The sequence below is a fragment of the Phyllostomus discolor genome, chromosome 7 (assembly GCF_004126475.2).
Source record: "Phyllostomus discolor isolate MPI-MPIP mPhyDis1 chromosome 7, mPhyDis1.pri.v3, whole genome shotgun sequence".
Lineage (NCBI taxonomy): Eukaryota > Metazoa > Chordata > Mammalia > Chiroptera > Phyllostomidae > Phyllostomus > Phyllostomus discolor.
Genome location: NC_040909.2, coordinates 28,665,972 through 28,946,430, shown reverse-complemented (window position 1 = coordinate 28,946,430; position 280,459 = coordinate 28,665,972). Strand labels below are relative to the sequence as shown.

Here is a 280,459-nt window from a genome sequence, read left to right as displayed (position 1 = left end):
AGGCAAGTACCTACATCTCAGATTGCTCTATCCAGCAAAGCTTTCATTTAGAACGGAAGGGCAGATAAAGTGTTTCTCAGATAAGGTCAAGTTAAAGGAGTTCATCGTCACCAAGCCCTTATTTTATGAAATGTTAAAGGGACTTATCTAAGAAGATAAAAAAATGTATAGTAAAAGGACAGCAAACTCACAATTATTAAGAACCACACCTAAAACAAAACCAAAAGAAACTAAGCAAACAACTGGAAGAGGAACAGACCCACAGAAATGGAGATCACATGGAGGGTTAGCAACAGGCGAGTGGGAAGAGGAGAGAGGGGGAAAAGGTACAGAGAGTTAAGTAGCATAGATTGTATGTTGAAAATAGGCAGGGGGAGGGTAAGAATAGTATGAGAAATGTAGAAGCTAAAGAACTTATGACACATGGACATGACCTAAAGGGGGGGTGTGGGTGGGAGAGGGTGTACAGGGTGGAGGGGAGTGAAGGGGGAAATGCAACAACTGTAATAGCATAATCAATAAAACATATTTTTAAAAATAATAAATAAATAAAAGTTCGTACCAGGAAAAAAAAAAAAAGAAGAAGAACCTTGGTTTGCTATTTCTGGCTACAGCACCTGTTATTAAATGTTCAACTCGAGAAAAATGGAACTCCACCTGTTGTGGACAAAGGTGTACACGGTCTGGATGCTGGCTGGTTCACCTCTCTTTGGAGCCCACACAGTACTAGTGACCTACTCCAGAGCAGTGTTGGCCCTGGACAGAGGTGGAGGCCAGTCAGTTCTCAGAAGGGGAGCCCACCTAGGTCCTGATTTGGGCTTGATTGGTTGTTTTAGATTTTTGTTTTGAAATAGGGGGCCTTTTTGTAGCCAGACTTCATTCAAATTAGGTTCTTTCTCCAGCCTTAGTTTATACTAGCCATTAGCTATAAAATAGACAAATATGGAACCTTATATAAATTCTGTAGGCCTCAGGAAAGCTGACTGGTCAAGGCATACCTGCTTTAAGAGCTCCACTAACTCTTGGTTCTTCCTTTCCAGAACCCACAGTTTACCTACTACAGTAGCTGGATCTGAAGCTAATGTTTGTTAGTCCTGTCTCCACAGGGGCCCTGATGGTGGGAGAATAGTAGGTGATGCCAAGCTGTCACAGGCACGTTTCAAAGCATTTCTCGCACATAGCAGATAGATGTAAGGATGTGATTTGTAAGTGGATTAAATATTTCAGAGTCAGCTAATAGTTCATTTTGTAACCTTTAATGCTGAGACACCTATTTTTCAACTTTTCATATGGGGTATAAAGATGACTTTTCCAGCTTATTTCCAAAGACAAGTTTGTAAATGGACCCTGACCATGTTTCAGGATCTATGCTCTAGTATATACAGAACTATGGCTTGTTTTTCAGTGTAAAAGGTGTTATGACACAGAAGTTCTGCCAGTCGTTCGGGAGTCCTGATGCTGCAGGATACGTTGCAACCATCTTTGGGAGCACCATAGTTTTCCATGTCCAGTGCATGCCCATGTTTTTGTATGTATCACACACAGGATTATTATACCCATGGTATGTATTCACTATACCCATGTGTAATGCGCACCCTTATTTTTCCCTCAAAACTTTGGGCAAAGTAGTGCACATTACACATGGTGAAATACAGTACTTTACTGTATACATTCAAAAACTGAGCTGTTTTAGTTATCAAAAGAACCCTTCTATGAGAAAAAAAATATGTCAAAATAAGAGCTGCTCTTTGCAGCAAAACTGGACCTCAGTCGTAGGTCACTGGCCAGCCCCTTCAGGAGGAAAGAACAGCATTCTGATTGCTGGTGCTGGGTCTACTGTTTGGGCCCCTGGGGTGAAGGCTCTCCCGTGGGTACCTTCAAATGTCTGTGTGACTCCTCGTTCCTGCCAGGGCACAAACCATGCCCTGGCTTCTTGCAGTGCCGAGCCTTTCGAGGTAGCCGAGCCTGCAGTGCCATGTCCTAGTCACCCTGACCAGCATGGCTCGGTTGGGCATTGTCACGCAAAGCCAAAGGTCTACCAATCAATGTTTCTCTCCTGCTCTCCCTCTCTTCCTCTTTCTCTAAAAATAAATAAATAAAATCTCTTTTTTTTTTTTTAAAAAAAAGGAAGAATAAAAGAATGCTGTCCTAACTACTCTGTTGTTTGCTTGTCCACGGGCAACTTCTTTCCTTTGGTATTGCTCTAAAAATGCCCATTACTGCCTGTGTTGTCCCAAGGCCACTATTTGGAAGTTCTCCCTGCTCTTGCAGAAAGTGTGGGGGGGAGAATGCAATTTTACTGCTCTTGTTTTTATAGTCTCAGAGTAGAGCACCTTAGTATTGAGGCGGGGCATGCTGCTGATACCAGTTTTCCTGAACTGCTTACTCAGGAGAACATTTGGATTCAGACAGAACGAGGTCCCCATACTGTGAGGCCCCCTCGGGCAAGTGTCTTCAGGAGCTTTCCAGTCCCGCGTGTCACTTCGGAGCTCCCTGTTTTCTATGAAGGAAGCAGTGCTTCACGCACAAGTTTACTTGACTAATGATGGCTCAAGTTCCTACTGCTTTCAGGGATTTTCCTAGGAAGTTGACCTTCCTGTGAAAACAGACATTTTTCCATTTTTGTTTTTACTGGTCTATTTGTGATGAAGCCTCATCTGCCAGCTTCCAGTAATAATTCCTGTCAGACCAGGTGGCGACCTGGCCCCAGAAATAGCAGCGGTCTCTGAAGGCATGCCTTAACAGGACAGCTGACGGCTGCCACCCACATGGTGCCCCCAGCTATGCCCAGGACTCCCTGAAACAAGAGGCCCCAATTAAAGTGTCATTGTCCCCCCCAGATCCTGAGTGTACAGGGCGCTGGCTCCATGTCGCCTGCCTTTCCACTTTTAACTCTTTCCGAAGAACTCAGAGCAGTCCATGTCACACACTGTCTCTCACTCTTTGAACATCATAAAGCGGCCTGCTCAGGTCAGAGGAGCCACATTAATCTTAATGAATGCGAGCCATGACACCATGAAAGCAAACATGATTATAACTCGGCTGGCCAGAGAGTACTGGGCGTGGGAGGTGGAGGATCGTTTCTCCCTGGCATTCGACTGGAGGAGTGAAAGTAACAGTGTGATCTTGATTCTCCTGAAAACGCTTTACATGGGCATCGAGTGTGTGCCAGGGCATTTAGGAAGCTGCTTGTTCTTAAAGAGATAAGAGACCCATCAGGCTGTGGCGCTGCACTGAATTTGCGTTATTTGAGAAGGAGCGAACTAAACACTCCATCACAGAAGTCCCGACAAAGATGCATGGCTGACTGCCTAACGGGACTGCACCAGAATGAACAACAGTAAATGGCTTTCTTGGGCTTCCCACATAAATTTCCTTAACTCAGATGGGGTGTTTAAATCATGAAGCAGAGGCGGCACCAGAACTGTTGGCTGCCTGTCCATTTTTTTCCTGCTGACTGCAGATGCCTCGCGATGCTGGCCCTCACAAGGAATACCGGTGCTGCCAAGGAGGGTGTTCACTGCCTCCTCACACACAGCTTTACAATCTGCTGATAGCAGCTGACCTGTTGCCAAAATACCACTGCAAATGACAGGCCCGAGGCGACTATCCACACTGGAAATGGATCCCTAGGAAAGCATGAATCAAAGCAGAGGAAGTATGCAAAGAATTAAAAACTGATGCGAGGAAAGTGAATAAGGCAAGATCCATAAAAATGAGACGTTTCTACCTGTGAAATGAGAATGGGCAGCATCTCTTCCTCCCTCTCTTGCATCACTCATTTCTCTAGCCAGTAACAGGCGATGGAGCATCCGCCACAGGAAGAAGGCTGTGATTTAATGACCCGATGACTTTTATTAGACACCACTTCCCATAAAAAGAGGGTCCCAGCCCAGGAGCCATTGAGATGCATGTTCATGACGAGGCTCGTCCAAACAAGAGGACACAGGGAGGGACCGTGTCCAGCACAGGTGACTCTCACAGTGGCTTTTTAGGCAAGTCTCATCCTCCCCTAACACGGGGCTTCTCAACCTTGGCTGCACATTAAAACCGCACAGGGAGTGTCTAACACCTCAGTTCAAACAGACTGATGGATGTCAGAGAGGAGGGGTGCTGAGGCGAGGTGGGGTAAGAAAGGGGTGAGGAATGGGATTAATAAGTAGTAATTAGTAGTTACAAAATAGGCATGGGGCGGGGGCATGGCATGATCAATGATATTGTGGTGACTGGTGCCAGGTGGGCGCTTGAGTGATCAGAGAGGACACTTTGTAACCCATGTGACTTTCTGTGTGGTGTGCTGTGTGCCTGAAACTAATACAAAATGGTGTTGAGTGAAAGTAATCAGGGAAAAAGAAAGAAACAACCCAGCTCAATACTCTCAGAATCTCTGGGGCTGGCTGAGCTTTTGAAAGCTCCACAGCGCAGGGTCAGAATGACGGGCCTGAGCAGTTGGGTGCAGAGACAGACAGGTCACTTGTGGCCCCCAACCCATTATTGGGAGCCACCATGAAGTGATTCAAGTTGGAGAAAATTTTATAAAAATGTAATAATACTAGTGTTTTTATGTGAATAGTACTTTATATTATAAGGTGTTTTATGTTCTTGTGAGAGTATCCTGCTGGGAAAATGCTTAGCATCTTGCAAAACCATACAAATGTTAGAGGTAAGCAATTCTGCATGGTAACTGAGAAAACCAGCATCATGAGAGGCCAGGGCGTGTTTGGAATCTCACTCAACCAGCACCTGGGTGAGCTCATGCTGCAATCAGAGCTCCCGACTCTCCCGTGTCCCTCTGCACAACCACCCGGGGTTCATGATGTCTTTGAAGAGCACCGTAAAATATGCATATTTGCTTTCCTCTGTTATATTAGAACTGTGATGTAACCTCATGTACAAATACGTATTAAATTGTTTTGGAGCTGCTTTAGAAGCATGTTGCTTTAGTGCCTCAGTCAATGATAAAATCACCAGTGAAACAAGCTGTCAGTTTTAGCTTGTCTGGAGGTTTCAGAGGTGGCTGCTGTCATCAGAATTTGCTATTGTATTTATTTCTCTTGTCCTGCACCTGCAGCAAGTATCAAAGGTTTAGGGAAAGTTACTGAGATGAAAAATTAAAAATGGAGAAAAATTTTTTAATTGGCTTAGTTTCTTTTGATGCTAATTGGGACGGGCCAAGACTGTTCTGTCGTGGCTGAGTGCTGCAGGACCACTGCAGAGAAGCTGATGTGGCAACGGGGAATCGGAGGTGCAGGCTCCTGAGAGCCGACTTCCAACCAGGAAGTCCTTCCCCTCAGGCCTCATCGGGGCCCCTCTCCCTGTGACTTGAAGGTAACAGAACTACATGGCATTTATCGAACACCCCCTAAGTGTCAGACAGTTTGCACCATCTCCCATCTAGCCCTCCACCATCCTTCTAGGTAGCTGCTATCACTCTACTTTATAGATGAGGACATTGAGACTCGGAGATTTCCAAGTCAAACATCTATCTGTGCTGGGCCCAAAACTACAGGTTGCCTCTGGTCTCCAAGTCAGGCATTCTGGGCAGAGCCCCAGCATCCAGTCACCCATGTGTCCGAACCATTCTGAGGGGCACCACTGAATAAGCCGTCTCCTCAACTGCGGGGCAATAGAACCCGCTTTTCGTCTGGCTACTCCTGTAGCCATGGTTCCAGGGGTGTCCAACCTTTTGGTGTCTCTGGGCCACACTAGAAGGGAAGAGATGCCTTGGGCCACACATTAAATACATAAACGCTAATGAAAACCGATGAGCAAAAAAAAAGGTTTTAAGTAAATTTATGGTTTTGTGTGGGCCACATTCATAGCCGTCCTGGGCTACATGTGGCCCATGGGCCATGGGTTGGACACCTGGAATTCTAGACAATTTTTCTGAGAGTCTGTTTCTCCCTCATGTCCAAAAGAACAGGCCTGTATCATGTGCCTTCAGTTCTCCACTTCTCACCTCTTCTCCCACCACCTAAGATAGGGAGAGAAGGAAGATGGGTCTGCCTGGGTGAGGCCAGGTGAGAACCGGGTAGGAGCCAGCGTAAGGGGAGGAGCTCACCTCGAGTGTGGGGTCGCTCCCCACTAGCCTGGAATTTCAGTTGGTGCCACTCGTATTCACATGAGAGTGAAATTGCACTATCAGTGGGTGAGACGGATACCGAGCTAGTGGTATCCATCGCTGCAGACACTCATTGAAACATGAGAAAAACATACACATGGACAACCAAGTCCTGTGGAGAAATAGGTATGAAACAGCCACTCTCTCTAGTGGAGAACGCCCTGGCCACCCTCTTTAGTGGAAAACACCTCATTCTCCCGCCTAAGCAGGCTTTTATTAAACATACAGATACAGTTAGTCTGACAAGGAAGATAAAACAAGTAGTTAGCTTTGAAAGGGGCTGGCAGATCTCCCACTGGGATTCTGAGATGTTGGGGTTTTATCATTTAAAAAGACTATAGGACCTAAAAGGCTAGTTTTGTTTCCTTCCTTCCTTTGTGCCTTCATATTCTAATTAAAGAGCATCCTCCAGCAAGCAGATCTTACAGGATCTTTCTTATTCTATGTCTCAGGTCTGATTACCCTGGGGGTCCGCGGACTCTGGTCTGGACTGCACCGCCCCTGTTATTTCCGCAGGCCTGAGATGGGCAGAGGAGACAAAGACAGCTGGGAGACTTGGATTTCACAAGGACTCAGGCTTTGGCAAAGCTGAGGGGGCAGGGGTAGATGTCGATCACCCCTTCATTTCCACAGCCCCCTGAGTCTCTTCCCTGAGGCCTCCACATGATCATGTCTGTCTTAGGCAATTCCCTCCATGGGAAATATTACCCGTCATTAGCTAACTGATCAAGTTTTGGGGGCCGGCACAGAACAGGCAGTGTTCATGCCAGGGAAATAAGTTTTGTCTTCTTAGTGTCTCCTGGTTCTGAGGCCTCTTATTCAGCCTTAGCCACGGGTGGTTACAGTTTTCCTAAGACCAGGCAGGGCAGACCTCAACAAGCAGAGCTATCTTCACCACCCCCAAAGAAGAAGAGGGTTGAGTGTGGTTGTGGGGTTGGATGCTGATGAAGGTGAATAGAAAGTTAGGATGGAAACTTCTGCCCTCTCATTCCAGGTTGCTGGTGAAGACAGTCATATCACCCTCTCAGCAAACTCCCAACTCATTGTTTTGATCTGAGTGTGGGTCTCAGGCCTGACTCATAGATCTTGATTAGACCTGCAAATAACATCAGGCAGTAAAACTGTATGAAAGTTAGCACACACAAAAAAATCCTAGTGTTTCAGAATATCAGAAGGGTCATACCAATTAACACTGCTGAACCAACTTTTTTTTTTATCTTCACTGGAGGACATGCATATTGATTTTAGAGAAAGGGGAAGGGAGGGGATAGAGAGGGAGAAAAACATCAATCAGTTGCCTCTCACATGCACCCTGACTGGGCACCAAACACACATCCTAGGCATGTGCCCTGACTAGGAATTGAACCAGTGATGTTTGGGTTTATGGGACAACACTCCAACCAGGTGAGTACCGAGCCAGGACAAACCAACTTTTTAAATGTTGATTCAAAATTTAATTGAATAGAGAACTCTTGCAGCTTTTTAAGGCCAGTGTTCCAACTTTCTCTTCATCTTGTGAGATGGTCAGGAGCCCTGGATGGTACAGACAGGCGGTACTCTCGGTCTCTGTGTGCCTCTTCACACATGCGAGGCCTACGAAGAATGCTTATGGGTTAGTCAGTCATTTCTCCTATTTATTTCATAAGTTGGGCTGCTTTAATTTATCAAACACAGAAGGTCAACTACCCGGCCAACTTTAAGAAATCTTCTAGTGATACTTTTCTTTCACCATCAGGCAGAAAAGTGCCTGAGCTTTTTAGAATCTGGGTGCTACCCAGGCATGAAGATTCATAATTTCTTATTTGTTGGTCTCCGTGTGGAGTTATGTGTCTGACCAGGGCAGGGGTCCTTTTTGTTACCTCCTGAGCTCTTGGTTTGTGGACCCTCTTTGATTGAGCCAGAGCTAGTTTCCTGTTCTCACTGGAATGACAGAGACGTTCAGAGACCCTACTGAATGAGTAAACAAAAATTAGGAAAACAATCATTACAGATCAATCATCCAGTTTGATTTTAAGAGGACACCAAAGAAAAAAAGAAGTAATGGATTTTTAAAACTTAAAAAGAAGCTTCATTTTGTGTTACAAAAGTAGTTTTCTTTATTAGATCAATTTAGAGAAAGAACAACAAAGATCTTCATGATTCCCACCTTGTAGACTTACTAAGACTGTTGACACGTATAATAAAACCTGTACAATAAATAGGATTTCCTAGGCAAGCTATTTTATAGACTTTTTTTTTCAGTTGATAACATATCTTTTAGTGTCTTAAAGTTTGTTTCTTTGGTGGTTCTTTTGTTTTTTTGCAACTGGAAACAATCCTATGGCGAACATCTTTATGGCTAAATCTTTGTGGACATTATTAATTATCTTCTTAAGTAAATTACTGGAAGTGAAATGACTGGATCAAAGGGTATATAATACTACATTGACCCTCAGAAAGATTATACCAAGTTAAATTTGTTCCAAATCTGGTCCCTGCCTCCCTGACATGAGGTGTTCATTGGCTTCCTCCACCAGCCATCACCCACTTACCAGCAATTTCTTCCCTAACTCCAGCTAGGGATGTTGTTTTTATCCTGTCCTTTCCCAAGTTCCAGAGGGGACAATGCCCAGCCTTCCTTATTTCACCTTTCTCCCTCCATTCCTGGGCTGGATTTATCATCCCATGGATCCAAGCAAGGTTCCTTAACACTACCTAGAGCTTTTCAGAATCTCTGGGAAGAACCAACACCCTGGGTGAAGTTACCAGGCCACTGCGTGGAAAGCCCAAAGGAATGCAGAAGCACACTTCAGCTCCTGGATAGTGGGTGGGTCCAAGTACGTCCCTCGGCAGCTGTGCAGAGCCCTAGGAAGGGTGGGCCTTTGCAGCGTAAGGGAGGAGGGAGGCTGGCTTCACCTGGCCCGCCTGGTGAGAGGTGGTGTTGAGTTGGCAGCATCAGAATGGTGTTACCACTTGACCACCATAGCTGTGCGTGTATCTCCACTGCAACACCACTGTGAGGCCAGAAGAGGGCAGGGGTTGTCACAGTGCCCCACCGCTGAGCACCCTGTCCACATTCCTTACACAGGGGACTACCTGACTCAGTCCTCTGGGGGAGTCATGTTGAAAAGAGTGGTGTCAGCCCTGGCTGGTGTAGCTCAGTGGATTGAGCACAGGCTGCGAACCAAAGTGTCGCAGGTTCAATTCCCAGTCAGGGTACATGCCTGGGTTGCAGGCCATGACCCCCAGCAACTGCACATTGATGTTTCTCTCTCTCTCTCTTTTTCCCTCCCTTCCTTCTCTAAAAATAAATAAATAAAATCTTAAAAAAGAAAAGAAAAGAAAAGAAAAGAAGAGAGTGGTATCTTTCCTGTCAAGAAGAGGCTGATTCCTTGAATCAGTAAAGGAAGATATTTAATCCTTCATGTGTCTCTACTTTGGCTCCTTGAAAACAGTGTAAAAGCCAACCAACTACTCTTAGCCTACTGTCTGGGATAATTCTCTCTCCTCACTCCATCTTTCCGTGATGCATGGTAATCAATAGTTAGGTCTGTATTTTCCAGTGCATGCAGTCCTACTGTGTATGTGTCCTTTGTGATGAGGACACCACCTTCTAAAGAGCAGGAAGGGAGGTGGGGAGGCAGGAAGGGAAGGAGGTCAACTGGTGATTTCATGGAAGGCTCATTCGAAACTGAAATGTGAGTCTCAGGTTCCATTTTAATTTGCTTGAATACTGGAAAGAGTTTCTTCCCATCCACTTATCCAAAAAAAGATGGACAATAAATAGTCATTAAATCCCTGTTTACTGAAGAGATGAGCTCAGGAGTTAGAAAAGCACTCAAAGTAATGTCTCCCAAGTAACTTTTGGAGGAACAGAAAGGGAATGGGAGGGAGAATGAAGGAAAAAGAAATAGAGGACAAATAAGGAATGGCCTGGGAATGTCTTTTTAAGCCACTGAGGTAGTCTTGAGTGATTGTAGGTCACGGCTGAGCAGTGACATAGGCCACTTCTCCCCCATGAGCTGGGTAATGCTTGTTTTGGGGACTTGGGCCTAGTCTGACGGAGCAGCATGTGATCCCGGCCACATCCCAGGAGTTGACAGCCTCCTGAAAGGGGCTGAGAAGGTAATAAAAGCTAAAAAAGTTTGCTAAGCACTTCTAGACCCACTTGTTGCCACTGGCAGTGGTGCCTGATGACCTTAATTGCTTACTGCAGAAAAGCCGAGATCTGAACCCTCTCAAGTGGTGACAATGGAAATGCCTGCCCTTTCCAACCAGTTCTGTCTCTTGGGGAGGGACTGTAAAAGTTTCCAGATTTCAAATTATACTTTTCTAAAGAAAATGTGTTTTTTTTAAGAGAGAAATGGGAAGGGGGCTAGAAAGAGAGGGAAACACCAATGTGAGAAAGAAATATCGATCCTGACTCTCATATGTGCCCCGACTGGGATGGAACCCACAACCCAGGCATGTGCCCTGACTAGGAATCGAACTGGTGACCTTGTGCTTTGCAGGGTGACACCCAGCCCACTGAGCTGCACCAGTCAGGGTGGAAATGTTTTTTTTAATAGTGAGATATACTCTCTTTCTTTATCTGCCATATGTGCTCTTATCTAGTGGCAGTTTCCCCAGGCTGTGACTTTAACATATTATGAATTAATCATATAACATTTTATTAAAGCTCATTACTGAACTAGTAATAATTTTCTGGTCAGTGCTTTGCTGTACTAAGTAGGGCTTCCTACTATCTATCCTAAAAACCACTTTCTTCAGGCTCCAATGGGCAGCACCATGGTCAAGATTTTTGAAACCTGATAGACAAGTTTATGATCACTTCCTCCCACTTCATTAGGCTGCAGCCCTGGAACCCTTAGTGTTCTGTGAACTCCCAGGGCAGGGCCCATGGTTTGCTCATCTCCATGTCTCCAAGGCTGGCCATGTCCTGCAGGTGACCCTGGAAGGCCTCCAAAAGGAATATACATGAAGGGGATGAAATGCACATATTAAAGATTTTATTTATTTCTCCTTCTATCCATTTAACGTTATACTTTTCTCTGGTTCAGCTTCCCCTCTGTGTCCCCATGTCTAGTGCCTGGCAGGTGACACGGAGAATCGCCAGAAGGCTTACTTGGCTAAGTCAGTGAAATTAGTGAATTGAAGAATCTTCTTTTTTTTTTGGCTTTCCATTTCCTTGCTTATTTGTTTTCCTCTTAGTTGACACTAGCACTATAATGACATTCTCATAAAGGTTTAAAATCATTTGAGAACCCCACAGAGCGATAGCACATCTCTGTAACCTATGCTTCTTATTACTGAATATATGCTCATTATAGAGATCATTGATCAGATTAAAACTAGAATCAATGGAGAGCAGACTTGCTCCTGATGAAGACTATGTATCATAAAATTGCCTGCTATTTCTAAATCGGTTTGCAGGTCCAGTGCAGTTCTGTCACAATTCTACCAGAGCTGAGGGAAAGCAGTGAGGAGAAAAGGCATGGGGGTGGGGGTGGTATATTGTATTTTTCAGACTATAAAATGCACCCCCCCAATTTGGGAGGAATAATGGTTGTTAATGCTGCTGTTGAGTTCCTTTTACATTTACATTGGTAAATATTATTTTATTTATTTTATTAAATATTGTACCACATTTTTTGCTTCAAAAATTTTTTTCCTATTTTCCTCTAAAACCTAGGTGCATCTCATAGCCTAAAAAATATGGTAATTGTATAAGAATGGTTCTAAAATTCATCCAGAATAATACATTGGAGGAGAGCTCAAAAGAAACTGAAATGATTACAGGGGATAAGATAAGGCAATGGAGGAAAAGACTGGTCTTCCCAGACTCTGACCCATACACACTGCTTTAAGAATGAACAAAGCCCATGCAGTACTGCCACAAGAATAAGTAGACCAAGAAAAACAGAACAAATACAAAGAGATTCTTTTACAAGTCAGTTAATTCGTGTTAAACCTTTTGAAAGCCTAGGAATCTGTGAGTCCCCACAATAATAAATATAAATAAGTGAGCGAGAAGGGAGGACCTCTGCCCGCAATTGAATGTTGAATGCCATAGGCCACGTGTGGAAGGTGCGCTCAAGGTAGAAAACCACCATCTGCAACCATGATGCCCAAGGTTGTTTCAGACAAGAGTCATCCCTGGAGACTGGAGTTTGCATGGCCTTAAACTGTGTCACCACAGATCACTTAAGTAGTGGTAAGGGGAAAATACTAACTAGACGGTGACTACCAGGTGATCAAAATTAACATTACCAACAAGGGACAGATGAACATCTAAGATTACCAGATGCAATATACTGAAAAGGACCGAATATCACTTACATAATAGCCCAGCTGGGATGCATAACCTGAATCTAATCAAGGAATGTTCATCAGTCTCCCCACTCACTCCCACCAAAAGGAACTAATTCTTCAAAATATATCAAATGCATAAAAGACAAAAATAATCTGAATATATATACCAGACTAAAAGAGATTAAGTGCCTGTGACAAGTGTAATACTCGCTCCTACGATCAGTGCTGAGGGGGGAGATGCTAAAAGGCCATCACTGGGCCAACTGGTAAAACTGGAACGGAGACTTTAAAATCTTGCGTCAGTGTGAAATGTACTTACATTGACAACTGCACTGTGGTTATATAAGAGAAATCCTTATTTCTAGAAAATGCAAGCTGGAGTATCTAGAGGTAAAGAGCCATGGGAAATTCAAATTTTTCTCAAACGTTCAGGGAAAGGCTCAAGAGACAGCATTTATACAGAATAGAATAGATGTAGATAGGGTAGCTAGAGAGACAGATGACAGGTAGGTAGGTAGGTAGGTAATAGGGGATAAATGGTAGCAATAGGTGAATCTGGGTAAAAGGTAGATGGATGCCTTTTGTACCATTATTGCAATTTCTCTGTAAATATGAAAGTATTTCCAAATCAAAATGTTTCTTTAAAGAATATACACAGTGATGGTTCCATTTATATACAGCTCCAGAATAAATAAAAACTACTCTGATCAGAATAGAATTCTGAAGCTCCCCTGTGCGGAGAGGGGAGGGGATGCTGATGGAAAAGGAGCTCACAGGAGCCGGCTGTGGTGCCAGAAACATTCACTTAATGTGTGTATTTATATGTATTATACCTCAATTATAAATTCAAATTTTTTCATTAGTTGCGAGTTGAGAATAAGTCATGTGTACGCAAGGGTGGGAATGAGAAGTGAGGGAGGTGACGAAGGGGGTAATAAAATGGCACCAAAAGTAACACTTCATACTTTGCTTTAGAGTTTCCACAAATAAAACACCAAAGCTATTGTAAATTACATAGAACTATGACTGACAGAATCATACAACTTACACATGGCTGCAGCTATAGACGCGCCTAACAACTTCAAAAGATACAAAGCATGTACAAGTAGAAAGTCACAAGTCCATAGCAGTGCCCTCAGCGGTCCCCGGGGGCTGTCTCTTGCTTCAACAGTGTTTGGGCAGAACAGACTCGGGGACGCCCCTTCTTCCAGCCTCTGGCCACCCTCCACCCTCTTTCCCAGTCACCACCTTCAGTACCATCTCAGCCATCCTCCACCTCTGAGAGCGGCCAACACAGTTTTTTGTTGTTGTTGTTAGATTTTATTTATTTATTTTTAGAGAGGGAAGGGGGGATAGAGGGAGAGAGAGAGAAACATCAATGTGCGGTTGCTGGGGGTTATGGCCTGCAACCCAGGAATGTACCCTGGCTGGGAATCGAACCTGGGACACTTTAGTTCCCAGCCCGCGCTCAATCCACTGAGCTACACCAGCCAGGGCATTGTTGTTGTTTTTAGCTTAAATCCTTATTGCTGAGCAACCATGAGCCCCCAAATTCATCAGAACGATTCCACTGAGGTGGAGGCCACTATGCACCACCTGGTCAGCCTGCCTCTGTGGGTCTCCTAACCTACCTCTCCCAGGGCTCCTGTTTCCCCCGGGGCTCTGCGGCTCTGCAGGCCTGGGTCACTTCTTCCACCGCTCGGCCTGGGCAAGCGTCTCTTAAAGGTGCAAAACCAGCAAGCTGATCTCACCCTCTTCCGAGACAGGTAGAAGCTGTCCCCAGGTGAGCGGGGTGAGGCTCCGGACACCATGGAAGCCACCATGGTCCTAGAGAAGAACCTGAACCAGGCCCTTTGGGGGCTGCAGACCCTTGGTTCTACCCACACAGACCCTCGTCTCTGTGACTTCCTGGAGAATCACATCCTGGAAGAGCAGGTGAAGCTCATCAAGAAGATGGGTGACATCTGACTCGCCTCTGCAGGCTGGCCCACCCCCAGGCTGGGCTGGGTGAGCATCTCTTCGAAAGGCTCACCCTCAAGCATGACTAGGAGCCTTTGGAGCCCAGAGGCCTTTTAGGGGCCCCTCTGCACCCCCTGGTGTCTGGCTTTTGCCTGATCCTCTCCCTGAAACCACCAGACACCCTTTTAACCACCCTGGAGCCTTGGACCAAATGGAAACAATAAAAGCTTTTCCCAGCAAAATAAATAAATAAATAAATAAATCACAAACAGGTGATTATAGTAGAAAATTTTAACATATCCCTATCAGGTATGTTAAACAGATAGATGAAGCAGACAAAAATCAATAAGGACCTGAAGGATTTCAGCAAGACGATGAAGAAGTTTAATCTAATGCACATTTAACAAGCCATTACTTCCTGGCAGCACAACACTCCCTCTGGACTCTTCCAGGCGTTAATGAATATTATAGTCTTTCTGGAACCTCCACTCCAGCCTCATCCCGGATGAGGCTCCTATTGTTTCTGCCTTTATTGCATCAATGACAATAATAATAGCTCAGATTTATTGAGCTAAGGGCTAATTACTTTAGGCCAAGGGCTAATTACTTTAACTGTTACCTAATTTAATTTTCAAAATAACTCTCTAAGTCTAAGGTGGTACCTTCCAAAACAGGAGCTACCAGCCACATGTGGCTCTGGAACATTTGAAATGCGGCTGCTCTGAACTGAGTCATGGCGGAGTTCCAGGACAATACCCAAAATACATGTATTACAGGTTGGTACAGGCAATTCCAGACACAAGCCGCAGCAGACAAGTCTACTCTGTGACCACGACAAAGCAAGACAAAAACAGGGTCACTCTGAAATTGTACCTGAGAACAAACAGAACAAGAATCCGGTCCAGACCACAAAACCACCAAATGCACCTCCTCCCAGCTGATGCTAGCGACCGCTTCTTTATGGATCATAGCTTTTATCAATTATAACTTTGCTCCTCTCACTTCTGAGGGATGAAAGTTATCACCGAATCATAGAATTGCTCCTGCTTCCAGACAGCACCCAGTCCAGACCAAAACCACACTTCTTTGAATTCTCTCCCAAACCACCTCATACAAGTTCAAATCCCAAAACAACCCCCCTCCCAACATGCTGTTTCTGAATCGCCTCCTGGCTCCTTGTGAAGTGTTACTTCCACGGTGCAGCAAGTCACTAAATCAGCTTTGTTCAACTGCTGTGTATTCCTGACATTCTTTGGCTTGAGGGCATTGAGAAGCCCATATAACAGAAAAGAAAACTGAGGCACAGAAAGGCCAAGTAACTCCTTTAAGGTCACACAGGATACTGGGCTACGGGTTCTCTGGAGATGGGACCCTGGTATTCATGTGTATTAACAGCTTCCTACAACCTAGAGGGTAGTATGTTAACTGAAATAATTCAGAGAAAGACAAATACCATGTGATTTCACTTATAAATGAAATCTAAAGAGCAAACTGGAAAAAAAACAGAAACAGACTCAAAAATAGAATGGACTGATGGTTGCCAGATGGGAAGGGTTTGTGGGGCTGGGTAAAAAAGGTAAAAGGATTTAGAATTACAAGTTCGTAGTTACAAAATAGTCATGGGGATGTAAAGTACAGCATAGGAAATACGGTCAATAATATCGTAATAACTATGTATGATCCCAGTGGGTACCAGAATTATTGGGGGAATCAGTCAATTACATAAACGTCTAATCACTGTGCTGTACACCTGGAACTAATATAAAACAATATTGAATGTCAACTGTAATTGAAAATTTAAGAAGAACAATCCCACAGCGAGAGCCAGCCAGGGCTGAGAAACATTGGCTAGATGATATCTATCGCAGCGCACCTCACACTTTAACACACCTACTGATCGCCTGGGGATCTTGTGAACATGAGAGTTCTGATTCAGGGCTCTGGGCGGAGCCTGAGATTCTCCCGTTCCAACAAGGTCCCAGGTGATGCCAACGCTGCTCACCCCCAGACCACAGTTTGAACAACAGGGTCTCAAGTTCCCTGCAGTTGCCAAACCCCAACTTGCCAGAAGTGTGCTTTGTTTCTGTATTTATTTTAAACAACAACAACAACACAGTTTACTTCTTCATTTACTGAGCCCCTCTAATTCACCAAGCACCCTACTAGGCGCTGGACAACCAGCAGGAGACCAGACAGAAAATGTCTCTGCCCACCAGAGCCGCCTTTCTAGGGACTGAGAGGAAGTGTCACGTCTGCTTAAAGCTGGGAGTCCAGAGACCTGGGGTCAGTGGTTTTGTGCTTCCACACTAGTCCGGTGACCCTGGTGATGGTGGGGGCCCTTGCATCTTCCTGCGAGCAGCAACACTGTGTTATTTGATTATCTCCCGAGCAGGATGCAGTCGGGGACCACGTGTGTATTCCAGACACACTCGTCTGCTAAGACGACTAAAACACATTAGTGAGGGGCGAGGCGGGTGGGGGGAACATCATATATTCAAGATCATGAAAATACAAAGTCTGTCGTTATTTTTTAAAATCATGGCAATTCTGATAGAATTTAAAAGTAAATTGTTGAGCACCCATGACAATCTCCCCAAATTACCAACGTTTTAAAGTAGGTCAGTTTCTGGGTCTGGCTCTCAAGACTGTACCTATAATAAGTGAAATTCAAGTGTTTTCTTTGCTCTTACATTTAAATGGTTTTGATATGGAATTTTAATTAGTCTCCAAAAGATGTCCTTTGTCTGCTGCTGGGAGCTTAGGGAATTTGCAAACCCGGCCTTATCTGTTTCTCCTGAATGTCAGACCCGCAGAGCCAGCCTATTGAAAGCAGGAATTCTCATTAAGCGTCTGGTCAGTGTGTAGGGTGAAGGAGAGAAAGGCGGCCCTTGACTTCCGGAAGCTGGTGTGGTGCTCTCAGCTGGGCGTGGCGTCCTCCTGTGTACAGAACATTGGCATCAGATGAGGTCATTCTGTGAGCTTGATAGATGGAGACAAAAACGAGACCACCTGCCACCATGTCTGAACACAGGCAAAACACGAACATCGTCCAGGCCACAAAAATGACCTAACATCCCCCTGTCCTGGCTCAGATGAGTGACTGCTGGTTCTTTGCTAATTCCAACTTGACCCCCAGTCTACTCTCCCTTCTTTCTAAATAGATTTATCAAGGTGCCCACCCCATCATAAAATTCTCCTGGCACATAGTGGCCACGCAAGAGAGAATTGTTAACTAGAACTCCAAATTCTTGATTTCGCGTACCCTCCTCTCCAGCCACTATTTCCTGTTCTTCTAGCTCCCGGCCCTCCTCTCAGATGCACCGATCTCACTGAAGCAAAGCTGGGCCTTTTATCTTCTCCAGGCCTGGCCTCCGCGGCTGGATATCGCTGGTGAAAATGACAGCATTAGTCTGACCACTTCATTTTATTTACTTTTTAATCCTCCCCTGAGGACAAACTTATTGATTTTTTAGAGAGAGGGGAAGGAAAGAAGACAGAGAGAGAGGGACAGAGATATGATGTGAGAGGAACATTGATTTGTTGCCTCTCGTAAGCGGTCCAATCAGGACCAAACCAGTAATCTAGGCATGTGCCCTGACCAAGAATCGAACCGGTGACCTTTTGGTTTATGAGAGGATGCTCCATCCAAGTAAGTCACATAAGCCAGGGCTGACCAGTTCACTTTAAATTCAGGCACGTGGGTGATGGCTCCCATGTGTTCAGGTTGTGGGACAGATCCTGGTGGTGCTGTTCAGCAGTGTTAAAATCTAGGAAAGGAAAGAGTTTAAAATAGAACTGAGAGGTCCTAAGGGAGAAAACAGGCAGTAAAGAAGAGTCAGCAGCCGGGTGCGGGGTGGGGGTGACGTCATCTTTGAAAGCATTGGCTTCCAGTGGAAGATAGTGACATTTTAAATGTCTCTGAAATAGAAAAAAAAAGTTCCTTTGGGCATGACTCTTTATTCCCTGTCCCCCAAGATCTGAGTTTTTCCATTCATAAGCCCTTTTACATATTTTAGAAAGAGTTTTATTTACCTAGAAAGCACTACTAACTAGCTTAGTTCAGCCATTTGCATATGGGGCAGAGAACCCCATAAGAAAGAGCCTTATGTCTGGATAATCCGCCATCATGATCACCCCAGACAACTAGACACACACGAATCCTGTCACTCCCTGACCCACAGTCCTCTGACTCCAGCTCTCCTGTGACTGGGAACATCTCTGGCTTTTCCTGTATTGAGCCATTCTAGAGTTTTCTCTTAAAACATGCTTGCTTTTGAACTTCCCAGTCACCCACCTCTTCCCCAGATACATCTTCAGTGTTAACAAAGGAAACCTTTCTGTTTAGGCCAAGTCTCAGAGCAGGAAGGGGTAATGTTCCCACAGAGCAGGAGGGGGGCATTCTTCCCTGGGGGGTGTGGTGGGCTGGAAAATGCCCACCCCAAAGATATACACGTCCTAATCCCCAGAACCTGTGAATATTACCTTATGTGGCAGAAAAGGACTTGGCACATGTAATTAAATTAAGGATTGTGAGATGGGGAGATGATCCTGGATTGTCTGGGTAAAGCCTCCATGTGATCATAGGTACCCTTATAAGGGGGAGGCAGACAGAGATGGCAGGCATGAGAGGAGATGCCAACGTGGCTATGGACGCAGAGATTGGAGTGGGGCAGCCAGAAGAGAGGATGCCAATAGTCACCAGGACCTAGAAGAGGCCAGGACAGATTTTACCCTAGAGCCTCTGGAAAAAGCACAACCTTGATTCAGATCCTTGCCCCACAGAACTGTGGGAGAATATGTTTCCATTTAAACCACCAGGTTGATGGTAATTTGGTACAGCACTCTGAGGACACCAATAGCGGGAGGTCCCCCTTCCCTCCCCTGGTTGTGGCTTCCACTGGAGATGGTATGCAGAATTGAGTGACAGCTTTCCCCACTTCTCTCCTGACTCCTCACAAAGCTGAGGGAGCTGGTGAGCAGCCTGCGGGGGTGGGGGGGGAGGGCTGGGCACCACTTGGGGGTTAGACACAGAAGGACAAACAGTGAGTGTGAAACAGCAAGGTGGGCTCCAGCCAAATTCTCCACCAGCATGTCTACTCTTGACTCGTCCTCGGGGAAGTGGGTTGCTACCCAGCAGGGGGCAGAAAGTTCATGGTTTCAGATGAACCCAGAAGCCCTTAGCTACAAACTTCAAGTGTATAGCATTTCTATACTTTTAGAGTAGAAATAGTTTTCAGGGATGCCTTCAAGGGGGTGACCTTTCCTGAAATATCATGGCCTGTGCAAGCTTCCAATGTTTGGTTAGGCAAACACAGGGGCCTGGGGCTGCTGAGAGGCAGGTCAGGGAGAAGAACTGTCCCAGGTGGCCTGGGGTAAGTTCACATTACTGAGGGTTGGTGGTTCAGAAGTGGAGGGAATCTCCAGGGGCTGAAAGCTTTTTGCAGGAAGCCATTTCCTTTTCTCAAATAGCCTCTGAGTCCACCTAACTCCAATAGTGTCCGACAGGTGCAGAGGAACCAAAACTTTCAATGAAATAAAAACATTTTGAGGCTCTGAGACCTACTCCTTTTCCAGGCTTGTGTGAATGGCAAAAAAATGCCTCCAGGGTGTAAGCCCTGCTGTGCCCAAGGGGAGTCTGAGATATCTTAAACCAATAATTCTTTCTCTTTTAATAGTTATTGTCCATAAAGAAAATTAAAATATGTAAGCATATTACAAAAAAATTATAAAACAGAGAATAGAAGGGAGGAAATCATATACCTACTTCTCTAAGGTTGAACCCACCCACTGTTAGGATTCAGATTATTTCTTTTTCCATATCATTTTTCCTTGGCTTTAGAAAGCTACAATTGGAGATGACTACAATTTTCACATGCCACCTCTCCTGAGAGCTTGTGCCTGACCACCCAGTCTGAAAAGGCCATCTCTTGTATGTCTACCTATCACTGTACCTTGTTCTTACAGCCCTCGGAGCCCTCATCACTACCTAAAAGCACATTTCCTGATTGCTTCCTTACAGGTTGAAAGTGTCTTCCCATTGACTCCATGTGGGACTTTGCCCTGTGCTACAGGACATAGAAGAGTACCTGACACCACAAATTCATGTGTGGAATTCATTAATTAGATGGATCGATGAATGGATGGATGGATTGGGTCCTGCTCACTGCCTCACCATGGCCCCACGCAGTTTACAATCTCCAGTGGCCCCTCCTGTTCCCTGCCCTCTGCCTGTTCCCAGTCGTTTGGCCAGGCTATGGGTATTACCTTGACTGGGAATTGAACCCACAACTTTGGCATATTGGGACAATGCTCTAACCAACTGAGCTACCAGGCCAGGGCTATGGCAGAATTCAAAGTAAAATTTCATTTGAAGAACTCTGTTGATTAAAACAAGTCAGCCACAAACAAGGGTTTATAATCATCAAGTCCACACTTCTTCATTCACTGATGAGAAAGAGAAGCAAGAAAGGTCAACACACAGTGAAATAACCAAGTCGTGGCAGAGCCAAAACTAGCACACAACCTTGACTGCTATTTCCATCCATGCCACCCAACAGGATCAGATATGCAGGGAAGGAAATGTGCAGAGTTGGGCTGTGAGAGGAGACTGGTGGGTCCAGCCTGGTCATTACAGCAGGCACCAAGACATCTGTAAGTGGAAATTAGATAAAGATGGACTTCAGTTTTCACACCAAGAGTTAAAGTACATGGTCAGGGGTCACTATTTGTCTTTATCATGAATAAGAGAAATGATGAGTTAGATCCTTAAGGGCCTTTATCTTTTTAAAATTATAAATAAGTTGAAAACTCATCAACCCATTAACTAAAAGCTTTGCTGCCCCAAACATAGCAATTTCCCAAACATCAAATCAGTGATTTGCAACATAAATAAAGCAATCAGAGTGATGGAAATAGAAGGCTTTCAGCAAAACCCTCTTCTGAGAGCTGCTGCCAAAGGGAAAAGGAAGAGCATTTTCCAGCTAAAACATTGACTGAATAGCATCACCTCTTTCTGAAACCCAGTGCTTAACTATGCCATTTCACGGCAAGGTGGGTACTGATGCAGCTGTGATAAAAGAAATAAATGTACATTCAGAGAAAATCCAGACCACAATTCCTGATGGTGTACTATTCGCTTTGCTTTTCCAGTGCAGTCCAGGTTGTAGATGTTATGCCAACTTCCTTCAGTAGCGTTTGTGAAATCGCTGGAAAATGGCTGAAGGAGAGCGTTTGTTCTCCTTCTCAGATGACCAGCTCTCAGACCCCTTGGTTCAACACTCCTTTTTTGTTGTTATTTATGTTTCTGTGAAGGTTCAGAGCTCATTACCCCAATATGTGCATCTGTGGCATGCAAATTGTTTTGCACTAAAGGCAAGGCAATTTTACCCTCAGGCTCCAGAGAAACCTCTGCCTCTCCCTTTACCCTAGAAGAATGTAATTAGGGGCCTTGCCCACAGCAAGCAATTATCAGTTATGATCTTTTCCTGACCCACCTATACGACAGGGAAAACTTTTATTTACTAAACATCTCTGCCTTTCTGATTATCCTGTGAAGACCCTTTGAAGCCTCCCTGCCCCAGGTGCATGCCGTCATCCCTAGCTGCAAATGTTTTACATACCTCAATCCCCCTTTCTATTTCTAACTCCTGCATGTGGGGTCTCTGGCTCTCTCAGGTATGCGGGTTTCCCGTATATACATATGTATTAAATTTGGTTATTTTCTCTTAGTAACGATACCTGCATGGTGCCGGGAGGAGCGGGAAGGGGCAGCAGGAGGAGGTCGCCTGAGACAGTGCTAAACAAGCTGGCACTGTGTATGACAGATCCCCTGTACCCCCAGGAAGAGACGCAGCAAGAGGAGACATTGAGTGGAGTTTGCACAGGCTGGAGAGGGTGATTGACTGAGGGAAAAACACTCCTACCCTCTTCTGGAACCTGAGGGCAGGGGTGGGGGCAGGCCTGCCAGTCTAGCTTGAAAAAGGACAGGATTGACTGGAAAGCTGGACACTTCCAGAGCACATGGAATTATGGGCCAGGAGATTTAAATGGAGGGAGGGCAGATATTTCGCCATGTTTTCTTCAAGGATCCACGTGGATGATCATGCAGCAGCTGCCTGCAGTTTCCCAAAAGGCAGTATTTTTAAATGGGAGGAGGAACTCCAAGCACAGCCTTGAGCTGGTCTGGCAGAGAGTGGAGGGTTTTTTTCTATGTGTTCTGGAGGGGATAGGCTCTGAGGCAGAAACCTGCCATTATTCCAAAACTGTGTAGCCTTAAAGTAAAAGACTCCTTTCCTTTTTGAAACCTCTGCCTTCAGAATTTGCCTATGGGTGGTGGGTGGCAGGCCCCACATCTCTGTTCCTTAACACTGATATCGCAGGCCTATTTGATGATTAGACTGGCCAGAAAAACCCTAGGGGTAGAGGAAGGTGTGTTCCTCCCCCACGTTCCCATCTGAAAGCACATGGGAGGATGTGGGAACAAGCCCAGGCCTTGATGGAATTCTTGTTCCTTCCTCTGACTAAAGAGCAAAGGGGTGGAATGTCTCACCTGGGCAACTGCTGGGGTGGCTCTTCAGCTCTAAGTGGACATGCTTGTCCTTCACCCTTAGATGTGATTTATATTTCCATTTAATTTTTATATAAGCACATCTACTTGCAGTCAAAGGCAGATAAAATAAGACTAAAACAATTTGAGTAATCATAGTAGCTCATGTATCAGGATCGCTGATTGAGATACCAGTTTGTGGGTTTCCACAAGCCTCTCCTCATGTTCCAAACTGGTGTCTAGATCCTTAATATTTCCTTCCCTCTGGGATTTTTGTAGATAGAGGAATAAACAGAAGCTGCTTCAAGTGGGAAGCACTTCTTGGGTTTTGGAAACCCTAGAACTTAATGAAGAAGTCAGTTTGGGAGGGGTGGAAGAGAGCTAGAGTCCCTGGAAAATTAGCAAGAAAGATTCCCCCTGAAGCAGAGAGAAGGCTAGGATGCCTGTGAGTCAGGGACCGATGTATGTCCCGGTTTGTGGTGAGGTCTTCTGAAGGGCCCAGGCCTCATGGGCAGATGTGCGGTGTACTGGGAAGGACCAGACCCGAGCCTGGGTCCCAAAGCCTCTAGGACTCTCCTTAAAAAACTGTATACAAAATAAGGCATAACTATTAATATTTTGTTAGAATAAAAAAAATAGATCCCAACACATGAAAAATATAAATGTTCTGACAAATACCACAAACATCATGAGTTCAAGAAAAATAATATATTTTATGAATTTACTGCTCACCACACCTCTATAAAGTTTTTCCCCCTACATTTTGGGTAAGTTTTTTATCTGTCTTTTCATAGGATGGTTTTATAACAACATTTTCTATAGAGAAAATGGAAGGTGTGCAGGGGAGGAAATGTTTTCCTTAACTCTGTTAGGGTCCCTTGCTGGGTCTAAAAATTAAACTGACAAAGAGATTAACAGGAGAAAAGAATACAAAGTTTATTGAAATTTTGCTTGTACATGGGATACTTTGCAAGAGGATAAAGACTTGAAGAAGGGACCAGAGCAGGAAGTTTTTATTCCTTTTAGACCAGCGACTTACAGCCTTTTTCATCTCATGGCATGCATAAACTAATTGCTAAAATTCCTCGGCACACCAAAAGGGTATTTTTTGCTGATACTAACAAAAGAGATAACTATTATTTTGATTCATTCACATCAAATATCTATTGTTGCATTGGCTGTTGTTTTTTAAATTTGAGGATCTAAGGTAAAAGAGGTCAGTGCCCCTGACTAAGTAGTCAGGGTCTGTATGTTTTAAAAATTATTACAGCACACAGGCTGAAAAATCTGTTTTAGACAAAAAAAAAAAAAAAAAAAAACAGTACATTTGTAAAGAACTGACGAGGGGTTTGGGTTGGGGGTAGTAAATGCAGATCATTCAGTCCGAATCCTCTCTCTCTGGTGGTAAGAACGTCTTCCTCTTGGAACAGGGAGGGCACCTTTCACACGAGGATTTTATAACCTGTTTCAGGAAGGACAGGTGGGCTGGGCAGTCAGAGAGACCCTCCTGCCCCTGCCATTTTCTCAGACTCCTTCAGTTGTCCAGCACTAGATGAATGGATCAAAAAACTGTGGTGCATTTACACAATGGAATTCTACGCAGCAGAAAGAAAGAAGGATCTCCTACTCTTCTCGACAGCATGGATGGAACCAGAGAGCATTATGCTAAGTGAAGTAAGCCAGGCAGTGAAAGACAAATACCATATGATCTCACCTATAGGTGGAACCTAATCAACAAAACAAACAAGCAAGCAAAATATAACCAGAGACACTGAAATAAAGAACAAACTGACAATAACCAGAGGGGAGGTGGGAAGGAATAACGGGGAGAAGAGGGGGAAGGATTTTCAGGAACATGTATAAAGGTCACATGGACAAAATCAAAGAGGGGTAGGATCAAGGGTGGGGATGGGGACAGCTGGGGTGGGGGGGAGTGATGGGGGAAAAAAGGGAGACAATTGTACTTGAACAACAATAAAAAATGTTTAAAAATAAAGTTCTGAAAATGAACTATTAAAAGATGAAAATTAAAAGAAAAAATGAGTAAAGAAAGAACTCTTTATCCTAAAAAAATAAAATAAAAATGATACCCAATATGCCTGTAACTGCAGGACCAGCTGTGGTCCTGTCCTGTTGAACAAGGTACTGAGCTGCTTTTCAGGCAACCAGACTTAAACCACAAGTCCTGCAGCCTAAGCCTGTGCAGAGGAAAGAACTTTGATCTCCTGTTGTACTGGGAACCAAAGTCTTGCTCCTCCCCATCCCACCCCACCCCCGCGCAGACACAAGGAACCAAAGGGCAAGGACATAGCCAGAACTTGAATACCAGGAACCCTTTCATAAGCCAAGGGTCTGTAGTCCAGGAAGATCTAGTACTGATGCCCCTTCATCATGAATGGCCAAGTTCCAAGGTCCTCCATTAAAACTAACCCCACCAGCACTTCCACATACCTGTTCCCCTAACCCCTTAAACACCCTTAACCTAGTCCAGTGAGCAAGATGGACTTGAGGCACCATTAGGTCTCCCATCTTCTCAGTTGGCGTCTTCTCGATCAATAAAACTTCCCTTACTCCAAACTCTGATGTGTTGAATTTTGACTTTTTGAGGCACCAAACACACAGACTTTGGTTGGCAACATGCCAAGGTGCCACATTTTGGATAGTGTCCTGAATCCCACCATTAGTCTATTTTCCTCTCTACCATGGCTGACTAAAATTTATTATTATTATTATTTATCGCTTTAAAAACTTTCTTTTATCTTTATTGCTCATTATTAGTTAACTTAGGTAAATATTTGGAGTTATTGTCAAATTGGGAAATTATCCAGTTTTTTTTTTATATATGTATCAGGCTATCTCAAGGCATGTCAGGTTTTCCCACATATGAAGCAATCAAAGAACTATCACATCAGGGTATCAAGAAGCCATTTCTATACCCAGGCACATACCACAAACCCTTCATTAGAGGTTTTAGTTTATATATGATCCTATGTCTGTAAAGCTCTCCTAGGAAAACTGGCCTACTTCCTGGCCAACAAGGTCCTAGCCTTATGGGTGCTAAGAAAGGTCCTTTCTTGGCAGGCCAGGAAGCCTGGAAAATTTAGGGGACCTTAGGAAGAGAGGAATTCACCAACATTACAGATTCCCTGGGTTAAATCTGGTGGACAGTTTCCTGGGCTTAGTTCCCAAGCCTCAAGATAGGAAATACCCTACAGTGGTTCTCCCATTTATCTGCAGCTTCACACTCCACAGTTTTAGGTACCTGCAGTCAATGGTGCTACGAAAATAGTAAATGGAAAACTCCAGAAATAAATAATTCATAATTTTAAAATTGTACGCTGTTCTGAGCATTGTGATAAATTCTCCTGTTCCCACTGGATCCTGCCCCAGCCATGAATCACCCCTTTGTCCAGCAGTCCACACCATATAGGCTGCCCACTTTTGAGTCCCTTAGAAGCCATCTCCACTATGTGGCATCTCAGGGCTCATGTTCAGGTGACCCTTATTCAACTTTGCAGTGGCTCCATATTGCGAGAGTAGTGATTCTGGCGATTCAGGTGTGCCCAGACAAGCTGTGATGTGTTTCCTCTAAGCGGAAAGGTGAGTACAGTACATTACGATATTTTGAGAGACACCACATAACTTTTCTTAGAGTATATTGTCATTATTGTTGTATTTTATTATTAGTTATTGTTGTTAATCCTTTATTGTGCCTAATTCATGAATTAAACTTTATCAAGGATATGTATATATAGGAGAAAACATAGTATATATGAAATTCGATACTATTCATGGTTTCAGGCATCTATTGGGGGATCTTAGGAACACCCCTCCCCACAGATAAGGGTCAGGGAGCTACTGTAACAGAGACTTTTCAAATTCCAATTTAAAATTTCATCTCAGTGCAGTCGCCCAGTACTGCATGGCTCTAGATTTGTAAAGCAAAGTCAAACAAGCCTGTATGGCTATTTAACACTGTTCCTGCACAGGCCAAACCTAATGAGAACGGCCTTGTCTGTGATCAAAAGTAATCTTTGCAGGTTATTTATGATCACAAAAAGGGAGAGTATCAAGAAAGATTATCCTGAACTTGAAAACAGGCAAGAAATGATTGGGATTCTTTTGAGAGTAACGTTAGGAGTGCACCTTCGATTGGCTTTCTGTTGGCCAGTCTGCTTCACAGCTCCGTGGGGGCAGAGACTAGCTCACTTGCAAAAAGTGAAAATGATGCAAATGATTTTTGCCTAAAAGCAAAACAAATGGTGCCTGACAAATGCTAATTAGTCTGGTGCTGAGATGATTGATTTCCACGGGTAGAAAGTACAGCCCCCCAGGTTGGCCTTTATCGTTTGTATGATATAAACTAATATCACATTTATGAACAAACTCACTTTAACCTCTCCTTTTGTCTCACTGTTGTAAAGCTCTGTTCTTCAAATTCTCATTTGAATTAGTTTTAACATATTACTGGTTCCTTAATGAGTGGAGTGAAATCCTTGACATATTTATTTTATGTTTATAGGAGGGTCATGTGTGTAACTTGTTGAACAGTTTTCTTTAGCACATGCACTAAAAATATGCCAGCAGTTTTGCAATGTGCCTGGCCAGCCCATTCTTACCCTCCAGTTCACACCAGAGCCAGATTCTGCCTCCCAGTGTTCAGCTCTGACTGTATCACTTCCTTGCTCAAACTCTTCAAGAGCTCACTCCTCCTGATACAAGAAGGTTCAAACACATTAGATTGGTATCCTGGGTCTGTCGGGGTCATTCCCCAACCTTGCTAGACCTACACTTGGCTCCAGGTAGACAGAACTTCACCCCCTCCCCAGACACATCTTCACTTTCCCGCCCCCCTGAAAATTACTCTTGTTGCTTGCTCTGTACAGAATGGCCTCTGGTTATAATCCTTTCTCATCCACCTTGCAAAGCCCCCTGACTACCAGCATAAATTCTTTCTTTTTCCTCAGACTCTCACAACCCTTTAATTTGAACATCCTTTAATCAAATTTCATTTTGTGTTGAGGTATTTATGGACCTCAGGGTCAAAACTAGATTTAAAGTTTCTAAAGACAGTGCTTAGTTCAGTATTGTGCACACAGTAGGTACTCAACTAATGCTTGGTAATAAATGGTAAATGGCCTCCCTAATGTCACTTACCTGAATGTCATGGTTTGCTTTATGTTCTTGAGAAAGAATAAAAGCTGTCCCTTTCCCTTACTGGGCATCCCACCTAAAAATTTTCCTTCTTACCTTCATCTTAGTTTGGCTCCCCCAGAAGCAGACCCTAAGACAAGGATTCAAAGACAACTAGTTCAGTTGAGTGGTGATCCAAGAAAACACCAGTGAAAGAGTCAGAAAATGAGCTGGGAAGAGAAAGAAATCGATGAAGGGGAGTCCCCCAGGGGGTTACTGGAGTGCAGTTCTCTTAGGGTGCCCCGAGGGGTGTGCAGGACCTCCTCTGAGCTGCCCCAACCAAGAGGTGAGGACACGAGTGGTACTGATCTATTATTTCCCCATCTGCCGTTGTTTAAGGCTTGCTTCTGGGGACGTTATCTCCTGACATTTCAGCTTCTCTGTGCACAGGCCAACACACTCCCTCCACCAGACCAAAAAAAAAAAAACAACAAAAATACCCGCTCAAGCAGAGTAAATGGTCTCTGCAATAAACAGGCTTCAGGGCACCTCCAGCTTGGGCTATGTTACAGGAGAGGCTCCCAGACAAGAAACCCAATGCATTTCCTTCAGCTTAAGAGAAAAGACAAGCTCCTCTCCCATCACCTCTCTGTGTCAGGAGCTCACTCAATTTTTTCCTGATTATATTGTACCACTACTGAGTTCCATTACAGTCCTAGATTTAGGCATTATGGCTTTGGAATATATTGAAGAGTCTCAGGAGTCTGAACTCATTAATGTTGAGCCATAAAGGAAGCTAGATGCCTGTAATTTTTTTTATTAAAATTGTGTAATGTGCCAATTACAAGCAAAATGAGACTGGTAGGGACTCCTGCTTGCCTCTGTGACATTACTTCTTTATGTGCTCCCTCCGGGCTCTGTTTAGCATGCAGGTTACAGAGTGGGGGTGCCCAAAGGAGGGAGGCAGGCCAACTGCTGGGAATCTGAATCATCCTTGTTCACAGTTATTTGACATGCAAATGAGGAAGGGGAGGCAGGAGGCTCACATATGTCTGCAGGAGGTGCCTGAAGGGCACTCCCAGGAAGCTATCTAGATGGGCATCTCTGGAAAGGGGGCTGGAAACACAACCTTGGGGATGGAAATTTCATGACAAATTTCCACTGGGGACAAAATGTAACCACCTATGTATGCGATACAGGTAGAAGAAGGCTGACTCCCAGTTCAGGCTGGATTATTATCCTGGGAGAAATGCTCTAACCTTGCACACCAAGCTGCCAGTCCCCCATCGCGTCCCTCAGCCTCATTCTCCATCATCAGCAGGCCCCTTATCTCTCTGCATTCCGCAGCACTTCAGCTTTTCAGTATCACTGGTGAATAGTGGCTCTTGTCAAACGTTACCTGCATCAAAATCACCTGGAAGGTTTGTTAAGATACAGATTGCTGGGTAGGGTTTGATTCAGCAGGTCTGAGGTTTATTTGCAGCTCTAAGAAGGTCCTAGGTGATGATACTGCTGGTCCAAAGTTCGTAACTTGTGAACTACTGCACCCCAGACCTACCGCTTCAGCATTTCCATAATGGCAAGATCTCCAGGCAATCCATGTGCTCACCGAATTGTGAGGAGCACAGTTTTCTCCATTCTCCAAAGGATGGAAGGAACCATTTTAAGTGCATAGAAAAGAAGTTAATTGATTATTTACATCGGATACTTCAGGCATTAAGATTTGAACCGTGCCGCCCCCCCCACCAAGGTTGGAAAGGGCTGAATTGTCTAGAAAAAGAGCTCCCAATTGTTTCAAGAGTAGAAAATATTTTATTCCATTTATTTCAAAATATTTTATACATGCCCCTTCCACCCTCCTATAGCTAATATGCATAATAGCATTTGTAGTAAAAATACCCCTATATGGACTACACCTCTGACTACCAAAAGCCCATGGAGAAGCTCCCACTGTAGGATCCACAGTCCTTGTAGCCATATTGCTCAAACTAGGGAGTGATGGCATGCTAGGAATTACAACCCTACTTACTTAACCCCCTGAGTGATTTCACAATGTATCCCTTCATAACATTGTCCTTATGGGGTAGGATTACAACCAGCTCGACCTGTTTGCACCAGGCAGACCTCAAATCACTAATCGCATACTCGTCAGTCAGTCACCTGGCATTCGTTATTGTTGCCATCCTAATCCAAACCCCTTGAAATTATATAGGACAGTGCTAATAATCACTCACAGTTTAACACCCTCAGTATTATTCTGTCTAGCCAACTCAGATTACAAGTGAGTTCATAGCCGAGCAATAATCCTTGCTCGAGGATTACCAACCATCCTCCCACTTACAGCAGCCTGATGACTTCTAGCAAGTCTTACTAATTTAGCCCTTCCCCTGTCTGTCAACCTAATCGAGAGCTGCTCGAAGTCATATCAACATTCTCTTGATCTAACTTGCCTGTCATTCTCATAGGACTCCACATCAGCATTGCAGCCTTATACTTGCTATACCTGCTAATTATAACTCAGTGAGGCAAATGCACCCACCACATCAACACCAAACCCTCCTATACATGAGAAAATACCCTTATAGCTATACACATACTGCCCCTGCTATTATTTTTTAAGATTATTTATTTATTTATCTTTAGAGAGAGGGGAACAGAAGGAGAGAGGGAGAGAAACACCAATGTGTGGTTGCCTCTTGCATGCCCCCTTCTAGGGACCCAACCCACAACCCAGGCATGTGCCCTGACTGGGAATCGAACCTACAGGCCAGCACTCAATCCACTGAGCCACACCAGCCAGGGTGACCCCTGCTACTATTATCTATCAATCCGAAAGTTATTTTGGGGACTTTGTACTGTAAAGTATAGTTTAATAAAAACATTAGATTGTGAGTCTAATGACAGAAATTAAAACTTCTTATTTACCAAGAAAGTATGCAAGAACTGCTAACTCATGCCTCATACCTAACAGTGTGACTTTTTTAGGCTTTTAAAGGATGGAAGTTATTCATTGGTCTTAGGAACCAAAAAACTAGTGCAACTCCAAATAAAAGTAATAAACCTATTCTCTTCCTCAATACTAGCATCACTAATCATTTTAGTTACACCTATTGTAACAACCGCATCAAATACTCACGCCCCAACTAGGAGAACTGGGACAATTATTGACAGGAGGAGGCTGATAAGAAACGTGCTGTTAAAGAGAGGATTTGAACCTCTGGTGATAAAGGTTTAAGTTTTATGCAAGTCCAGTCTCTGCCACTTTAACAAACCCTGGTCTAGGTTATATTATTTTACAATTTATCAGCTTGAGATTGTGTGACAGCTCAGTCTTGAAGGTGCTTCTTTTGAACTTGGCCTTGTCTCCCTTGTCCTTTCGTACTGGGAGAGGCACAAATAGATAGAAACTGGCCTGGATTGCTCTGGTCTGAACTCAGGTCACACAGGACTTGAATCGTTGAACAAACAAACCATTGACAGCGGCTGCACCGTTGGGATGTCCTGACCCAACACCAAGGTCATAAACCCTATTGTCAATACGGACTCTTAAATAGGATTGCGCTGTTATCCCTAGGGTAACTTGTTTTATTGATCAAAAATTTTGCAGCAACATGTGATATGAGTATTTCAACTAATAAGTCTTAATTTATAATCACTGGGAAGTTGTTTTGTGCTCCAAGGTCACCCCAACCTAAATTATCAGCGTACTAGAGGTTGTTTTGTTCCTTTGGGTGATTAGTGGCTCCTCTTAGGCTGATTAATTAAAGCTTCATAGGGTCTTCTAGTCTTATTTTATCATCCCTGCCTCTTCACAGGGAGGTCAATTTCACTGATTGAGAGGAAGAGACGGTAAAACCCTCATGTGGTCATTCATACAAGTCCTTATTTAGAAAACAAGGAATTATGCTACCTTTGCATGGTCAGGGTACCGTGGCCATTGAACGGATGTCACTGGGCAGGCAGTGACTCTAATATTGGTGATGCTAAAGGTGATGTTTTTGGTGAACAAGCGGGGTTTGTGTTTGTTGACTTCCTTTTACTCTTTTTAATCTGTCCTTTGATGCACTCCTATGTCAGACTAACAAAATGTTAAATAAACAACCTGTTGTTTGGTTGGCTTTATGTTTTGTTACTTACCAGTGGTTATCCATTTTGACATATACTTGTTTGAGGAGAAGCCATTCTTGTTACTTATATTAACATTTTCCTCTATAATAGAATAGTCCAGTTTAAAATTTTTTTATTTATTTTTAGAGGGAGGGGGAGGGAGGGAGAAAGGAAGGGAGAGAAATATTAGTGTGTGGTTGTCTCTCATGCCCCCTACTGGGGACCTGGCCTGCAACCTAGGCATGTGCCCTGACTGGGAATTGAACTGGTAACCCTTTATTTTGCAGTCCAGCGCTCAGTCCACTGAGCCACACCAGCCAGGGTAGAATAATCCAGTTTTATATTGGGAGTTGGTCAATACTTTTGGGATTAAAATGACTATATTGTTGAGTTTGAACACTTTCTTTACTGGTGGAGGCTTTTAGGCCAACTGATTTTTTTGTGTGTGCTTACCCTGTAATAAAGGTTGTATCCTATATCTAAAAGGCTGTACACTTTTAGATTACTATCTAAACTTAACAATTTAACTGAGAATTTTCTAGGTAAATTTAAATTTGAACTAAGATTTTTTTCTGGATACCAGCTATCACCAGGCTGGGTAGGCTTATCACTTGTACTCACAAATCTTCTCCCTATTTTGCTACATAGATGAGTTTGCTCTGCAAAGCTGTTCATGATAGCTCATCTGGTTTGGGGGGGTGGCAAGGATTAGCATAAGTTCTCTCTGCTAAATGATTCCAGTTAAATCGTTATGCAAAAGGAACAAGGGATGAGTTCCCTTGCTGTTTACTGCTTCAGCCCACTCTTTCATTATTCCCTTGAGGTACTTTCTCTATAGCGCCAATTAAAATTTCCTTCCCCTGTACTCTTATCTAGATGATGAACATTTTGTTTTATTTAAGATTAATAGTTGTATTTAACTTGGTTTGGGCTAACTACAGCTCAAAGTGGTCATTTTACATGAAATCTCCTAGGTGTAAGCTAGGTGCTCCAGAGTTAAGCTGCCCTTCCCATTATCCAAGTGCACTTTCCAGTATATTTACCTTGTTATGACCCATCTCTTCTAGCAGGCTTGATATTTGACTAATAGGATTAGGGGTCTATCATTCATATTTGAGGAGGGTGGTGGGCCATATGTGCATGCTTCATGGCCTCATTCAATTAAATGCTGTATTTTTAATTTACTGCTAAATCTACCTTTAGTTCTTGGTTTCACAAGGACTTTTACGTATAAGTGATGACCTGTAAGAAATGTAGCCCATTTCTTCCCAATCCATGAGCTGCAACTTGACCTAACGTTTTTTTGTGTAATAATTGAACTTACTATTATTCCCATTCAGGGTTTGCTGAAGATGGCAGTATATAGGCTGAGCTGGCAAGGATTGGTGAGGTTTATTGGGGTTTATCAATTATAGGACAGGCTCCTCTAGAGGGATACAAAGCACAGCCAAATCCTTTGAGTTGTAAGCTTTGACCAGTAGTACTCTGGCAAAGAATTTTGTTACAATAATTTTTTAATTTTAAGGCTAAGCATAGTGGGGTATCCAGTCCCAGTTTGGCTCTTAGCTACTGTGCAGTCAGATAATTTAAAGCTACTTTTGTGATAAGTTTTACAAAAATTAGGACTTTTTACAGTTTAGCTAAAATTTAGCTTTATTATTTAAGCAATCTTAAACATACTTTATGCTGTACGTCTATTGATTCTGGTTAATCATATGACCACAGCAGCTGGCACGAAATTTACCAACCCTCAGATGTATAACCTAGTCAAACTTTCATTCATGGCGTAATTTTCATCACTGCTGTTTCCTGTGGGGGCATGGTTCAGCAAGGCATTATGAGCTTCATTATATAGAAGGAAAATAACTGACCCTTAAAAACCCTAAGCACCCTATGTCCACAGCTCGAACTCCTGTCCAGACTCAGCAGTCAGAGGCCCCATGGGTCATGGTCACACAAACCACAGGGACAAGTGAGTGAAAGTGATTAAGCCAAGATGGGCAAGGCAAGCAGGCAGAAGCCAGGAAGTAGGATTTCCTAGAGCTGGAATATACTCAAAAGTTAAGAAAACCATAGCATTGGCAAGAAGTTTTGAAGCTGAGGGGGACATGGCCACCTTGCTTCAGCCATGAAGTCTTCTCTATGTCTGTGACTACAGCTCATCTGCTGATGCTGGGACTTGGCCCTCTGGGGTGCAGGACTCAGAGCACAGCTTGTGTGACAGCCCTCTGTGCATCCCAGGGTCTAAGAATGTAGGCCCGGGAAAGAGAGTGCTGGGAAGCAGCAGAGCCCCTAGGAGGAATTCTGGAGCTGGACCGCCTTGGTACTAACTCTGCCCCGACCACTCGCCCGCTGTGTGACCTCACCGGGCCTGGCCGGGTGCTGGAGCTGGGCTCATCTGGCCCCTGAGAGCCCACTGTGCACATCTGTTCCCACTTTTGCTCGGTGATGTCCCATCACCCACCCCACGGAGTCAGTCAGCTGCAGAGGTCGTATTTGCACCTCGGAAATAGGCTAACACTACAAATCAGGCTTCCTCTCTATACTCTCTTCATCCCACTTCCCAGAACTGGTTGTTAAACATCTATCAGCACACCCCTTCTCACCACTAACATTTATGGGAATCCAAATAAGAGTGTAAATGCAGACCCACATACCATATGTCTAAATATTGAAAAGTTATAAATCATGCTAACACACTGGCGTGTAGAATACTTACACCCTCCAACCTTGGCAAATGGACCTTCACAATGACAAAGTGCCATGTTAACGTAGAAATTCTAATGCTCTTCAAAGCTGGGCGGCAGGAAGGGAAGAGCTTGCCACTGCCAGCCTTCTCTTCCCGGCCTGTCCCCAAGTCCATCCTGCTCTGTGTGAGGCCCCCCAGCCTGCACATTCAAGCTCCCCGCAGACCCCACAGCCACAAAAGGCTGTTCTTCAACAACCCTAAGGGTGCACACAGTTGGGGGTGGGGTGGGGTGGTCCACTCTCAGGAAGATGGATGGCCCAGAGAAAAGCACCTACACGGGACCTGGAAACATTCTCAGGACTGTTTGGGCAGGGTGTTTGGGGTTCCCTGTACCTAGCCTGCCCTAGAAGGTGGGTCAGAGCCTCCCATCAGACAGCACCTGGCCCCACAGATTCCTCATCCTGTGGGGAAGACCAGTGGAGGCCGGTGTGGGTGGGGCCTCTGAAGCAGTGCCTCCGTTGGCTCTATTCACTGTAAAGTGAAAATAAAAATAGCACTAACCCCCTAGGGTCATCAAGAGAATTAAACATGTTAATATCTGCATAGCACTTAGTGTTGGCCCATAAATGGCTTATGAGGTTTTGTTACATAAACTAAATAAGTGCCTGTGTCTTGAAAGAGCACATCAGACTGAGGGTCTACAACCCTGGGCTGGGGAAGAGCCTGTGCAAAGGTCCTGTGGAAGGAGGAACCTTGTGAAGGACAGACAAAAGGCTATTTTGATTATGAGCTGAGAGATGGAGCGACAGCCTCATGGGAGAAAAGCGTGCAGGGTCCATATCAGGCAGGACCTCACAGGCTATGAAAACATACAGTTTGTTTGTTTGTTTGTGTGTTTGTTTTTTCCTAGAAGCCACGGGAAGTCATTGGAGGATTTTAAATGTAGGGAGTGCAGGATCAGGTTGCTTTAAAATATACATTCCAAGAACCCACCCTTGAGAGCCTGATTTAGGAGCCTTGGAGTGAGGCCTATGTCATCTGCATTTCCAGTCAGCACCCCAGAGGATGCTGTCACATGCAGACAGTCCTGGAATCTCTATTTAAAGAAGCACTGGGACCTCCCATTGTTCAAATAGTTCTGAGCATCCAGTGACACAGAACAAGACTTGGGCATTGCAGAAATTTGCCTCAGAAAAGGACACCAGTAGGGTTTTGTCAAGGCCAGATGGCCTGTGATTAAAATAAAGCACAATACAGAGGACATGTGCTGTCTTGCAGGGACAGAAGGCAGGGGACTCTACCAGCCTGCTAACTGTGCACTGTGCTCCTGAGACAGCCAGGCCTTGCACAGTTCTCACCAGTGTTTGGGGGTTAACCCAGAATGAGTTTCCCATAGCCAGGTTTCAAACTGCAAGTTCTGGATGCCCTGCTCAGCCTGGGAGCCCAGCTGACAGCCAGACTCATGTTTGGAAAGCATCAGCTCCAAACTTTGGGGAATTCCTGTCCAAGCTTTGCTCCCAGCTCTCTCCGATGCTGGAACAAATCTCTTCTCTGAGAAACCAAGGCCCGGAAGATTTTGTCTTCAGCTGGCTAATTTGCATACAACTATCACTGTAGCTCAGCCTGACTCCCAGTCTTCCACACAGTGATGTGTCCATATAGCCCTTGAATTTGGAACTGAAAAATAACCCACACAGACCATAGTCATCATCGTGGCTCTCTCTGCTCTCTGCTGTGTCAGGAGACAACCAGAAGTCAGAGTCTGAGGCCCAGCAGGGGGCCCTCACCAGAACTCAACCCTATTGGCACCCTCACCTGGGATCTCTGGTCTTCAGAACCATGTGACTCCTGAATAGAGCCTAGTGTTGGATTTTGCTTTGTTAACAAATTTGAACACTGCTCTCAAATAGATTTAAGCCAGCACAATCTGTAGTCATAGTACACAAAAGAAATAAAAGGGATCCAGATTATAAAGGACATATTTTATTGGCATAAAACATGATTTTTTGTGTGACTATCCTATGGAACCTTCAATAAAGATTCTATCCCTAACCATGCATTTGGCTCCCACCTGTGCAGTAGACTCTGCAAACATTCTCACAGGACGTTTTTGACTGAGCAGATGAAAGTGACAGCTTGAGCTATAGAAAGTTGTTAGAGGTACATTTGGAGAGATAGAAGTCATTTTTCTTTCAAAAGTTAGAGTATGCAAACCAAGAAACAAAAGATTGCAAAGTCTAAAGATGCAAACTTTAGAAGCATGGTAAGCAGAAATTCTTAGACTGAAAAATTAAAAAGACAAAGAACAAACACACTCTGTTCTTTCTGGGTCATTTCCTAGTTTCCAGAGAAGAAAGAAAAAATGTGTTATAAAGTAAGCAAAACAACTGCAACAAGTAAAAAAATCACCAACACCAAAAAGAAAATCCCAAATTTGAATATTTATGCAGAAAAGTACTTGAGATGAAAGGCAGAATTAAAATCAATTAATAAATGTGTTAAGGAGATAAGAGTACAGGTGTCCAATCAAGATGGCAGCATAGGCAGACATGGCTCACTTCTTTGCACAAACACATCAAAATTACAACTAAAATATAGAACAACTGTCACTCAGAAACATCAGAATTGATTTGAATGGAAGTCTGACAATTATGAAATTAAAGAAACCATATTCATCTAGATGGGTGGGAGTGGTGCAGACACAGAACAGGCTGTTCCCACATCCATATGTGTGGATGGAAATTCGGGATGGATATCTCAGGAGTGAGGAGTCCCATCCCCACACTGGGCTGCCCAGCCCAGGGTTCCAGTGTCAGGAGCATAAGACCCTACAATTTCTGGCTGCAAAAACCCAGCAGGGATTGAGTCAGTGGAAGAAACTTCTGGAGCCTCAAGCACATGCATAGACTTCCTCAGACTCACTCCCTCTGAGCTCTAGCACCTGGGCAGCAGCTTGAAGGGCACAAGTGGCATACTGGGAGAGGCTGAAGTGTCTGGCACTGGGGCAAGAAGAGGTCATTGCCCTTTTCTGAGCCCTCCCTCTGCAGAGCCATGAAGCTGACAGGCAGGTGTCATATTTGAGACTCTATCAACCTGGTTAACACTGTTTGACCTGCCTTGGAGATCCCCAGAGTCTCTGCCCCACCTAACTTACCAGGCTGCCCCCAAGCTACTTTTCCATATGAATAACTGATCTTGGCTCACGCTATACAGCTTCCTAAATACTATCAAACAAGCAACAGCTGGTGTCAGTGAGCTCCAGGCTGGGTACTAGCAGCAGCCAGATTAGTTTCATAGTTTGGCTTCACCTGGCAATCTCCAAACCCAGCACAATAGAAGCCATCTCAGATTACTTTATAACTCAGGCAGGTGTGGCCATGGGCAAAACACAGGTGGGAGCTGTACTTGGCTGCACCAGCTGGGAAACCCCAGGACCAGCACATCCAGTAGACAGCTGCAGACTACCTCAGAACACCACCACCCTGCCCCTGCACAACTGATCCTCCATGAAGAGAAGAGGCTGGTAGTAAGTGATCCCAGCCAATCCTTGAAGCTGACTGGCCTGGGTAAATCACTCTCATTGATCTGCCAGCAGCAACCAAGTCTCAACTATAAGAGGAAAGTATACTCAGTCCACACAAAGGGTACACATCGAATACCGAGCTTGGGTGATAGGGGAGGTTGTGCCACTGGACCCTACAGGACACAAACTACATTAGGACATAATACCAAGACACAGACTCAAAGCAGCTCTACCTAATACATAGAAATAAAAACAAGGAGGCTGCCAAAATGAGGAGACAAAGAAACATGGCCCAAATGAAAGAACAGAACAAAACTCCAGAAAATGAGGTAAACTCAATGGAGATAAGAAATCTAACAGATGCAGAGTTCATAACGCTGGTTATAAGAATGCTCAAGGAACTTGGTGAGGGTCTCAGCAGCTTAAAAAAGATCCAGTCAGATACCAAGAATTCACCAACTGAAATAAAGAACAATTTATAGGGAAACAACAACAGAGTGGATGAAGCCAAGAATCAAATCAATGATTTGGAGCATAAGGAAACAAAAAACAACCAATCAGAACAAGAATAAAAAGTATCCAAAACAATGACGGTAGTATAAGGAGCACCTGGGACTTCAAGAGGTCTAACATTTGCATCATAGGGGTGCCAGAAGGAGAAGAGAAAGAAATTACAAATTTATTTGAAAAAATAATGAAAGAACACCCTAACTTGGTGAAGGAAATAGACCTGCAAGTCTAGGAAGTGCAGAGAGTCCCAATCAAGTTGGGAGGTCCACACCAATCACATCATAATTAAAATGCCAAAGTTTAAAGATAAAGAGAGAATCTTGAAAGCAGTAAGAGAAAAGCAGAGAGTTATCTACAAAGGAGTCCCCATAAGACTGTCAGCTGATTTCTCAAAAGAAACTTTGCAGGCCAGAAGGGACTGGCAGGAAGTATTCAAAATGATAAAAAACAAGGGCCTATAGCCAAGGTTACTCTATCCAGCAAAGCTATCATTTAGAATGGAAGGGCAGATAAAGTGCTTCCCAGATTAGACCAGGTTAAAAGAGTTCATCATCACCAAACCATTATTATGTGAAATGTTAAAGGGACTTATCTGAGAAAAAGAAGAATATCAAAACTATGAATAGTAAAATGACAACAATCACAACTATCAACAACTGAATCTAAAAAACAAAAACAAACTAAGCAAACAGCAGAACAGGAACAGAATCATAGGTATGGAGATCACATGGAGGGCTATCAGTGGGGAGAGGGATGAGGGAGAAAGGGGGAAATGGTGCAGGGATAAAGTATAATTGCTAGGGACAAAATAGACAGGGGGTGTTAAGAATAATATAGGAAATGAAGAAGCCAAAAAACTCACACGCACATCCCATGGACATGAACTGGGTCCTGGGGGATTGCTAGAAAGAAGGGGAGTACCAGGTGGAGGAGGGCAAAGGGAAAAAAATTGGGACAATTGCAATAGCATAATCAATAAAAGATACTTAAAAAAGAAAAATAAATAAATGTAAGTTAAGAAATCATTTACCAAAACATTATATTTATTAAATTAATAAATTATTTTTAGAGAGAATGCATTCTTCCCCTAGAAGAAAAACACTAAACATTTTAGCATTGGGTTCAGGTGACTTATTCAAATTGGAAAAATAACAGCTTTTTTTTTTAAAAAAAAAGATGTTATTATAGATACTAATAACAAAATGTTAAAAGCCCCCAGAACTTATTAATATAGTACCTCTAAAATGGGAAGGGTTAGTTAAAAAATAAACACTAACCAAAGGAAATAGAGACATAACAGTATTTTAATGCTTTTTCCTGGTCTCACAAGTCTCCAGAAAAGTAACACTGGCTTGAAATAGGATTTTGACGGTGGAAATGGGGACAAATTGACTGAACTGTGAAATAGTTTGTAGGTAAAAGCGACCACAAGTCCACCACTAGTCCCTTGCCGAGACTGCAAAAAAGTTCTCAAGTAATTACTGGGATTTTTCATGGTCAGAGAGTGACAGGATTAGGAGGTCTTCCCCTAACTCCCCTTAGAATGTCAATCTCCCAGAGAAAGATAGCATCACCTCTATCCTGATCAAGCCTTATCACCTCTGCGTGACTGACTTGAGGAGTGCACCGTGCAATGATGCGGCATAAATGCCCAGGCCAGCGGCTCGCATCCCAAAGGCATATGTTGCCTGGCAGGTAAAGTGAGTGAAATTCCAATTAGCACTATGCATGCTGAAACGTTTAGGGGTGACATATCTCGAACTTACTTTGAATTACATTTTTTTAAAAGATTTTATTTACTTATTTTTTAGAGAGGGGAAAGGGAGGGAGAAAGAGAGAGAAACATCCATGTGTGGTTGCCTCTCTCACGCCCCCTACTGGGGACCTGACCTGTAACCCAGGCATGTGCCCTAGACTGGGAATAGAACCAGTGACCCTTTGATTTGCCAGCTGGCACTCAGTCACTGAGCCATACCAGCCAGGGACTGAATTACATTTTAAAAGTAGGATGTAATGATGGATGGACACAGGAACGGGTAGATAAATAAAAATGTGACTGAGCAAGTGAAGTAAAATGTTAATGGTAGAATCTAGGCAGTGGGTATATGGGTATTCCCTGTATAATTCTTTCAATGTTTCCATATGTTTGAAAACATTTATAATTAAATGTATAGAAAATTTCAGTAACATGATATACATGTGGGCAATTTATAGACTTTTTTTCTGTATTTAGTGTAGCGAAGCTCTTGTGCATATATAGATGCTAAAAAATTCTAGAGCAGGAATGAGCCTAAGAGATGCATCCCAGTGGCCTCGCTTAACAGAGGAGGAAAGTGAGGCCCAGAGAGCAGCCGCTTGCCCTTGGTCACACGGCTAGTTGGTGGCAGGCCAGACCCAGAATTGGAAGCTGAAAATACTCTCAATTCTATCACGTAGAAAAGGTTTAGCTTCAAGCTGAAGCATTGCTCTCAAATGCATTTTGGAATCTTAGGGTTTTATTTCTCTAATAACACACTTCTGCAAATGATTATCTTTGGTATCTATCCAAGCAATTAGTTCAAATACTATCTTTTAATGTTTGTAGACACTGGGGGTAGAAAAGAATGAAATGGTACTTTATTTTAAGCGCCTTAATGAAAGTCTTTAACTACTCATGTACTTATTGCTCTATTCTAAAATGGTTTTTTTTTTTTTTTTGCAATGCCCAACTGCTTTGGCAGAGCATAGAGAAAGACAATTATTAATTACTGTTCTCATAGCCACTTCGCAACGCAGCCAGTACTTAGACCTTCACCCGGACTGCCCTGGAGCAGGAGTTTCACACCAACATTCCTCAAAGACAAGCAACTTGAGAGTAAAATGTTCATAGGAATCATCAAGAGCTATTATTAAACCCCGTTCAGAGTTTCTGAGGCATTCACTAAAAGAAGATTTAACTTCAGTTTAATTGGAGGAGATAATAAACGGCTAACATTTAATATTGTTCTTCTCCTTCATAAAGTCCTAGTCCTGAACCACGTCTTTTTGAACTTCCTGGCCTCCCTGTCATTCCTTTTAGGAGAGAAGCGATATTCAGAGGCACACTGATTCTTCTGGAAAAGAAGTGTGTCTGTGAGGAATGCGTTCCCACCTCTTCCTCTTTCTGACAAGGGACTGTGCTGAGACGGGCTGCTGGCCCCTTCCCACAGACCTACCCTAGGAAAGTAATGGATGCAGAGGCAAGCAAGGATCTGAGAAAAGGATCCACAGGACCCCAAACTGTGAGAATGCCCTAGGGAGACAAAGGTTGTGGGAGCAGGCATGTGAGAGGTGGTTTCTGCAGCCTGGCCCGTGCAGACAAGTGGGGGGCGGAGTAGACAGAGGGTGGGCAGAGGAAGGACTCCAGATCTTCCTCATCCTCTTCCACGCCTGGCCTGGAAAGGACCACAGCTCCCCTCATGGCCACAGGCCACTGCCACTGCAGTCGGGTCTCTAAAGTGCAGCAAAAGCCTTGCTGGGGTGAGGAGCTGAGGACAACAGCACTGACCCGCTGATACGGACGGACGGAGGCTTCACTCCCTCACTTCTTCCCTGTCTAACCCCCTGGGTGGTACAGTTTAATCTAGGAGACCAGTGCCTACAGGAGTTGCCTGGAGCAGAGCGGAATTACCCGTCCTGGGGCATATCTCTCCCCCTCTCCTTAAACTCACAGGAGGGCATTCGGTTCTTCCTCAAAACACATTACCAGCCCAGGTAGCTTAAGACTGGAACATGAGTTCCCAGGGCAAAGTAATCATCCACCTAAAGACAACAAGTGGAACAGTAAATGCTGTTGGAACTTATGGAGAAGGAGCTGAAAATAAGCATAATAAATATATTATATGGGGCTGAGGGTGTGGAAATGGGGAGAGGCAGGTCAAAGGCTGCAAACTTTCAGTTTTAAGATGAGTAAGTTCTGGGGATAGTTAGCAATACTGTATTGCACACTTGAAAGGTGCTGTGAGAGTAGAACTTACATGTTCTCACCATAATAATAGCAACAATAAAAAGAGTGATTCTGTGAGGCAAAGTAGAAGAGAGCTGAGAGATCAAGAAAAACTTAGTCCCAGGCAGGTCCTTTTTGCATCACTAGCTACAACCAGCCACTCCTGAACTCTCCAAGGGCTCAAGCGAGCCAATAAAGTCTTGATGGGGTGTGCGTGCACCCGTGCGTGCGTGCTCAACAGCTGGAGTTGGTTTTCCATCTCCCGCAAATGGAGGCCCTGACTCACGGTGTGGGGAGGAGAACTAGGCATCACTAAGCTTGCTCTTAGCTCTTGCCACCTTATGGTGCTGCGAACAGAGGAGGCTCAAAGAGTTGTCCCTTTCCAAAGGAGCTAATTACTTTAGCAAGCAATTCACTACCTGAAGCCTCTCGTCTTTCACTCCTTTTGTCCATTCCTTACTTAGCAGTCTTCATAAAATAATATGTATATGTATACTCTTTTGAATACATATAAATTATTATTCTATTTATGTGAAGCTCTAGAACAACAGTGTTCCACCTTTTTCATCTCATGCACACAAACTAATTACTAAAATTCTGTGGCACACCAAAAAATACAAAAGTTTTGCTTATCTGACAAAAAATAGGTATAATTTTGATTTACCAAATAATAATAATAATAGTTATTACCTACCCTTCTTGCTCCAAAGTGACTTTTTAAAAAATTAGGTGCCTATAAGTGTAGGTCCCAAGAATTAACCAATCAGGTGCGACCTCATTATGTGACTTGACCAATAAGATACAACTCTATTTATGACCTATGTATTTATGGTTCAAGACAGGGCATTCACGCCAGACAGCTATTGTTGGGTTGGCTGTTGTCAGTTTTTTACTTGACAGTCTAGGGGAACAGAGGTCAGTGTCCCTGACTACATAGCTAAGTATTGCATGTTTTAAAAATCCTTGTAGCACACCAGTTGAAAATCACCGCTCTAGAAAATAAAAACTAATCTCTACTGACAGAAAGATCAGTGGTTGCTTGGGAACAGGAGTGGAGTGGACAGACAGGATTAAAAAGGGGGCAGAGAAAACATTTGGGGGTGATGGATGTTTTCCCTCGATAGTGTTTATGGTTTCAGCAATATATATCATGTGGAAGTTTATGAAAGTGTATACTTTGAATACATGTAGCTTATTATATGTCAATTATATCTCAATAAAACCATGAAAAAGAAAACAATAAAAACTTACTGACAAAAATAAAAAGCAAATCTGATCATGTCACCCTATTTAACATCCTTCTGTAGTTTCCAAATTCTCTTTACTGCAAAACCCAATCTCTACGACATGACTCGGAGGGCTTGCTCGATCTGGCCCTTGCTCGATCCCAGTGAAGCCCTTACCATGTCCGACCTCCCAAATAGGGGCCCAGACACCCTGAATTTCTTCCCATTCTTGGGTCCACTCCAAGCATTTGCATTCTCTTACATCTTGGAACATTCTCCCGTGCTTCACGCCTACACATACACACTCATGTACTCAGATAATTGGTTTGGGCTTCTGCTTAGATGTCTCCTCCATGAAGCTGTCACTGATCATCTGTCCCTACCCCCCATGACTGCATTAGGAGCCCCTCCTATGTGCACCCCTATGTGCACTACAGGAGCCCTGTAGTGCACACCTCCTATGTGCACTACACAGGGCTCCCCACATCTTAGCACTCAGGACTCTGTCTCATGCCTATTTACTTCTCTGAAGCCTTTTGCCACCCTGTGAGAAATTATAAGGGCAATAAATGTGTCAGTCTTACATATTATAGGCCTGGTACCTGGGACACTGCCCAGAATATGATATGTTTGCTGAAGAATTTGATAAAATAAGCCAATGAGAAATAGATGATCCAAGAATATATTTTAACCTCTACACTTAAAGGAGACCCAGGCCAACTCTGTAAACAAGGGAGAGGCAGGGTAGTACAGTGGTAGGAGCTCAGGTTGCCTTGTGAGGTAGACTGGCATTTGGATAGAAGCTCCGCCACTGATTCGTTTAACCACATGCAAGTTCCTGAAGCTCACTGTACCTCAGTGCCTGCCTCTGTTGAGTGGAAACAACAGCGATGCTTATCTTACTGGGTTGTTTTGGGGATTAAACGAGAGAGTGTATGTAACTGGAGTCCAGTGCCTAGTTCAGCCCAATAAATGGGCTATGACTAAACAAAATAGTATTGTGGTCTGTTAGAGCAAAAGGAACTAAACAAAACAGAAGTCAGTCAAATAAATGTTTCTGGTATTCCCCAAACCTGGAAGCCAGTGTACAGGTAAGTAGCTTTTGCAATCAGTGGTGGCACAGACTCCAGCTTTGCCCTTGAGGCCACCTGTCCTGTTTTCCCACAGTGTGTCTTTGGTGAGTCTAAGGGTGTTGAGGCCTTCAGAGTTTCTGCGAACTCTGCTGAAGAAATAGCTGGAGGTGAGGAGTCCATAGGAACATCCCACCAGAGATGTCCCTCTCTGCTTACAGGTGGAGGCTGTGGTTTGCTACCCAGACCCACAGCATCAGGGCTGAAGCACTCAGACCCTGCTCCTTCTGTCCGCACCCCACCCCCAACTCCCAGGAGAGTCGGCTGTGGGTACTCAGCTGAGACTCTGGGAATACATGAGAGCACAGCCTACCCAAGTCACACTCTCCCCAGGACAGCTGCATCCAATGGCTTTTGCTGTGGGGGTACAAAGGCCTGGCCCCCCAGGTGTCTCCACCTGGGTGACTCCAGCTCCAGCTCCCTGTAGCATTGACCTCTGTTAGGGCTGCAGAGCTGGTCTCTCTACCCGATCTGTGCCTGAGAGCACTTCCAACAAACTCCTTGTCTCCAAATCTCTGGCTCACAACCTGCTCCGCTGGGCACTGGGCTTGCAGTGCCCTTCACGTCCAAACAACTGTCTCTGGAGCCACTGGATCCCCTGATGCCCGTATACACGGGTGCCGCTGGGCAGGTGGCTAATTCAAGGCCCAAATGCCTTCTCTGGAAGCAAAAAACTGGGGCAGCAAAGGGTGTCTTCCATCAGAAGAGTAAAAGCAAATTCCCACTGCCCTTATGATTTGAAATGTTGACTTACATTTCAGAGCAAGCAGCATTTGGAACTGAGGTCCCAAGTGTACCGACTGACTGAACAGGGTATTTAGAGTGGGATCTGGGGGATCAGGACAGAATAACCGAGGGTAGGAATGTTTGTCCATTTGGTTCACTGCTGTGTCTCTAGAACCTCACATAGTGTCCGGCATATAGGAGGTGCCAGTAAACATGTATGGAGTCGATGAATATAGAGTTCTGCAGAGGAGATTGGGCAGGGGAGAAGACAAAGCTAAAAGCAAAATAAAAAATGTGAATTAATTCAAGTTCAGGCAGGCAGTGAGGCGGGAAGCTTGGTGGGTCAGATAGTGAGCTGAGACCACAGGCAGACCCAAGCGCGGTTCAGGCTTTGCTTCCTGTAGCTCGGGGACAACCGGAAGTCACTTAACCTCTTCAGGCCTGTTTCCTTATCTTTGCACTGGGACTCATTTAATAAGGTGACTCTGCACCTTAAATAAAATGACTTAGATTAACTACCTCGCACATAGTAGACACTCCATTCTCAGTTCATAAAGAAGGAAACGTGGTACATATATATGCACACACACGTAATCTCAAAGGAACCTCGAGGGAGGGTGTTTAAAACATACCTCCAGACGGGGGGAGTGAGTATGGTGCATTGTCAGCTGGGAAAGTCCGGATAACATCTTGACTTTAAGGGCGACAAAAATGATGCAAAATGTTCTGGCCAAGTAGAGCCTTTGAAGGAAATTTGCAAAGCTACCCCAGCCCATTAATTTGAGTCCTAACCATATTAGTAATTTTATAGTCATTTGAGTAAATAAATGTTTCAAAATACCTTTTGGAGAACAGCCTGATGTGGTAAATATTTTTTTTTAATTGGCTATTTGAGGTATCGCTACTGAGGCTTGAATGTTCAGCTCTGACTTCAAGAAGGACAATTGTGCCAGACAGAGGAGAGGCAGCTGGACTCTTTCACCTCCATGCCAGCAGAGCCACGGACACAACATTAGCTCTGCCCAATTACCACCTCCTTCTCTGACTTCAAGCTCTTACTGAGTGCAGGGCGGAAGTAGGGAAGCAGCCAAGGATGGCTAATGGCTTCACATAAGTCCTTCAATTACAGGGAACTGTGTGAAATTAGAACAACACAAGTTTTGCTTGCGACCCCCTTACACTTTGACAAAAATAACCATGTACTTAATCCAGAGGTGATGTTCCGGTTCCACAGCACCATTGTAGTCGGTTTGGACTTCGTGGTTTTCTTCCCTCCCTCACTGAACAGCAGCCATGAAATCTGAAAAGAATTGGCCCTCACTTGGCACAGTCACTGACTGAGGTCTCCCAGGCCTAAGCCAGTCAGCTTGGGGCCTGCCTTTGACCGCAGGGGCTGGCAGGGGCTGGCCCGGTCATGGCCAAGCCAGCTCTTCCCTAGGACACAAATCAAGGGAACCGGCCTTGACGGAGCCCTCACTGCCCCTCACAGAGAGCAGTGACAGAGTCAAACTGTCGTTAAGCCTTTGGATCAAATATTCCTGAAATCTACATATTTCTCAGACTTCCAGGTATGTAATCTAAATGTTTAGATTGAATTTACTGTTATTTACACCCAAAGACTTCATAAATAATATATGCCCATCAGAAAAATCAAATTATATTTTACTTCCTGCACATTATGCCAGGGGCACAATTAAAGTAGGTGGTCTGACTTAAGCAAAATGATTTTCCTTTGCATCTAAAGTAGAATCCTGAATATGTAATTTACTTGTAAGTGAGCATTGCACATTCCCTTTCCTCCCAGTTTTGAGAAATAATTAACATACATCACTGTATAAGTTTAAGACATAAGCATGAGGGTTTGATTGAGTTATATTGTGAAATGATTATCACAGTAGGTTCAATTAACATGTATCAACTCACATAGGTACCAGATAAAGACCAGATAGGTACCAGATAAAGAAAAAAAAAAGAAGAAAAGGAAAAAAAACATTTTCATGATGAGAACTTTTAGGGGAAATGTTTCTTTGCATTATTAGAAAACCAAGGAGGGATCTTTGAGATAATTAACCCAATCATTTCATTCATTTTAAAGATTAATTTATTCAAGTATTCATTGAGCATGTATTATGTGCCAGGCACTGTGCTAAACAAGGGAAGATACAGGGCACCCTTAAGATGTCCACACGCAAGGGGGAGACCAAGGTGCAGCTGGAAGTCATGTGACCACTGGACTTGCAAAAGAGACTTGAATCCCACTGTAATGTTATTTGCCACAATATGAAAAAACTCTTTGGGAATGAGCTAATATTCAAAATGAACTTCTACATGCTTGTTTAACTTACATAAGAGGAAAAGCCTTTTCATCAAGAAGCATGCATCTAGTAAATGTATTGAATCTGCTTTACTAGCACCATGCTAGAGCTGGGGAAATACAGTTGTGCTCTTGTAGGGCCAAAACAATGAAAGCACGGGATCCTGGCAGGTGGGATGGTGCTACTGTGGAAGCATGTTCAGGCTGTCACAGCAGCCCAGGGGAGTGGGGCAAACACTGCCCGATAGGGGTGATGAGCTTGGAAGCACAAGTAGGCTTTCGTGAGGTTTGGGGCAAGCAGGACTTTCCAGGAATGGACAGCATTTACTGTAGTTAATGTTACTAAAAAGAGGTTTGGCATGTTCTTAGCAGTTTCTGACAGCAGGTGCCCAATGTCTATGGAGATGTGTCCAGTTTCAACCACTGAGCTTCTCTGTCCCCCAAACTGAAGCCACTTTGATCACCACAGGTTTTAGTTCGAGAAACGGGGTAATGAAGCCAATATTTGAACAGATCTTATAGCCGTACAAGGTGCTTGAGTCGCTATGAGTGGTTCAAGAAGCTAAATTATTTTACCCGAATCATTTGATCCAATCACCCACCAAAATGTGGTTTTGACTTCTTCCATAAACAAATGATCCGTAAACATTTTGATTCCACTGGTGCCTACCTCAGCTGGGCAGCTTGTCCCACACCGTCAGTCCCTTGTCCTCCTCTGGTGTCCTCCGGGGCTCAGCTGAGTCCTCCTAGTCCCTTATATAGGACATGTGAGGCTGGTGTGGTCATCAAATGGCAGGGACAGGCACTGCTCTCCCAGGAGGGCCTCTCAGAACCTCCCCCGTCCATGCTCAGGGGGCAGGGGCGTGGTTCTGCCAGCGTCACGCCCCTACGTGGCCCCCATACTCCTTCCAGTCACCTTCCAGTCTCCACCACCTCACCTGTTTCCATGCGCAGTGCTGCCCTATCCTAGCCTCTGCCTGGAGCCCCAGGCAGCAGATGCGCCAGAGCAGCCATGCGGCTGGCATTTCTGACCCCTTGTCTCTCAGACCTCGCTGCCCACCATGGACTCATTCCTTGAAGTTACGCACGAGTGCAGACGCCTCCAGTGTGAGAAGTGAGGCTTCTCCCCATCTGCAGCTCACCTGCTCTAAGACATCATTGACTGTAGCATGAATTATTACTTTATGTACCTCTAAAAAATCCTGCCATTGGCCTCACACAATGCTTTATCACTTAGAAGTTTATAAAAAAAAGTCTCTATGTGTTGAAAAAGATTTGACTTTTTTAGTCATGGGTTTTACCATAGGTCACTCTTGTGAACAAACAGGAAGGAAACGTAAGCCAAATAAACTGATTTAGACATCCCTGAAACCTCTGCAGAGGGTCCAGCTCTTTGAATCACATTTCAGCTGGGGTCATAGGCCTGTTTTTCCACCAATCATTGACTTCTTTGCCATCAGGAGCCCTGGTGTTGCAACCTTTCTTCAGAGTTCTCTGGGGTTCCCTCCAAGCTGTCCACATGCACCCCAGGTTTTCAGGCCTTGGGCAGCAAAGCACCTCTACCTGGCAGGCATGGTAAGACCCAACTGATTCTGAGATTTTTTTAATGTGCATCTCAGAAAAACGGGAACAAAAGGGTAAGTCAGAACTGATGTTTCTCAGCACATCACCACTGCTTTAGAAGTTACCAGAAAAACAGTCCAGAATCCTGAAATGCCCCTCAGCCCTTGCACGGCACCACCCCAGGTCTGGCTCTGGATTTCTAGGATTTGGCTCTCCCTGGCTGTCCTGTCCCTGCCGGACCCACTTCAGGTAGCAGGGTGGCAGCTCCAAAGCCAGGCCCCCAGCAGGTCCTGCTCGCAGGGACCAGCGGGAACCTGACACTGCAGTGTCCCTCCGTGCAGAGTTCTTCCTGGGCGGTGTGCTAAGGCCGGGTGGGGGAGGGGGGCCTGCAGTAGGGCGCTCAGACCCCAAACCCTGTGTCATAACACACATTTGGAGAATTTACTCTCTAGGCTTCCTAAGGCCCAATATATGATTGATTCAGTAAATGTTCCCTGGGTCCTTAAAGATATATTGTCTGTTTTAAGCTATAGTCAACATTTGTTTTTTAGGTAAAGTGTATAATTTTGTTGACCTTTGTACCTAAGTTTATTTGGCGTATGGATGTAAGCGTATTTCTATCTCACATGGTTGTTCTGACCAAGTATGTTAGTTTGTGAAAAGAGCCGACGACAGACCCTGCCAGACGGCAATCACTGCCAGAATGTCAGTCGTTGCCATCAGTGTCGTTAACGGTTAGATCCTAGACCCCGTGTGCCCGCCCTGACACCTTATCCGCCAAGGACTGAGGCACTGTGTGTGCGCAGCGCCCCCACACACTGCTGTTTCCTCCTTGCATCTCCGAAAGACTTCGCTGTACGTACTCTGAAATCCACGTGACCGCGGTGGGTGATCTCTCGGCCAACTAAAGAACTCTTGAGTTTCATTTAATGCTTCTAATTCTGATGCCATTCGCTGATTTCATCACAGACAAAATTGTTTCCCTCTATTTTTTAAAAACTTCACTTATCTGTGTGAGGTAGAGGGTTTAGAGGAAAAGTCTAATTTCTATGCGATAAGCTGAAACTCATAGAAAACATCCCTTCCCACTTGCCCGCCTTTGCCCTGGTCTAGTTCCCTGAGCAGATTCTGAAGGTCCAAGTAATTGAGGAAGGCAGCAGCTGCTCTTGCCTCAAATGTCTGCCTAAAAGCGGCCACTCTGCTGGAAACTCGATAGCAGAGGGGACTTTGCCTCTGGACAGTGTGGAGCCTGAAGAAAGTGTTAGCACAGCACCAGCAGCCACAGACTCAAGGAAAAAGCACAGAATTGAGAAGTGAGAACACATCCTGCTGACGATGCACAGAAAGGCAGAAATACCTGTTTGGGAGGAGGCAGCCCAGGCTACTCACCTTCCAAGGAACAAAATGCACTAATGAGCAGGACCAAACAGGGGGTGGGGGAGGCGGTGGAGGGCAGAGGAGATGGCTTGGGGCGCTGAAATGGTGCGGGGTGCAGCTCTGCAAAGCTGCATCCCAAGGGCTGCCTCGGGCCGCCTGGGTCGCCCTCATCACAGCAACCACAAACCAGCATTTCAGATAAGGAAAGGCAGGTCAAGTGCTGGCTGCACGTCACCTCAGCAGCTAGTGGGGGGTGGGGTGGGGCACGGATTGCTAGGAAGCCTCTACCTCTGGTGACTGGGTTTAACAAGGCCAAGAGCATCCTACAAGGGCTGCCCTGCTGGGTTTCCCTATCCCGCAGCTGAGAGGTAATGGGGAAGGGAGGAGAAAGCAGAGGCTGGGCTTCACCTCCCCCTGCCTGCCTCTGGGCTGGGGGGCCGAGGAGGGGAGTGAAACGGACTCAAGACACAGATGAACACTTCGAGTGTGCTCACTGAGACGTGACCTAGTGACTGGGAGAGTTTGTGCGTGGGACCACATGGAGAGTCATGGATCACTCCCTCTATAGTCACCAGAGAACTAAAAGATAAGAAAATTTGGTATAAATAAGTGATGACTGAACTGCCAGGAGGCACTGAGAGAGACGTGCCGAGACAATCGCATCAGTGTAAAGACTCGTGCAGGGTAAAGACACTGTAAGAACAGCAGTGAGTGAGGCTGGGCCAGATCACATCTGAAGTTTGCCTGGGTGGGATCCCGGGTAAGGGACCTGTTAGCCTTGCTCCCAAGGGCAAGTTACTCCCATCTCCCTGGGCCTCGGGATCCTCCCTCCTCTATGGAGGTGAACTGAGGGCTGTGTGATATCAGTCACAGTTGGGTGGGTATCCCAGAGTCACTCAAGTGTCCACTCCCTCCAGCTAGCCTGCCCTGAGGGTTTAGTCTAGAGTCTACAAAAGGCTCAGTGTTCCGTTAGGAGGACAAAGACAAGAGTCGCTAACTTCTCTAGGTGTCTGTCTCACTCATCTCTGCAGCTCCTCCCTGCCCCCACCTCCAAAGGTCAAGACCTGCCCCTGGGGCCCCCACCGCTCTCTGTGGCCCTTCCAGACCACCACTCACACCTCCCTTCTCTAAAGCCCCTTTCCTCACAGGGTCCTTCTGTCCTGCCGTGCCAGCCTTCCCCACCTGGCCACTGTCATTGGCCTTTCGGTCACCCCGCTTGTTTGCAGAGGATGTATGGCTGCAAGTGCACACCCATGTGGATCTTGACTTCTCCTGGGACTGCTCTCCTGTCAGTTTCAAATGAGCCCCCTCCAGCTCAGACCCAGCTCCCCACCCCACCCATGTGGGAGCTGTACCTCATCAAGACCGCTGATTTGCCACCACCTCTGAAGTACCTCCCTGCCTTCATTAAAACTAGTACTCACAGTCCATCATCATTTCTCCTGTAACCCTGCCTCTCTGTCCCTTCCCTGTGCTCCTCGGGGAAAAAACCCAAGTCTGCCTCAAGCATCTTTGTGGGGGAAGCACGAGCACAGGCGCTCACCCCACGGACACATCTGAACGCCTGCATTCCTACCCTGACTGGCCACCTCACGGGCGGCCCTGGCCTGCCTTCTGTTTTTTGAATTGACTTGCTTTTTGATACCAAGATGAGTGACTACTTCATACCCTCTGAGAACACCTTTCACCCACATCCAGCTGACGGTCTCACTTCATTTCACCAAGAAGAGAGTCAAACTCCATTATCTTCCCATTAGTTTAGCCCTCCTCATCCTCTCCAGGTTCCCACCCTCTCCTTCTCGAGCCCCATTAGGCTGCAGGACTGTCCCTCCTCCTATCTGAGGGCTCACTCTGGTCCAATTACAGCAGCCTTCTGCTATTTCTAGACCATGCTCCAGTAGAGACAGCTACAAATCCCCTGTCCTCACCATTGAAAAATGCAGTCTAATTCCCCTACCCTTGATTTGGGATCATTTGCCAAGGTTCTTCCTCAGGGCCTTAACACATGCTACTCTCAGAAAAACCTCAGAACATTCCTCCCAATGCCCCACGTGGCTACTGCTTCTCATCATTCAGTTTGACCACGCCTCAGAGAAGGCCCTTCCAAACCATCCCAGCTGAAAGTAAGAAACGTCAAGGTGGGATCGGCATCAATCCTTCATTGCCAACATTGACATAAATAAAACAAGTAGACAGCCGTCATAATGAAAAGGATTAATTCTGTCTTCCTCTCTGCAGCAGGGGTCAGCAGCCTATGGCCCACTGGCTGGTCACCCGGACTTAAAAAGTTGTACTGAGCCCTGGCCTAGTGGCTCAGTTGGTTACAGTGAGGTCCCCATTCCCCACAGTTGTGGGTTTGGCCCCTGGTCAGAGCACATACAAGAAACAACCGATGAATGCAGGATGGAACAAATCAATGTTTCTCTCTCTCTCTCTTCCTTCCCCAATCCTCTCTTTAAAATAAGTAAAAAATTTTAAAAACCAGTTTTATTAGAAAACAGCCACACCCATTTATTTATGTATCATCCATTTCTATTTCCAACATGGCAGAACCAGTCACTACGAAAACCTAAAATATTTGCCTATGGCCCTCACCCCTAGATCCCCAATATCTCATGCACATTGTTGAAAGACCCAAAGGGCCGAGAAGCCCACCTAGAAGCCCTTCTTTATTGGGAGGCTCTTTTTGTCACAGCATGGGTAAACCAGGACTGGGTCGGCTTCCTTTTGATGCCCCCAGAACCTAAGGGATCCAAAAGATGAAAATACTGAAGCGGTTGCATCAGGACTCAGATGTGTCAAGTTCAAGGTCAGTCCAAGAAGGATAAGCCATTTCCTCACCCATTCTGCTCAGTTTCACAAGAGAGCAGGTGTTGGTTAGAGCACATTTTTTAAAAAAGATTTTATTTCTTTATTTTTAGAGACAAGGGAAGGGAGGGGCAAAGAGAGAGAAACACCAATATGAGAGAGAAAGATCAATCGGTTGCTTCCTGCATGTGCCCCGAGAAGACTTAACCCACAACCCAGGCATGTGCCCTGACCGGGAATCAAACCAGCAACCCAACTGACCGAGCCACACCAGTCAGGGCTGGTTAGGACCCTTTACCACCTTTCAGGGTATACTGCTTTGGCCAACTCCCAGGCAAGGGTGCAACCACTTTCAGAAGGAAAAAGGGTCCTCTGCTTCTCTGCGTTCCACAACAATCATGAGCTGGGCGAGACCATGGACAGCAGCCATGTAGGACCATGGTTCAGAAGCTCCTCCCCAGCAAGAGAATGGGATGGTGACAACTTCTGCCCCACATATGCCACTTCCCGGTTAAACTAAATTTTAGGGGTCAGGGAGGCACCAGCTTGTGTGTGGGCACAGACTTCGCATTCACATCTCTGGGGGCTGCCAGGATGCATGTGTGCAAAGGTACGGGGAGGAGGCAGGCTCTGGGAATTTGCCAGGGCTTCTGCAGTGAGCTGCAGATTTTTGTCCCTGATGCCATGAGTTGCTGAGAGCTCTCTGCTCAGAACATATTGCACACACTTCTTTCTTTTTAATAAGTTACCACCTATCAGGCCCAAGCCCAGAAAACATTCCCTTTCTCCTCCCTCCCTCCCTCCAGAGTACAAAGGTCCTGATCTCAGAGCTGAGCTCTTAAGTCCCACGGACAGAATCAGATTCCAGCAGTCCTAAGTCCTTGAGGGCTTCCAGCAGCTGCTCCCGCGCAGCTCCAATAAAGGCGTTTTCCAGGAAGGTAGGCAGGCCTCCTACACCATCCCGCAGGGTATACAGGGGCACCCGCACCAGGCCCAGCACCTGTGAAAGGAGAAAGACAGAAGAGACACTGGGTGTACAAGTAGTTGCTCATCCCAGCCAGCCTTTCTAGATCAGACTCCTCACCCCTTCTCAGTCCAGCAGAACCAGACCCGAGGGCTCGGATCTTCATAAAGCCTATGGGGCCCAGCTCTCTGCAGACAAGTAACCCAAGTCATGCTATCCAGCTCTGTAAAGGCAAACCCTTCCCACACCACTAACCCTTTAGTGGCTGCTACCTCCAGGATGCCTGCTTGGCCGTATGTCAGATCTCAAAATGTGGTACCCGGACCAGCCATTGAGAAACTTCTGAAAAAATGCAAATTTTCAGGACGTTCCCTCTGTTGCACCACTGAACCAGGAATTCTGGGAGTGGGCCAGTAAGCACTGTTTTAACAGGCCTCCCAGATGATTCTGATAACTGCCAGTTTGAGAAGCATCTCCACGCACCATCAGTCCACCTATTCCCCTAGCCTAAGTCCTAGGTTTCCCTACCAAGTACCAGGGCACATCTTCCATCCAAGAAAAACAGGGGCCTAGGGTGCAATGCCTGGCCATTATAAATGGAGAGCAGAAGAGAGGCTTTGTTGGGTGTGGTCTAGAAAGTTAGTTACAGCGGCCAGAAAAGGTGGAAGAGGGGAGAGACCCTCGCAGGGAGACCAGTTTGGCTGGCTGTGGTCAGTCATCCAGATGAAAGATGACCAACACCTCAACTACACCAGGAAATTCTTTGGGCGGAGAGAGGTTATAGGGGTGGAGGTTTCCGGGCTGGCCACACCTCCAGCCCGTGGTCCTTGGCAAACGGCGCGCCCTTCTCCACTGCAGTCAGCTGCTCCAGCGTGAGACACTTGGCATAGAAGTGAGCCACCACGCGTGGGCCGGACGCCGCGTGAGAGCTGCGGTAGTTTGCCCGCTCCACGCGGAAGGTGGCCGCTGCCTCCCCCAGCTCCTCTATCAGCTCGCGGTTCAGCCCATCCTCCAGACTACCGTCCTGCAACTCCATGAAACCTCCGGGGAAGCCCAAACGCCCGTCAAAGCGCATCTGCATCTGCAGGGGAGGGAATCGGGGATTGCCTGGAGCGCCAGAGTCCGCCCCTGGGGAGGTGGTGGGCGGGGAGTGGCCGGATGCGTCCCCTCCTCACCAGGACCGCATAACGCAGTGGGATGCGGCGGAAGAGCAGCCCAGGGTCTGGCGCGTAGAGCAGCGCGTGGCACTCATGCCGCCAGTTAGGCCCCAGGGCCAGGGCTTCCTCCAGCTCCAGCCTGCGCACCCGGGTCAAGGCCATCTTCTCTCCCCTCAGCTATTCCGGGGGTCCACGTGGACCGGCTGGCGAATCCAATCTGGACCAGTAGGAGCCTGGGCGTGGCGGCCAGGCCCAATCCCTGCACAACCCAGGGGCGGGACCCAGGAGTTTGGGCGGTGACTGGCCGGGGCAGCGACCAATCAGGGCAGGGTTTGGGCGATGTCCTGGTCAGTGGGACGGACTCTAGGGATACCGACACCTCGCTCTGGATTGGGCCTCGGGCTGTGCGGGCGTCCAGATCGTGGAGGGTAGAGGGTAAATTATGCCTACATCACAATCCAGCACCCGTAGAACTTCCCGAGTGCGGGTCTGGAGAGTGGGGCGCACGTAATTAGATCCTGAGCAGGATCTAATTAGGGACAAACCCTAGGAGCCAAGGAACAGAAGGAGCGCGGTCTGGATGGGTCGGGAAGCACGGGGGCTGGGGTGGGGGTTGGAAAGGAAATGAGGCGGCTTTGGCTTCAGAGACGCGGCCTTTCCTAGGGCAGTGCGGATGGAGAGCAGCGATGGGTGTAACAGCTATCCTGAGTGGTGGAATTGAGGACTCCGTGGCTGGTTGACTGTTGGGGAAGAGTGGTACAAGGATGTAAGGTCAAAGTTTCGAGACTGGGTGGATGGAGGTGCCATTTTTTTGAGATGGAGATTTAGGGAAGGGCTAGTTAGTAACTGTAGTGCTGGTCAAGAATCAGGGGTGGCGATAGTGCATAGGATACATAGGATCGAACAGATTTTCTGAGGAAGGGTGAGGAAAGAGCTGTGGGTGAAATCCTGTGGGCACCGGAAGGGAAGTGAGAACGTTTTGAAGGTAGAAGGGGTGACTAAGGCTTTCTAGACTTAACCCTCACATACTCTCAGACTACTGAGCTTTGAAGAACTTCGGGAATAGCCCCCTGTCAGGGCAGGGGGCTACTCAGGGCCTGATGCTGAGGAACAAGGATTAGGATCTCTCACCCCAAGCCAGGCCTTCCCCTCCTGTCCTGGGGCCTTGCACTCTATGCGGATTGCCTCTGCATCAAGAGTCAACATTTATTACAAAGGAAAGGACAAGGGCTTGGGCTTAAAGTCACAGCCTGTAAGTGACAACAGGGGGTAGGGAAGAGCCCAAGAATCCACCCAGACACAGGCCTGTGACCTTAGCATCATTTACCACTGTCAGATCCACAGTTGCTCATCTGTTAAATGGAGGCGGTACCGACCTGTGAGGACTATTGAAAGGTTTAAAGTACTTAGAACAGTGCTTGCACCAAGTAGATGCAGCAGCCCTTGGTGTCGAGGATGGGCAGAGTGCTCTGTCTCATGTTAAAGACCTGTTGGCTGGTGGTCAGCCACAATCATCGGGCCTCAGCATCCCAGGGGAGAGGGAGACGTCCCTGGCATCATCTTTCCTAGTTTATAGTCGCGTATCAGATGGCAGAGATGGCGTGTACTAACATCGGGCAACTGGATCAAACTGATGAGACTGTAGATGCGACACAAGTCACTATAAGTCACTACCACATCAGAGTTCTAACAGGCTTGGGAATGGCCCTGGTTAAACATTAGAATCACCTTGCAAAAAACACAAAAACTGCCAGTTGCAGGGTTCCACCCCAAACCAACTGAATTAGAACCTCCAGTGGCTATGTTGAAGCTTAGGGTTTTTTGTTTTGTTTTGTTTTTGTTTTTGTTTAGAGAGAAGGATAGGAACATCATCAACGTGTGAGACACAAATCCATCGGATGTCTCTTGCACACCCCTAACTGGGAGCCTAGGCATGTGCCCTGACTGGGAATCAAACTGGCAACATTTTGGTTTGCAGGGCTGGCACTCAATCCACTGAGCCACAGAAGCCTAGGTGGTTTTTAAATGTTTCAGGTTATTGGTAAGCAACAAGGGTTGAGAATCAGTGCCTTAACCCTTACCCCTAACATTCCAAAAGTGACTTAGTTTCTCTCCTAGTCACTAGTCTTCCTTGAAGGATTTAGGGTCAAATATTTCATTTCCAGAGCTTTGGGCTGTTGTATGTGTTTTTCCTGGTTGCTTAGGGAGGCTTTCAAAGATGGTTCTGCTGTTTCTAAGGCAACATGAAAAACTCTGAAACCAAGGCAACAGCTATCCAAGAATCAATGACTCTGGAGATCAGAGCTCTTTCAGGATGAATGAACATGGAAGTCCTCAGTCACCCCTTCCTCCCTCTTCTCTCCCCTATTTTGCCTCCCTTTCCAAACTGTTCTCTGCCTCTGCCAGGAGAGCCTCGCCTCATGCCTCCCCACTCCCCCATTCTGTCGAATGAGGCAGATTGCCCAGGATGAAAGCTGGGGGTAGACTGCTGAGCTACACCATGTGCCTCAAGAGCTATTCCATGTTCATAATGGTACTCAAAACAACAATAACTCAGCAGTCAGCCTCAGGGGATGCTAGGGAATAAATTCATTATTTAAAAAATAATGAATCAAGCATTCATCCTGTCTTTTTTAATATAGGCTCTACCTGGGGGCTACCAAATAGTTTGGCAGGGGAAATTCTCTTTATATAGAGCAGCGATTTTCAACCTTTTTCATCCCATGGCACACACAAACCAATTGCTAAAATTCTGCAGCACACCAAAAAATATATTTCTTGCTGATCTGACAAAGAAAATGGTATAATTTCGATTCATTCACAGCAGATGACTATTGTGTTGGCTGCTGTCATTTTTTTCTTTGACAACCTGAGGGAAAAGAGGTCAGTGCCCCTGACTAAATAGTCGGGTACTGCATGTTTTAAGAATTCTTATAGCACACCAGTTGAAAACCAATGATACAGAGTATTCCAGTTAATCAAAAGAAGATAGACAAAGCCATGAAAAATTACCATTTTTTAAACTTTAAAGAATTAATAGATCCTAGAGATCGATCATCAATGGCTGCTAACATCACTAATAGAAAACCAGCTATTTTATACCTTCTGATGTAAGAACACATCACGTCCTATAAAATGTCAACCATAAAAAATTGAATTTGAATCTGGATCTGACTACCATTTTATAACAAATTCCAAAGAACATCTTTAAATATCAGGAAGACACTAGAATGATCCATTTGATAGTGGACTGAATTGGAGACATCAGCATGAATTTGTGTTTAACTTAATTTAGGCACATAGAGATGGTTACATATAAAACTATGTATAGATATGTGTATATACAAGGCTTGGTGTACATACATATTTCTTCACTCTATCACCTGAGAGGCGACATAGAGCAATGTTACCCCAGTAGCAGTAAGCACACCTAGTGCCCAGATTTTGATTTCTAATACCATTTTCCAGTAAAAGGAGCCAAAATTCCTCAGGGAAATGGCTGATTCAAGCACTGGGGCAGGACATATACATGATGGGTTCATGATGAGCCTGGAGCCCCTTGTGATGCCTGAAAGGAAGTATACCCCCTAAGTTATTTTCGATGAAAAGAAAGAAAAACCATATTGAAGGGAGCATGTCAAAGAGACAGGGACATAGGAGCCAACTGAAAGAGTTCCCAGTAGCCAAAGCTGAAACTCTTTGAGCAACAAAATAAAGCAGTATTGGATTATAACTCAGGTCTAAAATATCTGCAGGTTCATACTGATGTAAACAATGAATAGGTAAGTAAACTGGTGAGAAATCTCCTGTGCAGAATTTGAAATAATGTACTCTGCCCTCAAGGAGGTGGAGCATCACTGCCCCTCCTTAAGTGTGGGCTGTGAATAGGGACTTTCTTCCAAAGAAAGGACAGTGTGGAAGGAGGTGTATGGGTTGGGGAAGGGGGTGGGGAAATTTGTGACTTTGTGGAGACACCTGACAAACATTACTTGAGCCAGGTGAGCAAGGTCAACATCAACAGTGATAAGTCATGTTGATAGTATGTACCCTTGCTAGTAGGATGTGATGATTATGATGCTTAATGTCAGAGGTCTTCCTCCCAAAATGACATAACCCCCATCTCATGAGGAAAGCATTAAATGCATCTCAGCAAAGGGGCAATCTACAAAGTACCTGAGCAGCATGCGTCGAAGCTGTTAGGGTCATCAAACACGAGGAAAGTCGGAGAGACTGTCCTGACAAAGAGGACCCTAAGGGTCCATGACTACCAGATGTAATACCACATCCAGGATGGGATCATGGATCAGAAAAGAAAATCTAAATGAAGTATGGACTTTGGTTAACAGTGATGAATCAATATTGGTCTATTACTGTAACAAATATACCATACTAATGTAAAGTGTTAATAATGAGAGAAACAGGGAGGACTATATGAGAACTCTTCACTTTCTTCAAAGTTTTTCTGTAAATCTAGAACTTCTAAAGAATAAAGTTTATTTATTTTGCTGATTGCAGGGGGATGCACTCAGCAAAATCTAGGCTGAGGGGAACTTTATAAGACAAATGACCTGGTTGTAATGCAGGAGGTTGAGCCCTGGGATCTCAGCTGCTCGTTTGGAGAAGCGGTACAAGCCACCAGGAGGACTGGATGGAGCAGACAAAGCCTTTGTTACATTTATTACAGGGAGCAGCAATGGCACAGATCGGTGAAGCAGGACCGCACCTCCCTGAGTCTGAGACTTGTTTTTAGGGGTCCTGGACAAAGGGGGCACGTGTCTTGCACATGACTCTAACCCACGTTACCTCAGTGTGTACCTGCAGAGAGGGGAAAAAAGGTCAGGGAAGAAACTTTCCCGAAAGGAGATAAGGAAGGAGTTACAATCTATTTGCAAAGCAAGGCACATTCCTTATGGCCAGGGGCCCTCCACCAGCCTTCCCTCCTGGGGGCTGGAGGAGCCTGTGCAGCACCACCCCACCCTGGTTTCTTCAGGAAGTGAGTTACAAGGGGGGGGGGGGGGAAGGGGTGGGGGCAGATCTGTACAGTAAAAGAGACTGAGAAGCAATATCATTTGAAATGATTGGACTTTATTTGGATCCTAATTTGAAAAAACAAAGAAAAAGAAAAACAGCGGCAGAAATGTGCAAAATTGGCTGGATATTGGATATATAGGAATTATTGATTGTTTTTTAAGTGTGATAATGGTACTATGGCTTTTAAAAAGAACATCATTTAAAATAAATAATAAAAAATAAAGCTTTTCCTTCCTAACTTTAGATCTTGATATTATGTTTATATACCTTTATAACTGAGTTTCATGGTTTAAGTCTTAAGCACATAGCAGAATAAAAAAATCTCATGATTCAACAAAGGAAAAAGATGATCTTTTAAAGATACATGCTGAAATATTTATAAATGATATGATAAAAATAATCTGGTCAGGGGGGAGTGGGTGAGAGCATAAATAAAATAAGATTGGCCATGAATTGATCAATTGTGAAGCTGACTGGTGGTTCTGTAACAAGGGCTTATTATATTATTCTCTTTACTTTTATAGAATTTGATGGTTTCCATAATAAAATGCTAAAAATAAAGAAATCTCATGAAGTTAAAGGTAAAGGTTATAATTTACATTTGAATAAAGCTTTGCATTTCACAAAACCCTTTTCATAGGCACAATGAGAGGTCCAGGTCTAGTCTCACTTTTTAGGTGGAAAGAAGACTATGACCAGGCCTATCATCTGCCAGAAAATTTAAAATCACTCCACTTAATCCTCCTAAAATTTGCGAGGTCTTTCAAATGCAGAGCCAAAGTTGAAAACCACTGATTCTGAAGGGGTGGAGGCACCGCCAGCAAAGGGCAGTCAGCCGGAGCCCGCTGGGGTTTATCCACAGAGACTTCCTGAAAGGGCTGGATGCTGTTACATTTCAGGCATTCACACACCTGAAGGCACAATTAGCAGCCTTAAAGGAGGTGGCATTCTATAGAAGCCAGCCCTGTTCTTGGCTGTTGCAGATCTGGCAAGAAAAATATCCTCTGCCGTGCTGTCTGGAGTTCTGTCTCCCTCTAAGGACAGAACTTTCCAGATACCTCCAGCCTCAGGCTGGGACCTCTTCACCTGAACGCCCTACAAGCACCTCAAATCCAACATGCCCAGGAATGAACTCAGTATTTCTCCAGGCCCCCCACCCCTCCGCCACTCACCTGCATCTCCTATTTCCCCAGCTCTGTGCATGGCCCACCACCCACCCAGTCACCTGCTGGAAACCTGAGAGTCCTCAGCAGTCCCCCCACCCCAGGCCCTGCAGTCCTGGCTTCTCCCAGTTCCCTCTCACTGTCTCCACTTTCAGCGCCCAGACGTTATCCATCAGATGGTCATGTCTCTATCTCTTCCCACCTGGACTACACTGTCTAACCACCTCCCTGCCCCGCCTGCAGCCTCACCCTGCGCTCCACACAGTTTCATGGTCCAGCTAACAGCCGTGCCTTGTTGACACTTCAGCGGCTGTCCTTCTCCACGGGACACAGCAGTGCAAACTCAACAACTCAGGTCTGAGCTTTGCCTTCCGTAGTAGTGATCTACTGCTGAGACGTATTACAAAATGTAGTGACTTCACAATAAACACTTACCACTTCAAGTGTCTGTGGGTCAGAAATTGAGAAATGGTGCAGCGGGATGGCTCTGGCTCAGGGTTTCCTGGGAGGATTTAGTCCAGATGTCAGCCAGGGCTTTGGTCAAATGAAGGCTTGTCCGAGGCTGGAGAATGCGCTCCCCAGGGGGCTCGCTGACCTGGCTGAAAGTTGGTGCTGGCTGCTGGCAAAAGCCACACAGGTCTCTCCATAGGGTTGCTTGAGAGTCCTCATGACACTGTGGCCAGCAAACAAGATGGAACCCTTGTCTTTTATGACCTAGTCTCAGAAATCACCCTTGGGCAGTATTCTACAGGTCACGCGGGCCACCACTATGCCACTGGAGGGGGAACTGCCCAGCAGCAACACCAGAAGTGAGGATTGTGGACTGCCGTCTCGGAGGCTGGTCAGCATTCCTGCCCCTCAGACTCGCTACAGTCACTTTCTGTGCCACCAGTGCAAAAAGATTTCAAGGTCTCAGAACCCAAAAGGCTGTGACTTGTGGCTTCCAACTTTGTGTTCTTCATGCTTGCAAGATCTTTTCCTCCCTCTGATTTATCTGGTGAATCTTTTTTCAGCTTGACTGAGGTATAATTGAAAAGTGATATATTTTTAAGGTATACAACATGTTCTGATATACGTACATATTGTGAAACGATTGTAACAAGCAAATTAGCATATTTCTTGCCTCATATCGTTACTGTCTTTTGTGTGCATGGTGAGAACACTTAAGATTTACTTTCTTAGCAAATTTCAAAAATACACTAGTACAGAGTTATTAATAATCATCACCATACTGTGTATTAGATCTCCTGAAGTTATTCATCCTACATAACTGTACCCTTTGGCCGACATTTCCCATTTCCCTCCCACTGCCCTCCCCTCCCCCCCCACCCCGCCCCGCACCCGTTCCCAACCCCTGGCAACCACCATTCTACATTCTGTTTGTATGAGTTTGACATTTTTAGATTCCACATATATATGAGATCATGCAGTATCTGTCTCTCTGTGCCTCGCTTATTTCACATAGCATAATGTCCTCCAGGTTCATCCATGTTGTCACAAATAGCAGTATTTTCTATTTGTTTTAAGGCTGAATTTTTTCTTTTTTTTAAGGTATCGCTGGGTCAAAAGGCAGTTTCATTTTTGTCTGAGAAAATTCCATTCTGTTTCCCAAAGTGGTTGTACCAGTCTGCAATCCCACCAACAGTGCACTAGGGTTCCCTTTTCTCCACAACCTCACCAGCACTTGTTTGTTGCTTTGTTTATGTTGGCCATTCTGACTGGTGTGCAGTAGTATCTGATTGTGGTTTTAATTTGCATCTCTCTGATGGCTAGTGATACAGAGCATCCTTTTATATGTCTCTGGGCCCCCTGGAGAAGTCAGATAACTAAAACATATTCTCTACTGTGTGTCTACCCTGTCCCTCTTCTCATCTCCTGTCTCTGTCTATTTTTTACACACACCTACACACTTCTCTCTGCCTCATTTGTCACTTTTGCTTCTTCATCATCTTGGGGGCCTGGCCCCATTACCTTCTGACATGTTAGTTAGCGATCCCATCATCCTGAGAGAGGAGTGGGGTATGTTTTCCCCTCGAGCTATTTGTCAGCTCACTGTAATGGCTGGACTCTTATAATAGACTTAGAATTTTTGCTCCAGCCTCAGTCCAAATACATTAAATAATTAACTTCTACCATGCTCCTTTGTGTGTCTTATGTCTGCACCACCCAAAATAGCTGGTGGCATTTCCTCTGCATAAATAGAAAGCAGAAAGGTCAACTGGCGTTTATGAAACACGTATTTTTTGCAGAGCAGCAAGCTAGCAAGGTCCCTTTATTCCCTCATACCTGTGACTATTTCATAACAAGCATCTTCTGATTCTCTAATTCCTCAGCCAATTTCTGCTCATCATCTTGCAACTGGTTAGTGACTAATACTGACACTATTATGTGTGTTTCATGCTGTTGAGTTGGCAGTGACTCCTGGTGACCCTCTGAGTGAATGTTGTCCACAGTGTCCTGTCCTCAGCAGCCTGTTCAGCTCCCGTAGACTCATGCCTACGACTTCTTTTGTGGAGTCACTCCATCTCATATTTTGTCTTCCTCTTCTTGCTCTTTACTATTTTTCCAAGTACTTTTATTTTTTCCAAAAAACCCTACCTCCTCATGATGTGCCTGAAGTAGGGCAGCTTTAGTTTTGTCATTTTTACCTCTGGTGATGTTTCAGGCTTAATTTGCTCTGGGACCCACCCACTTGTTCATCTTCCTGGAGATCTAGGGTATGCACAGGTTCTCCTCCAACCCCATATTCCAGATAAATCGAATATTTCCCATCAGCCTTCTTCATTCCAACCTTCCCATCCATAAACAGTTATTGGTAATAGGAGTATGATCTTAACCTTGGTCTCTAATGACCCATCTTTGCTCTTGATGATCTTTCCTAATTCTACATAATTCAAAGCATTTCTGAATTCGATGTAAAGGAGATAAAAGACAAAAACAAAAAGGAAAAATTAAAGATCTCTACCAAGAGATTAAAGCAATAAAAGGTACTCCAACCCTGTACTAGAAATGCTGGGCTGCCAACAAGGAAGCACATTATGCGCCCAGGAGGAAATGAAGGGAAGGAGGAGATGGCGTACTCAGATCCACACAGGAGAGACACAAGGATGAGAGACACTCTCGAAGAAGACAGCTATGAGGAAGAACCTGGAATTCTGGAAAGCGAAGTCAAAGCCGCCCCGAAAGTGTTGGGAAGAAATAAATCACCAGGGGTAGATGGGATGCTGGTAGAATGATTTCAACCCACACTGAGTGTGGCTGAGGAGGAAAATGCTCCCCAGTGGTGATATGAAAACGCTACTTTCTCGTAGTCATCTTAAATCCTGTGCCGCTGCTCCCAGGGAGCCAAATGAAAGGTAAGCATGCGTTTCTTTCCTAAGACATGGAGCTGTGATCCCAAATGGTCTTTCTTCTCATCTCTGCTTCTTTTAAGCCTCATCTGATGATGTACAGAAAATCCCAGGAGGACCAGCTGTTTTCAATATGCACCTGACTTCCTAGACGTTGGAGGGGTCAGAACATGACACCCCAAATATGCCACACTGTCATAAGGATTATTTTGAGCTGAAAGCAACTAAGAAACAGCAGCTGTTGGCAGAACTCTCTGCCTTCCCCTTTCTACTCGAGAGCGCACACTTCCCATGAGAAAAGTGCCCTCCTGGGACCAGGGAGAGGAGAACGTTCCTGTCACTGGAGACTGGTGTCAACCTGAGATGGGTCTGTACAAACAAACCTCTTAAACTAACCCTTATCTTCCATTAGTTTCCTCCATATCTTTCCCACTCACTTTCCCACAATCTAACCCCTTTAGGAGTTCAGATCCCTTTTCTTTTGACTTACCATTTCTCCACAATTGATTGCTTTTTTGTCAAAATAGCATATAAGCTCTCAGGCTCAGCTGTTTCCTTGGGGTTTTCACTTCTTGCTAGAAAGCCCCCATGCCAGGTGAAAGTATTAATATTAAATGCAATCTGTATGCCTTTTCTCCTGGTAATATATCCTTTGTCAGTTTAATTTTAAGACCCAGGTTAATTTGTAGAACCTACGAGGGTAGAGGAAGTCTTTCCTCCCCTATAACATGGTCTTAAACCCAGAGCATTCTTCCCTGGACAGTATCTTAAACATGTGTATGTCCTCAGTTGAAAACCCACATGCATCATGGGTAAGAGCATGGGTGCTGGAATCAGACAGACCTGAGTGCAGTCTCAGCTCAGCCTCTCATGGCTGTGTGACAAAGCAGTTACCTAACTTGAACATCCTCAGCCTTAGGCATCCCCAGAGGTAAAATGTGATAATCCATTCTCTCTCTCTGTCTCTCTTTCCTTGGTGTAAAGATCCAATATGTTCTTACAGTAGTAAGCACAGCACTGGTATATAATAGGCTCCTAATAAACCAAATGTTAGCTGGTCTGAGTAATAATTATTGTTAGATGGCTGTGTTACACTCAACAAAGTACTTTTAGGTAAAGAAACACTAGAACAGGTGATTTTTTTGTAACTCTGGATAATCTATTTATTAAGCATAAAAGTCTTGAGTCTTCAATACTCCATTCATGAGAATAAAGAATAAATCACAGGAGAATCACCTTTTGGATTTTTTACCAGGTCTATATACATAGGCACTTCTTGCTTGTGAGCTATGGAAGGACAAAAGTGGACCAAAACCAGGTCACCTGAGACAGGTGTGTCTGACTCCTGGGCAGCAGCTCAGCATTTCAGAGGCCAGTGTCTAACAACCTTCAAGGGCAGGCTGGCCACAGCCCACAGAGCCCCAAGGCAGAGGCACCAAGTCTGTCCCCTGAGAGGAAGGGGCAAAGGGCGGCGGGCTCCTCCCAAGACACCCTCAGTGGCCCAACTCCAGGGGCAGCCCAGAGGGTACCCTTCTGGGGATGCTGTTCCTGAAGCCAAACCCGGTCCATATGCTTATCTTGGAGTGGAAACCCAACCATACCGACTGGCCCCTGAGACACTGAGTGCAGTCAGACCTGTGTGTCTGCTACTCTCTAACTCCTTTGGTTAGGGAATTGAAAGTAAAGATGGTAGCTCGGTCTACGTACTCACCTCCCATAATACAGTCCAGCTTAGGTACTGAATGGATTTTCACAGAAATTTGTTCCCTGGAACTTGCTTGCTTTTGACATCTGCCTGTTTTGGTTCTGAAGTGTGGTCCCTTCTCCCACTGTGATCAGCAGCTGCTCCTCAAAGCAGAGGAGCTGGTCGACTTCAAAACAGTCACTGGCACGAGGAACCACTTTCTCCAGAGACGCTCTAATCTCCGCTTCACTGGCTTTCTGCTGCCTTGCTCTCTTGAGGCAATTATAGACCTCCTTAAATACTTCTGCACCCAGTTTCTGCACGGCTGACCTGCCAGACAAGGTAGGAAAGATAAATGAGTTACCCATTGAGATCACCTGCAAGAAATGTATTTTTAAATCATTAATGACACAAATCACATTGTAGCCCTGGGATTCAGAAAAAAGGGAAAAAAATAACATGTGATGTCTCTGGTTTGAACATTCAACAATATATCTTGAATGTCTGTTATGTGCCAGGACCCTTCTGGGCGCTGGAATGCTGCATTAAGCAAGTGAGCTCCTATCTTCATGGGGCTCGTCTTCCAGGGTAGAGGATAAACAGATGAGTTTAAAAATATGTTCATAATAGGATGTCGGGCAGTGACAAGCACAATGCAGGATAAAGCAGGGTGAGAGATGGAGACAGGTGAGGGGCAGGGATCCGCATGAAGTAAGGCCAGCACCGGGCACGGGGGGGGGGGGGGGGGGGGGGGGGGGGGGGGGCGGGAGGGGGTGGAGACCCGGGGCCAGAGGCTGAAGCATGTCAGAGCAATATGAGAAAGCTTAGTGCGGCTGCAGTTGGGAAGTGGGGGAAAAGGATGGTGGGATACTGAATCAGAAATAGTAATAACGAGAGTAAAATAATGGGAGGGAAACATTGTTATATTAATGACAAGTACTTTTCTATGCACTTAATCTTCACAATAACTCTTGGAGGTTTTTTTTTTAATCCCTATTTTGCAGAAGAAGAAACTGCAGATTAAAGGGGTGAGGTGATTTGGTTAATTCCCACCGAGACCTCTGTTTCCCTGCAGTCCTTGTCCATAAGCAGCCATATTGTGTGTGCTGCTGGAACCCTGTTGCCGCACCTGGCGTGTTCACCTTGCCTTTCTCTCCCTCTGTCTCTCAGTGAGGGTCACAGACTAACGGCCTGTGGGTAAAGTGTGGCCCATGACACATTTTGTTTGGTCTGCATCATGTTTTCTTTTCTTCTGGTTTACTATTTTTTTTTGCAACATTACATGCTTCATTTTCATTTATAAGCAAACCTCAAGTTTCTATGGGGTATTTAAATAGGAAATACAAGTAATTTAAAAACTCCTTTAAACCCAAATTAGAGAGGATATTTTCAGCAGTGAAAAGGATGTCATCCTGTAAGTCATCCAAGTCAGCAGGGTGACTGGCAGGAAAAACAGAAACGTTTTCCAGCATATATTGTTTTTTAACACTTCCACATGAAAATCTCCAGGCAGGGCCTGCACTCTACACTCTCAGTTTTTTGTGCTCTTTGCTCACCCCGATCACCCCTCATCGTCCTGTACTTGGCTGCTTCTCATATTCCTCCCCTGCCCGACTCAAGGGCATCCGAGTTTTATGAATTCTGATACATGGTTCAAATGTATGTGTCACGTTTACCTGGTCATTCCTCCACCAAATAATCAGCTTTTTCACTGCCACACTGTGAATGCCTTTAGAAATACAGCTTTTCTGTTTAGGGGAATATTTTCTGTCATCGTTTCTAGGAGTGGGGCTAATTACATGCTCACTCTCTGAAAACTCATATTTGTACTTATGATTTCTGCACTTTTCTGTATATATGTTGAGCTTGATGAAAAGATAAAATATTTAAGAATGGAATTATTAGGCCAGAGGTATAAGTATTTGTATGACTTGAACCTTGAAAACAATGCTTTTTTATTGTTCATTTCAGTGGATTTGGTGAAAAGAAAGATTAGATTTTGGGGTTTTTTTCCAGAATTTTTAAAGCATTACAACTACACAGTAATGTTGCGAAAGTTGACAATAATACTGAGGGCAGTAATCACAGACCCTTTCACATATTTTATATGCTTTTATTGTGCAGTACTATTCAAGCTTGTAATCTCTAGAATATAGGATCTACGTTAGGTGTTGTGGCAGATAAAAATAAGTAATTGGCCCCACTCTAGTTTAGAGACTAGTAATTATAACACAAGCTATACACATTTTAAATTTTAACTAACATTTTATAGAACTTTAGAGTTTTCAAAATGCCTTCATGTTCATTATCTCAAATGATTCTTGTGAACTAGGCAATTCACTGAACATTTACCTCAGTTTTGCAGATGAAGATAAGTAGGCTGACTTAAAAACTCATACAGGTAGTTAGTGATGGAGCTTAAACTCAAACTCAGCTCGAATCCAAGGAATTGGAACTTTGAGTGCTGGAGAGAGCACGGCCCAGGACCCCGCATAACGCAGCTTGCATAGGTCTCCCACCTTCTGCCAGATGATTAGCAGGACTGATCATAGGATGCCTCCCATCCCTAGTCACCTCCGCCACAGCCGGCACTTAGAACTCTGGCGTCTCCCTTCTCCTCTTCTTCCTCTTCCTACCTGCCCCCGCCTCCTTCTCCTTTTGTGGGTGTTTGTTTCTCTCTCCCGCTCCTCAAATGAGGTCACCGCCTCCGTGAGGGAGGGGCCCAGTGACTAGGACAGGACCAGGCACTCAGAAGGTGCTTGGGAAGTATTTATAGAACAGAGGAGTGACTCAGACAGACACTGAGCACCATGAGAAAAGCTTCAAGAGCTACAAGGGTTCACAGCAGGGAAAATCAGAGGACGGCCTGCGGAGGAGGGGGAGGTGCCCTCTCGTTTGGGCCAGGGTAGCTGGAGGGAAGTGGAGGCAGCCAACAATGGGCCCTGGGGAAGCAGCGAGTCCATTTGGCAGGTGAGTAGGATGCATGAAGAAGAGGGTAAGAACCAGATGAACAAAACATTAAAGAAACTTTAAAATTTGACTAGTAATGTCACCCATTGGTAGTAAAGAAGCCCAACATCCCCTGAAACCGTGATAACTCAGAGTTTTTGAGCTTTCTCTATGTGCCAGGCTCTGTTCCGGGCATCTCCTCTCATTATCCCATTAAATTCTCACAACAGCCCTAGGGACAGATGCTGCTACTCCTATTTTACAGATGAGGAAACTGAGATACAAGAGGGTATTAAACAACTTGCCCAAACCACAGTGTTGTACACCTGAAACTAACATATTATTGAATGTCAACTGTAATTGAAAAAAATACAAATTTAAATTAAAAAGGGAAAGACAATTTTTAAAAATCTTAACTGCCATCATCAGGATATTTTTCAAATAAACAATCTGGAAAATGAGCCTAAAAATAAAGTTGTCAAGACAGTAGATTCCACCCTGGCTGGTGTGGCTCAGTGGATTTGGGTGCCAACCTGTGAAAGGAAAGGTTGCCAGTTCGATTCTCTGTCAGGGCACATGCCTGGGTTGCGGGCAGGTTCCCCAATTAGGGAAGTGCAAAAGGCAACCGATCAATGTATCTCTCTCATATTGATGTTTCTCTCACTTTCTTTTTCCCTCTCTTCCCCTCTCTCTAAAAATAAATAAATAAAATCTTTTTTAAAAAAAGGACAGTAGATTCCAACATTTCTTATCACAAGAAGAATTTTTTCTTTTTATTGTATCTATATGAAATGATGGATGTTAACTAACCCTATTGTGATAATCATTTCACAATATATGTAAATCAAACCATCCAGCTGTATACCTTAAACATATAGAGTGGTGCATTGCAAATATTTCCCAATAAAACTGGGAAATAAAAAAAAAAAAAGCAGCTTGCCCATTGCCACATAGCTTTCACGTGGTGGAGTTGGATATGAATTCCAGTCGGTTCCCACCAGGACTCATTCTTTTCATCATGATGGATTGAGAGAGACCGAAGTTGAGTCACAGCTCAACCCTTCACTGCCTGTGTGACCTTGGGCCAATTACTTAACACCTCTGAGCCTTAAATTTTCATATTTAAGTGGCGATTACACACACATGCACTCACACACCTAGCAGGCACTTAATAGCTTTTGTTTTACTACCATACACATTACTGCTGCCTTCCCCAGAGGTGAATTGCACAGTTATCCCATTTTGGTTTAACTGGAAGCGTCAAGCAATATTTTAGTTCCACCTCTGGTTAAGAAACTATTTTAAATGTTTTTACCTCCTCTGACTGAGTTTGAGAAACAAATGACACAGGAAAGCCAGTGGCACAGTGGAAGCAAAATAATAATGTCATTTTGTAGAAATAATCATGAAAACCTAGTTTAGTGGAAAGCATTAAGAGAACATATAGATTATTCTTCAGGCACAGTTTTAAAAAACCTTGCAAATGATTTTATAAAATATAAGAAATCCCTGCACATCAAATATGTATGAGCCACTGCAGGAATAGAATGGTGCAATGTATTTTCCCTTAATACTGCTGTCTTAACGATCATTTGGCACTAACAGGAATCAGGAACCCTTATTAAGGATGGATTCAGTACTCCTCTCCATGCCTAGTATTTCCGATGGCTGGCTGTGAATCTGCTGGGCAGAACCAGAACAGATCTCTCTACAGATCTGTACTCTCTATGGATCTCTCCAGACACTGGACTGTGGGTGCAGGCAGACATGGGACAGCCCCAAATGAGATGTGTGACTATGACTGTCAAGCCCTTTCTGTAAGTCATGCTAATCTTCTGTTCTGTCCACATTGGGCAGCAGAACCGTGCATGCCACTGCTGGTTGGTTGCCCTGTTAAAGCTAACCAAACACTCCTGTGAGAGTTCCTTTATTCATGACCTAAACACCCTCCATTGTGCATAGTCCGTAAAGGCAGATAGGTAAATTCACCAATTAGAAACAAAATCCAGCTAAATTTTGTTTGCAAGAGACACACTTAAAACATAGGGCATCGCATGATTGAGAGTAAACACTCAAACAAAAGACAGGCCAGGGAAACAATAAACAAAAGAAACTTGGGGGTAGCTACATTGATATGAGACAAAATAGACTTTGAGAAAAAAAGTGTTATTAAGGCAAAGAATGCCATGAGATAATGAAAACGGTTCAATTCACCAAGAAGAAATTACAACTTAAACGAACATGCATATAATAAAGTAGAATCAAAACACATAAAGCACTGGAGGGAGAAATGGTCAGATGTGTCTCCACAGTGTGGGGTTTCAGTACTCTGTGCTCAGTTGTTGGTAGGTGGACATCTGAAAAATTAGTAGTAATTTAGAGAACCTGAATATACTTGACAAGCTAAACTTAATAGATATACACAGGACACTCTCCCTCCCTGACGATTCGAGAACCCACATTGTTCCCAGACTCTCTTGTAACATGTACAAAAACTGACCACATACCAGACACCAGTTCAAGTCTCAACACGTTTCAAATAATTGATTTTATACAAAACGTAGTTATCAGACCATAGGACAATTGACAGAAATCTGTAACAAGAAAATGGATTAAACATTACTGTGGTTTCAAATTTATTTATTCGAAGTAAATTATGGGTCAGTGAAGAAAACAGGCGTGCTATAAACAGACTCATTTGAAGCCAGAGGGAAAGTGATAGTGTTATTGCATGGTAATACTGCAGTGCAAATTTATTCCGACACTTGGAAAACACGCTGTAATAATTCTGCAACGAGTATTTTAGGAATCATAAAATGGAAAATTCGTTTCAGGGGACTCTCTTGCTGTGGTCTAAGATTTGAGAAGAGAGGGAATGTTCCCTGTGCTGTTCAGATTAAAGAAGGGCTCCAAGTTTGCTTTTTCAAAGGGAGGGAGGGAGGGAGGGACACAGAGAGGAAAAGGGGCAGGAACTACCTCTTCGGTTAGGTGGGTGTCTCACATAAAAAGAACTTACAATTTCAAATGAAGAAAACTTATATTTCCTTTTTTTTTTTTTTGCATCTATTTCTTCCTGAGGCTCCATATCCTTAAGCAATTTGATCCTTCCATGCAAAAGTCAAGTGTTTGAGGGATCCCAGGTGTGGTTTAGTGCAGATGCTTTATTTGCAGGCCAGCGCCCTCTGGGCTGAGTCACGGGCTGCCCAGGCCCATGGGAACACAGGCCTCGGTGAAGCCCCCCAGGGTTCTGAAGCTCCAGCTGCCTGGAGCAGATCCCCGAGCTGCCTCCCTAGCTGAAAACTCCATTAAGCCTCAAGGGAGCACTTTCTTTCCCCCCTGCCTACTTCCTCCAAACTCAGTCTCTCATCCTCCAAATTCCTTTACTGGCTTCTTCTCATGCGTTTTATTTGCAAACAATGTATTTTATCATATACGGTTATTTGCCCATCAATTATGGAGCTCTCTGTGTGATCTCTGTCTCTCTTAGGGCTCTAAAGAAGAGGACTGTGTCTGCTTAGGTCTATAAGGATGCCATATAAAATGCCCTCACATGTTAAATATAATTTTAACTTTGAAACCACCTCACACTTACAGTACGGTTACAGTCATAGCACAAAGAACTCATTCTTTCGCTGAGCCTTTTGAGAATAGGTTGTTGCCCTGATGCCCCTTTTCCCCCACACTCTGTATTTTCTGCAAATAAAGACACTCTTACATAATCACAAAACAGCCATCAAAATCAGGAAACTAACACTGACACATTACAGTCATCTAATTCTCTAATACATTCACGTTTCCCCAATTGTCCAATAATGCCTCTTATAACAAAAAGATCCAGATCAAAATAATCCTGGGTTGCATTTATTTGTCATGTCTCTCTAGTCTCCTTCAATGACCTTGACACTTTCAAAGGTTTGAAGCAAGTTATTTTGCAGAATGGCCTTCAATTTGTGTTGCCCTGGCCTGTGGGAGTTACCAGCACCCACCCTTTGGCCATCCCTCCTCTTATGTATTAGCCTGGGAGGCAGGAGTGGAGACTTCTGGGAGCATGACTGGAGAACCCCACCTACCAGATCAAGGACAGTCTCCCTTTTCTTGCCCTGGGAGTAACAGTATTATCTTGTTGCTTTCAGATGCCTAGTTCATGACTCTTCCCTACAGTTTGCTCCTACTGTACTGTTAGAAATAAAGGTTGTCTCAGGAAAAGCAGCAGCTTGGGAAGGAAGTTTCCAGGGGCTCAGGGACAGAATGCCCTGAGCATTCTACCTACTTGATAGCTCCGCTTGAATGCCTTCCAGTCATCATGCCCAAATGAATTTCTGATCTTCCCTCCAAAATATCCTAACGCTGCAAACTTTCTCCATTTCTGTTCACATCAGTGCCTGCCTTCCAAATTGCTCAGGCCAAAAACCTTTGAGTCACTCTCAATTCCCTTCTGAACTCATTCACCAGTAGCCCAGTCTCTGTGGTAATCAGACTACAGGTAAATGCTATCAATTCTGTTTTTAAAATGTATCCAGGATCCCAACACTTCCCCCCATTCCCAGCACTTCTGCCTGGCCCAGGCGACTGTGCTCTCTTACCTGACTGCTATGATAGTCTCCCGGTTGGTCTCCTGTTTCTCCCCTCCTCTCCCACAGTCTATCGTCCAGTCAGTCACCAGAGTGAGCGAGATCCTTCCGCTCCTCTGCTCAAAGCCCGCTATAGCTTCTACTGGCTTCCCCATCTCACCCGGAGAGAAATCAAGGTCCTTCCATGGGTCTACAGAATTCTGAACCATCTCCCCACTATACGTCTCCCAACGCCTCTCTTCCCTCCTTTCGTTCCAGCTACACTGGCCCATCTGATCTTCCTCAAACACACCAGGCACGCCCACCCCGGGGCTTTGGCACTTGCTCTTCCCTCTGAGGAGAACGCTGTTCCTCCAGACGTGTGTGTATATCTCGTCCTGCCACTACTCCAAGTCTCTGCCCTGGGTCATCGTTTCAGAGAGCCCTACCCTGTCCGTCCTCTTCACAACTAGGGGGTGACTGTTGTCCCCATTCTGCACCGCCTATCACCTTCCCACATTTGTTTCTTGGCACTTGTTATTCCTGGCATAGTCTGCCTTCCCCATGTATTTTATGATATGTTAATCACCGCACTGGAATATATGGTCCTTAGGGCGGGGGTTATTTTCACCTTTATTTCTCCACTGCCTGCAACAGTGCCTGGCACACAGCAAGTACACAATGAACATTTGTTGGACAAAGGAATAGATACCTTGGGAGCCTAATTAAAGGGAAATATGGTAATGTCATGCAACTTTATTTAAAAAATATATGCATTCCTAGTGCTTGTTCTTAGAATTAGCACTCGGTGAAATTACAGTCTACTTTTGCAAAACATAAGATTGCTTTTGTGATGTTTAGTTGTTTTTCAAGATAAAGTGTAGTTTTCAAAATCAAGTGTAGTTTTCAGTATTTCTTAGGGTATTTTCATCCTTATTTCAAGTAGACTGGTTTTATGGGGTCTGTACTATCATCTTTGGATAAAAATGACCTCTTTTATGTCTGAGTGGGAAGAAACATACCTTCTTTTTTAAAAAAAATTCTATGTGGAAGGGACTGTGTTCCTGCCATCATCTTTCACCTGTGCACACCCGGGGCCGCAGCTCCTTGGCCGACCGTGGGTCCCAGGCCTGGAGAAGGGTGACCCTTGGGGCCCGCAGTTCCTCAGAGGCAATGAACAGTCCGGACAGCACTGCTCAGCAGACGCCACCGCCTGCTGCCCGAGTTAAATAAGGCAGCGAGCAGCAGAGGAGGGCCTTCTCGCCTCCTGCTCTAAACAGTATTTTAGCTTAACAGCAGAAAATGTTTAGCACGTTTCCCCCTCCTAGAGAAACAACAGGCAATTTCTCTTCAGGGAGGTGAAGAGGGAATGAGTTTCTACCGGTTCTGATGGGTTATCAAGTTCAGAAGCTCCCTTATTCGTATCACTTTGGAAGAACCAACAGGAGAAGCATCTGCCCCTTGCCTGGGAGCTGATTTACCTTGCAAACCATTTCTCTGCCCAGTAAAACCCCCCAGTAATGGCTGCATAGGTATTTTCATTCCCAGATTAATTAACCACGTAAGGAGTATACAACTGAAAGCAAAAGGACCTTTGCTTTTCTGTTTTGCTCCGCCACTCAACTTGGAGCCTGATGGGGACAGAGGACCTTTCTCAGTCATTTCTGCATCCAGCACAAACCTGGCACAAAACGGCAGCACATTTTTAGTAAGCACTCAGTCTATGCCAAGTGCTGGGGAGGCGGCCACATGCCTCTGACCTCACAGAACTGACATGTTAGTGGGAAGATGACCGATATTAACCAAGTAAACAAACAAATAAGGGAATTTCATATTTTTTCAATGCTACAGAGAGAAAAAAGCAGGGGAATGGGAGAGAGCAGGGCTGCCAAGCAAAGGGTTTAGACGCCCAGGTGGGGGTGGAGGTAGAGAAGCTGTTTCTGGGGATTTGGCAGAGGCCCTTGTCTGACCGCAGGTCCTGTCATGTGAAGCAGCTCCCCCATCTTTCTGACGAACCCTGATGCAGAGGAAGCTAGTCCTGCCTCCACCACTGTGGGGATGCGGCAAATGTGCAATGGGAGGCCCACACATGTCTAAATAATGAACAGTTATGAACCAAGCTCACAGACTCTTATATGAAATATGACTCTCCTTCTTACTTAGACAAAGGAAGTTTATAAAAACCTGGAAGGCCAGGTGGACATCCAGGCCTCTTGGACTCCTCAGAGTTCTGCATTGGAATGCTGCAGAGCTGGGTGGGCCAGCACCTCAGCCTTAGCCCCAGCTGCTGGCCTGCTCCCTTCTCTTCTCAGCCTGGCTCCACCGCCCACTGGGAGGGAGATTTTGCGCACACATTTGATACCTCAGCCCCTGTGTCCAAAATCCACCCATGCCAGTAGTTGCTTTGGCAGTGTGCAAATAGCCACCCTGGGGTTCTCCTCAGGCTTAGGGGTGTGCACATGGGCAGCCCAGGCCACCCACAGGTGAGGGAACCTGAGGCAGAGGCCTGGAGGTGAGCTTGGGGCTGTTTGGACCACCACTCAAAATGCTTCTGTGCCCTTTACCTAAGGCTCCTTGTGATTAGTTCTTCCCTGAATTTGAGAACCAAGGAAAACTCAACTCTGCTGCCAAGCTGGTTTCTGTAATGCACAGGGTTTCTCCTCGGGTCTAGGCTGCCTGGAGGCTCAGGGCTGGGTCGGTGCCTATGTGCAGAATAAACAGTTCATTTGTCAATCTGGCATCCAGTCTCAGTTTCCCATCTCACTACTCATACATGTTTTCATAGACGTTTTTCACGGTAGCATTAATTATAAATAAATGACAATAGTAATTATATACACAAGCAATTGCAATTCAAGAGACTGGTATCTGGCCAGTAGTTCCTCTGGGAACATGCACACTGGAAGTTTTTGTTTTGTTTTATTTGCTTTGTTTGTTTGGTGTACTGTAATTTGGAGGCAGGTAGTAAGAAGATTTTAAATGCATGTCAGATTTTGCTACTAAAGAATTACAGCAACTTGCTGAGAGTCTGTTTCTAATCTTTGCAAATAAACATGTGCCATGTCTTCATGGCCCTCCCAACTTTATTGTAAGGATGCCATAAAATGGTTTACGGTATACAGAAAGGTGTAAAGTACAGGACAATGACTTTACAATAACGCCCAGTGTAAGGAGTCCAGCATTAACAACAACCATTGAAGCTCTCTGAGTTCCCTCCCAGATCGTAACCCCTCCCAGTCCCCAGAGGTAGCCACGATTCTGAATCCAGTGTTTTGCCACCATCCAGCATTTAAAAATACTTGTACTATATGTGTAAGTATGTGCCCTCAGAACAAGTAGCATTGTTTTGTGTGTTTTTAGACTTTAAGTGTTATCATAGGTTTTTGCTCATCTTCTCTGCTCAAAATTACTGATATATCTCCCCCTTGTTTCTATAGCTCATCAATTCCCAGTGTTTTATTCCATCGCTCTCTCTCCTGCTAAAGCACATCTCAGGTTGTTTCTATCCCTCACTAACCCCGCACCACTTTTATTTAAAAAGCTGTTGTGAACATTCTTTGCACACATCTGGGATTTAATATATCTTAAACTACAAAATATAAGCATGTGTGGAAAACTGAACTTTTCAGATACAGGTCCTACATTAAGCCATTATTTTCGGATTGATTTACCATCATTCATATTTGATCCTTTGTGATGGCCTCAAAATGGATTTTTATAATAGGAAAATACAATCCAGAGAGGGATAAATGATTTAAAAATCAGAATTATGCAGTTTTTGAAAAGTAGCAAGGAATTTGCCTAATCACACATCTTCATTTTATTGAGAAGGAGACTGATGCCACAACGGGGAAGGGACTTGCCCATGGTGAGCAGCGGGCTACACAGACAGCAGAGCCTACACAGGGCCTCCACCAAGGTGGATGTGCGTTTGAAATAAATATAAAATGAAAAAGTCCCCTGGCTTTTCCTCCTGTTCTCTAAGCTCCATGAAGCAGAGTGCCATGGCGGGTGGGCCACTGTGCCTCCCTGGATCGATTCAAACTACATTTTTCAAAAGTCAATTTCACCCCAGTTTTTCTGAGTAGAGGCAAAGATCCAGAGATAAAATAGATTTTCTAATCAAATGTAACAAGAATAATTTGATTCGCAAAGAAAATGAAATCACAAAAGAAATTAGAGTACAAATATATTTGGAAGAATTTCTCAGAGCAAGGATAAGTTTTTTTTTTAAAGTGCCATGCCTACTTTTTAAAAGATTTTATTTATTTATTTTTAGAGAGAGGGAAGGGAAGGAGAAAGAGAAAGAGAGAAACATTGGTGTGAGAAAGAAACATGGATTGGTTGCCTCTCGTAGGTGCCCTGACCCACAACCCAGGCATGTGCCCCCACTGGGAATTGAACCGGCGACCCTGTGCTCTGTGGGATGACACCCAAGCAACTGAACCACACCGGTCAGGGCGGGATAAGTTTTTATGATTAGGAAACTATGGGTTCCCTTGGAGAAGAGTGAATTTTAAAAGCTGCCCTTCATTCGGTGAGCTTCTACAATGCTTCCCTCCTTGAACAATATTAGTCAGGTGCCCCTGGGTCCTCTTCTTGACTAGTCCTCATTCTCTCCTGCAGTCCTTGGAGGAGATAATCAAGAGGGCGTGACCATCAGGTGACCTAAGAACTGGACTCGGGCAATCAGAGCCTCCTCACCCCCACCACTGTGCTTGACATGCACTCTCTTCCGATGTTCGCCATGTTTAAGGGCTCACCACTGAGAAAGTAAGGTGTTGCTGTAACCATCTGGATGGTATATATAACTGAATGCAGTTAAGGCCTCTATGTAAATTTTTTCAAGTTTTGGCAGGTGGGTGTGGAAAACTCTGTTTTATGGCCGACTAAGATGAACCTCGTGAGTTCCTTGCTCATCAAAACTGCCACCTATGAACCTGGAGTGGTCTGCCTCTTTCTTTGGTCTCTCCTTGCCCTCTGTGTACAGGGTCCAGTTCCAGATTCCACTCAGGAAGCTCCTGGGGTTGCCAGCAAACACCTATAGAGTCCAGCTTAGTAAGAATCCCCCCACCTTCATCCTAACCAAGTTCCTCTTAGTGATTTTTCCATTCACTGACCCCCTCATGCTTCCCTTTGGCTGTAAATCCCCAGCTGCCCCTGTTATATTCAGAGCTGAGTTCAGTCTTTCTCCCCCATTGCAGTAATCTTGAATAAAGTCTTCCTTGCCCGCTTCACTTCTGTATGGTACAATTTTTCTTAAACAGATTCATCTTTCAATATCAGACAGTCACTGGGTCCCATATTACCAACTGCCCATGATTAGAATAGCCGTGTCTTGGTTGAACTGAGATAGCCTCTGTGCATGGCAGACACAGGAACAGAATCATCAGTGTCGCCCCTTTCCACTGTCGGAAGTATCCTCGTCTGGACGAGAAATCTTATGGTTATCCACACATGGTGTGAAATCTATTGGCCAGAGGCCCTCAATGACAAGGGAATCTGCTGGACTTTAAAAATAGTGCTACAACCCTGACCAGCATGACTCAGTTAGCGGAGTGTCCTCTGCAAAATGAAAGGTCACAGGTTCTGCTGTCGGTCTGATTCCCGGTCAGGGCACATGCCTGGATTGTGCGCTGGTCCCCAGTTGGGGCAAGTGGGAGGCAACTGATCAATGTTTCTCTCATACATTGATGTTTCTCTTCCTCTCTTTCTCCCTCCCTTCTCCTCTCTCTAAAAATAAATTTAAAAACAAACAAACAACAGAGCTACAGCAATTACAAAGGACAAAAGAGCAGATTCATTAAATGAGGACACTCTTTTTGATCCTGACTCCTGAGGTATTGTTACATCTGATTACTAACATTTTATGTCCAAATTAAAATGTTTCTCCACAAGGAAAAGTGGTTATTTTCATCACATCTCTCAACCATGTTCACACATCGCCTTTATTATGCCTTGCCTTTGATCACTACAGATGGGTTTGTCACAGCGCATTTACCCAGACTGTGACAAGCTTTCCAGAGTGGGAGGGAAGGAGGAAGGGAGGAAGGGAGGGAGGGGACAGAGACAGAGAGACCAGGAAGGCCAGTGTGGTACAGACCTTAGGAAAAACAGACGAGACTGGGGAATCAATACTGAATTCTCTGGTGAACTGAATTAAAGGACTGAAATGAATCTACAAAACAACAATAGAAGCTGATTATCCTCTTAACAAGTGGGGACGCATCAAGACTGAGATGTGTGTTCACCCGCTATGGGGAGGGGGCAGGGCAGGACAGGATAGGAAGGAGTTCCCTAAAGCCTCTCAGTGGGAAACACTGGGTTTCTTAATTGTCTGTTGTCCAGAAGCCAAAGGAGAAAATCCCTCATCACAATGAGAGGTGTGCCGAGTGGTTTTGAGCAATGGGTTTGTTAGCTACTTCCACTTACCTTGACAATACCTGTCATGCCCTCATCCTGCAGAGCTTTCCTGGGACCCAGGGGATAGGGAGAGAACTGCAGGCCCTTGGGTGGGCTCTCAGGCATGAATGCCCTGGTGGGGTGAGGCCAGAGGGGAAAGGGTTGGATCAGACAATCTCCAAAGTTCCCTCCTGCCAGAAGGTCTAAGATTCTGTCTTCCAGTGGACTCTCAACATGGATCTGTTAACCCCATTGTACAGGCAGAAAGAGTCAAACGAGGAGAGAGCAAGTTCACTGAAAAGGAGCTGGATGGAGCATCTTATCCTGTGGGATTAGATTGTTGATTCAGGAAAAAACAACTAAGGCCACCGGAAGGATGCTCTACGAAAACCTTGGCCCCCAGTGAGATGCTGGCCCTGCAGAGTCACAGCACACGGGTGCTGGTTGGAAATGCAGGCTCTCAGGCCCCACCCCAGGGTCTGCTTTCAACAGGACCCGCAGTGACCCATATACACTCTAGAGTTGGAGAAACACTGGATAGAGCCGTGGATTACATTGTGAATAGCCACACTAAAAAGCACTTACAACTATGAACTAACTTTTGACAGAATTCAGATGCTTTTATGAAATCAGGCCAGCTTTACAAGCACAGAGGCATCATTTCCCACACCGGAACCCTCTACCAAATTACTAAACGTACTTTTTTTACAAAGTGAGTTTAAATCTGATAAGAATAATAGAAAAGAGAACTCCATCAATTTCAGGCTGAAGCTCAAGCTCCCACCCCCCTCCCCCTCCACTTTCTTTTCTTCTCCCTGGATCTCCGGTACACAGATTTGTACTGATAATAACCTTGGATGCACAGCACACTGTCAGTGTCTTCAGGGGAGGACACCAGCCTCGTCTGGGCGGAGATAAGAAGTATGTTTGGTCTGGGATAGCATGGTCACATTTGCTCTTGACTTATAACTGCATTGTTAGCTAGGAGTCTCACAGGGAACCTCTCTCCCTTCAAACTGGGAATACTCAGTTCTGATTTTATCTTATTGACGATACGACCAGGACATGACAACTAAGCATAAACCTGTGTTAATAATTTTTCTCTTTCTTTGTACCTGGAACAGATACTGCAGAAATCATTTGGCATGACATACAGTTTTGATTAGGTCTAATACATGGGTAGTTTTGGGATATGCTTGCAAAGAAACAGGGAGGATTCAGTTGAAGGTTTTAGATGAACCATATAAAATTGCTACTTTTATAGGATAAAAAGAGTAAAGTAGTGGCAATTTCTTTTAGTCAACCTAATTAGAATGTTTTAGTTTATAATTCTTTGACCTGAGAAATATTAAGAGAATTGAAAAGTGGTATTTGTGGAGGCTGGGTGGTTCCTTCTCCTTGGGGATTTTTTTTGGAAGTTGGGGCAAGTGCTTTGAAGGCCAGATAAATATCTGTTCTAAGCAGCCAGGGAGAAACGGGCAGTTTGAAGGTCAGGTTTGGCTATGGCTTTAGGATGAATGTACGTAACTTTGAAGGAGGCTTATCGCCTTCTGAATCTGTGAAATATGTAAATATTGCATGGCACTAGACCTTGACACACAAACTGGGTTTCTTGTCCACTTCCTTGTTACAGGCATGTACACTCAATACTTGAACTCTGAAAGGAGTAAGGAGAGATTTTCTCATGATCAAGTCAACACTACGCTTTAGCTAGAATGTGGGGGAGGGAGAGTCAAAGTGAAGCAGGAGGATCCAGTCCCTTTCTTGGTCAGTCCCTACAACCATACTGTGGGCACACTGTGTCCCCTGGTCCCGGGGCACGCATGGCTGCATGAGAGCCCATCACGGTGCAATTATGGGGCTGAGTGGCAGGCCTGGGACCACACCTCGGGGAGCAACACAGGAACCACGTTCTGTTTGTGACAGTGTGCCTAGTGCCTTAAAGGGAGCTTGATGCACAGTGGGCATTAAGGCCTGTTTTATCTCAAATTTAAAGTTTGTTGAATAAATTATGACTTTTAATAACCACTCACAGTAACAGAAATTGAAGACATTGCCTGAGAAATCTTTGTGGATTTGGAAACCAATTTGCCAATAAATATCAAGGGTCATATCCTAAGAGCCAGTAATTATAAGACATTTATCTTAGAAAAGGGTCTAAAATTTGAAAACAAGATTAGGTTAAAAAACGTTTATGTCAGCATCACATATGAGTTGAAATGATGCTAAACAACCTAAGAACCCAAGAGTTAAGTTATAGAGAAATTAATATTTTTGGAAAATTTGATGACATTGGAAGATGCTCAGGAGAAGTGGGAGAGAAAAGCCATGACACCATGTCCTGCTTTTTTTTAACTTAGCAGCACATTACAAAAGTGTCCCAAATTACTCAGCATGCCACCAAACTTCTGTGCATCATGACTATGGAATATTCTACTGGATGGGAATATAGTAAGTTATTAACTATGTTTCATAAACACACATGTACACACACACACTATAAATAACACATATGGGACCACTTCACGCCCATTGTTGGGCACCTTCCTTTTCTTGGTTGGCTATACAATCTCCAGAGCTCACCGCACGAACACACACAGACCTTCCTCAACTCTTCTTAATGTCAGGACAGTACTGCATTGCAGAGATATATGCTGATTTTTTAAAACAACTCTTATTATTGATACCTTTAGGCTATTTATAGCTTTTTTTATTAAAACAGTCCTACAATAGTTAGCTTTAACATACATTTTTGTGCATTTATGCGAGTATTTCTTTGGGATAAATTCTAAAATTGCTGGATCAAAGACTGTTCATTTAAAAAATTTGAATAGACATTGCCACATGGTCCTCCAAATTACTATACAAATTTAACACCCCTCCAACACTGTGAAAGTAAACTGCTTCATTTTAGAGTGGAGACAACGGACGGGACGTGGTCGTATGAGTTCGGACACTACTAGGCACGGTCGTAATGCAAGCTCCCTCCATCCTTGCCTACCTCCTACTTTTTCTTCCTTCCCGCCTTCCTTCCTTTTTCCTTTTCTTCCTTATCTCTTTCCCCTCTTCCTCCTTCCCTTCCTTATATCTTATTGCTTTGTCCAATAAGAGAAGAGACAGAGGGAAAATTAATGTGACGGCTAGTGAAGAATTCCTGAGGCATTTAGAGAACTGGAAGGGAGTAGGGGATGGGCTCCAGCTGGAAGCAAAGCACTGGCTTCAGCAGCACAGACACTAAACTGGGCGGAGACAGGAAAGATTAGCATGGCCCCTGCACTAGGATGACGTGCAAATCCGTGACGTGTTCCACACTTTTATGGTAACTACATGAGGTGATGGACGTGTTAACTGATCTTACTGTGGTAACCATTTCACAGTGCATACCCATATCCAATCATCACATTGTACATCTTAAACCTACATGATGTTATATGTCAAGCATAGCTCAATAAAGATGGGGGAAAGTCAGAAGCAGAATGGAATGGGGGTATTTGGAAGTATACAGTGCGGGGCAGTCAGACATACTGGGGAGGACAATTTGGATGTGCGTTCCTAACCTTCATGGGCCCAACAGTCACCTGGGAAACTCAGTAAAAATGCAGATTCTGAGTAGGCAGGTCTGGGGATAGGCTGGAGAGTCTGCCTTTCTGGTGGGTTTTCAGGTGACGCTGATGCCTCTGGTCTGGGACGGCACTTTGAGGAACAGGACTTAGCTGACAAAGCCGCCGGCCAGCAACAACAGGCAGGGGCATTACCAACCAATGGGCAGGGCGGGAGCATTACTGTTAAGGGCCAAGAGCGCCTCCTGCAAACGTTACAAGGCGGTGAAGTAACGAGCTGGCTCAGTCACCACTGCTTCACCCATCAGAGTCAGCCTGGCCCACAGCGGCATCCGGACCAAACGCTGTAGTCAGACCTATGCTGATTTTTCCCACTCTTTCAGGAACGCTTACTTTGAAATCAGATCATAGTTTATTTGCTTCATCTCCAAAACTTAGTAATAACTTCTGTCACACAGAGTCCCCCAACATTTCCTTGATTTACAAAATATCTGGTGTTGCTGACACTGTCCTAGGTTTAGGCAGCGATTGCCTGCCGTGGGTTCAGTCCCGAGGGTGTCAACGACCTGCAACTGGTGTGACCGAGGCCTCACCTCATTATTTTCTATAGAGACGAGAAGAACAAAACGGGAACTATATCCCGAAGGCCCGGCATTAAAGTGGTTTCAGTCTGGGCTTTACAGCATCGCAGCTTCCTCTGGAATTAAACTTCCCCACATTCCACTGAAACGCTTTTTGAATATTGTGACATTCCAGCAAAATTTGGATTGTTAGTGTATGTTTAGGAACCAGGGCATTTTTATACCTAATTCTGTGGGATGGTTTCCTTGCCATCAGTCCTTGTAAATGAAGGGAAATAGCAATGCTAACTTAAACAATTCACGAGTTTAAGCTGACAGGAATGCTTTTCACCTCTCTGATCCAAGCCAGGCAGTGTTTGACGCTGGGCCATCCAGGTTTTCCCTCGCTTGGCTCTGCCCGAGGACAGAGGGACCAAAGATGCCGGGAGACACACACACCAGGGTGGGAGCAAGAGCTTGAGTTGGGAGCCTCAGGCTAACTAGTTAAGGCATGTTCTCCTTTTCAAAACATAATCAAGAGGATGAGACTCAGCACAGCACAGGTCTTCAAAACTTTGTCACCCGGTGGAGCTGTTGAATGTGCCCTCTGCGTCCGTACCTAGGAAAGGCGTTTGCATTTAGGAAATAGGTTCCATGTGAGTAAAACGGTGCATTCCGCCAAAGCCTGGGGGGATGTGCGGGGTTTGCTTTCTGAGTGATGGGTACAGGTTAAGGATACATGAGAAAAGTTTTTGATGTGCTTGTATTCTCTTTAAAATTTGCTCTAATTAGTGATTATTAAAATACGATGATTAGCAATTAGGTTGTTTTATGCTTAATTCATGCCTTCATTTGCATTAAACAGTTCTAGCTGAGTAGAAAATCAGAGAAGCATAATGTTTCTTTGCTTTTTTAAAAACTTAGGCTGTTTGAGCTATGTGTTTATAACCACCACACTACTGTCTGCCTGGTGTGTGAAAGAAAACAAACAGCTTTTTGAGAGTTATCTTTACATATGCACGCGTTGAAAGCCATACAAATCTTTATTCTTTGTGTTGATGAATTAAAAGAAACACGCACACAGGAGCTAGGGGCCTGGCCAGACCCACTGAATGTCAAGACCCTTTCCCAGCAAAGATGCCGAAGGAGTTGCTCCAGTTTCATGGAGAAGCGGGAGCCATATAACCAGGGTCTGCTCTGAGACAAACATCAGTTGGCTGCTTCTCGAATCCCCTCCAATCAGGGACCGAACACACAGCTGAGGCATGTGCCCTGACGGAGAACTGAACCGGTGACTTTTTGCTTTGTGGGATGATGCGTAACCAACTAAGACACCTCAGTCAGGGCTATGCCTTGGAGAATTTAAGTCAAAATCTGCCTTTGGTTTTGCTCTTATCCCTTCTTCAAGCGTCACATGCTTTTAATTAAAAAAAAGAAGCAAACATTTAATGCTAATTAAAATCAACAGGTTGCAAATTCTCTGGGTAGCCCTAGTCTTACCTTTGAATAGAGAGTTAGACCCCTAGAAAACTATGTGGCTTAGTTCATCATAGGACAGCTTTTTATCACCAAAGAAGCCACCTATAGGAAATTCACATCTGCACTTCCTACAAAACCATTGCTGAGAATGCGACTTCAATATATATGCTCTATAAAAAAATGTCATATGAGAAGCTGTCTTCCCTGAGGAACTGGTAACACATTCACATTCTTTTTAAAAAGGTTTTATTTATTTATTGTTAGAGAGGGATGGAGGGAGAAAGGGAGCGAAACATCAATGTGTGGTTGCCTTTTGTGCACCCCCAACTGGGGACCTGGCCTTCGACCCAGGCATGTGCCCTGACTGGGAATCGAACTAACAACCCTTTGGTTTTCAGGCTGGCACTCAATCCACTGCACCACACCAGCCAGAGCCACATTCTTGATGAGTATTAGCAATTGTGTCATGCTTCCCTGTTCTGTCTTTGCTTCCTGGAAGTTCAAAACCAAACTATACACTCAGCCACAGCAATTATGTTCACACATTGATGTCCTCACTTTTTCTTTGATCTTCATTTTCTCTCTCCGTTATTCCATTAATATTGCACTTGAACTAACAATGGATTAAATGAACTTCTTTCAGGCGTTAGAGTCAATCCCTGATCAGCAAAATATGCTACTCATATGCACCAACCGATAACTTGATTTTCAAATCCTTTTGACAAAGAGTTAGCCAGCACCAAGGAGCTGCTGGCAGGTGGGAATTGTGCATGATGCAGAGCCTGGATCTAGGCACAGAGTGAGCCAGGCTTGTCCTGCTATCTGTCACAGGCAACACAAAGCAGATAAGTTTGCTGACCACAGCTCAGGACATTCCCTCAGTCATGTTTGTTCCACAGTTAGAGGTCCTTCGGGCAGCATTTTATGGTAGTGTCTTGTTACATGTAAGTGCCTTCCAGGGACTGGCACCTGCCCCTCAGGACCGGGGGGGGGGGGGGGGGGGGGCGGGGAAGCTGTTAGAAAGTACTTGTACCTCAGATAAGGAAAATGTCTGTTATGGGCTGAATTGCTTCCATCCTCCAATTCATATATTGAATGTGACTCTGTTTGGAGATAGGACCTTAAAAGAGGTGATTATGATTAAATGAGGCTTGTAATGCGGGTCCTAATCCAATCTGGCTGGTGTCTTCATAAGAAGAGGGAATCTGAACACCCAAAGGGACCCCAGACATGGGCACTCACAGAGGAAAGACCAGCTCAGCTTCCGTCGGCACCGGACGGCAGAAAACACCCTCTCTCTCAAATGGAGTTGCACCACAATGACTCGGATTCTTCCAGTCTTTCTAAGGTTCTGCCTATTATTCTGAACCTGGCTCCACCCAGGATGCTCTGGCTGTTTCCTTTCCATACTCAGGTTGCACAAGGGTCTTCGCAACGGGGTCTAAGAAAAACAGCTGCAACTTCCGACTCTATCTTACCTTATTATGAAACTTAAATAACATTTGTTCAGATTGCTTCTTTGCCAGTATCTTCATACTGTACTGTCAGAGAGAGCGCGCCTCTTCCTGAGGTCCCGGGAGCCCAGGTGTGACTATTTACAATGCAGCTGAGAACTGAAGAGGTCGGGTGGCATGCTGACTTTCGTCTTCTGATATGACAAATTAAAAACTATTGCAGTCAAAACTCAACAAATAGAGCAATAAACAGAAGATTTCCTGCTGAACCTGCAGTACCTCGTGGCATTCTCAGCACCAAACAGATTGTAGATATTTCAAAATAATATAGAAACAGCTGTGTTCATTATTATAATTTTATCATAAATATGCTTAATTATTTCAAAATAATGCCTATTGTTCCCAGCTGGGAAAAGTACAGTTTTACTACAAATCAGGCATGGTTTAAAAGGAAATCAAAGACGTATAACATTTTGTTTATGAGTCTAAAATTTTTTTAAAAAAAAATGAACAAAGAAGAATAAACAGGGGACACTAGGAATACTGAAGAAACCTTGGCACTATGAACATACATGTTGCCCAAGAAGTACTTGAACTTGTGCCCCCTGCAACCCCCCAACTCCCCAACCTTGGACATCTGTTTTGCAGTTGACAGTAGCTAAAGAGGCCTCTTAGGATCATTTGCTTAAAAGCAGGATTTCAAATTTGTGTAGAAAAACAACTAACAGAAGCAGCATTTTCAGGGCCATTTGGACATCAACTCATCAAGTCAGGGGCCGAAGGATGGCAACCGAAAGGGTCAGCAAAGAGATGTGAGAAGGGAGGCATCTGGCATTTCCTGGATCCCCACTTAGTACCAAATACAGCACTATTTAATGCTTACACAAATTATCCCTCCATCTTCCGGGTGAACACAGTAGACTTGGAGAGGCACAGGGACTTGTCTAAGACCACAGAGTAAGAAGAGCCCGTTGCGAACCCAGTAGTTCAGATTCTTAAATCCACCTTGTGTTCATTACAGCAATTCACCTCTGATACCTCCACTGCCACTGAAGTGGAACAAATGAAATTAGGGTGTAAATGTGTTAAATCTCAGCTGCTACACACACACACACACACACACACACACACAGAGTGTTTAGAAAAACTCAAGGGAAGAGTTTTTCAGAAAGGCGAGATCCTGAGGGCACAGATATGAGCAGGAGCCCAAGGAGGGGGAGAATGGCTAAGATGCCCAGCACAGGAATATTTCATTTTGTTCCCAAGAACGAAGGAGCAAGAGGTGCCAGGGAACCGGGATGGTTCTGGGGAAGAAGATGCCTGGGGGTACAGTGGACTTTGGGCTGCACCCCAAGATCCCCCCTTCAGGACTGAGGTCTCATTCCCCAGGCACATGGCCCTCAGCTGGCAGCCCTCTTGGGGAATGGCCCTCTCTCTGGGGCTCACTCCCCTTCCTGCGATTCTGCAGCCAGTGTCTGGGGATGCAGGGCTCTGAAGGTCAGCCCCATGAGCCCACTTGGGACAACTTTGCAGGACCTTCCCAGCTTCGGTGCACCCTGTGCAGTCAGGGAGGCCTTGCTGGGATGCTGATACCACAGCCCAGCTCCTCCCTCCACCCAGGCCTGCTTCTGTCCCTCCCCTAGCCCTACGGATCCCCCTCCTGCTTGGCAGGAAACTCTCTGTAGGAAAATCATCCCAGCACCTGCTTTCAGTGAGTCTACCTGCAACTGGTGGCTAGTGAGCATTTTTTTTAAGAAATAGGGATGCATAATGATTAGTTTGAAGTCATTAAGTCTTTGTGACATGAAGCCTTTATCACCAGCCTCCAAATGTTAAAAAAAAATGTCTAGTGCACTCACAGATGATTTGGGTGAGTAGAAGTATTAGGGAAAATGGATAAAGAGGTTAGATTTTCAGTCCAGACCAACATGGTGCAGAATGGAGACAACAGACAGAGGATTAGACATTCCCAATACCTGGGCATTTGCAGATGTCTTGGAAAGGGCTGTCAACTACAACAGGACATGGACCTAGGACTTGAGGCAAAGTTCCCTGGACCTGGAAGGGTGGAGCCACTGGCTGATACGTGTGTTGCGTAAAGTTATGAGGTTGAGGCTCATCTTCACAGAAAGGGGCGAAATCATTCCTGGGCCAGGAAAACCGGGATGGCGGGTCTATGTGATGAAGAGGCATCATCTGAGCAGCATGTGGACCTGCCCATCCCTTTGGAGGGATAGGCCCCTCCTCCAAACTTTGGGTTTTGGCTCCACTCAGGTGGCACTTGGCATTCACTCCCACCTTGTGAATCACACTTCAGGCGCCCATCTCCCTAGCTAGGGCGCAAGGTGTCTCCCTTCTTATGTGCCTCATGACGCTTCCACCTCACACCTAACAGACTCACAAGAAAAGCACGATTAATTGATTGCAGGACTTGAGACAGCCGAGTAAAAATCCATCTGGCTCTCTAGAGGGCCTCTCAAATATTACAATTAAATTTAGAACCACTGCCTTTTGGGTGAGAAGCCCTCATTTGCTGGTCACCAGGCCTTTCTTACATGCAAGCCTTTGTTGTTTTGAAATTGAAATTCTGGTTTCAATCAGCAGTTCCTTCAGAAGTGCTGCCTGACACTGACCTTTTATTTAAAACATGGGGAATGTTGGAGGCATAACTGACACCTTTTCAATGAGTTTTAGAAAGTGGAGGAGAAAAGAACCATCACTTCATCTATTTCCCCTTGAAGGGTTGTTTCAATCAGCGAGGCAGAATGAGCTTTATTCACAAAGCACTTGGAATCCTGAAATAGTAAATTATTTGTATGAAATATACACATTTGACAAAGGAGAAGCCTGGCCTCAGAGGATGAGATGCTATTGCAATTCTGACATCAAATACCCAAGTCAGAAAAGCATGCAAAAGGGCATAACATTTGCTAGCAGCAGACCGAGCCTGGATGCTGGCTTTGGTCTTGGTGCTTTATTTAGTTAGCCTTTTTGTATCACAGACTTTTCATCTCTAACATGGGTTGGCAGGTACTTTTTCTGGTAATCCTCACTGGAGCACATGCTTATTGATTTTAGAGAGAGGGGGAAGGAGGGAGAGGGAGAGAAACTATGATGTGTAAGAAACAACGATTGGTTGCCTCTTGCCCATGTCCCAACTGGGGATTAAACCCTCAACCCAGGCATGTGCCCTAACCAGGAATCGAACCCTCAACCCTTTGGTTTGTGGGACGACACCTTACCAACTGAGCCATGCTGGCCAGGGCTTAAAAGTGGGTTGGCATGTACTTCTGACTACAAAATGGGACCAAGCAGGTTCCAGAGCATGATGCCAGGCATGTGGAAAGCTTGTGGTAATGACAAGTCTCTTTCAGAGCTCCAGATGGGACCCAGGCTTTCGTGCCGCTCGGCTCCCACTGTCAGCACCCACCTTGGCAGTGGTTACCAGCGCTGGTTTTAGAATCAACCTGACTTGGAACTGAAACAGCCTTGCCACTTACTAGCTGTGTAGCACTGGGAAAGTTTCTCAACCTCCAGAAACGCACCTGTTTACATATAAAATGGAGAGTCTTGCCCACCTCACAGGTACACGGGGGTGCTGCATGCGATGGGGGGTGTCGGGTTAGCACACTGCCTGGAACAGACGAGGTGTGCGTGGAAGGCAAGCTTCCCTCCATACAACATTGCTAGGGATTTCGTTCAGTTCAGAGCCTGAGCTGAAATCCCTACAAGCCTCATGCTACTCCATCTTGGAAACACTTTCAGCAAGTGCTTAATGGCCCACAGTCATTTTTACAAGTGACTGCTAGTACGCCATGAGCTATTTGCCAGGTTAATGAGAAGGACAATAAGGGTTGTGGGCCTCTCATCTTCAGTTTGGCCTATCTCAGTCAAAGTCTTCCTGTGATTAAAAGTGGGAAAAAAAATTCAGGAACTTGTGAGCCATCTCTCTGAGACTGAACCAACCACTACATTTGACCTCGTTGTTACTTAGAGAACCTCCTTGTGCCTTTGACAGCCTCACACAGTTGACTTCTGTGCTCTGACCTTGGCCAGAACTTTCCAAACAGCTGACATGAGAGGTCAGCAATGAAATTGCCAGCAAACTCTCTGATGCCCTGCGGCACTCAAGGAAGTCTCTGTAGCCACAGCAGCTGACACAAGACTTAGTGCCATCTGGCCACAATGGGTCTCATGACACAGAAGTACACAAACCGGTGTCCAGCCCTCTGAGGCGCTGTCAGGCAGGTTCGTGCAGGTAAGAGGTGAGTGCAGCCCACTGAGCACACCAGAGCACCCGGCAGCTCCGTGAGACCTGCCCTGACCCTCATCTTCCTCGGTAAAAAACTGTACGTTAAGGCTTACAGGAGTGGCAGTGCCCGCTGGGCATGCTGCTGCATGTCACCACGCTAGTGTGTGGTGTCTAGACACCAATCACCTAACTGGTGACACCAGGTGAGCAGCCCAGGGAAGGCAATTTCCCTACATGTGAGATGTTTAAAGCACCACAGGTCCCTTCACCCCATTCAGATAATTCACACAGAAATCACTGGCTCAATGCAAAAAAAAAAAAAGTAGAACTTTTATTAAGCTGCACAAGCAATGTCATTGGACTCCCAAATAAGCAATGTTTCTGGTAAACTGGGCTGGAAATCTCAGCAGAAACCTGAGGCCAAAAGTGACTTCTTCCTTTCCACAGCAAGTCTGGGCCTTGGGACATGTTGTGTGCTTGACCCTCAGGTGTGTTCGCTGAGAGAGATGAAAATACAGTTTCCTACATTAAAAAAATGTATATACCAAAAGCAAGTAAAATAGACCCCACAGTGTAAGACTACATTTATAAAGAGACAGACAGACATTCAGACAGATAGGTAAGTGGGAAGGTAGGTAGGTAGGTAGATGACAGATAGATAGATAGATAGATAGAGACAATATAAAACATAAAATCCAAAAGTTGGACATGCACTCTGTGGGGAAACTGGAGAAAAGGCGCTCTTATTGCTGATGAGAATGCAGAATGGCATTTGGAAACACTTACGTGTGTTTATATACACATTTATCCTTTGATCAAGCAATCCCACATCTAGAAATCTATTTCAAAGAGAAACTGGCAACAACACAGAAGAGCTGGATGTTACTCATTGCAGTACTGTTCATAATAGCTAAGGACTAGAAAAGCCCCTCTGTCCATCTGGGGAACAGGCTGAATAAAGCAATGGTGCGTCTACACAAAGGAGAACTTGGAAGCCATAAAAAAGACAGGAAGCACATTGCTGTATATTACTATGACGTAATCTTTAGGATACATTGCTAAGTGAAGCTGACAAAAGTTTGTATAATATGCTACCAATTTCTTAAGAAGTGAGAGAGAAGATGCACTTATTTGAATACATATTTTTATTTGAATATATTTAAAAATGAAAGGATGAGACATGAAATTAAAAAAAAAGAATTCCTTACTGGGGAAGGGAGAGAATAGGGTAAAGAATCAGGATAGAAGTTGGTCCTCTTTAAAATGTCTTTTTATAGATTTAACTTTAAACCCATAGAGATGCTTTACATAATTAAGAAACAAATGTAATAAAACAAAAGCAGCTTTTAAAAATTTGAAACAAATAAACCTCTGTATACCCATGCACATACTAATGGTTCAGTTAAATACAGGTCAGTGCATGACTGTGAGGAAATAAATCACCGAGGGGAAGGAAAACCCATGTAAAAGGGCCAGAGAAAACAGTCCTTGAAGCTCACCTAGGGCCAGAAATAGTGCCTCTCCTCACCTGCAACTGACATTTATTATTAAATCTGATAGTTCACTGGCCATGGGGTAGAATACACAGAAGGGTTTTGCCCCAATAATGGGTAATTATCAGCCATAGTTTAATTGCTGCCCTGATCCCACAAAGCAAAGCTAAAAGTAAGACCCCAAAGTATCAAACTGTTCTCAGGTAGCTTAACTGAATGCTAAAATAAAGCTCAAGACTATTTATTGCAATGCAAAAATATCCAGCACCCAAGAAGGTACACTTCACAGTACTTGACATTCAATCAAAGGTTACCAGGCATATCAAGAAGTAGAAAAATATGACCTATAATAAGGAGAAAAATAAACTGAAACCAGCCCAGAAATGGCACAGATAGGGCATTAAAATTATTATAACTGTATTCTCCTTGTTCAAATAGCTACAGGAAATATCAAACACATTAAGCAGAGATTTGGGAGATATAAGAAAGACTCAAATAAAATGTCTGGAGATGAAAACTATAATATCTGAGATGAAAAATATGAGGTGGATCCCCCGAAACAGACTTTATTTATAAAAAATTGTGTATTTTTTCTTACATGTTTAAACCTCAGTCACCTTCAAAGTACTCTCCATTTGATGCGATACACCTTCTGAGACATTATTTTCCACTGCTCAAACTCGTTGATGCCTTTTAGTGCTTCTGACGTTTTTTGTTTCACCTCTTCCACAGTGGCAAAAAGTTTCCCTTTGAGGACTTTTTTCATCCAGGGAAACAAACAAAAAGGCACTCAGGGTAAGATTGGGTGAATAGGGAGGATGGGGTATGGGGGTCATGCCATTTTTGGTCAGAAACTGCTGCACACTCTGCACAGCATGGACAGGTGTGCTCGTAAATCACCCACCTGAAATGGGCAAACACATGGAAAGAGTCTTCAAAAAAAATTCTCTGAAGCCAAACACAGCCTCTCACAACAACTCCAGCTGGTACACTGATACAGATGGGTCCCCACCTAGTGGGGGAAGCCTGTACTACAAGGGGCCTGCCCCCCAGAAGATATATTCCAGTTTTTATTGGGTTCTCCATCATGTAATGGATGGGATTAACAGTAAATTAGACATTGCAGAAGAAAAGATTAGTTAAATTAAAGGTATAGTAATAGAAATTACCTAAAATGATCAGAGTGGGTGAAGGCCTGAAAAATGACCAGAGCATCAGTGAATTGTGGACAACTTTAAGGAGCCTGAGATATATGTAATTACAGCTCCCAAGGGGAAGTCACACATCTATGCTGTCAACTATTTTGTTGTTTTTTTTTCTGTGCCTCCTGCATGAACTGACAATGCAGAGGCGATTCAGAGTTGTGGTCACTGTAGAAAAATCCCATCCCTCGTCATAAAGAGCATTTCTTAGGACCCAGATGCTTTTCAGGGCATCAACTTCCAACTGGGGAAGTGGGCACAGAAGCTCCCCCAGACCCTCAGGCCTTCTCCACAGCTTCCCACTTTCAGGCTGAGGCTTAGTGAGGTGGATCCCTCCCCTAGAACTTTGTCCCACTGAGCAAAACAATGGAGGCCACCCCTAGCCCCTTGTTCCCAGGCAGTAATGACTCTGGGCTACTGGCAAAAACCCGACAAGTCCCTGAAAGGGAAATTGGAAGTTCAGCCTCAGAATGTCCTAGGTAGCGAGTTGCTCTAACAGCAAGTTTTGTGGGTCCAGAAACCTTAGGAACAACTGCCTGTGAGATGCCTGGGACTTTAACCCAAAACCTGGCCCTCCTTGTAACAAACCCCCACCTGTGGAGAATAAAGGAGCTCAGAACTACAAAGTCTCACACGTGACTATTCACAGATCCAGATCCATTTCTACAGCTACTAGTCAGTTACAACTGGGGCCTATGATGCTGAGTAATGAGTCCACTTACAGGTGGACTTCCAGTCCACTGGGAGAGGCAACACTGCAGGGACAGAAGAGGGATCGACGTGTTACCAGGGGCAGGGCGTGACAGCAGAGATGCACTACAAAGAGGGAGCACAAGGGAATTTCTGGAGCTGAGAAAACTGTCCTATAATATTGATTGTGGTGATGGTTATATGACTACACACATTTATCAAAACTGATAGAACCATATACTAAAAGAGTTAATTTTACTACATAAAAGTGATACATTTGTCAAAATTCATAGAACTATGTAATAAAAGGAAGTTTTACTAGATATAAATTATACCCTCCTTCATACAAAGAAGAAAAAGCAAGTGAATAAAAATTCCCCCAAATTAAGGCCTTAAAACAAATATATTTTATATAATACTTGACTTTTAAATTTATATTTTATTGTTAATGCCATCACAGTTGCCTCACATTTTCCCCTTGTCCCCTTCCACCCAGCTGAGGTGCACTCCCTTAGGCAATCCCCATACCATTGTCCATGCTCATTGGTCATGTGTAGAAGTTCTTCAGCTACTCCATTTCCTATACTGTACTTTATATCCCCATGGCTATTCTGTAACTACCTATTTGTACTTCTTAATCCCTTCATCTTTTTCACCTATTCTCCTGACCCCGCTCCCATTTGGAAATCATCAAAATGTTCTATCTATGATTTTGTTTCTGTTTTGCTTGTTTGTTTATTTTGTTTTTTTTTTAGATTCAACTGTTAATAGATAATGTATTTGTGATCATTTTGTTGATATTTTTAATCTTCTTATTCTTCTTAAAGACCCTTTAACATTTCATATAATACTGGTTTGGTGATGATGAATTCCTTTAGCTCTTGTCTGGGAAGCTCTTTATCTGTCCTTCAATTCTAAATGATAGATTTGCTGGGTGGAGCAATCTTGGTTGTAGGTCCCTACTTTTCATTACTTTGAGTATTTCTTGACAGTCCCTTCTAGCCTGCAAAGCTTCTTTTGAGAAATCAGCTGACAATCTTATCGGAACCCCCCCTGTACGTAACTAACTGCTTTTCTCTTGCTGCTTTTAAGATTCTCTCTTTATTTTTAACCTTTGATATTTTAATTATGATGTTTCTTGGAGTGAGCCTCTTTGCATCCATCTTGTTTGGAACTCTCTGTGCTTCCTGGACTTGTATGTCTATTTCCTTCATCAAATTAGGGAAGTTTTCTTTCATTATTTTTCAGATAGATTTCCAATTTCTTACTTTTTCTCTTCTCTTTCTGGCATCCCAGATATAAATGTTTGAATGCTTAAAGTTGTGCCAGAGACTGCTTACACTATTCATGCTTTTTTGGATTCTTTTTCTTCTTGTTTTTTGTTTCCTTATGTTCCAAATCATTGATTTGATTCTGAGCTTCAATTCACTCTACTTGTTTCCCTATAAATTGTCCTTTATTTCAGTTAGTGTATCCTTCACTTCTAACTGGATCTTTTTTATGCTGTTGAGGTCCTCACTAAGTTCCTTGAGCATCTTTACAACCAGTGTTTTGAACTCTGCATTTCATAGACTACTTATCTCCATTTTGTTTAGCTGTTTTCCTGGAGTTTTTATCTATTCCTTCATTTGGGCCATGTTTCTTTGTCTCCATTTTCTTTTGGCAGCCCCCCTGTGTTTGTATTTATGTATTAGGTAGAGCTACTACATCTCCCAGGCTTAATAGAGAGGGTTAACTTAGTAGGTGTCCTGTGGGATCCAGTGGCACAGCCTCCCCTACTACTGAACGTGGGTACTGAAAGTGCACCCACTGTGTGGGCTGTGTATACACTCCTCTTTATAGTTGAACCTTGATTGTTGTTGGCACTTCCAATGTCAGCTACCTCTTGCGCTCTGTCGAGGGTCATACAGAATAAGCTACAAAGCAATCTATAGATGGCTGCTACTTGTGCTGGGCTTGGAGGTACCCAGGAGAGGTCAAGCTGTGAACCAAAGACAGCTGTTGCTAGTGCTGGGCCTGAGGAAACTTAGCTGAGGGTATGGGGTTTACTGAAACCAGATACTGTTTGATTGAGAAAGTTTAGGAAAATCTGAAGCATGGGAAGACAAGCCATTCATATGGAAAAGCCACTGGAAAGAGCTTGGTGGGCTTGAAGGTTGGTGAGGCAGAGCCCCAGGGAATCACCAGAGTGGGGCAAACAGTGTTCACCAAGTTGATGGAGTCTCAGATATGGCTCCTGTCTCCTGGTTCTGTTGGGGGGGAGGGTTCAGAAAAGGAACAATGGCCTCTGCCAGCACTTCTGTCTGGGAGAAAGCTGTCCCCCTACTCTCACCCTGATGCCAGACAATTCAGGTCCTTCCCATATGTCTCTGATGCCTTTCAATCTGCTGCCTCAGTGCAGGAGCTCAGAGGGAGTAAGTCTAAGTAAGTCTCTGCACAGGCCCTTTAGGGGAAAATTCCTGGGAATCCAGCAGTTTCTGTCTTCCACAAGTCTCAATCCCTGCTGGTTTTCACAGCCAGAAGTTGCAAAGACTTATCTTCCTGTCACTGGAACCCTGGGCTGGGGGGGGGGGGGTGGTGCCTGGTATGTGAGTGGGACCCCTCGATCCTGAGATTTTTACCTGCCATATGTGGGTTCTGTGTCTCTGCCCCTCCTATCAGTCTCAGCGTGGTTTCTTCTTTAATTCTCTAGTTGTAGGACTTCTGATTGATGGTTATTCTATAGTATATTTGTAATTTTGATGTGGTTGTGTGAGAAGTTGAGCCATGTTTACCTACACCACCACCTTCACCAGAAGTCCTCTGGCTTTTATTGAGAATTATCCAAATGTTTTTAACCAATGTTACCTCAATAAATTTAATTACTTAAAAAAAAAGATTGACATGAATTCATACTCTGGTAAAAAACTTCTCCCAGGTTGGAAGTCCTCTTGAGATTGTGCTTATTAAGCGTTAATATTTGCATGAATCTTCAGAAAGTTTGTTAAACTACAGATTCTGATTCAGGAGAGATGAGACCAGAGAATCTGCATTTCTCACAAGCTTCCAGGTGATATCAATGCTACTGGTCCATGGACCACACTTGAAGCAGCAAAGCCAAGAACACTAGAGGGATCACCTGATACATAAAGAGCAGAGGTTTATTTAGTCACATTGAACAAACCCTCCATGACACAATATATTGTGTTGGCTTATGTAAAGTAAAGGATTGGTCCCTTGGTAACAGTGTGTCAGTATCCTTAGAGCTGAAAGCTAACCAGCTGCCATTCCATAGGTTCACCTCTTTGACCTCCAATGCAAGCCTGAAATCAACATCAGCTCAAGGTGGTAAAGAAAGTTCTTTACAACAGAAAACCATGCCCCGAGGGTAGTTTTCAGGAGGCTCATAAAGCCACAAAGGCTCATCTGTCCACCATCCTCCCTCCCTCCATCCATCCATCCACCCACCTATCCACCCATCTACCCACCTATCCACCCATCCACCCATCCACCCACCCATCCATCCACCTATCCATCCACCCACCCATCAATGAACAGAAACTTCTCTTCAAATGTACATGGGAATTACTCAGCCAGAGAGGAAATCAATGCTGATTTCTTGTGATTCTGCTGACATTCCAATGACTTTGAGTGGCACCACCTAACGCCTGCTGAGAGCCAGGCTGCCTGCAGCCAGCAGGGAGTTTCGTCTGTGGAGTGGTTTCCCAGTGGGAGTAAGAAGTGGCCTTGACAGGAAGCCAAGTGCTGATGGATGGTAAATGGTTGGCTTTTATATGCAACAACTTTATGAAAATTTTCAAGAGAATTGGCACTCCTTCTTGCATAGTAAAAAAAGGCTATATAAATGTTTTCATACACAGCTTCTTCACCCACAGATACTTTCAGGTATAACACATCACTTTACAGACTAATACATGCCAATACCATCAGATACGTGGCTTGGAGGCTTCTCAAGAGGAAGCAACCACATGTATACTGAGAGTCTTTATAAGCTGTTAACATTTATTGAGCACTTACTACGTGTCATGAACTATCCTAAGCGCATTTCATACATTCATGATTTCAACTAACGCTCAAAACAACCCCATGAGGCAGGACTCATTATTAGCCCCACTTTACAGACAAGAAATCTCAGGCACAAGGAGGCTGGGTAACTTGTCCAAGGACACATGCTCATAAATATAAGCAGGGATATAAATTCCAGCAGTCACCGTCTCACACTCCACACCTTCCTCCTGACCACTGTGCTTGGGTCTGCCCCAGGGTGTCCCAGCTGAGAGCGCTTAAAAGAATCATGGCAGTACGATCACATGCATTGCTCCCCAACTTCCTTACAGGGTTTCACTTTCTCACAGGAGGAGACGAGGAAGCCATAGAGGCACCAGTGGCTGAGCTGGAAGGTGTGTTCTTACCTAGATCTTGCCTTTCTCCTGCAAAGATGGCTGTGGAGGGAGCAGTTTTGGACACCTTAAAAATGCCATGGACATCCTAGGGGAGATGTCCAAGAGCAGGTTGAAATTCACGTATTACGGAGAGATTAGTGGATGAAAAGATATGATGAATGGGACTTCCTTAGAAATGACATGGAAGAATAGATGGGAGTAGAGATAAAACAAGGTTTACCATGGTTGATAATGGTTGAGCTGGTTGATGAGTCCACTGGGATTAATTATACTCTTCTGACTACTTTTGTATATGTCTGCAACTTCTCCAAATTAAGTTTTTTTAATGATTTTATTTATTTATTTTTAGAGAGGGAAGGGAGGGAGAAAGAGAGAGAGAGACATCAATGTGCGGTTGCTGGGGGTCATGGTCTGCAATCCAGGCATGTGCCCTGACTGGGAATCAAACCTGCGACACTTTGGTTCACAGCCCGCACTCAATCCACTGAGCTATGCCAGCCAGGGCCAAATTAAATTTTTGAAAATTTGGAAGGACACAGAATCACTTATATAGGATACTATTAATAAATGTATAATTTGTATCTAATCATGAGTAAGTACCAGACAAACCCAAATTAAAAGACATTCTACAGAACTGGCCTGTACTCTTCAAACATATCTGTATCAGAAAAGACAATGAATAATTTAGGAACTTTTCCAGAATAAATGACAGCAAAGAGACATAACTAAATGCAGTGCTCCTGGTTTGTATTCTGTATCAGAAAAAAACCCAATTCTTATAAAGGGCCTTATTGGGGCAACTGGTGAGAGTTGAATATAGGTTTGTATATTGAATAGTATATATCCATGTGAAATTTCTTTTTTTTTTAAAAGATTTTATTCATTTATTTTTTTTAGAGAGGGAAGGGAGGGAGAGAGAGAGAGAAACATCAATGTGCGGTTGCTGGGGGTTATGGCCTGCAACCCAGGAATGTACCCTGGCTGGGAATTGAACCTGGGACACTTTGGTTCCCAGCCCATGCTCAATCCACTGAGCTACACCAGCCAGGGCCGAAATTTCTTAAATTTAATTACTTACTGTGGTTATAGAAAGGAATGTCCTTGTTCTTGGGAGCTGCACACTTAAATAATTAGGAGTTGAAGAACTATGAATTAAATTTATTCTCAAATAACATAGTAATAATAACTGTAATTCATAAATATATTTAGTATAGATAGATATAGAGAGATTATACAAATGTGGCAAAAATGTTAACTGGTGAATTTAGGTGAAGCATATACAGGTGTTCATTGTATTATTCTTACAACTTTTCTATAGGCTTGATATTTTTCAAAATAAATTTTTTTAATTAACTTGATTAACTTGATGTGATCATCATTCCTGAAACACCTCCCTCGAGTTCCCTTCCCCACAGACCTTTGAACGAAAAGCTATCTTCCTTACTCCTTAGCGACGAGCACCAAATTCATGTGATTTCTCATGACAAATGCCTCTTGTATGTTTCTTTTTCACATGCATGTGTCACTTAACTCATCACAGCAGGCCAGCTGGGCATACCATTGGTGGACTACCCTCAGCTACCAGCCCCTTTGGGGATGGCTTTGGCTGCAGACACTTTGCTCAGTCACAGTCCTGTCCCAGGGTGGTCTACATCTAGCACTTGATTGACCTGAGGTTGTATAGGCCTGACCCTCTCTCTCCAACTCAGCAGAGTTCTGCAGGCTACCCCAGCTTCCTAGAACTCTGTAGAGCCCACCGAAGGCTCCACAAGACAAAACACAGCCTGAAGTGTCCCTGTGCCCAGTCCACTCCCTTCCCCTTCCTTACCCCGGGTGTTGGACTCAAGAACACTCCCTCACAGACCTCCTGCACGGTCCTTCCCATCTCTGAGTCCGCTTCCTGGGGACCCAGCAATGGCAATAATGTCATGACCATTTTGCAGGTGAAGGAAACTGAACCCTAGAAAAATCACTTGCCAAAGGTCGGAAAGCCATTTATTGGTGGGGCTAAGACTCAGACTCCAAATCTGCTGGCCTCCTGCTTCCCCTCCATTCCCTTTACCTTTCCAAGTCCTACCTCTCTGTGAAGGCCAAGGACAAGTTCCCACCTCTCTCAAAGGCCTCCTCTATGTCCCCTCTGGCCTTCAAGTTCATACCATCTGCTCCGTTTGGCACATGGCCATGATCCCATTTGGGGACTTTTCTTAACCATCACCTCATATTGCATAGCCACTCTGTTGTCATTTAGCTTTTCACTTTGAAGCTTGGTACTTTTCTTTGCTGTCTCCCTGTGGACAAATGTCATTCATTGTTCTTTTATCTCATCAGTTATTGTCCCCGAGCTCAGCACACAGTATATCACTGTGCAGTGAGTGAATAGCAACATTCCTTCCCTCTGGCTATGTTTTAAGTCTTAGAAACTGAGGAAACACAACATCTTCAAAACACACACAGCCTGCAGCCACAATTTCCTTTGTGTCTCTTCTGGAGTGGCACAGAGCTCTGTGACACAGAATATAAGGGTATGGCAGGTTATTATACCAAAGGAGCAACACTGCTCACGGTGGAGCATCCCAAACTGTATCGATCCACATAAAAACACGAGCCAGGTAATACCTGTTCAAATTCAGTCAAACAATAAGGAAGAACAACATACCAGGAATAAAAATCCCTAAATGTATGTTGGCCATTGGTTTTGGCAAAACTACTTTTATTTTAATTATTTAAAGCTTTTCATAATATGCTAGGAAATGGCATATTGTGTACTTTCAAATCTGACAACATATTATTAAATTTTAAGGGTAAAATAAGTGAGTTGTTTTTCTTTGAAGATTATTGACTGGGAGATTAGCAAAACCTTCTCCATAATCTCTTAGCAAGGAGAAGTGGAAGCAGGTAGAGGTGGGAAAGTTTGGTCCAAACTCCCTCATTTCCAGTTCCTGGGAATCTCTGGTTGCCATGGTAGCTATGTTACAACGTGACCACTCAGGTGTAGGCAGGACTAGAAAACAATAAGCATCTCACTACATTACTAGCTTTACGTTTGGAAGTAATTTTCAATACTATTTTCTCCTTTTCTTTTTGCATTAGTTTAGATGATGAAGCACTGTGTTATAAGAATAATATAAATGCAAATCGATTGAAAAATAATTTTTGCAAAACTTCCTTAACTATTCAAGCAGCACCAATATACGGAGTAGATTGTAGAGAGAAGTTTCTGAGCTGGAACATAAGTAGGAGAGGTCCACAGATAACACAGCCCACAGGCCAAATCTGGCATACCACCTGTTTTTGTATGTCTTGCAAGCTAAGAATTGTTAAAATAGTTTTTATTTATTTAATTTTAAAAATTGTATTAAATTTATTGGGGTGACACTGGTTAATAACACACAGGTTTCAAGTGTACAGTTCTATAAGATGTCATCTGTGCATTGCATTGTGGGTTCACCACCCAAAGTCAAGCCCCCTGTCACCACATAATATTTTTAAATAGTAGGGAAAAACTCCAGAGAAGAATAATATTTGTGATACCTGAAAGTTATACGAAGTTCAGATTTCAGTCTGAAAAAATGTTTTATTAAAGCACAGCGATGCTCATTTATGCACATATCATCCATGGCTGCTCTCACGCAACAACAGCAGAGTTGAGTAATTGTGACGGAAACCATATGGTCCACAGAGCCAAGAATATTTACAGTCTGGCCCTTTACAGAGAGGATTTGCTGACACTTGATCTAGAGACCTGAGCTGTACAGGACCAGTTAGACTAGGAGACTGGGTGTCTCCTCTTTGCCAAGAAATCTGTAACAGGTGCTGTCTCAGTCTGTTGGGGCTGATATAAAAATTACCACAGACTGGATAGCTTATAAACAACAGAAATTTATAACTCACACTTCTGGAGACTGGGAAGTCCAAGGTGAAGGTGCCAGCACGGTTGCCTTCTCGTGGAGGCCCTCCTCCTGGCTCATAGCTGCTGCCTTTCCCTTTGTCCTCCTAGGGCAGAAGAGGCTGGGGAACTCCGTGGGTCTATTTATCACACTCTAATATTGTGAATGAGGGTTCCGCCTTGTGCTAAGCACCTCCCAGAGGCCTTACTTACCATACCATCACCTTCAGGGGTTAGGATTTCAACCTATGAATTTTGGGGGGATGCAGTCAAACCATAGCAGGTGCCTTCGATGCAGGTTCAGGCCTTTTAACTGAGCTTGTGTAAGCCCATTCCCTGTTGCGTCCAGGAAAACACAGCTGCTAGAAAAGCATCACACAGTTGGGATCACACTCTTTGTCAGTATGTTCTAGTACTGCTAGGGGTCAGACAACATGCTACTTACTCCCTCATGCGTTGCATCTTGGTCCTGGCCATCGCACTGTTGAAAACTGTTGGCTCTGGGGACATGTCTGGAACTGCACCGGTGACTGTCCTTGAGTCTGAAAATCAATGCGCAGCCTTATTGACTTCATCAGCACTCCAGTGTCTTCAAGGCAACACTCAAGGGCAGTCAGAACAGACGCTAACCCACCTTTGCCACAAGGTAATGCCACATTAATTAAAGAGGAATTCAATTGTGCCACGCACAGTAAGGAGATTTATTCCAAATGACAAGTTTATTTACCCTTTTAATATGCATGAGGAATTCCAGGATCAAGCTGCTCTCAAAAGGATTATTTAAACAGAACATGGTTGTTTAGAAGACTGGCTTTTCAGGCGAGAAAGCCCAGGGAGGAATGCACGTGCGGACGAGCGGCCATTGTTGGGGAGCCTCGGGCTGGTTTCCGTCAGCAGGTGCAGATATTTGCTTCTGATGACTGGGGAATTTTTGCTATAAACTTAGTTTTCTGTTTACCTTATCCCACACCTGAGAATTAGGTTTTTTGCAGTGGAAAGCAAGATGCTGACCAGGAGGTCATCTGCCGCCTTGAACTTCAGCAGAATGGGGCAGAAGGCCAAAGTTGGGGTCAGAAGGTGAAGAGTTGTCACTGAAAGCTGGGGTCTTATGAAATGTGCTGAGTGAGCCACAGCTTTTACAGAGATGCCCTGGAGACTCTTATAAAATATGATGGAACTGAAGGAGGAAAGAGTCCACCAAAGGAAACAACACTACTTTCCACTGAGAAGCTCAAGCTGGCCCCTGAGCCAGGGCTCAGAGTAATCCAGAAGGGATTCATACAGTGGCCCTCCCTGGAGCTGGGCAGTGTCCTCCTGTGTGCTCCTCGGATCTCCCACAAGGTGCCTTCCACCCCTATTAGGAAAAAACTTTGAACACCCTAATATTCATTTATAAATTATGTCCTTGTAGTTGCTGTCAGAGAAGGGGCCCAAATTGTGAAATTCCCACTCTGTTCCCAACAGATCTCATATAATAAGTGCCTGTCTGATTTAGCAACCACACAAGAAGGTGTGAGAGCCAAACCCCATTTTATAAATTAATAAAGCTGTCTGTCTGTCTATCTATCTATCTATCTATCCGACACCATGCAATAAAATACAGTAAAGTGCATTGCAATGCAAAACAATATAATTACTGGGTGTGACTTCCTTCGGGGAGTCCTCCTGGATTCCCCAAGGCTGGAGTACTTGGTCCCCCCTTGGATTTGCATAGCACCAGTAACAGTGCTGTTCACCCTACAATGATGCAGTCATTATTGACTTTTCTATCTCTCCCACCAGACTGTGAGCTCCACGAGCGCAGGGACCTGTCCCACCCAATTCCCTGCTGCATCAGGTGCCCAGTGCACTCCCATGCTCTCTAACCACGGGACAGCTCTACGTGCTGCTCATTTTTTAAAATTTATGCTTTAATTTATAAACTTATAAACAAATTATAAATATAATCTATTATGTTTATACATTTAAATATAAATTTGTAAATTTAGAGTTATATTTCTTAGATTTTTTAAAATTTAGTAAGTTAAATGCAAATTCCAATAATCTTCACGTACAACCTTGTTTTGTGTGCCCTCTTGGGGGCATGCATCCCACTTGGAACTTCCTGCTTCCGTAGACCTCACTGAGATGAATATCCCCCCTCTCAGCTCTTTGTTAGAACCCCTGATCGTTCCTCAGCCTAGGTCCTTGGATGCAGCGTGACTGGATCAACAGGTGTAAACTTTGCGGAGCGCACATGACAATTAGTTCAACCCGGCACGTCACCGATTACGCCCGCACGTTAAGACAGCAGTGCCATGACTGAGGTCTTTCACTCCCAGAGATCGTCCCTCCCACACGCTGAGAGGGCAGCAGCTTCATCACCGCCCCATCTGTAACGCTCTGCACAGGACAGCCGTTTCTGTCCAGGGAAGGCTTTGTGAGTGGGGGTGAAGGGAAGGCTTGAGGTCCATTTTGTGTTCATTTCAGTTGCTTTTTATAATCATCTTTCTTGGAACCTGAAAAGTTACCAAATGATAACGAGCCATGCCATGCCGAGTAACGTGCGAGCTCCAAAACCAGTTCAGCCAAGAACAAAAGGAAGGTGCTGTTTCTCCCTTTCTCCCAGAATGCTCTGGCAAGTCCTGAAGGCTTATGCAAATACAGGTCAAAGCAATTTTCTTCTTCTTTTTTAAGGGTTTCATTTATTTATTTTTTAGAGAGAGGGGAAGGGAGAGAGAAAGAGAGGGAGAGGAATGTTGATGTTCAAGAGAGACATCGATCAGTTGCCTCTCACATGCCCCCCAGTCAGGGATTGAACCCACAACCCAGATACGTGCCCTGACAGGGAATCCAGCTGACGGCCTTTTGGCTTGCAGGGCGATGCCCAACCAACTGAGCCACACGGTTATGATGAGGTCAAAGCAATTTTCATCTGGACACTGCTCCCCTCTGTGAGGCTCTCAGTATTGCTGGGAAAGATGCTAAACCTTGAGCCTGAGAGTGAGAACAGGGCAAAGAGAATTTCGAGTAACAGGGTTGGCAGAGCTTGGTGCGCAGAGCAATTGCTTTTCCAGTTTCTCACAGTCAGCCTCTTCCCTCTCCATTCGCCCCTTCCAGCAGGAGTAGCCATTGCTTTCCATTAAAAAAAAAAAAAAAAAAAAAGGGCCCTGGCTGGCGTAGCTCAGTGGATGGAGCGTGGGCTGGGAACCAAAGTGTCCCAGGTTGGATTCCCAGCCAGGGTACATGCCTGGGTTGCAGGCTATAACCCCCAGCAACCGCACATTGATGTTTCTCTCTCTCTCTCTCTCTCTCTCGCTCCCTCCCTTCCCTACCTAAAAATAAATAAATAAAATCTTTAAAAAAAAAAAAGGACAACACAAACAGCAACCAGGATAAAACCATTGGGTTAGAGCCACAGACTTCAATAGTAGGTCACTGAAGCCCGGAGTGTACTCTAGACCACTGCTTCTCAGACCTTAATAAGATACAGGTCACCCAGGTCACCCAGGGAGCTCTCCTATGCTGCCGTCTGGAACCTGGCAGCCCAGGGAGCCTTCTCAAATGCAGATTCTGATTCAGTAGCTGTGTGTAGGACCTGTGATCCTGGAGTTTTAATAAGCTCACAGGTGATACCAATGCTGAGTAGCAAGACTCTAGACAGGCCAGCTCTGTAGGTTGTGGGGCCCAGAGCTACATGAGAACACAGGGCCCCTTGTTCAAAAAAGCAAGAGAAAAGCTAATTTTTTTTCTTTCTTCTACATCTCTCTCTGGGCCTGTCATGGTGTTTTTTATTGGGCATTTAATGTCATTCTACCTCAGGAACTGGGATACATGCTCTTGAGGAGGAGTGAAAACCCTCATGGGCCCCAAGCACCCCACCCAACCCTGACCCTCCCCCAGCTGTGCCCAGGCCCCCACGGGGAATGGAGGTGGCAGTGGGGATGGTGGAGGAGGACCCTGCTCAGGGAGGCAGCTGGACACAGCACATGAGTGAGGCTTCAAGCCCCTGGCATGTGTTCCATCAGACTTCACTCATAAAACACAAATTCAAAGACAAAATTACCAGAAATTTCATGAGACCCCAAGTGCAAGGACCCATGGGACGACATTGGTTATATGAACCAGAACCATAAAGATCTGGTTCCAGATCTCGGTTTGGTTAGAGGTTTTAAAAAGTCATGAAATCCCCAATCCCTGTGTTAATTTCTAAAAATTAATTTTCTCTTTATTAATTTCAACAGAACTTGCATGCACCTGGAAATAGCACGGGTGTGAGAGACGCACACCACATTACATGCATTTTGGTTTCACACATTTCTTATGAGAACTGGATGCCTTCTCCTCTCCCAAGGACCTTCTGGCTATAGGTTGGGGACTCACGTCCTCCAAAGAGTAAGTCTGTTCCTTTCTGATCTAACTTTATTTTTTTAAGATTTTATTTATTTATTTTTAGAGAGAGGAGAAGGGAAGGAGAAAGAGAGGGAGAGAAACATCAATGTGTGGATGCCTCTCACACGCTGCATACTGGGGACCTGGCCCACAACCCAGGCATGTGCCCTGACTTGGAATCGAACTGGCGACCCTTTGGTTCGCAGGGCAGCACTCAATCCACTGAAGCACACCAGCCAGGGCCTTTCTGACCTAACTTTGACGGGCCTTCACTTCTGTTTCACCCCATGATTTTTCTGAAGAACACTAGATCCTGACACGAAGCATTGCTGAGACAGCACTTTTGTACTTTTGGTTTCTAAGAGTGAAGAATGTCCAGCAGCCATTCATCAAACACCGCTTCTACCTATGATGATTTTTAAAGAGTGGATATGTGCACATGCGAGTGGTCGATCTTATAGAAAACTCTGACCACTCTGTTCTGCCCGTGGTAAATCCTGAAGACACTTGACTCCCTGGCACCTCCATGAAACGTGTTGTGAGGCTGAGACTCAGCAGGTCCTCACTGACTGCAGCCTCAAGCCAGAGGAGAGCAGGGGGATCGAGTGGCAGCCATGACCTGGTGCCTTCTATAAACTCACTTTTTGGGTTGTGAGTTCCTGAGAAGGGGACTCTGACCCCATTGTAATAGAAGGGGGTCTGACCGTGGCCGTGTTGCCTGAGCAGGGAATGCCACTGTGCTCGCAGCTCAAACCATGGCTCAGCATCAAAACTGAGCATCCAGACGTTCACAAAGGGAGGTGGTGCCAGGAAATGCAACATGGAAGATTTTGAGCGTTTGCTTCTTTTGCCCCTCCCCGTCATGCCCTGCACAGTTGGGCCCTTTGCACTACAAAAATGAAACTGCAAACAGGTGCTGACATTTGGTGTTTCTGTTGAGTTTCCTTTTAGACCAACTCCAATCATCCCTCATCCCCTGGTCACGGTCACGGTCTGCTCCCTGCTGCTCTGCTCTCTCCTTCCTCTCATCCTGCAACTGTTCGTCCCTCCTTCCCATCCTAGGCCAAAAAGGGATGGACAAGAAATGCTACAGGCAGTATAAAACATCAGGCACAACCATCCTGAACTCTCTTTTCCCTCCTGTGAATTACAGGATGGTGGGGATTATAACACTTAATACCACCCCATGGGGCTGTTTTGACAATGAGATGAAAACCAAATGACAGGAAAAGACATTAAGCCCCTGGAAGTGGTGCTTCTGAGGAACCCAGAGCGCAGCTCACAACCCCAAAGTTGCCAGGATCCCCCCTCCTTCTGTGGGCTCCTACCGGCAAAGCTATTTTCCTGAAAGGCATGACAATTTGATGGTTCTGACAATTCACCCCAGAGAGAAATTCTCCCCCGATTTCTTTCAAAAATTTCCCTTTATTCATGTCAGTTGCTGGACAAACGACCTTGATCTTAAAACAGAAACCTGCATTTGCCCTCCCTGCTAAGTAAGCATCCTACCCTGTGGGTAATAAAGAGCTGATGCAGGGACTGCAGGGATGGATATTTTGGCAAACGAGATCCCACTTAAGCACCTGGGACACTGCTTACTCAGGGATCCTCGCAGACGCTGCCCTTGGTGCACGGCACAGACAGAACGCGCCGCACCTGATCTGCTTTTAACCCTCTTCTTTCTCTCACCCGCCTGAGGGACACTCAGGAAACGACTGTGATTTGAAGACAGCCCTCTTTGCCCAAATTATTGCAAAGGCATATCATGAGCCATATTTTACTAGCCTTTAGAATAGCACACGACTTCCTCTTCCTGAAAATGACCAGAGGTGACCTCTGAAGACGGTTTGCTATTCACTTGACCCAGAAAACCCCACAAAATCATGCAAATCAAGAGGTTCAAATCTTTGTGTTCACTTTAAGAACACTCGTAAAACTGCCAGGTCATCAAGCGTATGCATATTCAAAAAGCCACCAAGTATCTGAAAGATGTCACTTCAAAGAAGCAATGTGTCCCATTCTGTCGATACAATGGTGGAGTTAGCAGGTGTGGCCAGGCCAAACAATGGGGCTGGACACAGGGTCGGTGGCCCAAAAAGAGTGCTGAGTTTTTGCTGCACGTGCTTAAAAATGCAGAGAGTACTGCTGAACCTTAGAGTTTAGGTGTTGATTGTCTGGTCATGGAGCACATCCCGGTGAACAAAGCCCCTGAGATGCGGCATAGAACTTACAGAGCCCCTGGGAGGACTAACCCTCACGTGGGCTCTCCCTGCCACACTGAGACAAAAAGCTTATGGCCCAGGAATAAATTCAGCATAAAAGAAATACTAATAAAAGTGAAAAAAATGAATAGCACATGATCAAAGATTGGCCTAAAGGTTGGCCAACTTTTTCTGTAGAGGGCCAAGTAATAAATACTTTAGGCTTTGCAGGCCAAACACTCTCTGTTGCAACCACTCAGCTCTGCTGTTGTAGCATGAAAACAGCCATAAGCAACAGACAAATGAATGAATGTGACCGTGTTCCAGCAACTTTTCATTTACGTTAGTGAGCCGGTTTGGCCTATGGTCTGTGGTTTACCAAACCTCACCTACATGATGGAGCCTCATCATGATGAGCTGGAAGTGACCCTAAACCTTTAAGCCAAATTACCTCACCTTACGGATGGGGAAAGGGAGGCCAAGAGAGGCTGTAGGACTTGCCCCAGGCCATAGAGGAGGCTCTGCAAGGAGGGGGCCAGAGTCAGGACTAGAACTATGGTTTCCTGACTCCCAAATGAGTGCTCTTCCAAGACGTACCGCTTCCAGGTAAAAACTTTCATGTGTTGGTTTTGAAAAATCATGAGATCATCAGAGAAAACCTCTCTTTCGAGGGTTGGAATTTGGGCAGAGCATTACGTCTGTTATCTCATTTCTCCACCTCCTCAGGTGACGGCCCTGTGGCTTATTATAAAAGGGGCCAGGAACAAGCAGGGTATTGTGAAAGCTGTCCCACTCTGCTGAGAGGCTCAGCTGACCTACATTTTTGTGGAGATTCTTCCTTGAGCTTCCCCCGTGATGACAGTGGACCTCAGGATGTCAGTAAAATTGCCTAAGAATCTGCAAAGCAGGCTGGTCTCTGCCGTGCCCCTACACCCCCCAGGATTGGAGACACATGGCCCATGTCCCCCTTACAGGAAGGACTTGTCGCCCAGCTGCTGGGAGCACTGGAGGCATGCAGCCTGCAGCAGTGGCCCCATCAGAAACTGCCTCGGCTGCAGAAAGCTGCCTTGCCTGATTTCATGCCCTCCCTGTGTTGCCCACATTTGATGATGTGTCACGATAGAGATAGAAAGCCTGGCCATTTGGGTCTGCATTACAAATTCTGGTGAGTTCAGAGCTCCCCGTGGGTTGCAGAAAGTCTTGTCAGGCCTGCGCCACTGCTCAACTCGGCCCTCCGCCTCTCCCTGCTCCCCTCCTGTCCTGTCCACCGGGGTCAGTCCTGAGGGCACCCCAGAATAAATGTCCTGCCCACCCAACTCTGTGTCAGAGGCTGCCTCCCGAAGAACCCAAGCCCTGACACATGGGCGCTGGAATTGGAGGGCGTGGAGACATGGAGGTGGTTGTCTTGGTGCCTTTAACTAAAGTTGAGTATTTGATAAAAGCGATAATGAAAATGACAACAATGTAATCATTCCTACCCCGCCCCAACGAGCCCATCTCTTTCAGAGAGCTGTGTCCATAGGCGCAGGGCAGGAGGCACCACCTACGGAGGCCGTTGTCAGCCCTGCAGCGGCAGCAGTGTCCAAGCCAGACCACATGAGGGGCTGCTGAAGGAAGCGGACAGGAGGAAAGGGGGAAACGCGGGTCCAGGAGCGACACCTCCAGAAGCTTCCAGGGGGAAGGGAGCTGGGCACATCAGGAGGAGGGTGTGAGCTGCCTCAGAGGACTGGGGTTTGAATCTTTGATGTTTGGTAAGTTACAAAACTTCTACGGCTCACTTTCTGAACCTGTACCAAAAAACAAATCAAACTTTTGGGACTCTAGGAAAGCTTAAATGCAATGATCTCTGTAAAGGTGCTCTGTGGTTGATAAAAGACCAAGGTGAATTTGTGACAGTGCCTCCCTCAGCCTCATGCCACACACCCCAGTGCACTGCCCCCAGCAAAATTAAATTCGCTGGGAGAGGAAAGTGGGTTAGCTCGGAAAAGCAAATGTGCTCCTCATGAGGAGATAATAAATATCAGGAGATATGAAATCAATAAAGTTTCTATTTTTACTACATGTTATTTCATACAACAGATATTCAACTAAATTATATGGGAAATTAAAAACAGGAGTTCAGGGGTTTGGAAATGCTCATTTCCTTCTGAATATACCAGAAGCTTCTAAGAATAGCACCTATCAATAAAAATAAAATAAAATAAAATAATAAAAAGGAGGGTCTTATTTTTTAATAAGTGATTAAGTGTGTGTACAGGTTAAGAAGAGGCGTGTGACGAGCAGACCCCACATTTTTCAGCTGTGGTTACCCCATGGAGACAGTGGCAGTGAGCACTCTCCTCCACACCAAAGGGCAGTGGATCTTGAAGATCCTAGTTAACACCTTTTCCAAGGAAAAGAAGATCGTACTTGTTTAGAAGAAAATAATAAAAATTAGCCACTGAGCCAGTCCGTGCCATGTTCACAGTGTGATGATCCGGCAAATGACACCCACGGAACTGCTCTCCCTCCCCTGGCACAGCCGGCCTGCTCCGGCCTGCCCCGCCCCCGCGTGTGCTCCTCCTCCTCCGTGGTGTCCCCTGCAGCTGCAGGGCCGTCCTCCCGTCTCCTCATGGCCAGGTGTATCCTTATGTCAGGGATGATCTCAGGTGCCACCTTCTCCTTCAAGCTTCTTTCATGATTTCTCTCTCCCTAACTAAAAGCAATACCCCCATTTTTGGAATCCTTACTCTCTTGCTGTATCATTATTTAGGTTCTTGTCTTAGTTCTCCTCAGAAATCTAAGCTTTTAGTGGCAGGATCCAGGCCCAACACATCATTGGGAGCTAATACCACTCCTCTACAATGTATGTTAACTTTGATGAAGTTGTCATGTATGAGTAATGAATGAGAGCGTGGTTGCTGAGACTATTAATTAGGGAAACGTGATTACTGGAACTTTTTTCCCTAGGCATTAGTAATATACAGAATGTCCTTTGCTAAGAGTTTAGTACTAAGAATGATTAATAAAATTGTTTTAGGGATTTATTTGTATTACAAAACCTTTTCCCAACTTCCTTCCATCACCACACATCCGCCAAGGGAATGGGTCTGCCGTGGTAACAGACAGACAGCAGGTTCTCTTGGAAGTTGCCACTAATTCTGAAACTGCTGCATCCTTTCAAGTTTCAAAGAACTTATGGAAACTATTAAATTTCTCCAGTGCCTAAACAGAAGGGATAGTGGCAAACAAACATGGTGCATTCACATCAAAATGACCCAAGTCATTTGTGATCCAAAATATCCCTCCTCACCTCCAAAAGTAGTGGTTTCAATGTGTCAGCGACCAAAGATAAAGCACTGTGTTGAAATCACTTTCATGATTACAAGAAATGCTTCTCTGTCAAGGTGAAAAGCACCATAGTGCAAGGTTAAGTGGCTGTCAGTCATCCCTACACTTAGTGGCTTAGAGTTTGTAGAGCTTAAGTAAATGAAGTTTCTAAGAGATTCAGAAGCCCTGTCACCTTCTCTGGTGTCTATTAGTCACATTGTTTAGTAGAGATCAAATAGTTATTTCCAAAGATTAATGGAAGGATTGAGGAGAAACAATTTTCAAAAAGCCAAACTAATTAAACATATCAACACTCCAAAGGAATCTTAATGGGCAGAGAGATTTTGAAGACTCTGCTTTTATTCTAACTATTTCTGTGACAATATTCAGCTTAGATCTACAGACAGCCTTTTTATAAATATAGTTTACCAAGGACTTGTGTCATTCCGCTGATGAGTTCTCTCTAGAGTACAGCTAACGTCTCAAACATCAAAACAGAATGTTAAACTTTACATGCTTCCGTGGCTCCCCAAGAGTGATCTTGGGCCCAGAGCGTCAGCCCCACTTGAAAATTGTCGGGAATACAACTTCTCCAGCATGCACTAGAGTGCATTTTCAAAGCCCTGTAAGTAGTTTTGATGCATGCTCAAGTGTGAGAACCACAGATCCAAAGGCTTTAAAGTGACCTTGGTGCATAGAGGAGACTGATAAACTGAACCTGGAATTCAAAAGGGCACCTTCTAATTCAGGATCTGTTGAAGCTACACAGTGCTTACCTGTTCATCCTCTCTACTACCTAGTGACATGAGAAGGGAAAATACACTGTCCCTGTATTAAACAAAAGTAAACGTAAATCTGGTGTTGGGGATGGGGTCAAACCACTGCATAAACATTTTCAGGGCTACAAAATGCACAAGCTGATGCTGAATGTGAGCAAAGTCTAGCTCGATTCACAGAGCTCTCATTTTTATGTGACAAGGCTTATACTCTGACACATTTCAGTGTAAACTGTCCCTCATATTCTGTTAACATTCTGACATATATGAACAAGCACAGTGATTAATTAGCTCGATTATTATAACTGGACAGTTTCCCAAAAATGGCATTATAGCAAAACAGATACTAGCTACCTGGGCAATCGCATCCCCTGTGAGACTATGTGAGGAAGTTTCGTCATGGCTTCTGTGTAATAACAGAGAGAAGTGCCTGGGGTCTGCAATGAGGCTCCAGCTATAAGTACCACCCAGACAGACAGGCATTTCAAAAGCACACTTAGTTACCTCCTTAGCACAGCAGGCAGCGCGTCAGCTCCAAAGCATGCTCCCCCATCGCACCTCCCATTTCTTCCTCCCCACACCCGTCTTAGGTACTAAGCTTTCACCTTTCTCTCTTTCCTAAATCACCACTCATTCTTCTGCTTTCCACCTTCTCAAATTCACTAACAGCCGTGGCCCGCTCCTATGTCCTTTCCTGTCCCTTTGTTCCTGTGGGTTTCTATCATTTATTTCTTGTCTGTCATTTTGTGAGGCTCCAGGCAGAGATAAATGTGTATTTTTATTCCATGTTTCTAATGCTCATTTTTGTAAAATCATACAGTCCAGAAGGGAATTTAGATACCATATCTTCAATTCACTGTTCATTTCTTTTGCAATAGAATCTATCTTTTTTGAGACACAATCTTATATACAGAAATCTAATTTATAAAACAAATAAGAGTGAAACTAATATCTTGGTTGAAGATGGTAAAGGAGCAGGTGTGGTCTCTCTTCAAGTTTTCAAAGATCTGCTAAATGCCTCTTCTGTCCCAGGCGCTGTTAGACTCAGAGACGCAGAGATGAGCAGTGCAGACCTGGCTTCTATCCTGGGGCAGCTCAGTGTCCGCCCCCCCCCCCCACCCTCCCTTCCTGCCCCTAGAGGTCCCAAGGAACCCAGTCTGAAAATTGCTGAGGTAATCTAACTGAGGTCAGAGGGAAAGGGACTCAGCCAAAGGGAAGCCTTCCTAGTCTTCAGGTCCATTCTTGGGAGTTAAATGTGCCTACTAAGTGTTACTGCACATAGTAGTAATAGATCCCAGGAGGACAGTCGGGAGAAAAAGTTAGGGAGCTGTGTTATACTGATGCTCTGCAAACAGAGCTGTGGAATAAGCTAGAAAAAGGCTACGATTTGAGCACTAAGCCCCTAATAAAAGAGTGGTAAATGCTGGCACACCTGCAAATTCAATCTTTATGCCTGCCATTCCCTTCAAAGAGATGGCTTTTGGTCACATAATTAAAAAATTTTAAAATGACAATTTATCATCTAGTACCTGACATTATCACAGTTGTCTTCTGGGATTTAAAAAAGAAGAAGAAACTAAGAAATAAGGTTTTATCCTTGGAGCACACAGCAATCTCATATATGGAGACTGACAATGCTAAAGAAATTTCAACGTCGTTTTTCAGACCAAATCTCTCCCAATAACTAACTGACCTTCAGGGTGATGTTCCTTTCAGCTGGCCTGAATACGATCTGTTTCTACAGGGGGAGTGAGGAAGACAGACTTCTCTTCACAGAAACCTGTAAAACCGGATAGTGAGCACTGCTAGGCCACCATTTTATCACAATGATCACCGAATTTCAATTATTTCATTCTCGGAGACCGAGGGTCACTAACATCAATAATAAACAATTCTGCTTTGAGACTCCCGGGTCTACAGGCAAGACACTCAGACTCTGTCAGCCTCAGTTTCCTCACCTATAACAGAAGGAGGTTGGACTAAAATATCCCGAAGATTCTTTCTAAGCTTTCTATTTCCTGAATGGTCCACTGGAATCAGTAAGTACCTTTATATTTGGAATAAAGAAACTTACCTAGAGAGGTACAACCCAGAACGCTCTCCAAACACCTGACCAGCGCTTCAACATCGCTGCCCTGTTGAAACAAGACAGAGTTACTGCCCCCAGATGGTAGAAGGATCTCTAATGACATGAAAAATGTTTTTGCCGCATTGAGGCCCAACAAAATACACAAAAAATCTGGTTGCAACATTATTTTACAGTACGATCCCATTTTTAAAAAAGCAAAACATGTTTCTCTCTCTCTGACAGGGAAAACAGACACTAAAATGGTAACGGTGGTTGTGACTACAGGGTGGGGTCTCGGGTGATCCTTATTTTATCCTTCGTGTGCTTTTGCCTTCTCCAAATTTCAATAATGAACAAACGTTACTCACTTAATTTATAAAATGATAAACGCTATTAGAATTTAACAATAGTTTCATGCCATCTACAATGTACTCAATACAGCAGAAACCAAGTGACTGTTTTTTTCCTGGAGAGTATCTCTACCAGATCTTCTTTAAAACTGTATGGCCTTCAGGAAGTCATAAATCAAAGAACTATTTACCCTATAAATCTAGTGCTCTTATTTACCTTACCCCTCAGTAAGAGTCAGACACCCCTATGAAGGTTTGGGGAGGCCCCAGAACTGTATTTGATAACATTGTCTTTAATACAAAGTGAATATCTGTTCTCCACCCAGGAGACTGGAAATATCTGAAACAGCATCATAATGATCTGGGGAAGTAGAACTTCTTAATTACTTTCAGGTTTGTGTTTAATCTGAGAGAAATTAATAACTTATGGCTCACCTGCTCCATTTCAAAACAAGCAACACGTTTTATATTGCAGTAATTTTGGATTTTAGAAAAAGTGTACTGTAGTATAATAAGCTATTTGAAGCATTACATAATTGTGTTGAGTTTTACTTTATAACATCTGGTGGGGTTTGGATGGCCACTTTTTATGCATGTGGTATAATCCAGCATCATCTCATGTTTCAAATGTACAGACAAGGGAATGATGAGGCAGAGATGCCTGGTCAATGCTGGTCAGTGAGGTCAAAAGCACTAACTGAAGACCATGGTGCCCAGCCCAGGAATAGGGGAGCAGGGTCCAGGCACAGAAATAGATGAAGAAAAAAAAAAGGTAGAGTCCCTTTCCCCACCTGTTGAGCTGGCCCTGTAACTTGCTTTGGACCACACAGAATGCCACAGAGGTGGTGCTGTGTGAACTCTATGACTAGACCTTAAAGGGACCACGTAGCTTCCATTTTTACTCTCTGGAAGTCAACAACTATGTAGAGTGGTCTAGGCAATTCTGCCAGAGAGATCACATGGTGAGAGGCCCTAGAGTATGAGAGGCCCCCAGCCCATAGCCGGCACCAACTGTCAGGCATGTAGATAAGGCCATCTTGGACCCCAAACCATGCTCTCAGCTAAACGAAGCCACACACGTGACTTCAAACAGTACCACATGGAGCAGAACTGTCTCGTGAGTCCAGACAACTCACAGGATCCTGAGAAACAATAAGTCATTGTTTTAAGCTACTAAGTTTTGAGCTGTTTCATTACACAGTAAAAGATAACTGAGACCCTAAACAAATGAAGGTCACTGACCAACTTTTTCCATTTTTTTTTGTCCCAGCACCTAGCACAGCCTGTGGCCCATGACAAATGCTAAATCTGCGCAGGACTCTTCCAGCTTCTGTGATTTGCAAGGAAGTCAAACAAGACTTCAACTTTGGCATCCAACATGGCATCAACTTTTGGGCTACAGCCTACCTATGCAGTGGGTTCTCCCCTGTTGAAGGTACATCATTACTTGGAAAGTGGAGGAAAAACATCCTGCTTTTTAATTCTGTAGCCTTGGTCAAGCCTGTTAACCTCTCCAAGCTTGTTTCCTTAAATGTAAAGTGAGGAAAATAACGGCCTCTTTCTCACGCAGGGCTCTTATGAGAAGCAATTGAAATAAAAATCCTTTAGCACAGTGTGAGGAGTGTTGGTGAAACCCAATGGATGGAATAAGAGCGCTGGATAGGATGAGATGAGATGGGAAAGGGACAGAGACACGATGGCTTAAAAGTTTCAATCACTGTGCTGTCGCTGAGCACGGAGATTCTCAATGAGCACTGGAGCTGAGTCAAAGCGACAGGGTCATCAGGAGTCAGAGGCAGGGCTGTCGGGGCACCTGGGTGAACTGGAAAACATCAGTGACATCTTCCTACACAGAGGCTGGGAAACACTCTACAGGGGTGGGTGAGGACAGAAATAATCTCAATAATATAGAACAAATGATTGATTGAATAAAAGAACATTAAGTTTTATTAAGCTCTTAATATGTACCATGCTATGCCAACTTACCTGTATGAATTTATTTAAACTCTACCAGGTGTGCTATTTTTCTCCCCATTTAATAGTTGAGAAAACTGAGGCACAAACAGGTTCCATAAGGTCATGCAACTAGTAAAGGGGGAACAGGCAGTGTGTCTCCAGAGCCTGAACTTTCTTGGCCCCTACACTGCACCCACGTATCGCAGAAGGCAGGGCCCTGACCCAGAGGAGCTCATGATGCTGTTGGAAGGAGACCGGAGAACAATTCCTTGCTATACACGAAATAAAATGCAGCCCGGAGACAAAGCACAGCTAAAGAGGGGTTCGGTGGGGAGGGGTGGGTTCTTCACCAACAGCTTCCAAATTCAGGTTCTGAAGGAGAGTTTAAGCAGAACATTGATCCTTGGTCTAAATATGGCCTCAACATGAGGGTGTGCATTCTCACGGTGAAGCAAGCGAGTATAGTCATGGGCCATGAGCACACCTGGGGCCGCTGCTAACTTCCCTCCCTGCCCCTGAAGACTGTGACCCCAGAGGTTATGAACAACGACTGACTGAGCCGAACTTACATGTTCAACAAGGGACACGTCATTTTCCCCACAGGCTGCAGATCAGAGCATACAGACCAAAGCCTAGTGAGACACTCCAATCGTCCCCGAGATATGAAAACTGAAATACCACCAGACACTGCCCAGTGTTCCATAAGAGGCAAAATCTCCCGTGGTTGAGATTCACTGATCTATGTACGTCTCTATTTCTTTTTTTTTAATTTAATTAATTTATTTATTTTTAGAGAGGGAAGGGAGGAAGATAGAGAGAGAGAGGGAAACATCAATGTGGGGTTACTGGGGGTCACGGCCTGCAATCCGGGTATGTACCCTGACTGGGAATTGAACCTGTGACACTTTGGTTCGCAGCCTACACTCAATCCACTGAGCCAGACCAGCCAGGGCTACGTCTCTATTTCTACATACATATTTTTCTATTGGTTAAATCTGAAACAATTTGAGGATCAAAATAAATGATATTAATAAATTATAAGCCATAGAATAAAACAAGATGCCAACTGTACCTTTAAACATTTAAATGAAATTTTCTCTATTTTGACAAAGGGAGAACTTATTGGATTTTTTTACATTAAATCACAGTTTAGGAAAGGAATTAAAGAAATTGTGTGTTGTGTTACAACTTAATTTAGCAACCAACTCATTCCTAGTGTTCTAGAAATTATCATTTAATTGAACACATAGGACCCCAGACAAACACACCCACCTCCACGAGAAAAGGGAGGAAAACGGAACCAAATTTCGCACCTCTCTGCAGTGTTTTCTGGTGTTCGGCACCGCGTTCGCACTTCAGCAAGAAGTTCACTCATGGAAAACCTCTCTCAGGAGCACATTATGGCCGGAGAAATGCAGGGCTCATGCTGTTGACCGGAACTTTTTCAATTTCCTCACTGTTTTACAGATTTAAATTGATATCTTCTGGAGCTAAGTAGCCTGTGAGAACCACCACATCTTGCTAGACGCCAAGTTACGGTGCCACCAGCCTTCAGTCATTTCCGGCAAGTGCCAGAAGCTGATTTTTGAATGTTATGAAAATAACCAAATGTCTCCTTTGCTAATGAAGATGTTCTCCAAGTCTCCCTTCCCCATAACTACTGACCCCTCTGTAACAGGAACATGCCTTAGCGGCAGGAGGAACATTGTCTAAGATTCAACTCTGAAAAACCATTGCACACATTCAAGTTCAGTCAAACACCCAGATTTTTTCAGAAGCAAATGCAGCAAATTAGCTAATGAATTAGAAATTGCTTCTAGAGGGAAAAGGGTGACTGTTCTTAAGAGGCCCAGTTGGGTCTGTAATGTGCATGATAATTAGCAAGGCCTGCCCCGCAGCCACCAAGGAAGCTATGATGTCTGGAGCAACCTCTCCTCTTAAACATGTTTGTATGTGTGCTTTAAAATAATATGTCCTTGAGTGGTTCCTATTAATTTTTTAATCTGGAACATATGTAAAAATATCAAAAGAAACATCATCAGAATTCCATGGCTATTAACATATATACATAAAAATACAAGATCTATCTGGACAAAGCCCAGCCATTGTTAATATAATGAGAATGGTTTGTGTGAATGTTGTCAAAATAACCGAATGTTTCCTTTGCTGATTAAGATGTTCTCCTAGTCCCCCTTCCCCATAACCACTGACCCCTAACCTGGCCCCATCAATATAACCTGGCAGCCAAGGAGAATGGACTGGAATGCACATGTGTGAACAATGATGACTTCACTGTACTAGTCAGTGGGGGCAGTAGACACCATTGAGTGAGCATGTGCACTGTGTGGCCATCACATTCAAAATGACTGAGTGAGTAGAGCAACCAAATCTGCATCCAATTTTGTGTTAAGCTTGAACATTCCTCCATGGAAACTATTTGAACGATTCAGAAGGCTGCAGTTATGGGCAACTGGTAATTGCCAACTTCATCACGACAACTGTGTGAGGTCCCAAGGTGCCCACTTTGAAGGGGACTGAGGTGTCATTGTCCTATGTACAATGTTTCTTGTATCTTATTCAATAAATGTCTCCATTTTTCATATTACGTGGCTAGATACCTTCTAGAAAGACCTTGTACATACACATATTTAGTCATTCTTTTCTACATAGATCTATCTTTTAGATAGTTGAGATTATAGTATAGATTTACGGCATACATAGAATATATACATGTCCCATGCTATTAAAATTTCTTCAGAAACATAATTTTATGGTTGCAAAACATTATACTATAAAGCCTCATCATATTTATTTACCCATGCCCCTCTCATTGGGCATCTAGGTTGCTTTCACTTTTTGTTGTAATAATGCTGCAATGACTGCCTTTGCACAGGCATGTCTGCCCATGTCTATTGCTCCTTTAGGTTAGCCATTCAGAAGGGGAATTACTGAGTCAGAGTGTGAACTTTAGAAACCATCGTCTTTCTCTGCTCTTGCCCTTTTCTTCGCATTCCCAACCATCCCAAGCAGTACATTTTCTCCACAATGAGCTGCGATGCCCTCACACTTTTTCATCCTCCTCTCTATTAAAACCTGCTTTCTCTCAAGAAAAGATATTACAGATCCATTAAAGCCAAGATGATTGATAAGGCTCATGCATTCTCTCAGGAGATTTGTGTTTCAATAAGGGATATAACCTCATATTGGAGGAATTAATTTTTAACAGCAGAAGTTTAGGCAGCGTGTCGAAGGAGGAAGTCAGGTGGTAGCTTCACAGGACCGTAGAAATCACAGGGCACAGATTCTCATTTAGTTATCAACCACTCCTGTCTAACTGAACAGTCTGGGTTATCTCCTCACCTTAGAGCTGGTGAAAGATTCACTATGCGCGCACACACACACACAAGTGCCACTTCACTTCAATCCAGCTGTCTTCTGTTCAGGAGACTTTCGTTAAATATCCCTTATGTTCCAAATGTATGTGGACAAGGGAGCCAGGTGCAGCCTTAGCCCACCGCTTTGGGATGACAGACAGTCCATTCGTATGGATGGGAGCAAGCACACGAACAGAGGCTGGGAGGGATGGCCATGTTTTCCTAGGGTACTCCTGCCTATACTCTTAGCGATTCACTGCTCTTTGATCTGTAAATTCCCCCCCAAATTTCTCCTGCAGTGTATGTTCTTAACCATCAGGTGGCTGGCAGGATTACAGAAGCCAAGCTGAGAAACCAGTACAAAGGTCCTTCTTTTCTATTGAAAGATAAAGAGCCACATATTAAAAGCAAACATGAATCCCATAGCTACCCTAGCTCATGCCACCATCATCTCTTGCTTGAACCATGCAACAGCCTCCATACGTCTCCCTCTGCTCCCACTGTGGCCGCACTTTAATCCATTTCCACCACAGTGGCCACTACTACTCTGCTGCTGTGAATAGAATAAACTCTGGATCCCCCACTCCACATACGGAATAAAATCCCGTCACGACTTGCCACACCCTGTGTGATCCAGCCCCTGTTGATCTTTCCAACCTCATCTCTTTCCACTTTCTCTCCCGCTCACTGTGCACAAGCCACGTGAACCTTTTTCCTTCAAACACAGCGATCTCTCTCCCTCCTTTGGGCTTCTCATTGGCTGAGAAGGCTCTTGCCTCACAGACTCATTCACATCCTTCCGAGTTCAACTTCATGTCCTGCTCAGAGGTTCCTGAGCATCTGTCTACATTGGGTTTCTACCACCACTTGGGTCAACCCCATCACAGTGCCTGCTTGTTTCTTTGGGTGCACTTCCCCAAAGGCACATTAATACTTGGTTTGTTATCATTTGCTCCGTGAGGGCAGGGGCCAGGCCTGTTGAGCCACTGTTAGCTCGGAGCTGGGCACACACGAGAATGAAACAGACAGCATTTTGGCAATCAGTCACACTCTCACAGTGGGTGGCAGCAGGCCTGTGCCAAATCCTGGGCTAATTTGAACATTGAAATTTAGTCATAGAAAGACAGTAACAATATGATTTCACTTATATATGGAGTCTAAAAAGCAAAAAAACAAACAAAAAAACACCCCACAACAACCCAACAAACAAAACAAAAAAACTCACAGATGAAGGAAACAAAGCGATGGCTGCCAGGTGGGAGGAGAATTGGGGGACTGGGTGAAAGGGCGGAGGGACTGAGATGTGCACAGTGGCGGTCACAGAATAGTCCCGGGGGAGTACAGCACAGCAGACAGTCAATGACACTGTAACAACTGTGCAGTGCCAGGTGGCTACGAGATACATCAGGGGGCTCACTTCCTCAGGTGTGCTGTACACCTGAAACTAACATCATATTGAATGCCAACTGTCATTGAAAAATAAAAATTGTAGTGAGTTTGATGAATTTCTCACTCTCCTTTGAATTGCGGACCTGTGGAGAAAAGTCTAAAGAAGGCAGTGAAAGCAGTGAACGGGGAACTCTTGCACGGAGCAATTCCTATCTTACCCCTGTGGTGGAGAGGTTTCCAATCTGGCTCCATGTTCCTTGGAAGTGGAGCTCTTGGCCTGGTTTCTGCTCACAGATCAGCTTTGGAGGTGAGGTCCTGCAAACATCTGTGCCTGACTGTCCTTAACGTCCTAAGTAGCTGATGATCGCCTGGAGTGCAACTAGGTGTCCTCTTTCACCTAGTAGATATGCAGCTCTCTTACCTGGAGATTCTCAAATTTCACTATGTGTAGGGATTATCTGGTTAAAAATGCAGATTCTTACTCAGCAAGTTGGGGTAGGGCTGATATTCTGCACTGAACAAGCGCTCAACAGCTGTTGATGCTACTGGTGCATGGGCAGTTTGAAGAGCAAACTCGAACCAATATGAGTGATATCAGGACTTAGTTCAACGACAGACTTCTTTAGTGAGCCTGCCATGAGGAGAGTACTAGAAAGGACTGGTCACTGTAGAGAATATTCATTTATTCAATTAGTGTGGATGCTACTCTAACCTGGAAGGAATTGCTACATGCACTTATTTTGCTAACTTAGAACTTTGCAAGTTCAACACTATTGACACTTTGGACTGGGTGACTCTGTGTCAGGCAGAACTGTCCTACGTATTGTATGATGTTTACCAGCATCCCTGGCCTCCAGCCGCCACTACTATGTCCCCTCCCCCAGAGCTGTGACACTACATATGTCCCCAGATGTTTCCAAATATCGTCTGGAGAGCAAAGTCCTTGCTGTGCTAACTTGGAGCCATGGGACTTAGAGTCATGATATTTGTTGCATTCTAACAGATATCTGAGTCCACAGATGAACTGACTACATGTATATCACAACTTTAAGCAAAGTTACATTCATGATCTCTAAGGAGGAGCATCTATGTATTAAGACCCAGACATTTTCCTTTGCTGCATGGCTGCAAGAACATGGCGCCTTTTGTTTGCTGAGCTTCACATTTAAAATAGTGGGATGTCCACACGTGCATGGGGTGAGATGGGGTGTGGGGGGGCAACTATAATTTACATCAAAACCATAGATAATGACACATATTTCATATTATACATAATACACTTAAACCAATAGCAAATCCCCCCTTTACTCCTGTTTTCATCCATGAAATATGTGAGGGACCCACGTATGTAAAGTGTAGGACTAAATATGTTTGTCATGAATCGGAGGATGACATAACTCAAAAAAAATAATCATACTTTTCACTGAAGTCTTCGGGTCAGATACGACAATATTGTGAATCATATCTATATATACTGGATATCGATTAAAATGTTAAATTTGAATTAACACTTTTTTTAATGTTCTAAAACCTTTGTTTGGGCCATTTAAAAACCAACCTGTAAATGTCAAGCACTTCTATTGCTTCCAACTTTGTGCTGATATAATGAGAGAATGCTGACTCCTGGAAAACACAAAAGTCTCCCAATCATAAAGAATTCAGTGGTGTGGAAAAAAAAGTTTTTCAATCCAGAAAGATGACTGTGAGAATTCTTTTGTTGGGATCTAACACTCTGATAGACACAATGGACCAGACCTTCAAAGGGATTCTCAAAAGAGAACACAGCAGTAGAAATGTAGTTTCACACTTTATACCGAGTGAGAGCTACACAGCGTCTTACGTGTTCATCTCTAGTGCGCAGAGGCGAGCGCCCAACACCGTGTCGTGGGTGCATATCGCATGCATCACTGCATCCCGTAAAAAATCCAAACTGTGAGTTAAAAGTTGACAAGATGCTATTTTGAAAACATAAATCCAGCAGTTATATAACCATACTTCTACACCAATATTCTTACTAGGAAAAAAACAAAACAAAAACAAAGCTTATTTAGCATCTCTATCACCCTTATAGTTTCAGCTATAAGTAACCAAAACCTACATGAAATGGCCTAAGCAAAGGGTTTTTGTGTGTTCCCTTTCATGCATCCTGGGGCTCCCCTCTTTCCCAAGGGAGGATATCCTCACACGTTTGGGCCAGAATTGATGGACAAAAGGAGAGGCGCACAGACTGGTGGCTAAGAGCCTGGACTTTGGAGCGAGGCTGCCTGAGTTTAAATCCAGCACTGGCATTTGCTGGTCAAGTATTTTGAGCAAATTACTTAACCTATCTCTGCCTCCATTTCCCCATCTGTGAAATGGGTTTGGTTGAGAGAAGTAAATGTTGGCATTTGTAAAATGTATGGCTCCATGCCTGGCATGTACAGGGTCCAGCACAAATAACGCCCCTTCTTATTACAGAATCATAAGCATGTAATTCTGTAACATAACAATATCATACCATATGGCACTTTAGGTGCAATGTTCAAATTAAAGCTATAAATTATTACACCCATATTATTACCCTACCAAACACACTCAAGCAGGCCTTATTTCTGCCGGACGCTGTATTACCTGTAATACGTTTGATAAACAAAATGCTCAAAAATGTTTGTTGAGTATGCAACCAACATGCACAGCATCTTGGAGTGAACCCAGGTTAACTTTCTGCTCAAATTGCTGGAATGGATATTTCAGTTGAAGAAATCTCCTTCTGAAGCAGGTCTCTTCAACTATTGCCAACAGTCACTTATCCAAGACACTTCAGGCATGGCATACAGTTCAAGCCACCTCAGGGTTTCAGTGCAAAAAGGCAAAATGAGGAAGGAAAGGAGGCTCTGCCATTTCCCCAGGGAACAGAGCAGTGAGAACCCAGCCACGGAGAAGACTCGCCCCAGGAGGTGGGTTTGTTCCCAGTCTAAGGACGTCTGGCCTCCATATGGATGAAGACAAGGCTACCGAGGCAGAAGCCGGAGAGAGGCAAGGTAGAGAGACTGAGAGGATGCGTCCTTCCCTCCACTTCCCTCCCCTTCCCAACCCGAACGTCTTTCATTCACTTGTTCAGTGAAAGAAAGAAAACTGTAAGTTGGCTAAAAACAAAGTATATGTTTAAGAGAAATTCTGAGCAACTCTGAAACCAAGAGTTGGAGACACACAGACGAGAGAGGTTTCAGTTACAAAGTTAGGTAAATGAAAACAATTTACACAGCTCTCTGGGAAGCTGCATCTATGGATACAGACAGAGGTCTAGCGATGATACCTGTAAAATGGTAACTAGTATACAATAACGTGCCCCTTGAGAAATGCGTTGTGAATGAATGAGTGAATGAGTGAATGAAACTAGCTGCCCAAAGACCTTGGTTTGGGATGAGGGCTCAGTTGGGGTACCTCTATCTTCAGACATTCTCAGCAGCCTCCCAAGGGTTCTGCTTCCTGCTCCTGCACTTTGAGGCCCATCCATCTATGTGTCGCACCCTGAGCGCTTGCTCTCCTGGCAGGTGGGCTGACTCCCAAAGGCTGGATAGATATAAGTGCAGACATAGACAGTTTCCGAGCTACAAAGCTGGAGAGTGTCTCATATTTACAGTGGCTGAAAGCTGCTCAGGAAGAATGGGAACTGTTGCCTTCATGGTGTGCTGCCAGGCCTGACACAGTGTTCTCGGTCTGAGGCACAGCCCCCAGCAGGCAGAGGTGTACGAATGTGTACAGAGCGGACATACAGCTTTCCATTACAGCTCCAGTCACAGACAGGAGCTCAGCTTCATCTTACTTGCACCCCAGGTACCTCGTCTCATTCAAGGGTCTCTTATGTCAGTGGAGGTGAGTGTGAAGGGGTGAAGGGGCTGAATCCTTCCCACTCTTGGTAATCTTCTCAGAGTCACCCACGGGAGGAAACCAAGCCACACAGAACCCTCTCCCTACCCACCTTCGTCATTCTGGACTCGCCCCTTTTTTCCTGAGGGACCGCATTTGAGTGTACCCAGGACTTCTTAGAGCTGAAGGTCATGCATGGGTCGCAAGAAGCTGAAAGGGTGGCCTTGGTGCAAGCTAAGGATTTACATGTGTCATTACATGTATATGAATATCATGATTCTTTTTTAAAAAAGTATATTACATTTATTGGGATGACAGTGAATAGAATTATATAGGATTCAGTTGTACAACTCTATAATACACTATCTGTATGTTGTGTTGTGTGTTCACCACCCCGAGTCAAGTCTCCTTCCATCACCGCTAATTCCTCCTATACCCTCTTCCACCTCCTCCACCCCCCTCCACAGTTGTCTGTGTCCATGAGGGTTTTGCTTAATCTCTTCCCCTATTTCGCCCAGCCCCCAAACCCCCTCCCCACTGACTACTATCAGTCTGTTCTCTGTATTACGGGTCTGCTTCCATTTTGTTCATCAGTTTATTTTGTTCATTAGATCCCACATATAAGTGAAATCATATGGTACTTGTCTTTCTATGACTGGCTTATTTTACTTAGCGTAACACTCTCTAGGTCCATCCATGCTGTTGCAAAAGGTAGGATTTTCTTCTTTTTACAGCCGAGTAGTTGAGTATCACAATTCTGTTGAAGGTTCTTTTGTAGTTTTTCTTCTCTTAATGATTTTCTTCTCTTAATGATATTGCATTTTATTGAGGTCTGCATGCAGTGAAGTGCCCAGATCTTCAGTGTACAATCGAGTTAGTTTAGAAAAAGGAAATAGCCTTGTAGCCACCCCCCACAACAAGAATGAGGAGCATCTCTCTCACCCCTGAAAGTCACCCCATGCCCCCTCCCAGCCAACCCCCACCCCTCTCAGTGGAAAAGCAGGGAAATGGAAGAGAATTCTCAGGCCAGCAAGTGCTTCTTTATATAAGGTAGTCAGAGTCCTCCCCTCTAAGATGACATATAAGGACAGACTTGAAGGTAGAGAGGGAAAAAGTAATGTGTGCATTCGAAGGGGAGGGCATTCCAGGCTTCTAAAGGCAGGGATGTGCCTGGTGAGTTCCAGAAACAAGGGGGCTAGTATAACTGGAGTGGGTGAGCAGGGCGCCTCTCACAGGGCGCCTCTGACGGGGAGCTGGAAGGCGCTGAACATGCTTTGCCTTTTATTTTGAGTGAGATGAGGGGTCATTGGGAGACCAGCAACAAGCCATTGCAACAATCCACTGAGGCGGCAGTGGCTCTGGCAGTAAGAACAGGGTGCTAGGTAAGAATCATATTCTAAACAGACCTTGAAAGGTCAAACCAGTGGGTTTTACTTATGGATTTAAGATGTACTGTGAGTGAAAGGATGTAAATCAAGGTTGAGTCAGGAGGAGCCGCCTTGGACTGGGCTGGGGCTGGACACGCTTAGCTCAGGATGTCTACTAGCAGTCCACACGACCCCACCCTGGGCAGGCTGGACGCGTGAGCCCAGACTTCTTAGCGGTAGCACTGAAGGACGAGAGGCACATTTGGGGGTTGACAGTCTACAGATACTGTTCAAGTCCACGAGACTGTGTGAGGCATCCGTGGAGGTGGGGCTGTATCTGTTTTGTTCACTACCATATGCCCAATGCCTAGAACCCTCAGACGCGTGATGTGTAAACGATCCAAGCAACAATCCACCCACTTGCTTCTCTGCAACTTGCTTCACGAAGCTATTGTCCACTCTCCTTCCAACCACATCTACAAATAGCCCTGAAAAATGTCACTAAGTTACAGAAACCAAAACGCCAAGGTGACCTTATCTATTTTCTATACACTCAGGTGACCCTCTCATATCTCAGTTTGATCTCATTAGAAGCCAGGCCCTTGCTTCTCCGCATTCATAATTCATGGGAAGACAGAGGATGCTGTTTAGCACAAAGCCAGAGGGCAGAGCTGATGGCACCTTCGTGGGGGCTGCCCCGAAATCAGGGAGCTGACACCTGAACTCCCATCTCACCACCGATGGCGGCCTTCTGCCAAGGAAAAAGGCCTTCAAGTGTGTGTAACGATGGGAACAGAGAGCCACATCTGTAAAACTCAAACTGTAAACAAGCCCCCTGCTCCGATAACATTAAATGCCTCTGTCACTGAATTAGGAAGCACTGAAACGTGACTGTCAATGTGTCCACATTTCACTGCTAATGCCTTGTTTACTCTGTGTTATTAAAACCTCCTAACTGCAGCTGTCTCTTATTAATGCCCAAGTCTGCAGCAAGTCCGTATCTGTGGGGCTGCATTAGGGTTTCAAAGACATCCATAGGTATCCCATACAGAACATGTAAGACATCTCGGGCTACAGTTTGGAAGTGTGAAGGGCAAACAGAAGAAAAGAGAGCAGGCCTGACGAGCAGCATCACGCCGCCTACCCACGAACAGGGGAAATGGATTGTTGGAAGCTGGTGAGGTTTGTCCCCTTCTTGCTGCTGTTCATTTCTAGAGGTCCAGCAGTGTGGAGGGGAGCCTGCCTCTAGGCCACCCCTGCCTCCCAGCAGCTCGCTTGCTCTCGATTAACTATTTATTGCTTTACATGCTGCACGTCCGACAGTCTAGGGAAAGCAGTCCTGCAATGTAAGGAAGGTTTACTGCAACAAATGGAGAAAGATTTTCATGTTTCAAAAGGTAACCTCATGAATGTGTGCTTCTTTCTTGCAGATAACTATTTTTTGATTCCAGTTTAGCTTTATTCCTGTTTTAAACATAATTTGGCCCTGGCCGGTTAGCTCAGTGGACTGAGCATGGGCTGTGAACCAAAAGGTCACCAGTTCGATTCCCAGTCAGGGCACATGTCTGGGTTGTGGGCCAGGTCCCCAGTAGGGGGCGCATGAGAGACAACCACACATTGATGTTTCTCTCCTTCTCCTCTCTCTAAAAATGAATAAATAAAATCTTTTAGAAAATAAACATAATTTGAAAACATCAGATTGTGTTCCATTTTCACACATTTTGGAACTGTCCCTTTACTAACTTCTTCATTGAGTTCTATCCTTACCCGGAATGTCTACTAGTTGATGCAGTATATTTCAGGTTTGAATTCCAATGCTTTATCAATGGACTGACTGACCTAGGTTGAGAGAGTTACCCTCTCCCCTTCAGTTTCCCCATTTGTACATGGGATAGAAAATGTTAAGCTCACAAAGTGCTTGTCAGTAGAGAATGAGGTGACGTGTAAAGAGTTCAGCACTGCATGGAACAGCCGCAGGGTAGCTGTGCTTCATTAATGATGACTATTGTTTTCTCTGGTGCAACATGATCCCATGTACCTCTAGATTAGCAAGTTATAGAAAGAAGACAGCACCTCCAACCATGGCCCGGATGTGTCACACTCCTTTGCCCCTAGGCTGGACACCACAAAACAGTGCTTACTTCCTTTTCCCAGGTGAATAATATATTCAGAAAATTAAATTAAATGTATCTGTGTAAACGAATCACAAAAGAGTGGGATGGGACTTTTGTTTGCAAGGCTGTTTGGGAGGATTTGCATATTTTTTGTGGGCAATTTTGTCCCCTGAATGGTCAGGGCACCTCAGTTCTGATGACCACTGGCAAGGCAGGAATTGGTGTGTGTGTGTGGTGGGGAGGGTTGGCATTGGAGAGAAAAGCCCCAAAAGTACTATCCCAACTAGTTTTTTTAAATAATATATTTTATTGATTATGCTATTATAGTCATCCATTTCCCCCCTTTATTCCCCTCCACCCTGCACACCCTCTCCCACCCACATTCTCCTCCTTTAGTTCATGTCCCTGTATCATAAGTTCTTTAGCTTCTGCATTTCCCACACTATTCTTACCCTCCCCCTGTCTATTTTCTACCTACCATCTATGCTACTTATTCTCTGTACATCTCCCCCCGTCTCTCTTCCTCCCACTCCCCTGTTGCTAACCCTCCATGTGATCTCCATTTCTGTGGTTCTGCTCCTGTTCTAGTTGTTTGCTTAGTTTGTTTTTGTTTTAGGTGTGGTTGTTAATATTTGTGAGTTTGCTGTTATTTTACTATACATTTTTTTTAATCTTCTTTTCTTAGATAAGTCCCTTTAACATTTCATAAAATAAGGGCTTGGTGATGATGAACTCCTTTAACTTGACCTTATCTGTTTTATCAGTGATGTAAAAATTAGCATAAACCTTGCCACCACTCTCATCATTCCACACCCTGCCCCCACACTCCAGGAGCAGCACTGCAGAGCACGGGAGGTCTTGCAGCATCTGTCACTGTCCCCTCAGTGTCCCACTTGCCTGCGGAGCTCTGCTCATCCACAGGGAGGGAGCGAAGGCCGACCTCCCGCCCTCCATGCTGAGAAGGCGGCATGAACACTTTTACGCGCCAGCTCAGTCTTGTTTTGTCTTTATCAAGCCTATCATTTTCCCTCTTTCCCTTCCATGCTTTGGTAATGGGGGGAAAATGTAGGTGTTATCCTAAACCAAACAGTGGTTTCAATTTAAAAGATTTTAGGGACTATGACCTCTACAGAGCCCTCTGGGATATGCCCCGGGCAAGGTTTTGCTGATCCCTGTCTGACCAGCAGTGAGCTTTGCTTTCCCCTGGACAAGGGAGGGCAGAGAGGGCAGGGGAAACAACCCTGACAAACCAAGGGACGGGGTGGAAACCATCGCATCATAGTCGTACCTTTGAGGAACACACGCTGGGTCTACAGAAGGCCCCCCAAATGGCTGGCATTAATAGCACTCTAGCCAGGCGGCTGCTTCTTAGACCTGATGCCCTCCAAGGTCAATTCGAGACAAAAAGTGTCCCCTCCCATGTAGGAAGTTAAGTTAATTAGGTCATACCATGTGAGTAGCAGGTAAATCAGCCCTACTATTTGGACTCAGAAGTTCTGGCACCTTCTATAAAAACACAGTAGGAGGAGAAAAATATGCATTGACTAACAGATGTGTGAGGCAGGCTCTTTTCCATTTTCATTTTCATAATTTAGCACTTTTCCTAGAAGTGGTATAAACTTTGGCCTCTACATATCTCAGTGATTTTGATCAGTAATTTTAAGGTTTCACCCAAGGACCCATAACGCGATGCCCTCGGGCTATTCCCTCACATGCAGTGTGCTTACTCAACAGTTGTTGCTTGGGAGAAGGCTGCATGCAGGAGAGGCTAAAAATAAAATCAGACAGCCCAGCTCTTGGAGAAGTTTCTGCACCTCACTCAGCCTCAGTTTCCTCTTGTGCAAAGTGAGGGTATCCTAACAGCCCCATCTTTAAACAGACTTGGAATTTCAAGTTAGTGTCCAGTACCATAATCACTTACAGACAAATATCATTCACTGCTGGTTCTTTTTGGAGCACCAAATGAAATAGATGACTTACGCTTAGGGGGTGCATTTTATGTAAAACACGCATCTTTAAATGGCGTAAGTGTCGGCAGTAATTCAACAGGAAGTGCACAATCTGAGAGAGCAGACAGTGAGATGCAGTGGAGGCTCTGGATTTATAGCTCTCAGCTCACTCTCATTCCAGGCATTCACTTCTTAACAGAAACATCACGGAAAATTGCCTGAAACCCTAAACTCTTGGTCTCCCCCTTCCTCCCACCCTCACCTTCTTCCTCACTCTCAGCCTTGTCCTTATTTGAATTCCAGCAGCGAGTTAAATTCTCATTTGATGCCGCTCAACTAGAATACACACCTCAAGAGGTTGTTGCAAGAATTAAAGGAGATTCCGCATCTGGGGCAGCCACAGAGGCGTTCCACTTACACGTCTCTTCAGGAGTGAGCCTGGCGCAAGCTGTGTAGCGAGCTGACCGCCCAAGGCTGCTGTGTCTTCAGGATCCAGTGCAGTGTTCACACCCAGGCCACCTCTCCCCAGGCAGCTCTGGGCCAGTGTGAGCATAGTGGGAATACAAGAGTCAGGCCATTTGTGCCCAGTGAGGACTCCTCTACTTTCTAACGCCCTGGCTAAGACTTTTTTTCACAGCTGCACCCCTACCAGAGGTTCTCACCCGATCCTCCTTCCTTCCCTTCCATCGTACCCTCAAAGATGTAGACGGCATTGTGGTGGAGGGTCTCCCAGCCTGCTTCACAGGCATTTGTCTTTTACTTCTAATTCTGTCTTGTTGTGTGCTTCCTAGGGGGCCTGAACTGGCACAGCATATGAAGTACTGGGCATAGAACGAAGGTTCTGCAAATGTTAGCCTTTACTGTTATAATAATTACAACTTAATTAAACTAATGACTCCCCTACCAGAAGATACCTTAGAAGTACCTGCTCTCATAATGATCTGATCCAAGAGTCCTCAGTAGAATCATTGGCCATGCTTGGACTGTCCATTTCTCTGGCCCCTGGCACCCTTCCTAGCAGATCATTCCTTCTTTTTCTAATGCTTCACTGTGCAGACAGAGCTCCAAAAACACTGCAGGATTTAGGCAAAACATTGAAAACTTCAGAACTAGCTGGGAAAATGGGCCTCACAGCTCTTCATCTTAGCAAGAACAAACACCCTGGTCCTAAGAGTCCTGAAACAAGGAACAATAGAAGCTATGTTCATTAAAAAGACCCCTTCCTGGGGAGTTTTGTGGCAAGTCACGGTGGTCCAGGCAGTATGTCTGTTACTGGTGCACATGGGACACAATTAGATCCGGAGTGGGGAAACGATGGGAAGGCAGTAAGGGGGAGGCAGAGGGTCTACGAAAACACCCACCAGCCTGCAGCCCCAAAACATGTCCGTTAGAGCACATGAAACACTTTTCAAAGCGAGGTTCCGTTGACATCGCTGAGAATCCTGCTATGATGACAGTCACAAACCCCCTGCTCCTGAGATCTGAGTGGCTGGGTCCAACTCAGTAATCATGGACTTCATAGAAAAACTACCAACAATAACATAACAGCTGCAGTAAAAGTGTTGTTGATGTCCTGCTTATTGCAGCAAAGAAGCAACTGACAATCAATAGCAATCAGGTACTCAATAAAACTGCTTTGGAGACACTACTGCTAGAAAGACCGTCCTAGGTGGCACACAAAACTCAGCTATCAATCCCAGTGAAGCCCGTGGCTGTTTTTCTTCTTAGAAACGCTTTGTCCGTCAAAATAAAAACTCTGAGACTTTGCTCCCATCCAGAGGAAGAGGAACCCACTTTGATCTGAATACTCACATAAAAGCCGTGAGTACGATGATCACCTAAGTAGATCCTGGCACATGCAGGGGTCAAGGGCAAGGTAGAGGAGAGGGGAGGAGAACCCCAGAGATGGCTACAGGTTTCACTCAATTCACAAAGCAACAGTGACCAGGTCTCAGCACAGTCTGTAACTGTAATTCGTGTGTTGCTAGTAAAATAACCTAAGGAAAGAAAGGGTCAACCTCATCACAACCCACAGCCACCAACTCAGAGGGAAGTTATATTTAGTTACTAAGGAAAACAACTGAGGTTGTAACGAGCTGTCTCTGATACAAATTACTCAGCTGTGATTTCTATTCTAGGGAGGTGCACCTTCTGCACTAGAAAAGCACTGGCTTACGAACGTGCCACACTGGAGCCCGAGCATGGTTCTGATCCTTCCCTCCCTGTGTAGCCATGGGCAAGTCACTGCGGTCTCAGAAATTCCGTTTCCTCATTTGGATAACAGGGATAAGAATAACTACCCAACAGGATTTTGTGAGACAAAATACCATCACGAATGTGAGAGATCTTAACATCTTGTCCCGACAGATTTATTTAAAATCAATCACAGTCATATCACATATGACAGATGCACAGCCCAGACTTCCCTATATTTATCTCTGGTCCTAAGAAATAAGAAGTTGTTCTTTTTTTTTACTACAGTTGTAAAAATCTCACTTTAACATTACAGAGTTTTGGCACTATCATCAAAATACCACAAGATGCCTGGGGAACTTCATCATCATAACAGCATTATTAATTTCATTATTATATATGGGACACTATTCTATATACATTACATTACTTTATTCAATCCTCAGAAGTACTCTGTGAAGTAGGAACCACTGTTCTCCCATTTCTCAGGTTGCAACACTGAGGAAGAGTGAAGGTTAGTAACTTGCATAAGTGACAAGCGCTCGATTTGTATGGGCGGCTTGATTTCCAACCCTGTGTTCTAACAACTATGCCAAAGACAGGACTCCTGAAACGACCAGCAAAGGTCTATTTCTTGACCTGGGGGGTGTTTGCCATATATTATGTTCAGGTGGTTTTCTGAGCCAGTTTTATTTTATTGAAAAACATTTTTAAGTAATAATATTAATAGCTAAAATTTTACCACTTGATGCTCTGAGCAAAAACTTGAGTATGCATTTTGCACGTTATCTGTTTGCAACCACAGGCACAGACTGCTGGCCCCGCAGCATTGCAATAACATTTGTGCCACTGACCCGAACAATAACAGTTGTTTGGGTCAGTGGCACAGAAGCAAATGGAAACTGCACTTTAATTTGTGGTAGGAGGTGGTTGTGTTTACCAGAGTCCACTGGGAAAAATGCAGGAATAGTGTAAGGAAAGTATTTTCATTTGGCAATCTAATTAGCCTCCACTGGACTCTATTTTTCTCATTTATTTGCTTGTCTCCTCATATATTTCTCTCTTGCATCCTTTCTCTCTTCCTTCTCCTCCTCTCATCCCTTTCTCTGCTTAGCCCCATATCCATGCCATGCTAACTCCATCTCCCTGCCTCTCTCTCTTTTTCTCATATAGAACCAGGAACATTCCTTATTTGTTTTGTTTATTCAACATTAGGATCTATTATTTAGGCTTCATTAAGTGGTTGAATGGATTATGTGCAATCTTCTTCCCACTACAAAAATAATCCTTCTGAATTAAGTTTCCATGAACACAGGTGCTCCTTGATTGACTTTTATTTTACGAGTTTAATGGTTTCTAGTTAATAAAATGCATCTGTACCTTACGGAAGTTTAGGGCTGAAAAGGTCAGTAGGGCATGGCCTAAGAAGTAAAAGTATCTGAGCATGAACTGCCCAGGGTCACCTGCTTCCTCCTCACCTACCTCTTACTCTTCCCCTCTCCCACAGACACACAACAGAGAAGTCACATGCTGGACTGCTTCTTGGCCTATGGCCCACGTGGGGCTCAGCCCTGCTGTAGTTAAAGAGGTCTGTGCAAGGGGCACATGCTCAGGGACCTCAGCGTTGCCTGTCAGGATGGGCCCTCAGAGGCTAAAACTGGCCAGAACGATCATCCCCTAAGCCCAGGATCTCTGCGCCTCATCCCCAGAACTAATTTGTGCATTGAGACCTGACTCACAGATCTGATTACCAGACAGAAAGTACATTTTTAAAAATCATCTTCTCCCTGCTAAAGGGACACTTGCACTGTTTATTCAAGGCTGTGTGCAGGGTGCTCCTCGATGTACAATGCAGTGTGTTTCTCCCGGGTCAGTACTGGGGACTGCAGCCCTTCCCCCACCAACGTGGCCCAGGCCAGAGTCTCAGAACTCCACAGGGCCCTGCCTGCCCCTGGACCTTGGAAACCAAGACACCACACGGAGCCTTTATAACAAATCCTACTTTCCCCTCCCCCACTTCAGGTTATAAAACTTCCTTGAGTCTCTCTGAGAAGCCACAGCCCACTCAGTACCCCAGACAGCCCCACCAGGCACCTGTTGGCTTGCTCTGTAATCAGGCTGGGATCCCTCATCCTCGACCCCTTCCTCCAGTCCCGAGAACACTGTTTCTTCTTCCTCCTCCTCACCATCTTCAGAGCAGGAGTCAAATGTGTCCGCATAATACTCCTCAGCTATGCGTGGGTCTTCTGGGATCCCTGAAACAAAAAATAAACAACAATCACGGCCCACCAATCATTAACATTATGAGGCTAGGATCCTGTGTTTCCCCCTAGATAGATATTTTGTCTGTATTGACAAAGCTTCCATGGAGTGCAGAGTTGAATCTTAGCTTCTGAAAGTATCTGGTTTGGAAGTAATAAAGACTCAGCAAAACGAAACCAGTAAGGGAAAGGACTTTCTTTGCAACCACATTTTTAAAATGGAAGGATAAAACAAAAAAACAAGGAGAAATGGTCCCCTTTCACATCTTCAGGCATGAATCCTCATTGTTTTACAAATGAGGGCAGTTAGGAGCAAAAGCAGGATAAGATGCCTTGGCCGTGGGACCCTATTACTCACACACACACACACACACACACACACACACACAGTTTTTGCAAAGGCAGTTGTAGTGGAACAATGTCAGCACTCTTCCTAGGAATTTATTTATTTTTTTTAAAGAAAACGTTAGTGGTGAAACCAGGCAAGCTGGATAGGATATACAGCAATGGCATTTTGGCAAGCTGAAGAAAATGTTATGATTTTTTCCTAACAAGCTATGAAAGCTTTTGAGATGAAGTTTCCTGTAGGGCCCTACTTACTCACATGCATACAGGGCACTTATTTAAAACGGAAAAGAAAAGAAAGGAAGGAAGACAAGATCACCCACTAAGCTGAAGCCAGGAAGTGGCTCCCTATGTTACTTGATGTAATATTGTTACTAAGAATACAGTTGGTGCTCATCATGGTCTTCAATGAAGAAAGACCAAGAATGGATCACAAAAAAGCAGAGCAGTGCCAACCCCACTTTGCTAATGGGGGACTAGAAATAGAGAACAATCTTCGGAGACAGGAGGAAATTACATAATGACACCAGAGCACATTAAAGCTGTGGGCATTTTAGGCTGTGCACCATGTTACACTGGCATAAATAAAATTATTCTTCAAAGTTATAACACACTGCCCTGTTTTTCATCCTATTATTGCCAATTTTTGTCTAGTGGGTAAATGTGAAATTTGGGATCAGAGGGTCAAGGTTTGGATGCAGTTCTACCACCTCTTACATGAGAGCCTGGACAAGGGCTTGAACTTCCTGGGTTCCAATTCCTCCAGTAAAACTGACAAAGACCCTCCAGCAGTGCAGCCACCGAGGTTCAATAATATGATTCCTACAAAAACGTCTGTATACAGAAATATTCACCACAAATGCTCACTCACTTAATTTCCACAGCAGTAAAAATGGACTTTTAATGAACTGATTCCAGAATCCATTGAAAGTAAAATACTAGTGGCTGTGGAATCCCCTGACAGTAAAATACTTTAAAATCTTTTCTGTCTACGGTTTCCCATAAAACATAAGAGGCAGTACTGTGGAATCAAAACTAGTTTGGCTAAAGAGACAAAAATCACATATAGTCAAAACTGCCTCTGCCAATTCCTTAGAAAGGGGCATGTTGTGAATCTTGTAATTTCTCCCAGTAACTCAAACACAGACTGTTTTCCCTCCAGATCACTGATTTTCAGTTCAGCACCAGATGAAATAGATGGTTTGTATTTGGGGCAGTGTTTTATAACATTCTTTATTTGACTCACACTCACAAAGACAAGAAGATCATAGCAAGAGAAGCATATGAAAACTAAAATCCACCAGGAGGTCACTTCAGGTCTCCAGTTTTTACCTCAAGTAGGGACATGGTTCATGGAACGGAATGGCAGACAAAACCGTACAACTTCCCACCTCTCTTCCTCCCCTCCCCCCTCCCCTCGAGTTTCTGTGTCGCTTTCAGAGAGTCACCCATTCTCTCTCTGTCTTTGTGACAGTTACTCACGCATTTACTCATTCATACTGTCTCCCTCTTGCACTCCCTCTTTCTCTCTATTCATCCCCCTCCTCCCCCACTTCAGGCAAGAATATCTGCTTTCAAACTTGACTATGATACAGTAAGAAGTGCCATTTACATTGTTGTACACAAAAATGTGTCTATATTAGTGTATTATATGTAAATATTTTTATAGTTGAAAAAAACTTTCATGTATCAAGATTTACCCATATTATATCTGACACACCCTGGCATTTTGCATTCTATTCAATTTGTTCTTAAATGCCAGTTGGAACTTGCTAAACTGACTTCTCACTCCACAATTTGAAAAACACTAATTTATAATGCTGTCTTTGGCATTAGAGAGAGAGAGAAAGAGCAAGAGAGACCTACCTTTAAATCAAGCCTCTACCATTATCTCCAAAACATTAAACTTTCTGCATTTCGGTTTTCTCATCTGTGAAATGGGGATGATAGTACCCATCTCATAGAATCATTGTGAACACGAAATAGTATAATGGATGCAAAGCGCTCTGCACATGGTAGGTTCCAACAAATGTTACTCACTAACATTTAACATAAAACCTTGCACTGTGCTTGTAACATTCAACACCAGGAAGCAACATAAATATTAAACAATCATAAGTATGTATCAAGTTTGAGTTTTCTTAATATATTTTAAATAGAATCACTTCTTAAAATCCATACAGTACCCAACTCAAATGGGCAATAAGGAACCCCTCCTTTCTCTGGTCTCCCTCCTGCTGGCTCCCGAGGGACCCCTGGGCATTTCACCGCTCCGTCCCCCCACTGCCCTTCCTGTCCAGTGATTCCATCGAGGTTCCTGCCAGGCAGCCCAAAGGGAACCTCCACAGGAGGGATTCACAAACTCGTTGTCAAGCGCTGGATAGGTTTGCAGGTTACACAGTCTCTGTCATAACTACTCAACTCTTTGTAGTCTGAAGGCAAACACAGACAATACATAAACAAATGGGTGTGGCTGTGTTCCAGTAAAAGCTGTCTTGACAAAGCAGGCGGTGGAGCAGATCACACAACTGCACGGCACAGGCAAACCTTTCTCCTGCTCAACAGAGCGCCTCTCCCTCCACAGCACGGCTCCTGGTGCACAGCCGTAGTCCCTTCCCCTCTTGCCAGGGATCCCCTCCCAGCACGGAGAGGGAGGAAACTGCCATTCTACCACCCGTGCCTGAGTCACGAACAGACTGGTACGAATCCATCTTCAGTTTTTCTTAAGCACCATTAACTTGGCGCAGCTCAGAAACTGGTTCATTTTCAAAGGGAAAAGTCAAGAGAAACGTAAGTGTGCCCGAACTGTGTTCATCCAGCTGTATGTTTTTTTGTATGTGGGCCCAAGATGAAGCCTTTTTAGGTTCAGGCTCATTTCTCCTGTCACTGAGGGGAAAACGGTCTGTGATAAATAGCTTTAATTTCCCCGCACCCAGAGGTCAGCCTCGTAAGGGATGCACTGGAGCGGCATTCCTGATCTCTCCACTGCGCTGGGCGGGCAGTGACGGAGCCTGTTTACGAAGTGACCCAATAACCGCTGCCTCGGCTTGGACACGGCGATTGCAGATCTGTGCTGGAGAAAAAGAGAAGCAGTCACCCTGTTCTGGGAAAAGGGTGCTCTTTGTCACACCCTTCAATTAAGACCCAAATAAATCTCTTCCTATAAGACTGAAGTGAGCATGGGAATCACCTGTAGCGCTTGTTGAAACCCAGAGCTGCTGATGGAGTACGTCTGGAGTGAGGCCTAAAATGTGCGTTTCTAACGATTTCCCAAGGGATGCTGCCGCTGCTGGTCCGCGGGCCCCACTCTGAAAAACACTGCTCCAGTCCACAACTAGTCCAATAAAAGTGCCATCGCCTACTGTGTAGAAGCACTATAATAAAATATATATGACAATGTAATATCTCTACATATTACAACCTTTGTATATTAGACAATAAAAAACAAATAAACTTTACTTTAGAAGAGTTTTAATTGTGCTATTAGCTGTCTCAACTACTCACAAACTCTATGAAGTTATAAAGGATTATTTCCATTGTACTGATGAGGAAGAACAATGCTATAAGTAGCCCAAAGTTACAACACTTTATAGTTTATAAAAGCATATTCATACTCATTATTCCATTTGATCATTGTGACAATTATTTAACTGAGACCAGGAAAACATTTTTATCTCATTTTTCAGATAATGAAAGAGGCTCAGAAAGAACCAACCAAAGGTCACGTAGCTGCATGCTTGGTGGACACTAGACTAGAATGCAAATTACCTGACTCCTATCTCTTTTTTCCCCTGAATTAGTGCTATTTTATGATTAGCTAGAAATTTTCATCTTTGCTAGTAAAACAATGCCATAGATAAAAGCTGTGATTATCTTCCCCTTAACTCTGAAAGATGTTGGACCAGGGACAGACTTCTGATTCATGAAATAGGAAAACTGAACTTTAGTCATCCTGGTGAGTTGAGTTGTTTGCAGGGACCTGGGAATATTGAATGCCAGGGAACCCCAGTGAGACTCGAGCCACCTGTCACCACTCTCTACCTCAGATGTGCTCAAACTGGAGTGTGAGGATCACCAGGCGCCCCAGACTCTGCTCCAGCTGCAAGATACCCTGGATCTCTTTCTTTATTTTATTTTGTAAAGGTTTTATTTACTTATTTTTAGAGAGAGGGAGGGAAGGAGAAAGAGAGGGAGAGAAATATCAATTTGAGGTTGCCTCTTGTGCGCCCCCTACTGGAGACCTGGACCACAACCCAAGCATGTGCCCTGACTGGAAATCGAACCAGCGACCCTTTAGTTTGCAGGCCTGCGCACAATCCACTGAGCCACACCAGCCAGGTCTATGCTAGATCTCTTTACATATCTAATAATGTCAGAATTGTGTCAGAATCCATTAATCCCTGCTGAGCTTGATGGCCAAGTGACTTGGGAAACCCAACAGACTTACTCACAGTATTATGACCCTTTTCCCAGGAATTTAACAATACTCACAAGATACCTTTAAAAATGGTCTCACTCCATCCACCATATGGGGGAAAGAATCTCTTCATAAAGACAGGATGCTCTTTATTTTAGCTGTGGTGGGGCAGGCTGGGTGTGAGTTGGGGGTTGGAGATAACCTTCTTTATTTTTCCTTTCTTTCCTAGTTTTCTGAAGGAGTGAATGGCTTTATTACACTGAACAAGGGCTATCATAAGAACAAACCAATTTATTGTTATGTCTTGATGTGGCCTCTCCAAAGACTACCTTCTCTCTACCATTACAAATTGGGAGCAACAGGGCTCAGGATGACAATAGTTTTTATTACACTGACAAAGCAGATTTCAGAACTTCTTATTTTCCTAAAAATGGCATTGTGGGTGTGAAAAAGACTGTCCTGATTCATTTTGAAAAGATTTTATTTATTTATTTTTAGTGAGAGGTGAAAGGAAGGAAAGAAACATCAATCAGTTGCCTCTTACATGCCCCAACCAGAGTCCTGGCCCAAAACCCAAGCATGTGCCCTGACCAGGAATCAAACCTGCAACCTTTCAGTTCACAGGTGGTGTTCAATCCACTGAGCCACACCAGCCAACATCACCTTCTTATATGTAGAGAAAACCTGTGATTAATGCACTATAATATTCTCAAGAAAACAGGGTTAAAAGACAATGCTTTCAGAAGTCATATACATGTAGACACTATGCTGAACTGCCTCAGTTCCCCCATGGGGCTGCATCTTGCATAAGATGAGACAAATCAGGATACAAATCAGAGAAATTGAAGCCCAAGTTAACTGGTGACGTCTGTTCTTTCTGAGAAAGACTGCCTGCCTCCAGGAGGGGTGGTATAGAGTAGTGAGTAAGAGGACAGCCTATAGGGTCAGACCAAGGTTCACATGTGGCCTCTGTGGCTTATTGGCTGTGTGACCTTGGGCATGCTGCTTCATTTCTTTGGGCACTACTTTCTCACTTGTAAGTGGGTGTAGTGACTACTGATGTCCCACAGAAATTTCTCTACCAGACACACTCCAGCCTCTGTGAATGTTGGTTGCTGTGTTAGTCAGCTAGGGCTGCCACAGCAAAATGTCACAGACTGGGCAGCTTAAACAACAGAAATTTATTTTCTCATAGTCTGGAGGCTAGGAATCCAAGATCAAGTGGTTGACAGTTTCGATTTCTCCTTGGCTGGCAAGGGGTTGCCCCGCTATGCACCGGTGTCCCTGGACTCTTTCTGTGTCTTCGTCTCTTCTTCTTAGAGGACACCAGTCGGACTGGGTTGGGGCCCATCCAAATTGTCCCACCTTAACTTAATCACCCCTTTAAAGGCCCCGTCTCCCAATACAGTCACATTCTGAGATACCGAGTGTCAGGTCTGCAACAGACAGATTTCAGGGGAACACGATTTAGCTCATAACCACTAACAAGGCACAGACGCCTCCTTTTCCACACAACTGCCCTCAGATCAAAGAACTCCCTGGTTAAGGAGGTTGTATGTCAAACCCCATCCCCACACACACACCAGGTAGTCCTTGCCAACAACTGACTGACTCAAGGTGGAACCAACTCTGTGGTGTCACTCAGGCCCCAGAGGTCCCTGTGGGATCAGGCTGGGGCTAGTCTCCATCTGAGGACGCATCTGTGCTCAGCCCCTTCCACTGCACTGTCCTGACTTACCCCACCCCACTCAACCCAATACTCTGAGACCTCCCCCTCAGTACCACATGCAACAGGATAACCATCTCAGGCAGTGCTTCTGAAAACCCAAGCAAAGACTTGGGGGTAACAGTAATAATACTCATAGCTATAATATAATATTTTATAAAATATAAGTGACATTATGCAGTATGTAAAACACTCCCTAAAGTCATGTGCCAGCAAGGTCACATTCTTTTACATTATAAATTTAGTCCTCAGGATTTTAAGAAAACAATAGAGCCCATAGTACATCTATGGGTACTGAACATAAGTCATTTGTCAGATACCAGTCATATCTCAGACAGTTAAATTTTTTATCTCATGAGGCCTAGTCTACTGACCCTACTCAACACCTTACAATGCTCATTGAGCAGCGTCCAGCACATAGTAGGTGCTCAATAAATGGCTATTAGTACTGCAGCAGGTAGAAAGAGTCAGTTTTCTTAATAGTTCTCATACCAACTCTAAGTATTTAGAAAAGACCTGACAAGAATTCAGGGGATGAAAGTATGATCCATTCTGCCAGAGACAAGAGGAGGGCTTTGGCCTTACTCTAGAAAAGGGGTAGGGAAGGAGAGTGGGAAGGGTCAGAGCCAGTGAGCTGGTGGAAGGTCATGTGCTCTGCGAGATGTTAAACTCATCAGACACTTAGTTTAGGTCAAAAAGCTAGGCTTGCTGCCTGAACCAGTAAGTGCCAAATGGAGGCCACTGGCCTTCGAACACGAAACAAAGGGTGAGGGAAGGCTGTAGAGGCAACTACAAAGACAGCTCTACACAAGCTGCAGTTGGAGCAAAGCTTCTGGAATCTCCCAGGGACGGGCTGACAGCTAGGTTACACTACCACTGAGATGTAAAAGCAGCATTTACACACAAAGGGCCAACAGCAGAACTGGAGAAAACACTCTTTGATAAGAGGCAACCTGTCCTTCAGCGAGAGAGCTGAATTCCACCAAACAGATAAATCTCCTTCCTAAACCCCAGCCTTCCATTTCCTGGGCGCTAGGCGAAAGGTACCCAGTCTCTTACCTCTACACATCTCTTCCCCTGAATTATTAGAAGAAAAGGACTGACTAAAACTTCTTTTGGATTGCAAAAAGGCATTTTGTCAATTTCTAAACTTCAACATGTATTGGATTATATTTTTCTCTTCAATTTTTAAAAGCCGCCTCTCCCCCACTGTGAACCGTGACAACGGTGTAGCAGAGCTGTGCAGTGAGTCATCAGCTGGGCCTAGAATGCAGCTCTCATGGGGCCCCAGTTCCCATCTGTAGTCATGAAGACGCTCGCTGCAGCTCAGAAGGCTTAGCGGGAGAAGGGCAACCTCTAAGAACAGTGGCCATGATTTCCCAGGATGAGTCATCCCTTTTTATGGATACCATGTCCCCTACTCCATATTCCAAATGGCTGCTGCACCTCTGTTTCATCACAAAGAGCCCTGTGGGAAATGACTGCAGTTTTCAACCACTATAACATTCAGTGGGGTGGTGGCTTGCAGCCACGTATTAGCTAAGGAACATTTTGAACCAACGTTCGGTCCAGGGAAAAAATATGGACAGCCCCCAGTGATATCAACCCTCTCATACTCTGAGGGAGAAATGTCCAGGCCACATATCTTCAACACTCGGCTCTTGTAATCACCTCCACCCTCCTGCCTCCGCCACATCTTACACGCACTGTCACAGATCTTGCCTAAAGCACTCACCATGTTGCCCTCCCCCTTCAGTGGCTCCCCACTGCCAATAACACTGAGTACAAAATCTTCTGCTCAGCAGCCAAGGCCTTTTATCATCTGGCTGCAAACCACTTTTCAGATCTGTCTCCTGCTAGTGAATACAGTGGCTCTCAGTTGAAGGTGTGCACCAAAAGGGATTGTGACTGGGTGGCCTTGGGCTGGGTCCAGGCAGCTTTATTTTTCTGATGCTTTCTAGATGATTCTTTAGACGAGGAGCTTGGCTTTTGTTACCTGGATGTTCTACAATATTATTCCCTGAATTCACTCTTACTTTCCAATTTCATTCCTTCAAAGAGCTCTCCTTCTAGAATCATCTTGTCCAATATGGTAGCCACTAGACATATGTGGCTTCTTACATGACAATTAATTAAAAGGGAATAAAATGATAAGCTCAGTTGCTCAGTCACACTAACCACATCTCAAGTACTTGAAAGCCACCTGTGACAAGACTATAGGTCACTTCATCACCACAGAAAGTCCCGCTGGACAGCGCTTTTATAGTGTCCTTCCTCTATACACCTAGCCCCACTGGGCTGCAGCCTTCAGTTTGAATTTGGCTAGATTTTTCTGAAGTCCTGGGATGTGGATCGCTTCGCCTTTCTTCCCCCTAGTTCCTACCTGACTCCCACCCTCCACCACCACCAATCCCTGCCCTTTGAAAGAGAAGGTGGAACCAGACCCTTGGATGTCCCCATGATCTCCACAGTCTTAGACTTAACAAGGGAGAGGCAGCGACTTAATTCCACCCTAGCCTTGGGTCTCCTCTGCACGTCCCCCAGAGCCCCTTCTCATCCGTGAGGTGCCTCTTCTCACTTTCTGTGACACAGTGTCTATAAGCAGAGCTTTCGCAGGTGCCCAGCTCCTGCTCCTCGTCTCAGAGAAATGCAGCTCATGGACCTCCCAGGTCCTTAGAGTAGAAAATGTTTTTCATGGCAGAGCAGGGCTCAGGTCCACTAGTGAATGATATCACTAACTGTAGGCGAGACTCAACCTCAAATACAAACAATATGTTTACGGGCTTGGGGGTGGTGGGACAGCAGGTGCTTGGTTTTGTATTTTTTTATGCATTATTTTCCCACACAATAAGCTAGCTATAGGTAGTACAAGTAACCTTTTCTAAACTAAACCCTCAAAGCCAAGGCTAAAATTAGCTGTGTTGATTAGCTTAGCCTCTAGGATCACATATGAGGCTGTGAAAAATAATTTCCTTAAAAAATGTATATTCATGACCCTATCTGTATGGAAAGCTAAATTAGGTACAGTACAGTGCCTTTTTAATACATAGGACAGCAGGTTCTGCTGTGAGCTTTTCTTCAGCTGCACCAAAGGCTCTCTTCCTGCACAAACACCCTAGAAACAAGTTCCATGACCCACTCAGAAATAGATTCCCCTCGAGCTCTGGAGTTGGTGCTTTTATCCTATGTATCACGATGATTTTCCCATAGGCAAAATGATATTTCTCTGATTTTTTTTGTTCTAGTTAGGAGAGCAAAAGCCAACAAAGTAGGTAAAGTTTGTCTTTTCCCCACTAGATTCAGAGAAATAAATACCAGCCAGGGAATCCATTCTCTCAAGGGAGCTATGGGGAGACTGAACAAAGACTCTGAAGGAGCTGGTACAATAGTTGGATGCTTTGTGTTTGGTGTTGGGTGGCAGAAGACCTTGAGTTCTGTGACTTTAGGCAACTGGCGTAAGTGTCCTGGGCTTTAGGTATCTCATCTGGGGATGCCAATAACTTGCCAGCCTAAAAACAGATTTCAGGTTGCCTTCCTGCTCTAAGGCTTGCAAATGCGTGGCACAGAGTACTGGACTAGACCAGTGTGTATATGAAGCATCTGGAGAACTTGACGGAATCCAGATCTGACTCATAGGGCTGGAGTGGGGCCTGAGAGTCTGCATTTCTGACATGCTTGAGGTGATGGAAATGCTACTGTTCTACAAACCAGTAGAACAGCAAACTAGTCTCTTGCTACCTAAGAGCTACTAGACCACTGCATTCTGTTCCTGGCCACCAAGTATTTGACAAGAAGTGAGACTACAACTAGACTATAACGAAGCTGAAGAATTTAAACTGCCATAAAAATGAAACCTCTACCTTCTCTCTTATTTTTCTTGCACTGTATTTCCTCATTAACACAGGCAGGACCATATTGGAACATATTTAGCAATTTGTTGGCAGAGAGAACACCTTGTGAGCCATATGGGATTGCCCCTCTGGTGAACTCCTAGAGTTATAATTTCTGTTTTCCACCTCCACTCTCCTGGAAAACATTTGTTTCCCATTGGCAGCACCCCTCTGTTAACTGAACAGCTGGAGGAAGTCAGCAAACTGCCAGAAGATGCTTGCTGGCCCTAAGACATTCTTAGCTCACCAACGTGAAACCATAACCATTTATAAAATAAAAAATATATTTTCCTTTTTTATCTAAGAAATTTTGATCCTATCTAGTATCATGTAGTTGGATGCATCTTCTCAACTTTGCCTTTTATATAATAAATATGAAGCAAGAAGCCTTCATAGTAAAGGGAGAAATCCAGAGATGCAGAGTGAGAACACCTGAGGTTCAGTCCATCTCTCCCACACTGCTGTGTGACATCAGACATGTTCTCTAACTTTTCCTAGTGTCAGCACTGTCCATCGTAAGGCTCAGTTTAAAACATAAGCAAAACTCGGGGACTTCTAATCAAGATGGCAGCATAGGTAAACACGGCTCACCTCCTCGAACAATCACATCAAAATTACAACTAAATTATAGAACAACCACCACTCAGAACAGGCAGAAATCAACTTGAATGAAAGCCTGACAACTATGGAATTAACTATGGTCTGACAACCATCCAGACTGGTAGGAATGGCGCAGACACGGAACAGGCTGGTCCCACATCCACATGTGGTATATAAAAACTCAGAGGGATATCTCAGGAGCAAGGAGTCCCAGCCCCACACCAGGCCCCTTAACCTAGGGTTCCAGTGCCAGGAAAATAAGTCCCCATAATTTCTGGCTGCAAAACCCAGAAAGGACTGGTTCCTTTCTGGAGTGAGTCAGTGGAAGAAAATTCTGGAGTCCCAAAGCAATGCTACTTAAAGAACACAGTTCTACTTAAAGAACATACAAACTTACTTAGATTCACTCCATCTGAGCTCCAGTACTGGGCTAGCAGCTTGAAAGGCACCAGTGGCATACAGGGAGGAACTGAAGTGTCCAGTGTCAAGGCAAGAGTTGGGGGACAGCTTTCTCCCACACAGAAAGGCAGACAGAGGACTTTGTCCTTTTTCTGAAACCTTCCTCCACAGAGCCACAGAGCCAGCAGGCAGGTGCCATATCCGAGACTCCATAAACCAGGCTAACGCTGTTTGCTTTGCCTTGTAGATCTCCTGAGACTTTGTCCTACTAACTTATAGGACCACCCAAGCTGTTAACAAAGACTTTTTCATGTGAATGGCTGGTCTTGCCTAATGCTTCACAATGTCCTAAATCCTCTCAAACAAGCAACAGGCAGCCTCAATGACACCCCAGTCCCCATATCTCTTGCTAAGTGGCTCCAGGCCCAGCATTAATAGCAGCCAGCCTAGATTTACAGGTTGGCTTTGCCTGGGAATCTCCAAGCCCAGCACAGGTAGTAGCCATTTCAGACTGCTTCATAGCCCAGGCAGGGTGGGCCCTGGACAAAACATAGGTGGGGGCTGATCTTGGACTGCACTACCAGGGCAACCCTAGAGCCTACACACACAGTGGACAGCTACAGACCATGTAGGAGCACCACAACCCAGCACTTGCACAGCTGATCCTCCACAGAGGGTGGAGGTTGGTGGTCGGTGGTCACAGCCAGTCCTTGCAGCTGAATGGCCTGGGTAAACCCTCTCATTGACTTGCCAACAGCAATCAAGGCTCAAATATAAGAGGAAGGTGTATAAAGCCCACACAAAGTGTGTACCTCAAGTACTCAACTTGATAGGGGAGGCTGTGCCACTGTATTCTACAAGACACCTATTACATTAGGCCATGCAACCAAGACAGGGAATCACAGTAACTCTACTAATACATAAAAACAAACACAGGGAGGCTGTCAAAATGAGGAAACAAAGAAACATGGCCCAAATGAAAGAACAGCTCAAAACTCCAGAAGAAGAACTAAACAAAATGGAGATAAGCAAACTACTAGATGCAGAGTTCAAAACACTGGTTATAAGGATACTCAAGAAACTTAGTGACAAACTCAACAGCACAAAAAAGATCCAGTCAGAAACAAAGGATTCACGAGTTGAAATAAAGAACAATTTACAGGGAAACAGCAGTTGAGTGGATGAAGCTGAGATCAAATCAATGATTTGGAACATAAGGGAGCAAAAAAAACAACCAATCAGAAGAAAAAGAAGAAAAAGAATTCCCCCCCCCCAAAATGAGGATACTGTAAGCAGCCTCTGGGACAACTTCAAGAGGTCTAACATTCATATCATAGGGGTGCCAGAAGGAAAACAGAAAGAGCAAGAGATTGGAAATCTATTTGAAAAAATAATGAAAGAAAACATCCCTAATTTGGTAAAGAAAATAGCATGCAAGTCCAGGAAGGACAGAGAGTCCCAAACAAAATAGATGCAAAGAGGTTCACTCCAAGACACATCATAATTAAAATGCCAAAGGTTAAAGATAAAGAAAGAATCTTCAAAGCAGCAAGAGGAAGTTAGTTTCCTACAGAAGAGTTCCCATAAGATTGTCAGCTGATTTCTCAAAGGAAACTTTGCAGGCTAGGAGGGTTGGCAAGAAATATTCAAAATCATGAATAGCAGGTACCTACAGCCAAGATTGCTCTACCCAGCAAAGCTAACATTGAGAATCAAAGGGCAGATAAAGAGCTTCCCAGACAAGAAAAAATTAAAGGAGTTCCTCATCACCAAACCATTATTATATGAAATGTTGTAGGGACTTATTTAAGAATAAGAACATCAAAACTATGTACAATAAATATATATCTATTAAAAACTGAATCTAAAAAACAAACAAGAAGAACAGAGACAGAATCATGGGTATAGGGTGTGTTTTGATGGTTGCCGGATGTGATGGGGTGTGGGAGGATGGTTGAAGAGATGAGAGGATTAAGAAGTACAAATTGGTAGTTACAGAATAGCCATGGGGATGTAAAGTACAGCATAGGAAATGAAGTAGCCAAAGAACTTATACACATGACCCGTGGATGTGAACAATGGTGTTGGGATGGCCTGAGGGAGTGGGCAGTGCTGGATGGAGGAGGGCAAGGGGGCAAAAATTGGGACAACTGTAATAGCATAATCAACAAAATACAGTTTTAGAAAACATAAGCAAAATTCAAAGTTAAAAATAATCTGATAATTATTACGAAAATATTTTACTAAAGACAAATTTATAAACATTTAACAATGCAAATGTGTAAGTCCTGTGTTGTTTCACTCAATAAAAACAAAATAATTATTTTAAACAATGGGAGGGGAAGGGAAGGGAAGGGAAGGGAAGGGAAGGGAAGGGAAGGGAAGGGAAGGGAAGGGATCTGACTTAATAGGATCCTGTTGAAAAGCCCCCTAGGAAACTAATAGAATCTAATAAATCTTGACAATGGAAGAAGTGCATATACAGAAATATAAATCTGGGCCCATGAGTACCTTTGCTGTTAATTCACTTAGACAATGAAAATTGTGTTTATCCTATCAGTACATTACGTGCCTTTGTGAAATGAACCTAATTTTTCTCAGGCCATTCAGCTAAAGACAATCTTATATCCTCCCACGAGAAAATTAAAGAAAATTGGAATATATTCATTGAAGAATATAACCAGAGAAACTGAAATAGAGATAGCTATATGTGTCATTTATCAGTGTTGACAAAGAACCGTCCATCTCAAGATACGCTCTGAAATCCCACGCCACCAGGGAAGACGCATTTTGCCGTCGCCATGCCTCCTGGTGTCTGAAGGTTTCGTTTCCTTGGTGATGGAGGCTGAAAGTCAACCTGCTCTAAAGAGCTGATTACATTTGCTGATGCCACAGCTCTCCAAGGACTATTTTTCTGAAAAGTTGAAGAGTATCACAAAACAACTTATCAGACAATTTGCATCTTATTTGAGATTCCTCAGTGATGAACAACTGCCGCGCCTGGCGAGCGCTGCAGCAAGGCTTCTGGGCGATTGGTTTAGAAACTCCCCAGCTCTGTGGGGGGAAATATATAAGTTAACGAATGCACTTCAGCGCACAGTGATCCCCGCAGGATGGCCCTCAGTTTCAAGACCTTGCGTCCACCTACTTAGCACATAAAATGATGTCGATTAAAGCATAAAAGTGCATCATCTAGTAAGACTGCAGATTTTTATGACCATTACAATAACACAGGCGACATTATTTCTGCTTATTAATGATTTCACACCCGTAAAATTCAAATTGAGTAGGGTTTTTACCATAGAGAGCCCTATTCATAAAAGGCATTCCTGCTGCTTCATTATCCTTTTTTCCAGTTTATTAAAAATTGTTTAACGGGGCATTGCAAATGGAGAAATTATTCATGATATGCAGGAATATTTAATGCTAGTTCTTGAAGTATCTCACTTCATGCCTAGAAGAACAGTTCTCAAAGAGTGGTCCCGGGACCCCTGAAAGTCCCCGAGAGCTTTTCAGGGGAGCCCAAATCTAAACTACTTTCAGAAGGATGCTGGGATGCTACCTGCTTTTTTCACTTTCATCCCCGTGTGGGTGTGCAGGGAAGTCTTCCAGGCACTATGTCATGCTGTATCATAACAGCCTAAATGCAAAGCCAATATGAGAAACCAACTGCCTTCTATGAAGCCAATTAGTTTTTAAAATTGTAAAAATGTAAAACAATGCTGCTCTTCACAATATTTTTTTTTATTTTGGAAAATATACTTCATTTTCATAATGTGCAATGTGGATGAACCTTGAGGACATTATGCTAAATGAAATAAGCCAGGCACACAAAGACAAATATGCATGATTCCACTTAATGTGGTCTAAAATACTCAAATTCATAGAATCAGAGAATGAAATGGTGGTTGCCAAAGGCTGGGGGTGGTGGGCGCTCACAAGGAGTTATTAATCAATGGGCATAAAGTTGTAGTTCATCAAATGAATAAGAGATCAAGACATCTGCTGTATAACGCTATACCTATAATCAACAATACCATATTGTACACTGAAAAAATTGGTAAAAGGGTAGATAGAGTGCTAAGTGTTCTTATCACAAAATAAAATAAAACTAAAAAAATACTAATAAGCAAATAAAAAAGCAAAAGATATGTCCTAACAAATATTTAAACATATTGAGATACTAGAATCATAACATAATTTTTTAATCTAGTGATGGAGCCAAGTCTAGTAACAATATGAATATATTAACAGAAATTTGATGTAGAAAACTGGTGTATATTTCAATTATATGTGGAGAAATAATCACTTGTAAAACAAAAAGTAATTTTCACAATAATATGCTATTTACTGTTATATGCAGGTTTATTACTGTTGTTTTTCAATGACTTTTAAAAATTCCCAGTTTCACTTTCTGATACAGAATACATCTATAGTTATAAGCATATAAACAAAAACTCTTTGGTCTCCTGAATAATTTTTAAGACTGTAAAGGTGTCCTGAGATCAAAAAGTTTGAAAATTGTCAGCTCGGGCTTATTCAATAGCTGGGCCCCCTCGCTCCAGGCTGTCTGCTCTTTTGTGCATCATCACTGAACACACTTCCTAAAACAGGCAGTCAGAAGAACATGGACTTCCAATAAGGCAAAACCAATGGCAAATTCGGGCTTTACCTCTTACTAGCCGTGGGACTTTGTGTGAGCTGTCCAGGCTCTCTGAACCTTAATCATCTCACCTGAAACTGGGGTACTAGTCTCAAACCATCTCCCCAAATATATTTGTCAATTACAGGACAAAAACATAAGTTTACAAGGGAGACACCACCATCTGCAGGGAAGATACCACCTTATCCCAGTGATCGAGGTTAACACCAATATCAGCATCACATACTCTGTCTACCTGATACGATGCACTGAGGACACATCACTTGCCCAGAATATGTAACCTCAACCTAATTTTGAGAAGGCACTGCACAAGCCCACATGAAGAAACATGCTATACAACAAGTAAGCAGTAGCCATTAAGAGTGTCAAGGTCATGAAAGACAAGAAAAAAACAGGGAATGTCACAGGAGAAGTCTAAGTAGACACAACAACTACATACAACCTGGAACCCCAGATTGGACCTTGGAACAGAAAAAGGACATTGGGGAAAAAACTGGTAGAACTGAAGAAAGGTTTGTATTTAGTTAATAGTATAGAATGGATGCTGCTTTTCTAAGATTGTCCCTCTTTTAAAAAGCTACATTTTTACCAACATTAAGAATATTTGTGGTAGGCAAAATAATGCCTTCCTAAAGCTATCTACCTGGAATTTTTGAATAAGTTCCTTTACCTAGCAAAGGGGAATTAATGTGGTAGTCAAGAAATTTTAAAATAGGGAGATCATCTTGGAGTACCTGAGAGGGCCCAAGATAAACACAAGAGCCCTTTAAAGTGGAGCAGGGGGAGAAGAGAGCAACTAGAGAGACAGCAGCGTTGGAAGGACACAGCCTGACACTGCAGGCTTTGAGAATGGGCAGAAGAGAGCATGCGCCAAGGAGTGCAGCAGCCTCCGGAATCTGGGGAAGCAGGGCCCGCAGCCTGCAGAAGAAACTCTGTCCTGCCCACCCCTTGACTTGAGCCCCGCGAGACCCGTTTCAGACTTCTGACCGCCGGAGCTGTGAGACAGTAACCTTGTCCTGGGTGAGTCCCTGTGCTTGTGATACACTCTTCCCGAAGAAGTAGAAAAGCAGTACAGTATGTTTTCTAGGTATTCAATGTAACTTTACTTCATATTAAGAAATCAAGAACTGAAATTGAGTAACTGCTGAACTTCAGGGGTTTCTTTATCACAAAATATACTAGTTACTAAAATATCTCTTCAGGATAAAAATAGTGATTATGAAAAATGTGTGGAAGCTGGAGTCATTATGCCTTGTATTTTCTCACTTTAAATAATATTGGTTGGCTTCCTGCTGTTACTGATAAGAAAGTCAAAAGAGTAAGGCTTTTTCCAACTTGATTCCCATTACCTCCCAATTCTAGTGACATGTTGCTTTTGTATGAAGGTTTGTAATTTTTATATTAATTATATTTTGTTTTGAAATCATAACTCCCAGAGATTTTAATCTTTAAAGTAGAAAAATTATCCTAGACTTTTACTCTGAATTAAGACATACAGTGTAGCTGCCCAGATTTTTACCATACCTTCTTCATTCCCGAGTTCTTAATTTTGATTTGTTCTTCAAACCATCAGTAGTTATTTCCAAAGGGCCCTCCTGGGTGTTATACTTCCAAGCCTAAGAATGTCTTACCACTTACCACTTACTCAAAGGACAATTTAGTAGTATGTGAAATTATTTGGTTACATTTTAACTTCATATTTGAAGACATTGGTCTACTGACTCCTGATCATTTCTCCTGTTTACCATATTTTCTCTTTTCATCCTTTTTTACAGTATAGTTGACATACAACATTATATTAGTTTGCAGCGTACAACGACATGGTGATTTGATACCCATATACCTTACAAAGCGATCACCACAAATCTAGTAACATTTTGGCACCGAAAAAGCATTACAATATTATTGACTGTGTTCCCTATGTAGTATAGTACGTCCTGTGATTTATTTATTTTATAACTAGAAATTTGTACCTCTCAATCCCCTTCGTCATTTTTGCCCATCTTCCACCCCATCCCCTCTTTTCTTTCCTAATTAGCTAGATTTCATCAGAAAGAGCTTCATCACGGAATGGTCTCATTTTCACGACTGTCTTCGGAATGGTTCCCCCACAGTCTTCCCCACCTCAAGGAGTGGCAAGGCCCTTCTTTCCAGAGCTCAGGCCCACAGCCTTGGTGTCATCCTTGACTCCACTCTTTCCGTCTCAACTCTGCCACTGTTGTGCCAGAAACCCTGTCATTCATAGCAACAGAATAACGTCTAGACTTCAACCATTGCTCACCCCACCTCACCACTGCCATGCTGGTCTAAGCTACCATCTCTTCTTTCCTGGATTACTATGATAACTGGTCTCTTTGCTTCTAGATTTCCTACCCTCAGCATATTCTCACCACAGTGGTTACAACAATCCTATAAAATATGTGAAGGTTCCTGTCACTGCTCTGTCAAAACTGTCCAACGACTCAGAGTTAAGAGCCAAAGTTTCCCCATATCCCACAGTGTCCTGCACGATCACGCCCCTACGATCCTCACCCATCTCCCTCCAATGCACTCACCTGGCTGCTCCTTGAACACACCAGGCAACTCCTGCCTTCAGGCTTTGCCCTCGACGTTTCCTCCACTGGGAACTCTCTTGCCCAAGACCGCTCATGGCTCACTCATGAACTTTCTTCAAGTCTTGATTCAAAACTCACTTTCTTCACCCACCTGGAATTTCAACCCCTCCCTGAGGCTTTCTATTCCTCTTCTTGAATTATTTGTTCTCTTGAGTACTCACCACTTTCTGACATAGGACGTATTTCACATGTATCTTATTTACTACCCATCTCCCTCAGTTCCATGGAGGCTCCATGAAGGCAGGGATTTTTGTCCTCTTTGTTCACTTCGGAGTATTCAATGCACAGGACAACGCTGGGTGCATGTAACTGCTTGATCAATAGTGTTTAGTTGATTGCATAAATGAAGTTATATCCCATCCTTGTTTGTTTGCTGCTAATGACAGTTTGCTTTTAAACAATTCTAATTCATGTTAAATTTTAGAGATGAGAGAGTCTATGAGTCAGCCTTACTGGACTGACTTATCTGTAAGTCTCAGCACTGAGCACCTTATACCCTCTACACTGCTTTTCAAGCCCTTTCCTACAGGGTCAGCCTGGTTGGTCTGGTCAGAGCACTGCCTGGTTCCTGCCAAGCTTGAAACTATGCTCCTGAAAATTCCTGCTTGAAATCATCTCTTCAGTCCTCTCTATAGTTTGGAATTATACCCACTGTATAAAAATTATTGGTGATCACCTTAAGGTAGACATATCTCTTATTATTAAGATTCTACATTCCCTGGTGGCATTAACACATTTTTTTTCCAACGTGACTTGCAGAATACCTTGAATGTGGTAAATCCTCAGTAAATATTTCTTGCTTTATATATTGATGGAGAAAGTTAAACACAACCACAAGAGGAGAGACATAAAGTGCTGTGTGTGCTGAGGAGTGAGAAACACACACCGGTCTGGACGGGCTGTGAGAGAGTCTGGAAGATTTTAGCATCGACAAAAATTAGTAGTATAGTAGTAACACGATTGTTATAAGTATTATACATCCCAGCAATGATTCTGAGTGCTCTGTGTTATTAGCACTCAGAATATTATTCTTTCCTCATAATAGTGCTATAATGTGCTATTGCTCTGATCTCACAGAGGAGGAAGCTGAGGAACAGAGGTTGGGGAAATGTGACTCACATCATACAGTTAGTGACTGGCGAGTCTAGAACTTGAACCAGGACAGTCTGACTACATAACCCGATCTCTCTATTACTACCACATGAAAACTGAATAAAAGGGTTCATGACTTTGAAGGTAAAGGAAGTATATTAGTTTCCTAGGTCTGCTGCAACAGAGAACCACAAACATCGTGGCTTACACAGCAGAAACTCCCAGTTCTGGAGGTCAGAAGCCTGAAATCAAAGTGTCAGCAGTGCTGGGTCCTTCCGGAGACTCTAAAGGAGCACCTGTTCCAGCCCCTTCCCTAGATTCTGGTGGCTGCTGGCAGTCCTCGGTGCTCCCTGGCTCATAGATACGTCACTACAGTCTCTGCCTCTGTCTTCCCATGGTCTCATCAGCATATCTCTGCCTCCGTTTTCTCTTCTTTCTTCTTACAAGGACTTGTCATTGGATTTAGGGCTCATCATAATCCAAGAATGATCTCATCAGACAAGCCTCCCTTCACTTACATTTACAAAGAACTTTATTCCAAAGAACAGCACAGCCTGGCTCCTATAAGGGCACACCCTCCAGGTCTTGATGAACTAGATGCCCCTTGACTCATTCCACTAGAAGGGACATATCTTTTGGGGGCAACAACACAACCCACTTCAGGAAGTAATGAAAAACTTCTGGGGGGAGGAAAACTTCATGATAGGCTCAAAAGGGTAGAACTAAATGTGCCTGTTTAGTACGGTATTCCGCATTCCCTGTGCCCAGCAGAGTGGGAAGTAGTTGTTGGAAGTTGAATGTTGATGGAAGTGGTGTTTAGGGAGAGCTCTGCTGACGGAGGTGAAAGGTGACTGCCTAGGAGCAGCAAGGTCATTTAAGATATGAAGTGACAAGGACATAATGGTACGTACAAAGGTACAAGGATAATGGCTGTGGGAAATTTCTAAAAGGAAGAATTCCAAAATTCCTAAAGGAAGCCTAGGAAAGAAACAAAAACACCCAAGTGGTCTTGAAGAGATTTCTACAGAACCAGACAACAGCTTTTGAAGCTCAGAGAGGCAAACAGCCTCTTGAGAAAATAGAATCAATTATAATAAATCTTTCAGAGGAAAGAGAAACAGCACTGACTATATTTTTACTCACCATAAAAAACATAAAATTTAAGTCACACAGGAACTGAAATAAATAGACATTACTTAGGCCACACAAGCATCTTGGAGATGGAAGCTCACGAAGCACGCTTCCATATGCCAGGCTATGCAATACACAGACCACTAACCAATGACACACAAGGAGCCCACCCCACACCACGACCGTCCAGGCCAGTGTGTTCCTGGTTTGACTGCCAGGCCTCTCCCTGCCTGTGGAGTCCTCACTAACTCAGGCTTTTTGGTGGCTTTTTCCACAGGTGTCATCAATGACTGTTAAGTATTTGGCTTGACCATTCATCTCTAACTAAATTCTATGCCCTCAGTAGTCTTGTGTAATCTGCTGGTTTGAACACTTCCTATTCATTAACATGATCAACTGGTTTTCAATAAACGGAATTTATGTCGCTCTGTGGTTGGAAGGGAGCTGTTATTAGATCAAGTGGGGAAGACCTCTGGGCTTTCCCCCGCCCTGTGCTCAGTCTGAGGCGGTGTGACAGTGCTGCTGTGCTGGGCCCTGATACAGCCTGAAGGCGGGACCGCCACCAAACACCTGCAATCATCTCGAGTTAGCAGCACGCTGTCTTCTGTTGAGAAGCAAATTACATTCACTGAACTGAAAACGTTATGGACCTGGGGCTGGGTCCCAGATCGACAAAACCTCTTTGCACCTCAGTGTCCTCATGTATAAAAACGTGTGATCAGTATTTGACAATTTCAGCAAGCCGATCCTTCCACCTAAGTGAGTACAAAACAAAGAAAACAACTTTTTTTGAGTTTTACTTTTAGACGGTTGAAATGTAAGATCAACATTTAATAACTGTAGTGACTACTGAAACAGGTTTCCCACTGGAAGCACCTGTGGAACTTTTAAAGAAAGGTATGAAGGTTTTCTCCTTGAGTGGTACTGCTGCGTAGGGCTGTTTTGAGATGATGGACTGCTCTAGAAGCATGCTGTCCGACGTGGTAGCCACTAACCACAGGTAATTCTTAAGCATTTTCCCCTCCAGTTTTACTGAGATATAATTGACATATAACATTGTATTAGTTTCAGCATTTGACATGTGACTAATGTGAATGAGGAACAGATTTTAAAATTTTATTTAATTTTAACTAGTCCTGCACTGCTTAAAGACCGATTCTTCTGAAAAACTTGTCGTTAGGCAGTTTCATTGTGTGAAGATCAGAGTGCGTGTACACAAGCCGAGATGGCACAGCCTGCTACACGCCTAGGCTACATGATAGTGCATATTGCTCCCAGGCTACCACCCTGTGCAGCATGTCAGCGTACAAGAGAAAATGACGCAATCCAGGGACGCTGTGAACATCAGATGTATAAGGCCGCTGCTGGCGTAACATGGCATGCTGTTTTACAGCAAACTTTTTTTGAAAGTAGAAAAAATACACTGTAAAATAATAATAAAAATATAGCACAGTAAATACATAAGCAAGCAATACAGTCGCTTATTACTATTAAATATTAGATACTGTACGTAATTGTTTGTGCTATACTTTTATACTACTGGCAGCACAGTAGGTCTGTTTATACCAGAGTCTCCAGAGACATGTGGGTGATGCGTTGCTGTACGACTTCACATCCGCTACAATGTCGCCAGGCGATAAAAATTTTTCAGCTCCGTTGTAATCTTACAGTGCCACCGTCATACATGCAGTCTGTTGTTGACCAAACTGTCATGATGCAGCGCATGACTGTAATTAAAATTTGAATTTAAGTAACCACATGTGGCAGTGGCTATCGAGTTAGACAGCATAGTTCCAGACAAATTGCTCTTACTGTGTGCTCCTCAGATCAGCGGCAGCTGCACCAGGGAACTTGTTAGAGATGCAAATTCCTGAGCTCCGCCCCAGACCCACGAATGAGAAGCCCTGGGGGCGGGGCTGTGTCAGGGCTGTGCAGGTAAACGTTTAACTACTGGCTCTTGGGGAGAGAGAAGCCCTGATTAGTAGCATTTGCCAACATCCCTGGTGTAAATACCATCGCCATAGCTCATTTCAAACCACACACATATTCTTGAACTCGAGATTGGAAGGGGATGTATACAGTAGGCTCCGAGAGCCCATTGAGGACTTTGACGAGCAGCCCAGTCAGAAAGCATGGGCTCAGACACACCAAGCAAAGTCACCAGGAGGAGTCTGGCAGCCCCTCAGCCTCTGTGTCTGAGGTAGCCTGACTCAGATTGTCACGACCTGCTCATTTCTGAGCATGGCCCAGCTGGAGCCTCGGCCCCTCCAAGTGGAGGGTCACGTCCCAGCTGCCTTCCATTACAGCAGCCATTCCAAACCTCCCAGCATCTCCGTAGGATAAGTGACATCACAGGCGTAACCCACCCTGGCGGCGGACCCAAGGCAGAGGCTGCGCGGACTCTCCAAGCAAAGCGCCCACTTTTCTCTCCCACGTAAAAAGAAAAGAGTGAGAATCTGCTCCAACTGATTTTTAACTAAATCTTTTACAAATTTCAAAAAATTTCAGGATACATTATAGTTGTTTACAATATACAGTAGTCAAACAATACTATCTAAACATGTCACTAGGCCACTTCTGGGGCATGCCCTTCTTTAAGATAAATATGGCCTGCCTATCCCACCAGATTTGTGGTAAGAAGCAAATGATTTTACTATGCACATACAATCACATCGGGAATATTCTAATTCCATGTACAGCCCCCTAAGAGAGACAAAATCATACATTTACTTGAAGTGAACACAGACTTTTCCCTTTCTAGAAATCTATGTTATGGAAAAGCATCCTGTTGAAATTTCTGTATAGTCTTACTAAAGGAGAAAATAACAGAAGTCAGAGCAACTTGTATAAAACCAGGCATTCATTTACACACACAGCCTGCAAGGGGAGTGCAGGCCAAATGCCTACATTTCAGACAAACTCCCTGATTTCATTACAAACTCAGAGCAGGGAGTTCTGTTAAAATAACTGCAAGTGTTACCTGAATATTTCTACTGCAAAGGTCAGAGTCACGCCTACCAAGCTGTATATTTTAATCTACTGAAGTTGGCCTAAATTCCAAGTGAGACAACAGTGGAAAAACTAATGTATATTCTTGCCCTTATTATGCTTCTTAGTACAAAATATATTTATGTTTATAATGCATTTACAGAAAATAGCTGGAAATTTTAGCTGCCAGTTTATGGGCTCGAGATGGCAGGCATAGGAACATCTTCTAAAGAAAGAACTTTGTCCAGGGTCCTACTTCTGGGCATAACAATGGCGCCCCTGAGCCACCAACAAGAGGGCACACATGTTTGTAGGGATCAGGCCTTAGTTATAGGAACTGTCTACAGGCTTGACAGAGAAGATAACTTTTCTTGGTGCTAAACTAACTGGCCCAGATAGATACAATTAAGACCACAGTTTGACATAAACTAACCAACTGAAGTAATTATATATTTCTCATAAATGCAAAAACTATACAAGTATTGTATTCCAAATTGTACGTAATTCATATAGCAAATGTGTTTATAAGCTATAATAAGGACTCCCAGGTGGTTAAAAACTGATTCAGAACCAATTCAAAGATGTTACATGGAACTTGATAAAACATTCCAACTTGCTTTGACACTATTTTTTTCTTTTTAGTGAGAAACTGTTGTGTACTTTGTTTCATGTACTGAGATAAGCTCTTTGCACACTATCTAATTTATTCCTTACTTAACCCTGAAAACTGGGTATTATTATTAATCCCATTACACAGGTGAGAAAACTGAGGCTTAGAAAGATTACTATTTTTATTATTTTGCTCAAATTCACACAGCTGGTAAATGGCAGAACTGGGAAAATGATGAAGTCTGGATCCAAACCTCTTTCTTTTTCTTTTAAAGATTTTATTTATTTATTTTTAGAGAGAGGGGAATGAGGGAGAAATTGACATGCAAGAGATATATTAATCAGCTGCTTCTCACATGCCCCCAACTGGGGACTGGCCACAACCCAAGCATATACCCTGACTGGGAATCTAACTGGTAACCTTTTGCTTTGCAGGATAATGCCCAACCAACTGAGCCACACCAGTCAGGTCCAAACCTCTTTCAAGTGCACTAGTACTTTAGTGGATTGTTGTGAAATATGTATGGGTATTCTTTTTTCTTTTAATTTGAACATCCTGGAGGTATGGTTACTCTAAGTTAGAGAAAAGTATAGAATTATAGCCTATTTATCCAAATACCACTTGACTCATCTCAAGCATGTGGAATGACTCTAATTAATCACTGGCATCTGGCTGTCTCTCAGATCTTCTTCCAAGACCTAGCTGGTCAGCTGCAAGGCACGCAGTGAGCTGATGGCCTCCGACTGCAGCACCTGGGGATCTGTCGCGCACTTGCACTGGGAGGATGGTAAGGCACAGTGTTTCTGCCCGTGTGGGATTCCTCCATGGGAAATGTCTGATCCACAATGGGCTGACCCCCTTGGGCTGACCGAGGCTGTCTCCAGGCTTTAGCAAAGTCTGAGGCTCTTCCTACCCACTCCTTCTTCCTACTCACCTTTCTAAGTGTCAGGCCTGCAACACAGGGTGAAGACACTCTCCAACCTACTCCTGATCCCACTTCCATCATTCTTGCAACAGAAATTACCCTCAACACATCTGTGTACTTCTAACTCTGTCTTAATGTCTGCTTCCCAGAGGACCCAGCTGACACCACCAGTAATAAGTATTTTCACAGAGAGGCCCTCCAAACCCTGTTAAAAAACAGTCATTCACTAATCGGTGTTTGCTTGTGCTCTGTCACGTGGAAAGTGCTGTCAGGGGGAGACTAAGCTGCTATAAACAAAAGGGCCAGTGTGCACCTGTAACACAGACTATGTGTGGGGTACCATATAAAAGGTAAAGCTCCTTTACGCCATTAATGTGTATGTTATGTTTAACAAATACATTAAGGAGTCCGGGAGACTTACTTTATGGTGATGTGACCACTTCTGTTAAACTAAGTAATATTCTATGGTTACTGCAGAAGAAGAAACCATATTATTGCACCACTGGTGGCTTACATAAGTGATTATTTAAATGTAGGGGTATCTAGTGAGGAAAAGGTAACAGCTAGGAGACTCAGGAAGCGTGCGTAAAGGATTTCTATGCCCATGCCTCCGAAATTCCTCCTTCATTTTTCATCTTTCCGGCATCCACTTGGTCCATGTCATCACTGAGCTTAGAGTCTGATGGTATTCAAACTTTAATGTACATAAGGATCACTGAGATTTTGTTAAAAACTCATCTTCTAGTCCAGTGAGTCTAGGGTGGGGCCTGAGATTCTGCATTTCTGACAAGTTCTCAGGATGCTCGCGGTGCTTTGCGTGACCCAGGCCTGGCCGGCTGCCTCCCAGCTGCTGTGCCGCGAGTGCTCCTCAGGGCTGCCATCGCATTTGAATCAATGACTACTGTCGACATGACAGGGAACATATACTCTGGCAATAATGCCGCCTAGGTGGCATTTTGAGCTGAGAGACTGTGGGCGTATGATTTACTGGGAGTGGAAAGTTAGAGGTGAGGTATGGAACGCCAGCAGGCTGGCTCCAGACAAGGAGGGAGCACTGGGAACGGTGAGAGCGCAGCCTGTGACCACGTCAGCACTGCCCGGGAGTGACCTTCTTGTCGATGGCGCAGAGCTAGAGGTCAAAGGAAATGTTTAAAAATTTTTTTCAAAACCTGCTTTTTTTTTAATCCTAAGTCACTTTCTAGCCCTCTTGAGTACAGCACTAAAATTTCTCATCTAGAGTGCCACGAATACACAAAGATTAGTCTTGTTCAAAATGAGTAATCTCGCAAATGAAAGAAGGCTAAATATACAGCTGCAGATTATTTGTTCGTAAGCAACTGTTTATACAAATTGTCAAATTATATTATATTTTATTTTTTTTAAGATTTTATTTATTTATTTTTCGAAAGATGAGAAGAGAGGGAGAGAAACATCAATGTGTGGTTGCCTCTCACGCACCACCCACTGGGGGCCTGGCCTGCAACCCAGGCATGTGCCTTGACTGGGAATCGAACCGGTAACCCTTGGGATCACAGGCCATCGCTCAATCCACTCAGCCACACCAACCAGGGCTCAAACTATGATATTTTAAAATGGGGTTGTAGGGAGGTACAGCATAGAGGAAAATGGGGGAGTTAATTTAACTCTATGCTATATGGAACCAGGAAAACAGACCACGTAGAGTTCAGCTGGGGAGAGGAGTTGGGTTTGTTCATTTTTTCCTAGATTCAAAATAAAAATTAACCTGAGCTATAGAAAGGGTAAAGTCACCTTGTTCTCTGCAACCCAAAATGCTCAGGTACAAAATGCAGTGAAAGACTGCGGGCACTTGAAACTCCTCTACATACACAGGGTCCAACAGAAGAAACACCTGCTTGAGTGTGGCTGGTAGGGTAATAATATGGGTGTAATAATTTATCACTTTAATTTGAATATTTCACCTAAAGTATCATATGGTGTGCTATGAAATTGCTATGTTACAGAATTACATGCTTATGATTCTGTAATAAAAGATTTTGTAATAAAAAGGGGGCATTATTTGTGCCGGAGCCTGCATGTACTTAGCCAGAAAACCTATAACGGCAACAGGAAACTCCCATTAATAATATAAAGCCAGGAAGAGAAACCCGAACAAGTCACGAGTTAGCAGGAAAGGATGATCAGCGTTAGCTGTGAGCTGGGTTTGTAGAGTCACACTCCACACTCATAAAACCTGTATCCTTACGTGTGGACGCCAGTGCACTAAACGTTAAGGTGAATTTATGAAGAACCACTCCTGCGACCTCAGAGAAGAGCCTGGCCGGTGAGCTGCAAGTGCTGGCAACATCACAAACACGCTTTCTGCAGATAGACACTGAAAAAATGACTTTTTGAAAATAAGCCAAGTTACACAGACATGATACGTAGACATAGTACGTTGAAACATGACAATCATTTTGAATCTTTTTGTAAGTTTTCTGTTTTTCTATTTTGAATTGTTTTAGAAATTGGAAAAAGAGAAATTGAGAAAAAGAAAAATTAGAAAATGCTGTTAGCTGTGAATGGCAAAAGGTATTAGATACTGCTGTTCCTTGCCGGAAAGTTGTTGTTGTTTTTTTCCCCTGAAGATGTGCTTTCAAAAACGGAAAAGAGTGGGACGAGTGGACCTAGGAGGGGCTGGTACTGACTCGGCCTTCGCTGTTGCAAAACAAAACATAAAGCCCCTTCACGGAGATCAGACAGGACACATTTAAATATCTATCACAAATACCTAAATTAAAGTCTGCTCAAAACACCAAAGCAAAATATTTCAATCACTTCAACAACAAACTAGCGTATGAGTCCGAGGTGGTGATCTGACTGGAAGCAGACATGATCCAAAACAGCTCTACTCGTCTCCTACAGCAGCTCAGTTTCCTTCGGACACCACGATGACGCTCTCCAGGCGGCAAGTGCACGAGCCCCGAGAGCAGCTGTGACACTTTCATGCCTGGGAAACAATTTCATTGACTAAAGGAAAACCACTCTGTGGCATGTCCAAAACGCTGTCTGAAGCATGCGCTATATGAGGTTTTAGTCTATTATATTTTGTATTCTATCCTACTTTAAAGCCATTATTAATGCTTATTTAATTTTCTGCTTAATTGATTAATTCCAAACCTGAACCACAACAGGACAAGCAAGGCCACTTAAAGATGCGTTCAGCCTGACCAGCAGGGACCTTAGTTTAATAATTACTGTATAATTTATATTTAGCTAAGGGGTGGACCATGGAATCACACACAGCTTTCTCAGGTAAGAAACTTATTTTGAGAGGTACATGGGTGCTGACTTTCTTTATGAATGGCTGATATTATGGGCGCCGATTTTCCTTATTTCTATTTTGCATGCTTAGTACACAATGGCGAAGTGGCTGGTTGGGCAGGTGTTATTGTGTATCTACTTTAATTTTTCACATTAGGTATAATCTTTTAAATTTCAATTACAGGCACCTACCCAGCCTGTCATGTGGAAGGAACACTCTAAATTATTAAATGTGCTTTGGGTGGGGAGTCAGCGCATCTTCATTGAATATTAGATTTATTCTAATTATCCTCTAGAGCTCAGAAAATTAGGGAGTAACTGCAGGAGTAAATATGAGAGTCAGGTGGAAACACAAATATAACTCAGTGGAATGTGTGATAAATGTGAAACAAAACTGCCATCAATCTATATTTACAAGTCAGGTCCCTAAGTTATCTAGAGTCTGGAAGAGGAGGGCCATCTAGGAACACAGAAGCCGTATTTGGTTTTCTTTTCTGAGGGCTAACAAGCCCAGCAGATCCACAGCTTCCCTGTCTGGGCTGGGGTTTAGAGTCTGGGCTACTAGTCTTTGTGCTTTCTGCTCAGGTTGCTGGGGTGGGTATGAGGTCCTTGGAGACCTGGCAGAGCGGCTCCCTGCCATGCCAGGGAGGCCCTCCCACTGTAAAGACCGAATAAAAGGAGCTGAGGGATCCCAGCCCCTCACCCTTAAATAGCCAATTTGCCTCCTGAGAGAAGACCCTAGAACTCGATTAGCACTCCTGTGGAAGACAATGCTGTTCAACTGGCTTTAGAAGAAAACTCCATGACCGTTTCCAGGACTGAGGACTTTGTGTCTCAAGAGACCTTCCCAGTTGTTTACTATCTCCATGATTTCACCCAAGGTTCTCCTGGCCATTCATTAGCTAAAACAAAGACTGATGGGAATTATTCCTGGATATGTTATCTGTGTGTTTTTATTTATCAACTTATTGAAGTATAATTTATAGACAATAAAATGCACTCATTTACAGTATAGAATTCAATGAGTTTCACTAGATATATACATCGGGGTAACCATCACCACAACGAAGGCATCAAACATTCCCATTGCCACAAAGGTGTTGGTTTGGAGTCAGTTCCCACCACCACAACCCCCAGGCAACCACTGGCCTCATTTCCATCATTGCAGATAAGTGCTGCTGGTTCTAGAACTTTATAGAAATGGAATCATTCAATAGGAACTCTCTTGTCTGAGGCTTCTTTCACTCAGTATAATGGTTTTGGTATTCATCCATGCTGTTGTATATATTGATAATTTGTTATTTTTCATTGCTAAGTGGTATTCCATTGCATGGTAAACTAGAAGTTTGCCCATTTACCTGCTGATTGACTCTTGTCTCTAATTAGTGGTCCTATGAACAACACTGCTAAGAACATTTGTGTACAGATCTTATAGCCATGCTTTCATTTCTCCAGGGCAAGTATATAGAAGTAGAATCACCGTCAATAGATGTTTTCTTTTCTAAAATTAAAACAATATGAAGATCTCATTGTCTAACAGAGTTCAAATTGCCTTATTTGCAGTTGAGCACTTAAAAGGAAGGTAAGTCATGAAGAAGCTCACACTGAGAAGGACGTGTGGTCTTTGGGCAAGCCCAGTGTGACCCTCTTGGGTCAGAGCTTTCTCCTCGCACAGGGAAGGGGCTTTTGTGCCCAAGGAGTGGCTGAAAGGAAAATTAAGAGGCAACAGCTGGTCGGGCTGTCAGGAGACAGCCAGGCCTACACCAGCGAAGCCTCCGCATTTGAACAATTGGGTTGAGAGCTGCACTTGGAGTGGGCCCAGAGCCCCCGAGTCTCAGACTGTTCGAGCTTTGCAAATGCTATTCTGAAACTCAGTTTGTGAGTTGCTGTGGTAAGGTGAGAGTGCAACGAAGTGCCTGGCAAAAATTAATAATGTGAAAGAAATCATCAGCATTACATATAAGGATTTAAATATAAATCCTTATTTAAAGGAGTCATTTCTTTAATGTTCTAGTTGTGTGCTAGATTAAATAAGCTATCATCAACTAAATGTACATCAGATGTAAATAATGCCTCACCATGTCTTTTTTCTCTGCAACTAAACCCTTACATCCCAGAGGGAATTTTTCCATTCGACATCAAAGACTGATTAAATATTTGGTGTAGGAACTTAAAAATGACTGTGTAATTTTATTTTACATATATATGCAAGATAACAAACAAACAATAACTTCTCTGGGTGCTGAAAATTTGGAGTCAAGGTTTCTAACAGCCAAAAAGAATGGGGAAAATAATAACCACTTCATGGTTCATCACCAAATTAGTCTCATTTCTCAGAATTTCATGATTAAGCTATGTGATCACTAATCATCTTGTAGTTGCCCATCATTCTTTTAATCAATCACCTACCCAAAAGTTACATTTTCACAGTTCTAAGTCTCTCTTTTCAATTTAATATTTAAGAAAAAACAGAATTTAAAAATATGAATTTACAGAGAGGAGTAAATAAAGGAAATGTTCAAATATTTTACGAGGAAACTGGCCCAGCTAAGAGTACTGTGTGTTTTTGGACCTTACGGCTTATTATGGACATCTGAGTAGTGTCTCCTTATGGTCCATGCCCTGTGGCAGGGCTGTCTGAGGAGGAACTCGGCTACTATAGCTCACAATAATTATCCTAGAGACACACAAAGAATCTCTGCCTTATGAAAGTTCAATTACTTGACATGCTCGTGTTTCTTGCAAATCGATTGCTCCTACCTACCACCTCCAAAGACCTACACTCCGATGGAGATGGGAAGGGTGCTGCTCTGGTGAGCACTGGTCAGCAGGAGCTTTAGAGTGCCAGAGCAAATGACTTACTGTCTCTGGCTTCTCACCTATAAAATGAGTAATAAGTATTGTACTTTTGTCCTTGAGCCCAGAGGCTGGGTCCAGACTTCTGGATCCTATACTCTCCATTCCACACCTTGTTCAAGGGCTTCCTCTTTACAGACAGTGCTGGCCCCGCCCTCCTGCAGAGCAATAGATCATCGCTATCAGGTGCTAAACGCAGTGGCCTCTCAGTTTCATATTCTCAGAAGGAAAAGCTCATGGAATATTTCTATGCTTCCAAATTCTACTTGTGGAAAACAATAAATAATACATTAAAGAAATGCCCCCCAAAAAGTTTAAGATACAAATCCATCTGATACACATATTTGTTTGTCAGTGACATCATATTTGTTACCAGATGGCGGCCATTTTAAAAGTGGGCAAATGCTGACCTAAAGAGCACCCGGTGCCAGTTTCCTTACAGCTGCAGGAGGCCACACAAGCTCTAACAGCTCAGTTAGGAAGGCATCACATACAAATGTGGGCTGAGATGACCAGCCAAGCCAACTTTCACTACCTTCATTCTCATTTTAAGAAGAGAACTCAACTGCTGCCAGAGAGAGTGGCTATCCCACCATGCAGCCGTGAGGATACACTTCGCAGACCTCCAACTATAAGGATCACATTTGGCCAAGGGCCCAGCAGCCGCATTCTCTCAACAGCTACTGCGCCTCCCCATGAGCTACTGCAGCAGAGCTATGAAATCAGGCCTCTGATGGCTGACTTCGCTTAAGGATTGCCTGATGCCTTGGCTGCCTTTGTCTGCATAAGCAGACTAGAACACACCATCGAACCTCCTCTCTTTTTACTTGGAATAAAACTAGAGTCATGGCCTGATGGTTCTCTCAGCCTTCTGCAGCTCCATTCCTATCTCCTTTCATGCAAGCATTTCCCCTAATAATATCTTTGCATTTTTAGTCCCATCTTAGCACCGGCTTCTTAGAGGTGCAGACTAACATATCCTTCATTCATTTATTCATCCACTAATTCATTCATTCAAGAAATATTTATTGTCTATAATGTCCTGGCTCTTTGACCTAGGCACTGGGGAGAGAGGTGCAAGATTGAGAGAACCCCTACTTTCATAACTGTCCCCTTCAGAGTCATAAACTGCTTCGCTTTCCTCGGCTCTTACTGTGCTAGGCACTGAGCTCAGAGCACCTCACATGGGAGTCTCATTTGTTTTCCACAACCACCCTTGAAGGGGGCGTTATTTGTGTTTCATGGGTAAGCAGAGATTAAGTTGCCAGGAGCTTCCCTGATAGCCAGTTTTTTTTTACTCTAAAACCCATGTTTTCAATCATTAGGATATGATGTATCTCCCCTACTGGGCACCAGCTCTGAGCACATTTTTTTTCTGGCAATGATCACACATCCACATAGTTGATTTTTCAAAGCCTGATTTCATTTCTTCACTTGGAGTTTATGGGGACTGGGAACACCGTGTCCAGAAGAGGGAAATGGGGCTTCAGAGCATTCACAGTCCTACACTCTTCCAGAGTCAGGTTAATGACCCCATTATTTAACCCACGCAGAAAAGGTCCTTGGCTTGGTATGAGTTTCTAACTCAGCTTCACTAAGAAAATAGGAGTACAGACTAAGTCCTTGGTTTCTCTGCTTTTCATCCTGGCCACAGCCCTGCTCTGGCAAACAGATGGAAGGTGGTTACATACTTCTAGGGCTTCTCTCAGAGGCCAGCCAGGCCTCCTGCAGGACTAGTTACACCAACCCACATGTCAGCTGAAAGCACCCTTCTGAATGCTGATGCAAGCTCATACCATGATCTCCAAGGTCAATTATGGTGTCCTCTATACTTGACTCGAACACACCGAGGTCCAGGCCAGGAATGGGCTGAGACTCAGGCAGGTTCTCTGAAGTCGGGCCATCAGGTGCCTTGTGGAAGGTAATTAACAATTCATGACAAACATAAAAGTAAACAGGGCTGCCACAAATGAAACAATATTCTTATTTAGAAATATATTTGAAAGCAAAAGCCTACCTAATCTTCTTTCTTAAGCATGTTAACATTTTCAAACTTCAAGGCAGCAGCTTGGGATAAGAGATACTCCCTTGAATAAATGGGGCAAACCATTTTAACCTCCCCTGGCCTGTTTCAGGGCCGTGACTAGGGTGGGGCAAGTAGAATGCCCAGGGTGCATAACTGAAGGAGACACTGACTTTCAGGCTCATGTAAGAGCCAGATCGATCTGCAGCTGAGAACCAGAGCCTCCTTCAAATCTGCGCCCAGGGCATCACACTCACCTCCCCTCCCCCTAGTCCAGCCCTGCTCAGTTTCCTCATCTCAAAATTAGAGGCATGGATTTGGATGCCCTCCAGATTCTCGTATAGCTTTAAAAGTTCTATGATTTCATAAATTCAGATTTCCTGAAAAAGATCTAAGAGGCCACATGAAAAAAACTCATACTTCAAAAAAAAGTTAAATTTCTCAAACATATCAATAGGTATTTCAATAAATCATTTTGCTTTTTTTTAGTTGTGTGTGTGTGTTTACGACTTAGAGCTATGCTGAATTGACTCATTTTCCATGATGTGTGGCCTTCCTGGAGAACTTCCAAGAATGTCTTCTTATTAAAAAAGAAAGCAAAGTTTGAATGAATCTTAAATGAATAAATAAAAGCCGTGGTACACTGTGATGCTGTGTCTGTGAAAATACCGTCGTTAAATATTCTTGCGAAGCCCATTTGTTGTACTGTGTAATGACTGTTGCATGAGGTGAAACCGATCTCACACTCAAAGGACCAGTATCAGCACACAGAGAACTTTAAGAACAAGGAACAGAGACTGCATGAAATGTGTGCTTCAGAAATTACTGGGGGAAAAGTATGTGGACTCTCAATTGACTTTGATTTGCTGAGGTTCTCTTTGAAGAGAAGAGACAGCATTGTTATCATTGTTTCTCTCAGGAAGAAAAGGAGTTGATCTCCCTTTGATCTGCATTACTATCAATATTTCATGTATGGAGACCTGATTTGCTGTGCACTTTCCACAGACACCCACTTCTAATACCTTCACAACCGTATATGCCACAGGATAAGAAAAAAAAGGCTGGGCTTATTGTGTGTGTGATGGTATCTAGTTGTTTTCAAGCTACCATTCTTTAAGGAGACAGTGTCTAACATGATTCCACATTCAACTCTGCTTCAAGATTTCAAAGTCCAAACTCAGCCATGCAGAAAATGACTGCCCAAATAAAAGGCCCTGTCAGTTAGGGTCTGAAACACAAAACACGCCAGTCTCCTAAATGCCTCCAAGTTTTTTATAACATGTTTGAGAGGTGACACAGGCAGCCCATTCTCTCCCCTGATTCCACCTCCTACAACTGCTTTTGAAATATAAAGTGGTTTCCTTCAGCTGGCAGGAGAAAAGAAGCAGCCCCAAGAGATTAGGAAGACATTAAATCATAAATGTGTGGATGGGCAAAGATAGGAACATTTTCCTCTTCCTTCCTTTTCTTCTTTATCACACTTTTCTGTAGCACCTTGCATCAGATTAGTTCAATTTCTTTCTCATATTTTACCTTTTTCAGCTCAATAATACCTTTCCTTGAGTGTTTAAAACCCTTCAATCCTTGAGCAAAGTGTTCGGCTTCCCAGTTTTCTGCCTCCTTTGTTCTCTGAATGTCATTAAACCTGCCTCACTCCCGTGTCTGTGAACGTGATTAAACTTGCTCCTCCGCCTGGCCTCCTCTCTTCATCCTCCTCCTGAGGTGGACAAGGGAGCCTTCCCTCAGGTCGCTCCTCCTTCCCTTTCGTTCCCATTAAATGCTTTCTTTCCTAAAGAGATCGTGAGAAGGTCTATTCATCGGTGGCTTTTTCCTTCATCTGAAGGTGAACTGTTGCTTTCAAGTGCCCTGATTTCTGCCCATTACAGCCCTGGACCAGCAGCACGGGAGTCACTGGGAAGCTGCTTGCAGCTTGATGCAGCACCCCAGGTCCCCTCCAAAACCACCCCAATCAGAATCTGCATTTTCACAAGACAGACCAGAAGGTGATTTTGAAGTTTGAGAAGTGTTGCTATAAGCCATGAGAATTTGGAGGACGGCTAGTTAATTGTGGACCTGAGAGGTCAAAGAGGTTTTCCTGTGGAGAAGGTGACATTTGAAAGAGAGGAGGTGGGATGCTGTCAGCGGGCCAGAGGGAAATGCTTGATGTAATTGCTCAAAAGAGGACAAAAGACCAGGGGCAGGTGGTGAGCACGCTAAGAAACCCCTTCTGCAGAACTGAAACAGCTAGAAGAGGATATTATTTTCAAGAGCCACGTACCTGCCCCCATCATATGCAAACTTAAGAAACATGCTTCTGGAAAGTTCAGGGCCCAAGATGTTGGTGACACTAAATCTTAGAAGACCAAAGAATGAACTGACATCTCTGGGCAAGACAGCATCAGGCCCTTCCCCTCTTGCTCCCTGTGTTCCTTCCTGATGAAAAGGGGGTGGCATTGGAAAGAACTAGGTAGAAAACATGGAGTCGGGATTGCATAAAATCTTTGTGAAATCCTCTTTGGGTTGGGCCAAGATCTTTACTATCTCTCTGGCCTTGTGTTCTATGGGATAACATACAGCTAACAAAATCTGAGACTGCCTGCGTTATGGTCTCAGTCTTAAGTTACATGAAGAGCCCCCCAGTGACCCTGGTTTATAGGAAGGACAAAATTTAATGTAATGTAGTTGTTTAACATTGATAATAATCATGTCAGAAGTGAAAAAGAACACAAAAATGATTATTTTGAAGGGTCAATAAAGAAAAGTAAAAAAGTTACATAAATTATCTGACACTAAAATGTAAGATCATGCTTAAAACTATATTTTTATTTGCTATATGATAACTTTAGGGATAAAGAAAGTTTTTCATTTTAAAATTGGGGAAGCACTGGTTAATAGCACTATATAATATCAGGAATATAAGACTATAATTCAATATCTGTATATTCTAAAAATATTACCATATCTGTACTCCTAAATTTCTAATCTTAGGGGGTGAAATCACTTAGAAGCAGGGGTTCCTTGACATTTCAGGAAAAAAGTCCCATTTTCAATCAGCTGATTGAACAAGCAGTTTACACATAGTAACAAAAACAGAATTCTTACATCAGACTCCTTGTGAGGATCTGTGGGAATTTGCAGTTCTCAGACTCGGGAGGAAGAAAGCCAGCAGGCATAGGAAAGAAAACCCATCTTTACAAGTTATTTCAGGGCCTAGAAAGGGTCTGGGGAACTAGAGAAAGGCACTTAAGAGGTCAGAGCAGCATCAAGTGGTGGCATCAAGACCCTCCTCTAAGCAGGGATCCAGCACTACTGCTGACCGCATGCCTGTCAACAGGTCCCACAGCTGGCTTCAGTTAATGGAGTGGCAGTTTGGTAGAAAATGGGGGTGGGGAAAATGGCGGGTGGCATATCACCAACATCCCAAACTCTCTGCAAAGGGTCCAACAGAGGGAGACTCCTAAGGTCAAAAAAGGCTGGGTCCCCCTGCCTTTTCTGGTCCAATTTTGGTTTTAGAACTCTAAAGCACTCGCAACCACAAAGTAATTGAGAAAGGTGAAAAGCCTCTCAGAGGGAGGCAGAAAACAAGTGTTCCTGGGCTGTGCCTGGCTGAGAGTGAGCGCTGCTGGGTGCCCCTGCGCAGCCCAGGATTTGTAGCCCTGGGATCACCTGTCACAGCAGAATTAGCATCCTCAGACTGCAGGGACCATCCCCACAGCCTCAGGGGACTTGGCTCTTCCTGCCAAAGGAAAACATCTCCTTCAGATGCCATCTCCAATGGATGAGCAAACAGAATTTGAGACAATAAGGTTCTCCCTAAAAATGACTCTTTTCCAAGATGCTTTTACCAGAAGTGCTAGGAGCTGGTATTGGTGTCTATTGTTCAAATATGACCCTGAAGAAAGATGGCCTTAAGTATCAGCACCTATGCCAAGTTCAATTTTTAACCATTAAAAAAAACAGTATTTGCTATCCAGGGTGTTGGGACACAGAGGGCAGGCATTTGAAGTTCATTGCATGTGAATCTGCAACCCTATTTATCGGATATCCATGGTAATTCTTCAAAGTTTGGATGGGATTATTAACACAAGGAGTAATATGGATGGGAGACAAACTAAAAAGGTAAAGAATAAAAAAAATAAGGCAAAAAGAGAACAATGGACTAAAGAGAAAAACCAACAATAGCATGGCTGAAATTCAAAATTAGATATACACAAATTTGTTCTGCAAAGTCATACTTTTAACTCATCAATGGTTCACTCAGTGCGGATGATTCTGTAGGTCCTAGTATTTGTTGGACAAATCAGTGGCTCCACCTCTAAGCAGAGCTGCTTTGTGGTCATCAACTGTCGGCCTACATTCGAAAAGGAACATCTTCCCTGGAACTGGATGAAGTTGGTCTGGATGCTTTTCTTCCCTACCTTGTCCCTTTCCCTGACCAACTGGCCTCATGAATCTGAAAACATCTGAAGCCAGAAAAGGTGTTATGTAAAGTGTAAAATAAGAGTACTTACATGGAGTCCATCAACAGTTAGCTGCTGAAAGTTCTGAGATCTCGATTCTTGCATTCGTTTGTTATTTTCTTCATCTTTTTCTTCAATAAGCTTTCTGCAGATTTAAAACAAATGTAGAAAAATAGTTGCAATTTGCTGAAAACACATCTATATTATTTGGGTGTGATCCATTTCAACAGGCAAACTGGGGTGTTAGAAAGCCAGGCCAATGGGTCTTCCTCTTGTGAGGATGTGTGTGCAGTGCAGCCCCCACTGGATTCTCCTTTAAAGCGCACACAAGGATGCTCCAGCTCCTTTTTCTTCCTTAGAACCCCTAAAATACAGAAGAATACAGTGCTGATCCCTGTGTGTCCTCTGACTGTAATGATGGGGGGTGTCCCTGATGCCCAGCACAGTGTCCAGCACATATTAATAACTCAATAACTGCTTTTAGGGTAAAATAAACACATAAACAAGGAAATGCAGCAACATTTCAAAATTATGGAAAAGAATACGAGACTCAGTGTGGAGGGAAATTTTTCTCAGACACATTTTCTTTGTTTTCTCTACTACAGAAAAGTAGAATTTAATCTGCTACTAAACTGAAAGACAGATTTGAGTTCCTGCGATTGCTTGTATGCTGATTTATACTTAGATTTGTTTGAAAAGTCATTGAACATCCCTGTGGTCAAATTTTGTTGTCTATAAAATGGGTACATTATAATCCTTCTGACAACGGAGACCTTTTCTAGTTAAAACATGTGACCACTCTTGAATCCTAGAAATAACAATCAAAAACAATCCCGATTCAAGTCATTCATAAAATCAAGACCAGGCGTTATTTAAAAGGCATTGCCTTTAAACAAGAAAATATGAAATGTCATGTAGAAGATCTATATGACTTTCTTTTGTGTACAAAAATCAGAAAAAATAATTTGTAATATGGATGTATAATTAAATAGCAGCTTTAATCTGCTCCTAGTAGAGATGTAATTTTCCATTTACCCTCAACCAATGACATAAATCATGATAACCTGGATGTATTGCCATTTCCGAGGTGATATAAATAGATTTGGGATGTGAGTTGATTCAAGGGCTCGAACAATTTATGTGAATATGTTTTCTCAGTAAAAGCTACACTCAGTGGTGGTACTTTGCAGGAACCAACTTGCACTGGCTCCCACGAGAAGGCTGTGCACATTATCTCCCCAGCTGAACAGTCCACGATATCATACTGGTAGCTTAAAATTGGCCATAATGGGAGTCTTGCCACCGCAGAAATTGGCAAACAAATCAGCAGTCACTTCCCACCCTGACTCACCCAACGAGCTCAGAGGTGGTGGGTAAACATCTACCAGTACGCTACCACCTTTGAGCACTTTGAAGAAAGTCTTTTTCCACATTTATTAAAGAAAACATGTCTTAAGGGAAAACAGTCTCACAGATTCTTGTTGGTTCATCATTGACAGACCTAGGCAGGTCTAGGAGGAATGGAAGATCAACAGGCAGGAAACTACCGTGGGAAACTGCCTGCTGATCGTACCCAGGACAAACAGATGCCCGGGCTAAGACTGGGGTCTGGGGTCGGCCCTTGCAGCATAACAGGATGCAGCTTCAACCCGAGGCTGACCAGATGTGTCAAGAACAATGGTCAGCAGAAACAGCACCCAGCAGCCAGTTCTAGCCAGTCAGACCCTGACAGCCCAACCAGTTACCCTCAGCGGGTTTTTAAGCTTAAAAACCCTGCCTCAAGAACAACTGAGCGAATCTTAACCTCCCTTGGTTGGCTCCACTTCCTCTTATTGCCCACTAATAAACCCTGCTCCTTGGCTCGCTGTGTTTGTCTGGTTTCTTGAGTGACTCTGACCTAACAGTCATGATATTCATTACAAGTACAAGGATATGTCTAAATCATGTTTCAGATACATTGACAAGGTCACAAAATGAACATATTGGAGTTTCAGTTTTTTTTCTGTCTCCCTAGATCTTGGTTGGGGCTTCTAAGCTACCAAAACATTGGCAGTAGAAGAAAGAAGAAGAAAAATTAGGAAACTGGATAGCCTCCCAACTGAAGAATCAGTCTTGAGAAATTGGTATCCTAGGGCTTCTGAACGCCCCCTCTCCACGTCAATACTTGAATTACCAGGGGTGTTTCTCACCAGCGGCCCCGCCCTGAGCATGTGCATGTTTCGCAGGGCCTCACCAGACAGAACAGAGCTGTTTCCAAACTGCTTCCTAAGGCCAACAATTTCCTGCCAGCACCTTCTTCTCTCTGTGGACCAGCCAGGTCTCCCAGCAGAGGGGATGCAGCAAACACCCAGAGAATGAGGGCCAGGTCCTGAGGTCACCCTTTCCACCCTCACACTGGTTGAGAAGGTGTCAGCAACAGCAAGGTTCCATCTGGAGGCTGATGCCATTTTCACCACTAGTAACCACCCTGATAGGCAGGCCTCCTTTCCACACAAGACTGAAAGCCTAATGTGAATAATGCCTGCCATCCAGTCACCATCTAAGGCTCAATAACCATCTTTTGAGGGAACGAGTGACTGAATAAACAGAAACATGTATCATGAATATGTGCATGTTGTTTCCCTGTTTTGGCTCTGCTCTTCCTCAGTGAACTCCTTCAGAGCCCAGGGAAGCGGCTGAAGGGCTGGGGGCCTGAGGAAGGGCAGCTTACTTCAGCATCCTGGCTTTCTCGCCGGCCGCCTGGAGCTTCCTCGGCTGCATCATTTCCCTCAGTGTCATTTTCTGCACTTCAGAGAGTGCCTGCAGAGTCTGTAGGTGGATCCGTTTTTGCCTAGAGAAAATAAAAGATTCCCCACACAGAACACATCCCAGACATGCTCAGAAAAATTAAACAAATATTTTACAGAACTATCGTTACACTACTGAGGAGGGAAAAGCATCTCAAGACAGGCCAGGCAAAAACTAATAAAGTCTGGGTATGTAATGAGCCAACCAGGACTGTGGTTAATTGGCAATATTTTTCAAATTAGATTTTTATTTAAAAGCAAATTATGTACTTTCCAAATTTCTGCTCATTTCATTGCTTATAACTGACTTTCATAATGTAAGACAAATTAGGATTCTGGCTATTAAGAAGTAAATAGACAGGCAGACAAATTCGACCATGTGGATAGAACACAATCTTTGGAGATAGGCAGGGTGTGAATCTGATGTGCACTCTCATTCATTAGGTCTGCAGTCTTGGGCAAGTTACTGAACCTCTTTGAACCTCAGTTTCCTCATCCATAAAGAATGGGTTAAGAGTGAGTATTGTATGAGATAAGGTACAATGTCTGACACATAAAAAGTATCCCACACGAGGGCATTATTACAGCTAACATTTCTTATGTCTCATATTCTAAGCCTAACACAGTAGGTACTTTTGTGGCAGCACAGCATAGTGGTTCATTGTACCGGTTAGTAAGGTTCTCTGGGTTCGAATCTTATACGCCCGTGGAAAAGTCACTTAACATCTTTATAATCATTAAAAAATAAATAGTACCCACTTCATAGGTTTGTTGCGAGTTTAAATGAGTGAATTCATGAAAAATGCTCATAATATATGGTCATTACCCCCAAAGTGTTAGCCAACATTATGTAAAGAGCCTTTTTCTTTAAAGAAATGTGCTTACAGTAATCGTGTATTGAAAGGTCTACAACCACATTCTCGGTGACATTTGTTCCTGTGCCTGACTTGCCTAGGGCCCAATACTACAAGAAATGTGATGATGAAACTGTAATGACCATTTAGGCAGGTCCCATCCCTCCAGAACACTGTCCAGACCAGAGCCTCCAGGAGACGTGCAATTTCCAGAAATACACACCCCTTATTTTGTACGACCAAATAACTCTCCTTAAAGCATAGTCACAGATCTTGAAAAGTACAGTAATGATCTGAAGTCAATATATCATAATGTGAAATACCACCCAAGCAACTGGATTCTAGTGTACTTTAACTATGAATGGTGTTTCATAATTACAGTGCAAAATGATAACAAAAATCAGTCCAGCATTTAAAAAATAAGTTATCTACTACTCTCATGTCTCCAATAAAAAAGAACAAAATAAAATTAAGAATATCCAGGCTTTTTTGAAAAACCAGGCAAGGTTATAGGAGCATGCCTGAAATGTGTCCCACTGAGGTACAGTTTACTTTAACTGGAGATCGTGCATTAAACAAAGACTGAATATCTTTGATGGACCCATTTCCTCAGCTTAAAATGAGAAGATGGAAAACAAACAGCTGGACCGGGTATTAGGGAAGCGTATTCATGCTATTTGGCCATGAAGATCAGGCTATTGAGGGCCACTGTTCTCCCCCACTGCCTTGCGCAGCTCTGGGCAGGGGTTGCCATTCTCACTGGGCCCTTAGAAAACTAAACAGAGAGGGTCTTCACCCAAATGATAAACTCGGTCTTTGTAATTAGTGTCCCCTGCCCCAGAGCTGCTCAGCACACAGCCAGCACAGCCGTACCTGTCTGTTCTGAAGTTACCTCGTGTTCTGGGCTCTTGTAAGTTACAACACAGAAATTCTGTGAGGTGGGAGACAGAAGTTAGGCCAATAAATTATGGTTCTTCTGAAACACGCATTCTCCAGTTCTTAGATATATCTCAAGAAAGTGAACTTTGGCTTAGGATTTTCGATTGTTCCAGGACTGCACAATGCAGTCTTTTCAATAGATACCCTGACAGTTCCTGTTAAACAAACATGTGGAATCCATGTATGCTTAACATGGAAGGTGTGTTGGCACATGGACCACTAAATATTTGAGACACTAATCTCTCTACAAACTTACAAGGCAGCTGCAGAGCTCCCCTACAGATCTGCATGCTGTGCGGTGGTTTAAACATTTGTGATTTCAGTTTGCTTCACCTGAGGCAAAGGGCTTTGGAACACCAAGTTGCGGAAGTGCCTGCATTCCTTGGCAAGACACGTAAGTATGAGGATGCTCCACACAGTCAGCTTAGCACTAAGAGATTTTAAAAGACAAATGCACTTACTATTTATTTATGCTCAATGGGCTTTTTAAAAACAATGTAACTACTTACATGGCATTGATTATATGAGCAGCTTCCTTCTGACAATTCCAATTCTTGTCTTCTGGAGTCATTTCTGAGTATCTGCACATCAGGTGCTGAAAAAAAGGCTCCTCTTCAGGGAAGGAAGGGCATAAACCACACAGTGACTTTTCTAATTTGCACTATTACTGACTATATCTGGGAGTTTGAAACCAAAACCCACTGGTACCTATTTTTCCTTCTACAAAGGGTTACAAAACATTGCACGGTAGCTTATGCAACCAGATCCTGAGGGGTCAGGCTCCTGCCTACCTCTCCAAGTTCGTCTTGCACTTCCTGTTCCCTCATTCCCTGCTACCCAGGCAACAACAGGCCTTCTTTCAGCCCCAAGGTCACACAAGCTCTCTTCCCCTCTGGTTCTGTAGTGGACAAAGTCCACATCCCAGGACCAGAACTAGGGTGAGGTGAGTGAGGCATTCTGCATGGCTGGCTACTTCTCACCATGTCACTGGTGTCAAAATGTCTCCTATTCCTTCTGTGACCACCAAACCCCTCCCCCTCCCTTATTTCACAACATCCTATTTGCTTTCTTCCTAGTGCTCATGGGAACTTAAAATTACTTTACTTGCTTACTTTTCCTTGGTTACTGGGTTCTCTAACTAGCAGTCAAGCTTCCAAAAGACAGGAGCCATGTGAGGTCCTTGCATTCCCACACCCCCAGTGTCAGCACAGTGCCACGCACTCAGCTAATGAATGCACAGCAGCTCAGAGTCGTGTGTCCTGTGGATTGAGAGCTGGACTCTGATGAAAAGGCGTGCACATTTTTAAAGGGGAATGAAAGCTTTGCAGTCCTCTTAAAGATATTCATAACATTAAAGGAAATTTGCCTGAGGAATTTATATTGTAAAAGCCTAAGAAGTTTAAAAAACAAAACCAAAGCTCTAACTGGTGTAGCTTAGTTGGTTAGGAGTCAACCCACAAAGCGAAAGGTAGCTGGTTTGATTCCAGATCAGGTCACAGGCCAGGTCCCCCATCAGGGCGTGTGCGAGAGGCAACTGATCAATACTCCTCTCACATTGATGTTTCTCTCCCTCCCTCCCCCTCTCTCTAAGAATGAATAAATAAATCTTAAAACAACAACAACAATAACAACAAAACCTCCTGAGAGGGTACCATTTGATTATTTTCTTACCACCAGAGACAAATTCTCTACATCAAATTTTCCAATTTACAGAAAAACAAAATAAATTCACCTACTCAATAAAAAGTATTATTGAGATATGCCTGCACATAGTAGGGACCCAGTAAATATTTGATCAATGCAGTAAGGAATTTCCGAATTAACCTCTATGAAGAAAAATTAAAATACAGCAAAATATCTTCCTAAGGCAGTTTTGTTAATGTTTTATATGCAAAATAAAATTTTAATTTATCAGCCTAACCCTCCCTCTAATATGTGCTCAACTAGTTTGAAAAGGGAATGCATTATTTATTTTTTAATACTCAATAAAAAGTATTATTGAGACATATAATAAAGGAGTAGAATAGTATGGACTTAGTGAAAACCCAGATTTTGTTATAAGTAGTACCAGAGTAGGCCACACTCTGTCCTAGCAGGAATATATTTACAAAGCATTGCGGTAAGATCTGTAAGCCAAGAACCCTGAGGATGGGTGCTGAGTTTAGGCAGAAAATCCCAATCCTAACATCTCAGGCATCAGGGAACCAGAGTTCATGTACTTTCTTGTGCAAAGAGATTATCCCAACTATTAGTTTTCCTCAGTTTAAAAAAATATCCTGTCTCTCTGTTTTTACTGATTCTGAATGCATCTTATTCTCACAGTGTATCTTCTAGTCCTAGAACATAAATAAATGCCAATCATTACATGCTTCCCAGTATCCCTTTCATTTTAAATACCTGTAGTTGTTCATCAATGTAAGGGATTTTTAAAATTTCTATAGCAGATGGTCTCAGTGACGGATTCTTGTTCAACATGCTGTAATGTGTAAAAAGAATATTATTTTTCAGACAAACTAAAATTTAAGCACAATTTAAAACTGTTTCTGTGGTAATACATTATTTCCATACCGTTCCATGATGGCATTCAGTTCTCTTGGATATCTCTTAGGGAGAGAAGGAGTGTTGCCTTCAACAATTTTTAAAACAATGGACAAGAAACTGGAGCCAGGGAATGCATGATTCATGCAGCACATCTCATATAGAATGCATGCCAGAGACCTGAAGACAAAGTCAAAGAATTTAAATAAGGAGCAAATGTCCTCTTTGATCACCATACTAAACCTCAAACAGGCTAGGGCATTGGCTGTAAGGCACTAACATGCACTTCACTTGTTTGTTTAAAAGCCTCAGTTCCATAACGTTTGGCTCCATTGAATGCATGCTTACTAAAAAGAAAGAGGAAAGCACACAATCTAAGTTTGAATGGCCCCCTTTTGTCAAAGGAGATTAAACAAACCAATAGAGATATGCCTGCACATAGTAGGGACCCAATAAATATTTGATCAATGCAGTAAGGAATTTCTGAATTAACCTCTATGAACAAAAAATAAAATACAGCAAAATACCTTCCTAAGGCAGTTTTGTTAATGTTTTATATGTAAAATAAAATTTTAATTTATCAGCCTAACCCTCCCTCTAACATGTGCTCAACTATTTTGAAATGGGAATGCATTATTTATTTTTTCAATAAAATCCATTTGCAAGTAGGGTGGAAAAACAGTTACTTGCAGCTCACATGAAAATGTATAATTCTTTCTTCAGGGGTATGAAACAGGATATTAAAATTCTAGATCAGTCCAATGCTGATTTGTATTAACCATGCAAATCAGTAACTTCTAAACCAGCAGAATAATCCTTCAAATAATTCTATGTCATTAAAAAAACAAAGGGGAGAATTCCTGTCTGAACTTAGTATTAAGAAAGAACTGTACTTCTCCTGAATAACGGATTACTCTAAATCTTACGGGTATTTTGAATTATGTAACTGGCTAGGTTTCCCTTTTCATGTGACTTGCTTGAAAGATCAGAAATAAATTTACAATTGATCTTACGTAAGTTGTGTTTTATCTAACTTTTAACAATGTCCTACTTTCTCATAGAAGGAAAGGTATGGGTAAATACATACATGACTACTATCGTTTTAATCCTTTCGTGTGTGTTCACAGAAAGGTATATTTGTAAGAGAACATACACTGAAAATGTTTCTGTTGTAGTAAATAGTAGTACATTTTATTTACTATAATTTGGAAACTAAAAATTTCCAACTGATCAATACTTTACATATTACAAAGAACTTTCATATATATCTCAACAGAGCCTCATAATTTCAGTGATTTCCCATTTTATACATGAGAAAGTAGCTCAGGAAAATTAAATCACTTGACCAATTTCAAAAGGCATTTTTCTTTTCAAATTCTGGACTATTTCCATTACTGAATGCTAGAATAAAGAGGAATGTGAGGAGAAATGGTGTGATATTGACTAGAACACCAAGATCAATGTAAACATTATAAAATATGAACGTTATTTGAAGCTTACTAAATTTTGCATCCATCTGTAAGACTGTGAAATAGTGTCTGGTATAGTAACACATACTTAGATTTCTATACCAAAAAAAAAAACTTCTTTCAGTAAAGGTGAACTGAAGACATTTTTAGATAAACAGAGACAGAGAATTCATCGCCAGCAGGACAGCATGAAGACTATCTTAAAGGGGAGTGCTTCCAAAGGAAGAAAAATGGGCTCAGACAGACACAGGAGTACAAGAAGAAATGAAAAAAAAAAAAAAAAGAAAGAAAGAAAAAAAAGGAATGAAGAGCATTAGGAGAAATAACTTTGTGAATACGCATGTGTCAACATTAATCTAAAAAACAATATTAACAATATATTTCAGGGTTTGAAAATTATATAGAATAAAATTTCATGGAAAAATAATACAAAAGACCTAAGAATTAAAAACATAAATGGAATTCAAGTATTTTAAGGTCCTAACATTATTGAGAATGTTATAAAATTAATAGCTTTTACTAGGCTGTAATAAGTCAAGGATGTGTGTTATAATTCCTAGGGCTTATCACAAGAAGAATAGTAAAATAATGTATAACTGACAAGTGTATAGCTAATAACTGATTCTAGAGAGAAAAGAAAAAAATACAATTTTAAATCAAAAGAAAGCAAGAAAGGGGAGAAAAAACATAAAACAAGTGGTGTATATATAGAGAGCAAGGAATAAGATGACAAAAACACAGAATAATTATATTAAACATAAATGGACAATATTTCAATTAAAAAGACTATCGGGCTGGGTAAAAAATTACATATGCTCACAAAACAAACCTTAAACTAAAAACACAGAGCTGCTCATAGAAAAAGACAGATCATGCAAATGTTTATCAAAGTATCATGGGGTAGTTATACCAGTATCAGGCAAAGCAGGCTTAAGGGCAAGAACCACTACTAAAATTAAGATGGTGGATAATAATATAAAACCATCTTAAAACCCAATATGAGTGTGTGTGTGTGTGTGTGTGTGTGTGCGTGAAGCAAAAATTGGCAGAATAAAGAGAAAATATAGACAAATTCACAACCATAGAGAAAGACTTTGACATGCTTCTTTCAATATCTGATGGAATGCCTCTTTCAATATCTGGTAGAATAAGAGACCAAATAAATAAATATAGAGAAAATCCAAACACAATGACCAAAAGTGACTTAAATGAAAAATCAACATTAATGAATGCCATCAATGACAGAATTCATACTATTTTCAAGGTCACATAGAGAGCATTTTCCAAAACTGACCATAGTCAGGGTCACAGAGCAAGCCTTAACGGACTTTAAGGACTGAAAACTTCAAAGCATGTTCTCTGACCACAGTGAAATTAAGCTAGACATTACTAACAAAAAGAGAAAAAAACTTACAGAATCTTCAACTGCTTGAAAAACAACAAATACACATCTAAATAATCCATAGGTGAAATAAAAAATTCCAACAGAAGTTATAGCATTGTTAACTAAACACTAATAAAGGTATAAAATATTATCATATTACATGCAGCTAAAATAAATGATTATAACAAAGTTGAAAGTATTAAATGCATATATTAGCAAAGAAAAGGCTTTTAAATACCTGTTATTTCAGTCAGCTTGAGAAAACAGAAAAATAACAGAAAATCAAACCAAACATATTTTAAGGGAAGAAATTTTAAAAGGTGAAAATAATTGAAATAGAAACAGATAGACAATAAAAATAAAATCAGTAAAGACTATTAAATTTAATAGTCCTCTAGCAAGGCTGGTCAAGAGAACAAGAAAAAAAAGAACACGCAGATTACCAATAACAGGAACAGAAGAGTGTACAACAGTACAGAGTCTACCAGTATTAGAAAGTATTAAGATGACATTAAAAACATTCCTTTCCCCCAATAAAATGTGACAAATGAGGTAATGTGTACAGTCTATTGAGGGGCTTAAGGGGTGGAGGGATTGAGCAAAAAAGGAAAAAGGACTCATGGGCATGGACAAACCGTGTGCTGACTGCAGAGGAATGGGGAGGTGGTCTAAGGGGAACAAATGGTAATGGAAAGAATACAACAAAAATAAATTTAAAAATAAAATAAAATTACTAAAGACATTATATAGAAAAAGAATATAATTTACCAAACTTATATACAAGAAGAAATAGAAAATCTGCATAGTTTTGTATTTAGTAAATGGATAAGTAATTATTTAAAATAATAATTTAAAATAATAATTTAAAATAATAATTTAAAAGAGTTTTTAAAGCTCCAATCCCCCACCCATCCACACACACAAAAAGTCCAGAGCCAGATGGTTTTACTGGCAAATTCTTCTAAACATTTAAGAAATCAAGAATACCAGTCTTAATCAATCTCTTCCTTTTATAAAGTAAGCATAATTTTGATACTAAAATATAACAAGAACATTACAGAAAAGGAAAATTATAGGCAACTTTTTTTGGAACATAGATCCAAAAAATCCAAATACACATGCACACACATTATAAGTAGAATATGATATACCAAGTGTATTTTATTTAAAGAATAACGGGTTGAATTAGTATTTGAAAATCAATCAATGGAAAGTACCTCATTATAGAAGGAAAAAATTCTATCATCTTCACTGAAGCAGAAGAAAGCACTTGATAAAATTCAAAACCCATTTGTGTTTTTAAACAGAAGAAAGCTCTTGTTAGCCATTGGGAATGGAAGGAAACTTCCTTAATTGGGTTTTTTAAAGCTATAAAAACATAGCAAATATTATGCTTATTGGTAAAATATTCATAATTTATATTTTTATTTTAAAATCAAGAACAAGATAAGGATGGTTACTACTGCCACTTCTACTGAATATGATAATGAAGTTGCTACCTAGAACAATGAGGCCAGAAAATGTTCAAAAATACATATAAAGAACAGAAAAGAAACATACTGTCATTAAGCATTTCAATATAATTTTATACATAAAAGATCATTTCTATAAGCCTGCAACAAACACATTTTTAAAATAAAATTTAAAATGTTATTTACATTAATGTCACACAACATCAAATATCTGGTAACAAATCCAATGGAAGGCATGCAAGACCCTACACCATAAACCACAATACGTTGCTAAGAGGTATAAAAGAAGACCTAAAAAATGAATGGGGTGGAGGGATACATCTACATGCATAAGTTGGAAGATTCACTATTATGAAGAAGTCAATTTTTTCCAAAATGATTAGATAGACCTAATACAAGATAACTCAAAATACTAGCAGACTTCTTTTTGCAGGAATTGACAGGCTGATTCTAAACTTTATCTGGAAATCCAAAGGGACAAGGATAGCCAGTGTAACTGAAGAACTAGTTTGGAGGTCTTCTATAACCAAACCACAAGATTTATTATAAAGGTATATCACTCCTGAAAGTGTGATATTGGCAAAGAAGAAAAACTAGACCAATGGTACAAAACAGAGGGCTCAAAAACAGATCCACACATGTTCAATCACTTGATTCAAACAAAGGTAAACTAAACTGTGGTGAAAAAAAAATATGGTATCTTTAGCAAATTATGCTGGGCCAATTGAATATCCATGTAGGAAATCATGTATGTGGACGTATCGCACAGAGTACACATGCACAGAAATCAATTATAGGTGCTCTAACTGAGAAAAATAAAATCATAGAGCTTTTAAAAGAAAGAAAAGACTGTCTTCCTGATCTTGGGAAAGGCAATGAACTCATAAAATAAACTTAAAATTAAGGATTTCTACTCATGAAAAGACTCCCTCCAGAAAGTGAAAAGGAAGATCTGAGTGAGAGAAGACAGTTCAAATATTCATCAATTACCAGTATGCAGAATATATAAAAAAATTGATAGTTAATAAAACTACCACAAATCAATAACAACGAGGAGAGAATTCAATAGAAGAAATGGACAAAACACTTGAAGAGACACTAAATTGTCCTGAATCATGCGAAGATGTTTATCATTTTCGTCATCACAGAAATGAAAATTAAAACCACAGTGCAGGAGCACTACATACTCAACAGAATGGCTAAAATGAAAAAAAAAATCAGACAAGATTGGGTATGTTTGGGGTGGTATGGCTGTAGATTGTTTAAAAAGACAATATCAAGTCAATATTTGTTATACTATAAAATTTTTTCTTAAAAACAAGAGAGGGGGAGTATAATATATTACAAGTAAAATATAATCATTACATTGAAACAAATACTTTTACCAGTGTGGATACATATAAAGCATCTGAGTGCTATAAACTGCTCCAATATAGGTACTTATTTCTCCAAAGAGAGTTTAATTCGAACCTCAAGAATATTTTCTCATACTGTCAAAATAGTAGACCTGCAAGGGACTATCAAGATTTGCTAATTCCAAAGTCTCCTGGTATCAATGAGAAAACCAAAACGCAGAAAGAGAAACAAATTTGCCCAGAAAGGTGCCAAGTTAGTTCAGCTTGTTAGTTATTGGCATTAGTTTTCATTTAATGTTTCTTTAAATTTTTTCCTAAAAAATTTACGTTGGCTACACCTGCTATGTAGTCTAATGTCCATGTAATAATTTGAACACTGAAAAAAAGAAAAACTCACAGTTCCAAGTATAGAAGGCTCTCCATGTGTCAGTCCCCACACACTCTCTTCTGAGGATTTAATTCAGCCCCATGGGCTCAGTCTCTTTTGGGACTTGGGTTAGAAGCTGAACAAAGCTGGACTATCTCTCCTGGCTCTGATAGGTCTGAAGGGTTAATTATTGCATGGGAGCAATAATCCCAGACTCGTGACATTTCGAGTTGTCTTGGCAGCAGAGTATTACATTGTCTTACCAATAATACAAATGATAATAATAACTTTAATAATACTTTTATAATAAAGAAAACGATAGCTAAAATTATAAGTGTTTACTATAAGCCAGCCCCTGTTCTATATTCGTTACATATTTTAAACTCATTTAAGCATCCTCATAAGAAACCCAATGGAACAGGAACTATGATCGTCATTCTCATTTTCAGTTGAGGAAACAGTAAGATTAGGTAAATGGTTCACGGGTCTATACGAAGTAGGTGGTGGAGCGAGGATTCCAACACGGGCTCTCTGGGCTCTAGAGCCCTAAACTCTATGCTGCCCCACCTCTCCGTGCTGTGCCAATGAAAGCATTCCTGATCATGAAGGACTGTCTTGAGTTGGAAATCATGATTAACCCTGATGAAGCCTTTCAAGAAGGGCTGAGTTCCCAAGCCTACCTCAGCTCCTATCTGGGGCCATAATACACCTCCAAGGATAGCTGGGGCCTGAGACAAGCCATGCAGGGCATCAGCCATGGCGAGTATAAGGCACACAGAAAATGAGACCCTCTGCGGCAAAACCATAGGAAGGCAGGCAAGTTTGGTGTTAGTTTTTCTGTTGCTTGGCAGGGAGAGGGGGTTGGTTAGTGGTCTATTAAGCACGGTGAGTTGATCACAGAGTCAAACCCTGGTTTTCTGAAGACATAACTCTACTTGAGCCATATCTGATGAATATACAGTTGACCCTGGAACAACTCGGGGGTTGGGATTGTATGTAGTCAAGTATCTGTGTATAATCTGGACTCCCCTCCAAAACTTACATAGTAGTTAAGTAACTACAGTTAGTAGTTAAGTAACCTACTGTTGACTAGAAGGCTTACTGATAACATAAACACTTGATTGATACACTGTGTATGTTAAATGTATTATATACTGTGTTCTTACAATAAGGTAAGCTACAGAAGAGAAGATGTTATTAATAAAATCATAAGGAAGAGAAAATACCTATTTATTGAAAAAAATCCACATATAAGGGAACCTGTGCTGGTCAAACCCATGTTGTTCAAGTGTCAACTGTATCAAGATTTTTTTAATGTGAAATTATCTGGCCAAACAGATGATGGAAAAACTAAAGGCTAGCTCAGTAATCATTACTGATAAAAGACCCCTTGCAACTGCAGTGAAGGATGCTGCTTTCCATTTACCCATTTCACTTTGGTCAGTGATATTTACTTGCTCTTGAGCACATGTTGGAAGAAAGACTTCATTTATCAGCCAGTGACTTATGGAAAGGGACCTGCTATGGTCTCAGTGCACCTGCCAGGAGGGGATACCCATAACTAAAATGTGGGACATCCTGATTACAGAAACTATCATGACATTTGGGAGAAAGATTTTTATTACCCTGTTACCAGTTTTAAAATCTGTCTACTATATACACTTTCATTCTACTAACTACACATCTATATACCTATGGTTTTTATTTTCTCCAATTTCCAACCAGACATTTCTATATGAAAATTATATCATCTCAAACTCATCACTTCCATCCCTGTTCAAGATTTTGTCTTATTTGACTCCCAGATCTTAAATATGGCAATGTGAAAACAAGGAAAGGGGCTGGAGAGGGGAGTTGAGAAAGTGAGAGGGGCATTTGCTTAGAAGTCCATGATCTGCATTCTTTCCTTTTTCCAGAATACAGCCAACTGTGAAGCAAGCAAATACCCGCCCCCCCCCCCCCCGAGGGAGTGAACGCAGCTACAAGAGGGAGGGCTGGGATCAGGTGCACGTGGAGTGCATCACATTTGAACTCTGTAAACTTGCCATCTGTTCAAGTCCACCAGAACTGCCCAAAGGATTTCTGAAGCACGGGCTGATAATGAATTGCAAATGTAACTCAAACTTTTTGTCTTGTCTCAAAATAGCTAAATTTACCCTTTGAAATCTGCTCAGACTCTACAAAGAGAAGCCTACCCCACAGCGATGCATGACTCTGGTGGTTGGGAAAGCTATACAGATCTTTTAAGTAATACATATTTTTATTTGGTGTAATCTAGGGTCATCCTGATATCCATCTAGAGGAGAGTACACATAATTTAAGCAGTTGAATAAATAGAAAGTAAGGGCAAGTTAATATAGGACTGGTGAGTTTTGCTTTAGTGTGTGTCATTCTAAATAAAGTCTTTACTTAAGTGAAATTGAGTCTCAACATAAAGTGCATCTAAATGTAATGAAAGACATTGGGTTGCTTGAACTAATATTTAAGGAGCAATATTACATAGCAACAGTTATTAAGGGCCTACCATGTTCCAGAACCTCTATCAGTTTTTCCCAAGCTTTAATGTACATACAAATCATATGGAAATTTTGTTAAAATGCTGACCCTGGCCCTGGCTGGTGTAGCTCAGTGGACTGAGCGCAGCCTGCGAGCCAAAGGGTTGCTGGTTTGATTCCCAGTCAGGGCACATGCCTGGGTTTCGGGCCAGGTCCCCAGTAGGGGGCACACGAGAGGCAACCACACACTGATGTTTCTCTCCTTCTCTCTCTCCTTCCCTTCCCCTCTGTCTAAAAATAAATAAATAAAATCTTTTTAAAAACCCTGTTAATTAAAAAAAATGCTGACTCTGAGTATTTTGGGGAAAATGGTGGTACATTGAAAGTGTTGTTTCTGCATCTTTCTTGAATCTCCAAGTAAAACAGAGAGAACAGCTAGAAAGTAAAACCAAAAACCATGGCCAACATTTTCAATAAATTTAGATGACAATGTGTCTCCTCAGACCTCAAAATACAAGCAAGCAAAGACAATCCACAATCACCTGTACAGTATCAGCATCTGTGTGAGAAGCAGCAGAAGGAATCAATGAAGGGGTTAAAGGGCCTAAGAACAGAAGAGCCCTAAATACCAAAACATACTCACTGAAAAGCACAGTGGGCCAGTCTAAGAACAGCAGCTGAAACGGGTTGAGGACCTGCCCAATCCAAAGGCTGGGTTAATGCAAGAAAACCCCAGGGTGAGGCCTGAAGGGGCTGGAACAATTCTATATGCAATAATTAGTAGCTGCATGTGCCCAAAATAGCACTGGAAATGTGGCAAGTGCACCTGAGGAACCAAATTTTTTAAATATTTAAAAGGAAATGTAAATGCTCTACTTCCACCATATCATCCCAACATACTATCCTGCTTTGGGGTAAATCCATAAATTTTTGGAAACCAGTCTGGGTGAATTTCATCCTGCTCTTACCAGCTCTTCCTAATTACTTCTTCCACAACTGAGCTTTACAATATTTGAAGGCAGATCATCTCTTCTCCCTCCCTGGCAGTGGTCCCATGCCCTCCATACCGTAAGAACTCGGCCAATGAAAGATCTGAAGACAGGACCAACACTGGGGAGGAAGGGGAAATGAGATCACAGGGTGGCAGAGGAGAAAGCAAAAGGGAATGGGTTTTGGGGTTTTTTTGCATCTTTAGATATTCTTGGGGTCATACTCACAGATTCCAAGTGAAACATAAAGTTTGGGAAATGAACATGGGTGATGTTCGCAGCTGGGATGTGGGGGAGTGAGTTGGCAGTGAAAACTGTGATCAAAGCCTCCTTCTCTTTCTGATTATTATTTGCTCAGGCACTCCATAAAGGCTGGGTACTGAAACAGTCTCCACTGTTCCACACTTTGACTGAATGGCTGTACTCCGAGGGCTTTACTCATCTTTGATAGTCTCCACAGGTTCCTTTAAGGGGGACAGAGCGTCAGAAGTAGTAGAGTGTGTGAAATTAATAGAGGCCTCCCTCTCTCCCTTCTGTACTCTCCACCAACATCTTCCTCCAGTCCGTTTTGTTTACTCCACCGTTGGCTTTTGGAAAAAGAAAAGAATGCAGATCATAGACTCCTAAGCGAAATACCCCTCTCACTTATTTTTTCCAACTCCCCAAAGGGTTAACAGATTACAGAAGGAAGATAAGATTATATAGGAGCAAATGTTAACAGATGAAAATATAACTAGTATTATATTTAAGCATTATAAATATAACATGTACTGCTATTAGTGCTAGAGCAAAACACCTATCAATTATTCACAAGTTTATCTAATCCTAAGAAAATTTTCCACATAAACAGATGCTACCTACTGAGATTCAGAGAAAAATTCTCAACCCCATCTAATCCAATGTTTCTAAGAGTGTCTCCCAAATATTACTCATCACGCTTATGTGTCTGCCACTATAATTAATAGTTCTCTGCTATTCTTCGCATTTTAGGTTTAGCTGTAGGAAATTCATCACCAGATAAGATTTTTTTTAATTTGGATATAACCAAGGGAACTTCTAAATTCATAATATGTGGTTATTGGAGTCAGGATGACAATAAATGGTTAGCTTGTACATGCTGAATAGCCAGTAATTTCCATAAAGAGAGCTAACCTAAAGTTTTCAAAAAACATATTAAAATTCTCCTGCATTTTTATATTTGGGAGGTTTTGGCTTTTTAAGTTTTGCCTTAGATATCATTTTTGCAAGCCTAAAATATTAGAGCAATACTGTGATATTCCTATAATTCCTTTTTTTTTTTAGTTTATTTTATACTTTTTAGAGACAGGGGAAGGGAAGGAGAAAGAGAGAGAGAAAGAAACACCATTGTTAGAGAGAAACATCGACTGACTCTCTTCTGTACGTGCCCTGACCTGGGACAGAACATGCAACCCAGGGATGTGGCCTGACTGGGAACTGAGCTGGTAACCTTTCAGTTTGCAGGATGATGCCCAACCAACTGAGCCACATCAGCCAGGCCTCTTATAATTCTTTACACAGTACCAGGAGAAGTTTTCTTTGTTTTTGTTTTTAAAAAGAAGGCACACAACTGGGACAAAAAGACTGTATGCTGTACTCTTCCCTCTGTGTGTTCTGGTGCCCAAGTTTCCTAGGAGATACGTATCTGATCGGGCAAGGAAATATAGATAAATGTCAGCATGAGCCAGCTTTCTTGCTACATGTTATCACAAAAGCTTAAATGATCAGCTTCATAAATTAATTTACTCTCAATTCAAATGACATGATATAACATCATTCTGATATCATGTCATCTTAAATCATGAAAAAATTATTATCTATTTTTAAATGTCTATATAATAAAAAATACTAAGTATGAAGAAAGATATAGGTATATAACTCAAATTCAATCCAAAGCCCAAGAATGGTTTTCTCAGTCTGCAGAAATGTACCCCAAAAAGAGCAATAAGACAGCCCCCAAGGGTCAGGAATCCTATCAGTTTTGATTTTACACCCCAAGGCCTTTACACTGTCACTGGCAAATAGTAGATGCTCAATAAAGCAAAATTAAAAAAAAAAAAACAAACCCACCTCATTCCTCTAAACATATCTTTGTGTTTTGGTCTATTTTTGATAATGTTGTTGCTATTTGTTTTGGAAGGGCTAGGAGAAGGTTGTGATAAAGAAAAAAACTGTAGGTTAGCTGGAAAAGACCATCCAGACAGTAACAAGGGAAAAAACCCACTGAAGAACCTAGGAATCGCTAATCACCAGTGTGAACGGAAAAGACAGGGTGGACGGCATCTGCCACCGCCTGACCAAGTCTCAGCAGTGTTCTCGCTCACTCGGGCCTCCGTTTCCCTAACCAGAGAACGTGTAACATTCTCCTTTATGCTCTTTAGAGGAACAAATGGGACGCAATCTTTCTCACGGCTCATCTTTGAAAGCTCAGAACTAATTAAGTTGATTTTCATATAATGACTATTTACTTAATTAGCAAGCTCTCAGCCAGTTTGTCCTTTCCAGTCTTAACTAGCTCAACATTATGTAAGTTTCCTCTTCAAAGGAAAATAAATTTTCACCAGATAGGATCTATTGCTAAAAATAGACTACAGTTTCTCATATGCTTTCTGCACTGAGATTTAAACTGGTTCCATGACAAGGAAGGAGAAATTCCTCTGGAACAAGAGATCAGAGAAATTGAGAAATCTAAGATGCATCTATCACAAAAAACAGAATTTTTAAATTTACAGCATTTTGCTGTGTATCATGTGCACCCTTTTGTGCATATCGTATACGGGATTATTACACCCCTTATTATACCCATGGTATGTAATCATTACACCCATGTATAATGTGCACCCTTACTTTTCCCTCAAAAATCTGGGCAAAAAAGTGCACATTATACATGGGAAATATGGTAAGTTTACCCTTAAAGCTAATATCTTTAGTAAAAATTCTTAAAATCAACAATAAGAAAAAATAAAGAAAAACTGTACATTCCTCACAGAGGTAGAAGTTAACTTTAAAATAAAAAAAGCACAGTGTTTAAGATTATAAATGCTTTTTTAATAGGCCAGAAGAAACCTATTAAAACTTATTGTTTATTATAAATTAAGAACTTCTCCTTGTGGTTCAAGAAGAAAGAAGCCAAACCAACCAATTAATCTAGGAATAAAAGGACTTCTTGAAATCAATTTAATGGAACATATCAAATTCCAAATTTAAAAACCTTCTTTTACTTTGGTCACAAAATGACTCAGATTTCAAAGGGGTAAAGTAAATAAATCCAGTAAGTAAGTGATCCTCAAACCAAAAGGCGCTGCTCTCTCAGGACAGCAGTTGAGTGAGTAAGCCACTTGGGCGAGCCGCTGCCCACTCACCAGATGTCGGATTTCGTGCCGTAGCCTTGGTGCTTCAGAGCCTCGGGACTCATGTAATGCGGGGTTCCAGTCAAAGTGGTGGCTAAATCACAGGATCCCATTAGGAGTCGAGAAACTCCAAAGTCCCCTTGAAATAATAATTAATTTTTGTGAATATTTTAAAACAATGAAAAGCAGCCCTGGGAATTAACAACTGAGGATCTAATCTGACAATTTAATATGCAATGATTCATATTATGTTAAAGGGGAACAGAAATATATTTTAAACTACACAATGCTGGTGAATAGCTTTAAAAACATAAGCCTTGTGGGTGAAGGAAGACTTTGATCCAGTCACGTAAATTATGTAAACCAAACTTTATTTTTGAAATTCTGAAGGACCAGCAACTTGAATTAAAAAGTTATTTCAAGCCTGAATAATAAGAAACAATGTTTTGAAAGGGATGAACATAATGATTTGCAATTTTATCTGAGGAAGGAGAGTTTATTCTTCATTTACAATAAAGAAAAGTTTTAAGTAAAAGACTTGAGACTTTTCAGGAACATGACTATAAAAATTTGAATCCATCGTCTTCTCTATACTTGCCTAACTGGTTGCAGGCTTTTATGCTTTCCCTGTCTAAGAACATCTTGCGGGAAGATTAAACAATCCAGTAACAATTATGAGCAGAGATACAGTCCTGAAGCGGAACAAAAGGTTAACAAAGCCATTATACCAACATTTTACTTATCTGTGATGATTCCTAATTGCTTGTGATAAAACAAGCAGGGAAATCTGTAGTAACTGACCAAACTAGTAAAACAAGTCTAACCACTTGGAAAGTGTCTGCTATGGAGTAGGAACTCAAAAAATACTAGTTGAATCTGCAAAGTATGTAGCAAATATCTCATATGTCAATTTATATCAGGTAATCAGAAACAAAAGAATTGGGTTTTATTGGCCCCAATCAAATAACAAAAATTCAAGAACTTTAAATAAACGAGTGATTACTCTGATACCATGTGCTTTAATTTGCTATATCGATAACATCTAAACAGTATACCCTCCCATGTTTCTGGAACACATATTTTTAAAAATCTTACCAATTTTAAGCAGATTATTTTTCAGAAAAATGTTCTTTGATTTTAAGTCTCGATGAAGTATCTTCCTAGAAAAAGGCAAAAAAAGGATATATAATTTCATGCAAAATGTAAAATTTTAAAACCTTAACATATATAATATAGATGGGTATATGTGAAGTAACTCACACATAAATATACATTCTTAGAGACATATCTTTAAGTGTTTGAAAGCTACAAAGCCACATTTTCTTGTTTCTGTAAGGAGGTAAAAGGTTTTTTAAAAAAAACAGTTTTAATTCAGGAGAACATGTAGTTGAGAAGAAACTGAGATGTTTTCAACTGTTTTAATAGGCTAGATGTTACTGTGTTTTTGTAGCATGATCTACATATACCCAGTAATCATACTCAGTTTTAGACCAATTACTACAAAGCTTTATAACTATTATATATAATCTATTACATATTACACATATGTTACACATATAATCTATTATACATATTATAATCCAAATGTTCAGGTTTTACATATTTGTGGAAATAGTGCTAATGATGAAATTTAATAACAGATAGCATTTATTAAGTCTTACTATAAGCCAGCAATATAAATTATGTCAGTTAAGACTTTTATATCTGGAATTGTGATAAACTGAACAATTTGAAAATCTTTCCCTAAAAACACCTAAAAGTGTTAAAGAAAGCATACAAATATCTTCCCATATGCACAGCTGAGCCCATGAGAAAATAAAGCAAATGCTGAGGATTACATAACAGAAAAACCTACAGGGTTGCGCTTGTCTCGGTAACTGGCTTTAATGGCTTCCCAGAAACAAGAGCCAAGACATTGAACCTATGTAATATAATGTGGAGAATTGGAACTAATATATATGCATCAAGTCAGAATCCTATCTGTGGTCCACACCTTAAGCAAAAAGAAACCTAAGAAACATTCACTTACAATAAACAAAATGACAAGGAAGCTTATCTGACAAAACAGCTATGGGAATGTAAAGTGCAGCATAGGAAACATAGTCAATAACATTGTAACAACCATGTGTGGTGCCAGCTGAGTACTAGAAATGTTGGGGGAATGTTCTGTAAAGTATATGATTGTGTAATCACTATGCTGCACAGCTGAAACAAATATAAAATAATACTGAAAAAAAGTTTAATTGAAAAAAATTAGAAAAATTTTTTAAAAGAAAGCTTATCTGTACGGTGAAAAAAAATCTTCTTTTAGAGCTTATAATCATATGTCTCTGCACATTTACATTTGGGGTTCAACTATTCAATAGCTATATGGCCTCAGAAATTCTAAAGCCAAGAAATTTACATAAAAATTAGTACTCGACCACTAATACCCTCTTGGGGTGTTGGGTGGAAGCAAATGTAAACCAAAAATCAGCAGATACTATAGTGAAATTACACCCCTGAGAATGTCAGATAATCTAATAGGATTTAAACTATAAAATAACTATATTTTAAATAATTAAAATCATAAAGGAAAATAGAAAACATAAGATAAAAATAGGATACTACACCTCCCCAATGATGCTGATTTGAGAGACAACCAAACAGAACTTCTAAGAGGAAAATGTGAGTATTGAAATTTAAACCTCAAGAATAAAACTTCAGCTTCCAATTATGATGGAGTAAGCTTATATCACACTGAATCTCCCACCTTCTACAGTCATACAGAAAACACTAAAAAATTTAAATGATGTAAAATCTGGATAAAATTTTTTTCTTATAGAGCAACTCTACAGCTATCAGAGATCAGCTAATGCAAACCAAGGGAGTCAGCACTTGAGGAGACAGAAGCTGGAGAGAAGGAAAATGCACTGAAGGGCAATGCATTGTTTCCCTCAGTTCAGCTGGCATGAGAAGAATGCTATGGCCTAGAGTTTGCAGAGTTTCACTGAGCTTATCAGACAAAAATTATAGTTCAGGATTACCAAGACAGCCAGGACTTGAGGGACAAATCTTCCAGACAAAAGGAAACAAAAGAGAAGTTGAGTCTGACATTCTGCATGGATTTTTCCTCTGAGGCACCTGCTGAATTTTAAACTGTTCAGGGGAAAGACATTAAGGAGAAAGCAGATGTTATGAGGTTACAAGACCAAGTGGAGCCTTCAGTACAGACACAAAGATGAGGAAGGAGGGTCTTAGAAAAGAACTAGAGTCCTCAGTGGGGGCCAACTGAAAATAGACCAGCCCTCACAAAGTGTGAAACCAGCCTTAAACCGCCTCAATTTCTTATTGGAAGGAGGTGATCTGTCCCTCCTGTAACAACCAGACAGAAAAAATTAAATCCTCTCCAGCAGAAGATAGTATCATCCAGCATCTCTATACTATTTCACATATATTGTCCAGCATTCACTCAAAAACTACCAGACATGCCAAGAGAAAAGACCAGATGGCCCAAAGGCAAAAGAAAAAGAAAGATACATAGATGATCCATCTATTGCAATTTTTCAATTAAGACTTCAAAGTAACTATAATTCATATGTTCAAGAAAATAAATGACACAATGGAGAATTTCACCATAGAACTAGATTCTAAATACATTAAAAAAATAATTGAATGGAAATTCTAGAATTGAAACTAATATAATTACTAAAATTAAGAATTCTATAGATATGTTTGAAAGCAGGCTAGACACAAAGAGAGGATTTAGAAAATGGAATAATGGCTCATGAAAAATATTCAGACTAAGAGGCACACACACACATATACACACACACACAAAGGGTGAGAAACAGAAAAGAGTATAAGGGACATCTGAAATGTGGCTTTAAAGTCCTAGCATATGTACAAATAGATCCCTAGAAGGGGTTCACAGAAGTAGAGAAGAGAATGTGAAAGCCAAACACACACCTAATACAGGGATGTCCAGCTCATTTTCACCAGGGGCCACACCAGCTTTGTGGTTGCCTTCAACGGGCCAAATGTAGAGCTCCTGGCCCCTGGTTAAGGAGTAGTTACATTACACAGTCCCAAAATTACATTCGGCCCTTTGAAGGCAACCATTCGGCTGATGTAGCCCCCAGTGAAAATGAGTTTGACAACCCTGAAATAAATACCCTGAAATAAAAGAAGAGATTAGGGAAAAGGCAGAATCCAGAGAGAAAATGATGGGAACTTTCAGAATCTAGAAAGACATGAATTTACAAGTTCAGACCCAAAAGAAATCTCAAGCAGAATTTTAAGAGAATAAAAGCATTCCACAAGTAGACAAAACCTTCTAATACTAGAGAATAACAACTACAAAGAGAAAATACTGAGAATGAGCTGAAATAAAAGAAATTACTTTAATTAAAAGGACAATTAGATGGAGCCCAGGCTGATGTGGCTCAGTGGATTGAGCGCCAGCCTGCAAACCAAGGGACACTGGTTCGATTCCCAGTCAGGGCACATGTCTGGGATGTGGGCCAGGTCCCCAGTTGGGGGCATGCGAGAGGCAACCACACATTGATGTTTCTCTCCCTCCTTTTCCCTCTCTCTAAAAATAAATAAACAAAACATTTTAAAAAATAAATAAAAGGACAATTAGATGAAGACTCACTTCTCAACACTGACAACATAATCCAGAAGTCAGGAAGATAATATTTTCAGTGTTAGACAAAATATCTGTCAATCTGTAACTTTATGCTTAATGAGTATAACTTAAGATTTATTTTGCCAAGAATAAAAATGGGCATAAAAGGAAGGCCTGGGGTGCAGAAAGGAATGGTGAGCCAAGGGGTGAATACCTGTAAGGACTCTAAACAAGGGTCACCTTAAGAGTAGTAACAATGGTAATGGTAATCATTAGTTTGTGGAATATTAAGAAAATAACAGTAATATAAAAGGAAGGGGAAATGTTTTTGGAGTTAAAGTCTGTGTAATGTTAAAAAGGGTAGATATAGTGATTAACTTAAAACTCCATTTATTCAATTTAATAATTGAAGGGTCAATACTAAAACATTAGGAATAAAATGTATAATTGTTAAACTGGTAGTAGAAAATGGGAATGAAAAACCTGACCAGTCCAAAGAATAAAGGAGAAAAAGGATGTAACAAAATAAAATAGAAGTACATTCCATATATTGTTACTCACAACACACTAAAATCATCAATTAAAACAGAGAGAAGCAGGACTGATTTATTTTTTTAAAACTGTTCTAAAGAACATACTTAAAACATAAGGACATGGGAAGGTTGAAAGTAAGAGGGTAGGAAAGATATTCTAAACAAGAGGAAGCTAGCAAAAAGCAATATTAGGCAAATTAAAAATAAAAAGTATTACTACATATAAATCAATAATTTATTGGGAAGATTTTAAAAGTCCATACTTTTGTACAACTTATGACACAGGCTTAAATATATGGTGAAAATTAATATTAATAGAAACTTAAGGAGAAACTGACAAATCCACAATCATAGTAGGGAATTTAGCATAGTTTCTTCAGTAATAGATTCAGTAGACAAAAAAATAATAAGGATATAGGTCTTAGCAACATAGTAATCGATTTGAAAAACAATTAGCTTGAGCTAATCCACATAAATTGAATATTGCATAAAAAAATTAAAAGTCCATGTTCTTTCAGGCACACATAAAATACTGTCAAAAACTGTCCATGAACTAATCCATAAAGCGAGTCTCACTGGATCACAAAGAGTCAGCAGCAGACGGTCCACATACTCTCTGGCCTCAATGAAGTTACATAGAAACCGATAAGGTGCTCGGCACACTGCAGGCAATGGCAATGTCTGATCGAGACAGACACATTCTCTGTTGTTTAAGTTTTGTTCTGGTAAGGTAAATAGGCAGGAAACAACTAAATGAGCAGCTATATAATCTGATATCAGCTAACAATTAAAACTATTAAAGCAATAAAGCAGAGTAAGGGGCTACAGACTAATCAGGGTAGGCAATGTGGGTTTAGATCAGTGGTCAGAAAAGTCCTTAGAGAAAGTGACCTTAGAGCAGAGATATGAATGAGTCATGGTTGTGATGGCTTTTACTATTATTTCTCACATTGCTATTGCTGTTATAGCACCAATAAATCAGAAAAGGAAGTCTGTGTGAGGCTAGCCAGCAAGGATGAATGGTGAACAGAGCCACTGAATTATACACATTACCTCAAGAGAAACAAGACTGAACTACTGGGAGTGGTTCCAGCTGCACTGTGCTTCCCCCTTACTGTTCCACACACCGCTCCCCACTCCACACCCTGCTGACCCCGCCGCTGCTGAACCGACACAGCCTAGCACGTGGAGTCCCCTGTTTCCAGCCTTCTCTTTCACCTTGTTTATACATCTGCAAGAAATGGCCTGATGAAGGATTTTTTCTAATTGGTTAATTTATTCATATGAACAACCTAATAAAGGAATAAACATTTAGTTATATATTGGAGTAACTTTTAAAGGGAAAAAAATTCGTGGCCAAGAAATTGTCATATCTCTGTCATAGCCAATATAGTACTTCCTTTATCTTAAATGCAGCACACATGTTTCTCCCTCAGTGTCACTGCTCATATTTAAATACCTTCCTCTATCACCTCTGCCTCTCAGAATCCTATCTGCCCTCCAGGACTGTACTAATACAAACCTCATGTAGCTCCTTGGGGTCCCCTATTTCTTTCCTTCCAAAGATACTGCCCACCCCTGGTCCTGGAGATCCATCAGTCTTGTCTGTGAATGCCTGGCCCTCTGGCTCCTCCCAAATAAGGACTAGGATAAAACATCACACCACAGGATGTGGAATCTAGCATTCCAAGTGGCATTGAAAGGAACTAGAAGAAAGTACAAGGGAGTTAACTCTCTTGGCGTGAACCAATGAGAAACAAGAGGAGAAGAAAGATAAGCAGACAGATTTCCCCTCCTTTCTCTCCCCTAGGCATGCTATCCAAGTATAAGCCATGTGGTGTCATCCATGCAAATACTCCATGCAAATACCCCTATCCAAGTATATCCAGGGGTATAAGCCATGCACATACCCCTGTCAAGCAACCTGCTATTGTCTCTACCCATCTCTTTGTAAACCAATGACCAATACAACAACACACCAGTTCACTTTGCTTCATATCTTTGCCTCACTTCAGTTTGTCCTCACTCTTACCTCCCTAGAAGGTATCAGCATTCCAGGCTTTGCCCCAGACTCTTTCCTAGAGGCCCAACCTTAGGAAAGGATCCCCTCTATGACTGTCTCCTAATTTCTAACCATCATCAGCAAGTTAGACATGCTCTCCCACTTCTGTTCTTCTTTTGACACAACATTCTTCCATTGACCAATCGTTCTTGCTAAACTATAAGATCTACAAGGTCCAATCTTACTTGCCTATACCATCCCCCTGTAACACTGGAAACATTTAGCAAAATTGGTAGGCTGAACTTGATTAAATTCTTGGGCTTATGTGTTCCTAAACTCTTCAAACCATTTTTGACTGACATCTTTTTAAATGGACTATATAATTCCCTGATTTCACAAACAAAAGATATTGTTAACAACTAAAGATTATAATAGCCATCAATTACTATAATTACTGGGCCTAAATAGGAGACCCCGGTCTGGGAACAGTATTCCTGAGACTTAAGCTAGGAACTGAGACATAGCTTTATAAAATGAAAATCGGCTCTTGAGCCTCTGATTTTAAAACCTTCCATGGCTCTGCACTGCTTCTAGAAAAGTCTAAGATCCTATACACAGCTTACAGGTGACTGGGAACTCTGGTCCTGCCAGTGCCTCCAGCAGCCGCAGCAAACACTCAGGCCAGCCTGGCCAGCCTGTATCGTCTTCTCTTCACACGGTTCTTTTCTCTCGGTAGAGGCTCAATAGCTGCGTGTTCACTTTAGAAACTCTGTCCTTGGCACAATGGTGAATGCCGCCTTGTGGGGCTCATTCATTAATCTAGAATAGTAATAATAATAAATGCCAACTACACACTATGTGCTGTACTATGTGATGTGGGGGATATGTAAAGATTCATAAGACAAGGCCATGTATCCCGTAATGCTTACAATCAGGTTGGAGAAATAAAAGCACACAGATAACTATGATAAAGATGGCAGGGGGAACCCAGTCAACAGCACATTATTACAAATTATAAACTATTAAAAATATAGACATTCATCAGGGTTACATGGAAATTTCTTTCTCATCAAATGATTACTCTTATGAACACAGCTGTAAAATTGTACTATTATTAGTTAACACCAGAAATAACAGTTATAAAAATAATTCTTTGTTTTACCATAACAATGATAATACTGGGGCCATACTGTTACCTTGGTGCAGTGGGCAAACCCCAGCCATCCAGAGCAAAGCTGCAAATCCTGACTGAGGAGCAGGCCCAGAGAACAGCCCATCACAGAGTCCCTCTGCTTTACTTTAGGAGACAGATGGGCAGACCCAGAAAGGGAATGGAATCTGAACTGTACATAAAGGGAAGAATTAAGGCTGCTGGCAGGGGTTTCCTCTAATTCATCCTCTAATCTTTATCCTCTTCAAGGCTTCAGAGAATTGAGAGGAATGAGCATGCTTTTGAGAGTTGAGAGGAAAAGGAAGAATAAAAGTAGACTACACAAGTCTGGGACACTTAATTTTAAAACAAATAATCCCAGGGGCTATAATCTAAAGCACTAGGCTACTATTTTATGCCTAATCTGGAGATAAGGAAATCCACACCTAGAGAGGCTGAACAATTTGTCCAAGGTCACACAGCCTAGAGTACAAAGGGTTCTGCTTGACTGTACAAACCAAAATTCCTACCTATGTATGTTTTACTCGTGGTAGATGCTCACTAAATGTATGTTAATTTTAAAAACACTATCTTTGGCACAAAGATCAATGCCATTATCCTTGGTGCTCATTTAGTAATTAAAAAATAATAGAACTCTTGTATTAAATCAATATTCTCTCCTGCCTTCTTATATTGCCATAGCATGAGTATGTTGACTATGTAATGGTTCAAAACAGTTACATTCAAAAACAGGAGGTTAAACAAAAGTTGGCATCCTCTCTGCCCACTCTTGGGGTTCCCCCGGTAGGGCAGGAACTGTTGAGTGCCTACCCAGTGGCCATTCTCCTGCAGTTCTCCCTTGCCATCAGAATCCCATGCGCCCTGGGGAGGCCAGGCCCTCCTCAGCTCTGGTAGGTAAGAGCAGTGGGGAGTGGGGAGTGAATGCGTAGGAGGGTATAGGAAATAAACTGAGTGTTCTCATTTCCTTTTGGAGTGACTGGTTTAGGCAGTGATGTGACAAAATTCTGCCCAAGGGTAAAGTATTATTTTCAAGAAGGTAAAATTATAAATATGAAAATATAAAATGAACACATGTCAAGAGTTTTAATTGAACTAATTAATTAATGAGGGAACTAATAAGATATTAAAACTGAGTCAAAGGATCTGTGACAAGCTAGGGTATTTATTGGCAGATGTGATTCCTGGGTTGGATACAAAACTGGTTAATACCCAACACGGCCAGAAACCACATCCCGGAGTTATCTGTTTTACAGAAAAGAAATTATGTGCATCTCTTATGGACAAAAATATTCAAGTTAAACTCTGTGTGTGCAGAGTTATAAAACAGCACAGATGACAGAAAGTTAAGTCTGGCAACTGCACTAAATTAATACTCCGTAATCTCTTATCTCTTCTGAGTTTTGGAAAAAAATTAACACCAATGAGACATTAGGGAAGTCTGCTGGAAGCTTATAGGAAATATTCCCCAACTCTGATGAAAGATCAAAAAAGAGGGCGATATATGTCCCTGTTAGCATGTCTGGTCTTTGGCTACTGCGTATGAAAGGGTGACATGAGGTAGCGCTGCGGGCATCGTGGTAGCCACGAGACAGTGGCCTGATGACCAGAGCTGGCCACGCTGAGAATGGAGTAAAGAGAGAGAAAGTGCTTGAAGCCCTGAGGGTGTTACTGAGCCACCAGAGTTAACCACCCTCCCTGGACACTTCTTTTTAGGTGAGATAGTGAGTTTTCTTTAAGCTGCTTCTGTTACTTGCAGTTAAAATGATCTTAAGTTCACTTGGTTCCTGCAGCTGTCGACTGTAGATCCAAGGAGTGGGTGTGGGTCTCTTTTCACTACAAGTGCCCAGGGAGTTGGAGCGTCTAAGGGTTTAGAGTTCAGAATAGTGATCCAGGGACCTACTAGGAAATCAGGTATTACACACTTGGAGTAAGTAATATATTCCAGAGAAACTTATCTGAAGATTCCTAGACTACGCAATAGAAGATGAGTTGCACATAATAACACATTAATAGCCCTCACATTTATAAATATGTGGGTATGTTATTCACCACTAAGTATTTTATGAAAAAGGTAAACAATATTCGAGGAGGCAGTTATGAGAAGTAATTGGCTGGTGCCATAGTGATGAAATAATAAACTTTGTGCAACAGATCAGCTATTAAACTCTTTGGTGAATTTTTTTAAAATTATAACTTATTGACTTTGTGTTCTTAGTAAGCAAAAATAATTCCAGCAAGAAAATCTTATCATATACGCAGTTAGCATTCTTTCTTTTGAAGTATATAAAAATCAATTCCAAGAAATAACAAGGTGATTAGTAATATAGGAAACTTTTATAAAATCTTTCTTCTAACAAGCTCAAAGCAGCTCCCCTCCATCTGTTATCTCGTATGTCCCACACCGTATCTGTAGACGTAGTGGGTCCCTTTCATTTCTCAGTTTCATGATGCCCAAGAGAATTAAGCGATCTGGTTAAGATGAGATGGCAATTTGTGTTCAAATGCACATCAGAGCTGCTGCTTCTGTCTCCTCCATCAGGACCTTTTCTATAGCCTCTCGCTTCCAGAGCCACAGTAAAGAACAGTCTGTGGAGACAGCGCAGGTATTGCTCAGGACCCCAGCCAGAGGCAGAACTGTGGGGGAGGCATAGACAACGTAACCTTCATCTCCCCTTAAGCCCGTATCTTAATAGTTTCTGACACATCAGCTCCCTTTCCTACAAGTCTGTCCTTCATCTGGCAGGGTCTCGGGTGGATCTCAAACTCATCTTGCCAAAGTTTGACACAAGCAGGGACTCCTTCGTGATGCTTGGCCCAGGCAGCTGCCATTGCTGGTTTCTGCCACGTGGCCTTTGTCCTAGATTCTGAGGCACCTGTCTTGCTTCCTTCTCAGCATTGTGAGCCCTCATGACCATCCTCTGTGTCACAAGTCAGGGAGGAGTCAGGTCTTCTTCCAATGTAGCTATTGCCAACACAGCAGGAGTTGCCTACACCTGGCCCTGGGGTGGGGTCTCCTTGAAAAAAAGTGACCTTGGAACAACCTCAAGAAGAAGAACCAGGCAAAAGCAGGAATCTCCAGTAATACCACAGACACCACATCTTCTCTTTGCTTCTCCATCTTCAAAACTAAGGTAGCACACCCCCATCTTCTGACATATTTTCTGACCTGGATTCACACTACATTAAAAATAAATTCCTCCTGCCACCTTTCTGGGAATATTTAGCCATTCTAACAGAATACTGGCTGGGGAAACGTGTGGGATGTTGGGTGAGGAGGCAGTCATCTTAGCAACAGTGTCTCTGTCCTGGTTCCTCCTCCACTGTGAAAGCACCCAGGTCAGGAGGGCCTCAAGGTCCAAATACGGGGCTTTCTGCACAGGGGCTGTTCCTGCCCATCTCTGAAAAATCTAGGCTAATTGAACTCCCCTTTTCAAAAGAAATGAGGTTTTTTTTGGCGGGGGAGGGGGTGGTCAGTTTGTTTGGTTTGGTTTGGTTGTTTCCATGTTAGCACTAGGGGCCCAAAAAATGAACAAGACATTGTCTCTGTCCCCAGGGAGTTCCCTTATGCCCAGTTTGCTGTAGCATCTACAGGGGATGATGTTTTAGATTAGATAATTATTTAAACCAAAGAGAAGAAAGGCTATAGGATTTCACTTGCAGAGAGAATAGTGTTCTAGCTTTGCCCAGGGTTCCAAAGTCCCCCAATACTGAACCAGCCTATGGAAGCTTGAGGGAGTTGGTAATGAGCCTCAGAATATAATCACCTTTTTAAAAAAACTTAGATCTGTCTGTGCAACAGAGGCTCAAGCCCACAGGGAGGAGTGAGTTTTAGTGCTACATTCTCAAGATACATAGCTTTTATTCAACTATGAATATCCTCAGCTTTTAACATCATTATTTATGAGTATATAGTTTTGGAATATTATAAATATATAAATAAGCCAAATTAAAATAAGTTCAGGAATTCTCCAAAGGAGTCAGAAAAAAATAATTTCTTCTGTATCCTAATTCTTCTTAGTTTCTCTAGGGTCTTCTTTATCTCCTCTGCTGCTGCACTGTATTAGCCACAGGTCTCCAAAAACACAGAGCCAATAAGAGATAAAGAGATACAGGGAGGCATATAAAGATGGAGATGAGACAAAGTCAGAGCTAGAGCTGGAACTAGAGATTTATCCTGAGGAATTGGCTCATACATAGAGAGGCCGAGAGGTTCCTAGATCTGCAGGTTGGAGGTCCAATAAAGCAGGTGGTGTAATTCAGTCTAACAGCCTGAGAATAAGGAGAGTTTCTGTTCTGAGGGCAGAAGATGAGATGAGATATCACAACTCAAGTAGTAGTAGTAGAGAGAGAGAAACATTAACGTGAGAGAGAAATGTCAATAGGTTGCCTCACATACGTGACCCAGCCAGGGATAGAACCTGATACCTTTTGGTGCATGGGGCAATGTTCCAACCAACTGAGACACCATGCCAGGGCTAAACAGACATTTCTTAATGTTTTGGCTATTACAAATAAGACTTCTATGAACAATTTTGTACATGTCTTTTGTTGGGCACAGGTAATTATTTTTCTTTTTTTCTCTCTCAGTATTTGTTATTGTATTTTTTCCATTACTATTTAGTCCCCTTATAAACCCCTGCCCCTGCAATCACCACACTGTTGTCCATGTCCATGAGTCCTTTTTCCTCAATCCCTCTACCTGCACTTTTAGCTGTCATTCTGCTCTCCATCTATGAGTCTGTCTCTATTTTGCCTGTTAGTTCAGTTTGTTCATTAGATTCCATACGTGGGTAAAATCATATGGTATTTGTCTTTCTCTGACTGGCTTATACACGGCTAATTAATTTTCATGTGAGAAACAGAATTGAGTTACAAGGTATCTGAATGTTTAGCTTTGGAGGTACTACTAAACATTTTTTTTAATTTTTAAAAATAACATTTTGTCAAAGTAATTATACCAATTTACATCCTAACAGCAATATAAGAGTGTTTCAGTAGTTCCATATCTTTGTCAACACTTGTTATTGGCGGGAGGTTTTTTAGCCTTTCTGGTGGCTATGCCCTCATTTCTACATTGAATTACAACCACAGACATTTACACAGGGCTTAGCAGTTCACAAACTTTTAAAATGTATATCTCAATGCATATTCCCTACAGCCCTATAAGTAAGCGGTGAGGATGCCATTATTATCCCTACTTTATAGATGAGAAAACAAAGGCTCAGAGAGGTTAAGCAACTTGCCCAGGACCATAATAGAGTATGTGGTAGAGATTCTCAATCCTGTATATCCACCATGATACATGGTTTATATTTATTTTGGTCCATGTTTTATCTTTGCTAGTTAACCAGCAATTTGAAGTTAGGCCTTGTATTTCATTTATCACTATCTAATACATGAATAAATATAAAACTGACAATTTTCTATTTATATATAACTTTATAATTGGTTATAGCAACATAATGAATAAGAATCTAGGGTTAGATTCAGTTTGTTATCTGAATCAAAGGATAGTATTTCAGATTTACAGTTCCACAAATATCCAAATATTTAAGCCCCATTTCATGACTTTCTTGGAATGTTGAAGGATTCTAAAAAACTTAAATCCTTTCTTTGAAGGTTATTTTAAACTCCTTTATTTTAACTAGTACTAAGTAGAACCAAATGTATCAAAAATATTTGGGTTCCTAAATGAATCAGATTTCAGTTTTGTTTTTTGCACACAAAACACCAAAGTTAGCATCTTTATATGTGTTGTTTTCCTTATGGATAAGCTAACACATATGCCAAGGAATAGTAAAGAAAATAAAAAATACACTACAATATTAACTATATGTATACAAATGTCCTACATTCAGTAGCACTGGGTAGTTTATTAAAAGATTATTTGATACTCTTACTATTGTCTCTTAGAATGGTTTTACATCAATCAAAAGATTGTTACAGGCTGTCAGTAAGTCCCTGGCTAACTGTATCCTGGAGCACATGCTCCAGAAGATACCTGGCAAAGCACAGAATAACCCAATGACTTCTTATGTACCAGAAAACACAGATGACACGTTTAAGTTATCTGACATCCATGGAGAGGCAGACCTCGGCAAACCCTGTAAATTTCCACTTTGTTCAAGAAAAACGTACCACATGTCGCTCCCACTCCTGAGTCAAAAGCTAACACAGACATTTCTAACATCTACTTTCATGCTCTAAGCATGTTCATCTTTTTAAATGTGTTCATATCATTGTATGGGTCTGTAAAACATTCTAACATCTAAAACTTCTTAAATGTTTTAAAATATATTTTTGAGGCACATTGTAAATACAGATTATAGACAACCAAACTCATAAAGCATACCTTGACCTTCTTTATCAGAAAACTTTCAGTCTGAGTACCAAACAGTACCTTTTGCCTCAATTACTTAGTTCATCTTGAGAAGTAAACTCCACTAAATGTGCACTGACACTCTCCAAGGTGACCGTGCAATGCATTTGCAGCATCCTAAGGTATTTATAGCTCAGGCTGTTGTAAGATATAATAAATTCACAGCATGTTGAGGTATCTAAGAATTGCTTGTGATTCACAGGGTATGATCAGATATAGTGAATGTGTTTAATACAATTTCTGTCTTGTATTCAAGGCCAACTTGATTTCTAGATCAACAGTAAAAAGTTATTCAAGTAAATCTTCTACATACAATCATTCAACGGTTTTCTCATGAAAAAGCATATTATAGATGTTTAACTGTAGTAATTTACTTTTTGGTCTTGCTTTCTTTCAATTCTACCCCCCAAAACTTCATTTTCAAGTTCAGAAAATATCCTGTCCCTCAGTAACAAATGAACATACCTTTCATGCATGTAGTCAACTCCCAGCAACAGCTGGATAAACCATTCTATTATCTGATCTTCTGAAAAAGTTTTTCCAGCTTCTTTATATTCCTGAATTTTACAGTCCAGGTCTCGGCCCTGAAACAAAATGGCATAACTTATCACATTTTTTCAGTTAAAATTTTAAATTCAAACTCTCTCCAATACAGTTGATATGCAACAGTCACTGTTTTCATAAGAAAGCGAGGACACACTGTCAACGCTGCAACTGTCACCGACGAAGGTTCGCCTCCTGACCCAGCTCCAGGCAGGCTCCTCGGAGCCCTCCTCACAACCAGGCCTCAGCCCTCCGCAACAGAGACTTGAACAAACACTAACACATTTCCAACAGCTCAAGGCCACACATCTAGGATGACCCTAGTCCCCCTTAAAGTGCCTGCCTGCGAAAACTCCAGGCTGCCTAAAGAACTGACTGTTTCTTTCAGCCCACACCTCAGGACAGGGTCCCTCTTCCTGGTTTCTTTGGGAAAGTAGGAGCCTAATTTCTGGCCAGTTAGCAGACCCAGATATACATGGACCAACCCCTTCCCGCTTTTTGTAATTTTAACTGCCAGCACTCTGCTGCGGGAAGCGGGGGTGGGCACTGTTCCCCCACCCCTTTCTCCCTTCAGATCGTCCAGTCACCTGCGCACGTGTCAGAGCAGAGCTCAGCTCTTTCCCCTCTAGTCAAGTTACTAAATAAACTGTTTTCACTGCTCCAAGTATTTAATATATTGCTGTGTTTACCTTTTACATCACTCAAGGACAAAACCACTCTAAATGAGTTTTATTTTATTACATTACCTAAATATGACCTAAAATTTATTTTTATTACATTTCATTACATTACATATTTACACATACCCACATAAAACTAGGAATAATTTTTATTTATGCATAGTGTTTTATATAACAACAGAACACTAACATGTATACAAATTAAAAATACAAAGCAAATAAAATTCAAATTAACATTAATATAAAGTAATGATGTGTTGGTGAAACTGAATTTCTACTTTCATCGTGCATACAGTGCTGGCTGTTGGAGTATAGACTCTTTTCATTCTGGCATTCCCAGACTAACATGTACCTTGGGCTGACTCAACTCTCCTTTTCTTTATTTAACTATTGCAAAACTCTCAGCAACACAGCTACTATTGATTTCTGTGAAGTCCAAACACATCATTTAGTCAGTGTCTGTCCTACTACTCACTATAGATGAGTGAAAGAATGATATCTGGTGACAAAAAAGCATCACTATCACAAATAACAAACATCTAAAATAAGCATATGGCAGACTATGATATAAGGCCCTCTCTGAAGATGGTGGCACAGATAAATATGGCTTGCCTCCTCACACAACCACATCAAAATTACACCAAACTGCAAAACAACTACTACTCAGAACCACCAGAAATCAAGCTAAATGGAAGTCCTACAACTATGGAATTAAAGAAGAAACCACATGAAGACTGGTAAGAGGGGCAGGGACACGGACAGGCTGGCCCTACACACACATGTGGTGAATAAAAATTGGGAGGGATACCTCAGGAGTGAGTGAACACAGCCCCACAAGAGGCCCCACAAAACAGGGTCCCAGTGCTGGGAAGATAAGTTTCCCAAACTCCTTGCTGTATAAACCAGTGGGAATTGAGACTGTGGAACACAGAAACTGCAGGACTCCCTGGCAATTCTTCTTAAAGGCCCATGCACGAACTTATTTAGACTCATACATTCTGAGCTCCAGTGCAGGGGTGGCAGCCTGAAAGGCACCAGAGGCAAATGGGGAAGAGTTGAAGTGTCTGGCATCAAGGTGAGACTGGGGGACAGCTTTCTCCCAGATGGATGTGCTGGCAGAGGCCACTGTTCCTTTAATGAGCCCTCTCCCACACAGAGCTCCCAGGCAGGCACCATATCTGAGACTCCACCAACCTGGCTCACACTGTTTGCCCCGCCCTGGTGATTGTGATGGTTTGCCTCACCCAACCTTCTGGTCCACCCAGCCTGTTTCCAGGGGCTTTCCATACAAATGGCTTGTATGGGTTCAAGCTTCAGATTTTCCTAAACCATCTCAAACAAGCAGCATCTGGCCTCAGCAAGCCCTGAGGCCTTAGCAAACCTCTTGCTAAGTGGCACCAGGTCCAGCACTAGCAGCAGCTGGCCTTGGTTCACAGCTTGGCCTCGCTTGGACACCTCTAAGCCCAACACAAGTGGTAGCCATCTGCAGATAATTTTGTAGCTTTGTGCCAGGTGGACCCAGACAGAACACAGGCTGTGGTATCTCCCAGGAAGCCGCAGAGCCTGCACACCCAGTGGACAGCTACAGACCACATCAGAGGACCACCACCCAACCACCTCCACAAGCAACACACTCAGGGGTGGACTCAGTGGGCACCACAGCCCTAGTGAAGTAAGTCCTGCTCTGTGGAGTAGGCCTCTGCACAGCTGATCCTCCACAGTGTTTGGAGGTTGGTGATCAGTGGTCACAGACAGTCCTTGCAGCTGAGTGGCCTGGGTAAACCCTCCCATTGACCTGCCAATAGCAATCAAGGCTCAACTACAGGAAGAAGTTATACACAGCCCACACTGTGGGTGTACCTCAAGTACCCAGCTGGGTGATAGGGGAGGCTGTGTCAATGGACCCTACTAAACACCTACTATGTTAGACCACTCTACAAAGCGTAGGAGATGTAACAGTTTATGTAACACATATAAACAAACACATGGAGGCTGTCAAAATGAGGAGACAAAGAAATATGGCCCAAATGAAAGAACAGAACTCCAGAAAAAGAACTAAAAAAAATAAAGACAAGCAATATGCTAGATGTAGAATTTAAAACACTGGTTATAAGGATGCTCAATGAACTTAGGAGGAGAGAAGATGAACTCAGAGAGGACTTCAATGGCATAAAAAGGACATGATATTCATTAAAAAGCACCAGTCATTAATGAAGGATACACTAACTGAAACAAAGAACATTTTACAAGGATTCAACAGTAGAATGGATGACACCGGATGACACCAAAAATCAAATCAGCAATTTGAAATATAACAAAGGAACAAACACTCAATCAGAACATCAGAAAGAAAAAAGGACCCAAAAGAATGAGGACAGTGTAAGAAGCCTATGGGACAGCTCCAAGTATATCAACATTCGCATTATGGGGGTGCTGGAAAGAGAAGAGAAAGAGCAAGAAATTAAAAACCTATTTGAAAATATGCCAGAAAACTTCCCTAAATTGGTGAAGGAAATAGACATACAAGTCCAGGAAATGCAGAGAGTCCCAAACAAGATAAACCCAAAGAGGCCCATGCCAAGACACATCATAATTAAAATGCCAAAGGTTAAAGATAAAGAAAGAATCTTAAAAGCAGCAAGAGAAAAAGAAGCTAGCTACCTACAAGGGAGTTCCCATAAGACTGTCAGCTGATTTCTCAGAAGAAATTTGGCAGGCTAGAAGGAACTGACAAATATTCAAAGTCATTAAAAGCAGAGACCTACAGCCAAGCTCACTCTACCCAGCAAAGTTGTCACTTAGAATCAAAGGGCAGATAAAGAGCTTCCCAGACAAGAAAACACTAAAGGAGCTCATCATCACCAGACCATTATTATATGAAATGTTAAAGGGACTTATTTAAGAAAAAGATCAAAACTATGAACAATAAAATGGTAACAAATATATATCTATTAACAATTGAATCTAAAAAAGCAAACAGGCAGAACAGAAACAGAATCGTACATAAAGAGAACGTTTTGAGGGTTGCCAGATGGAAGGAGGGTTAGAGGATGAGCAAAAAAGGTGAAGGGATTAAGTACCAATTGGTGATTACAGAATTATCATGGGGATGTAAAGTACAGCATAGGAAACAGAGTAGCAAAGAACATACAGAAGCCGGCAAAAGTAAGGCCTGCTTGAGCATGGTTCATAGGTTAATAATATGGGTATAATACTTTATTGTTTTAATTTGAACATTTTACCTAAAGTGTCCTATGGTGCACTTGAGTGTGATATTGTTATGTTACAGAATTGCATGCTTATGATTTTTGTAATAAAAGATTTTGTCATGAAAGGGGGTGTTATTTGTGCTGGACCCTGTATATGTATGACCCATGGACATGGACAATGGTGTGGGGAGTGCCTGCGGAAGTAGGTGGGGGTTGGGTAAAGAGGGGCACGGGGGGAACTATTGGGACAACTGTAGTAGCATAATCAATAAAATATAATAAAAATTACCATTTCTGTTATATTTATCTTAATGCATTTTATTCACCATAGAAATGAAAACATAAACTGTTAAATTCTCTTAGAAAACTACTATACCTTATCTCTATACGCTGACATATTAGAGACAATTCAAGAACTGTTTCTCTGAAGAAAAGGATGGGTTGAACCCAATTGTGTTGTGTTTGGGGGATGTCAACAGTACAGGCTCCATGAACAGAGCAGAGGTATGTGCCACGTCTACAAGGAGCACAAGAGCCAAACATTAAGCTACTCACAGACTATTCCTGGCAGAGTCGTCACTGTGAGATGCAAAGGAAAAGCATTTATAGGCAATTAAACAATCAAAGGGAAATTACTTCCAATCAAACAATGTGAAGTCAACAGAATAACTGATTTGTAACGTGTTTTTTATTTCCTATTGGTGCAATATGAAAGTGTTTTTGTAGCATACTCTCCTCCTGCACAGAGTAACCTCAAGTCAAAAGAGCATATCAAATTTTCAGCTTTCAACTTGCTCAAATTCAATTTTCTACTGAATTTTCTAGGCAAGGAGATCAAAGCTTATTGGAATTCCCAAATACAGTGAATCAAATATTAACTCCTTGTCAAAAAGACCATCATTTCTTCTCATTCTCCAAATCTGTCTTATCTTTATATCTCCTCTCTTTTTAATCCTAGAGTATATCAAAGTTCAATCACACAAGCTATACTGCCATAAAGTTTCTATAAGTTACCTAAAACATTTTTGACAGATTATTATAATATCTGTAAAGTAGTCAGAAAAGCCCTTCAGATGAAAGGCAAGCTATAAATGCACATATATATTCTAATCCCAATTTTCCTTTTCTATCAAAGGAGATTCTAGCAAAACTTTTTCTCACAATAATTTTTAAAAATTAAAACAAAAACAGTATCTCCTTTTAATGTCCCCTTTAAATTCTCTTAATATAATAAAATATACCCAGTGGAAGAAAGACAATTATCTACATGTTGCTGTCTCCTTCCTGAACAGCTTCAGATAAGGGGAGACAGACAGAAAGGAAGAAAGGAAGGGAAGAAGGGAGAAAATGAGAAAAGTAGGAAGGAAGGGAGAGAGGAAGGAAGAAAAAAAAAGAAGGGAGAGATGGAGAAAAGAAGAAATAAAAAGAAAAAGAAAAACTTGCCTTAAAGAAATATCCAAGAAGCTGTTTCAACCTAACACGTCTTACTTTAGGAAGGTCATACATAGGTACAGTTGTCCCTATGAAAATGGCCTTTGCATATGCAGAGCACACTCCCTGCGTGACATTTATTGTTAGTCTGACAACCACCTCCTTATGCTCCCTCTGCAAGTAGTGAGTAGAAATTGCTTGTTGGTTTCCTGCATTGATATTAAATGTGTGCATAATTTCCTGTGACTAAACAAATGTACATATTTAGACTATTGAAAAAAATAGGGCCCTGAATAGTAGCTCTTAAACTGCAATGTCAAAAGGATATACTCCCCCTCACTCTCTGGGTAGAACCATAAAAAGAAGGAAGGCACTGATTCTTACTATTAAGCAAGTGACATGTCAATCAACAAGAACACCAAAAGATTAAATCAGACAGTCGGGTCTCATCCTCCTCAAATTACTCCCCCTACAATTTTCATTTTGCATATTTATCTCCAAGAAAAACTATTTGTGTGGTATTTACTTTGTTCTTTAATAAACACGCTATAGGTTATTTTCTTAGGATTTAATTAAGGCAATCAAGTCACTCACAGATTCAGACACAACAAATTCTGTTTTTATATAACAAGGAAAGAAATATAATTCTTTGTGAAGCAGTCTGACTTCAACTCAGCACTATGAAAAGCACCTACTTTCTTTCTCTAAGCCACCTTCCAAGTAAAAAAGTCAAATGTTTTTAATGAAATGTTACACCTCAGCTTAGAAATTCTTTTTTTTTAATCTTCAACTGAGGATATGTTTATTGACTTCTAGAGAGAGAGAGAAACATCAATGTTCTGTTGTCTCCTGTATACACCCTGACTGGAGATCGAACCCACAACCTCAGTATCTGCCTTGAGCAGGGATGTAACCCACAACCTTTTGGTGTATGGATTGGCATTCAAACCAACTAAGCCACCGGCCAGTGTAAGAAATTCTTATTATAATATCTGCATATTGTGTTTTCTTAATTTGTCTTTGAGAAATATTTCATCCTTGTACTGCTATAACAACTTTAATGAAAAGGATATTGACTTTAATTTGATAACATTGCCCTAAGATGATATTACTGAGAGAAAATGCTTTTCTTCACTAATATCACCCCTTGAAAGTTGCAACAAAAGCCTTGATATTAAATTGTAAGGTTGTGAAAACCTATAAACCAAAATATAGCATTTGATGGATTAATGGTGTCTCTCCCCGACCCCCATCCCAGTTAGCCACCATAAGCCTGACTCTGAAATGCCCATACCTTGAAGACATGAAAAGCAGTTCAAGTACAGTGTCTAAACTCCATTTTGATCACCATTAAAAAGTTCTACATCCTAAAAGGATTTCATTTTTTAAAAATTTGTGTTTTTTAAGTCATCAACAGAAGCACTTACAACCAGTTTAAGAGGTCAAAGTAGAGCCCTCTTAGACACCTCAATACAATGAAACTGCAATATTCAGAGCATACACAAAGAACAAAACAATCTCATGGTTTTGGGGCAGGAAGGAGCTTGAAAAATTGTCCTGCCCTCCTTCTTCATTTTAAAATAAAAAAGTTGCCCCTTATTAATTTACTTGGTTGACATATTAAAACATTCCCTTCACATTTTTCATCTCCTTTAAATAAACTTTCAATACCTCCTTCCAGAGGACTTCAAATTTTAGCATACACAAGAATCATTCAGGTGGCTTGTTTGCAATGCATATTCCTAGGCCATATCAACGGAGACTCTGATTAAGTAAATCCAGAGAGGACCAAAAAGTCTGTATCTTTTTAGCAAGCGTCCCAAGTGACACTGAGATAGGTGGTCCCTAGACTACACTTAAAGAAAGCACTGCCAGATAACAATACAGATGGGTTACAAATGTAATATTTTGTGCATGGATACAAATATTTTGTCCAATAATTTGAAAAATTTCAAGACAGAAAAATGTACTTGGGAAAGTCAGGGTTGAACCAGTCATTTTATAATAACATTTTTTTAAACCCTGTGCCATTACTTAGGGTTGAATCAGAATCATTTTATAATAACGTTTTTTAAAACCCTGTGCCAATAAATGAAGGTAAAAGGACAGGGGAAGAAAATCCTCTGTTGTTATACTGTAGAACCAGAAAACAGGTCCTTAGAATTGTGGAAGTTTACTGTAAGGGAGTGCATAAAAAGTAGGGGCCATATTATGCTCTTAAAAGCAAAGTAAAGAAATCTAGCTTCTAAATAGTCACTGAAGAATGCTACGTGGTATCATGGTGGTTGTGTCTGATTAATGGAAACGACCATTCCTAGACTTAGCTGCTGATGTTTTTCAAATCCTTTCAGAGTTAAGTGGTCTTCCTGCTGAGGTAAATGTACATGAAAAAGAATAAAACGGTAAAACTCATTTTTATCTTAAGAAGTGACATGAAATAATATTTTCATCTATGAATCACAGATTTTTTCTATAAAAAACTATTTGAAGTGGGCTATTCTAATTCTATCTTTGAACACATATTTACATCAAGTCATATGTCAGCTAAAGCCATATTCCAAATGCCATTAAGTTCTATTGGGTTTATGAATTGCTTTATATTAGTGCATTGGTACCTTTCTTTTAAATGAAACCAGTTTTGCTTTTCAATTTTTTACATTAGCAATTTTAAGTAAAAATCAGTGGCCTTATTTTTTGAACTTTTTTTTGTTAAAAGGTTAAAATAATTCATAGATTAAACAAAGAAAGTAAATGGAGCAAATAAAATGGCTTTAATTTTGGTAGTTATAAAAGTCATGAACAGATCCACTTAGTGTATAAAAACAGGAGGCACATTAACAGCCTTCCCTAACTGAATAAACCTTAGACATGCAGGATTAACACAGAGCAAATTCCAGGAGACCTACCCACTCCAGGAAGAGCTGCCAAGGAACACCAGAGGGCCCCGATGGGCCCCCCTCCCCGCATATAACACTTAGTTCTCTCAGTCGGCAGCAACCCAGCAACGCAAGCCACTGAAGACTGCCCTGATGTGTGGACACCTCGTGCTCACACCAGGAAGGATGGGTTTATGTCTCCCAAAATGTGTATGTTGAAATCCTAACCCCAGTGTGATAATATTAGGACACAGGGCATTTGGGAGGTGATTATATCATGAGAATAGAGCCCTTATGAATGGAATTGTGTCTTTATAAAAGACGCCTCACAGAGCTCCCTCACGTCTTCCACCACGTGAGGACACAGCAAGAAGATGGCCATCTGTGAACCAGGACTGGGGCTTCTCTGGACACTGAATCTGCCAGCACCTCGATCTCAGTCTTCCAGTCTCTGGAGCTGTGAGAAACAGATGTCTGTCGTTTATAAGCCTATAAGTCTATTGTATTTTGCTATAGATGCCTGAACAGACCAAGACAGGTGGCCACTAATCAATGTCACAATGATAAATATCCTGAGTGTCTTTTACCTATAAACAACCAATTCTGGGTGGTGGTCACCCCAGACAGAGCTTCAGGACTATAAGCAATGGCATTGAAGGACAGAAAAAGGTTTGCCTCTAATTGTAGACCACGTACTCAGTAATGCTATAAGGACTCCCTGAGAGCTAACTAGCCTGGTGGCTACATGTTACTGCCAAGTTCACTTACCAGAGTCTACTGACACCCACTGGGGTTTCAAGATAGTAAGACTCAACCTACTTTTTGGTTTATTTAAGTAGATTTACATAAACAAAAACTATAAGAGAAATTTCAAATGTTCTTTTTTTCTTTACTCTTTAAAATAGATTTTATTTACTTATTTGAGGGGGGGAGAGGGAGAAAAAGATGAGAACCATAGACGTGTGAGAGAAACATTCATTAGTTGGCTCCTTTGCATCTTTACCAGGGACTGAACCTGCAACCCAACCATGTCCCCCAACCCGGAATCCTTTGCTTTGCCAGAGGGCCCCCAAACAAGCCACATAGTCAGGGTTGTTATTTATCAGTAAGTTTAAATTCTGGAGGGGTACAGCATTACACAGATTCTGTGTCCAATGGCCTTAGCAGGAAGGTTGCTTTGGAATTTAGCACGAACCTTACCACTGTTTCCATGAGCACGAGTCACCTTTCCCCAGATTACTCTGGTTTTGTTTGGCTTACCACCAGGAGTCACTGTGTTGTTCTTTGCTTTGTACACATAAGCACATCTTTTTTCTAGATAGAATTCAGTTTCATCTCGAGCATAAACACCTTCAATTTTAAGAAGAGCCGTGTGCTCCCTCTGGTTCTGGAGACCCCGTTTATAGCCAGCAAAAATGGCCTTGGACCACAGCCTTCCCGACATATTTGTTGTTGCAGAAGTTTTGTTCCTGGCAGGTACCGCAGGATTCAAGATGGCAAAAAAGCCAAATGTTCTTTTTTACAATACAAACAGGTCATTGGCAAATACTTGCCTGAAAGTTGCCATCAGACTCATTAGTTTCAAAAATTGCATGCTTACCTCCTTACAGTAAAGGCTGCAAGTCAAAAACTCACAGGTACCCCTGGCTGGTGTGGCTCAGTGGACTGAGCATGGGCCTGTGAACCAAAGGGTTGCCTGTTCAATTCCCAGTCAGGGCACATGCCTGGGTTGCAGACCAGGTCCCCAGGAGGGAGTGTGTGAGGCAGCCACACATTGATACTTCTCTCCCTCTCTTTCTTCTTCCCTTCCCCTCTCTAGAAATAAATAAAAAAATATTTTTAAAAAATCATAGGTAAAAATTAGCTTGCTTTCTAAAAATAACTGGAATAGGGAGAAGGAAGTAGCAATGAAATAATAAACTAATAATAACTTCCCTTACCGATGGTCTACTAGGTGCAAAGTAATGATAGCCATTACTTCAGACAGTTATTATTTCAAATCCCTATAAAAAACTAACAAAATACTTCCAGCAAGATGGAGGAATAGGTGGATGCACCGTACCTCCTCGTACAACCAAGATTAGAAAACCAATAATTTACAACAATAATTTACTATCAGAATAACACCCAGATCCGGCAGAGGATTTATCTGAATGGAAGTCGGGCAGCCAAGAAGTTGAAGTAGACGCGTTCATCCGGACTGGTAGGAGAAGACGAGCTGGCAGGCGTGGGGCTGGCTCGGGTCGGCGGCGCGCGGAAGTCGGGGGAAGGTTTGGCGCGAAATCGGCGCAAAAGCCATCCGGGGGCGCAAGAAGGCAGCGGTGATCCCTGAGTACGCAAGCTGCGGCTGGCAGACCCAGAGGGGTAGCGATTGTGGACCAGCGCAGAACTCGCGGCCCAGAAGCCCAGACAAAGGTCTGAGTCCAGGGGAACGGAACTACCGCCATTGTTTTCTCCCGCCCCGCTCCCGCCCCGCCCCCACATATAACGTCACAATCTAGCGACTGGGGTGCCCAGCCCCGGTGAGCACCTAAGGCTCCGCCCCCCACCGTAACAAGAGCAACCAGACCGGGAAAAAAAAAAAAGAGACAGGGGGAAAAAAAACCATGTTTTCAACAGAGCAGATCAGTCCCCCAGGACTCATTCTTTTGAGCGACCAAGAATTAGCCAATCTATCAGATGCGCAGTTCAAAACACTGGTGATCAGAAAGCTCACGGAACTGGTGGATTTTGGACGAAATTTAGATGAAAGAATGCAGATTACCATAAAACAGATGCAGGAAGACACGCGGAGGAGAGCCAATAGTGAAAGGAAGGAATATGAGTCTCAAAACAATACAGTGGACCAGAAGGAAGATAGAATCAACCAAGCAGGAAAGCATGATGAAATAAGAATTCAAAAAATTGAGGAAAACCTTAAGAGCATCCAAGACACCTTTAAACGTTCCAATATCCGAATTATAGGGGTACCAGAATCGGAAGGGGAAAAGCAACAGATTGAGCACGTATTTGAACAAATAATAAAGGAGAACTTCCCCAATCTGGCAAAGGGAACAGTCTTCCAAGAAATCCAAGAAGCTCAGAGAGCCCCAAAGAAGTTGGACCCAAGAAGAAACACACCAAGGCACATCATAATTACATTAGCCAAGGTAAAAACGAAGGAGAGAATCCTAGAAGCAGCAAGAGGTAAGGGGACAGTAACCTACAAAGGAGTTCCCATCAGACTGTCAGCTGATTTCTCCAAAGAGACCTTACAGGCAAGAAGGGGCTGGAAAGAAATATTCCAAGTCATGAAAGACAAGGACCTACACCCCAGATTGCTCTATCCAGCAAAGCTCTCATTTAGAATGGAAGGGAAGATAAAGTGCTTCTCAGATAAGGTCAAGTTAAAGGAGTTCATCATCACCAAACCCTTATTTTATGAAATGCTAAAGGGACTTATCTAAGAAAAGAAGATAAAGAAAAGACATGTATAGTAAAAGGACAGCAAACTCACAAATATTAACAACCACACCTAAAGCAAAACCAAAAGAAACTAAGTAAACAATTAGAACAGGAACAGAACCACAGAAATGGAGGACACATGGAGGGTTAGCAGCAGGGGGGTGGGAGGAGGAGAGAGGGGGAAAAGGTATAGAGAATAAGTAGCATAGAATGTAGGTTGAAAATAGATAGGGGGAGGGCAAGAATAGTACGGGAAATGTAGAAACTAAAGAACTCATAAGTATGATACATGGACATGAACTAAAGGGGGAAATGTGGGTGGGAGGGGGGTACAGGGTGGAGGGGAGAGAAGGGGGGAAATGGGACAACTGTAATAGCATAATCAATAAAATATATTAAAAAAAAACTAACAAAATAAATGTTGCTACGCTATCTTGAAATCAGGAAAAGGGTCAGAAAAATGAAATAACTTGCTCAAAAAAGTGGACCAAGATATGAATAGAAGTCAGTGTTGATGCCAAAGTCCACACACCTTCTACTATTTCAAATCCTATCTAGTCTCCTATGAAGGACAAATGAAAAAATCAATAATATTATCATCACATTAAAATGTGTATACAAATCAATGAACATGTTTCCATGTTTGTATATATAGAAGTAAAGATTCAGAATATAAGTAAGAATAAGTCAAAAAAGGAGCATCTTTTGAGTACCCTGTGTACGTGTGCATGGTGAGATGGTTACCTCAGTCAAGTTCATTGACACATCCGATACCTCACATGGTTACCTTTTTCTTTCTGAGGTGAGAGCACCTGAGTCCACTCTCCCGGAAAATTTCAGGCACATGGTGTGATGTGATTAATTGTGGTCACTAATTAATCACAATTAATGTGGTCTAATGTTTCAGGTTTATATTTTATATAATTCATACATTCAGGCTTTGATCAGTGTGACTGTGTTGAAATGTTTAGTTTTAGGGCCTCTGTTTGAAACATGTTTGGTAACATTTTCAATATGAACAACAAAACATCAATCTCCATTAATTCATGTCCATGTAGAAGTAAATAATTGGATCCTTAAGAACAGGAACCATGGACTATTTGGTTGACTCTATTAAATAGTAAGAAGTGAATTAGAGCAATCTAAGTTAAAAAAATTTTTTTTGTCGCTGGCTGGCATAGCTCAGTGGATTGAGCACAGGCTGGGAACCAAAGTGTCCCAGGTTCGATTCCCAGCCAGGGTACATTCCTGGGTTGCAGGCCATAACCCCCCAGCAACCACACATTGATGTTTCTCTCTCTCTCTCTCTCTCTCTCTCTCTCCCTCCTTTCCCTCCCTAAACATAAATAAATAAAAATCTTTAAAAAAATTTTTTTTAAGAGGTAGCTTTTCCAAAACCCCTGCCCTGGGTGAAATTCAACATTCCAGCCACATGATTGCTGGAAAATCACTCCACTTGTCTGGGGCCCTGTTTCCTCATCTGTAAAATAGAATTAATAAACAAGAGTTCACTTCTCCTTGGAAAAGGATGTGGGCATGTTAAGAGGATATAGGAGCTAACCTGAAGGAACCCCAAGAGCCAAAGCTGGAACAATTTGAGCAACAAAATAAATAATGACAGTATTGGATTATAACCCATAATATAAAGAAATATGTATGAGTCCATGATAATATAAATAATTGACTATACAAATAAACAGAGGAGAAGGAACAGTGGAATAGCTCTTCCTTATAGGAAAGTCCCAAATAGTAAATGTAGAAAGAATGAGGGAAACACATAATCACCATTAGCAAAATATCACAATAGACATTACACTGGCAACCTCCACTGAAAGATGCTAAAATCAGTGGGTAAAAGTTTGAGGAGACACAGAATATTAATATGGTCACATAATCTCAAAGTATCTTCCCCAAGATATTTATCCATTACAAAAAGGAAAACAGTTGCTTTACAGTGGAGAAATTCAGCAGGGAGAGCCCTAATCAAATAATCAAAGTTAGCATCCCCAGTAACAAGATATACTAACACCATGTACTCTCTCATATCATGCACTGAGGACATGCCATGACTTCTGCGGCAGCCTTGCCCAGAATACATAACCTCAATGTAATCACAGGAAAATATCAGACAAACCCAAACTGGGAGGCGTTCTACAAAATAACTTACCCATGCCCACCAAAAGTGTCAAGGTCATAAAAAACAAGGCAGGAAAGGACAACTATCACAGATTAAAGGAGACTAAGGAGATACAGCAATTAAATGCCATGTAGGATCCTAGGGTAGATCCTGGGAGTAGACAAAAGACACAAGGGGGGAAACTAGCAAAATATTAGCATCCTGGTTTTGATCATTGTATTGGGTTGGCCAGAAAGTTAATTTGTTTTTCTCCATTATTTTCCATAAGATGGCTCTAGTAATGCTTAGTTGTCATTAACTTTATTCTAAATAACTTCATTAGATTGTATTGTGACAGCTGTCATATCAGTGTGCACTTAAGACAAACTTATTGAAACTGGTCAATTTTTGTGTAGCCATTTTAATATTGAAGATGGAAGAAATAAGCAACATTTTCTGCATATTATACTTTATTATTTCAAGAAAGGTAAAAATGCAACTGAAATGCAAAAAAGGATTTGTACAGTGTGTGGAGAAGGTGCTGTGACTGACTGAATGAGTCAAAAGTGGTTTGTGAAGTTTCGTGCTGGAGATTTCTCGCTGGATGATGCTCCACGGTCAGGTAGACCTGCTGAAGTTGACAACAATCAAAATGAGACATTAACTGAGAACAATCAATGTTATACCATGAAAGAGATAGCCAAATCAATAGAGTTATTGGTGAAAATACAAAAAGTGACTTTTATTTTACAGAAAAAACCCATTCGGACTTTTTGGCCAGCCCAATACTATGGTTAACTAAGCTGTTAACATTAGGAAATGTGTTTAACTACAAATACATTACAATTAAAGGTAAAGTATTGGGTTCCCAAATCATGTCCCACAACTTTCTACTTCTGAGCCTTTTCTCACATTATTCCTTTTAACTGAAATATCTTTGCCCCATATCCCTTAACGAAATCCCTCCCATATATGCCAGCCCCTCCATGGTTCCCGCAGCCCAAAGTCGTTTCTCTCTACTCCTAACTCCAACCACACTTTAATCATGCCCTTTCCTTGACACTTACCACAATTCCCTTACATTTTAGCCATTGATATAAATGATTCATTTATCCTAACAGACAGTTTCATTAAAGAAATATTATCTGTTACCCCACACCATGTCCAGAATTGTATGAAACGGAGCTGGGGTTCAATAATGGCTTTTGGAAAGACCCTTGGTTACTATGACCTTTATGAACTTCAGACTTTTAAGGAACCAGTTAATACTCTAGAATGCCAATCCACTCATGTGTACTGAGAACTAGAACTGCCAATCCAAGAGGGAGCTCATGTTGGTTTAGCCGGCATATTTCTTCTGGTTAGAAGACACATATGTGGAGAGCCGGACTGGAACCAGAAGGCTGCTCAGGGAACAAGGAGAACAAGTTGGGGGATTTCCATGAACAACAGCACCAAACCAGGTGGCCTGAGCATACAGCCACACCCACCACCGGGGCCACACTTCCCTGTTCTCAGGTCTGGGCCCCGTCTTTGCTCAGTGTGGCATAAACACTGACAAAGTTTTCTCTTATGACTCTATTTTTCTGTTTCCACACTAACCTTTACTATTTATTTACTTACTTACTTACTTACTTACTTACGTACTTACTATTTTGCAGTTCTCAGTTCTGGCTGCATACTAGAATCACCCGGAAAGCTTTCAAAATTCCTAACGCCTGGACTTTACCCCAGGTCAGTTCAATCAGACACTCTGGAGATGGAGCTCAGGTCTTGGAATTTTTGAAGCTCTCCAGGTGACTATAATGTGCAGCCAAGGATGAGCACTCCCATTATATTGATATAATTTTTGTTTAGCTATGTTAATATCACCAAGCAGGAAGCAGACAAGTCCAGCCTTTCCTGCTTCTGGTCCTGATAGTTGTATGTTCTCTCCGGAAGATACGTTATCTCACCTATCCTCTATTTTTTTCTACTAATTTAACACCCAGGTTTGTGCAGATGCCTTATCCTAACCCAGAAGGAAAACTTTTGGGCACTGTCTCACAGGTCTCCAGTGTAGTACATTGTTAGGTGTGCCAGCATAGTAAAGCAGGGCATAATACTTTTGACATATATGTCAAGTAGAAGGATCCAATATTTTATCTTTTACCATCAGCATTTGACAAACATGAGATGGGAGGCAGCTGGAAGTAAGTGGTAAATAATTTATCAGAAAAAAAACAAAACAAGAAATTTCCTGAGTGCTAATTTCTCGGTGGCTCACAAAGTGGGTCGATGATGTGACATAAAAGTGAATCAGAAAAACATCAATCCCATATGTTGAGAACTGAGATGGTTTACACTGTGTATAATGTGCTGGGTGCCACAAGAGAGAAAATGCTATGAGAAGGAGATCTGGTGGGGACAAGTTAGCAGGAGACTGTGGGAGTCTTTGCAGAGGCGGCAGCGTTTCAGCTGGGCCCGGGAGGATGTGTAGGATTTGAACCCGTGGGGCTAGAAAGGACATTCTGAAAGGAAATGGGACCAAACACAGATGAAGAGGTTGAAACTCTGGAGGATGGAGAGGCAACAGCAAGTAGTTCCATTTCCCCTGGGCGGGAGAGAATAGAAGACACCAGTATCTGAAGTATTCTGTCACTTTGGAAGTTTTGGAATTAGACCCCTCAAAGATTTGGTTAGATCTTAACAAGAAGTTATGAGAGTTCAGTTGTTTGCTTTACCCATTATCTGATATGATGTGTCCAAAAGTGGATGAATGCATTCGTGTATAAATTAAATTAAATTAAATTAAATTAAATTAAATTACAGAAGGGGATACTTGGAGACAAAAAGGCCAAGTATTTCAGTGGAGATATAGCATGTTCCTACAAGGTGCAAGTTTGGCCAACTGCCACTTTCAGTATTATTATTTTACCTCAATACAAAGAGGCTAATGCTGGGCTTTGCATGTTGAGAGCAAGTCTGGGCCTTCAGGTGAGAAATATCTCTGTTAACAACAAGAACAGAGCAATCTGCACCCGTCATTCCTTGGGAGCCAGGGAAGTGCAAGTCTGACAGCTCAGGGCAGAAGCCCAGGCAGCCCTGCAGCTGTTCCCAGGCCCTGCTGGCAGCTGTCACTAGAGCAACGAGTCTCCAGGGAGGGCAACTCAGCCAGTGGAATGGAAAATGGTATGGCAGCTCCTCAAAAAATTAAGAGTAGAGTTACCACATGACCCAGCAATCCCTCTTCTGGGAATGTACCTGAAAAACTGGAAAACATTTAATCGCAAAGATGCGTGCACCCCTACGTGCACTGCAGCGTTGTTCACGGTGGCCAAGACATTGAGACAACCAGTGTCCTTTGATGGAGGACTGTGCGAAGAAGGTGTGGTACGTATACACAGTACTTTGGAATACTACTCGGCCACAAGAAAAGACGAAAAACTGCCACTTGTAACAACAGGGATGGACCTTGAGAATATTATGCTAAGTGAAATAAGTCAGAAAAAGCTAACAATATGGTTTCACTCCTATGTTGAACATAAAACTGCAACTCACAGACACAGACAACAGTACAGTGGTTACCAGAGGGAAGGTGGGGAAGCATAGTAAAAGATAAAGGGGGCCAGGTATATGGTGACAGAAGATGATTTGACTTAGGGTGGGTGGCATACAATGCAATATACAGATCAGGTACCATAGAAATGTACACTTGAAACCTATATGATCTTATTAACCAATGTCACCCTGGTGAATTTAATAAATAAATAAACAAAAATTTTAACACAGATGATCCTGGATTGGATTCTGCACAAGATAAAACTGTTTTACAGAAATGTCCTTTCTAAGGACATATTTGGGACAAATGGGATAAATTTAAATATTAATTATGGATTAGATGGGCGTTCCTCAAACTTTAGTGTGCTTCAGACTCACCTGGTGGGCTTGTCCAAATACAGATTGCCAGGCCCCATGCCCAGAATTCCTGATGCAGTATGGCCAGGGTGGAGGTTGAGAATGTGTATTTCTAACAGGTTCCCAAGTGATGTGGATGCTGCTGGTCTGGGATCACACACTGAGTGAGGACCAGTGCATTCTGTGCTTGCACTGCATCACTGTTAACTTCCTGATTTTGATCATTGTACTGTAGCTATGTTAGAAAATATCTTTGATCTTACAAAATAGTCACAGTAGTATTTAGGACAAATTATGTCTGAACTGATTCTCAAAAGGTTGATGAAAAATAGATAGACAAATTGCATAAACAGAATGATAATGCAAATGTAAAAAAAGTAACAATTAGGAAATCTGAACAAAGGATATATGGGAGTTTATTATATTATTCTTATAACTTTTCTAGAAGATTAAAATTAAAAAATTAATGCAGGGAAAGAAAGTTCTACCTTATAATCTACCTCTGTCCAATACAGTAGTAGCCACTAGCTATACATAGCTATTTAAATTAATTAAAAGTAAATTAAATTTAACCTCAAGCTCCTCAATCACACTAGCCATACTTCATCAAGTGCTAAAGAGTCATGTGTGACTAATGACCACTGTATTAAATAGCGCAAATATTCTAGAACATTTCCTTCATCACAGAAAGTTCCTTTGGGCAGTACTGACTACAGTGAACAATTTTTAAGGCCAGAAAAGTTCAGTGTGCCAAAAGCAGCAGTAGAGATATCAGTAATATTCATAAGCAGTAGGAGTCGGCTGGTTCCCGCATAAGATAGTTTATTCACTGAATGGGACTAAAGGAAGAAAATGGTAAAATTACAGTAGGTGGGTCACAGTGGTTTTGCATGGATTAGTGACACAATTGCCAGACTAGCTTATTCACTATCAGCACTTGCCCACTTTATCATTTTAGTGATATTCTTAACAATCCACTGGGTAAAGGAGAAGTAAACATCCAAATGTCCTGGTTTTTGAAGCGTGGAATATCTCAGACTTTCAGATACTTTAACTTGGCTGTTGGTTTCATCCTAGATGATACACCAACTAATACATAAAGCACAGGCAGGTCTGATGTTGTTGTCACACCTATAACATTTAAGCTGCTGCTGCTTCTCCTGCCTCTCCTTTTCCGTGTCTCAAATACACAGCCCCCATTTGCTGTCCAAATTTCCTGACCCAAATAGTCCTGCCTTTTATACTAAAGAGCATTTTCTTTCTTCCCAGCGTCATTCCTTTTGGGTTCCAGCAACACGCAGGTGATGAGCTAAATACACTCTAAAGTATGAGTTCAACTAAATTCTTCCCAGGTGCATTTGGTTAATGCTAGCTCTCAGAATGTTCTGGCAGATACTTTCTGAGCAATGCCATCTTTGGATATTCTATTGCTGATTCAACTCTTTTTAAACATTTTTATTGACTTTACTGCGATTAATAAAATTATATAGGTTTCAGGTGTACAATTATTAAATATATCATCTATATATTGTATTGTGTGTTCACCACCCTAAGTGAAATCTCCTTCCATCACTGTGTATCTCCCCTTTACCCTCTTCTAACTTTCCCCACCCCACTTTCCCTCTGGTAATCACTATACTGTTGTCTGTGTTTATGAGTTTGTTTTTTCTTTTTGTTTAATTCCTTCAACTCTTTCACCCAGCCCCAGGAGCTCCTCCCCTCTTCAGTCTATAAGTGTTTCTTTTTTTTTTTTTTTGAAAACAATTGTATTGATTTATTCTTGACAGAAGAATAAATCCCTTTCTTCTTCCCTTTCTCCCTTCCCTGCAGGGAAGGGAGAAAGAAAGGGAGAGAAACATCAATGTGTGGTTGCCTCTGACATGCCCCCAACTGGGGACCAGGCATATGCTCTGACTGGGAATCAAACTGGCAACCCTTTGGTTAGCAGGCCAGCACTTAATCCACTGAGCTACACCAGACACTGCTGTTCCTATTTTGCTTGTTAGTTATTTTGTTCATTAGATTCCACACTGAAGTGGAATCATATGGTATTTATCTTTCTCTGACTGGCTTATTTCACTTAACATCATACTCTCCAGCTCCATCCATGCTGTCACAAAAGGTAAGATTTCCATCTTTTTTATGGCCAAGTAGTATTTCACTGTGTAAATATACCACAGCCTGTTTATCCACTCATCTACTGATGGGCACTTGGGTTGCTTTCATATCTTGACTATTGTAAATAATGCTGCAAAAACATAGGTGTGCATATATTCTTTCAAATTAGTATATTATTTTCAGATATATTCCCAGAAGTGCAATTGCCGGGTAATAAGGCAATTCCATTTTTAATTTTTGAGGTAACTCCATACTTCTTCCCACAGTGGCTGCACCAACCTGCATTCCCACCAACAGGGCACAAGGGTTCCCCTTTCTCCACATCCTCACCAACACTTGTTGTTTGTTGATTTATTGATAATAGCCATTCTGATAGGTGTGAGATGATATCTTACTGTGGTTTTAATTTGCCTTTCTCTGATGATTAGTGACATTGCGCATCTTTGCATATGTCTATTGGCCACCTGTATGTCCTCTCTGGAGAAGTGTTTATTCAGGCCCTTTTCCCACTTTTTAATTGGGTTGTTTTTAGTGTTAAGTTTTGTAAGTTCTTTATAAATTTTGGATATTAACCCGTTACCAGATGTATCATTGGCAAGTATGTCCTTTCAATCAGTGGGCTGTTTTTTCATTTTGTTGATGGTTTCCTTTGCTGTGCAAGAACTTTTTAGTTTAATGAAGTCATTTGTTTAGTTTTTCTCTTGTTTCCCTTGAACAAGTAGATGTATCACCAAAAATATTGCTATGAGAAATGTCTGAGATCTTATTGCCTATGTTTTCTCCTAGGATTGTTATGGTTTTTAGTCTAACATATAAATCTTTAATCCATTTTGAGTTTATTCTTTTGTATGGTGTGAGCAGGTGGCCTAGTTTCATTTTTTCATATGTTCAATTTTTCCAACACCATTTTTTAAATAGACTCTTTTTACTCCATTGTATGTTCTTGCCTCCCTTGTCAAACATTAATTGCCCATAAAGGTGTGGGTTTATTTCTAAGCTCTCTTTTCTGTCCCATTGATCTATATGTCTGTTTTTATACCAGTACCATGCTGTTTCAATTACTCTAGCCTTGTAATAGACTTTGATATCATGTAGTGTGATTCCTTCAACTTTGTCCTTCTTTTTCAAGATTGCTGTAGCTATTCATGGTCCTTTTTGGTTCCATATGCATTTTTGGAATATTTGTTCTAGTTTTGTGAAATAGGCCATTGGTATCTTGATAGAAATTGCATTGAAACTATAGATTACTTTGGGTAGTATTGACATTTTAGTGATGTTAATTTTTCCTATCCATGGATATAATATCTGCTTCCACTTACGTATATCTTCCTCAGTTTCTTCCTTCAGTGTCTTATAATATTCCAAGTACAGATCTTTTACATCCTTGGTTAAATTTATTCCTAGGTATTTTCTTGTTTTTGAAGAAATTGGGAATGCAATTGTCTTAATTTCCCTTTCTGATAGTTCATCATTAGTGTGTAAAAATGTAACTGATTTCTGGACATTTATTTGTATCCTGCTGCTTTACTGAATTCACTTAGTTCAGTTTTTTTGATGGAATCTGTGGAATTCTCTATATTCAGTATCTGTCATCTGCAAATAATGACAGTTTTACTTCTTTCTTTCCAATTTGGATGCCTTTTATTTCTTCTTCTTGTCTGATTAACGCAGCTAGGACTTCCAGTACCATGTTGAATAAGAGTAGTGGAAACAGATATCCCTAATTTGTTGTCAGTCTTAAGGAAAACACTTGTAGTTTTTGCCCACTGATTATGATGCTAGCTGTGGGTTTGTCATAGATGGCCTTATTACATTGAGGTATTTTCCCTCCATTGTCACTTTGCTGAGAGTTTTTATCATAAATGGGTGCTGAATGCTCTCTCTATATCCATAACATGTGGTTTTTATCCATTTGGTTTATGTGGTATGCCACACTTATTGATTTGTGGATATTGTACCAACCTTGCATTCCTGGAATAAATTCTGCTCGATCATGGTGTATTATCTTTCTAATGTACTGCTGAATCTGACTTGCCAGTGTTTTGTTGAGGCTTTTAGCAACTATGTTCACTAGGGATATTGACCTATGATTTTCCTTCCTAGCAGGGTCCATATCTGGGTTTGAAATTACGATAATGCTGGCATAAAATGAGCTTGGGAGTCTTTCCTCCTCTTAAACTTTTTGGAATAGTTTAAGAAGGGTAGTGTTAGTTCTTTAAAAGTTTAGTAAAATTCATCTGTGAAGTTTTCTAGTCTAGGATTTTTGTCTGTGGGGAGTTCTTCGAATACCGTTTCAGTTTCATTCGTTGTAACCTGTCTATTCAGATTTTTAAAATTCTTCCTGACTCAGTTTTGGAAGACTGTATGTTTCATGTAATTTATCTATTACATCCAGATTGCCCACTTTGTTGGCATATAGTTGTTCATAATATTTTCTGACAATCCTATGTATTTCATTGGTGTCAGTTGTAACTTGTCCTCTTTCATTTCTGATTTTATTTATTTTGGTCTTGTCTCTTTTTTTCTTAATGAGTCTGGTTAAAGGTTTGTCAATCTTGTTTATCTTTTCAAAGAAGCTTCTCTGGATTCACAGATCTTTTGTATTTATTTTTTAGACTATTTTATTTATCTATGCTCAGATCTTTATTATTTCCTTTCTTCCACTCATTTTGGGCTTTGTTTGTTGTTCTTCTTCTCATTTCTTTAAGTGTTAAGTTAGGTTGTTTATTTGAGATTTATCTTCTTTCTAGATAGGCCTGAAATGCTATGAATTTCTCTCTTAGAACTACTTTCACTGTTGTAGTTTCACCACAGACTTTGGGTTGTTGTGTTCTGATTTTCATTTGTTTCAAGATACCTTTTAACTTCTTCCTTGATCTCATTGTTAACCCATTCATTGTTTAGTAATATGTTATTTAGACTATGTGTCTCTTTGTGTTTTTTAGGATTTTTTCTTATAACTGACTTCCAGGTTCATACCGCATGTCAGAGAAGATACTTGATATGATTACAATATTTTTAAATTTTGTGACTAACATGTAGTCTATCCCATAAAATGTCCCATGTGTACTTGAAAAGAATATATATTCTGCTATTTTGAGGTGAAATGTTCTTAAGATATCAATTAAATCCATCTGACCTAGTATGTTCTTTAAGGCTGCTGCTTCCTTGTTGGTTTTCTGTCTGGAAGATCAATTCAGTGATGTCAATGGGATTAAAATCTGCTACAATGATTGTATTGCTATTGATCTCTTCCTTTATATCCACCAAGATTTGCTTTATATATTTAGGTGCTCTTGTGTTGGGCGCATAAATGTTTACAAGGGTTACATCCTCTTGTTGAATTGCTCCCCTTTATCATTATGTCGTGTTCTTTGTCTCTTACTATAGCCTTGGTTTTAAAGTCTGTTTTGTTGGATGTAAGTATTGCTACACCAGCTTTTTATTCATTGCCATTTGCATGAAATTATCTTTTGCAGTCCCTTTACATCTAGTTTGTGTGTATCTTTCATTCTGAGGTGGGTCTCTTGTAAGCAGCATATATATGGGTCTTGTCATCTTGTCTATTCAGTTTCTATGTCTTTTGATTGGAGCATTTAAGATAATTGGAAGTGATTATTGATAGAAACATATTTATTACCATTTTATTCTTTTAATTATGTTCCTTTGTCTTCTTGTCCTCCTCCCCCTTCCTCTCCCTCCTCCTTCTGGGAGCTACCCTATAGTAACAAACTTTGTCTTGGTGCTTTTAAGATTCTTTTTGTCTTTAACCTTTGCTGTTAATTAAGATGTGTCTTGCTGTGGGCCTCTTTGGGTTCATCTTGTTTGGGACTCTGTGCTTCCTGGACTTGAGGGCCTTTTTCCTTCACCAGGCTAGGGAATTTTTCAGTCACTTTTCTTCAGATAGGTTCTTGATCCCTTGTTCTCTCTCTTCTCTTTCTGGTATCTCCGCAATGTGGATATTGTTACATTTCATGTTATCCCATATGTCCCTTAAACTACCCTCATTTTTTAATTCCTTTTTCTTTTTGCTGTTCTGATTGGGTGTTTTCTGCTACCCTGCCTTCCAAATTGTTGGTTCAATCCTCCACTTCATCCAACCTACTGTTTGTTTCTCCTATTGTATTCTTCATTTCAGATATTTCAGTCTTCATTTCTGGCTGATTCTCTTTTATGATTTCTAAGTTCTTTTCCATGCTGCTGTAGCTCTCACTAGGTTCCTTGAGCATCCTTATAACCACTTTTTAAAACTCTGTATCTGATAAATTGCATGCCTCCATTTCATTTAGCTCTTTTTCTGAAGATTTCTCCTATTCTTTTATTTGCAGTATGTTTCTTTGTCTCCCCATTTTGGCTGCTTCTTTGTGTTTGTTTCCATGTATTAGGTAGACCTGCTATGACTCCCAGTCTTGGTAGGGTGGCCTTTGGTAGTAGGTGTCCTGTGGGACCCAGTAGCACAGTCTTTTTGATTACCAGAGCTGGGTTCTCCAGGAGTGTCCCTTGTGTGGGTTATGTGGGCCTTCCTGTTATAATTAAGTCTTGATTGCTATTGTCCTGTTCATGCATGGGGTTGACCCTCTTGCTGGCTGACTGTGATGATCTACCCTGATCATAGTGCATGAGCTGCTGTGCAGGTGATGACCACACAAAGTCGATTTTGTCTCAGCATGGTCTGGTGCCTGCCGAGGTCTCCTTTTGATATGGCACCTGTGAAGCTAATTGGATCATGCTCTGGTGTTGTCCGAAACTGGCCACTGGGTGTGTTGGTTCTAGGGCCTGTTGAGAGGAACTCTGGTGCAGACCAATGTCAGACATTGGCTGTGACTGGCCCTGGGCAACCTGTTTGGAGCTACAAAGCAATCCACAGTTTGTGGCTGTCTCTGCTGGGCCTGAGTGTACATGGGAAGGACCAAGCTGTGCACCAAGTTCGGCTTTTATGAGCACCAGGCCCAGGGGTAGTTCAGAAAAAGTCCCAAGGCATCCTGAGATTTGCTTCTGCCTGCCTCCGCCTGCTGGATGTCTATTAGGCTCAGTCACTGTAAGAACCTCTGGTGGCTCTCGAGTTGCATAAGGTGGGTTCTCAGTGTATCACCAGGTAGGGGCAAGTGGTGTTCGCCAGACTGATACAGGTTCAGACTTGGTGCCAGTGCTGGGTCTGAGGCCACTCAGGGGATGTCCCAGTGTATACCAAGTCTAGATGTTACCCTCTGGGTGCTTGCACACCTCTGTAGTGGGATGGGGGTTTCAGGGAGCCATCAGGCTGAGGCCAAAACATTTATCCACCCCTAACAGACCAAGATTTGGTTGTGTGAAGGAAGGGCTCTGCACTGAGGTGGCATGTGAGGGAAAAATGTCCCCCATCCTGAAGCCACACAATTCAGTCTGTCCCAGATTCTTCCACGAGCTTGATCTCAGCAGGAAAGGGCTGCCAGGAGTCAGGAGGATAGGCTGGTGAATCTCCCAGTGGGGAACAGTAATCATCAGGTTTGGGAAAGGGTAAAGGACGTGGTCCCCTGCCTCAGGGCCACACAACTCAGTCTGTCCCGGGATTCTTCCCAGACCTTAGCTGAGGGGAGCAACCAGGAGTCCTGAGGCTGTGGCTGCTGGGAGCCTGAAGTGTGGGTCTAGTAGGTCTCCCTGGGAGGCGGGGGAGGGGGGGTTCCTGTCAGGTTTGCAGGAAAGTGGAAGGAACGGGCCCAAAGCTACACTATTCAGTCACTGACACCCCTGAGTCTGCCCAGACCTCTACACCCCAGCCCAGGCAGCTGACTCCTCAGCAGGGTGCAAGCTCCACAGGGTGGGGCTATAGGGAATCCAGAGCACAGGGCTATTCTATTCCCCCAGGCTGATGACCCGTGCAGGGGAGTGCTCCATGCAAGAAAAATGGCATTTGCCATTGAAAGAGTGATTCAACACAAGGAACCTGGTGGCTATCCCTTCAGCTCTCTCCCCATAGCCACAAACCCAAGTCTTTCCTCATGCAACTCCAGTCTAATCCACCCTCCCTCTGCTGAAGCCCACCGTGAGTGGCTGAGACCACAATTTTGTGCACTGGACCTTTAAGAGGGTGCCTGTGGGCTCTGGTGGGGTACTTCAATTGCTTAGAGCATCATCCTGATACACCAAGGTTGTGGGTTTGATCCCTGGTCAGGGCACGTATGTGATTCCATTTATGACTGCATAAATAAGTAGAACAACAAATTCTCTCCTCCTCACCCCCTACCCTCCCTAGAATAAAAAGAAGGTGCCTATGTCTCTAGCAGACTCTTGTCTCTTCCGAGTAGACAAAATCCCTGTTGATTCTCACAGCCAAATGTTATGTGGGTGCCTCTTTCTAGCTCTGACGCTCTGGGATGGAGAGTCTGGCTTTGAGTTGAGGCCCCACACTTCTCAAGGGGAACTTTTGCAGCTGAGATATCCCTCTGGAATCTCAGCCGCTGCACGTGGGAACTGAGCCACATCTTTTCAAGTCTCTGCCCTTCCTACCAGTCTCAGTGTGGCTTCTCCTGTAAAGCCTTGCTTATAAGACTTCTTTTCAACTAGTCTTCAGGTGGTTATTCAGGTTGATTGCTCTATATTTTAGTTGTAATTCCAGTTTGGTCTTTGGAGGAGGTGAATGTAGCTTCCACCTACTCCACTACCACCTTAGATTCGATCCAGCTCTTGTAATTCCCCTCACCCTAGCCTCTCAAGAGTAAATGTACAGATTCACATTACAGCTGCACCATGTCAACGTCCCTCTCTGGCACCTTCCTAAGCATTCTCGTACTCACTTGGGCATCAGTAAAATGTACAGCCTATTATCACTGGGAGAGAACATGGAACAGCAGGGGAAACTGCAAACACTTGAAGCCATTAATCACAAATCAATAAATATGAAGGATTCCCATGAAGAAAATGAGTTTGTTTCCATTTCCAATTCCCACTGGGGGAAGTGAGCCACAGTACTAAAACTCAGAACTCAGGAGCCATGCCTCTGCTCTGTCCAGGCCTCTATCCTGGCATTTAAATGTCTGTCTAAGCACTGGACCATGTAAGAAGTTTGGGAAATGACTTCCCACAAAAGAGATACTGAAGCATTTTCTGCCGTACTTCCTTCTTAAATATATTCATTCTGAGTTTTCCAAATGAGAGAAACCCTCCATTGGAAAAAAATGTGTCAATTACCTAGAAAGGATCATTCTTTGCTGCAAAACACGAGATCCCAGGTCTCCACAGTTCAGTTTGTGTTTTGGTGATTGAACTTTTGAGATATCTCTTTGCAGACAACTTTTTGAAACAGAGTTTTATTAAGATTTCAAGAAGAGAAGGAAACTCTTACCTCACAGTACTCTGTGATAATGCAGAAATTATCTTGCTCTACAAAGCTTGCATGGAACTTGACAATGGCTGGGTGGTTCAGCTTGGAAAGGAGCTGGGCCTCCAAACTGGCCTGCACAGTCTCGTTTGGATTGAGCTCTCCAACAGAGATTTCCTTCAATACTTTTCTGCAGCCAAAAAAATTTTAAATACATTTAGAGCTAAAAGAAACACACACACACATTTAATAGATCCAAACAAGTGGTGCACAGCCATCTAATTAATACCCAGGCTGTGACCTACTCACATGTCTGGTATTGCCTGTTACAACACTGTGTCTCCAGGTGGTGCCTGGGCCTGCCTCTCCCTCCTAGCCAGTGACATGGCTTCCCCGAGGCCTCTGACCTCCACACCTGTGGCTCTACAGTTTGGGTCAAATAGGGCAGAGATGGAACATCATCATTGCAGTGTCCCCCCTCTGTCTCTCTAGATATCTCCACTTCTCTTTGTTATTTGCATGGTGGCTCTGTTTTTATTTGTCTTTTCCTGTTTCTCTGTGTTTTTTCTCTCTCATATGTTTTCCTCTGTTTCTGTCTCTGCTTTTCAATTTCTCTCTGTATCTTGGTGTCAATATCTCTTCACCTCTGTGTCCCTTTGTGTGTGTGTGTGTGTCTCTCTCTCTGTATGCAAATATAATGTAATATAATAAAATGCAATATAATATGTCACTGTCTCTCTGTCTCTTATTCTTGCTGTGCCTATCTCTTTCTCTCTGACTCTCTCCCTCTGCCTGTGTCTCTCCGCCTCTGTGTGTGTGTATAATACACATAACACACAAACATATAACACACATGCTTCTCTGTCTCTAAGCTCTAAAATTTTCCAAATCTATGAATAGGACAATATCTATGTATTTTATTTTTAAACTATTCTTTGCATAGCATATTTTATTACTACTGACGTTATAAGAAGAGAAAAAATCTAAAGACATTGTCAGAGGTATTTAGGGTCTTAAGCATATATAAGTGGAACAAAAACTCATTAAATCTCCAAATTATTAATTTAAAAATTGTAACAACTCAATGAGTAGTGGACCAAAACATTACTTCTTCCCATCTAAGAAAAAAGTAGTCTGCTGAACAAACCAATTACGGTACCAGAGTGTAAACTAGATTGCTGGGGAGAAGCACTTCAGAGCACCGATTAGTGTGCAGACAGATTCCACTGATTATGAGTGAGCTGTAGCTGTTCATTAAGGCAAGTTCTGCAGGATCTGTACTAGAAATCATTTTTCCAAAAACTAAGTTCTTTAAGAGTTACCTCCTATGCATATTAATGAAAATCTACTTACATAGAAACTCTCTTAAATAAAGGCCCCTTAACCAACTCATGGATTAACCAGAGTCCTCCAGTCCCTCCTAATGGATGCTGACAGCTGCCTTTCCCCAAGGGAATGCCAGGGGCATGGAGGTGCGCTCTGGTACACCCATTTCTGTCCTGCAGTTGAGCGGTGTGCACCTACCCCAGTCACTGTGTTTGTTCTCACACTTGTTTATGCCCATTGTGATCATTATTGTAAATTTGTGACTAAAATATGACAAACTGATGAAGGATAAGTGTGCAAATTATCTTTGCTAGGAAAACTAAGTCAAACGCTTACCCAAAAAACTGACAAGTTGCAAAACAATGTGGTTAAATAAGTAACTAACAAGAAAATACTAAAACATTGGTTTAAAAATGTAAAAATCCACTATTCTTTTTAAACGTTCTTCATGGCGCTCCCATTCTGAATTTACCCCACCCCGAAAAGACAGCCACAGCAGGCGCCGTTCCCAAAACGACAGGATGACTTCAAGGGTCTGCTCTGGCATTTTCAAGTCTTTAACTGTGACTGCCATTTAGAAAGTTGGAATATTTGGTTCCCTTTCCCTAAATGTGCTTTCACATTGGTTTTGTTAATTATAGGATACCCTATCAGGCTCCTATTGATAATGAAGTATATTCTAGAGAAATGCTTGCTTGGTAACATATGTTAGGGACAAACTTCTTTGAAAAAACTGGTTAAAAATGATGTCATGTTATTAGGAGTGGCATCTCAGATTGTTAGTATACTAGAAGGAGCTTGAAATGACATAGCCAGTTGTGTTTTTCTGTAACTCCTGAAGAGTACAAAGCAGCAGGCAGAGCTCAGTGACATCTTCGCAGTGCTTGCCCAGTCAACTATTGTGCCCTGGCTAACGTGCGGTTATACCAGCCACAGTGGTTAAGCAAGACAATAGAAAGCCTTACACAGACCTGTACTACTCTCTCACTGTGCAGGACCAAACACTATGAAAAGGTCTAACATACTCGTTTTTTCTCTTCGCAAACATCAACCATTGTCTAACAGGGCATGAGATTTTACATACAGTTACCCGAGCCTTACCTGGCAGCCTGATGACAAAGCATAAAATCTGATTTGCCCGCAGCTTGGCAGGTAGGACTATTAAGACAGGTGATATCCAGTATGATCATCTCTGGCTGACACAGAATCATCCTACCTTCCTTCCTTACCTAAAATTGTGTCACTGAACTGACAGAGAGAGCTCTCATTGCATGTCACGGAAGATGAGATCCATATCAGCCAAAGAAAGCATGGAAACTTACCGAGTCAAGGACAGCTTGTCACCTGCTGAGTGACTCTCAGCCTGTCACCCCCTCCTTAATAGCATGATGGACATGTACTTTATCAGACTCTGAACTGTTCAGGAGATGTTTATGACAGCAGCAAAAACGGATATCCCAGCAGACTCATTTTGCAAACATTCTGTTCTCCCTCCTGAGTGTTATGCTTCTTTCTTTCTGGAATCAGCAGTGTGATGACAAAATCTGGAGAGTGACACTGGAAATCTGGGATAACCACAGCTAGTTTCATTCCCTTCCAATCTGCCCACCTTTCATACACATAGGGCAGATGACACTGTTGAGATATTAAGCAAGGGTTGTTTTCCCCCAGATTTCCTCATATCCTTTCACATTTTCCCCAATGAAGCAGCAGTAAATGGGAAAAGGTGACATCACAAACTACAGAGAATGAGTCAAATCCTTGCTTTTCATTTTCTGGTAAAGAGACCAAGACCAAAGATAAAAGACGTGGAGGAACACCTGACCAGTGGGTAAGTGTCCTCCCTTCCCCCAGGTGAGAAAAAGACCCTCTGGACCAGACGAAAGGAAGCAAGAAAGTTAGGCACTGCTGAGCCGTTGAAAAGAGGTCATGACCCTTGGCCGGGTCCACAGAGCAGTATAGAAATAGCACTCCAAGACGGGTAGGGGATCCTAAGGTCAGAAGACCTGTGCTCTTTCCAAAGGAGGTCATAGAAAATAGGACCCTCATGATTCCTGGAGTTCAGGAGGTGCCAGGAGTGAAAAAAAGGTCTTCAAGGGGAAGATAAGCTGATGGGCCTAACAGAGCTCTAGAATCTCCAGTGAGGATTGCAGAAAGCGGGAGAAAGATGCCCCATGTAGCCACAACCATCTCAGTGAGAGCCAGGCAGCTGGCGGGGCTGGAGGACTTCCCGGTTAGTCTACAGATAACTAGCTATGGTCCCTTCCCTTGTGATTTTACCATCAACAACCAGGCGCTGTGAGTGTAGAGTAAAAGCCTACCACGTGTCTGTGGGGTAGTGGGCACTGGGTATTCACGGTCCCTGCCCTTGTGTCTCCTGGGAAAGACAGATACTAAACAGATAAGAATGCACAAATGTGTGTATATATGTATGTTTGTATTTTTAAAAACTCAATCGAGACAAATGCTATAAAGTGAAGGTAAGTGGTGACTGAGGTGCTCCTGATTTAAGATGCTGTGACTCTCTAATGTGATTAACAGTTAGTGCACCCACTTAGGGCAATGCCACAGGAGATAGATTTTTAACCTCAGCTTAAACAAGAAAGTAATTTTTTGGCTTACTTGATTTTTTTTGATTCAGCATTTACCTGTTCAACAGACAGAAAAATAAATCCGCTCAGGACTTTTAAGATAGAGTTTTCATTCCTTTAGCAAGGCAGCAATTATTTTAATTAATTCTTTTTCAAATGATAATCTCTCATTTTTTCTAACTTATAAGGAAATACAATTTCATTATACAAATGTTTGAAGATGAAGCATAAGGAAAGTATCACTCACAATTCACCATTAACATTTCTGTGTATTTCCATCTTTTTGTTACACATTTTTTAAAATAGTAGAGGCCAGTTGGCACACTTTGCCTGCTGCTATTTTCATGAGACAGTATCATAGTTGACACCTGTCATCTGTGGCCACCCAGCATCTTTAAACAACCTCCTTACAACTGTAGTAGATCCCTGGACTATGGGTCCTGTCTTCCCCAGAGAGATACAAACAGACAACAAACAAACCCTACATCTTCCACCTTCCTTGAGTTGGGGTGCCAGTATCTAACCTGGGCTCCCCCAGCCAGCTACACCCATCCCAGACTTTGCCTTGGGTGTGAGCTGTGTGAAGAAACAGGGGGGACACAGGGCCTCCCTTTTGCTAATACAGGTGTCACGAGAAAGAGCATGTCCCTGGGGAGTGGCAGCAGGTTGCTTCAGTGGTGTGGTTCTGGCTGATGTTTCCGGAAACTCAGCTGTCAGCCCACTCCCCCCAGCCCTCTCACTGCCACTGTGCTCATCTGTATGCTGGCACAAGTCCTTTTCTGCTTAACCTGTGCAGAGGGTGGCTGCTCTTATCTACACCTGGGAGTCCTGCCCAGTGCGGTTATAAATGACATAAGCATATTTAGGTGTTAACATGAATCACTGTAAACATTTTGGGATAATGAAAATTGAATGTCTAAAGGTTTGACTCATTAGGTTAATTTTTTTTTATTTATTTGAGTCTTAAAATGTCAAGATCTTCTAAGAGATTTAAGGTCACAGTATTTCTCATTTACAGGTAGGAATATCATGCATGATAGTGGGAAACATTATTTTGAAAGTTATTTCATGCCCTTCAATATGACATACAACTTTAAAATATAAAGGGCATGAAAATGTAATGTCAGAGAGTGATATGTATTCCGAAAAGTGGCAGATTGAAAAAAAATGGAAAAGCCAATTATCAACAAGATAAAAACAACAAGTGTTAGAGAGGATGGGGAGAAAAAGGGGGCCTATACTCTGCTGGCAGGAATGTAGATTGGCAGCTGCTATAGAAAATAGCATGGAGCTTCCTCACAATGGAGCTAGTGTACGGCCCACATGACTCTTCTGAGTATCTGCACAATTTAAAAATTGAAATCATTTATTTATGAAGATACATGCACCCCTACATTCACTGCAGCATTATTGCTGGTGGGCAAGACATGGAAACAACCCAAGTGTTCTTCAATAGATGACTGGACAAAGAAGATGCAGTACATGTATACGGGATGGGGGAATGATTCTCGGCCATAAAAAAGACGAAATACTGCCATTTGTAACAATGCATAGATCCTGAGAATACCATGCTAAGTGAAATAAGACAGAAAAAGACAAGAATCATATGATTTCATTCATATGTGGTATATAAAAGATAAAGCAACAGTTGAACAAGCAAAGCAAACAAAAAACCCCATCAATATAGACAACAGTATGAAGGTTATCAGAGGGAAAGGGGGTGAGGCATTGAAGAGGGTAAAGGGGGTTAAATGAATGGTGATGGAAGGAGACTAAACTCTGGGTTATGAGCACACAATGCAACATACAGATGATGTATTATGTTCTTGTACATTTTATAATCATACAAATGTATTTATATAAATTTATTTGTATAAATTTGTATAAATTTTTAAACGGGGGAAAAAATGAAAAAACCAGGAACTAAAAGTACCTAAAGACAAGCTGAAAGAAAAATTGTAAATGTTAATGAAGCATATACCAGATAAAATTATTTTATTTCAGTTGTTTTTGTTTCTCTTAGCAATTCAAAAACATACTCTTAATGACTGCTGTCAAAGAAAAAGAACAGACATATTTTATGGATCATTATCATCATGCCATAATCTATGAGCTGCTCTTCTTGTTTTTAAAAATTAAACCCCTGACTTCAGCTCATTTGGGGCTAGAATTCCCATTCATCTGGTCTTTTCCTCTCCACCTCTGACCACAGGCATGCGGCAGAGTTTTAGAACACAGTAGGGGCTCAAACGACATCTCAGTACAGTACAGGTGCCTATGGCAAACATCGGCAAATGAGGAGCAAACCCCTGCTGAGCCCAACTTCAGACCCCACACAAGGCCCCAGACAGCCATTACCAAATACATTCCGATAGAAAATTCTACACTTCAGTTATTTTACTATCTCATTACTGCTTTCAGTAGGCCAAACACAATGTTATGTGCTGGGGATACAAAGATGAGAAAGATAAAAATCCTGCCCTCCCAAGACGGTTCAGTCTCATCAAGGAGGCCAATAAGAATAAAAATAGTCGAAAATTTATGTTAAATGAAATACCAGAACTAGGGGCAGGGTATGGGGTTCCCCAACCCTTCTTTGAGAAGAAAAAGGCCAAACCTACAGACTAGAGCCCAGCACGCTCACTTTTGCACATGGAACTACTCTGTAGTATTCTGAATCGCCTTTTCTCCAGCTGGATCCCAAGTAACAAAAAAATGAATTTGTTATTCTTTTCTATTTGCCCTGTAATAATCAATACCCAGTAGATGAATGCCCGTATTTGCATTACTTGAGTAGGCTGCGAATGTTAATTAGCACATATTTGTTTTTTTAAAACTACTTCAAAAAACTCATAATTTTATATCTATATAGCATTCTTTAGAATAACACAAACACACACACATACCTACAGAATACATTATGAAATGCGGAATGAAAATGTTACAAGAAGGCGTACTTTTAAAATATCTGTAAAACTAGCAGGTTCGCAAACCACTCTTTCCTTTCTTCCTCTCCACACATTTATTTATCCCCATTTTTATCTAAAAAAAAAAGCATTTAAGCTTTATATAACAAGATTTTAAATAATGTGAGGAACTGTCCCATGAAGCCATGCTCTGTTCTAGAAGACCCTCTTCGCCTGGAGTCCCCAGGAAACAAATCCCGAGAAAAGGGATGGAGTGCGATGGCCGACTGGGGCAGTGGGAAGGCGTGGGGGAGTGAGATGGAGGAGGGAAGCCATTCTAGGGCCCATATCAAGCCTGCCACCACTGTGAGCACCTGTGGTCTAATCCCACAGAGCCAGGGTAGAACACACCTCTGAGTCCTCCTGCCCAAGGGTCCAGGACCAGCTCCTTTTTGGTTAAGACTGCTCCCTGGGAGTGTTAACATCCCTACTCTTCCAACTTGCTGGAGTATGGGGCCCGAATGGCCAGAGAGAGGCCTCAGGCTGAATGAACTGCAGGTGCTGGCAGGTGGAGGCTGGGTCCGTGCATAGGAAATACCAATTACCCAGGGAATACCAGCACGTCTTCCACAGGGATAAAAGTAAAGAAAATTTCCTGTTTTAAATTCTGGTCTATTTTATCAATCAATACTCCTGAAGATGGCTAGGATACTCCTGCAGCTGGCTAGACAGAATAAGGTGCCTTGAATACTGAATAATGAAACTGCAAATCAATTATAACCTATAGATAAATTCTACTTCCTAAAGTTTTCAAGGCTGATTTAGTTTACAAACACATTAGCAGCACATAGGAGTATTACATACAGATAATGACAAAGAATAAATAATTGATAATAACTAATATAAAGATAATAAAAACAAATAAAAGTAGAAGTATTTTAGACATTTTTGTTTGGCAAATATGCTATTCTTGGCTCCCGTCTAGATTATATTTTCATTTGTGGTGTCAAATTCCATGTGGTGTTTCAATGCTGATACCATAACAAATTATGCAAGTTGCCTTTTTTCCCCCTAAGTAACAGAAGAGAGTAAACAGAAATTTCAAGAGTGGGAGGTTTGAAGACAAATATTGCCTGAATAAAAACTACCTAATAACCATGTAAATCTCATGACTTTTCCATCTGTGTAAATCTTTTAAAAAACAGAAATGGCTCAAGCACTGTCTCAGGGCTGGAAGCGGCACTGCTGCCCACTGCAGGTTCTCTGCAGAGGATCTTTGGTGCCAACACCAGAACGGAACCGCCTGCAGGACGGACTGCATCCAGCCCTTCTCCAGACGGCTCCTTGGAGGTCATATGGAGAAGGGTTAAAAAGTCTAACTGCCCTGTGTGCAAAGCCCTTCTCCCAGGGCTTGACTGGAGAGTCTTTACAGCAAAACCAAGAAATCCATCAGTGAGTATTAATTATCTGGGGACCTGCAAAAAGCCAGCATTTGTTCTGGCCATGTTGGGAGAACCTTTATATTTATGCATTCACTACAAGGTGGCTGTTTCCTCCGCCATTTCTAAATCACAGCTTTCTGGGTCTTCTTTCTATAGACTCTGAAAGTTCTCTTTAGCTGCAGGGACACAGTAGGGGCATTTCTCATTTCCCCCTCAAAACTGTTTATGGCTCCTCTTCCCACACACCATCAGACAAGTTGTCAGGCAATTTTATTTTTCTTGTTTATACAGATGAGCAAGGTCATTGGATACTGTAGCATAGTTATTTTAAGAGACACTGCTGGCTGTCCACCTACCTCCTTACACCTCCGCCATCACATGCTCTGGAGCGGAGGGCCCGCTCCCCAGCACCTGGGAGGGATCATAACTGATCTAAGCCGATCGTGCAATCCCATGCCCTTTGCCAGCAATTAGTTTAGGTCCATGAGGTGCGAGGGAAAATCTCTTGGGGATTCCTAAGAAAGATGTTTCTTATTGATAAAAAGCAGCATGGGAGGAAACTCTTCTTCAATCTGCCTCTTCATGTTATCATCTGCATGTGAGTCCTTGAACTTCAGCAGCCAACTGGGGTCATGAAAGAAGCCACCCTAAGAGGAGAGGCTAAACGATGGAAAAGAGAAAATGCCAAGGTTCCTTATAATGTAAGTGCCTACATCATCAACCCCGGACCCACTCTCTCCCTAGACTTCTTGTTAGAGAGAGAAGTCTTTTTTACTGTTGAAGACATTCTGATACTTTGCTACACAAAGAAAGGGGAGACTTTTGAAGAAGAGATAAGAAGCAGAGGTGGAGAGTATAGTAAACACTCCACTCATTTGTACACAAATAAGGCTGTGAAAACCCAAAGCATGAAGTTAGGTTTAGCTGTGCTGTATATAAAACTTAGACAAAGTCCCTTGAGAACAAAGGGCCTTATTGACTTACAGAGCACTAAGTCTCCTCATTTAAACTGGAAAAGGTGTAACTCGGCTCTTTTCTACTTGGACATTGGTATGAATCTTCAAAAATTCATAATACATTATAATGAACTATCAAAAATGAATCTACAGTGAGAAAAAAATTTGAATAAAATGACTAAAAATTTTTGTTATTAGTAAATCTGGAAACTAAAACATGGTATTTCTCTACATAATTTGAAAACATAATTTCAGTCATTAATGCTAAATTCTCATATGTCTAAAATTTATCAGTTATCAAAAAATATCAAGACTCAAAATGATTAAAATGCCACCATCATTCCCTCCCTTTTCTTGATTTTAGATACAGGAGTTATGATGGCAAACAGAAGGTAATCTGAAATAAGTGGCAGGGAAGAAAAGATTAAAGTAAAGGGCATGAATAATTCAGCAATCAAAAAATAAAAATAAATAATAAATAAAAATAAACCCTGACTGGGTGGCTCAGCTGCTTGTGGTGTCATCCCTTACACCAAAAGGTAGTGAGTTTGATTCCAGTCAGGGCACATACTTAGGCTGCAGGTTCAGTCCCCATTTGGGGCACGTGGAGGAGGTAACCGATGGATGTTTCTTACATAGATGTCCATCTCTTCCTGCCCCCACTGCCCACCCCAGTCAATAAACACATCACCCCGGCTGGGTGGCTCAGTCAGCTAGAGCATCGTCCCATGCACCTAAAGGTTGTGGGTTTGATTCCAGTCAGTGTGGGTGCAGGAGGCTACCAGTCAATGTTTCTCTCTCACATCGATGTTTCTCTCTCTCACCCTTGTCTTCTCTCTCAAATCAATAAATATATCCTTGGGTGAGGATTAAAAAAAAATAAGTGAATGAATGACTTTAAAAAAAAGAAAATATAGAAATTTAAAAAAAAACCCTGAGATGAAAAACACCAAGAAAAAGAGAGTTCCTAAAATATCTGACCTCCTCTCTAATGCTCCCCCCAAAATTTAAGAAAACATACTTTTATAAATGTGCCTTTTCCTATCATTCTCTAGAAATACGAAAAAATTGATAGTGTGCAGATTTACTTTGTTTGTACACAGTCTGAAGTCTCAAACTTAAGAAATGAAGAATGAAGTCATTAGGTATTGGAAGCACCGAGTTGTCCTATAATTTTTAGAAGAAAGTAAAACAAAATTCCAAGAACTATAGATGACATTTATTGATTTTGAGGCACTGTGGGAAGGTTCTATCTAAAAGTCTTTCTTGGGCCCTTGAGGGCTAAATCAGGGCCCTCTCCTCTATGCGTCCTGTGACATTAGTCAACATATGACCTCCCTTCCTGGAATGAAGGCACCCCAAAGGCCTGGTCTCACTTTATTCACTATGGAATTCCCAGCACCTGGCTGTGTTTGAATGAAGCCAAGTTTACATACTCCTTACCCTTCAAAATTCAGTTCATTCCTTACCTCCACCATTGCTACTGCCACTTTGATAATTACACATTTTCATGTTTATTTGCTGGGCTTCACCCTCAGACTGAGAACAATTACATTTTGTCCATTTCTGTATCCCTAGTGTCTAGCACAAGTCTTAGCACACAGTGCATGTTCTAAATGTTCATTGACTATTAAATGATCAAAATCAAAAGCACACCAAGCACTGTTGCAAAAGTAGTGGGCATCACAATTCCCATGCATGATTTTTTTCCCTTATGGAAATGTATCAGCTTATATAATGGGCATCCATAAGAAAATGAAAGTTTATAAAAATTTGCTTCCTAACAAACTTGCTGAAATAGCCCTTATCTAAAAGCCACCTTCGTCATAGGAGCTGATAGAAACATTAGCATAAAGAAAATGGCAAAGGTATTGTAACCTGGAAAATAGTTTTGCTCAGATGCTTGACAATATCTCAAAGATGATTCCTTCTGCAGTGACCTTGCCCAAGAGAAGCACAAAGCTACTCAGCTTCCCTAATCCTGTTTCCTTATTCAACCTCCTTTCCAATTTTGGGATGGATTTCATATATTTCTAGAATTTTGAAGTTATACCTTTTGCTTCCCCACACCCCATTCTCTTGTTAGTATAGAGACCTTCAGTGTCTAGTAACAACACAGCTTAAATTTTTTTCATTTTTTCAAGCCATTATTCAAAGAATGAAAACTCCTGGTCCCTACTCTGTTCTCCTCCTCCTTAGCATTAGAGAAGGGAAAACCAAAACAAAAACAGAATAGAATAGAATAATGGTCTTGCTCTTGATAAAGCTCTAATGAAAATATGTTTGTTTTTCATTCATTATCGTTTGAGTGTTATGGAAGATCTTGCCAATAGTCAAGAGCCATTGTCAGTAATAGAGTCCCATATTTCAAGGTCTGGGATAAGACCATACAAAGGAGGGAGATACAGTTTCTCAGGACTTAGCCTTCCTAGCAAGGTGGTGACATCTACATTTTTTGAGATTGTCTTAGGTGCTATAACTCTACAGGTACAATTTTGTGCATGCAAGGGCCAGTTTTTAAAACGTCCAATTGTGCAAAACTCATTTGATTTAAAATTGTTAAATCGTTGAGTAGTAACATGCCTTAAAAACAAAAACAGCCCTGGCCAGTTAGCTCAGTTGAGTAGAGCATCATCACGGTGATACATCGAGGCTGCAGGTTCAATCCAGGGCCACATGCAAGAATCAACCAATGAATGCATAAATAAGTGGAACAACAAATTGATCTCTCTAAAAATCAACAAATACAAAAATTAAAATTAAAATTGATAAGACTTAATGCAACAAATCATTCATTCATTCTATCATATTTTGAAAGGCACTGAGCTTAGAGCAAAGACCCTGTTTATATCAGCCAGGAAATCAAGGAGCGTGACAATGTCAATAAGGATATGAAGAAATAATTTACCATAGATAATCAGGTTAGCTTTCGTTATGACTGTTATATGCTCTAAATTTACAATTAATGTTAGGCTAATATTTAAAATGCAATTTTCTAATACATAATTATTGTCAAGCTTTCATTTTGAACATTACGGGAAAATACCAGTATTTTGGATTTCACTGAGAAAGCCAGATGTGATGCAAAGCCCACCATGAAATCAAGATACAGAAAAAAACTGAGTTTTAAGAAGCAAAAAAAAAAAAACAATTAGCTTGACTTTTTTTTATTTAAACATTTTATTTATTTTTTTTTTGAGAGAGGGGAAGGGAGAGAGAAGGAGGGAGGGAAACATCAATGTGTGGTTGCCTCTCACAGAACCTGCACTGGGGACCTGGCCCGCAACTCAGGTATGTGCCCCAACTGGGAATCGAACTGGTGACCTTTCAGTTCACAGCCTGGTCTTCATTCCACTGAGCCACACCAGCTAAGGCACTCTATTTTCTTGACTATGTAAAACTGAAAAAAGGATAAGTCCAGTTTAAAGTACGATTAAATTATGATCCAGGCAAGAAGAAGGTTGGTACTCCAAAAATAAAATGGGGGGGGGGGGGGCAGGGAGGGGAAAGGGGGGAGGGAGAGGGAGAGAGAGAGAGAGAAAGAAAAAGAAAAAAAAGAAAGCCAGGGCTTATCCTCCTGACAGAGCTCAAATTAGAATCTACTACTAGAAAGGATCTAGTTTCCCTGATGACAGTTTATGGATTTAGTCACTGATTTGTAACACACACAAAAAGGTACTGTCGACTGTGTAAGAGGAGGAAGAGATGGGAGACGTGTGGCTAGCTTGTCTCTCACTACACAGGCTCCATTTTTCAGGGTCAGGAGGGCAGTGGGAGCCTCGCTAAATAAACTGCTTCGGAACCTTCCTGCTTGCTGCATCTCAGAGATGGCTGTACAGAGTTTGTCTTACCTGCCCAAGGAGCCCACAGGTACTCTACAAGGGAGATCACCTTGGTAAGTCATATCGCTGAGCCACGGACACTAAAAAAAGTCTTAAACATGGATTTCCACCAACAGTGTTTCTAGAGACTCTGAAATTTATTTGACAGTAAATCCAACTGTTGTCACATTCATACAATGAAAGGAAAAAGAATTGTTAGGCTCATAAAGTGTGATACCTGAAGAAGCCTCAAAGAAATGACCTGGAGTCTAAAGAGAAGTGCTTCTCAAGTCTGACTGTGCGTACAAACTGTCAGCACACCTGTTCCAGTGCAGGTCTAGGGCGGGCCCGAGGGTGCCCATCTCTGACAAGGTCACTGGTGATGCCCCAAGCTGCTAGCCTGGGGAGCGCACTCTGAACAGCCAGGTTAACAGCAGGTAGGGCTCCAGAAGACTGCCAGGCCTGAGATTGCTGAAGAGCCCTGGAGTTCTCCAGAGGCTTGGGGGAGGATGGGTTTGAAGGGCAGTCCAAGAGCGAGGACGCATGTCCCCCTCCCACCCCACGCAGCATGAGATCTGACTGGACAACAAAGCTTTGGGAGCCACTGATGGTGCAGCACCCTCACTTCACATACGCGGGCACTGGAACCCAGCACAGTTGTGAGGCTCGACCGTGCGCCCTCCTGAGAATATTCCACAGCCAACACCACTATGACCCCGAGACCCCAGTCAGTTTCAAAACACCATTAGGAAAATCTCCCTGACGGCTCTGGCCCATATTTTAGAAACTGCAGTTTGTGATAGCTTCCCCTTGTTCTGTTCCCATTGGTGATTAGGTACAGCTGCTCACTGACCCTTCAATGTGTCTTGTTACCCAATTTATTACTTTCACGTATTTATACTCTGCCTCGTCCCACAGAGGATCCGACAAAACTTACATAATAAAAGAGAAAGCTGAGACTGGCGAGAGTAGGTGGAAATAAGAAGCAGGGAACAGAAAAACAAAAGTATGCTGGCCAAAAATGGCTGCTACGGCAAAACTTCAAATGTAATTCCAAACTTCTTAGAATGTATGATTATGTATGATTACTACTACTATTACTACTGTTGCTGTTATTGATAATAATGTCACAGATGTAACTCTTGCCTATTATCTATCATAGGGTATTCCAACCTCTGGAACCTTCACGACATAACCTGGTTTTCATTTTAGTCACAAAGCAGTGGTAGTTTCCTCAAAAAGGACATCAGTGATTATTTTAAATAGAATTTGTTCAGAAACAGGATTCCAAAGTACATACGGAATAATATACTTTGATGTCTAATTTAATAAAAGCTTCTCGACTCTTACGTTAATTCCAGTTTCCCATTTCGGTGCACGTGTATGGAGCACCTGAGCTTGGAGTACAAAACACCCTACTTGTCTGAGGCACACCCATGGCCTTCCAGGGGTTTGCAATCCAGTGGGAGGGCAGAGACAAATTATCACAAACTGTAAGAAAGCATCATGCACCTCAAAAGAATGAAATGAATATCCTAAAAAGAGGACGAAAGGCTAAGCTATGAGATAACCATATGAAAACATCCGACCACTAACACGGTGACAATGGTGTTAATTTTGACAGTAGCAAATGCCACATGAGGAGCAGTTGTTTGGCACCAGGCGCTGTGCTAAGACATTGTTATAATCCTCACTTTTGAAATGAAGAAACTGAGATAGACAAGTTAAGACCCTTGCTTAAAGGCACCGAGTCTACAGAGTGGCGCCCAGTAATAACAAAACTAAGACCCTACTTCTGAGTCCTGAGCACCTCACTGCTGTGGGACCCTGCCTTCTGAGTTCACAAAGTCAGGCCCAAACGAGCTGCATGCGGAGAACACAGGGTTGATAACACGAATGATCAGGAAAAAAGAAAGAGGTGCCCTCCTGCCTACTCACCCCCTCCAAAAGCACATGTCCAATTTTCATGAAAAAACTTCCAGAAATTGCAGAGCGATAAAGACACGAATCTCTGGCAAAACTGAAGGACTGGTGATTGAACAGATGGCTCTTCTGCATTTAGAACATGAAGCAGAGGCCAGCAGGGGCTCACACGGGCTATGGAGAATAAGCCATACTAAATTAACCTAATTTCTTTTTCCGAGAGGGTTATTTGATTGGTAGATCAGAAAGAAGGACTTAGTCATGGTATATCACGATTCCAGCCCATCTGATAAATTCATGTGAAGAGATGGCAACAAGAAGGGTCTCGAGATAGCCTTTTAATACGGGAGAGATGGAGTCCTCATGGGGATTCACGGCTGACTGGACAAGTAGACCAAACGTGCTAGAGCCTTGGGGCTCAGGCCACTTTGCAGGTGCTCCCTTTTGTAATGCCACTGGAATTCTTCCCTAACAAGATCTTCATCGACATTTTGTTAATGACTTGAAGATCCAAAAAGACATATTTACCAGGGGACGTAAAGCCAGGCAGCATAATCAAAGCATAGACATAGTCGGAGTCAATTTTTCAAAGAGATTGAGGAAGCAGAAATGTGAGCTGGAAACCACCCAGGTTAAATGTTGCAAGGATAAACCTGGAGTTCTAGCATTACAGCTAGGAGAATAAAATCCTCAAATTTCAAATGAGTGGAACCTGGCTTAAGAGTAAAATGGCTCATTTATCAATACAAAAATCTCTGAAGGTGGTGTGTGGGGACAAGACTAGTTGCCCCTCAAAATTCAGTATGAGACCACAACATGATGTGACCGCTAAAAGGGCTCCTGAGATTGCAGGTGATTCTGAAATGTCTGTGAGGTTTCAGTATAAATATACTTGGCCCCATCAGGCCCCTTGTACTCAGGCCTGGAAACCTCATTTCAAGAATATTGTCACCAAAGTTAATCCAAGAAATGACGGTTAAGATTTTCAGGAGTCTTAAAATCAGGTTACCCAAGGAATAAAAAAGGGACTGAACAAACACATTTTGAGCAATAACTTAGGAAAATGTGCTAGGAATGTTTCCTGTGCCTTTAATACCTATAACCATGTAAAGCAGCTATTATTTTCCCCACTGTACAGGTAAGAAAACTGAGACTGATAGTTTAGGTAATTGTCTGAAGTAAATGGAGAAATTGAGAAATGAATGCAGAAGAGTCTGACGTGAGGGCGAAGGCATTTTCCAATTCGTTATTAAAGCAACCTCTATCCTGTGGTTAAAACATTGATAATATCAACATTACCCGAGAGAAGATTAGACGAAGAAGGGACGTGACAACTATGCCATACAGCACGTGCCCTGGTGCCACGTGTCTACGCCTTCCCTCAATTTCCCCCACCTGAGACATCCTCTCTCCATCCCTTCTCTGCCAGACTCGCATTCACCCTGTAAGCCTTGGCGCCTGCGCTCTCTTCCACAGTGCCTTCTCTATCCTGTAAAAATAGGTTCAGTGCGCCTCCACCTGGCATGTCCTGCAGAGAGACGCAAGTGCCCGTTTACATCCATGCTGGCCTGCCACTCTGTCAGCTCTTTGAGGGTGAGAGCCATACCCTATTTGGTTTTCACTTTTTCTTCATAACAGCTTTATTGAAATATAATTCACATACCATAAAATTCATTCTTTTAACATGTACGGTTCAGTGGTTTTTAGCATACTCCCAGAGGTTTGAAACCATTACCACTATCCAATTTTGGAACATTTTCATCATCCCTCTTAAGGACTGCATTGTGGCCCCTCCCACCCTCAATCCATATGTTGAAGCACCAACTCCCAATAAAAATATAACCAGTTGTTTGGAGATAAGGTCTTTAACGAGGTGATTAAATTTAAATGAGGCCTCTAGGATAGGGCCCTAATCCCATATGACTGCTGTCCTTGTAAGAGGACAGACAGACAGACACACAGGGGCAGGCGCAGGATTACACCCAGTAAACACCTTCGTGAGAACATAGTGAGTAGGTGGCCACCTATGAGCCAAGGAGAGAGGCCGCAGAGGAAACTGGTCCTGCTGACACCTTGATATCAGGCTTCCAGCCTCCAGAACTGGGAGAAAATACACTTTCACTGTTTAAGCCAACTCGCTGTGATATTTTGTTATGGATGTCCTAGGAAATAATACCATCCCCAAAGAAACGTCTTAACCACTAGCTGTCACCCCCCTTTCCCAGGTCCCGGCAACCACTACCCTGTGATTTCTGTCTCTATGGATCTGCCTGTTCTGAATATCCGAAATAAATGAAATTATACAATACATGGTTTCTTTCACTTCACGTGTTTTCAAGGTTCACTATGTGTTACCAGTAATTCATTTTTTATTACCGAATAATTCTCCATTGTATGTATACACCACGTTTTGTTTATCCATTTGTCAGCTGATAGATATTTGGGTTGTCTCTATTTTTTGGCTATTATGAATAATGCTCCTACCAACGCTGGTGTGCAAGTTTTCGTGTGGCAAAGGTTCCCTTTTCTTTTGGGTACATACCCAGGAGTGTAATTGCTGGGTCATACAGTAACCCTGTGTTTAACATTTTGAGAAACAGGCACGTTGTTTTTGCAAAGTAGCTGCACCATTTTACATGGCCACCAGCAGTATATGAGGGTTTCGGTTTCTCTGCTTCCTCACCGACACTTATCATCTATCTTTTTGATTCCCATCATCCTAGTAGGTATGAAGCGATCTCTCATTGAGGTTTTGATGGGGATTTGACAACTCAACATAACATTTTTTCACGTGCTTATTGGCCATTTGTATATCTTCTCTGGAGAAATGTATAATTTCTATTTGTTTTTATATCTCCAGCCCCTGATCCAGAACTGGACACACAGTGGGGGCTGAATAAGTAAAAATCATAAACCACTTGGAGCAGAATTACCCAGCACTCTGAGATCCTAGCTGAGACCTCCTGGATCAAACTTCCCATGCTCAGGCCCAGGAATCTACATGGAAACAATGTCCCAGGGAGGTTTGTACCTCACTTTGAAGTTTGAAAACTACTGCCTTAACTGAACAAAGATTCTTTAAACATCTAAATCACTGTGACATATTCAGAAGTAAACACACGATCGACGCTGCTGCAGACTGCAGAAACAGGCCTGGTGGACACGAATCACAGGCAGGTTGACATGACCTCGTGAAACTGTATCAACTGAGTTGGGCTGGCCTGTTTGCCATGGAAGATGCAGAAGGGCGTCTCACACCAAATGGCGTTATCTCACATTGGTTGAGATAGAGGATGGCATGTGGTCCTTGTAGGGAAAGTATGCTATTTCTGTACCTGGTAAATTGCATTAATTTTTAAATATTCTGCCATATGGTCAAATAGCATGTCCTGGTTTTAGTTATATCTAAAATGGATGGAGTCTCTACTGAAAGAGAGTGTCTATGTTTTTTCTACCTCTGGATGTTTTTTTTCTACTCTTGCTTTTCTCTAAAAAAAGGAAAAACAAGATTTTAATATATATTACTTCAAAGACTGCTAATATATGTGTACTCTCCTTTCTGTTCTCTGCCAGGTTTCTTTGTTCCAAGCAATAAAATAAGACGTGGCTGACTACAATGAAAAAGGAATTCATTACAAATTTAATGAGTGGGTCACAGATTCACTAAGAGGTTCAGGAGACCAGAGTGTGGACGATCTCTGCCACCACCACTGGGGCTGGCCCCTGTGGCCCTGCTGTCCCACGAACTCCATCTTGCTGCCATTGCCACCACCAGAGTGGCCTCCCTAGGCCCCTGATTTTTTAGCTCACTGGTGCCTAATTCCCAGTCCAGAGCATCCACTGTAGTGTGAGTTTAACACTCACTCAGTAGATAGTTGAGTTGATAATGAATGAATTCAGTGAGCCCTGGGAATGCTGGGAACCATGAGGCATGTATGAAAAACCTCAAAGGCCCAATTTATTTCTTCTAGGAGCTTAAATTTTAGGTGAAGAGCTGAGGTATACAAAGATGGTTGTTGAGCAATCATTACAAGTTCCCCTTAACCAAGGGGCCCAGTTGAAGGTGGCAGGACCTGTGCAGCTGCATAACTGCAATGATGGGGGTTAATTTATACATCACCATATTGCTCGGCAATGGATGACACTTGGCAGCTCGCCCTCAGGCCTGGAGCTCTCTGGTCACCACAGAGGATGTCATGCAACCTTGCAATCTGAACCAGGGAACCTTCCAAGTTAAAGCCTGAAATGCCTTTGCCTGGCAGAGAAGGGAGATTGCTCATGATGGGAAATGATTTACAGTTAGGATAGACAGAGAGGGTCCAGTAGATAGAATGCCTTAGATGTGAGGCTTAATTTAAATTTTGTCTGCCAGCTCTTCAAGAGCTGTAAGATCTTTTGGCAAGAGAGTGACATTATAAAAGTAGTGTTTTATAAAATGGTTGTCCTTGAGCTCAAGGAAAGAATAGAGCAGCCCACCAGTCAGGAAGCTACTATAGATGTAAAATTACAAAGACCTATAGTAACTTCACAGTGGAGAGAAAAAGGTAAATTGAGAGACTGTTAAGGAAGAATTGGCAGGTCACTGGACCTGGGGAGAGAAGCCAGTCACATGTGACACCATTTACCAGTCTTCAGTAGTAGTAGTAGTAGTAACTACCAGAAAAAAGGAAACTTTCCATTTGGTTTGCAAAATTTCAGACAGTGCCTGGATATTGAAAGGGAGATTGCCTTTCGACCCCGAAAATATGAGCTTGCACAATGGTGAAAGGTCAAAGCTGGAGGTGCAGCCTTATGGTCATCTGCTCTCAGGTAACAGGGAGGATGTGACATGACACCTATGCTTAAACATACCACCCTTCGCCCCAGAGAACACTCACAAGATCAACTTCAACTCAGTGAGTCATCAGAAAGCTGGGTAAATTGCCTCAGTGAAAAACCAATGAAAGCCAGTGAAAAATGGCAAGACAAAGCATATTTTCTCTCATTAAGCATGGCCTCCAAGACCTTTATGTCTAAGATTCCATGTGAAGATCTGTTCAAACAAGATGAAGATCTGTTCAAATAAGATGACTTCACCCTTGCTAATTACTGTTTGACCCTTGGGACCAAAACAACTCAACTACTTTGACTGCTACTGAACAATGACAGGTCTCTCATTTGGGGGGAGACTAAAGTTGCCCCACCCACCCACCCACAGCCATCTCCTCGCTATCCTGTGTTCAGGGCTGGCTTCCTGGGCATGGGGCCTTTGCAGTGACACAGAGCCCAGTGATTACAAGGGTCCTACACTTGGTCTAATGCTCTGCTATCACTGCCCTGAAGCTCTTAATAATTTTTTAACAAGGGACCTTGCATTTTCATTGTTTACTGGGTTCTCACAAATGATGTAGCCAGTCCTGCTTGCGTTATTCAAACATAAAAGCTACTTATAAGTGACCACTGCTAAACTAATCAACTTCATTCTTGGCCACTGGATTAACTTTGCTTTTATATATTTGATACAGTGAGGCAGGGCTCAGATCGGTCCATCCTGTATATACCTGTCATTGCTATGAAAGCTCTTAACATGGAAGGGATGTGAGACTATGTTATGGATGAGGAAGTCGAGGCCATAGGAGCATTTACAAGAACTGAAACATCGTTATCCGTCAGTGCAAATCAGGTGCTCAGAGCCATGCTCCCACTAGTGGGACCACTTAAAAATTAACTTTCTGAAGTCAGTAGAAAAGGCAAAATGGAAATCAACTGTATGCATCCTTTGATATAAATGCTGTTAAACACATACACCTCATGCCATGTCAATGGATCTTAATTTGGTTGCATTCCTTAGAAGTTTATGTGGGAGAGCTGAAGCACAGTGACAGAGCTTCAGGGAATGATGAGGCTCTCAGATGCCATTTTTATTACAAAATCAGGCTCTCTTTCTCATGGGTTACACATATAAAATTCTAACTAATGTCAGCAAAATATGACTATTTAGTCATAATAGTTTTACCCTAACTCTTCAAGAATGTATATAAAAATAACAAAATCAATGTACACAATAAAATGTCCTCTTGTATTTGAATCTTCAGCCCCAGAAAGAGTACCTTGAAATAAAATTGAGGCAATTCTTAGTAGTTTGAATGAGGTAAATATGTTTTCATGGGACCAAGAAAAATAACACTTCTTAAAATAATCTGAAAATGCATTTTTAGTGTTAATTAAGGGTTCTCCTGCACTACAGATCAATAATATCTTGTAGTTACCTAGAATATTTTAAAAACTTTATTTGAAGCATCTTCATAGAAGTACTGTAAAATCAAACAAAATTATATTACTGAAATGTTTTATTTTTTCAAAAGAAAAAGTTACATTATTAATGGGAAACAATATATAAAGACAAATTTATGAGACTTTCAGGATCAACTTTGATCAATTTTATATTATAGAAAAGTAAGGCAAAAGAAAATTAAATACTTCATCCTCAAACAATTAAAGAGTTTGTTTTCAAAATTTAATGGTTAAATCCTCAAGCAAAATACAGGAAATCTGATGTTTGTTCTCAGTTCCCAGCACACCTTAGATTTGAGCCAATCACCTCTCCTCAGTTACCTCAGCAATACCCAGGGATGACCCCTGTCACCCAGACAGACATATCTGTGAAGATCAGGGAATGACAGGTAAGACTGTCTTCGGAGCTGAAGCTCAGGGCGGCTTCCCTCTCTTGTCCATCCTGCAGTGTAAGTCATTTAAGGGAACTCAAATGGAGGCTTTAACACATCAAGGGATAGAGATGAGTCAATGGGCATTTTAAATTTAAAATACAATGATAAGCAATGTCCAGAAATTGCACCAATAGCTTGCAGCCCTCAGCCTGAAGAGGGGGTCTTTCAATGCCTAAGCAGCCCTGATCCAGAGCTGGCTCTGTTTTCCCTGAAATTGGGGGCCAAGGACAGGAGGGGGTACCTGTCCCTGTGAAGAGCGTCTGCCCTGACCCTCTTTGTTATCTTCTCTGAAAGCAGAAGCTGGGGACCCTTGATGACACAGCTCTGTATTAGACCCATCTGCTCCCCAAAAGAAACCATTACAGAAGGGATCTGGAAGCTTCCAGGCTCCGAGTATAGGAATTTCCTGAGGACCTCCACGTCACTGAGTCTGATCAGGGAAAAACACACTGAGTGTGCCAGTCACTGCTGAAGGCACAAAATATTTCCAGGCATTGAATGAAGCCGAAGCCTGAAAGCCATGCTCCTTTGAAAATACCTAACTTCTAACATACCCTGGGAGACCCCGTCCGCAAGGGCAGGGATGGGGGCAGCTATCAGGTAACAGGGATCTCCCCATCCCAACACCACGGCACCTACTCATTGCAGTGTGAAATCTCTTCAGCAGAGCAGAGAAAGATGCACATTACGCAGAGCCAGGGAGAACCAGCCAGAGATTTCATAAGCTCCTCTCTGCTAATGTCAAGGCAGTGAAATGGAGTTAAAGCCCCTGGGGGAAACCTGAGTGCCATTTCTCCACCCTCACAGTCACCCCAGTTCCACATACAATAGCTCCAGCCCTCCGGAAACAAGAACTGAATAACCATACTTGGGTGTCTCTGTCCTGTTGCCCAGACAGGGAAATATAAGCATATAGAAAATTGTGTATCCCTCTGCTACTAGAAAAACAAGACCTTTAGTGATAGGTTTTGCTCCACAAGTCCTTCCAATGATCTTTTATCGGGTCTTTTTGTCAGAGTAACTATTTTCTATCACGTTAACACCAAACAAAATATGAGCTACTGACTAGCCCTTATCAGACAGACGCACACCTGCATTCCCTACCCTCTTTCCCCGCTTTATTCTTTCCATAGCATTTCATCATACTTTAGTGTATTACATAATTTTATTCATTGTCTCTCTCCACAGCCCCACCAGAATGTCCTCCCGCCCTCAGAACAGGGATTTGCTGTGTTCGCTGCTGCTCCCCATGCCTAGGAGCAGCACCTGACTCTGGTAGCAGTCTATCCATTGACCAAAGACTGAAGACATTCACACTCAGGGATGTCAAACTCATTTTCACCGGTGGCCACATCAGCCTCACATTTGCCTTCAAAGGGCCTAATATAATTTTAGGACTGTATAGATGTAACTTCTCTTTAACAGTTAAGCGAGAGCTCAGCGCTGCCACCAGGTAGAAACAAGGTACTGGGCCAGATACAACAAGGTGGAGGGCCGGATTTGGCCCTCAGGCCTTGTGTTTGCCACCTGTGTTATAGGTTATTAAAGGTAAATACTACTTTCTATTATGGACTGAATGACTTTGCTGCATTAAGCACCTGGCTGAGAAAAACTGGACCCATCATTGTTTCCTGCAGGACCTGGCAAGGTGAATATTTACATAAAAAGAGTGGCCCCTCTCCCACCCGGAAACAGTGAGACAGCATGGCTCTCCCGTCCCCAGCAATGACATAGTCTAGCCAGTTTATTAATACACCAGCCCTGCCCGAGGCTGGTCTTTCTGCTGTATCCAGAAAAAGAGGCAAAGCAAATTCACCCTTGGAGTGAGAGACGGGGAGGATGGCACAGAGTGGGAAAGCTGCCCAACCGCACCTCTGAAGGTTTCACACACGGGGACATCCATCAGCCACAGTTACAAAGCCCACCCCCCGGGCCAGCGCCAGCAATTCCATGTCCATCAAGTAGGTCCAGATGTCCTTCATTGGACAAGCCTCCCTTCTCTGCAGCTCCTCTAGATTTATCTTCTGCATCAGGGCTTATCACTAACATGGCCAAAATGGCCTTTTGCTCAGGGCTGCAGATTCTCGAAGGGCTTCCAATCCCGACTCTTGACAAGAGCTCCAAGTCAGATTGTACACCCTTGTGATTGTCCTCTCTTGTCACAGAGACACACTGACAGCTCTGACAGATGTTTTCCACAAAACCTTAAATGTGTTTCCCATTTCTGGGCCTCTGCAACTCCAATACACTAGGAATTAAATTTTATAATAATTCTATAATTACCTTGTGAGTAGTAAGTCACATAGCACTGCATCTTTTTGTGTTAATATTTTTGTTGTTGTTAAATTTAAATTTAAAATATACCCCATTTTGGCCCTGGTTGGTAGTTCAGTCAGTTAGAGCATCCTCTCAATATGCCAAGGTTGCAGATTCAACTCTTAGTCAGGGCCCATACAGGAAACAACCAATGAATGCATAAATAACAAATCAATGTTTCTCTCTGTCTCTCTCTCTCACATCAATAAATATAAAAAACAAAATAGACTCCATGCTTTTTGCCCTATTTCACAAAGTCTTTAATAGAATGGAAGTGTCCCAGGTCTCTCCCAGCCTCTGACAGACTCCAATCCCTCTCACCCTGCCGGCCCTTCTAACAGAGCTATTTGCAACCACCTCCCACTCTCAGCCCAAGTGCCAGCTGCTGTAGGACAGTGGCTGTAGCTGCTTCATAGCTTTACCAACCACGTGCTCGTTCAATGACACTGTACTTTGCCATTGTCATGGGCAGTGGGGAGTTAAGTGTGGTTAAATTTATGGCTTTGTCTTTCGAGACAGAGCACACACACACCTTTGTATACACATAAACTAGGAAATATGCATGCAATACAAAAGAAACACCAAACCTATTTCATGCCAGTTACTATGGTCTGTGAAGGTAAAAAGATTTTTCCAAATTTATTTCTCAGCCAAGTTGCACTATTCTGAGGAAAAAATTAAAAGTATGTTAATGATCTATTTTTGTCCTTTTTGTCATTTAACCAGTAAAACTGAAATATTGGAAGAGCGTAATTACATGGAGATGACATTGTGGACCCTGAACTAAAGCTGCCATTGATCTGCATGTTACATTACCACCATCTGCTGTTCACAACGGTGACTTCTAAACAGTGGCTTTCGGTCTTATTCCCCTTGCTGGATCTTTTGTACATCTATTCCCTCCGATGCTCACCCCACTAATCCCAACACAGCGTCCGTGGGGTCTGACACACGCAGTACTTCCTAAGTTGGGCCCCTCAGTACACTAGTGCTCATAAGAGTGGCCTGCAAAAGGGGGAGTTGCATGGTTGAACAAACTTGGGAAAAACTCCTGAAGAGTCACAGTTTATCCCAGCAGATTTAAGGCTCTGAGGAGTCCCTCAACAGGAAAAAAAAAAAGGTGTTGTAGAACCCAGTGTCTTCCAAACTTGTTTAATCATGGAACTCCTTTTCATATAGAACACCTATGAACATGTTCAAAGGCAGCAGCATTTGCTGTTCTAGTGCTTAGGGGAAGAGGGCACTGAGCCTATTCCAAAAAAACCTGGCTGTACATGTTTCATTATATCAGATGCCTGCGAGCAAGCTAGACAATTTTACAACATGATTTTTGTTTATACAGTTTGTCACCAGATGGACACATGTTTGCTGTGTCACCTCCAGAAAAACAGGAGGGCAAAGTCACTATCGCTTCACAGCAAGGCTGTTTCAGAAAGTGAAAAACCATCCCCTCCCTAGGCCTCAATAACAAGTTTCCGGCATTGCTTTTCAAACTCTTCCAGAAAAATATATCTATTAGCAAAGATGTATAAACTCTTATGCAAGAAATAGTGACATGTGAAATGTCCAGGGTTATTCACTGCAGCAGCATTAAATAACAAATGATTAAAAACAACCCAGTGTAAATCATCAGAAAAGTGGATGAATTATACTATGGCCATACAAGGGAATATACTATACAGCTGTAAAACAAAGAGTGGGGACAATCTCTCTATACTAATGTGAAAAGGTCTTCAAGATATTTTGGCATAGGAAAAAAAAAAAGCATGGCCCAGCTGGTGTAGTTCAGTTGGCTGGAGCATCATCCAGTGCACCAAAAGTTTGCAGATTTGATTCTCAGTCAGGGCTCATACCTAGGTCATGGGTTCGGTCCCCAGTTGGGGCACATACAGGAGGCAACCAATCGATGTTTCTCTCTCTGGAATCGATTCATACATATTTTTTAAAAGCATGAAACAGAAATATATAATACACTAGTTTTTATCAGAGAGGGGTAAAAATAAGAATCTATATTCCAGAGTTGCTTTATATACATATAAAGCATATACATATACATATAAAGCAACTCTGGAAGGATCCATAGGAAACTCTTCACAGTGGTTACCTTCTGGGGAAGCAGAGAGGAACTAAGAAAAAAGAGGACAAGAATGAGAAGAGACTTTTAACAGTATACCTCTTTATATGTTTTAAGTCATATAAATGTATAACTTATTAAAATCATATTAAAAATTCAAAAATCATGCAAAATGTTCATTCTACTCAAGATATACTTACATTTATCCTCACGTTTTTAAAAATTACCCATTTTTACAACAGTAAAACTACATCCATGTTTAAACTACCTCCTGCTTGATGGGTCATCTGGGATGTCACATGTTGCGCTACTGTGGAAGGTATGGGTTTAGGCCACGTAAAACTTGCTAAGCATTTAGCCTTCATTCCATTTGGAGAACCAACATCAGCACACAAAAAATCTGGAACTCTACTGAAAACATGTCTGCTCCACAGTTGGGACTTTTATCTGCAGACTGGGATTTTTCAAACATGGCAAGGTGAACCCCAGTGTCTTAGACCTCGTATGCTCAAAATCAGTACTCACTTATTTTTGGAAGTTGACCACACAGAAAGTGCTACAACACCAAAATGGCAGCCCAGAATGGGAAGTGTCACAGACTGGGGCCCACTCTTCAATACCAGAGTGTCCCAGGATAAGCAAACCAAAACCTCTGCTTTACAGCCCAAAGTACATGGAATTTCAAACTCTCCGACTACATCTAATATACTTTCAAAAACTTGGTGATTATGTGTGTGTGTGTGTGTGTGTGTGTGTGTGTATAAATATAAATCAAGCTGGCTTAAGCCAAATAATTTCCTATTCTATTTCCTAAATTAAAAATAAATAATTAGGCTTCTTTTGGGTATACTTTCACAGCACTTTTATCAAAGTGATTTTACATAATATATGTGAGAACATGACTTTTCTTTCTATGAAAGCTATGGTCTAACAAATAAATAAAATACAATTCAGATATTACTCTGATGGAACAAGCAAGTGCAATATGACTGATGTCAATAAAGTGTACTATAGGTTATCTGCATTTATCCCAGAAAAGATACTCTGAGGACAAGTTTTGTGTACTTGTTTACCTCCTGAGGGTGGTTTAATAAACTAAAAGTGTCAAAAATGCCTCCTAAACTCTCTCAGACTGTAATTTTATTTCTAGGCATAACTAAGGCCAGAATTAAAAAGACAAACAGTGTGAATAGACGAGCCAGTGCTGCAGGATCGGCAGGGAGCCATTTGTTACCACTTTCATCAGCTCTGACTCCCTTTTAGAAGGCTGTTCTCTTTGGAATCCCCTCAGAGAAACAAACAGGCAGTGGGATGGTAAGGATTTAAATCTCTACTGCAGTCTCCTGACGATCTGTTGGATATTCATAAGTGGCAGAATGATTCTACCTTTAGGTTTTATTTCAGTTGTAATAATGAGCTATGAATAATTGATCACTGGGTAATAAATTATTCAGGTAGGCACACAGTTTCCAAGGAATCCTGGAGTGAGTCTAGCTAATGGCATAATATAAGCCAGAGGCCGCTGCTGAGGAGACACCCCACAATCACCCCACACTGCAGAGGCGTGGGTAGTTAGTGCTTCTCAGCATGGGTTTTCCAATGAGAGGCCACATTAATGCCCTTTGATATTTTATAAAGTAGAAGTCCCCACAGGGTACTCTACTGTCTGTCTAAGTTCGGTTATGAAATACTGAGCCCTGACTTCTTCATTCATTGGACCAGGATATTTGTTATCATCTGAGTACAGCCTTTGCTGCTGAAAGTAGTGTTAAACTGAAAAAGTGTAAAATCAAGAATGTGTGTACATACATACACACAAACACATAAATGTACATTTGTGTGTATACATGCTTGTATACATACATAGTTTGTGTGTATATAGGTACACACCCACACAGTCTTTGTGATTATACAGAACTAGCAAAATAATGCTGAAATAAGCTTTACCTATAAGAAATTATCTTCTATTCTCACTTTTTAAAACCTTTGAATATAATTTATCCCTTATGAGCTCAAAACTCAAATTCTTTAATTTTCTTTTACAAATTTCTTTATTGTTGTTCAAGTAGAGTTGTGTCCATTTTCCTGCCACCACTTCCCCTGCCCCCCTACTCCCCACCTCCCACCCTCAATCTTTTCCCCCTTTGGCTTTGTCCATGGGTCCTTTATATATGTTCCTTGATGACCCTTCCCTTTCTTTCCCCCATTATCCTACTACTCCCTCCCTCCTAGTTACTGTTAGTTTGTTCTTTATTTCAATATCTCTGGTTATATTTTGCTCCCTTGTTTGTTTTGTTGATTAGGTTCCACTTATAGGGGAGATCATATGGTATTTGTCTTTCACCAACTGGCTTATTTCACTTAGCATAGTGCTCTCCAGTTCCATCCATGCTGCCGTGAAAGGTAGGAACTCCTTCTTTCTTCTGCATAGAATTCCATTGTGTAAGTGTACCACAGTTTTTTTATCAACTCAACTTCTTTAAAGACAGTAAGGATCACCTAAAATTCAACTTCACATGTGCCAAGCCCCATCCATACTGAAGATCCAAACACTTCCCTACTTAAAGTAATGTTAAACAGCCTTACAGATCACATCCCTCGTTGATCCTTCTTGTAATTTCCATTTCTAAAACAGTTATAAAAATAATAGAAATTACTCCTTAGAGCTCAATAGTCATCGTACTGAAAGAGCTTTGAAAGACCACATGGATTAAAAGCAGCACATCAACAAACAGTAAATCCACTACTGTAAAAAGTGGACTGGCCGGTCTTGCCCGAAACCCACACTATGTGCATCTGTGCAAAGCCCATGAGAAGAAAGGCACAGGGAGGAAGGGAGAGAAGGAAGGAAGGGCTTTCAGGCCACAAGTTTTCCGCAGATCTCCCCTAGGGGAGGGCTGGTACAGCTGCTTGATTTTTCAGGGGTTTTCCAAATTTGAACTAATATGAAATTAGAAACATCAATAAAACTTTAATTAAAATGCTGAGTGTCTATCACATATGGGAGAAGTTGATGGTTCTACCCAAACACATTCTAAGCAAAGCTTCAATAATCCACATTTTCCACTCTTGGAAACCCAAAATGTGTGACAAGAGTATCAACATACACTTTAACCTTCTTTCCTCACTTGCTCACTAAAAGTCATAGAAAACAAAGCCCATAGTTTTTCTCTGAACCAGAAACAAGAAGATTGGCCTGAGCCCAAAGATTAAAAGGAATGTTGAGCTTAAACTATAAAATTCCACAATGGTTGTCACCAGCAACTACAACATCAACCAGTTTGACAACCTCAGAGGTTTTCATTTTTCATGGTCCAGGGTTTGCATTTTCTAAGCACATTTATTAATGTACAACTGACAGACAATGCATTGCACACATGTAAAGTGCATAATTTGATAAATTTTGACATGGATATGCCCATGAAACCATCTCCACAAGCATGATACCACGCATGCTCATTGCCCCCAAAAGTTTCCTCTTGCCCAGGGTTTGCTTTCTCAATGACTAAAACCCCAGGTGGGTTCTTCACATTATGACTAACAGCAGTGCTGAACTAATAAGTATGTTCCATAAGAAGTGAGAGATTTCATAATTGTTATCCAGACTTATGAGTATCAGGTAAGGGGGTTATAAAAGCAGCTGAGAAACAATATGTGATTGTGTTCTTGTTAAACTATGGACAGAATATTTAATTTCACAATATTTTAAAGCAATGAAGTCATACAATATTAACTGCTTATTTTTAATCCCACATAAAATTATTTACACAATGCACAATTAGTGTAGTACACAAGCTATTTTTCGAAGTCTTCGGTATCAACTATGTCTATTTCCCATATAAATATTTATAATTTACAAATTACTAGTTCTAAAACTAAGCTTAGGAATAATTAACCAAGAAATTAATAGTAACATAAGGGTTGTTGTTCTTCTCCATTGTTGACTTTTAAGTCGTGTACATCACTATAAGCTCACCATTTAGACATTCATGTCATGAAAACAAAACTTTTTTTCCCCCCAGGAAAATAAGCCCAAGTGTCAAATACAGAGCCAGAAGCCAGTTTCAATGTGAGAGTTTTCACCTTCTCATTTATCCCACATTTAAGCTATAGATGTATCTCATTCCAAGTTATTTAAAGGTAGATGATATCACAACTCAAATTTTCAGTTCAAAATAGTTATAAAGGTAGGTTCTAACCAAAAATGGCCCATACCTACTCTCAGGTCAAAGCATAAGTCAATAAAGAACCAGATCATTTCAGAAGGCAAAGGACAGAGAAAAAAGATGCTCCCCTCAGCTGATCTTGTTGGAGTAAATGCTGGTACAGAACTCCCTGCTGTGTGCCTGGCAGAGTGCTGGGCTGTTTGACCACCAAAAACTATTGGAGGTAGAAGTCTCCCAAGAAGGCTGCTTGAATAGAACCAGGAACAAGAAGGATTCATTACAGATTATACTTGAGTGTGTCATGCTTACTTTGGGGTCAGGGCATTAAAGTTAGCCCCCACAGAATATTTTCACACCAATCATTAAAAACCCTGAATTTGGTTACTGATGTCCCTCTGCAATCTATTAAAAATTGGCTCAGTCTTTGCTATAATATATCTCACCAAAAAAGGGTGTTTTTGGGGGGATAGAGGGGAAGAATTTTCACTATACTACACCCATAAACTTTAGTTTTTATACATTATACACTCATCCTTAAACTGTTTTATTTACTGAGTAAATGAGAGAAAATAACATTTAAAAGAATAGGGTGACATAAATCTTGTGTTTTTAAATTTTGGGGTAGTCAGTAATGACAAAGTAGAGATCAGTATATCCAATTACACTTTTAAATTATTATTTACTAAAATTGTTTAGATATCATCCCCTACCTCATATATTTAAATGAAGAATTATATTCCTTGCTTCCTGGGGGTATTCAGTGTTAGCAAAACCATTAGGTTTCCCACTCACAAACGCATCAGAACAAAACATTGGAATACCAGCGTGGGATAAGTAAAGGATTTAAACAGCTAGCCTCAAACTCTAATAAACATATTATAGTAATTTCTCTGAACTCTTTTCCTATCAACAATCCTTCTCTTTTAAATAAATCACTTTTGTTTTCTTTCAAACAACAGTAATATTTTTTAAAGCATTAAAAAAAAGGAAGGGTTTTTTTTTCATGCTGTTGACTGCTTTCTAAATGCTTCTTGGTGATTCAGTCTTCAAAGCAGGCTTTTTTGGCACCCTGCCCAAGTCACAATGAAACTGAGGATTTCCCTGCATCCTACAAATTCCAAAATAATTTATTTATTAGTTATCTCTCCTCTGTAAATATTAAAAGCCAGATAAAAAGCTCATAGCTTCTTTTATGCTAATACATGCAGCAAAGCAGCCTCAGGAAAATGTAAATTATTTACTCCAGAATATCAACTTTATTACCATGATTGAGATAAGTCAAAGTAACTGCACACCCTTGCATCTTCTTTTTTCCCTTCCATCTCCCAGAATCTCAGAGACTTAACTCTATCGCAGACAGAGAAATGGCAAAGCCACAAGCTCAAATCTACCCTTTTCAGATTTACCAAGGAGGAGCCTAAGCACAAGATCCTCTAGAACACAAACTATTTTAAAAGAGACTTTAATATTTTTTTCATATCATAACCCCTCTTAAAAGACTGAAGATTTTTAAAGGAAAAAGACCTGATCACTATAAGGAAAAACAGAAGAAAACTCTGTTGTAAAATAGCAACATGGAAAGAAATCATTAGTTTCCTCCAACTTGCTTTTATAACACTCTGTCACATAAACCACTGAATCTTATTAAATTAACTCAGCCCACTCAATAACCTGATTTCCCCTTCACAGACACCCACTGGAGAGAACTCCTGGTCATAATACAGAAATAATAGCTTTAATAAGCGTATACAGACTGGGCTCAAGGTTGAACTGATTAAATCTACTGATGTTTTGTTTAAAACTCAAAACTGAAAGTAAGGACATGTTAAAGTGATAACGTGAATCAGACAGAAAATCCATAATAGGTGTTAGTAGGTGCAATGTACAAACAGTAGCTTTGCTGAAGGCTGTCCGCTATTAAATAGCAATTACTGTCACATTCTGAGTCGCTGAAAGCTTGTTTCAGGTATAAAATCGCTGCATTCTAGTAAGAACTACTGCTCATTTTTAATTGTTTGTCAGACCACTATAATCAATTTATTAATTCTCTAAGAAGAAATAATGTCCTTTTTTTATAAAATAGTGAAAACTTACACACGAATGGAGGCTTTTTAGTTCACACTTTACAATATGAAAACCAATTTCTGTTTCTCAATGTGTCAGAAATAAATGTAAAATGGATGAAATCCTATTTTTTCTAATTGCAACTGAGCATCTCAGCAAACGTGGCCATACTTCATAACTGGCCCAAATATGCTTCAAATGAATGACACAGAATGCCTGCTACTCCTTAGTGACTGACATTTGTTTTTCATTAGTCTCCCACAGTCATACCATTGACAGAATATGCTGGAATAATCATGTCAAATTTCTAAGGATACTAAAGGGCACAATAGTTTTTTTAGGGAACCAGAGGCTACCATCGTACAGATATTCTCAAACCTAGTTGCACATTTCAATTACCCAGAAGCTCTCAAAAACCCAGATGCCTGGGGGTTACCCAATGAAGTCAGAATGTATTAGATTATAAAACTCAAAGCACTTGTATTTTAAAATACTGTGAGTGCACTGTTCAGCCAAGGTGGAGAACCACCTAGCTCCTAGGAGACTGGGTGACCAACAAATGGTGACTGGTACTTGATGAAAGAATATGTAGGGGCTTTTTAAACTTTATTTTGTGAGTTTTTTTTAATTGTGCATGGTACAAAATTCCAAATGCACAAAAAGTTTCAGTGAAAACTAAATCTCCTCTCCTCATCCTCCACCTCTCAGACAACTACCGCAACCAATGCTATATGTTTCCTTAGGAGACAGAATGAGTGTTTGTCAGTACACGCAGAAAAGACAGAAGTTGGGTGGCAGGGTTATGGATTACCTTCCCCCTTTATGCACACCTGCACTTTCTGTAAAATGCATGTGCATGACTTTCAACATTGGAAAAGGAGGTACTCAAAGGACAGCTGCATGTGTGTGCATCTGGAGCTATTCAGGAGTCACGTACTGGGTCTGAGGGTTCCCCTCAAAATGGCCACTTAGAATATGTTCTCCGTTAAGAGGAAGGGACCTTTCATCTGGCTTAAGCAAATAATTGTCTACTTATTCCACCTAATTTCTTTTGGTTATATACTCACTTCTGATCACATATTCCACTTCTCTAGAACTTGTACCAGAAAACGCTGGGAGGACAGATGAAAGGAGATACTATTCTAGGCCCTGAATTAAGAAGTGGCATCAAGATTTATAGATTTATCTTGTCTGAATTTAGTTGACATAAGCCTGTCACCAAGACTGACCATCTTTAAGTATATTAAGACAAAAAGCTGAGACTTGAACCCTAGTGTGGTGGCTTAACCATGGTTCTGTCCTTCAGGGGCGCTGACCGCCTAGGCCCCATCCTGCTGGTCATTATATAGCAACACAGTACTTTGGCCTTGGGCTGTAAGTCTGAGATGCTCTCAGGAGAGACTGGGAGAAGCAGAGCTACTTAGCTTCACAACGATGAACCCAGATTGTTGCGGGTTTTTAAACTGTTATCAACCCTTTATGACTTTTCACTCCCCTTACTCTTAACATCTAGGACCACCTCTCTGCTGCGTGAGTGTGACTAGCAGCAACTTAGCCCCCCTCCTCCATTCTGTCTCTGTGGCTGGGTGGAAAGTCTGCTTGTTAGGACTTTAGAAAATCTACTCTAATACAGGCCTGAGAGCTCTTTCAGGAGGCCTGGGCCTCAGTGTGTGCGCTTAAGGACATTTCTCTAAGGACTTGGCGGCCTTTCCTATTTATCTCCTAGTCCTCATCTCGTGCTAGACATTTGATACCGGGAAGAAATGCCACGTGGAAAGAGAAAGTATTTCCATGTTAACCATGCTGAGCATATTGAGGCAAAGGCCAATGTGTAGCAGGCACACAGTTCAGAGAAATATATGGATATTAATTTATAGGGACATGAACAAGGGAAAAAAATAAAAGTTCTTAAATAGCACACAGAAGCTAGTAAGATAATGATTGTATGTAGCTAGAAAGGGAGCTGGGCAGCGACCATTCCAACATCTCTAAGATCAACTAGCCACACAGCTGTTTAAGCATCGCACCGTTTGGTCATTGTTTTTTTGTATGTTAATTCTGTCTCCTCCAGACTGGAAGTTCCTGAGAGCCAAGCCTTATTTCCTATTGCTTCAGTTTCCTCCCTAGTGCTCAGCCCAGGGCAAAGGTTAATACATAAACTGTACTGAATTCAAAAAGCAAAAGATGACAGCAGAAAATCACCTCCACGAAATAATGTTACTGTATCTTAACTGTGATGAAAATTTTAAAAACCATTATAATTAGCATTCCATGTGATAAGGTGAATGTTGAAATTCACTGCAGCTGTGGCCATGATTAATCATGTATTTTATCACTAATAAGTGATCATGTACAAGTTTAATCATGTATTTTAGAGTAAACTTACTTCCCTAACAGCTTTCTTTTAAATTACATGTAGTACGCTAAGGGCCAAAAAATGCTTGGCTCATCGAAATCTTATGGGTCTGATGAAAAAAAGGAAATTAGGTTAAAAAAGTAAATTTTTGACACATTAACAAAAATGTAACATTATGAACTAGAATTAGAACACTCTTCAGGGATCAGTTAACATCCTCACACCCATTATACCAGAGTTTCTATAATTATGAAAGAAAATATCCCCAAATATTGTTTTATGAATTTCATGATGGAGACTATAACCAAGGGAAAAAATCTATCTCATTCACTGCTCATTTTAAGTTTAATTTTACTCTACTGTGATAACTAAAAAAGGAATTCCAGATATTTATGCCAAAAAGAAAGTTCTCTTCAAATATAAATTAATCAAGTGCAATGCCTGTAGTGCTTTTTAAATTTTTATCCCATAGCTAATGCAGAAAGTCAATAAAAATGTAAATGAATATGGTATTTACCTCATAATTAAAATTCACAATATATGAAAAATGTCAGTGGTAGAGTGGTGCCCCCAAGTGGCACATTGATAAATTGCAGTGTGCTGATGGAAAAGTTAGCAACACTGCATATTCTGTCCCATTTTCTTTGATTAATCTAAAAGTGCATATTATATTTCAAGGGGCTCTCAATAACTGTCCTGCAGACCATCTTGGACTCATGGTCTCCCTTAGTCACCCTTTTAATAAGAAATACCAAGGGATAATCCAATATGTAAAAGTATCTCTTTCCTTATTATCTCCAAGGTTAGGGGTGTGTCTGCAAAACAATAAAGGGAATGTCAGAGTTACTCTGATTTATTAAGAGAACAGTATTCAAAACATTATAGAAAATTTTTTTAAGAATTAATTTTTTATCCATCTCTAACATTACCCAATTCCCAGTGTCTATGGCCTGGTGTGTAGAGAAGAACTGAAAACCTTACCCAACCAAACTGCTTAGAGAAGGGTGGTGCTAATGTGCTTTGCGCACAAACTGAAGGTTCAACTGTCGATGCCCTGGGGAAAGACTATAAAAAATATGAGTTTGGTTTCCCTCTCTCCATACATGTATTAAACATAACTGATGGGGGACTCAAATGTTGGAAAAATTTTAGTTTAAGTAATAGCTAACAAGCTTAGTAATCAATGCGTGTACAAAGCTGTTGTCCCAGGGACTGAAGGTCTCACCCACCCTGACTCCAGGAGACCATAAGCACTTCCACCTTGGTGCCCCAGGAGGACTGAAGCAGCCTGAGCCTGTACTCCAGGCCCAGGACACAGATAAAGACTGCTGTCCAGGGCGAGAATGCTGCTTTTTTAAATCCAATGAACTTTTCCCTGAATTCCAGACCCCTTACTTACACTCTGTTCTCCTTATATAAAAAACATTTTAAAATAGAATTTAAGATGGTCTGTTAGGGTACAAACACACCATCTTCTCAGATCACCGACCATCTGAATAAAGTGCTTGTAAAGATTCAACCCCTGTCTCTGCTTCTAGGGTCTGGTAGGTGACAGGCAGCATGAACACTGGCCTTTCCATTTACATAACAATTACAGACGTGCTGCTATCTTACACAGCTAAAAAGTCAACATTCTGAGGGCCAATTTCTTTTGAACAAGTATAGAACTACAAAAAAATGTGGAATGTTTACAACCTCAAGAAAGTTCTTTAAAGAAGTTTTAAAAATGTTTGCCATATTTCTTTGATTTTTGTCTCTTAAAAGTGGAATGCAAAAGAAAAGCTTCCATTTAATAAAGAATTCCAATTATAGTCATTGGGTGGTGATTAGATCAAGTTTCATTAGGCGTCCTTTAATTATTTGTTAACTTGGATTGTTTAGAAGTAAAAGGAATCTAGAGTGTTGTTGAGTAATAATTATATGTAAGACAATATGATACCTGTATTTTATATTTTATACATATATTTACAAATAAATATAATATACCTTGTATTTATTCATATTATAGCCTTTATTATATAATACTTGTATTGATACTTTATACATACATAGTACCTATCCAAACCTTATTACAATGCTTCTTATCTGTAAATTATACCCATTTACAGATAAGAAAACTAAAACTCAGACTAGGAACCTGCATAACGTTAAGCTCACAGTTAAGAACAGGGCTGGCTTTGCTTCTCGACCTGTTCGCCTCCAAGCCTGTCGACTTAACTGTGACACTGTGCTGCCTTCTTCCTAACAGGCCCGGATTTTGTGAGCAGCCACATTCATGATTCTTCATGATTTTAGCAGAGAGTTATAAAATTAAATGTCTACGAAGGTAGACAGGTGGTGGAAAGGTGTGCCATAGGAACAGGAGACCAGGAAGAATGGCAGGAATGTGGCTAATTGGAGTACAGGGTCTGCCTTAAGGGGCCAGCTGCTACCCAGCTCCAGCCCATGCTGGCTACACAGACAGCAATGCTAGCAAATGTTACCAAATCTTTTGGTATTTTCAAGAAAAAATAAAAGACTCCATTTTTATGAGTCTTTTTTTGGGTCTCTCTCTCTCTCTCTCTTTTTTTTTTTTTAGAGCTGCTCACTTTTAAATGCTGGCAACTAATTTAGATTTCAAAAGAAGCACTATACAGGCCAAAAAACCATATCTGAAGGCTGAATGTGGCCAATATGTAACACATTGTAGGGATTCTGATGATGAATGGTTCCTTTCGCGGAGATTCTAGACTAGACCTTCTGATATCGGAGGATTTGTCATGCGTCCTCAGTACTGGCTTCATCCTGCATGCCTAGGCCTGGTCTGTCATCTTCAGCTCAAGTCGCATGTTTTAAAACTAGTTCAGGCACAGGAGAGGTCACTAACAAACCACTTCCCACTCAACCAGCCCCTCTTCTCTCTCTCTCTTTCTCTATCCCTCCCCCCTCCCTTTCTCTTTACCCCCGCCCCCCGCAACATTTCAAGTCTGTAGCTTTCAAGTTTGGTCCTCACACATTACTTTACATCCTTTTAATCAACTTTTTTATAGCCCTCCAGTGAATTTTTAAAATTCTTCATATTCCTCCTTAGTTGAAAAAACCAAAATTGGATACAGAGTTTACAGCATGGTTTTACAAGTCCTGAGTCAGATTTAGGTCTTACTTTCAACATTTCCATAAAGATTCTCTAGTAATTTTCAGAAATTTATCATCCTGTTTTAAATAGCTGGAAGAGTACCTCTAGGACTTAAAAGGGAAAAATTCTTTTCAGTAGGATTCTTAAGCATGTTTCTTCTTTTTAATTTGCTTTTTTTTTTTTTTTAGATTTTATTTATTTATTTTTACACAGAGGGGAAGGGAGGGAGAAAGAGAGGGACAGAAACATCAATGTGTATGATTGCTTCTCATGCACCCCCCACCAGAGACCTGGCCCAGAACCCAGGCATGCACCCTGACTGGGAATCAACGGGCAACCCTTTGGTTCACAGGCATGTGCTCAACCTACTGACCCACACCAGCCAAGGTTTAAAGCATGTTTTAAGGACACCAGAAGAGTACCAGCACTGTCACCATTCTTCAGGTAGGAGTTTATTGAAAGCTATGAATTCTAGATAATTTTAAAAATTCTGGACATAGAGACCCCTTAAAAGGTTGACTTTTAAAATAAAGTAGTAGTATCAGTAACATTTACCTTTATAATTCCCACAAAATGTTAAGAAGTAGAAAATTGTTTATCATACTGATTTTAAATCCACACTTGAAAATCCAATGGGATAAAGCTGAAAGAATTTAGAGTAGCCTCAAAATAGATTACAGGATGGGAATGTGTTCTTCAATTAATGGCTTATTTCTTAGATCATTCTTTCTTCCACTTTCTCTTCCTCCTGTTCTTTCTGACGTGCAAGTTTCTTATCCTCACTTCAGTTCCAACTAACTTTTCATTGCAGCAAATTCAAACAGTCTTAAGCTAAAAATGAAGATTCATCCTGCTCTGTAAGAGATGTACTGCTCAACAGCATTCAGTGTTTTTCTCTGCTATGAAGTTTATAGGTCCAATCAAATCAAAGGAGAAGAAGTAATAAGTTCATCAACATAAGCTGATTTTAAATGGGAGCCCCTATTTGGTTTGCATATCTAATTTGAAAACTGTATAACTACAGACTTGGAAAAACTCTTCTGTAGAAAAAGGCAAAGAAAATTGACACCATAGTTCCTCTAGTACACCCTAGACACCTCAAATGTGAATTTCCATTTATTTGCATTTCATAACATTTCTAAAACTGCAGTCATTATAAACAATTCTTATCCTATCATTCAAGAAGGCCCAATCAAGTTGAAGTCATGTTGTGACTGAGATTCCAGTATGCATGAACATTTTATTTTCATGTAGTCTACCCCATTTCCCTTCCTAAGTCATTTGGGTACTTTACTCACCTGCTGAAATGCCTTAAAAAATCTTATCTGCAAGACATCATTCAAGGAATTTTTTTAAATTTCTTACTACATTCTTTAATGCAAAAGTCAAAGTGAAGGGTACTCCATGTTTTTAATCAGCTAAAAGTTGCATACATGGGCAGCCAAGTCAAGATTTGTAGAAAAAAAGGTGTTTTTACTTACAACTCCTCTCCTTGTTTGGCTTTCTTGTCTGAAACCAGATAGACAGTTCCAAAACTTCCACTGCCGAGTTTCTGTTGAAGCACATATCTTCTTGCGATTAAGGTCTTTGGATACCTGGAAATGGCTGTTGACCCACTCACATATTTGGCAGCTTCTTGGAACTTCAGCATTGCTCCAAACATGAAATGACTGGTTTCTCAGTTTATGGAAACTCAACATTCAAGTCTCCTCGGAGATGGTCAGATTCATCCAAGTAGCATTGGTCAGTACCTTAAGGATAAAAAGTCCAGAGATTAGGTCTAAAAAATGTTGAACTATTCCCAGGAAAAAGTATATATAAGTTTTTGGCAGTGATACCTGCACCTTGATGAGTGGATTGAATGACCCACGTTGGTTAACTTTAACAACTTGAAAGAAGAATGTTACAAGGTGGGAATACTGAAGATGCCAACAGAAGGCAGTCTTCCACAGGGAGACAGCCCTCCCTCACACACTCACATTTGGCAAAACTGAGTCGCAGTCAAATTCCCCCCAAGTTATGAGAGGTACATATATTTCTCAATCAACAATCTGGTTAAGATATATGCTCCCCACCTACTTTTCAAAAATCATCCAAATATGAGAACATTATCATTTCCTTAAATCTATATATTTTCATCAGCCTTTTTGTTAGTCTTTCTTCCCACCATAGGTCTCTTTTTTATTAACAAATATTGAGTTCAGATTAAATGAGAAATGAGCACGATACTGGTTTCTTTAGACTTTTTATTTTTTACTTTTGTGGGCTTTAAACCATGGTATTTGCATTTCTTCAAATTGATGTGAAAAGGGATAAGGACTCAGAATGAATTTTTTCTCCATTCTAAGCAAATTCTGATCTAGTTTCTAAAGCTTCATTTATACATACTATGTACAGAGCAGTCTCCCTGGATTGGAAACAAGAAATATCACAAAAGCAGTTCAAACTTAAAATTGTATTTTAATGTTAGTTGAATACAAATGTGTTATAGGTAAATCTGTAATTCCTCACAGAGCTGCAGATGCACAGCAGAATTATAAAAATCAGGGCTGTTTCATATGTATGTGCAAGGTAAAACACTTATTTCATTAAGATATAAAATTTTTTATTGAAATCTATGAAAACATGATTTTAAATCGAAGACTCTATGACTTGAAGTCAGGCTTGCTTACTTGACAATTCCAAAGCTATGAGACTAAACCTGTTGTATATAATGATAAGACAGGATGTTACCTGCATAGTTGGGGCACATAGCCAACAGTCTTCAGAACAGAACATAAACAAGTAAATGTCCATTTACAGCAGCGATTTTCAACTTTTTCATCTCAGGGCACACACAAACTAATTACTAAAATTCTGCAGCACACTACAAAATATATTTTTTTGCCAATCTGACAAGGAAAATAGGTATAATTTTGATGGAGTTACAAAAAATAATAATAATAGTAATTACCTACCCTTTTTGCTCCCAAGTGATCTTTAAAACACGAGGTGACTAGCTGTGGCTGGTGTAGCTCTGTGGATGGAGTGTGGGCTGAGAACCAAAGGGTTGCCAGTTGGATTCCCAGTCAGGGCACATGCCTGAGTTGCAGACCGGAGGTCCCCAGTGGAGGCCATGTGAAAAGGCAACCACACATTGATGTTTCTCTCCCTCTCTTTATTTCTCTCTCCCTTCCTCTCTCTCTAAAAGTAAATTAAAAAATGAGGTGACTATACTTATATCTAAGGATTTCTGGCACCAAACCTTAACCAATGAAATGCAACCTTATTATACAATGTGACCAATAAGATGCCACTCTATCATATGACTTTATATTAACTTATGATTCAAAACAGGTCTTTCACACCTGACAGTTATTGTTGTGTTGGCTGTTGTCATTTTTTCTTTGACAATCTAAGGGGAAAGAGGTCAGTGCCCCTAACTAAAATAGTCAGGTATTGCATGTTTTAAAAATGCTTGCAGCACACCAGTTGAAAATCACTGATTTACAGCATTTTTCTTCTTGAAATAATGTATTATTCAGGTAAGTTTCTCCTGATGCCAGTGAGGAGCCTAGAATCAGCGAAGAAAGGAAGGGACGGAGGGAGGGAAAGATGCAGGGAGAAAAAAAAAGAGGGAAAGAGGGAGGGAAGAAAGTAAAAAAGAGAAAGAAATCAAGTCACCTGAGTGGCTATGGGCTCATGATAATACTAAAACAATATTAGCCTCGAACTGGAACTTCAGAGCTATGGCCCATACCTCCAAATCCCTGAATAAATAAAAAATTATGTGGGATTATCAAGATCATAGAAAGTATTAGGAAAATCTGCTAGAAAAAAACAACTGGAGAGCAGGCATCCACATGTATCTTTTGTTTGCTGCCTCTGCTAGGATAAAAGTGAGGCTTTCTGGGCAACTTAAACTGTTAAAAAAGATACAAGTACGGACTTACAGCTTTTCAACTGAAAAGGACCCTTCATATCATTTGGGAATTCTCCTTACTTTGAAGACGTGATGAGGGTTTCTGTTTACCGAAGGACAGAACAGATCTAAGAAACTCAGTGTCCCAGGGGCTCTCCTTTGTGAATGAGCGTTTAAACCCAGCAGTGTCTAGACAGCCTGGCTGTACCCACAGTGCACTTTGGAACTAGGTTCCCTGTGGCCCAAACTCACAGACTCAGCCCTGCAGCTCCCTTCCCAGGCCACCATTAGGCCATCATCATTCCATCAGTCTCCTCTGTGTTCACTTGTCAAGGTACCATTCTCCCCATCCACCTCAAAAGGTTTGGAATGAACTTGAGAGCCTGGAACATACCTTCTTTACCTTTGCATTCTCGGTGCCTGGCATATAGTAAGTGTTCAATAAACTTTGTTAGGGCGAATAAGCATCCAGCAGAACAACAGCTAACGGAGGAAGGAAAAAAGCATGTGTGATGGGGGAGGGGAGAGAAAAGTTACAAAACTGGGTGGAACTGTGAGAAAAGTGAAAGAGTACCACTCTGTGCAAACGGGCCCTTGCATGTGAAGCAGACCTGGCTTGGGGCAAAAGACAAGGGAAGGGAGTGCTTATCACAGGTGGAAGCCAAGTAGTTCTCTTCCATGGCAATGACAAATGAGAAGCAGATCTGACA

At 42.3% G+C, this 280,459-nt stretch overlaps 3 protein-coding genes, 1 long non-coding RNA gene and 1 other non-coding gene across 13 annotated transcripts; 2 read left to right on the top strand and 3 right to left on the bottom strand.

The window, feature by feature from the left end:
• Positions 1-54,701: 54,701 nt before the first annotated feature.
• NUDT16 (nudix hydrolase 16) lies at positions 54,702-56,317 on the bottom strand. The gene is made up of 3 exons (XM_028518514.2): positions 56,126-56,317; positions 55,762-56,031; positions 54,702-54,986 (listed from the first exon to the last, which is right to left on the bottom strand). The coding sequence occupies exons 1-3, from the start codon at positions 56,267-56,269 to the stop codon at positions 54,825-54,827; spliced, it is 576 nt and encodes a 191-aa protein (XP_028374315.1). The 5' UTR covers positions 56,270-56,317; the 3' UTR covers positions 54,702-54,824.
• Positions 56,318-61,212: 4,895 nt separating this feature from the next.
• Positions 61,213-277,499, bottom strand: NEK11 (NIMA related kinase 11). 9 transcript variants are annotated; one of them, XM_036030651.1, is made up of 17 exons: positions 277,330-277,499; positions 238,110-238,275; positions 232,037-232,171; positions 210,940-211,058; positions 196,876-196,940; positions 195,793-195,919; positions 182,912-183,061; positions 182,741-182,819; positions 180,853-180,938; positions 178,475-178,594; positions 175,816-175,909; positions 172,991-173,093; positions 171,078-171,197; positions 137,576-137,736; positions 116,947-117,007; positions 104,661-104,757; positions 66,793-67,665 (listed from the first exon to the last, which is right to left on the bottom strand). In XM_036030651.1, the coding sequence occupies exons 1-17, from the start codon at positions 277,497-277,499 to the stop codon at positions 67,383-67,385; spliced, it is 2,136 nt and encodes a 711-aa protein (XP_035886544.1). In that variant the 3' UTR covers positions 66,793-67,382. The 9 variants fall into 9 exon arrangements, with proteins under 9 accessions (XP_035886542.1, XP_028374109.1, XP_035886544.1 ...); XM_036030649.1 differs by lacking the exons at positions 172,991-173,093; positions 232,037-232,171 and adding an exon at positions 61,213-63,319 and having other exon boundaries at positions 67,363-67,665; positions 171,078-171,192; XM_028518308.2 differs by lacking the exon at positions 104,661-104,757 and having other exon boundaries at positions 64,894-67,665.
• LOC114502168 lies at positions 84,447-84,552 on the top strand. Its single transcript, XR_003685021.1, has one exon. It is a non-coding gene; the product is annotated as a U6 spliceosomal RNA (small nuclear RNA).
• On the top strand, positions 93,068-104,529 carry LOC118501594. The gene is made up of 3 exons (XR_004904217.1): positions 93,068-93,078; positions 98,652-98,658; positions 103,723-104,529. It is a non-coding gene; the product is annotated as an uncharacterized LOC118501594 (long non-coding RNA).
• LOC114501630 (60S ribosomal protein L35a-like) lies at positions 220,209-220,674 on the bottom strand. The gene has a single exon (XM_036030653.1). It carries the CDS (start codon positions 220,655-220,657, stop codon positions 220,325-220,327), a length of 333 nt encoding a protein of 110 aa, XP_035886546.1. The 5' UTR covers positions 220,658-220,674; the 3' UTR covers positions 220,209-220,324.
• Positions 277,500-280,459: the final 2,960 nt, after the last annotated feature.

Bases quoted from the DNA above. Each gene is read 5' to 3' on its own strand.
- NUDT16 (XM_028518514.2), bottom strand. From the start codon at position 56,269: ATGGCCTTGACCCGGGTGCGCAGGCTGGAGCTGGAGGAAGCCCTGGCC. The intron at 56,032-56,125 runs GTGAGGAGGGGA...CCTCCCCTGCAG, and splicing joins CACTGCGTTATGCGGTCCTG to ATGCAGATGCGCTTTGACGG. The intron at 54,987-55,761 runs GTGTGGCCAGCC...CTCCTTTCACAG, and splicing joins CCAAGGACCACGGGCTGGAG to GTGCTGGGCCTGGTGCGGGT.
- LOC114501630 (XM_036030653.1), bottom strand. From the start codon at position 220,657: ATGTCGGGAAGGCTGTGGTCCAAGGCCATTTTTGCTGGCTATAAACGG.
- NEK11 (XM_036030651.1), bottom strand. From the start codon at position 277,499: ATGCTGAAGTTCCAAGAAGCTGCCAAATATGTGAGTGGGTCAACAGCC. The intron at 117,008-137,575 runs GTGCCTGGTGGG...TTGTTTCAACAG, and splicing joins ATTACAGAGCAAGCCAACAG to GGCAGCGATGTTGAAGCGCT. The intron at 67,666-104,660 runs GTAAGTAGCATG...CTTGTCTGGCAG, and splicing joins AAGATGCAACGCATGAGGGA to GTCAGCCGTGCAGAAACTGG.